The 279,929-nt window shown below is 42.4% G+C and overlaps 4 protein-coding genes and 1 pseudogene across 16 annotated transcripts; 2 read left to right on the top strand and 3 right to left on the bottom strand.

Moving 5' to 3' along the window:
* The first annotated feature begins 20,170 nt into the window (after positions 1 to 20,170).
* ADORA2B (adenosine A2b receptor) lies at positions 20,171 to 64,285 on the top strand. Its single transcript, XM_036767401.1, has 2 exons — positions 20,171 to 20,505; positions 63,604 to 64,285. The coding sequence occupies exons 1-2, from the start codon at positions 20,171 to 20,173 to the stop codon at positions 64,262 to 64,264; spliced, it is 996 nt and encodes a 331-aa protein (XP_036623296.1). The 3' UTR covers positions 64,265 to 64,285.
* ZSWIM7 (zinc finger SWIM-type containing 7) lies at positions 63,398 to 85,861 on the bottom strand. 3 transcript variants are annotated; one of them, XR_005010891.1, is made up of 7 exons: positions 85,355 to 85,845; positions 82,278 to 82,299; positions 79,135 to 79,237; positions 70,814 to 70,918; positions 66,998 to 67,211; positions 65,518 to 65,863; positions 64,985 to 65,030 (listed from the first exon to the last, which is right to left on the bottom strand). XR_005010891.1 is itself a non-coding variant. In XM_036767402.1 (5 exons), the coding sequence occupies exons 1-5, from the start codon at positions 85,428 to 85,430 to the stop codon at positions 67,092 to 67,094; spliced, it is 426 nt and encodes a 141-aa protein (XP_036623297.1). In that variant the 5' UTR covers positions 85,431 to 85,861; the 3' UTR covers positions 66,959 to 67,091. The 3 variants fall into 3 exon arrangements, 1 of the variants encoding a protein (XP_036623297.1); XR_005010890.1 differs by having other exon boundaries at positions 63,398 to 65,863; XM_036767402.1 differs by lacking the exons at positions 64,985 to 65,030; positions 65,518 to 65,863 and having other exon boundaries at positions 66,959 to 67,211; positions 85,355 to 85,861.
* A 250-nt stretch (positions 85,862 to 86,111) lies between these two features.
* On the top strand, positions 86,112 to 94,077 carry TTC19 (tetratricopeptide repeat domain 19). Its single transcript, XM_036765752.1, has 10 exons — positions 86,112 to 86,513; positions 86,626 to 86,762; positions 87,204 to 87,314; positions 87,813 to 87,851; positions 88,146 to 88,202; positions 88,757 to 88,818; positions 89,347 to 89,441; positions 90,305 to 90,459; positions 91,878 to 92,040; positions 92,542 to 94,077. Exons 1-10 carry the CDS (start codon positions 86,312 to 86,314, stop codon positions 92,667 to 92,669), a joined length of 1,149 nt encoding a protein of 382 aa, XP_036621647.1. The 5' UTR covers positions 86,112 to 86,311; the 3' UTR covers positions 92,670 to 94,077.
* A 1,805-nt stretch (positions 94,078 to 95,882) lies between these two features.
* On the bottom strand, positions 95,883 to 278,617 carry NCOR1 (nuclear receptor corepressor 1). 11 transcript variants are annotated; one of them, XM_036765740.1, is made up of 48 exons: positions 278,492 to 278,615; positions 245,809 to 245,982; positions 244,185 to 244,330; positions 240,488 to 240,680; positions 227,660 to 227,842; positions 221,443 to 221,556; positions 214,539 to 214,595; positions 213,315 to 213,367; positions 212,952 to 212,978; positions 210,541 to 210,607; positions 208,680 to 208,852; positions 207,631 to 207,721; positions 202,451 to 202,629; positions 199,648 to 199,702; positions 197,825 to 197,926; positions 169,985 to 170,115; positions 167,319 to 167,536; positions 157,389 to 157,451; positions 152,796 to 152,935; positions 149,974 to 150,100; positions 147,625 to 148,180; positions 143,834 to 143,963; positions 142,611 to 142,782; positions 138,810 to 138,983; positions 137,895 to 138,055; positions 135,026 to 135,146; positions 134,826 to 134,930; positions 134,371 to 134,471; positions 131,421 to 131,589; positions 129,511 to 129,651; positions 126,989 to 127,072; positions 126,199 to 126,455; positions 125,301 to 125,661; positions 122,902 to 123,135; positions 120,972 to 121,181; positions 120,102 to 120,251; positions 119,437 to 119,592; positions 117,536 to 117,701; positions 116,493 to 116,995; positions 114,499 to 114,627; positions 113,630 to 113,796; positions 113,176 to 113,399; positions 111,954 to 112,091; positions 110,413 to 110,555; positions 109,993 to 110,046; positions 107,756 to 107,977; positions 107,102 to 107,284; positions 95,883 to 97,969 (listed from the first exon to the last, which is right to left on the bottom strand). In XM_036765740.1, the coding sequence occupies exons 2-48, from the start codon at positions 245,914 to 245,916 to the stop codon at positions 97,782 to 97,784; spliced, it is 7,626 nt and encodes a 2,541-aa protein (XP_036621635.1). In that variant the 5' UTR covers positions 245,917 to 245,982; positions 278,492 to 278,615; the 3' UTR covers positions 95,883 to 97,781. The 11 variants fall into 11 exon arrangements, with proteins under 11 accessions (XP_036621635.1, XP_036621637.1, XP_036621636.1 ...); XM_036765742.1 differs by lacking the exon at positions 212,952 to 212,978 and having other exon boundaries at positions 109,993 to 110,043; positions 278,492 to 278,616; XM_036765741.1 differs by lacking the exon at positions 212,952 to 212,978.
* Positions 181,378 to 187,990, bottom strand: LOC118856393 (annotated as a pseudogene).
* Positions 278,618 to 279,929: the final 1,312 nt, after the last annotated feature.

The following is a 279,929-nucleotide window of genomic DNA, read 5'->3' as shown; positions in this document are numbered from 1 at the left end:
TGCCCTAAGGAATTGTTGGCTCCATCAAAACATTATATCATCAAGACACTGAAATTTCCACATTGGGTGGGGTGCAGAGTTGAAAAAAGAAAGATTCCTGAGCAACAGGCTAGCAACAACCCTAGGAAACAGCCAGCCTGGATTTAAGGTCTTATGATTTAAGGTCTTATGAATAACCGCCTGATGTCAGCAGAGCACCCTATTTCAAAACCATCTTGGAAGTGTCCAAATTTTTGCATTCTGATTTACAAAGAACAGGCCTTGAGGCTTCCAGGACACAGACTGGCCGGATGAGGCTCCTTCTCCCAGTAGGAGGAGGTGGACACCAAGACAGAAACAGCTAAGATGACTGATGGGTGCCTCACCCGGGCACCAGAAAAGTAACCCTCTGTACATCCTGAACTAGTTTACAACCCATCCTCTACCCAGCTGGGTCTATACCAAGGGATGCTATGTCTTGGGGCAACATAGTATGAGGGAAAGAGACTGGAGTTAAAGGATCTGTGTTCAAATTCCACCTCTGGTAAATTACTACCCAAGTGACTTTGGGCCACTCACTTCACCTGACCTGGTCTCAGTTTCGGGGTTGGAGCAAAGGGTTCTGAGGTCCCCCTAGATCTCAAAGGATGTAATAGTCCTCTGTCATGTCACTTGGGATTGATTCGTCAGTAGCTGGGTAAAAAGTGGCCTAAGGTCATGCTTGACCCCATCGATCTACCCCCACCATCTTGGGACATCTTGCTCCTGTTTTGGGATCAGTAATCAAATCAAAGCCGCCCTCGGCTTGGGTAATGACATACAAATGACTACCCTACTTTTCACCATCCCTGTGACTCCCCAGACCAAGTTAATTTCCTTGGCCACTTTTCCCCTGCATGTGACCTTGGGAAGATCACTTGACCTCTGTGTGAGTCAGTTTCCTTCTCTGTAAAATGAGGGGTTCCAGATGGCCTTGGACCTTCCCTTCAGCTTTAGGTTGGGGAGCCAATGAGTTCTCCTATTAGAATGTAAGTCCCTTGCAGTCAGGGACTTTCACTTTCCTCTTTGTATCCTCAGTATTAAGGAGGGTACCTGACACATAGCAGACATTTAATAATTATTCTTCATTCATTTTTTCATTCATTCATTTATTTCCCCCAGCCCTGCCCACTCTTGGTGTTGTAACCTATGGAAATGAGAGGACTCGTCACTTACCTCATTATACCATTTAATTAAATGTCTTTTGTTTTGAACTGATGTGTCTCTGACTGGTAAATAAAAGAAATACATTAGTGGGGGCTCATTGACTATGTTTTAGAACAGATACTCCAAAATACCTTAAACACAAGATGGCATTCAGAGGGGACCACACGTGAGTTGCAGGGAAGGAGAGGTGGCCTATGTAATAAATACAGTTGAATTAAATTATATCATCAATACCAAGCTTCTCATTTTGCAAATGAGGAAACTGAGACCCAGTTGCTACTATACCCAGAAAGGAGAAGAAGCTCAAGACTACACACTGAGTCAGTGCCAGAACCATATCCCAATCTCCTGACTCCCATTTCCTCATCCTTTTCATTGTACCACACTTCTTACTTTTCACAAGCCTCACCCTCCTGCCCCAACAACACATACATTTTATGACTTGGTAGAGTCTTGAGTATCAAAGGACCTAGGTTCAAATCTCAGACTTGCCATTTACTAGCTGTGTGACCTCAGGCTAGTCACAACCTCTCTGGGCCTCAGTATTCTCATTTGTAAATGAGAGGATTAGACTCCAAATCAATGACCCTTTGAGTCATGCATGCAGCCAGTGCTTAATAAATGTCAGTTGATGGCAATCAGAGCTGGAGGAATACCATCTGTTCAGTCACAGATCTAAAACCAGACAGGACATCAGAAGCATCTGGTCCAGTCCTCTCATTCACAGATGTGACTTTCTCCTTTCTCACTCCTTCCATTTTCCACCACTCATTGAAATTTCCACTCATACCTAAGACTCCCCTTAAATTCTCTTTGCTCCCCACTGCCACTTACAGACTCTCCCTCTTCTATTTATCGGGAACTGCTCTTCCTTGGTGTTCATTCAATCCATATTTCACATCCAATCAAGATTCTGGTATCTGTTTTCTATCAACTCCCAGGACACTTTCTTTCCTTCCTTCAATGAATTCAGTGCCTGCCTTTCTTTCCACCCCAGCTTTTCATTCTAGGGGACTTCAATATACATATGGAGACTCCCTTAACAAATACTCTAACTTCTAATTCCTCAATTCATTCATTTCCCATGACCTACTCCTACACTCAGAGATGGTCATACCCTTGATCTTGCCCTTACCCACAAATGTTCTGTTTCCACGTTCATGAACTCTGAAATTCCTTTATCTGATCACAATGTTGTCATTCCATCTTTCCCTCTGCCTTATGACTCCTAACCCTGTTCTTCATCCTCATTGTGACCTCCAAGCCCTCAGTCCCTCAGCTCTTTCCCAGGCCAAAATCCTTGAACTGGCTTCACTCTCGGCTCTTCCCTATCTCTATCCTTGGTGAACCGGTTAGAATCAACACTGTCTTCTATGCTCCGGTCCCTTGCCCAGCCAAGCACCAAGCTTGGATTACTCCCACCATCTACTATTTCTTCTCCTATTCACATGCTGGTGAATGGAGCTGGAGAAAATCATGATACAGTGCTGATTGGGTCCACCAGCCATTTACACACGTAATCTCAGCCAGGCCCTCACCGCAGCAAGACAACCCCTTTTTGTTGTTTTTTGGTTGTTTCAATCATGTCCAAGTCTCCATGACCACATTTGGGGTTTTCTTGGCAAGGATCCTGGAGCTTGGCCATTTTCTTCTCTAGCTCATTTTACAGATGAGAAACTGAGGCAAACAAGGTTAAGTGACTTGCCGGGGGTCATACAGCTAGTAAGTGTCTGAGGCCAGATTTGAACTCATGAAGAGGAATCTTCCTGATTCCAGGCCTAAAGCTCTATGCACTATGGCGCCACTTGGCTGCCCCTGCAATCCTTTTACATCTCCCTGATAGACTCGCTATCTCATTCACCATAGCAGCCCTTCCAAACTTTTTCATCCTGTCTCAAAACTCCCAGGGCTCCCGCTCCCCCTCTCATCTGATAGCTTTGTCTCATGTTTCAATGAAAACAATTGAGATTCAGTGAAATTCGCTGAGAACTCCCTCTTCTCCCCCCTCCACATCTCTCATCATCCAGATGTTTCTGCCTCTCTCTCTCTCTTCCTTCACCTCTGTCTCACATGATGAGGTGGCTCTTTTCCTTGCCATGGTGAATGCCTCTACATTCCCAGGTGATCCCATTCTATTCCCTCTGTTTTCCTTATTATCTCACTAATTTCCAGTCTCTGTCTGTCTTCAGTCTCCCTGTCTGCTGGCTGCTTCCCTGCTGCCCACAAACAGTTCCGTGTCTCCCTCATCCTTATAAGCTCCTCTCTTGATCCTTCTCTCCAAACTCACTATCATCCTCTGCCTTTCCTCCCTTTAGAGGCTGAACTTCTTGAGAAAACTATATGCAACCTGTCTCCACTTCTTTTCCTCTCCTTCCTTCCTAAACTCTGCAATCTGGCTTCCAACTTCATTATTCAACTGAGACTGCCCTCTCCCAAGTTACCATGGCTACCTTAGCTGTCAGATCCAATGGTCTTTCCTCTCTGCAGCCTTAGACACTATTACCCTTTCTCCTCTCTAGCTTTCCATGGTAATACTCTCTACAATTCTGCTACCTCTCTGATTGCCCCCAGTCTCCTTTGCTGGGTCTTCATCCAGGTCATGCCCACTAGCTAAGGATGTGCCCCTGAGACTCTATCCTGGGCCCTTTTCTCTTCTTCCACATTCGTTTGATGATCTTATCGGCACCCATTAGAATTCAATTATCATCTTATTATCTGAGGATCCTGACCAGTCCTAACCTCTCTCCTGACTTCCATTCTCACATCTCCAACTGCCTATTGGACATTTCAGACAAGATGACCCAGCTCCTCTTGATTGTGTTAAAGGGCACCACCATCCACCCAGTCCCCCAGGCTTGCCACCTAGGCACCATCCTTGACTCCTCACCCTCATTCTCCCCTCATTTCCAACCTCTTTATAGGTCCTTCAGAACATCTCTTGGATATATCTTTCTCTCCTCTAGAACAGACTTTCGACACCTCATGCCTGGACTGTTAGAATAGTTTTCTGCTTGGTCTCTCTCTGTCTCGGGTTTCTCCTCACTCCAGTCCATCCTCCACTTGGGGATAAGATTGTTCTTCCTAAAACACAGTTCTGACCATGTCACTTCCCTGCTCAGTGAACTCCAATGGCTCCCATTTACTTCCAAGATCAAATATAAAACCCTCTGTTTGCCTTTCAAAGCCCTTCCCAACCTGGCTCCTTCCTATCTTCTCTGCCTTTTTCTGCTTGACTCTTCCCCATGTACCCTGCCATCAAGTGAAAGTGGTCTCTGGGTTGTTCCTCTCACAGGACATTCCTTTTCACTGGCTGTCCCCCATGCCTGGAATGTTCTCCCTCTGACACTCTACTTCCTTCCCCCCACTTCCTCCAAGAGTCAGCTCAAAGTCTACCATGTAATTGACAAGAAGCCATCCCCCCAATGCTACTGTCTTTGGTCAGAGCTCATTGTTTACCTGTCCTATCTCTCCTACCTCTCCTTTGTACTGAGCTGTGTGCACAATGTCTTTCTCGTTATAATGTGAGCTCCTTGGGAGTAGGGACAGTTTTTGCCTTTCTTCATATTCCTCTTGCTTAGCACAGAGCCAGGCACCTGATAGGTGCTTAATCAATGCTTTTGGACTTGATTTAAATGACTTGCCAAGATCACACAGATAATCCCAGGTCTTCTGTCTGACTCCAAAGTAAAAGCTCTGTCTAGTCTATCATGCTGTCTCTGAGGAGCTAGATTCCTTCTTTTTTTTTTTCTTTTTTGGAGGGGGAAAGGCAAGGCACTTGGGGTTAAGTGACTTGCCCCAGGTCACAGAGCTAATAAGAGTCTGAAGTCATATTTGAACTCTGGTCCTCCTGACTCCAGGGCCAGTGCTCTACTCTCTGTGCCACCTAGCTACCCCTTCCCCCACCCCTTTTTTTCCTTTTCCTTTTTTTCTTTTTCTGGATTGCTTCTGGATCTCCTAAAGTGAAGCCTGTCAATTTTCCAACATGAAACATAATAAGTAACTCGGGGAAATGTTGTAACTATATAGCTCATGTTCATAGAGCATGTTAAGATTTGCAAAACACTTTACATCGATTGTCTTGTTTGATCCTCATAAGAACCGTATGAGGCAGGTACTATTATTCCCTTTTTTACAGGTGCAGAAACTGAGGCTCCTCGGAGTTAAAGGATTTGCCCAGGTGACCCACCCAATAAATGTCTGAAATAGAACTTGAACAGGGTCTCCCTGACTCCAAGCCTTTAATATAGTTGACCTCCTGGTAGCTACTGGGTTCAGACACTTGTCCTTGGGTCTCCTCAGCAGATTCAGCTTCATGGCATCCCAGAATTGGAACATTGGGGAAAGTTGGCCATACCCAATGGTGAGCGAAAAAGAGGGTAGCATCTGAAGCCAGAGGCCATGGGTTCAAATCTTGGCCTTGTGTGACCTTGGGTTTTACTCTGCCGTCTCTTCATCTATAAAATAGTAGAAGTAGTAATAGGACCTACCATGTGAGGGACCACAAAGGCCTGCACTACACGGTTTTTAGGGTCCCTTGGAGTTCCAAATCTATGGAAATGGATCCTTCTGTCCAGGACACTTCCTGCTAAATATCTAGAAGGCAGGCTTCACAAATGAGCCATCTGCCCCGGTCTGTAGGGCCTGGCTGAGGAGGATGGACATTTGGGGGAAGCCCCAGCAAGGATCAGTTGTTACTAAAATCTGCTTCCCAGGACATGTGTATGCACATGTGTATATGTATGCATGTGTGGTCACAGACCCATGTACATGTTCACACGTGTTTATGTGCGGCATGGGAAGCTGGGGTGGTGGTGGGGAGAGTGAAACAGAGACATCCCAGACAGCTTTGTCTCCAGGTGGCAGGAGGCAGGCGGCCCCTGGGGACAGGGGTGGATGATGGAATAGCACGTCCGCCCAGATTGGTCCCATCACAAGGAGTCAATGAGTGGTCAGTTCTCTTGGGACAGAAGCCTAGGTTTCCTTTATCCCCCTCCCCCACCCTAGGAACATGGGGCCCCCTCCAGTCTGTCCCTGCATTCTGACCCAAAGAAGGATTCCATCTGGAAGCATCCCTCCTTGAGAGTTCCCAGCCCTGTTCGTGCTATCAGAGTGGTGTCTACTGTTTGTGGGAAACTTTGATGCAAAACCACCAGGGCCAGGAGGGGAAGGAGAAGAGGGGAGACTCAAATGGCGGGTCCAGAGAGCTTGCCCCGTGAGGGTTTCACACGCTTCTCCGGAGCTTCGAGCTGATACTACCAGGAGCTAAGCCTTCCCCAGCACTGGTTCCGCTTCCCCCTGTCTAACTGTAAACTGTAAAGAGAGCTGCTCTGATCATCATTGTTCCTATAATATATGGAAGGCACCATGGCAGAGTGGAAAAAGTTGTGGCTCAGAGATCCTGGGTTCAAACCTTAGCTCTGCCGCTTAAGAGCTGGGTGATCTTGGACAAGTCCCTTGGGTCTCGGTTTCTTCATCTATAGAATGAGTGGATTGGACTGAGGTCCCTTCCAGCTCTAAAGCTGCTATCTGATGGTGTGTCTAAGCTAAGAGCTAATGATCATATAATGATAATAATTATATACAATATGATTATATTACATATATGGTCTCATCTGACATTCACAACATTCCCTCTCTCTTTCCCATCCTGTCTGTCCTTCGATCCCTCCCTCCCTCTCTTGCTCTCCCTCCAGCCCTCGATCTCCTTCGCTTCCTTCCTCCCTCTCTCTAAGGTGCTAATTAGCAACTAATATCATCTTGGTTTAACAGATGAGGATCAGAGAAATGACTTACCTAGGGTCACCCAGCTGATAAATGTCAGAGATGAGATTCACACTCTGGTAATGAGGTCGTCATGACCAGGGCTTTTCCCACTACATCACAGTGACATCAGGTTTTTTTTAAGTCAAATTTTAAAAACTAAACGTTTTATTGGCAGCAGGCTTAAGCATCAATACAAACAGCTAAACTCGTTTGCTAGCTTTTAAACTTTTAATTTTGATGCAAAGTATTCTAACACTCGTTTCAATCTCCCTCTAAGTCCCCATTCAGATTCTTTGTCTACTTCCTCTCATTTATTTATTTTTACTTTCATTATTTACTCTGATTTATTTTCTCATGTCATCTTTATTTGGGAATTGACAAACAAGAACAAAAATGAAAACGAATACTTCTGTATACACATCCATGAATCGGCGTCCCTCCTCCTCAGGTTTACTTCTCCTATGTGCTCATAGTCTGGCTGGGCTCAATACTTTCCATTCTCTTCCCCCTTCCCATTCCCCTCCACCATACACTTAACATTATTTCATAAAGGTCCTTCCAGATTTCTTTGTGTTCCTCTGGATTTTTTAGACTTGTCCATTCTACTTGCATTCCAATATTCTGTTACATTCAACGCCACCATTTATATTATACCTTCTCATGTTGGACACAAATAATCTCTCCAAACCTGAACAAATAATTCTCTTACTTCTGATGATAATTTCAGGGTATGTTCCTGACATTGGAATTATTGGGTTAAAGGCTAGGCTTTTTTTTCCTGGTAGTTGTAACTGTATGTTGTCCGACCATTGCCTGAAAATATTCTAAACATTTGAAATTCTATCAATAACGTATGAGTGTACACATCTCTACAATCCTGTCAACATTGAACTGTTTTTTGCTTTTCATTATTTTTGGTTTGAGGTACTATCTCAAAGTTGTTTGGGTTTGTGTTCCTTTGATTATTGAGTTTTTTTCCAAGTGGTTATGTATTATTTGTGTTTTCTCTTTTGAAAATTCCTCTTTTGACCATAAACATTTTATAGGCTCAGTGTCCAAGAAAGGACTTGACTCTATCCTGGAGACACAGTAACTCATAGCTAGAACTCCGAAGGAAACTTACGTCCTGGTAGTGGGTGGCGTAATAGGAGCAAATGGGTCATTTGTAGGATTTGGCTCTGGCCAGCTGTGCCCATGTAGGGGTTTATAGAATGGCTTTTGGCAGAGGTGCGAAGGTTAAGCAATAGCTTGTGGCTTTAATTAAGGGAAGTACCCACTTCTAATTATACCCCCATCCTTTATTCCAGCCCTGTGATCATTAGCCCATTGAAACTTATTGAGTCATGAGGAAGGGCTATATTTCTAAGACAGCTGCTCCTTGAGGTTCCAAGCAAACTCCCATATTTTGTCCAGAAAAATTTTTTGGTGCTTTTACTCTGGTAGTACCAAATGGGTCTAGCCTGGGAATAGTTCAGTGTTTGGCGTATAGTAGGCTCTTAATAAATGCTAGCCAACTTCTACCCTCAGATACAGACAAACAGGTTTTCTAGCAAGGACCTCCACCCTCCTGGAAACACAGATGCAATGCTATACACTGGACCAAGATGCAAACAGCTACCTTGGGAGTGATACTCACTGGATCACACAAGTGGACAATAGCAAGAATTCTTGTTACAGTCAAGGAGGTTGTTAGTTCTCCCAGGCACATGTTTATTCCATTTCTGGAGCCCAGCAAAGTCTCTCCACAGTAATTTGCCTCATCTTGGCAGAGGCAGGTGGCCACATCAGATCACCAGCATTGGTGGTTCTTTGTCAGTGGTCTTCAAAAGCTACTGCCTGGATGAGGAGAGAGGTGTCTCATCTGATGGAGGGGAAGGGGAACAAGCATTTATTAAGCACCCACTACGTGCCAGGCACTGTGCTATGCATTTTATAAAGGTTATCTCATATTATCTCACAACCATCCTGGAATATAGGTGCTATTATTATCCCCATTTCACAGGGGAGGAAACTGAGGCAAATTGACTTTGAGAGATTTACGCAGGGTCACAGAGCTAATAAGTATCTGTGGTTGGATTTAAACCTAGGTCTTCCTTACTCCAGGCCCAGTCCTCTATCCATGGCAATACTTAGCTACCTCTAAGAAAGAGAACCTTTTCCAGCAAGGTGACTTTTACTGCTTCCTTTTTCCCTTCCTGCCCCTGTATATTTGCGCTGGCATGTTTTTATAGCCCCCTCCTCTGTATGTTCGTGTGCTAAATGCCACCAGTTTGCTGTCTGGCAACCACCAGGCCCCTGTGGTGAGGGAAGGTTGAAGAGGCAGAAGTTAGTAAATGGGTACACATATGACTTGCCCAAGGTCATACAGCTAGTAAGTGTCTGAGGCCGGTATTTGAACTCAGAAAGATGAGTCTTCCTGACTCCAGGCCTAGTCTACCCACTCCTCCACCTGGCTGTCCCACTTTGCCTATAATGGGTGCTACATTTTGTCAACAGACAAAATGATCAAGTTTGGCCCATAGGAAAAGACGAGAAAATGCACCTCTCTCCATCTTTTACAGAAGTGGTAGCCTATGGGCACAAAATACTGTGTCTACTGTCAGGCTCAGCTAAAGTGTTTATTAGCTTTGTAAAAACAATTTGGGGGGGGGGAGTCATATTTACAAAATAAGTGATATAATAAAATCCGAAATTCCAAAATTCCAAATAAATAAATTTTATTTAATGAGCGTCTGTTTTGTTCTTTTTTTAAATTGCCAACAGGTTTGGCCATAGCTCAAAGTAGTTTGGGCCACAATTTCATTCACACCATCATAAAGACCTTTCCCTTTGAATATGACCATGCGAGTTACAGATTCCTTCTGTGGTCATCCATTCATACCTCCCTCCTTTCTGTACAACCTGGGTAAACCAACTTTGATGGGAGGAATAGTTTCAATGAATCACTTCACATAGCTGGCGAGGCAGTTTCCAGTGTAAGTGTCTATCTGTCTTTCTGGCTTTTCTCCATGTGTCCCAGCACTTCACCATGACACATCTGGGCAGTGAGCTGGGCCTTTTCCACTCTCCAGTGGCCATGTTGGCTTAGTCAACCTGGCCAAATTCCTTGTCTCCTGCTCAATGTCCCATGCCACATCTAATGGCCTTTTCTCAATACGTTTTCTCAATACCTGTCTCCTACTCCTGCGATCATCCCACTTCCTTTGTGTTCATCAGTTTTGCTGAACTGCTCCCCCTTTTTCTGTTTTTAGTTATAGGGGATACCATCTTGGTGAGGAGGAAGGATATATTTGGAAATAAAAGTGGTATAAAAACAGAAACTATCAATAAAAAATTTTAAAATAACTGCTATTGACTGCCAGCCCAATATAGCTCTTGAGAAAGAGAATGGTTTACTAATAGATGAGCCTCAGTTTCTTCATCTGTAAAATGTAAATGGTTGTTGGATAATAGAGTGTATGAAGGAGAATGAAGTGTAAGAAGACTAGAAAGGTAGGAAGAGGCCAGGTTATGAAGAGCATTATGTGTCAAACAAAGGATTTCATATGTGATCCTGAAGTAATAGGGAACCACTAGGGCTCATTGAGCAGGTGAGTGACATCCTCAGACACATGATTTAGAAAAATCATTGTGACTACCAAGTGGAGGATGGACCACAGTGGGAGATCCTTGAGGCAGGGATGCCAATTAGAAGGCTATTGCACTAGTCTAGGCAATAGGATTGTGGCCATATGAGTGGAGAGAAGGGGATATAGAGGAGACATGTGAAGATAGAAGCAACAAGGCTTGGTAACGGGTTTGATATGGGGACGAGTGATAATTACAAGGGAAGAAACAGAGATAAAATGGAGACTGAGGGCCTGAGAAGACGGTGGTGCCCTTGACAGTAATAAGGAAGTTTTGAAGGAAGAAGGGTTTGGGAGAAAAGATAGGATATCTGAACATTTATCAACATATGTTGAGTTGGAGATGCCTATAGGGCATCCAATTTGAGATGTCCAACATCCAGGTGGAGATGAGTAACTGCAGCTCATTGGAGAGACAAGGAATCCACAGATCTGAGAATCATCTGCATAGACATGATTATTGGACCCAGGGGGGTGATGAGATCACCCAAAGAGATAGTATTAAGGGAGAAGAGATGACAGTCTACAAATTGGAGGACATCCAGGGTTCATGAGATCAATGTAGAGAATGAACCAACGAAAGAGACTGAGAAGGACAGACAGGAGGAGAACCAGGGAAGAGCAGAGTCAGGATAACTAAAAGAGGAGAGAGCACCCAGGAGGAGAAAGAGATTGACGGGGTCAGGTGCTGCCTAGGAATCAAGGAGAATCGGTATTGAGAAAAGGCCATTAGATGTGGCATGGGACATTGAGCGTAAAATGTCTGAGCTGAACAAGTAAAGTATATGTTGATAACTTTATTTCAAAATAACTGGCTTCCTTTGCCATGACATGTATTTTATCTTATGCATTTGAAAACATGATTCTGAGAAGGAGATCCATAGGCTCCTCAGACTGTCTGCCAAGGAGGTCCATGACCCAGATAAGGTTAAGAGTCCTTGCCTTAGAACATGGACTATCAAAAGTGGGAGGTGCCTTAGAATATATGACATTCAATGTCAGAGCTGGGAGGGACACTAAAGGCCATTTAATCCAGGCCCTTTGTTTTTACACAAGAGACAGGGAAGGGAAGAGACTTGATCTATATAGTGCTATATATATAGTTTACAAAGAGCTTTACAACTATTACCTCAGTTTCCCCTTACAACAACCCTGAGAGGTTTACAGATGAGGAAATTGAGGCACACAGTGGTTAAGTGACTTGCCAAGGTCACACAGTTAGTAAGTGTCTGAAGCTAGGGTGGAACTCAGGTCTTCCTGATGCCAGGCCCAGAGTCTAACCACTGGGATACTCAGCTGCCTAAGGCTACAGAAGAGGTTAGTGTCACAGCCAGGACCAGCACCTGGGTCTTCAGTGCTCTCTCTACTACACCAACCTCACTCTAGTAGAGAAACATGAAGGTTAATCTGAAAGGCCTTACTGCTTTCTGAGGACATTATTTGATGTGCTGAAGCTGGCTCCTATGGGTTCTTGAGAGCCAATCGTTAATGTGAACATTTACACCTTCGAAATATACAAACCAGGGCTTGAGCTATTGGTTTGTTGATTGTCTATTCTTAAGAAAGTGAGGAAGAATAATACAGATTAAATTTAAAAGTGTGTCCAGCAAAAAAAAATTTTCAAAGCCAGTTGTTAAGCATTTACCCAGAATACTCCTGCTAGAGACCTATCTTTTCTTCTGGCTTACACAGAAAGGACCTTCATATGATTTCCTGTTTTATACCATTAGTCTTCCCCAGGGCCTAGAACAAGCATTACAGTGTGAAAACCTCTAAGGAATCGAGGTGGCAGAGTAGGATTGATGTACATCAGGGATTACAAGCCATAGGAGGGAAATTACATGTGGCATAGGAACTGGGGCCTGGGGCTGCTGGTCCTCCTTCCTTCCTCCCCGGGGGTCTCTGTGGCTAGAGCTTGCAGAAAAAGTACTGAGGCTTTTAGGGAATCAGAAGATCAACAGGAGTCAACAGCACAGCCAGAAAAGCTATGAGCTCTTAGGTGGAATTAAGAATGGCCTAGTGGAGATTCAAGAGGGCAATATGGCGCTCAGAGAAGTTAACAAGCTCTTAGGTGGAGTTGAGAACAGCCTAATGGAGAGAGAACATAGTATAGTGAAATAGCAAGGAGGCCCGAAGACTTGAGTTCAAGTGTCACCTCTGACACATCCCACATGTGTGATCCTGGACAAATCACTTAACCTCTTAATGCCCCTTCCCATTCCTCACCCTATTACTAGACTATAAATTGCAGAATAGCTGGTGGAGGGAATTTCCTTACTGGGAGTTCCTTAGACCAAAGAAATCATAACCTGGACAAAAAAATAAAAGAAAAAGTTTCCAGGACTAGGAAGGTGACATCCTTGACCCTAGTCAAACCATATGTAGAGCACTGTGCCCAGTTCTGGATGCCATTGTTTTAAGATGTCCATTGATAATCTGGAGAGCATCCCAAGGATAGGGGAGGGGGAACATCTGGAGAGGATCCAGAAGAGGATGATCAGGATGGCAAAGGGCCTTGAGAGCATTCCATATAACGAATGTGAAGGAAGTGGGACTGTTTAGCCTGGAGGACAGACAACTTGGTTGGGCCATGATGGTTATCTTTGACATGGAAGTGGGTTTGGACTATCCCACTGACATTAGAGGGCAAAATCAGGTCAAAGTTACAGAGGCAGATTTAGGCTTGATACAAAACTAGAAGGTAGGCACAGGGGAGGATATATATGTATGTATGTATGTATGTATATATATATACACATACATACATACATACATACGTACATACATACATATATACATATATACACACACATATACCCATATACACAGATATAAATAAATATAAAATATTTCTATTTTATTATATATAATAGATAAATATGAAAATATGTGTATATGTGTGTGTATATATACATATATATGGAAATATGGCTCAGGATTGAGAAAGAGGCCAAGGAGTTGTAGACCTGTCTATGTGGAAGGTGTCCCGAAAGTCAATATGAAGTTTTAAGCTACTCAAGCTTAAAACTGCACAAAGGCTTTTGGGACACCCTGTATAGTGAATACTTTCTTCGTGAAGAGAATCAGAAAGCATAAAGCACCATCACACAAAAATAGACTTGACTATATCTTGATAGACAGTGATAACGGCTTACTGATGAACATAAGCCATTTCCCAGTTCGATGTCAGACCATTGACTAGTTTGGACAAAGATTTGAAATCAACATGAAAGAAGAAAAAGAAGAAACAGACACTGCACGAAATCACAACACCCTGGTCAAACAACTTAAATGCCGCTAAAACGAGAAGTAGATAAAGGAAGAGAAAATGGAATTGAATTATAACCTTTTTGGGGGGACTAGACTTGGGATTTTGCCGGTTTAGAGGAACTCTAGTGGAGTTCCTCCTCTCAATGCAGATTGATCCCTGCTCTGTTACAATGGTGTGGGAGATTCCCTGGGGGTACTGAGAAGTTGAGTGACTTGTCCAGGATCACAAAGCCAGTCTGCGTCAGAAAGCAGGACTTGAACTTGTAAATTGTTTTCTAGAACAGCCCACATCTTTGCAGTCACATAATTAATTGAAAGGTACAGAGGATATAAGGTTCTGGAATATGTGTTTATTGCTTACAATAAATAATGTGTTTATTGCTTATAATAAAGCATTTTACTTCTCAGAGCAAAACACAGCATTAAAAACATGTCTCCTAAAAGGTGACTTCCACACACATGTTAAGAACATACAAAATTCCTTGCTAGATGCAATGACCAGCTTAGTCCCAACATTATCATATCCCTCATTATCAATATCATATCCTCCATATCATAGACCTCATTATCAATATTCAGCAAGGTTTAAGATTCAGTTCAATACACATCAGTTAAGGTCGTACTGTGTGCAAGTCCCTGTGGTAAATGCTAGGGAAACACAAAAACAAGAGATAAATGGACTCTGCAAAGCCTTCACCATTGTCATGCAGGACGTCCTGAACGGAGTCCAATTGGAAGCAGGATTTCCTCCAGATGGTGAGGTCCCCCACATGCTCCTGTTCGGAGACCTCATTGTGTTGACTGTAGCAAGCTCTAGGGTTCTTTCTTATAATTATTAACAATGGTTCTTTATTATAGGCAAGAACTCAGTGAGATCCATGATGACCTAAAAGAGATTGGCTCAACCATCCATATGGGAAAAACCAAATGGATAATGAATGACTATAGATGGGAAGCCCATGGACTTTGTCTATCAGTACATATAACTTGGACAAACAATATATCTGGGCTGAGTCCAGAATTAGGTGGAGAAAGAAAACAGGATTGAATTGCATTTAAGAAAATGAATGGTGCTTTCAACCATCCTAAGCTACTCTTGAAAACAAAAACTCATTTTTTAAACATCTGTGTTCTTCTTCTGATGACATAGGGCCATGGATTTCGCGGGTTTAGAAGAACCCAGTAACTCAGAAGACTCAAACTTGCAGGTAACCCAAAAGGTGAAGGAGAGGTCAACCAATCAGCTGACCAACCAACATACCAACTAATCAATAAACACTTACTAAGCGATTACCAAGTCCTAGGGATGGATCCAAGGAAATATATAGTCCCCACCCTCCAGAAGCTTGTGGTCCTACTACGGAAATAAAAGTGCAGCATAATGAGAATATTAATCATTTACATTCATACAGCACTGTAAGGATCATAGGCTTATAGGATTCTAGATTTAGAGGTGGGAGAAACCTTTGAAACCACTGAGTCCAAGCCCTTCTTTTACAGATGAGGAAACCGAGTCATAGAGAGATTGAGTGACTGCTGAGATCTGTAAAGTGCTTTACCCTCCTCTCATTTACTTTCATGCTGATATCAATAGGCTGCAGTATATGATCGGTGAAGACCTATGTGTAAGAAATGAGGTAGAAGGCACCATCCAAGACAAGTATGATCAACAAAGGAGGTGGGAAAGTCTCAGAGCAGAGTCAGAGAATTCCCCAAGTTGGAGGAACCTCCAAGGCCATCTAGCTGTTATTGGAGGACATGGATGACAATGGTGTTGGATGACAAGACTCGGGTCATGATCTCTGCTGCTGGATATATTGCTGAGCTCACAGATCCTTCCTACTTAGAACAGGCTGCCTCAGCAGGTCCGATTCCCCACTATTGGAGGTCTTTATTTAGAGGGCTCAATGGCCACTTTGGGGGGAGATCCTGATTAGATCTGGGTTGGACTAGATGGCCTCTAGGCTTCCTTTCAGCAGAGATTCTGTGGTTATGAGAGACAGCTGTCAGGACAGGCTCTCCCTCCCATCCCTGGAGAATCAGTGGCTTGTAGATCTCATCCTTTGCCCCTTTCCCCCACCCCACCCCCCATTCATGCCTTAGGCTGTGGGCACGAAGTTATTACCTCCTACCCTATCCCAGCAGGGCAGAATGAATGAATGAATCTATTAAGTTAGGTGTGTCAGGCACTGAAAATACAAATTTAACAATCCCTAAGCTTAAGGAATTTACATTTTTTATTTTTAAATTTATTTTATTTTCAACTCACTGAAGAAAACAAACATTTCCATAACACAGTACAATAAAAAAGATGATTGCACATGAAACTGCCAATCTACCATGTACAATTTGCTATTCCCTCCAAATATACAACAAAGTTATCATGAAATTTCTTTTTTTCCCCTTCCCTTACGATGTATATTCTAATATAAGGAGACAGACAAGAAAGATGAAGGGCCAAGGCTGTTTTGGTCTGGAGAGACACAAGGATGGTGAGTTGATTCACAGGGCAGTTGAATGAGACGGGATATGAGGCATGGTCTGGGACTGACCAGATATGTGAGGCAACTGAGTCTGTACACACCCATTTGTTCACTCACTTGCTTCTATGCTGTTTGGAAAGGCTGGGCATCACACACTCCAACTTGGTGACCATAGCTGGGAATTCCTTTTCACCCCTCTCCCTTTTTTTGGTTTGCTTTCTGGTATTGAATATGGGAATTTCCAAAGTTCCTTGTTGCAACAGATCAGCCACAGAACACAACCATGACAGACGATCTTTATTAGTTGGCCTGAAACCTATTCCTTGGGAGAAATGGACTGCTCTGACATGGGAATTTTCCCAAAGAAAGAGAATCAGGACCGAAAGCTGAGTTACATGTCCTATGTGGCCACCAATTTGTCTTTCTATGATCAAGTTACCGTATATTGTCTGTCCCTCAGTTTCTTTATCTGTAAAACTCGAGGCAAGAGGGAGAAATATTTGCATAGTCAGCCCTAAGATACTGGGCTCGTAATCTAGGTGATTTCATTTTAGCTGTTGGCTTTGACACTTAACAAGCTTTGGGACCTTTGGCAAGTTTGTTCCCCTCCTTGAGCCTCCCTTTTCCTGATCTGAAAAACGGGTATAATAATATAGAGTAGTCCAAAAGTCTCAGTGCAGTTTTAAGCTTTGATAACTCAGACACTCTGCATTTGTGGTTCCTATCTCACGGGTATGTTGTGAGGATCATATCATAATGGAATGGGGGGAAAGCATTTTGGATATCCCAAAATGCAATATAATTTATGCTATTCCTCCCACTATGGAGTGGGAGGAATGAAGAAAAAATGTTCTTAGAATGCCCTTATACAATCTTCATGTATATTAAAGTCTTTGTCAGTAAATGACAGAATTGCAGCTCTTTGATGGATGCCGAATGGGAGATGGCTCAACCAATCATGCTAGGTGAATGTAATGGAGTATTCTTGTGCTGCAAGTTTCAATGAATATGAAGAATGCAGAGAAGCATTGGAAAATTTGTACAAACAGATGCAGAGTAGAGTAAAAAGAGCCAGGAAAACAGTACCCACAATGATGGCAGCAATGGAAATGGAAAACAAAACTAAACTAAACTAAACGCTGTGTGTCATTATTATAACCAAGCCTGGTCTCAAATAAGAGGTGAGAAAATGCTTTTTCCTCTTTTCTCTGCAAGGGTGAGATCTAGCGGTGTGGAACACTCCGTAAATACCCTCAGACTTCACTGATGTGTTGGCTGTAGGTTTTTCTCTTTCTCGTTTATTTTATTTTACATCTACCATGATTGGTCCAGTTATTTCCTAGTCAGTGGGCCTTGATCAACGAGCTCCAATTCTATTACGTACTAATGATTTGACAAGAGCTTTCCTGTATACACAGGTTACATAAGGGCATTCCAAGAACCAGAAAGATATAGGACAGAAAGGGACGTTAGAGCCTATTCTTTTTATTTTTACAAAAGAAGCTGAAATCTAAAGAGTTTATAATTCTCAAACTCACACAGGTAGCCTGTGTCAATTTTAAGAGAAACGATGTTTCCCACAGACTTGGATTCTACCTCCACAATGTCCCCGGCATCTGTCCTTCTCCCTCCTGTGTACTAGCCACCACTGGTTCAAGCCCTTGTCACCTTCCTCCTGGACTATTAATTGGTCTCATTGCTTCCAGACTCTGCTTTCTGAAATCTGAACTCCACATGGCTGCCAAATGGCTATTCCTAATCATGTGACTAGCTTGTGTTCTAGCTAAAATGGTCTGTTTCTGTACACCTCATTCCATCCCCTGTCTCTGTCTAAAGGCCCTGCCAGATACCTGGAATGCTGTCCCTCTCTCTGCTTCCTGAACCCCTTAGTTCCCAAACCTCCCTTGACGTCTGTCTCCTTCTAAAGGCCTTTCCTGATTCTTCCAGGTATTACTTCTCAAGTACTTTGGATTTACTGATCTGCCTGCATGTTTCTCCCAATAAAACGTAAGTGCCATGAAGGCAGGGACTATCTTTTTATCTTTTTGGTAACCCCAGTGTCCACCTCACTGCAGCCACTCACAAAATGCTCGTTGAGTTTGAATGAATTGTGGAGGTCAGTGAATCAGGTGGCCTTCATTAGTCTAGAAGACTGCAGGGTTCTCTCCCTTTAAGTAACTGTCTCTCTGTAAGTATGTGTTGGGGTGAAGGGGTGGGCGGTGGAATGCATCCCAAGGAGAAGGGGGGAAGAGGCATTTTGAAGCTTTGGAAGCTTCTCTCCCTGCCAACTGAGGTTGCCTCTTGCTTTTCTTGTCAAACAAACATTCCTAAATCACCTTTTTTACTTTTTGCGGGGGTGGAGAGGGCGGAGGAAGAGGAGGAGGAGGCAGCTGCAAGTGTGACAGGGCTTCGATATGCCAGGGCTGGTCCACTTCTAAATCCCCCCCGCCACACACACACCCTCCTTACCCTCCCCCTTCATATTTCCTTCTCAAACCACCCCTCCGCTTGCGCTACCGTGACCACATACTATCAGAAACAGAAAAGGGCAGGCCGGGGCGAGATGGTGGATGGGGTAGCTACTACACAACAGTCTCCTCCCAAGGATTCGAGCCCGGGAAAATCCCAACCATTAGCTGTGTGACTTTGGCCAGTTGGTTTCCCGTCTCTGTGCCTCAGTTTCCCGCTCTCTATAAACCAGGGGGCTGGACCTCGAAGGTCTCTAGCCGGCTCTAAATTTGTAACTTGATGAGCTGCCGGGTGGAGAATAGAGCCCACGGGCCCCAACTCCCGCCTTCTGCTGAGCTCCAGGGGGTTCGCGGAAGGTGACCTCTTCCGCCTGCATTTCCGATGTTCCTCCTGAAGACCCCCCAGGTCTTGTCCTCTTGGGGCGGCTTCAGAAAGAGCAGAATTTGCCTCCTGGGGCAACTGGCGTCCAGTGCCTGGCCCGAGAAGGCTGCGGGCGGGCAGGGAGCAGGCGGTCCAGGGACCGCCGGGCCAAGGTCCGGTGCCTCTGCCCAGCCCCGGCTCCGTTGAAAAGTGAGCTCCAAGTGCCCAGCGAGAGAAGAGTCCTCTCGGGCACGCCCATTGCCTAGTCCGATGACACCAGGAAATTCGGGGAGACTCGGTGGTTGGCGGCGGCTTCCTTGGGGGAGGGGTCCCTGCTCGGGTTCTGGGTATCTGTGCTTGTGTTGAGGATTCCCCCGGAGTATTGCCTGAGGCTCCGAGTCCCGGGGCCCAGCTGCGACTTCAGAGAGGTCGGGGGCACTTTGTGATTTCTCCAGTCCTCTGGGGGTTACGGTAAGGAGGCGGAGCTCTGGCGGGGAATTGAAGCGAGGGACGGGCTGGTCGTCCAATCGGAAGTCTCGGGCTCTGCCTCCCCTGACCGCGTCCCGCCCGCTGGGTCCATGTGCCTGCATCCGCGGAGCCGGAGCTGAGCCAGTGAGTTAGTTGGAAGGCTCTGCCGGAGCAGGAGGGAGGGAAGGAAGAGAGGCTCCGGACCAAAGGGCGGACCCCGACCCCTCTCCGGGGTAGCGTGGAGAGAGCGGGGAGCGGACAGGGCAGGTAGGGCCATGACCGGGACCCAGGGCCGCCGGCCCCGGGGGCGCTGACGGGGCAGAGGCAGCCTCTCCCTGCACTTTCCCACGAGTCGGCACCGAGCGCCCGGGAACCCTCCGTGTGACTCCCCCGCAGGCACCCCATCCCCAGCCATCGAGGGCTGCTGACCGCCCCGCCAGAGCAGGGGCTGCTCCCGGCCGGGCTGGGGGCGCCCGCCCGCCCCCCGCCATCCCTCCCTGCCTCCCCCAGGGGTCGGGGAGCCCGCCCCCACCCCCGGGCCATGCCATGCCGCTGGACTCGGAGGACACGCTCTACATCGTGCTGGAGCTGGTCATCGCCGGGCTGTCCATCGCGGGCAACGTGCTGGTGTGCTGCGCCGTGGCCACCAACAGCACCCTGAAGACGGCCACCAACTACTTCCTGGTGTCTCTGGCCGTGGCCGACATCGCCGTGGGGCTGCTGGCCATCCCCTTTGCCATCACCATCAGCGTGGGTTTCTGCACCGATTTCCACAGCTGCCTCTTCCTCGCCTGCTTCGTCCTGGTGCTCACCCAGAGCTCCATCTTCAGCATGCTGGCCGTGGCCGTCGACAGGTACCTGGCCATCAAGATCCCGCTCAGGTGAGGCAGCTAAGCTGGGGCTGGACATCCCCCACCTTCTCTAGGGCAATTCCCTTAGAGCTGACATCATCCCCCACCCTGGCTGCGTGAGGGTGGGCAAGGCACGGCCAAGAGGCGATTCCATCCTCTTGGTAGAACAGTGGAAGTAGTCCTGCTTTCCTTCCCCCACCCCCAAACGCCAGTGGCTTCTGGACTGTGCTTTTGATTTGTCAAGGATGGTGTAGATCAGGGGTCCTTAAGTTGAAGTCCATGGACAGATCTCAGGGGGTCCAAGAACTTGTTTTAGTTGTAATTCTGTGTATTTTATTTTGTGCATTTAAAACCATGATTTTGAGAGTGGATTCTATCACCAACCTGCCAAAGGGTTCCATGACTCTAATGTAGGAAAAAGACTAGGTCAGGGATTCTTGTAAATCAGGGGTCTAGGGACCCTAAAGGATCTGTGAATGTTATATCTTTATTCTTGATAATTTTTGGTTTCCTTTGCAATGTTCTGTGTTTTATTTTATATATTTAAAAACAGGATGCTGAGAAGGGTCCATAGGCTTTCCCACCCTTCAGAAGAGATCTTTTAAAAAAATCTAGACAAAAAAGGCACACACACAAAAAAATAATCCCTTGGTAGAGAAATTCCTGCTAAGGCAGCACCAGACCAGCTGCCTCTGAGGCCCCCTGAGCTTTTATGGTTCTCAGTCGTGGTGAATGCCCTGAGATTGGCTTCTAATGTAGGAGTACAGTGCCAGGATCAGAGTAGGAGCTTAATAAATGCTGGTTGGCTGACCTGGAGACACTCCTTCCATAGGAAACATTCCTTTACTACTGCTACTGCTGCTGTTACTACTACTACTCCTACCTACCTACCACCACCACCACCACTACCACCACTACTACTACTACTACCACTACTACTACTACTACTACTACTGCCACTACTACTTCAGGTTTGCAAAGTGCTTTCCATATATTATCTCAAATGAACATCCCTGGGTCTAAGCTTCCTCCTTTGTAAAAATTTTCTGAGGTTTCATCCAACTGTAAATCTCTAATCCTAAATGGGAGAGGGGGAGAGGGAAGGAGGAAATGGGAAGAGCAGCTCAGCTGCCTGCCCTGAATCAAATCCCTTCCCGGGGTGAGGACATTAACTACCCCTTGAGGTAGGTGCTATTCGCAGAGCAGGACACTGATTGTGGGATTTTGTGGGATTTGGGTCACAGGATCAGAAATCCTGGACTAGAAGTGACCATTGTCCAGCTCGATAATTTTATAGATTGGAGGGGCCAAGATTGTAAAATGACTTGCCCAAGGTCACACAGATAGGAAGCAACAGAAGCTAGGTTTAAACCTAGGGCCAGTGATGCCAGAATCTGTACTTTTTTCGCAGTAATTCAATCCTAGTTATTTGGTGCCACCAGATCTAGGTTCAAACTTTGCCTCTGCTGATAACTACTTAGGCAAAATCACTTAATCTCTCTGGCTTCAGTTTTCTCATCTGTAAAATGAGAGGGTTGCTCAGACATCCTTTCCAGCTCTAAAATGGTGCAGTTCTGTGTGGGGAGAGGGAAGAGGGGCATCACTTTGCGGTGCTCACTTCTCTTTGCTATCAGATACCTGGTCCCCACCTGGCTGGACTCCTCAGTTCTGAGACTGTCCTTTGGCCCTGGGTGACCACCATGCTGGGCGGTGAGGGTGCCCTGATGTGGCCACTAGGGATGAGTCTGTGAGTGGAGTGAGGGTGCCCTATGGTGAGGGGATTTTGACCACCAAAGGCCACCAGGGTGGCTACTGATGAGTCATATCATAGGCTGAGGACATAAGCTGAAGGCTGCCGAGGAGGAGAATGAGAATGAGGAGGAGGAGGAGGAGGAGGAGGCAGTAGCAGCTCCAGCCAACCTTGTGGGGGAATGCTTAGGAGAGGGTTCAGGTGAGCTCTGGTCATTTTCCCCTTATCAAGACTTATCTCTCCTGCCCAACCCCAGCTCAGTCTGGTCTTGGGTGTTCAGCCTTAGTTATGCCAAAGAGAAGGTACGGCCAAAGCTGGTGGCCTGCTCTGTTTTCTCAGAAAAGTATACCCCTGTGGGTGGGTAGCACATAATGTTGTAATTTTATTTACCTTTCGGCTCAAGAAATCACACACATATTCAGGCTGAAAACTGGGAAGTTCCTTAAATGAAACCCAAGAATCTCAAGGCTAGGTTAATGTCCTCACCCCTGGGAAGGGATTTGATTTGCGGCAGGCATCTGAGCTGCTCTCCCCAGTTCCCCCTTCCCTCTCCCTGTCTCCCGTTTAGGATTAGAGATTTACAGCTAGAGGAGACCTCAGAGATTGTCTTTTTTTTTTAAACAAAGGAGGAAGCTTAGACCCAGGGATGTTCAGTTACTCATAGAAACGTAGCTCTAGAGCAGGGACTTCAGAGTCCACATCTTTCATTTTAGCACTGAGGAAAGGGAGACCAAGTCCAAGGTAATGTCACACAGCTAATGAAGTGGCAGATCCAGGATTTGAACTCGGGTCCTCTGATCCAGCTCTAGCCCTTTGCTCATTGAAGCCTCATTGCTTGTGTATCTGCTGGTTGAGCTGGCTTTGGATTCTGTGGTGAAGAAAACAGGCTTTTTCATCTTGTTCCTTTCCCAGTGTCTCTTCATGTCAGAGCACTGGAAAGAGAATGGATTGCTGCGACTGAATTGCCAGCTGAGGCATAGATTCTCAGGGCTACAAAAGTCGCAGGATCTCAGAGTTGGAAGGACCCTAGGTAGCCTTCTAGTTAATTAATCAGTCTAACATCTGTTTAGTCGACAAGTGTCGACTCTGTGCTAGGCACTGGGGACATAAATATAAGGAATGAAACAATCCCTAGTCCAACTGGGACCTAAAAAGGTATCCTTTTGGAGACATACCCAGTGAGTGCTTACTCACTCACTCAGACTCTGGACAATTATTTTTAATATGTTTACAGATGACTTAAAAGTGCTAGAAACATCCTTTTTCTTTTATAGAGAGGAGAGTGGTAAAAAAAAAAAAAAAGGTTCCTCCTCGGTTCTGGAGAGGGACCTATGAGACAACCCTTGTCCAAATGTAAAAATGATGTGGTACCATCTTGTCTCTCCCTCTATCCAAATGGCGGTCCTCTGGATGTGTGTGCAGAAGACAGAGAGAGAGACTACTTACCCAGGGCTTAGCTGGTTTATTTACACAGCACACCTGCCACGACAGTGAAAGGGGTCTATGTTCTAGACTGCTGGAAACCATGAGGCGGTATTTGATTCTCCCCATTTTTTCTTCTCCCTTACTTGCCCAGGAACACAAAGCTAGCCAGTCTGAGGTCTGAGTCTGGATTTGAACTCAGTCTAGCTGACTCCAAGGCCAGGAATACCATCTGTTATGCTACCTGGGTTTGTACCCTGAAAACTCCTGAGTGTCTGAGTTGCTAGCACTCCTCTGTGCCTTCGAATGAGGAATGGACAAAAAAATGAAAGGAGAGCTTTGTTTCTTTTTATCACAAGAGATGGGCAGACTTAGTGGATGTGAAACCAGGTATCTCTTGGGTTAGCTTGGGAATTACCATGAGAGGAGTCAACCTTTCGAAGCAAAAATGGAAGGGAAACCTCTGGTGGTTGGAATTTTTTTCTATTTTTTTCCTCTTTTGGTGCCAGGGCCTCTCTGGGTTTTCCCAAATGGGATCAGAGCAGGGGGTGTTTTCGCTTGGAGCAACCCTGGTGGCTTGGAAAGAAGGAAGGTCGGGGGATGCAGTCACCCCACAGCATCGTTGGGGACCTGGAAGGAAGCTCATTGCTGTTTCTAGGAGGGGACCCAGCAGGCAGGAAAGCAGGTTGTGATGGAAGGAGTTTCTGGGGCTTCCTATCAAAACTCTAGTATTCTCAGTGGAGTTTGGAATATGGTGGTATGTTCTGAACTTTCCTCTGGAGCCATTACTGACACTGTGAGGATGGATGATGGGCGTCTCCCAGGCCTTTGTCCTAAGCTTTGCGTCGATGGTAGGAAAAGGACTGGATTGGAGTCAGAGGACCTACCTGCTTCACCACCTACGTGACTGGGCAAATCATTTAACACCCTTGGGACTCGGTTTCCTTGTCTGTAAAATGAGGGGATTGGGCTAGAGGGCCTCAGAGGTTGCATCTAGTTCTAGATCTGGGGTTCTGGGGTCCTCTGCTGTTACTTTTGGTTTCTCTGATGGGAAGAGGCTTTGAGCCTCAGTCTGCCTTTCCAGACTTTCTTTTATGGACACCATACCCCAACCAGACTGGCCTCTGAGCTGTTTCCAGAAATCGGCATTCCATCTCCCATGCCCAGGCCCGGAAAGCTGTCCCTCGTTGCTTTCTTCCCCTCATAGAAGGCAGAGTTTCCTTCTAGACCCAACTCATGTGCCACCTCTTGCATGGGAAGCCTCTCCTTCCCTCTTTCTCCCATTCCCCCTCTCCCTTCCATTGTTCTTTTTTCCCCAAATCTGCTTGTTTATACGAGGCAACTGGGAGGTATGGTGCCTAGGAAACTGATCTTGGAGTCCAGAAGACCTGAGGTAGAATCCGGCCTCAGCCACTCACTAGCTCCATGGCCCTGGAAGAGTCACTTAACCTCCCTCCCCCTAAATTTCTTCATCTGTAAAATGGGGATAATTGTGACCCCTCACAGAGTTGTCGTGATGATTAGGCGAGATAACATAGAAGACACTTCGTAAAATGTAAAGCCCTCCATAAATGCTAGTGATGTTATTGTCAGGAAATATTTTATTCTTATTGTCTGTATATAATAATATATTCAGTAGGCTATAAGCTCCTCGAGGACAAGGCCCCTTTTTTCATTCTTGTCTTTGGATTCCCAGACCTAACACAGGGCATTACACTGAGCAAGTTCTTAGGCTCATAGATTAGAATGGGATGGGAGGGACCTTAGAGGTCATCTAGCCCAGTGCGCTCTTTTAAGTGTCTTTCCAAGACCATACAGGTAGGAAGTGACAGACGTGGGATTTGAACTCAGTTCCTCTGGCTCCAGAGCCAGCATGACACCTGCTCATCTCTTCCCCTACCCCTTAATAAATGCTCCCAGTCAGTTCCCCTCTCCCTCCTACACCCATTCTTCTGCTCCCCTCTCCCTCCCTGGGTCTCTTATTCTCTCACTCCCATCCCATTCCACTCTCCTTTCTCTCCCTGGATCTCACTCCCATCCCATTCCTCTCCCCTCTCCCTCCTTGGTTCTCTTCCCCTCTCACTCCTACCCCATTTCTCTCCCCTCTCCCTCCCTGGGTCTCTTCCCCTCTCACTCCCATCCCACTCCTCTCCCCTCTTCCTCCCTGGGTCTCCTCCCGTCTCACTCCTACCCCATTCTGCTCCCCACTCCCTCCCTGGGTCTGTTTCTCTCTCCCTCAGATCCATTCCACTCTCTTCTTCCTGAGTCTCTTCTTCTCCACCTCCCTCTTTTCCCTCTCCCTCCTCCTCATGCCATCTGACCCCACTCCCAGAGACTTGGCCCTGGGCTCCATTCTGGCCGCATAGCAGCTTTCCCTTGAGAACTGCCATCCCTCCGTGCCCAGATGGAGAGCCACCCAAAAACCTTACCAGACTGGTATTTCCCCCCAGGGATGTAATTCCTTTGCTGAGGGCGTGTGCCTTCTTGTTCTCCTTGTTTTCCATGGGTCCGTCTTCGGTGAGCATGCCCTGAATGTACCAGCCTGAGCCAGCAGGCAGGAGGACTGGACCTCCCTGTCTTGAGCAGGGAATGCTGGAGCTGGGGTTAGGAGGCTGCCAGAACTGGGGCCCGTTCACTCATTTAGAGTCATTCTTGCCTCATCTGCCTTTTTCTCCTCTCTCTCCATCCCTCGCCCTTGGATGTCTGTCAGAGTGATTGATTTAGGGCTGCCAGGGATCCTAGGGGTCACCTAGCCCACTACTTTACAGATGAGGAAAGGGAGGTCCCAAGTCACAAGGGTAAGATCATAGACTCCAAACTCTAAAGGTAGAAGGACCTCAGAGGTTCTCTCTCCTTTTGCAGATGAGCCCTAAAGAGGTCATTCAGGGAAAAGTTCAAGACAGGACTTGAACCCCGAGCATCTGACCCTTGGTGCTCTGGCTCCAAATCCAGAGGCAGGGGATGATGCCGTATCTCGAGGCTTTTGTGGCTCTCCCAGAAGCAGGAGAACCCCAGAACTTGACATCTGCGGGGGGGGGAGCTGCTGGCCGGCAGGTGGCCCAGCCAGAACTGAGGTTGCCCTGACAGCCAGCCTTTGGAGGGTGCCGATGGGCTGGCCCTGCCCACTGGGAAGCGTCCTGGGCTCTCATCCCCACCTCTTAAAAACAAAGGCTTAGGCCTAATGTTCTGGGTGGTCAGGGCTCTTCAAAGTGATGCTCTGGAGAGGAGAAAAAAAGGGGAGTTTCCTGGACCTACCATTCCCTTAAATTTTTTTTCCTAAGGAGTGGGTAAGCCTAAGACTTAACTGAGCCAGCTGTGTGACCTCTGGGAAATCACCTCTGTCTTCATTTCCTTCTTTTCTGGTAATAATGATGACAACAATCATAACAAACACTCTAAGGTCTGCAGAGCACTTTACAAATAGAATCTCATCTGGTGCTCACAACAACCGGGAGGGAGGGGCTATTTATTTCCCCATTTTACAGGTGAGAGAAACTAAGGTGGAGAGAGATGGCGTGACTGGCCCAGGATCACACATCTGGACGGTGTCTGGGGCCCCGACTCCAAGGCTAATGCTCTTGTCCACCGCTCTGAGCTGCCTCTAAAATGAGAGGCTTGGACAGAGATAATCAATGAGATGCTTTCGAGGCCTAAATCTTGGGATCCTGAATACTGCTGTGCGCCTCTTGTGAGGAAGATTGAGGAATAAATCTGGGACCTAGAGTCCTGTCACAGTTATTCACTTGTTTGTTTTAATTCCAATATGCCCAGCTGGGGCTCAGGACTAAATTTGGTGGTTCTTAGAGGTGCTTACTAGCTGTGTAACCCCAAGCAAGTCATTTAACCCAGATTGACTTCCAAAACAAAACATAAAAAGAAAAAAAATGGGAAAGCAGCCGGGTGGTGCAGTGGGTAGAGCACCAGCCTTGGAGTCAGGAGGATCTGAGTTCCAACTGGCTTCAGATATTTAACGAGCCATGTGACCCTGGGCAAGTCACTTGACCCCAATTGCTTCTCAATTCAAAAAAAAAATTATACGACTAGGTCACAGACTCATTCAGTCCTTTAATAATGAGAGCTCACATTTTTAAGTGCCATTTTTTGGCGGGTGAGTGGTGGTGGGTAAGGAAGGACCTTTGATTTCATTAGTGAGGAGGATGCTACCGGGGAGGCCTTCGCCACCAGCCTAGACCCCCAACGCTTGTGAAAGATGGAGTCTTAGTGAGCTGGGGGGCGGGTTAAGTAACTCATCTAAGGTATGTGTCAGAGATGAGATTTGAACCTAGCTCTTCCTGCCTGACTCTCTGTCCACCATGACACATTGAAGGCTTTCCCATCTACAAAAGCATAGTCCTCCCATCAGCCCTGTTTGGATGGTCTCTCTGCCAGTCCCCAGTCTCTTCCATCTCTAATCCATCCTCTATACAGCTACCAGACTGACTTTCTTAAGTTAGCATAGGTCTGACTGCATCATTCCACTCCTCAGTAAGCTTCCATGGCTTCCTCTTGCCTCAAGGGTAAAATATAAAATCCTCACCTTTGCGTATGGGGCTCTCCACGTTCAGACTCCCACCTGTCTTCTTTTATTCTCCTTCGTGTGTCCTCCATTACAGTCAGGCTGGCTTGCTAATGTTCCCCTTATAGGATGTTTCATCTCCTTCCTTCATGTCTTTGTACCAAGGGCCCCCATGGCCTGAGCAGTATGTCCTCAAACCTGCCTTTAGAGAAGTCCTCTCTTCCCTCAGGATACAGCTCACGGAGGTCCTACAATATTGTCCTACAATAAGGCCCTTCCTGATTCCTGCTTATCAGTATTTTCTTCCTCTTGAAACATCCCACTTACATATACTTTGCATTTATTTAGGGTGCCCCTGTTGTGGCCTCCCAGTACGATGTAAGCTCCCCGGGGGCCAGACTGGCTTGTTTTGATCTTCGTAATCTTGGTACCCGGCACACAGAAAGTGCTTAATAAATATTCATCGAATGGTATGCTGGAAAGAATCTGCTGAATTAGGAGTCTTGGGACTTCAATCCAAGTCTGCTAATTTACTATCTCTATGACTTTAGGAAAGTATCGTCATCTGTAAAATGAAAGGGTTGGATTGGGTGCTTTTTAAGGTCCCTTCCAGCCCAACCCTATAACCCTACAAGACAATGATTTAAAATATTATCTTTATTGTTGAGATACTGAGGCCCAGGAGGATTGTGGGGTTATAGATTTAGACTTGAAATGTACCTTATGGACCAAGCTCCTCATTTTGAAGGTGTGGAAACTGAGGCCCAGAGAGGTCGAGTACCACATTACTCTGGGACTCGAGATCACAAGGGCCACATAGCTTGGACTCCAAGCCAGCTCTTCCGTCACCAAGCTTAGGGTCTTCTTGCAGTGCCCCAGAGTCCCACAAATTCTTTCAGATCCTAAGAACAGAAATCAAAGCTTAGGGTCTTGTCCAAAGGAACTGATTTCTAGTTTAAAGAAAAGGAAGAGAGAAAGAAAAGAAAAGACCAGAAGCAGGAACAGAGTCCAGATTTGTAAATTTGGTAATTGCTCTGCCAAGAAGGGCTCAGTGGCTGCTGTTCTCATCCATTCTTCGGCTGTGACATAAAAATAAACACAGTAGACAGGAAATGCATTTATCTCCAAAGAGAGAATGCAGGCTCTCTGGGATCTGGGATGAACAGCGCGGGAAGAATGCAAAGTCCCATTCAGGGGAGTTGTCCAGGGTGGACAATTGTTGGGACAGGCTCCTTAGGGGGTACGTGAGGGTCAAGGGGACGTTTTTGGAGTGGCCAAGCCGCTGAGTTTGGAAAAGCTATTCTGGGGTTGGCAGCCTATGAAAACAGTGGGCTATGACTCTGACCTTTCATTCTTGAATCCCCAGTGTGCCCTGGGGTGGGCCCCAATTCCTGTAGGATGGGGGCTGGGCAGGCTGCTGAGTCTCCGACGATTTTTCAGGTAGCACAGTGGGTAGAGGGTTTGTCTTGAGGTCAGGAAGATTTGCATGTGAATCCAGCTTCAGACACTTACTAGCTGTATGACCCTGGGTAAGTCACTTCACCTTGGTCTGTCTCAGTTTCTTCCTCTGCAAGATAAGAATAGTAAAAACAACTCCCAAAAACCCCAACAAAGTTATTCTGAGGATGAGTGAAATCACATGGAAAGTGCTCTGCTAATATTAAAGGTGCAGATAAATGCTAACTGTTCCTTTTTTATTCTTTATTACAAGAGTCCACTCTTCTTCCTCTCTAAAATGATCTTAAGCATGCTGGGCCCTAGAGCTTCCTGGGCCTCTTTTGGCTAAGAGTTCAGACATCCCTTGCACTACCCCATGGCTGGGGCCGCTCAGCCTCTGGGGCATCTTCTCCCAGTACCAGCAACCAGACAGAACGCTTGACTTGGACTCCAGAGAGTCTGAGTTTGAAACCCACCTCCAGCACTTGCTAGCAACATGATCATAGGCAAATCCCTTTGCGTCTCCAAGTCTCAGTTTCTCCCACTGGAAAAATGGGAATATGGCATATAGTAAGCACTTAACAAATGCTTGTTGATGGACTGACTGACCCACACTACCTTATCTCATAGGGTTGTTATAAGAAACTCACTTTGCAAACCATAAAGGGATAGAGACGAGGCCTAATTTCATTGATCTAGGGATGTTCCAGCATGAAGAGGGCCCTTCTTCCAATGTAGGTCTGCTGGAGCAGGAAACCTTAACCTATAGCAGCCTGGACTGCTATATGTTATCAAATGCATAAAATAAAATACATAGGATTAAAAAAGAAACAGATTATACTGAAATAAAGATGCAATGATTTGTATCTAGGTCTGACCCAGGTTGAGGATCCCCAACTTAAGATTGTTGTCCAGAGCCCTGGGAGGGTCAGTGACTTGTCCAGGACACTCAGTCAGTATGTCTCAATGGGTGGGACTGGACCCCTTTCCTCTCTAAAAAGGCCTAATCCTTAAAGCTTTAGATCCATGGTAGCTATTGATATGAGAGGGGGATGGAGGGAGGGGGAAGATGGCCCCAGAGCCATTCAACTATTCCCTAGAAATATTTCCTCAGTAATGGAAAAGTTTCTAGTGGGGTCTTTGAACAAAGGACTTCATGTGAAACTCCCCAAAATGTTTTGCAAGTGGGGAGAAGAGGGGTGAATGAGACTTTGTTGGGGATGATGGGGTAGGGGAGTGAATCAATCTGGGGGAAATAGAAATTCACAAATTATCTTGTTTTGTTTTAACACCTTTTCTAATGATACAAGAGCTCAGAAATTAATTCTGCACTGCTTAGTTGGCTCATAAAGTGATCCAGACGTGCACAGGGCCATTTCCTCACACAACAATCAGAACCTCATGAGCTGAGGTGACTTTTAAATGTTTTAGATGTTTGCTTCAAAGGCGGCTACAGGAAGCTGATGCTGAACCTCTCCACCCCCCAACCGCCATCTCTCAGTCTGTGCCAGCTTGGGCAAATAGCCAGCTTCATCATTGCTTCTCCAGAACGGTTTCTGGCCTCTGAGGCCTCCTAGTCAGATATGGAAAGCTCTTGGTTTCCTGGGGCGACTGGGGGCGGTGGGGAAGAAAGGGCATATATTCAAATTAATTTGAATACAGTTCAAATAAACTGACTATAACTGTTGCCATGTGGGCCTTGGTAGAAACAGAGAGCATCAACCAGGCCTAGTAAAAGGAGTGCTGGGCTCCAGGTCAGTAGAGACCTGAGTTTCAATTCCCCCAAGTGACCAGTCCTGGGGATGACTTCTATGTCCATGGTATTGTAGTTGGAATCAGAAGCGCTAAAAATATATGTCAATCATGTTGCAAGCCTTGAAATGTTCTATAAATGCCAGCATTTATTCGTTTGTTCATTCATTCGTTCATTCATTCATTTGTTCATTCATTCACTTGTTCCTTCATTCATTCCCTGACCTCTGATTTCATTGCTATAGGAATAGTGAGATGCTCCAGGGAAGGGTCACTTAACCTGACTGAACTCCCAGGAAGTTCTCCTCCTCCTCTCCATCTCTGTCTTTATCTCTCACTTAGTGCAGTGCCGGGCCCATTGTGGGCTCTTACTTTATTAACAGTAAGAGTAATAACAGTAATGATTTTGTTGTCATCTTTTATGGAAATAATGCTTTATTGTCATCATGTTAATAACCTAATTAATTATAAACAATGGGGTAGTTTCTGATGTTCCCACTAATGTGGGATGCCTCTGCTGGCATCCATCCTACTCCAGGCTCTCTGGTCTCTGATTCATGCTGCCCGAAATGCTTGCTCATTCCCCACCAGGATCAAAATCCTGCCTGTCGTTCAAGGCCCAGCCAAAGTACTTCCTAATCCGTGAAGATGGCTCCCGCTACCCTGCCCACTGTGGACACCACCCAAGAGGTATTAATTAAGCTGGAAGAAGCCACAATGTATTACATTTGTGTTCAAAATGTCCCTCAGGTCTATTTATTGATTCAGATTGAGACCTTGCCTTGTGGCGTACAGACTTTGGAATTGGTGGACCTGGGTTCAAATCCTGCTTCCATGCCTGTATGACTTTAGGCAAGGCACTATAGGACCACATATTTAGAGTTAGACTAGACCTTTATCTAGCCTCGTCCAGCCCCCTCATCTTACACATGAGGAAACTGAGGCCCAGAGAGGTTAAGGACTCGCCTAAGGTCATGCAGCATGTGTCTGGACATGAGAAGGCTGACAAGGCTGTAGGTGCTAAGGGGAGTTCCAGTCTGAGAAGGTAGCTGAGGCATGGTGGCAAAGTCATCCAGCAAGACACGGACACTTACTCTGAGCAGATCTAAGTTTACCCTGTCTAGCCTTGGTTTCTTCATCTGTAGAATGGGGTGGTTGGACTCAGTGGCTGCGAAGGTTCCCCACCAGCTCTGGAGCGGTGACCACCTGCATCGGCAGTGGTGAGCAAAGGCTGGAGGACTTGTTTGGAGTATGTTATATTGGGTTCTTCTTCAGGTCCCAGTTGGAGAAGATGGCCTCTGTGATCCCTTAACAGATCTCACCTTCTGGGACTTCAGTTACTTTCTAGAGCCTGCCCAGGAAGCTTTACTTGTGACTGTAACTGTGATAGCAGACCTTACTCTGAGGATACGAGGGAGACCCCGCCATCTCTCAGCTCTCTCAAGTGATGGGACGGAATACAGGCCTTCGTTTTGGGAAGGCTGCCATTTTCACAAGAGGTTGTTTTTGGTGGTTTTTCTTTGGGGAGAGGCTTTGTCTTGTTGACTTTGGGTCTCATGGATGTGTTCCTGCTTTACTGTCTGGACTTGGAGTCAATACAGACATCAGCCTCCTTGTATTCAAAGACAGGTGTGAGTGATGCCTTCTCATTTGACTGACTTACAAGCCACAGTCCTTTTAGAGTCTTCTGTTGGGGGGCAGCTAGGTGGCACAGTGGGTAGAGCACTGGTCCTGGAATCAGGAAGACCTGAGTTCAAATTTGGCCTCATTTGCTTGATACTAGCTGCATGACTCTGGGCAAGTCATTCAACCCTGATTGCCTCACAAAAAAAAAAAAGATAGACTCTTTTAGTGGAAAAATGCTTTGAAATATTGTAGAGCACAGAACAGTGTTAGGTATCTTGTAAAGGCAGTTAGGCGGTGCAGTGCACAGAATCCTGGGCCTGGAGTCAGGGAGACCTGAGTTCAAAGCTTACCTCAGCAGCCATTTTACCTTGGGCAAGTCCTTAACCTCCCTCATGTGTAAAGTCTTGGGGCTGGACAAGTGAAGGTCTATCCTAGCTCTAAATCTGTGATCTAAGTCCCAAAGTCACACAGGCACAAAAGCAGGACTCGAACCAGGGTCCGTTGACACCAAAGTCTATAAAATGAGGATGCTGGTAACATCTCCCTCCCAGGGTCATGGTGAGGACCCAATGAGATAACATATATAAGGCACTTTGTAAATCTTCAGGTGCTCTACAGATGTTAGTTATTGTGAGGTAGGAGACATTCCAGGTGTGGGGGGAGGGGTGAAGCAGGGGGTGGGGCGGGTAGCCAAAGGCTTGCAGTCAGGAGTTGAAGTGGCTTGTTCTAGGACTGTTGTTGGATCCAAGGGTATGGGGGAGGGGGAGGAGGTGTAAGGCATAAGAAAATTGGGAAGGTAGGAAGAGGCCATATTATGAGATCCTTAAATGCCAAACAGAGGGCTTTATATTTGGTCCTGGGGTGATGAGGAGCCACTGGAGTTTACTGAATTAGGGCGAGGGTACGTGGGTGACATGGTGTGCTTTAGGAAGATCAGTTTGAGAGCTGACAGAGTGGAGGGTGGACAGGAGTGAGGAGTGAGTTGAGGCAGAGAGAGAATTCAACCAAAAGAGCCTATTGTAATTGTCCAGGCACGAGGCTTTATACCGGGGTAGTGACAAGTGTCAGAGGAGAGAAGGGGGTGCATATGAGGGATGTGATGAAGGCAGAAATGGCAGGACTTTTATACCAATCAGTAATGGAGGTGAGAGAGTGAGGAATTAGGGTTGTGAGCCTGGGTGACTGGGGGGTTGGTGGTAATCTCAGTCATAAGAACGTTAGGAAGAGGCAAGGGTTTGAGCAGAAAGATGATGAGTTCAGTTGGGGGCATGTTGAGTTTAAGGTATCTAGGGGACAGCCCGCTCAAGATTCTTCTAGGCAGTTGGAAGTGCACATCTAAAGATGTGGACAGAGGTCAGGTTTGGACAAGTAGCTTCATCTTCATAGAGATAATAATGGAATCCTTGGTAGCTGATGAGATTGCAGGGGAGATAATAGAAGGAGAAGAGAGGAAGACCAGGACAGAACCTTGGTCATAAGAAGCCTTGACCTGGATGAAGATCCAGCAAAGGAGACTGAGGTAAGAGGAGAACTAAGATAGAGCAGGCTCATGAAAACCTAGAAAGAAGAGAGTATGGAGGGGAAGAATGATGGACAGGCTGCAGAGAGGTCAAGGATGAGGAAGACCATTAAATCTGACAATAAGAGATCGCTGGAACAATTTCAGTTGAACAGTGTCCCAGAAGCCAGACTATAGAGAGTGAAGAAGAGAGTGAGAGAAAAGGAAGTGGAGGCTTCGATTGTAGATAGACTTCTCAGGGAGTTGAGCAACAAAGGGCAGGAAGATATAAGGGACAATAGCTAGCTGGGTTGGAAGGATCATTTTTTATTCATGGAGTAGGTATGGGAATATTTGTAGGCAGTAAGGAAGCAGCCAGTAGACCAGGAGAGATTGAAGATAAGTGGGGATAGGATGAAAGAGGCAATTGCTGGTGAAGACAGAGTGGAACAGGATTACTTGTTTGTGTAAATGGACTAGCTTTCGAAAAGGAGTAGGGCCAACTCTTTGTGAGAGACGGAGGAAGGAGGAGTTAGTGGCAGGTGGCATCTGGGATGGGAGATGAGGAGAAGAGGGAGTTCTCAGCAAATGGCCTCACGTTTTTTTCAGTGAGATATGAGGCAAGGTCCTCAGCTGTGAGGGTGGGAGGAGAGGGAGCCATGGGAGGTTTGAGGAGGGATGAAAAGGTTTGGAAGAGCTGCTGTAGAGAATGGGCTAGTGAGTCAATTAAGGAGGTGTAAAACAATTGCCTTGCAGTGGTGAGTGCCCATTTGAGACTATATAATGTAAATTTGTAGTGGACCCAGTCTGAGTTATTATTAGTTGAGAGGATAAAGTTGTCATAGTTCCTGAAGCTGATAAAATATAGGATCAGACAAAGTAGAAGTTACTAATTGGGGATGGTTCAGGAAATATTAAAGATAAGAAAATCTTGCTATTATAGAATGCTGTCGGCAATGGATATCTCAGTTGACACAAACAATAACCCTGAGAAGTAGGGTAGGGATGAGTCGACACTCTTTTCAGAAGCTTGTTCAGGGTCACACTGGCATCATTGTGAATGGCATATGTGGGATCAGAACAAGGTCTTCTAACTTTTAGTTGAGTTTCACAAGTTCGATTTAGGAAGGTTCGCTCCTCCTCCTCCGTTTTTTCAACTCTTTTTTGTATTTTCTGGATCCTTTGTAGCAGCCAGGAGGATTCGTAGACTGGAGAACATGGTAATTTCTAGGTCTTCTCCTGGGGTTCACTTTCAAGGCTCATAAACTGGCTCCTAGAGGAAACCTTTCACTTTGCTTTGTAAAAGAACTGACAGTTTTTAAAGGGCAACTTCCCTTGTCAGTTTCTACTTTTTAAATTTCCCTGCATCAACCACAGCTGTTTTTTAAAACCAGAAAACCACATTCAACATAATTTCTCCCGATGGTCTTAAATGAGCAAAGAGAGTTCAGATCTTTTACCAGTGACCTTTTGGGTGGGGGAAGGGATGGAGTGGAAATTTTGGGAAAAATAAATCTGAACGTTTCCCCTTCTCTCAACCTCTCCTTCCTCCTCCCCAACCCCTTCCCCAAGCCCTCCCATGGCTTCAAAACGTCTGGAAAGAGTACACGTCTAATCCGAGGACCAGTATCCAGGAAGGGAAATTTTCTTTTGAAGCTAAAAAAATGTCCATTGTTTTCTCTCTCACCTCCTTCCCATGTTGTGATCTTAGATGAAAAGTGGCCTGAGAACAAGGGAAGGGGCTCCCTCTGCCTCCAGAAGGACTAAGGATTTAGCAAACTAATCCCCTCCCTTGGAAGAGGGGGAGGAGGCACAGGCCCTCCCTTCGGCCAATGTCATTTGTCCCCCTTTGCTTGAATGGTGGGGACAGTTCACTGGGAAGAGTAAATAGTGCATGGATTAAATGTTGGCCCCGAAATGAAAGGCCTGGATCCACTCTGTCACTCATTAGCCATGGGATCTTGGGCAAGTCACTGCTCTCAGGGCCTGCTTCCTCGTCTGTCAAATCGAGGCTTTGAGGTCTGTTCCAGCTCTAGTGTCTATAAAGCTGAGTCCTAGCAGGGAGGGACCTTTCCCCTACTTTCTAGGGCCACGTCTTCTAGGGCACCACTCAGTGCCCTCATTGAGTTATCACAATGCCAGCACCTATTCCCTGGGGAAGAAAGAGGGAGGGTCAGACCCAGATAACAAAAATATACCCACAAAATAAGTCAATACAAAATATACTCAAGTGGACCTGGGATCTCATTGGTTGGGAAGTTCCCTGTTACAGTGTAGATTCTCATCCATCCATGACTCAGTTGTGAAAGGGATAGCAACAGTAACAGCAGCAGCAGCAGAGTAGTATCTACGTGCTGGTGGTAATAGAGCACTGCTATTATCATGATGTTACTTTGGCTGTTCCCTTATAAAAGCATAGAAAGGAGGACCCTGATTTCATCGGCATAGGGCTGCCTCTGGTATAGGGGCTGTCTTCTACCTGTGCGGGTCAGAATCATCATCTTAGGAGTGGCCTGGGGGCACCGTGAGGTTCAGTGTCTTGCCTCCCCCCATTTTACAAAGCAGGAAACTGAAGGGACATGATTTGTCCAGCCAAGGTCATAAAGTGAGTTAGTGGCAGAGTCAGGATTAGAACCCAAGTCTCTGGATTCCCAGGCTGGTGTTTTTTTCTTTTCTCTCCTGTTGCGTTGGTGATGTGGTCTGGGCACTGACCCCAAACGCTACCTGCTGGGGTAAATAATACATCAGTTGTATTCACAGAATTATAGGTTCCTAGGCCTAGAGCTGGCAGGGACCTCAGTGATCCTTGAGACCCACCCTCTCATTTTACAGAGAAAGAAAATGATTTACCCAAGGTCACCTAGGCAGTAAATGGCAAAGATGAGACTTGAACCTAGGAACTCTGACTCCCTAGCCAAGACTCTTTCCTGCCCCTTCCACTATTGGCACGCTTCAGCTGTCCTTGGCTCCACTTCTCAGGACATTACTGTCCTCCTGAAGGAGAAATTGCCCTAGCCTCACTCCACATTGGAGGGGCCTCTTCTCCTTTCTGAAGGCCTGCTGGCCTGTGGCCTATCCCTCCTTTCCAGGCCAGACTATGCATGTAAGGCAGCAGTGGTCGGCTGGGGGATGTTCTCTCGCAGCCTGAGGTGCCAAACCTGCCACAAGTTTGCACATTGTAGCCGCAGCTTTGACCTTGGGCTGTGCAGAAGCCCAGAGAGCCTGGGAAGGGGAGGGTTTGAGTGGCCCGATTGAGGGGCTCCTGGTAGTAACCCTGTCACTCCCCTCAGGGGCCTTGGCCTGCAGCTTTGCCTTTCCTATGCCCTGCTTCTCTGTTTATTGGACATTGGTGATATTCATTAGAGGATCCTCCACCTCCAGTTCCTGTGTGGGGAGAAACAATCATCTCTTGGGGATGTGAGCCCCAAGCCTGAGAGGCTGCTTGGCCTAATGGATAGTGAGTTGACCTCAAAGTCCTCCCTCTGACACATATTAGCTGTGTGGTCCTGGGCAAGCCATTTTACCCCCTCCCCCCCGCCCCCCCACTGCCCCACCCCACCCCAGGCCCCAGCAATTCTCTAGGACTAGAATTTACAAAGAAATCACTAAGCTGCATTAGTGGAGGGCCTTTCCATACCAGGAGTTTCCCACACTGATGAAATCCCAAATACAGCTCAAACAAAACAAAACAAAAATTCTCCAACCAGGTTGGCCAGAGAAATCTTTCTTAAAATTAGTCAATGTGGGATCTTTAAGTATTTTTTTTTACACTTTTAAATAGATTTTTAAGTAAGGATATGGAGAAGCACTAGGCTTTGTGATTTCTTTGGTACAGGGAATTCCCAAATGAGGAAACTCCCTCCACCAATGCAGGATGACTCCCATTCTGCATCATATAGTCTTGAGAGTTACCTTGAGTGGAGGTGTCACACTCAACACCTAACCAGTTTAAAAACAATTGGAAAATGTTTAATAGAATATGTAAAAATGCCATGCAGCACAGATAGTGTTAATTTGTGGTTTTCTAAGTCAATATGCAACTGGCAGTTTTCTGAGTCTGACACCTTAGGCCCAGAGCCCTGAAAGTTTTTAGTGATTTGTCCAGGGTCACCCAGCCAGGTTGGGTCATTTCTCCTGACTTCTAGGCCCATGTTCTTTCCACCACTTCATTACTGGGCCATTTCCCTATTTTGTTCCAAAATCTCCAGGCCCTCTTTTCTCCTAGATGTGCTCTCTATTCCTTGACCTCCTCTCTGTCCTGGGCCCAGCATTTAGGAGGTCTGTCTGTATATTCCAAATGTAGACAAATAACTCTGGGATATACTGCCTGAAGCACTTAGAGCTGGCCCAAAGTGGAATGGGAGGTAGTGAGCTCCTCATCGAGGGAGGTCTTTAAGTGGAAATTAAATTAGCTATTTGGTAAGAGGTATAGGTTGAGTTGAATGACTTCTGAAATTCCTTGGGTCCATGGAAGAATAACAAGGAGCCGAGAAAAGATCAAGCCCAAGAATGGGGAGGGCAGGAGTAGCTTGGCAGACTCAAGCTGGCAGATCTGGTGAACAGAAACAGAGCCCGTGGGAACAGCTGAACCCTGGAGTCAAAATGAGATGAAGAGAGCCTGAATGTTAGATGTTCTCCAGGAGAGCCTGCCACAGGCCAGAGAGAATTGGAGAGACCAAAACCACCCCCCAGAAAAAAAAAACCCAAATCCAGATAGCTCTTTGGTTTCCCTGGGTCCAGAAATGTGGCTAAAAACGATGTGAGCTTGATTTCTCCCAAAACATCACTATGGCCAATCTCACAGATAGGGAAAGTAAGATTGACAAGCAGGTACCATAACCCCAAGGTCACAGGCCTGAAGCAGTTTTGGCCAATGAAAGGAGGGTGAAGAGATTATCCAACTTGATATGGAGTGCAACAAAATTCTGCATTTTCAAAATAATATCAAAAGAAAAAGTGGACAGCAGAGAACAAAAGAAGACTTAGAAGGAAGCACAGAAAACTAGGGTAGCTTTGAAAAAGACATCTAGTGCTTATTACATAGTTTTTCGAAGAAAGTAAGCAGTGTGAAATGGAAATTCGTGATTTTATGTTGAATCCTCTTTTTATGTTGCGCTGTGCACATGGAAATGTTCTCTTTGGGGGCTTTTTTGTATTCAAGTTGAAAATGAATAAATATTTTAAAAAATTAAAAAACAAACAAAAAATAATATGTGATATAAAAAATAGTATTTTAATTGCATAATCCTAAAATAGGCATCCTTCACCTTTTTTGGGGTTGTAGACCCCTTCAGCAATCTTTTTAAATGCATAAAATAAAAAGCATAGAATTACAAAAGAAACTGATTATATTGAAATATAGTTTTCAAAATATACATATCTTTTTATAGTTCATAGCCTCCTGGTTAAGAATTCCTGCATGACTTGGATCTCCAAGTGCTACAAACAGTACAACCAGAATTTATTAAGTGCCTTCTGTGTGTAGAATGCTGTGCTAGGCATAGGAGGAGTTTAGATGAGACAGGATTCTTGACCTCAGGGAATGTTGTGTATCCACCTCTTCCTGACCCTGTGGACCATACTGTCCATGGGCTTTTCAGTGGTTTGCCATTTCCTTTTCCAGTGGCTTAAGGCAAACTGAAGTTAAGTGACTTGTTCAGGGTCACACGGCTGGTAAAAGTCTGAGGCTGGATTTGAACTCAGTTCTACTGGCTCCAGGCCTGGTGCTCTACACACTGTGCTAATTAGGGCACTGGAGTAGAAGTCATAGGACCTGGGTTTTTAGTTTCCCACAGTAAGACTTTGGCTGAGTCACTTCCCCTGTCTGGGTCTCTGTTTCCTTCTCTGTAAAATGTGGGAGTTGGGTGAGATGATCTATTTAAGATCCTTTTTGGTTCTAATGATCTGTAACTAAGATCACTCTGAGGAAAATGAGGTGGTGGGACCCTTCAGTCTTCGTGGGAGCTCCTACCACCTGAGCCTGAGGATGGGGATGTGGGCAATTGGATTTCCACACCGCTGGCTGGCATTTTGTAATTACTCAGTGGTGCTTGGCGTGGTACCAGGCACTGAATAAAGGGTGCTCAGCAGGTGTGCCCATTGACCTCCTTGGTCATGAAGCCAAGAAAACTTACAAGAGAAAATAGAATTGTCTTTAAAGCTGCATCTTTGGGGGATTTGTCTTGGACCAATATACAACCTGATGGGAAGCAGAAACCCTGATGACTTCAAAGATCAGCGACTAATACAGTGCCTGGCACACAGTAGGTCCTTACTAAATGCTATTTGACTGACCTCTAGAGGCTTCCGCTTTGTAAAATAGTCGGGGACCTTTTCATTCATGAATTTCCAAAAGGTCAGAACTGAAAGTGACCTTTATCGGTCTAGTGACCTCCTGCTTTGACAGTTAAGGAAACAGCTTCATTTAGGGGAAGTATGTTACACAGGGTGAATGTTGATATAGCTGCAAATGTTTCACAGGGTTATAGATTTTTAGATCTAGATGGCTGAAAAAAAAGGGAGGTTGAATCCTGTCCCCAACACTGACTGAGAAGAGGGGTCCCAGAGACTGTGGGGAAGACAAGAGCTGGTGAATTTGTGAATTGTCCAACTGCTATGGAAGATAATTTTCAATTAAGTGAGAAAAGTGACCGCAAGAAAATGGCCACATGTACTGAAATCTTCACAGCTCCAGTTCTTGTGGTGGCCAAAATTGGAAATAATGTGGAAGAACAAACTTTCATTCTCCAACACGTGGGCATGTTTTTATAAAATAAAAAAAAGTGACAAATATGAAGAATTCAGGGAACATCAGAAGGTTTGAATGAACTGATGCACAGCAAAAGAAGGAGGCAAGAGAACAAAATGCATGATGACCACAGTCACATAAGTGAAAGCAGCATTCCTCAACATCAGCACTCATTAAATGCAGGGGATTGATGAGAAAATACACCTGCCTCCTTTCAGCAGAAAGATGGGGGTTTAATGGAATATTGCATCTACTAAAAGATGTACTTTCTTGCTTAACTACAAAAGACTTTTCTATGGGAGTGGGATTTGGAAAGTGAGAATGGTTTAAATAATAAAAAGCTTATAAAAAGAGCTTAAAATACAGCATTAAAAAAATCAAGTCTAGTCCACCCCCATTTTACAGATGAGGAAACTGAGGCAAAAATGGCTTGCCCAGGGTCACACAGCTGGTAAGTATCCAAGTCTAGATTTGAATTCAGGTCTTCCTGATTCGCAGCCCAAAGCTCTATCCTCTGCCCCACATAGCCTACCCCATGTTTATATACATGTTGCCTCCCCCATGAGACTGAGCTCCTTGAGGGCAGGCACTGGTTTGTTTTCCTTGTAACACAACCCACTTAGACCAGTGCCTGGCCCACAGGAAATACTTAACCAATTCAGGTTGATTGATTTGGGAGTTACAGGAGTCAGTCCTCCCAGAGCCTGATCACCTCAGCCCAGATAAGCATTTGGGTTTCAGACCAACAGCGCTGGAAGAGCAACCTACCGCAACCTAAATTCCTTTCAAATCACCTTATTCCACGAACATAGGTTGTATTGTAGTTCAGGGGCACTTATATTGTAGGGGCCGCTGTGTGGTGCAGTGGATAAAGCACTGGGCTGGGAATCAGGGAGACTCATTTTATTGATTCGAATCTGATCTGAGACACTTACTAGCAGTGTGACCCTGGACAAGTTCCTTAACCCTGTTTGCCTCGGTTTCCTTATCTATAAAAGTTAGCTGGAAAAGGAAATGGCAAACCACTCCAGGATCTCTGCCAAGAAAACCCCAAATGGGGTCATAAAGAGTCAGACACGACTGAAAAACAACCGAACAAAAAAATTGTAGTTCAGAGTCTTGTTCAGTAAATATTAGCCCGTTAAATGGGACCACCCAACTAAGAATGGAATCTCTGGTGCATATGTCATCAATGTGGAATTGCAGTCGGGCTTTGGGCCGCCATTCTCATGATGCTTCTGGTGTTTTCTCTGTTGTCCCAGCTCCCAGCCCGACTGTGTTTAGCCGAGAGAGCCGCCACTGCTCTTGAGGATGTGCTTTTGGCCAAGGAGGGGGTTGTTTTCGGGATTATAAATGTAGACTTACATTCCCCTGCAGGCAAGAGCCCAGCATCCTTACCCCCCCCACCCCCCCCCGCCCCAGTTTGAACAGAGGGTGCTCTGAGGTCTTTCCCACTTGGCGTGAGGTGTGGACACATGGCTGGACTGGACCCCAGGGCTCTTGGGGGGCAGATGCCTGCTACGTCAGCAGTTCCTTCTAGACCCAGTTTAGCAGAGAGATGATCTGAGACTCCAGTTCTGGAGGAGAGCTGGTCTTGGAGTTGTGGCCCAGTGGGGCAAAGGGAGCTGGATTTGAGGACAGAGGATCTGGGTTCAAATCTCTGTGTAACTTTATTATTATTATTAATAAGTATAACAATTCCATATTATAATATAATAAATAGTAAGATAATTAATTATGCATTGTCATTATAATAATTAATAGTGATAATAGCTAACATTTATATAACGCTATGTAGCAGGCACTGGTTATAATTGTAATAATAATTACAAGTATTATTGCACTTGATCCTCATAACAACCCTGAGAGGTAGGTGCTGTTGTTATTCCCACTTTACAGATGAGGAAACTGAGGCAAACAGAGGTTAAGTGACTTCCCCAGGGTCACACAGCTAGTAAGTGTCTGAGGCTGGATTTGAATTCAGGTCGTCCTGACTCCAGGCCCGGTGCTCTATCTGCTTCACCACCTAGCTGCCCCTTAACCCGTCTGGACCTCAGTCTTCTCAACTATAAAATGGGTAGGTGGGAGCGTTGAGCTAGGTGGCCTCTGGGCCCTCTTGTAGTTCTAGATCCCCTGTTCCTATAAGCCTTTGACCCACCCTGGGCCTCAGTGTCTGGGGCAGAGGAGAGAAAAGCTCTTGACTTCCACCCAAATCTCTTCCCTCAAAATCCACTGGCCCAATTTTCAGAGACCCAGCAGCAGAGTAGAGCAAGAGTGCTCACTCCCTTCCCTTCCCTGCTAGGGAGGCTAGTTTCTGTAGGGTGGGGGCAATGCCTGGCTCTGGCCCCTGAACCAGTGTCCAACCACACCCTGCTTTGGGCAGGAAGTGATTTAGAAAGCCCAGCAGCAACCGGAGAGCCTGAAGTTGCACTTCTGGTTCTGCCCTGGCCATCTCGCCAGACCTTTGCTTCATTCTAGCAAACATTTATTAAGTACTGACTGTGTGCCAGGCACCATGCAGGCAGAATATGGTCTGATGTAAAGGAAAGCTTCCTCATGATTAAAACTGTCCAAAAATGCAGTGGGCTGCTCTGGCCCAGGGTAGTGAAGTCCGCATCTCTGGAGGGTTCTAAGTAGAGGCTGGATGGCCACTTGTCGAATAGTTTATTCAGGCATAGGTTGGACTTGTCCAGAAGTTCTTAACTTTTGGGGGGGCCATGGCCCCCTTTGGCAGGCAGTCTGGGAAAGCCTCTGAACCCCCTCCTCAGAATGTTTTGATGTATTCAATTCATAAAATTGCAAATGAAACCAATTATATTGAAATAAAGAAGTCATTTTTTCCCATCCAAGTTTGTGGACCTACTGAAATCTGTCCTTGGAGCCCTGGGAGATCTGTGGATCCTGGGCTTGCTGGCCTCTGAGATTCTTGTCACCCCGGAGATTCTGCCATCCTCTAGGGCTGTCTGTCAGTCAGTAAGCAATTATTAAGTGCCTGTTATATACCAGGCACGGTGCTAAGTGCTGGAGATACCAAGCAAGGCAAAAATAGTTCCTGCCTGCCCTCGATGGGGTGACAGTCTTACAATGACCACAACCTAATCGCCGATGAATTTAATTCTACACTAGCCATGGCTAGTTGGAACCATACTTTGTTTCATAGTTTTTTTGCTTCTTGAGGGAATTGTGGTGTAGTGTATAGAGAGCGGGGCTTGGTGTCCAGAAAACCAGGGTTTAATCCTGCCTTTGATGACTATAAGTTGGGTGACCATGGGCAAGTCACTTAAGGTCTCTGGGTCTCAGTTTTTTCATCTGGAAATGGAGAATAATAATATCCTCACAGGTTCATTTGCATTTACGATGCATGTAAAATGTTTTGCAAACTTTAAGGTGCTATAGATTGAAATGTCAACTGCTATTGCTATCATCATCATCACCATCACCATCATCATCATCACCACCATCATCATCACCACCATTATCACCACCACCATCATCACTACCACCATCATCACTACCACCATCATCACTACCACATCATCTTCACCACCATCATCATCACCACCATCATCATCACCACCATTATCACCACCACCATCATCACTACCACATCATCATCATCATCATCACCACCATCATCATCACCATCACCATCACCATCATCATCATCACCACCATCATCATCACCACCATTATCACCACCACCATCATCACTACCACATCATCGTCATCATCATCACCATCACCATCACCATCATCATCACCATCATCATCATTATCACCATCATCATCCCTACACCACCACCACCATCATCATCATCACCATCATCACTATCACCATCATCATCACCATCATCCCCACCACCACCACCATCATCATCATCCCCACCACCACCACCATCATCATCACCACTATCATCATTATCACCATCATCACCACCACCACCACCATCATCATCACCATCATCATTACCACCATCATCACTATCACCATCATCATCACCATCATCCCCACCACCACCACCATTATCACCACCACCATCATTACTACCACCATCATCACTACCACATCATCTTCACCACCATCATCATCACCACCACCATCATCACTACCACATCATCGTCATCATCATCACCATCACCACCACCATCATCATCACCACCATCATCATTATCACCATCATCCCTACACCACCACCACCATCATCATCATTATCACCATCATCATCCTTACACCACCACCACCATCATCATCATCATCACCATCATCATCACCATCACCACCACCATCATCATCACCATCATCATTACCACCATCATCACTATCACCATCATCATCACCATCATCCCCACCACCACCACCATCATCATCACCATCATCATTACCACCATCATCACTATCACCATCATCATCACCATCATCCCTACACCACCACCACCATCATCATCATCACCATCATCACTATCACCATCATCATCACCATCATCCCCACCACCACCATCATCATCACCATCATCATCACCATCATCCCCACCACCACCAGCATCATCATTATTATTATTATTATTATTGGCTTAATGATGGACTAGGTGGCTTCAAAGGTGCCGGTCACCCCAGGGACTCTGGTATCCTCCAACACTGATGAATTTAGCTCAGTTGGTCAAGAGGGCTCACCCTGCCTCTGCCATAAGAACATGGAGCTTACTCCGTGAGGACAGGCACCTCAGACTCTCTCTTCTGAACCTCCTTGGTTCAGGGGAAAGTGGGGGCAGGGTGTCCACAAGCCTCCCTGGTGAGAACCACTCTTTCCCCTTCCACAGATGAGAGTCTGATGAGCTCCCAGACGAGAAGCCTGTGTCTGGGCACGCATGTTTACTAACAGAGTTGGTCACAAACAGGGCCTGGGTGCAGCCAGTATCTCAATTCAGCCTAACAGTTAGTGGTTTGTAAAGAGAGCCTTTTGGAGACAAGTAGAATATTTACCATCCCTGGGTCAGCCCAGCCCTTGGGTCTTAGGATTAATTGACGGATGGCTACCATAGAAAGGAGAATCGGCCTCCAACACAACACAAACAAGAACCAAGAATTATGGGGGGCAGAGGGAGGAAGGAGTGGAGTGTGGGGGAAAGGGGCACCCAGCAGTGGAAACCTGTTACAAGGGACTTCTTCCTGGTCCTCGAGGTTGTTAGCACTCTCTTCCTTGGGAAGTTGATTACATTTGTATATATTTTACATGGACTCCTCGGTGTGTGTGCAGGTGCACCTTGATGGTAAGGGTGGGTTCTATTTTTTGTCTTCCTGTCTCCTGTGCCTAGGACAATGCTTGCACCCTTATAAATGTTCATTAGGTGGAGAATGGTGAGGAAGTTTCCCCTTTAAGTGTTGTCTTCCCTGCTTGAATGTAAGGTCTTTGAAGGCTGGGAGGCGGAAACTATCTTGCTTGCTTGATTTTTGCATTCCAGATGCTTTGCATCAAGCCTGGCACTTCTGTTGTTTAGTTGTTTCGGTCATGTATGACTTTTTGTGACATCATTTGGGGTCTTCTTGGCAAAGATACTGGAGGGGTTTGTCGTTTCCTTCTCCAGCTGATTTTACAAATGAGGAAACTGAGGCAAATAGGGTTAACTTACCCAGAGTTACAGTTCATAAGTGTCTGAGGCCAGATTTGAACTCAGGAAGATGAGTCTTCCTGATTCCAGGCCTATTACTCTATCGCTTCCCTGCCTGGCACAAAGTAAGAGCTTAATAAATGCTCTCACTTCTTCCATCCTCTCCCTCTCTTTCCCTTTTCCCCCTTTCTCTCCTTTCCTCTCTCTTTATCCTATCTACGTATGTTTGCCTGGTTGGCATTGAGATTTGAGACTGGTCAGATGGGTGTGCAAGTGGTCCTGGGCCTCCAAAGGCACCAGCCAGCAACAATCCAGCATTTGGGGTCAACATGAAACAGAGCCTTTATTTTCATTGATAATGTTTCTGCATCATCTGTGGCTGCTGCCTAAATCTGGCCCCGTGAAAGCCTTGGAAGGAAGGTCGGCATTCAGAATACCAGTGGTCTCTCCTAGGGGCCGGATTTAGGGCACCCTAGAATGGACCCTGGAGGTTGCTTTCAAACCCATTCCTGATGGTCACTTGTTTTCTCATCAAGGATTTCTTTCCTCTGGGAGGTGGAGCACAGCTTTTACCATCATTAGGAATCGGGATTTGACCTGAGACAGTTAATAGCCACTCTAGGTTTCTGGCTGAGGGCTATTTGGGTAGTTTCTGCAGGGAGAGGCTGGAGGCAGGGAGATAGGGGAAGGTGGTTGTTATTGCAATCCAGTGGCAGCTGGTAAAAGTCTCAAACGGGGTGGGGCTATATGGGAATGGGGGAGAAGATGCTGAATCCCAAGGGAAGGAGGGTCAGAGGCTGTTGTGTTGGGGATGTGGGGCCACGTGGGGCTATGGGGAAGAGAGAGCCAAGGATCACTGAGGAGGTGGCAGTGCCATTGATAGGATGGTGGGAGAAGATCAGAGTTCCTTGGGTTTGGGACAAGTGTCAGGGGTCACCGAGGGTCTCTGAAGATTCTGGGAGCTCCAAAACTGGAAGGTGGGAAGAGGAAAGACCAGTGATTTATATAAAAGTAATGAAAACTTTGTGAGTGGGAAAATAGATTCAGAGCAGGAAGGGATTTCAGAGTCAGGTCAACAAGCATTTATTAAGCGCCTACTGTGTTCCAGGCACTGTGCTAAGCAAGGCAAAAACAAAAACCCAACAATCTACCCTTTTTACAGATAAAGAAACTGATACCCAGGAAAGTGAAGTGACTTAGGATCACAGCTGTAGAGCTACTTCATACAAACCTTCCCAAGTTTCTCTGAAACAGCCTCTTTCCTCATTTCTTTTAGGACAATCATTCATGTCCCATTATATTCATACTGGTGTTATTTCAATCATTCCTTCAGTAAAGGAGGAAACCCTAACACAGATGCTTCTCCCCAGATTCCAAGAAGCATTAGGTAGGTGCCTGAAGCCCAACAAGCCTTTGAATATTGTCTAGCCCAACCCCTCGTTATATAGAAGAGAAAGTGGCTCTGGAGAGGGAAAGTGATATTTCCAAGGTGGCCAGTTAGTGGAAGATATTGAGAGGGTTGGATGAGATGGCCCCTGAGGTACCTCCTGGCTGTAGATGCATGATTTTGGGATCACCGTGCAGGAGGAAAAGGGCTGGACCCAAGGGTCACCTTGGCCATTTACTGGCCTCAGTTTCCTCATTTTTAAAATGAGAGGGTTCAACTCAGTGACCGCAAGGGTCCCTTCTCAGTCTAAATCTGTGATCCCAAGATCATGAAGATGACATCTACACAAGTGACTTGTGTATTTCCTATGTTCCCTCTGTTCCTCCCTTCCCACTGGACTCTCATTAAGTGCAAGGCATCGTGTTAGGTCCAAAGGGGTAAAAAGAAGCAAGCAACAGCATCCCTCTGCTTCTGCAAGTCTGACGAAGCTGCTGGCTTGGTGCTGTCTCATCCTCGGGGAGGATGAGCTCAGTTTGAGGTGGGGGAAAGGTTTGGGCACCACAGCTGACCCCTGGCAGGATGGCAAGCAGGAGTGTGGTCCTCACCTCCAGCCATAGCTGGCCCCTGCGCGTGACCGCAATAGGTCGGAAGACTGAGCTCAGAGCATGCTCCCTGGCTATCCTCATTTGTGCCAAGAAGGGGATGGAGGCCCCAATGACGCAATGCAGGCTATTGACAGATCTGTGCTGACAGCCCAGGCCTAGGAATGACCCAGAGGAAGGGGATGAGGGGAGCGAGTGTCCTTGGCATGGTCACAGCGTGGGCAGCGGCCAGGCTCGGCCACTAGCCAGTTGGATGTTGACTGCTAAGCTTCTGGTGAATATTTTAAATCAAATGAAAGTGATGTTGGCTTGTCCTTGAAGACCATCATTTTCTGCCTGATGCATCACATGCCTTCTTTATCTCCATGTCCTCACACACCTTGTGAAGGACATTTTTATGCCTTAGAGAGCACCACTCCCCACCCGCTGTGTACATAGGCTTTGCCAGCATTGGTCACAGAATCGTAGATTTCTCCTGGGCCTGGACGGGCCTAGTGCTGCACACTGAGTCCAACTCTGCCGTTTTCAGGTGATCCAAAGGAGACTTGCCCAAAGTCACACGCTAGTAAGTGACAAAGGTAGAGTTAGAACTTAGGGCTTCTGATCCCCAATCCAGCTAAGCCCAGAGTTGGAGGAGATCTCTGAGGTTATCCGGTCCAATCCCCTTGTTCTACAGAGAAGGAAACTGAGGCCCAGGGAACAGAAGTGATTTGCCCGAGACCACATAGTGAGGCCCAGAGGGGGTATTTGAACCTCGTTCTCTCCAGACTGTGAGTCCAAGCTGCCTCTGGTTTGAAATCGTGAGCATGGAGTCTGAAGTGGTGTTCTTGTATTTCTCAGGCTTTCTTCATGCTCTGCAGGTCTTAGAAAGCCTTGGGAGGCAGTCTTCATTTTCCTGAGGCAAATAAAGGCACTGTGATGAAGTGGGTGCGCCACAGTCTTTGTAGTCAGGAAGACCTAGGTTCAAATCTTCCTTCTGGTCAATTCTCTAAAGCTCTAAGTTAGACAAGAGTTGCTCACTTCCACCTGGGGATGTAGTTTCCCACACCAGGGACACCACTGAGCAGGACCATTTTCTTTTTTGGTGGGAACAGGACAGAACAGCCTGCCCAGGGGCGGGCCACACTTTGGTTGATGGGGCCAAAGCTACCCAGCTGATCTCTTGCCCAGAGACCTTGGCACAAAGTAGGGTGGAAGCTCTGAGGGTCCACATCGCCGGGGCTGTTTCTGATGCACTCACAGGCACATTCCAAATGCACTCCAGTGGGCTGGTAGGAAAGGCGCCCCCGCCCCCGAAGAACAGAGGGGGAATCTTGTACCTGGCACGAGATAAGTTTATCCTGACCCCTCCCATCCAGGGAGCCTATGACTTAAGCCTGAACTGAATACTTTTAACATTAGTTAACATACTTAGCATTTTCTGTCGGTGACTTGCATAAAGCCGCCGGTAGCATGCCCCTCACGTTTGCAGATCACCTAGCTGGGAGGGATAGCGGGATCCAAAAGAACCTTGACCAGCATCGTCAGCATTGGACTGAATCTGAGAAGATGGAATTCAGTAGGGATGAATGGAGAGTCTTACATTGGGCTCCGAAATCTAATTTCTAAAGATCTGAGGGTTTTAGTGCCTTGCAAACTCGGTATGAGTCAGCAGGATGATGCTGCAAGCTGAGAGAGGGATTGCAAACTTGGGATGCATCCCTTCCTAGAACAAGTCGGTGAGAGTCCCTTCAGTCTCTGCCCAGGTCAGACTACAGCCAAGGGATTGGGTTCAGCTCTGGGAACTTCATTTAAGAAGAATGTTGAAGTGTCCAGTGACAGGCAGTGAGGTCCATGAGGGGTCTTGGCTTCATCTTCTCTGTTGAAGGAACTTGGAGAAGAGATGCAGGCAAGTACTTGAAGGGGCATGTTGTGGAAAAGGGATGAGTCCTGAGAAGGCAGAACCAGGAACAATGGGTGGAAGTTACCCAGGAGGGATCTCAGGGAAAACCTTCCCAATGACGGAAGCCATCCAGGAGGTAGATTTTCCTGTGAGAAGCTAGATGGCACCATAGTGCAGAAAGTGATGGGGCTGAAGCCCAGAGGACCTGAGTTCAAATTCAGCCTCAGACACTTACTAGCTGTGTGACCCTGACCAAGTCACTTAGTCCTGTTTACCTCAGTTTCCTCATCTGTCAAATGAGCTGGAAAATGGCAAACCACTCCAGTGTCTTTGACAAGAAAACCCCTAAATGGGTTCACAAAGACTTGGACACAATTGAAAATGACTGACCCGCAACAAAGATTCTCCTTGGAGGTTGTCAGGCAGAAGTTGGATGACGGCTATGGGGAAGAAGAGGGTCCCTGCTCCATTGTTTCTTAGACCAGATGGCATCAAAGGCCTCTCCCAACTCCGAGCCTGAGAATCAGGAGATCTGGCTTCCACTAGGGGAAGTATGGGAATGCCTTGGTCCAGAGCAGGCCCTGAAAACTGGAAATTGCTGTGGCCTGAAGGAAGGAGTCTTTTCAGGTTAAACCCAGGGCAAAGACTTTGAAGTAGGCTCGTCCTCTGCCATTGGCTATAAAACTGCCGACTGTTTTTCTTCACTTAAGGTTATGAGAATAAGCGGAAGTGATTCCAAGTCAGCCTTCTTGGAGAGGGTGTTCAGGGGCAAGTGTGTGGGGAGCTGAGAGCCTGGCCAGCTTGGGCACCGATGCAGTGGGTCACCCTGCGCGAGTCACAGCCTTTCTCTGGGCTTCGATTGTCTCCCTTGTGGAATGAAGTGGGGAGAAGAGGTTGGGCGGGTGTGCTCTCTAAGGCCCCTTTTAGCTCTGGCATTCTGGGAGTGTGAGATGGCCCACACCAGATTCTATAACGAGTGTTTTTTCATCCCCCCCATCCCACCCCAATACAATTAGCTGGAGCAACAATCATGAAGCAAACCCCTAAATCAGCTTTTTTTTTTAAGACAGATTCAGTTGCCAGTGGGGTTGGGGAGAGGAAGGGAAGGAGAGACAGAGAAAGAGAGAAAAACAGACGGAGAGAGATAGAGGAACAGAGACATAGAGAGAAAGGACTGACTCATAACATCTCCAATGGTGGCTGTCCAGCCTTTGCTCAAAGAATCTCAGGCACCTGGGGCACTACCTCCCGGGGCAGCCTGCCTGGCTTTTCCAAAGGCACACTTAGCCCTTCTTACAGTAGCAGCAGGAGGCTGTCCTCGGGTGGATTCCTGCAGTGAACTTCTTCATCCCAGGCCAGTGGGTTGTTTGCCTTTTGAGTCCAATGTCCACTGGGATGTTTCTGCCCTCCCTGGGCCTGCCCTGCTCTTTGGGAAAGCAGCTGATGGGCCCTCTCCAGGCACCTGGAGCACTTTCAGAAGGTGCACTGCATGGGTGAGGGATCACTGGGTAAGGTGATATGGCCCTTGGGCCCATCCACCTCCAAGGCCAGCGACCTGCCAAGCAGGCGCCTGGCTTCCTCTGCGTTTCCTCACTGCCTCTTCCTGCTGTGTCTCTCTTGGACGATCGAGATTGAATGAAGAAAAATAAAAGGAGAGAACTAAAAATAAAAACCTTCCCACAAACAGATACAGCATGTGCTCTCGCCGAGGGACCCCACTGAGTCTGGCGCACTCTCACTGCCTTTGAATTGATGACCCGGGTGTAGAGATGAGGGTGTAAACAGAGTGAGCTGTGTTTGGCTTGTGCTGTGGTAGAAATGCAAAGAAAATAACGATCCTGGGATGGGTCCAGTGACAGAGGGGGCTTGGCTGATGTGGGGATAAACGGAGTTCAGCCAGTGGCAGCCGATGCCAAGAGTGGTCCGAGGTAGGCATGCCAGGGGCTGGCTAAGCTCTGCTCTTCCCTACCCCACAACAAAGAACACCTGCAGTCCCCTAACCATCAGGGTCTTGGACAAGGCTATAAAAATAGAAATCTCTATTTGTAAACCATCTGTAGGAAACCCTGAATTCAGTTGTGGGCAGTGGTGCTTTTAGGCTCAACATACTATGCACCTCCTATGATGATGGTCATAATGACGATGATGACGGTGGTGATAACACTAGCTAACATTTGTATAGTGCTTACTATGCTCATTCTACAGAGAAGGAAACTGAGGTTTAGTAAAGTGACTTACTCAGGGTCACATAGCCCAGCTCCAACTTCAACATTTTACCCTTCCTACCTGGGTAGAGTGCTGGACTCCAGTCCTCAAGACTTAATCCTTTTAAGACTATTCATCTACTCTCTCACCTATGATAGAGCTCCAGACTTGGGATGACCTGAGTTAAAATCCTGCCTAGGTACTTATTTATTAGCTGTGTGACCTTGGACAAGTCATTCTCAGTCAACTCCCCAGGACTGTGGTGGCTTTCTGTTTCCTTTCAAGGTCAATACAAATTCCTTAGCTTGGCATTCAAGGTCCTCCACAATTTGGCTTCCACCTTCCTTTCCTGCCTTGGAGCAGCTGACTGTTCTGCACACAGTCCATAACCACAGGAGCCCAGAAACTGGTATTTCAGTTATCTGTGTTTATCTTCTCATCTCCCCACCCCCACCTTTGACCACTCAGCCTCCTGCAGGCTCCTAGTGGTCAGGGATGGCTGTTTCTATCTTTCCTGTCATAAATATGCCTCTACCTTAAGTGGTCTCCACTATGCAGCATTTAAAAGCCTGTACACCAAGGGAGTCAGGCTTCTTGTTTAGTCTGAGGGTGGTACAGTGGAAAGAGAACTAGATTGGGTCTTGGTGGACCTGGATTCAAATCCTACCTTTGTGATCCTGAGTAAATCGCTTAACATCTCTGGGTGTCGGTTTTCTCATCTGCCAAAAGGGAGGAGTTGGACTCTAATACCATTGGGGTCTCTTTCTAGCTCTAAATTTGATTCGGCTCCTTGTTTGTTGAACCGATTAGATTGGACTGGCTTTTGATGTTGCCTGGTTTCGGGAATGCCAGTTACACTGTGGCTGGGCTACACCATCCCAAGAGATCTCTTCAACGTCTCAGACCCCAGCCTCGTCATAGGCCTGTGGTATAGTGGGAGGGGCACTAAAATGTAGACTCAGAGGATCAGGGTTCAAGTCCAGGCCATGCCGTTTGCTTTCTGAGTGATTGTGGACAAATAAGCTTCCTCTTCCATAAAATAAGAGGGTTAAATAATCTTTATGGTCTGAGCCAGCTCTAATCCTGTGAATCAATGAACTGCATCGCAGCCCCAGCTTGGTGGGTGACCTCGATGGAATGGCTTTGACCTCTGCACTGGCCTCCTGGTTGTTCCATCAATAAGACCCTCCAACTCTGGGCTGCAGACATCGTGATCTTCTCCTGGCTGTCGGTCCCCCACACCTGCAACTCTCTTCTTTCTCGACTCTGCCTGCTGACCTGCCTGGCTTCTCTGAAGTCCCAACTGAAATCCCTTCTTTGGAAAGCCTTTCCCAACCCAGTGCCTTCCTCTGTTAATTATTTCCTTCTCATCCTGTGAATAGCCTGCTTTTTATAGAATTGTTTGCATGCGATCTCCTCCAGGAGACTGGGAGCTCCTTGAGGGCAGGGATTGCCTTTTTCCTCTTTTTGTGTCCCTTTCATTTAGCACAGTGCCTGGCTTATAGTAAGTGCTTAATAATAGTTTACCGATTGATTGATTGTTTGATGGGACCCTATTTGTAGATCTAGGAGGGCTTCGGAGGCCATCTTTCTAAGCCCCTCATTTTACAGATGAAGAAACTGATGCCCAGAAAGGTTGGTTTTTTGTCCAAGGTCACATACGTCATCCGATTGAAGGTAGGATTTGAATCCAGGCCTTCTGATCTCAAAGCCACTACTGTGTCCCTAGTACCACACCACCTCCTTCCAGGGGTGGGGAACCTGTGGCCTCAAGGCCACATGTGGCCATCTAGGTCCTCAAGTGCTGCCCTTTGACTGAACAAATCTTCTGTGAAGTTTGGATTCAGTCAAATGGACACGCTTGAGGACCTAGATGGTCACATGTGGCCTCAAGGTCGCCAGTTCCCCACCCCTGTAAAACCAAGACCCACCCATCCACAACTCAACATAATTTCCTTCCTGGTCCCATAAATCTATAAACCTTTCTTAGTCTGAGTCAGTGGGATTCATAATTCCATTTTGAATACAGTGTTTCATACTTGACCTTTTGAGTGATCAGGAAAGACTATTTCTTCTGCCATTAGAAGTTGATAGTGACTCCCTAGGAAAATGTCAGTGATGTCTGACACATTGTGGAGTGGAATTCTGGGAACTCATCACTGGAAACTTCTCTTGCTCTAGAGACGCCCCAGTCCATTGTTCTTTGTATTGAATTCTATCTGCCCACCACGGACCCTCTCTTGGATAGACAAGGGCTAGATCAGAGGAGCTAGTTGGAATATACTCTTGGGATACCCTGGTCCTGGAATTTTAAGGAAGGGGCGTGTTAGAAGTGCCGGGGATGCCTTGAAGCCGCTTCTTGGTAACAGCGACAGGTCCCTGGCTTCTCATTCCTTGCCTCCCTCTCCATGACAGGGGTAGATCAGGGGAGGAGTGGGAATCTAAAGTCCTATTGCCACCTGGCGGTCAGGATCTTAGAGCTTGAAGGGACCCAGAAGCATCAAATCTGGCCCCATTCGGTATTTTACAGGTGAGGAAATGTGAACCCAGGGAAAGTAGGGTGACTTGCTTGGGGTCACCAGGTAATGAGTATCAGAGACAGGATTTGAACTAAGGTTCTCTGCAAGCAGAGTCAATGCTCTTTTTGGGGGGAGGGGGATTACACTGCCCTCTGGCATCAGTTTAAAGCAGAAGAAAATCCGAATGCAGGACTATGGAACTATTTCTCATGGCCATAATAGATCCCGTAGCAAGGTGGTGGAGTGGATGAAGCATTGGGCTGAGTCAGAAAGAGATGAGGTCAAATCAGTAGCTGTGTGACCCTGGGCAAGTCACCTCACCCTGTTTGCCTCAGTTTTCTCAATTGTCAAATGAGCTGAAGAAGGAAATGGCAAACCACTCCAGGATCTTTGCCAAGAAAACCCTAAATGGGGTCACAAAGAGTCAGAAACAATTGAAATGACTGAACAAAAACAAACTAGTGACAATTAAATGAGTCGGGAATCCTGGCTAAAGACTCTTAAAGGTTGAACATTTAACTTTTAACATTTCAATGGGATTGTGGTAAAGTAGATAAAGAGCTGGGGGGGGGGGACAGAGAGGGGAGGGGAGAGGGAGCCCTTCTATGAACTCGGGGAGAACTCTTGTGTCTTCCCTAAATTTGGCACTTGGGATTGGCAGCCTTTTATTGCTAGTTAACATGTTACAGATGTATGTCTTCCCAGTTCAAATCCTGCCTTAAATGACCCAGGGAAATCATTCCTCCTCTCTGGGTTTCAGTTTCCTCTTCTATTAAAAAAAAGGATATTAGACTAGATGTTCTCTGAGCTGCCTTCCAATTCTGACTTTCAGTCACTATGATTCAATCAAGTAACATTTATTAAGCACTGTGCTAAACACTGGGGATACAACAAGAAGGAAAAGACAGTCCCTGCCCTCAAGGAGCTTACAGTCTAATAGAGGGCACTACACCCAGACGAATCTATACAGAGTAAGCTCTATAAAGGATAAATAGAAAATAATTAACAGAGGGAAGGCACTAGAATTAGAGGGGTTGGGGAACACTTTCCTGTAGGAGGTGGAGTTTTAGTTGGGACATAAAAGAAGCCAGAGAGCTCAGCAGTCAGTGGAGGAGAGAAAGCATTTCAGTTATGGGGGGCAGACAGAGCCAATAGATGGAGTGTCTAGCTCATGAAACAACTAGGAGGCCAGTGTCACTGGATCGTAGAGTATGAGGAGGGGGGAGTAAGGTATAAAAAGACTGGAAAAATAGTAAGGGGCCAGCCAGGTCATGTGGGGCTTTGAATGCCAAACAGTATATTTTGTATTTCATACTGGGAGTATACTGGGAGTACTGTATTTCACATTTCAGTAGGGAGCCACTGGAGTTTATGGAGTAAGGGAGTGACATAGACCTGCACTTTAGGAAAATCACTGTAGTGACTGAGTGGAGAATGAGCTATAGAGTGGGGAGAGACCTGAGGCAGGCAGACTCACCAGCAGGTTATTGCGCTAGTCCAGGCATGAGGCGAGGAGCATCTGCACCAGAGGGGTGGCGGTGTCAGAGGTCTGTCTACAGATCTCACCAATAGCTTGGATATGGGAACTGAGAGATGGTGAGGAATCCAGGATAACTCCTCCCTTGGGAGCCTGAGGGAGGAGGGTTGCTCTCTACAGTAATAAGGAAGGGAAGAGGAAAAGGGGAAAATAATGAGTTCTTTTTTGGTGATATTGAATTTCAGATGTCTATTGGACATCCAGTTTGAGGTATCTGAAAGGCAGTTAGAGATGCTGAGGATTGGAAGTCCATAGAGAGGTAAGGTAGATTGGAGAGTCATTAGCATAAGGATGGTCTTTAAATCCACGGGAGCTGATGCGGTCATCAAGTGAAGTAGTATAGAGAGAGAAGAGAAGAGGGCTTGGGGGGCAGGGGGAGGACGGACGGGACACCTGTGGGTAAAGTGTGTGATCTGGAGGAGGATCTAGCAAAGGAGACTGAGGAGGAGCCGTCAGATAGGAAGGAGGAGAACCAGGAGAGACAGAGGTGTCCTGAAAACCTAGAGAGAAGAGAGAGTGACCAACACTGTCAAAGCCTGCTGAGAAGTCAAGGGGAATGGAGAGGGAGAAAAGACCATTGATGTGGCACCTAAGATCATTAGTAACTCTGCAGAGGGCAGTTTCAGTGGAATGATAAGGTTGGAAACTGGATTGTAAAGAGAGTGGGAGGGGAGAAAGTGAAGGCACCTATTGTAGGAGTTTAGCTACAAAGGCTGAGAGTTAGCTCTCAGTGCACTCCCAGGAATCTCTTCTCCATCCCTCCAGCTTCTCTTTTCATTGATTCCCTGGTACGTGCTTTGGGATGGGGGCTAGGCTTCTTGGCCTTTGGGCAGCATGTCTGTCAGCTTTGCTGGGCAAAAACCAAACCGATGGCTTGGCACAGTGTCAGGAACGTGAAGATTCCTTGAGTTAACTTTATAACTTCTGGCAAAGGGCATAGCTTTCCAGAGCTCTGGTGGTCATTGACCCAAGAGCAGAATCCACAGATGTCAGGCCAGGACGTCCAGATCCCTTAGGAAAGGCCTAGCGGAGGTGGAGCATACTTGTGAGCATCCCTGGGCAACTCACTTAACTCTGTTTCTTTACCTGTAAAATGGGTACAATAGTCTTCACCATGAAATTACATTGTATCTACTTTGTATCTATTCTCTACATGTTCTCTCCTCTGACAAAATGGAAACTTCTCAAGGGCAGGGACTGACTTTCACCTTTCTTTGTATCCTCTAGCACTTAGTACAGTGCCTGGCACACAGTAGGTGATTAATAAATGCTTGTTGACTTTCTGATTAATGTGAAATTCCCCCTCCCCCCGACTAAAATATAAGCCCTTGGAGGGCAGGAACTGTTTTTGCCTTTCTTTGCGTCCCCAGCCACCTGGTGCTTAGCAGATTCCGTTCCATTCGATTCGATTTCACAGTAGACTGGAAGCTCCTCCACTGCAAAGACTTTTAATTTTTGTCTTTGGTACATAGGCGCTTAATCCCTGCTCGCTGATGGATTCGTTTGACTGTCTCCTAGGTCAATTAAATGCAGGCATTTTCCCTTCTGATTTTCAAAGTGGTCAGTGAAGTAGGCACGGCTGGACTGGGGGATGATTGTCCTAATTTTACAGAAAATGAGATCCGGAGGAATGGCCAAGTCGGAGCCTTCCTGACTCAGACCACGCCTTTTTACGTTTCTGCTTCTCCGTCTCCTAGATGCCCCCAACTCATCTAGAAGAGCCAAGATACACACAGAAACACCCCGTGCCCAAGCTGATTCATTGTTTTATGGAGGCGGGCAGGGAGGGCAGGCAGTAATCATCTGTGGACAGCCTCGTTCCTGATGCTAACAGGCAGGGGGAGCTCAAGTTCCCCATCTCTGGGGAGCTCAAGGACCCCAAACCTTTACAAGGATAGGGTAGTAGTAAGGGCATGAAGACCTCCTTCAGGTTTTTGTCTTTTTTTTATTTTAATTTTAAAAGTAAACAAGCTTTTATATTCTCTCCTACCCACTACCATTGAAAAAGAAAAATCCTTGTAACAACCATGCGTAGTCAAAAGAAAACGAATTCCTGCACTGGCTATATCCAAAAAAAGTCTGTCCCATTCTGTCAGGAGGTGTGGGTAGCAGGTCAGCACTGGCTCTTGTATTCAGGTCCCCCCCTTCTCCTACTGTAGGGGGTCGTCCCACCCAAGCCACATGTGCTCTGAAGACCGGGGGGGGGGGGGTTGTTAGGAGAGGGATGAACTCTTCCAGGTGGGATTCCGAGCCCATCCTGGGAATTCTTATTTCTCTTGGAGAAAGACAGTGACTTGATTACTTTATTTGAGATGCTCCAGAAAGAGCAGGGGGCCCTGGGGAACGGGCCACTGCTCTTTGCAGAGACCCGACTCTGAGTTCTTTTGTATTATGTAACCAGAGAGGCTCATCCTGTTTTTTCCCCTTTGTTCTTTCTCTAGCCTTGATTATTTCTGTTGCTGATTCCTCAAGTTAATGAGCCCCTTTGAGTGAGGAGAGATAGCTCAGTACGTAGGCAAAAAGGCCAGGAAGTGACCATTTCCTGGATCTGACTTTTCAGTGCTGGAACCAAGGGGAGAGCTTGGTGGAAACTCAAGGGTCAGAGTATCCCAACATGACAAGCTTTGGGTAGACATACTAGTGTGTATGCGTGTGTGCACGCATTCATATATGTGCTTCTCTTCCTTCTCATTCTCCTATGGGGCTGGTACTTGGAACTCTCTGGGGCTGGGGAGGGTCATTGCTTTCTTTGTTTTATTTTTTTGGGGGAGGGGAAGGCAGGGCAATTGGAGTTAAGTGACTTGCCCAAGGTCACACAGCTAGTAAGTGTGTCAAGTGTGGGTCATTGCTTTCCACTCTGTGTGTGTGTTTTCCTGAACCTCATTGATTCAGGGGCTCATGGGATCATGGCTCTAAGGCAGATGAGGAAGCTGATGCCCCCGGAGGCCAAATGCTTTATAGGTTGGATCAGAGATCCAGAGCAGGAAGGGACCCCAGAGGATATTTAGTCCAGTCCTTCCTTCTATTTCACAGATGAGGAAATACAGACTTTTTCACAGGCTGCCTCAAGCTTTAGTTTCCTCCTCCATGAAATGGGACTGTCTCCTTCACTGGGTCTGAGGATACAAAGCTTTGTAAATCCCTAACAGTTGTAGAGAGGCCAGTCCTAAGCAGGGTGGGCCTGACCATTTGCCTTTTGAGAGGGATCTGCCAGTCATCCTGTAGGAATTTCACTTCTGGGAAACTCCCACTGCCCTGATCACCCAGAGAGGGAGTTTTTCCTAGGAATGGTTGGCTTGGCATTCCAGAAGGAGCAGCCCAGTAGAGAGGGGGCAGGGAGAGGGTGGGTCAGCTGGCCGGATATGTAAGTTAAGTAAGGCTTGGTGAGTAAGCAGCCTTACTCCAGAGAGCAAAGCCAACCCTGCTGAATGGGACACCCTGCTGAATGGGACACCCTGCACCGACATTGTCAGGGGGATGGGAGGAAGACATGAAGCAAATTAACTGGGCGGGCGGGAACTTGCCCCAGGATCAAGCTGCTCAGAATATCTGAGACAGCCAAGGCAGCCAGTCCCCTCTAGGCAGTGCCCTAGCTGACGGAGTTTAAAAAACATGTTTTATTGATGTTTTTACAAAATGGCATGATCACTTCTCAATACAGCTTCCACTCCCAAAGGACTTCCCATTATAGCAAACAAAAAGTTAAGCCAAATGATAGTGACTTCTGACATTGTATGCAACATTCCATACCCATAGGCCCCCCACCTCTCTGTCCAGATGCCTGCAGTACATTTCATCATGTCATCTTTCACTTGGCTACCAAGGGGGTTCTCCTAAAGGATGGGTCTGATCATGTTGTTGCCCCCTCCCCCCCCCCCCCCTGCCGTGCGTTCCACTGAATGCCTCTATTATCAAATCTCAAGTTTCCTGTAGGGCATTTAAAGCTCCCAACAACCTTCCCCCTTCTTTCCTACCTTTCAGGTCTTCTTACACCTTACTCCGATCCAGCGCACTGGACTCCTTGCTGTTCTTTTCCTACCACTCCCACCTCCACGCCTTTGCCCTGGCTGTCTCCAGTGCCCAGAAAGCTCTGTCTCTTCATCCCCAGCTCTTAGAGTCCCTGGCTTCCTCCAAGACTCGGCCCCAAGCCTACCTTCTCTGGGGCACCAGCTACCGTTGCCTGCCCTCCTTCCCTGAGGGGACCTGCCGTTCACTCTCTATCTATTCGTATGCTGTCTGGAGGCACACAGTTGGTGCAGCAGATACAGTGCCAGGCTTGGAGTCAGGAAAACGAATTCAGATCCTGCCTCAGTCACTCCAGTCAAGTCACTGTACCTATTTGCCTCAGTTTCCCAATCTGTCAAATGGGAATGACATTAGGATGACATGCTCTACATTAAGCTAGGTCTGGGGACATCCCCTGAATTGTTCATTTGCATTATTTGAATCCATGTGATTTGGGCTGCGTGGGGAATGCCTTCTCTAACCAGCTTTCCAACCCAAAACACCAGTCTAAGCTACTCAACTTCTTCATAATCTTCTGGGGCTCCCACTTGCCCCTTTCTCCCATTGGTGAGCCCCTCCTGGGTCATGTTTTGGGGAGGGGCCCTAGCCAGACTTCAAAACCACGTTGGTATCTTTGTCTCCTGCTTTCATCTCCCTTCCCGGAGCTGTCTTCCTCTATTAGAATATAAGCTCCTTGAAGGCAAGGACTTTTTTGTTGTTGTATTTGTTATACTTGGCTTTTAATGAGGCCCCTTCCTTCCTTCCCCCCTCCCCTTTCTTCCTTCTTTCTCTCTTCCAACTTGGCTCTAGCCTGCCTTTCCAGTCTTATTTCACAAAATGTGCCTTTTTAATCAGATTGGCCTGTTTTCTGCTTCTGAACTCAACCTCCCTAGCTAATGTTGGTATTTGTATCGATTGTCTCCCTCATCCTTGGAACGCATCCCTCCCTCGATTCCAGTCCTTAGAATCCCCCAGAATATGGGGGATGGGCAGCTAGTCCAGTGACATGAAGGCCTCACCTGGCACAAGGGAGTGTTAGCAGCAGGTATGTGCTGCTATAAAAGGTGTGCGTGTATCCATTCAACTTTCAGCAGTATGTACACTCAATTATGTATGGACACATGTTATTTTCAGTCATGTCCGATTCTTCAAGACCCCATTTGGAGTTTTCTTGGCAGAGATACTGGAGTGGTTTGGCCACTTCCTGAGGCACATAGGGCTAAGTGACTTTCCCAGGGTCACACAGCCAGTAAGTGTCTGAGGTCACATTTGAACTCAGGAAGATGAGTTTTCCTTGCTCAGACCAGGTGCTCTATGCACTATGCACCACCTAGCTGAGACTAGATAACAATTAGAGAAAAGGATTTAACTTCAACTAGAATCCATTTTCCCCATCTGAGGGTGGGAAGGTTTGAACTCTCAACTTTGAAAGGAAGAGCTTTTGTCTCAGGCCACCCCAGTAGATTCAAGCATGTAAGAGAATACGAGAAAGCAGATGGTGAGCTCCAGTTGTGTTCTTTTTCAGTCTAATTTGTAGCGTGTGTGTGTGTGTGTGTGTGTGTGTGTGTGTGTGTGTGTGTGTGTGTGTGTGTGTGTGTGAGATACCATGCACAGGTACACCACCAGTTCCCAGGCAATTTCAGCATTCCTTTTGTTTCGGTTTGGTTGGCCCAGGAGGCATTATGGCTTCAAATCGAACACATGCCGCCACTTCAGGGGATTGCCTATCCACATTAGCTGCTATTATACTGTTGCTGTTGTTAGAAGGTACGCTCCTGGAGCACTGGGCCTATTTTTGGGTGGGGGCGGTGGGGGAGCTTTCTTCATACCCCCAGGACGACACCTGTTGGCCAACTGATCTGGGACACAGATTGGATCACTGCGTATGATGCGAGTTCTGACGTCTTTGTGTTGTTTTCATTCATAAGATTGTTATTATCCATTAGATTTAAAAGGAAATCATCTTCAGTCTCCACCTGGCAGAAGCCAGGCCTCTGAATAAGGAAGAGCAGTGTCGGAGTCCCGCTTCTGAATGATGCTTGTGTAACCGCAGGCAAGATCCGCCTCCTCCAGGTAGCTCTGGCAGGGCACTCACGTAGGTGGTGGCCATGTGAACCAGCAGAGGGAATTTCTTCAGCTGGGCTTTTCATTCAAAACACAGCCAGGAATGACACTGAAAACTTTATATTCATTAGAGAAATGATACTCATATTCTGAGGCATATGTGGGAGCATGAGTGAGGAAATAAGTGTTTACATAGCACCTACTACGTGCGGGGCAATGTGATAAGCACTTTACAGTTATTCTCTCGTTCGATAATACTCACAACACTGGGAGGGAGGTGTTATTATCCCCATTTCGTGGAGGAGAGAATTGAAGCAAACAGAAATTTCAGTGACTTGCCTAGGGTCACACAGCCAGTAAAGTGTCTGAGGCTGGCATGTGAATTCAGGTTTTCCTGATTCCAGACCCAGCACTCTATCCCCTGCATTACCAGGAGGGCCAGTGGTGAAGATTATTTTCTGTTAAAAAGCAAAGATAAACCTTCCCCACCCCCCTCAAAAAAAAAGGGGGTATAATGGTATTCTGATTATTAGAAACTAAGTATAATGGATTTTTTTTTTTTTGGTAACAGGTACAAGAGTTTAGTTACCGGGACCCGGGCAAGAGGAGTCATTGCTGTGCTCTGGATTCTCGCTTTTGGCATTGGCCTGACTCCTCTCATGGGATGGAACGACAGGGCCAATGCCACCCACAATTGCACTGGTAGACCCACGAACCTGAGCTGCTGTCCTGTGAAATGTCTCTTTGAGAACGTGGTCACCATGTCCTACATGGTCTACTTTAACTTCTTTGGCTGCGTCCTGCCCCCGCTGCTCATCATGCTGGCCATCTACGTCAAGATCTTCCTGGTGGCCTGCCAGCAGCTGCGTCGCATGGAGCTGATGGACCACTCACGGACCACACTGCAGCGGGAGATCCATGCGGCCAAGTCGCTGGCCATGATCGTGGGCATCTTCGCTCTGTGCTGGCTGCCCCTGCACGCCACGAACTGCATCACGCTCTTCAATCCCCACTTTGCCAAGAGTAAGCCCAAGGCGCTCATGCACACAGTCATCCTCTTGTCGCACACCAACTCCGTCATCAATCCCATTATCTACGCCTACCGGATAAGGGACTTTCGCTGCACGTTCCGCAAGATCATCTCGAGGTACATCCTCTGTCAGACAGATGACCTCCCCAAGAGTGGCAACGGACAGTCGGGGACGGTGCAGACCCTCGATGCGGATGTATGACCCCTGCCACCGAGAGGCCACGAGACCCACGACAGGCCCAGTGATGAGAAAGCCTGGCTGACTCTCAGTGGTGACGCATGTCTAGGCTGCCTGTTCTGAGCACCTTCCTGGTCTTACTCTGGATCTACGTAAATAGATTATTGCCTCTGAGGGCCAACAAATGGCAACAGACTTTTGTGGTATTTGGTCCTGCTGCTAGCCCCGTGCGGACTGGATGACGAGGCCAGGGACGCCAAAGAGAGGTTGAGAAGCTGTTGGCCGAGGACGCCATTTTTCTTAACAGCCTCCCTGACCTCCGCCCCGCCGTTCTGGACGTGCTGAGTACTACTCTCTTAACAGGAAAGGATTTCAGCCACTGTTACTGTGAACCCCCACACTCGGCAGTGATGTTTTCCTAACCTGGAAGCAATGGGGAAACGCACCACCTTGGCTCTTCTGACAGATGGGAACCTGCTCCCCCAGAAGGGGCCAGAAGAACACTGCGTACAGGCATGAGGGGAGAAGAGGCCTTGGCAACAGATGGGCTAGGGACAGAAGTCTCCTTCCAGCTTGCTATCTGGTGACACTGTGCTTTTCATACTGGAGATGGCGGCTTTTCTCCCCTCTCTTAGAGAGACCCAATGAACGATGGAGGAAAAGGAGTACCTCCTTCCTGGGTTAGATTCCTTTTTCCTCTTTTGGGGCTTGCCCACTTGGAGGGGAAGAGGAGGCTGAAACAGCTGCCCTCTGTTTCTGGTCCTCCCCACTCCAACAGAGTTGAGCAGACCTAAAAGATGGAGCAAAGAAATGGCTGAGCTCCAACTGTGAGATTTTAACCTCATTTACAGTGTGTGTACAGCTGTAGTATTAGCTCAAAGCTGAAGATAATTTAAGTGAATTAAAAATAAAGCTTTTTTTTGGATAAGAAACTTAAGGTAGTAAACTACATCCAGAACTGTCTCTGGCTTTCTCACTTTCCTGGGGAGGGGAACTGGACTAGTGGGATGTTGTCCAACTTTCCTCACCTCGAGAAACCTCAGGCCCAGGTCTGAAACTGTCCATTTGTTACCAGGAAAGATCCCACCAGTGGCCTTCACAGCTGCACATACAGGTGGGCCCACTGGCTGGGTGTCTCTGTGCCCCAGGCCTGTTCCTCTGGGCCTCTGTTCAGGTTCTCTCCCATACCAATAGTAGGCATCTCCCATTCCAATTTCTTTCTAATGAAATTCCTCATTTCTTTCAAAGATGCCACCTTGACTAGGATTCTCCCTTACCTGAAAGAGGCTCAGTCCTTCCTGGATTTCTTAGAGCACTGTACCTGGCCCTCAGTCCACTGTCCCCTTTGGGGTTTTTTGTTGTTTTGCTTGCGGACCAGTGGCGAAGGGACTACCACGGAAGGGATCAGATCTGTGGTTTCCATGGTGTAAGCAGCTCCCAACATTTCAGGAAACCCCAATCAATGCAGATCAGCCCTTCTGAAACAAGTAGTCTTTATAGACTTGCCTGGGGCCTTCAGGTGACATTCCTTTCCCAGAATCACATGGCCAGGATGTGGCAGTGAACCCAGGCTTTCTTGGCGCTGAGGCCAGTTCTCTATCCACTACTGCCTTCCAGAGTTACCTGTGTTTAAAATGAGAGTCTATTAAATTTCAATATGCAAACAGAAAACCAATCCCGCTCTGGGCTTGCGGATGCTAGTCACACGCTGGTTCTAAGCTCCCGGAAGCTAGGCTGGTGTCCTACCTATCTTTGTAGCCCTGGCACCTGGCATACAGTAGTCACCTAAGGTTTGCTGAATGAAAGAATAACTCCTTTAGCCATGCCCTCAAGTCCTTTTGCTTCTGGGTGATTTCAAGGCATCAGCCATGTTCCCCTTGGACTTACCTTTTCCCAGGGGTAGCCTTCTGCTCTGACAGATGATAAAAGCTTTCCGTTGAAGTGACTTACATAAGTTAATCTCAGTTGGGGGACAGATAGCATAAGCACTATTATCCCCATTTTTCAGAAAAGGAAACAGAGGCTTGAAAAGTCCAGCAGCCTAAGGTCACAAAGCTAATAAACAGTGAGGGCGGAAGCTGAATGCAGACTTTCTGATTCCAAATCGGGAAAGACCTTTTCCTCATCCTTTTGGAGATAAACATGTGACTATGAAAGAAAAAGCCTCCCTCCCTCCTTACTTTACTGTTTTCACTAATCAGAACATTGTTATTCCTGTTCAGTCGTGTCTGACTGTGACCCCATTTGGGGTTCTTCCTGGCAAAGATACTGGATGGGTTTGCCATTTCCTTTTCTAGTTCATTTTACAGATGAAGAAACTGAGACAAATAGGGTTAAATGACTTGACTGGTCACACAGCTAGTAAGTGTCTGAGGCTGGATTTGAACTCAGGTCTTCCTGACTCAAGGCCTGGCACTCTATCCATTGAGCCACCTAGCTGCCCCCAATCTGAATACTGCATAATGCCAACTGATAGGATTTTTCCCCTTAAAAACAAACAAACAAACAAACAAAAAAAAGATCAGCTCCTACAGTCAATTTTGCTGAAGAATTCAGCTGTCTCGTTGGTATCCTGGCTGTAGAAAGCCCTTCGTGGGAGGGCTTGACCATAATCACAGGCACATTCTATACATTCTGTAACCCCCTTTGGCAGAAGGAAAGGTGCCATTTTCCTTCTAAGTAGACAACACATGGTTAAATGAGAAAGTGGGGGCATCGTCACAGTGCTTGGCATACAAGTATTTAATAACTGCTCACTTAGTCCTTCAGTCCAGCATCGCTGCTTCAGGTGAAGAGAAGAGGGAAATAGCCCCTCGCCAGGCGATGTGCAGAGAGGCATCAGGGGTGCCTGCTAGGCCTGCTCCTGATCCTCTTCTGCTAACAGGATGCCAGACAGCTGCTCGTTAGAAACATGCAGGTCCTGGCACAGCCCCATGGTCAGGCTGAGGTAGGTGGCCAGGAGGTGCTTGCACTGGAAGACATAAGATACAAAGTAGTTAGAAACCAGCTTGGGAAGAGGAAACATGTCAGCTGTTCCTGGAGCCAGAGAACTGGTTCAAATCCTGTCTCTGACACCTAGTGGCTGTGGGATCCCAGAAAGTCAATCCATTAACCTGTCCATGGTGCCCTTGGCAACTCTCTAAGACAGTGGTTCTCAGGGGATGGTCCTTTCAGGGGGTCCTGGAGGTCAAAATGGTTTTCATAATAGTAGGAAGAGGTTTTAATATCTAATATGATGACTACAGACAGAACCTATGTAAATAAAAGTGTCCCTGAAAAAGGTAAAGGGATCCTGAGAGCTAGAGCTCTGCACAAGAGCTGACGAGCCACATCAGTAGAACGTGTTTCCTGCCCAGGAGCTCCTCCTTCCAACTGGCAACCCAGGTGTAGACCAGGACAGAAGAGAGAGGTGGTGCTGAGAAGAGGCAGGCAGGAGGCCAGGGCTCTCCACAAACCCTACGTGGAGCAATCCGAGCACGTGCTCATGATCACCTCGGGACAAAAAGGGCCCTTGAGCTGACGTCTAACAGTGCCGTCAGGAGATGGGAGCTAAGCTGCCTGTGGCTTCAGGAGGTGTTGGCATCTTCTTAATGCAGAGAAGGTGAGCCAAGACCTGAAGACTAGTGGGGCCCTTTGCAGTCCTGGAGCTCTGGCCCAACAGGTATTTGAGGATTGGAGCTTCTGCCTTTAGCTGGCTTTTCCTATTAGTGAAAGGCCGGCAAGGTAAGGAGGTAACAGAGGTAGGGACGGCACCACCTTCGGTCAGATGTACAGCAGAATACTAGAACTGAAGTGATCACCTTATGGCCTCTCATTTTACATGTAAGGTAACTGAGCCCCAGGCTGATGCCCCTTCTTACAGTCCCAGGGGCCGGGCCCAGGGTAGGCCATCTTCACTTCTATCATGGGCCTGCTGGCAGGTTAGTGAAGCCTGTGGGCCCCGTTTCAGAAGAATGTTCTTAAATAATTGAAGGAAATGCTACATTTTGGTTAGAGCAGGCAGTGAAAATATACATTTTTTTTCCCATCCAAGTTCATGGAACCCCAGATATTTATATATGGATTCCAAGAAAAGAACTCTCTGGTCTTGACTCTTGTTCTAGGGTTCTTCCCACTAAACGTTTTTTCCCCTGAAAAATCCATTTGGGGGGACTGGGGAGCAACTAGAGAGAAAAAACCCAACAGCCCAAAGCAGACCACCCCTGAGCAGCAAACTCAAGATACGCTCTCTTTGGAGCCCACCCCAACTCTGTCCAAACTGCAGTAACAACCTCTCAAAAAAAAAAATTCACCCAATGAACCTGCAAGAAACAAAGTCTTTCATCACTAAGTATAGGTCAGGCCAAACCACACAGGCCCATGAGAGCCATGGCCTAGGCCCTCCTGGCAACAAGAGAGGCTGTGCTCTTGTGCTACAAAGGAGAAGGAGGCAGATGGAATCTCAACGTCCCCAGAATAGACCCAACATTGGCACGACCCACAGCGAATGAATCAGACGTAGCCGTAGGGCAAAGGACCGACACGTCCATAAAACCCCACCCACAAGATTCTCTCTCAAATTGTGCACAGAAGGCTGATCCAAATTCCCTCATGATTCCACTCTCAGTCCAGCAGCCCCAGGCTTTCCAGGGCCAGTGCAGTGATGCCCACGGCCGCTTGTGGGGCTGAGCTGGTGACACCCAGAGAAGAGATTCCTTTCGTTCCGAGATTCTCTACCCTCTGATTCCAGGAGAGATTGCCTAATCCCAAATGTTCTCTCAAGTCCCTGTGGTCTACCAGACCAGTTCTGCTTTGTTAGACTCAGGTTTTTAAAGAGAATGTAGTAGGGGCACTGCTGAAAACAGTCGGTGCCTGTGGAGAAGGGCTATGCCAAGTGTAGCCGCACATGACCATAACAGAAAGACTGTGCTGGAAGAGACAATGACACTGTATGAAAAGATTCAGGGGAGGATGAGAAGGCCTGTATGAAAGGGGGGAGACGAAGTGAGCAGAGCCAGGAAATCAGCCCACACGATTACAAAACCATGTCAATGGAGAGGCCAAAAACCCAAAGCGGGTCATCAGAATGATCAAGCCCAGCCAGAGAGAGGGGCAGACCCCTGCCTACTGTCAGGCCTGACTCTGCCACACTTGGCTTTGCTGACCCTTTGCACCTTTTCCTTTTTAATTTTTTTTTGTTTTTGTTTTAGAGGGGGAAGGCAGGGCAATTGGGGTTAAGTGACTTGCCCAAGGTCACATAGCTAGTACATGTGTCAAGTGTCTGACGCCGCATTTGAACTCAGGTCCTCCAGGGCTGGTGCTCTACTCACTGTGACACCTGGCTGCCCTCCTTTTTGATTCCTGGTGCACGGGGTGGGAGGAAGGGTAATGATGACAGCCAGCATTTATAGAGCACCTGCCATGTGCCAGGCACTGTGCCAAGCGCTTCACAATGATTGTCTCATTCGGTCCTCACAACTCTGGGAGGCAGGTGCTATTAATATTCTCATTTTACAGCTGAGGAAACTGAGGCAAACAGGATAAAGTGACTTGGCCAGGGTCGCACAGCTAGGAGGTGTCTGAGGCCAGATTCGAACTTGGGTCTTCTTGATTTCAGGCCTAGCACTCTATCCACTTCCCCACCTGCTGCTTAAACGTGATAGAAAAACAAAATATATCGTTTTTTTTTTTTTTCAAAAAAGAGAACAGATAAAACCAATGACTAGCTGCACCAAGCAGATGAATGGGGCACGTGGCTGGCTGCGGCTAGCACCAAGGGTGCCACACACACCTGAAGCCCTCGTGGTACCCGAGGGGATCACAGGACAATGTGAAGGAAAGGATGGACTTCTCCCCCCAAGCATGGGAAGGATGGTGCAGACGCTGCAGTTTGGGCCTGCCTTCTTCTTTCCAATGCCTCCCTGATCCTTTAGGGTGGGGGGTCTTCGCCTGGTTTGAAGGACACATCTCAAGGGGTCCATAAACTTGGATGGGAAAGGGAACTGTGATGACTGTATTTCAATACTTGCTTTGCAATCCTATGTATTTTCTATACATTTACAAACAGGACTCAGAGAAGGGGTCCCCAGCTTCAGCAGCCTGCTGCCTGAGGGGTCCAGGGCACAAAAAAAGGTGAAGAATCTCTGATCAGAGGCAATGGAGCAAAGATGCTGTCAGATGCCGTGGCTCCCTCCTGAGGCTGACAGTGGATGAGATGGGCCTCACATGGATGTGATGGCAGTGGATGAGAGGCCTCATGAATAATTGAGGGGCTGAGCTAGAGAAGCTGCTGGCCACTGTGCAGCCAGCTTGGCTCCTAGGCCTGTGGGGGGGACCTCTTATGAGCCAAGCTCTAGTGTTTCCTGGGTGATTCTGAATGGAACAGCCATGTGAGCGTGAAAGGGATGGCTCTCGGGAAGGGTTTTCACCAAGCAGGGAAACTGATACCCTTTCAAAAATGACATTCCCTCCGGGGAGACAAACCCAGGAGAGATGACTAGGGACCGCAAGGATGGCCCCACCAGCTGCAGTTCATTTCAACACTTGGTCGGTCATACACTCTCCTGCCCAAGGGGAACGCTCTCCCCCTCTTACCAGCAGGCTGTCACTCTTCCGAAGCACAGAGAACTCGAAGGCCGGGCACGAGCAGTAGTGGCAAGAGGCGAAACACACGTACACCTTCCCGGAGCTGCCGAGCACCTGCAGGCCAAGGACAGAGGGGGAGGCTCGGACCCAGGCTTGCCAATCATCTCCCCTCCCTCATCATTCAGCTGATTACTCAAGTGGAGTATTGCACCAGAACGGAAAGGTTTGGTGACGTCCCCAAAGGGGGAAACTCTGCTTCCTGTGGCAGGCTCCAGCCTTCCCCTCAACAGCCCTGACTCCTGCCAGCACCCCTACCCCCACCCCATCCCACAGATTCCTGGCCCAGACAATGGGAAAGGCTTCAGGGCAAAGGCTCCCAAGAGTGAGGGACCAGGGGCCAGAGACATGCTCATCCCTGCTTGTGAATGGGTACGTTCTTTCTTCCCTCCATCCTCTCTCCCTTCCTTCCTGCCTTCTTCCCTCACCTCAATGCTGTGTTTCTCACCCTCAGCCATTGCATGGCATACCCCACCACATGCAGCAGGAGAGGATACATGCGTCTGCCCCACACTCACATGGGAAATGTAGGGAGTGGTCCAGTCCTGGTGTGAGGTACCTTCTCACCACCATAATCATGTGAGGCAGAGATCTCCAGGGGAGGAAACACCCTCTACCAATGCCAGTAAGCTCCTTCTCTCTGCCTAGGGCACTGGAATGTTTAGTAACTTGGCCAAGATCGCATAGTGGGCAGGAGTCAGGGCTAGGGCTTGACCCCAGATCTTCTGGCTTTGAGGGTAAACCCCATATTAGAGAGGAGGAAGCAGACTTTAAGAGTGAGGTGGGGTGGTCACGGGGCTAATGCCAAAGACAAAAGGGATCCCAGGCCTTGTGATTCCCAACATGCCTTTCTGAGAGGCCTTAGAAGGAAAGATAAATGAGGGCAAGAGAGAAACAAAGCAGGTACACAGAGGACCTCCATGGCTGCTGGGGTGGGGAGGAGCGGGGCCCAGGCCCAGGCCCCGATTTCAGCTTCTCTCAGCAGTGCGGAGGTGGAAAGAACATGAATCTAGAGTGGGATTTTACACACCTACAGACTATGTCTCTATGCGAACAATCCAGTGAGATGACCAGTGACAGCGCGCGCGCGCGCGCGCGCGCACACACACACACACACACACACCCCTCTGCAGGAGGTCGGACGGCAGTGTCTCTGAGCTCTGTCATTTCCAGACACTTACAGGGAGGTCAGCGTGGAGGCAGGACCAGGGGGTCAGCATGGCCCCTTGTAGCTCAGAGACTCCATGAATCAGATTGTACTTGAGACTGAAAAGTACTGGAAAAGCATGTAATATGTCACTGCTCAAGTGGGTGGAAGTCACCAAGAGATGGACTTGGTTCTAAAGAATTAAAGCTGCCTAAAAGTAAGGGCTGCCCAGGGAGGTCAGAGGCTTACCACCTGAAAGCTGCCATGTGGTCCAACGGCCTCCTGCTCCAGGTGTCAGAGGTGGGACCCACAGCCAGCAAAGGCTGGGTGTCTGTGTTTCAGGGATAGGGCGAGAGGGCACTCTTGTTTGGACATAATAGGACCCCTCATTCCCTCGGATGAACCTCCAAAGAGAAGATCCTCCAAGTGAGCTTTGGCCCTCAGGACAACTTAAGGCTGGAGAAGCCAGGCCTCCTCTGGAGCCACACCATTGGTCTGTCTATGAAGGGCTGGGCCACAACCAAAGAAGAGGCTGGAATCACTCACATGGCCTCTGAGCTTCTCCCATGGGAGTCACTGTCAGGACTGCCTTGAAGCTGAGACCCCTAAAAGTCTAATCGAATCCACGTCTACTGCTGCTATTAGCAAATGGAGACCTAGTCATAATTCGGGCATCTAGGGCCTCCCACAGCATCTGGAACCTCTCCATGGCCCAATGCTGCCGGCCTTCTGTCCTCAGGCCTCTTCTACCCTTTCTTCTGGACAGTCTCTTAGGGTCTGATGGCTTAAACTACCATCTCTGGGCTTGAGCTTCCCAGATGAACACTTCCAGGCCTCCGACACCACCATACTGGAGGACATGTTCAAAACCAAGGTTAGCATCTTTCCCCCAGGCCGGCCCTTCCTCTTGAGGTCAGTCTTTCTAGCAGCGATGCCACCATTTGCCTCATCTCCCACGTTCATAACCCTGGCCTCCTCAATATCACAAACAGCCTGTTGTCACCATTCGAATACAGATCACCACCATCCATCTGAACGATCACACAGGGTTGTAAATCTAGAGAGGGAAGGGGCCTCAGCTGTCATCTGGTCTAGCCTCCCTATTTTACAGGCAAGGAAACTCGAAGAGTGGTGAAGGGACTTGCCCGAGGTCTCATAGGCAGTACATGGGAAGAGCTGGAATTCAGACTCCGGCTGGCAGCCCCATGTCACCTCCACATTCACCAGTGGATCTTCCTGCTCTCTTCCCCCAGCCCTCCATCCATCCCTTATACCAGGCCCAGACTAGTTCTGCTGATCCACAGCTGTGGTCCTGAGACGCCTGCGCTCAGGGTCTAGAGTGCTCTACTGCCCCCAGCAATCAAAGCTCCCCCCGGGGCCCCTGTTACCTTCCCAACCCTGGAGGTTCTCCCTGTCCCTCGGGCCTAAGACGTCTGTCCTCCCTCTTCTACCTACCGGATGTTTCACTGCTCTTTCAAGCCCCGCTGAAATGCTACTTCCTCTGTGAAGCCTTCCTTGATTCCATGTGGTCATAATGACCTCCCCCAGACTTCACAAAATACCTCATTTTGCTCCCTTAGCCAAAGCCAGGTGCTTTGCTTTGGGATCGTCCACTCTTTCTCCCCCTTTTCGTGACCTTTTCTCTGTTTATCTGAAAAACTCTGGATCACAGTCACACACACACAATTAATGCTTAAAACCAGATGAAGCCTTCTGGAACACGCTGAAATCGACCTTTCTGATCATCTTGTTTTCTTTTCGATCCAAACTGTTGAGTTCAACCTTTTGACCAATTCAAGGTTTTGCTTTTTCCCCCTCTCTTAGTAGTTTTGTGTTTCTTTACGTTAAGATTCCAACCAGGAGTGTTAACTAGTTAAGTGCTTGTGGTTCTGTTTCTCCAGCAGTCTAGTTTGGATGGACAGGCTTGGTACAAGGGTGGGCTTTTCCTGGAAAATTCATTTTGGATTTTAAATGTCGGCCTTATCTCTTTCAAACAGAAGCCTTAGATATCTGAGGAATCTGAACCCAGGATCAGAGCATACATACTTTGAACTGAAAAGGCCATTATTCAAATATCTTCCTTCCCCCCCCCCCAAAGAAAACCCTGGTGAGATCTTGATCCAAGAGAGTCCTAAGAACGGGCCTGGAATATTGGCTGAAGGTGGCTGACCTCAGTTAAGTCACCTGTCTGGGTCTTAGCTTCCATGTCTACAAAATGAGAACCCTGGCCTATGATCTGTAGGGTCCTTTCTAGCTTCACCACTCCTTCCTCCTTCTGGTGGCTTAAAAAAAACCATTTTTTTTTTGTTATTGATGTAGATTCTCAATTTGATAATGATCTGCCTGGGTGGCCTACATCCTGATTTTCTTATCAGAATTCTTCGCTTGTTCTGGATGGTTCTGGGAACCACCCAGAAGGTTTCTTGAAATAATCTCAATCCGATTTCTTTTTCACTGTGTTCTGTGCCTCCAGGAGTTGTCTGCCAAAATTTTCACTTAATTGCACTGCTTCTAAATATGTTTCCAGTTCAATTATTTTCCAACCTTCTCTTCCTACAAATTTTTCTCACGCATAGATTGGGTGGTGTGGCAGAGTAGACAGAGGGGCCTGGGCAGGGCCAGGACCTGCCAAACAGTAAAGCCTCTGGGTGTGGGCTTCGTCACAACTGCTCTACCCACCCCCTCAGGGCCAGCCTTGCCAAGTGTGGAAGACCCGGCACCAGGAGGTGGTCAATGGGGGGAGATTCTGGGCTCTGACGACTCTTTAAGAATCTCACTTAAAGCAGAGAGGGCTATAATCTGCACGAGTGGAGGGACTGCCCACGCTGAGATGGTACTCCTTTTTGTCATGGCCCTTCTCTCTTTCAGCTGCATTCACATTATTTATTAGTCACACCTGCCTTTTTTTTCCCAATTAATTTGAAACTCTTGAATTCCTAGAAGGCATCTATGACCCAGCTTAGGTTATCTCTTGGGATTTCCAGTATCCTGCCAACTAGTACATCTCTCCTGTTGGTATTCCTTTTGCTTCTCCTGATCTGCAATATTAATAGACAGCATCAGAGCCTTTCTTCAGTTTAAACTTTCTAGAAAATTGTCAGCTTTTCTGTTGTTTTTGGTCTGTGAGGAGCACAGTTCCTGGTAATCTCTCTCTGCCATCTTCCCAGGAATCCCCTGTTATCTTCTTTCCATTCCCATTATCTTGCTTTAGGCCCTTATCTCTGCCTCTCTGTTTCTACTCTCCCACCCAAACCAATTTATCCAAGGTAACCTTACTTTACTGTCAAGCTAAGCTTCCCAATGGATAGAATCTAACATTCAGGAACCTTCCATGACAGTCCCCTACTTACTCCATAAAGTCCTTGGCCAATGTGGCGCACTGGACAGAGTGCTGGGTTTGGAATCAAGAAGCCCTGAGCTGGACTCCCGCCCAAGACACTGACTACTGAGTTGCCCATGACATCTTTCTGAGCCTCAGTTTCCTCATCTGTAAAAAGGGGGTTCTGAAGGCCCTTCCCCCTCCTAGGATCCTGGCCTGCCAATTCAAAAGCCTCCACAATTTGACTTCAGTCCATTTGGGAGCCGCCATATGCTCTGAGGTCTAACCAGACAGTTCCAGACCTCAGCACATCTTACGCTTTTCCTCCTCTGTTCCTTGGCTCACAATGTTTGCTAACCCTGAAATGTTCTTCCTGACATTTCCACCTGTTGAAATCCCACCCAACCTGCAAAGCCCAGCCAAATGATGTTGGATTCAGAGTCAGAGGATCTCTGGGACATCTGGGCTGTTATTTATTACCTATGTGACTTTGAGCACTACTCTTGACCTCTCAGACTCGGTTTCCTCATATGTCGAATGAGGGGGCTGGACCTCTAAGGACCCTCTGAGCTCAATGATTTTCCTTGAAACCTTCTCTAACCCCCTCATTTGAACATTTCCAAATCACTCCAGCCTTCCCGATCACTCCTTTCTCTGTGCCCTCAATTTCCTTAGAGTTTAGTTTGCATTATAGCTATCTGTGGCACAGCTCCCTACCCCCACTAACTTAAGACAGCAGAAGTGGCTTAGTTAGCAACCTGGGCATCTTCAGGAGTACCTGGCACAGCACGTGGCCCCCAGCAGGCATCTGAATGGAACTAACAATCCAGCACTGGTGGCCCCAAGTCCCAACTTAATGGAGCTCACAGTCTGGATACATGGATCTGCTACCTACTCCACGGAACAGTGGTAGAAAAAAACTCAAACTACAACAGGAGAGACAGGAGGTGGGAAAGACTGCCAAGACAGAAGAAGGGATGCCCAGGGAGGGTGCAGCGCTTTGCAGCTGGGCAACTGACTTGGGCTTGCTCTGTCCTCAGTCACCACGCCTCAGGCCCTTTGGCTTGAAGTTTAACCAAACCCTTCCGATTATCCTCAGGCTTCGGGCCTTGAATATGGTCTTCAGGTGTCTTCCTGGACAAATGATAGGGACCTTAAAGAAGGGATGCCTCTGCCTAGTGCTTCTCGACCTTCCCAGGCAGGGCCCAAGGTGAAACAGGTGGTCAGGGAGCACACGGGATGGAATGAATCTCCAGAAGCCACCGCCTCTGTGTGGGTCCTGGCACTGATCAGCCAGTTGCCACCTTCCATTTAGTCATCTGAGCCAAGAAGCATTCCAGGAGGTGGAAAGCTCTGAGCATGTATTTTTACTTTTCTTCTACTCTAAGCCCAAGCAAATGACACTTATCTTGGCTGGAAAGTGACTCCTCTTCCCCAAACAGGCCTGAATTCTCTCAGTGGGCACTGGTAAAGGTCTTAGTTTGCTTTGTTTATAAAAGGGGGTAAATTAGACAGCAAGTGCCCATAGATACATGACTACCCAAGGGAAGTTTGTTCTGCTCCCAGCCAGCTCGAGAGACGGTGACTTAACTGGAGGGTGCATCGTCTACTCAAAAGGCAGGAGGATACTCCAAGATGCAGTGGATAGATGGCTGGATTTGGGATAGGGAAGAGCTGAGTTCAAATCTTGCCTCACATACTTATTCGCTTTGTGACTGTGGTCAAGTCACTTAACATTCTGGGCCTGAGTTTCCTGTCTGTAAAATGAGGGGGTTGGTCAGATGGTGTCTGAGGTCCCTCCAGCTCTAAGTCTGTGGTCCTATGATCAAACCAAGCCAAAAAAGGAGGACTGGCCCCCACTTCCCCAATTTATTTACTGGGTGAATGAGAGGAACGTGCTGAAACCTGCAGACATGTACCCGCACAAAACCCTGGCACTCATGATACAGGGCAGACAGCAATTGGACAGGTGTCCATGGGAAGACAGCCAGCTCCGGTACCAAGGCCAACTACTAGAAAGACCACCAGTCTCCTCTCTCATCTGAAGACCCTTGGCACCAGCCAAGTACAATGAAATGGGACCATTAAGAACAATCCCAAGGGTGTGAAGTTTCCGTAGCCCCGTTTAATTCAGAGTCTGGGCTGACTGCCACACTCCAAGGAAGTTAGCATTTTTACGATAAATAAGGCAACCCAATATAACACAGGATGTGAATAATGAAAACTAAACAAATGAAAATAACCACTGGGAAAAGTAAAAAGTCAACTATGATGAAAAATGTCTCGAGCAAAGTCATTAGGCTCTTAGCTAATAACTGGGTCACTGGAGAGCCAACCGCCATAGGAAATGAAAATCCAATGTGAATGGCACATCTGTGGGCAGCCCACTTAAAATGAGGATATGGCTGGAAGCCAGCCCGCCCTGGGTCAAGTGCTATGCTGGGATTAAGAATCAAAACAAAGTTGACACATGAGGACGTGGGAAGAGCTATCAGCTCCGGAGGCCTCTCTTCTCCTCTTAAGAAGAGCTGAGGCCTTCTGACTACATAAAAAATTGGAGACAATATGCAAATCCCAGCTGAGAAAGGAGGAAACACTCTAGCAGGAAGATGAGGACATCCAGAGAGAGGGCTGGAGCTTCCGTGGCCAAGGTCAGGGCAGTGGTTGGTGGGCTTCAGGGTTCCCGGGACGCAGTGATCCTGCTGAGATGCCCCTTGACCTCAGGCAGGTAAATTCCAGGTAAGGTTCTAATCACAAAGCACTGAACACAGCAGTGCCTTGGTCTGCATGGAGCAGGGATCAAGGTCAGGTTTTGTCCAGCTCTACACACTGACGGGCTGATGTGAAACAGCAGTGTCACCTGACACAAGTATGTGGGAAGAGCTGGCAGCATTGGGTGCCTCTCTTCTCCTCAAAAACACGGATGGCTCCCTATTACCTCCAGGATCCGATATTAAGTCCTTTGTCTGGCATTTAAAGCTCTGTCCAATCTGGTCCCTTCCAGTGGACCTTTTACACCCTTTCCAGTGGTCTTTTACACCCCTCTCTTCCCTCCCCCGTGATCCAGCTCACTGGCCTATGACTCCTCACACACATCAATCATCTCCCATTTCCGTACCTTTGAACCAATGGGCTGACCCCATGCCTGGCATGCTCTGCCTCCCCACCTGGGCTCCTTAGAATCCTGGCTTCCTTCAAGGTTCAGCTCCTCCCCCTTCTTCAGGAAGAGACCCTTCTCAGACCCTAGCTTCTCGTGCCTAGAATGGGAGCTCCCTGAGGGTACAGACTGTTTTGCCTTTCTTTGGTTCCCTGGCATTTAGCATACTGCCTGGCACACAGTAGGGACTTAATTGCTTGTTGACTGAAAGACGAGATGATGCTAAAAATCTTTTTGCAACAATCATGACTCTGGTCCTGTCCACCAAAAACCACAGCTCAACCAGCCTCCAGTGAGCTGCAAAAGAGGGAATTCCTTTTTTTCCCCCATGCATTAGGAAATCTTTAATACTGGTTTCATTTCCTGCTCTACGTCATAGGGAAGGATGCATCATTTCTGACGTTCAGCTTGCTGAGGCCCAAGATTAAAAGCCCACTCAGCCTCGGGCTCATTCCATTGGATAACTGTGAGGCTGCAAATGGATTCTATTTCAATTACTAACAGTCAAATGTTTCCCATAAGATCAAATGCTTTCATAACAGTACAGGAAGTAATTTGACTATAGCATTCGTCCATACTGAGTTCTGTAAACACACAATTTAAATGTGATGGGAATTTTCCAGCTTAAAACTCCCCCAAATGAGCTCTACCTGATACACGGTTCTTCCACTAGGAGAGGAGATGCGGGTGACAGAACGTCGATCGACAAGATCCAAGGCCTGGACGGCGGATGGACCAAATATAAATTTCAGCCTAGGAAACAGAAAGACTTCAGATCAGACAAACCCCCACTGCCATCTGGCATCCTCCAAATGAATGCAATAAACAATAAGCGAATGTGCAAAAACCAGGAGAAAGAACAGAGCCAGCCCTCCTTCTGACGGGACGTGAGCAATGGCTGAGCACTGACTCAAAGTTTTAAAAGTGGGCTCAGAGCTCATGAAAGGAGGCCCAACAGCAGCTTCCGCTGGCTCTACTCCAGGTCCTTGGTGATGCCCCGCCTCCTCTGCCCTCCCTAATGCCATCAATTCTAAATGCTTCCCTTTTGCCATGACCCAGGAGGCTGTGACTATTTAAAGGCAACTGCTAAATGTCCTTTTCCTTGTGACAGCAGTTTTATTAACTGTCCTGTGTCTCAGAAATGGAGAGATATTAGTAGATGTAAAGAGTGAGAAAGGTAAGGTGCAAGGTTTCAATCCTGTGTACCCTCTGGTACAGAGCTGCTTTGGTCAGCTTGAACTTGGCAGCCTCTCTGGGGTACAGTGTATGGGGATTGGGGGAGGATGCAGCAAGGCCACTTTGGGAGTGTCTGAAGCCCTAGAGATGAACCTTCAACATATGCTGGTCATAATATTTCACTACTCATTGTAGGCCCATTACAAATACTACCCAAGGAGACCCCATCTAGGTCTCCACTTCAATTTAGGGTAAATTAAAAATGAGGAATTGCTTTATAGGCCCAAACTTTGCCAATGCTTGGAAAGGAGGAAAATTTTCTTTCTGGTTCAGACAAGACCCAATCCAGAAAGAAAACTTAAGAAAATAATGTATCCCTCTTGCTTCCTATCAAGACTCCCTAGTGGGACATGATTTCAAACCCAAGTTGGGATTCCTAGGACTTGCCACCCACCCAGGGAGCTTTACAAATCTTGGGCTTTTAAAGAAATGAGAGGCATAGCTTTCATGAAAACAAGGAGCACCCACTGGCACTCACTAAAGAGAGTAGGAGACAAAGCCTGAAAACAATATTCCTTCTTGCCTGTGATTAATACCACACTGAATGTGATTGGCTGACCTCCAGCCAATTTTCAGTGGCAACAAGTAGAGACTGGGGGACTCCTGAGGCCAAGATGGTTAGGAAGAAGACTGAGTCACACTGCAGGCTGAGAGGCCTTTCTATTTTCAAAGAATGCTCCTAATTTAGAACACATTGAATAAGATAAAGCCTTTAAGGCTGAGGCCTGAGGATGGCAATGGCATCCCATTCAGCATCCAGCCTTCCACCTTGAGGGCACACCCTCTCAACTTCATTCCAAGTCAACACATTCAAACATAGACATGCATATTATGTGTGTGTACACATATACGAAGGGACAGAAAAGGACACTCATTTGGAGGAAAGGGAGAGGGAAACCTTCTCCCTGCCCCCCCAGATTGAATGCTCTCTCTAACAGGAAAGTTCATATCAATCAATCAACATGCATTTATTGAACTCCTCATATGTCACACACAACAAAGATTTATTAAGCATCTACTGTATGCAAGACACTATGCTGGGCACAGAGGGTGCTGTATATAACCCATGGGTCAGCTGAAACAGCTCTCTAAAGTTATCCCTGATCTCTTAACAGCCCAATCCAAGGGTCTCTTCTTGGTGCTCACCCCTGACTCCCCTGCAGCTGCCAAACACCCTCTTCTCCTGGATCCTCTCTCTCCATCTCCAGGTTTTCATGACTGCTGCTCTCTTCAAGTCCATTCCCTTCTAGCCCGTCTCACTCTCCTTTACTTAGGCCTTTATTCATGGCCCAGCTCCCACCTGCAGGGAAGCCCGGGGTTACGGCTGCCCTCTGGCTGACCTCATCAGCTCTGCAGGCTTAATTACTCCCTCTTTTCAAAGGAGTCAGACCTCTAGGGTCTCTCCCACAAGTTCCAGTCCTGCACGATCAAACGTGTATTTGGTATCTCCTCCCGGTTACCCCAAAGGCATCTCAAACTTAACATGTCCAGAGCAGAACTTGGAGGCTTCCCCCAAACTTCTCTATCTCTGTTGAGGGCACCCCGTCCTCCCAATCTCCAGGCTGGTATCTCTGGAGTCATCCTCTGTTCCTCCTTCTCCTTCACCCAAGCGGTCACCAAGTCTAATTTATTCCACCTGACCCCTCTCACTATGTCCAAGGCCACACACGAGCTCATCTCTCACCTTCGTGCCTTTGCACAGGCTGTCCCCAATGCCTGGAATGCACTCCCTCTGCACAGTCGCTTATCAAACTATTGCATTCCCTTCCAAATTCAGGTTACTTTCTTCCATACGTGGCCTCTCCTAATTCTCCCAAGCCTCACCAACCACCTGGTATTGTCTACAGGCCTATCTGTGCACTGTCTGTCTCATTCACCAGAACCCAACTGCTCCTTCAGGGTGCGCACTGATTCCCTTTTGTTGTGCATCTCCACAGGCCAGGACAGTGCTTGGCATGCAGTGAGTGCTTAATAAGTGCTTATTAGTTGATTTACTGATAGAAAGGTCAGGAAAGACATGATCCCTGCCCTCATGGAATTACTATCAAGAAGAATAAGACTCTAATATAGAAAGCTACAAAACACACACACATGTAGGTGTTGAGGGAAGATCATTCTCAACTTGGGTGTAGAGAGAGAAGTACTCAGGGAAAGCCTCCTGGAGGAAGCAGCATTTGAGGTGGGCATTAATAGATGGGTAGGAATTCACCAGGCAGAGAAAGAAGGAAGGGAATTCCAGGTAGAGGAAATGGGGTGCATGAAGGCAAGGAGATTAAGTTTTAGGTATTTATTTATTCCGGGGGTGTTGGGAGAGGAGAGAGAGTAGTCTGGATGGAACATACAGAGGTGAGTAATAAGGCTGGAAAGACAAGTGGCACGAAATTGTGAAGAGCTGGGAGCGCCAGATGGAGAAGTTTAAGCTTTTGTCAGCAAGCAGTAGGGAGCCATTGAATGTTTGAACTCATGATGAACGACAAGTTCAGATCTATGAAAAGCATCACACTCCAACATCACTGACAATAAAAGCTCCCCCCAAATCAAAAGAGCAAATACTCACGCCAACAGAAGTTCATCGGGTACTGTAAAACAAAAAAGGGAAAGAAAAATCAGCCGCCTTCCTGGATGCTAACTGATGAGCGCACATGCTGATCCTTAGCAATAAAGGCCTTACAAGGCTACAACCAACTCACCTCCACAACTGAGGCCCTTCCAGGTTTCCACCTCTTACCCAACACTATTAGAATTCTGAAAAAGCAATGGACTTGACTGCTCACGAGTATAAAATTCTGATAAAGGGCCATCTCCATAACCAATTCTCATTTCTTTAACTTTTCCATAAAGAGATTTTAAACTCTGATGATGAGAACAGGTTTAATAGAGTAAAAGAGATTGTGAAAAAATTAAGTTGTTCCATTGTTTCAGTCATGTCTGACTCTCTGTGACCCCATTTGGGATTTTCTTGGCAAATCAGTGCTTTGCCATTTCCTTCTCCAGCTCATTTTACATCTGAGGAAATTGAGGCAAACGGGGTGAAGGGTCACACAGGTACTATCTGGGGCTGGATGTGAACTCATGAAAATAAGTCTTCCTAATTCCAAGCCCAATGCTCCAGCCACTGTGCCAATGAGCTGCTCCAACCCACCCCCACCCCCCCAAAAAAACCCACCAACAAATCCAGCAAAATGACCCCTCTGCTCCTAAGGGAGGCAGTGAATTTAATCAACCTGTCTGTCCAACACAGAGAGCTGCCACTTGCTCCCAGCTGTCTCACTGATGAGGGAGAAGAGCCAAGAGGGTGCTGGGTGGACTCCTAGGTCACATGTCTAAGATGCAATTCCCTAAACTTTCAGTCAATAAGCAATAGGGAGTCATTGAATGTCTGAGGGGGTTTTCATCCTGGAAAACAATTGGCTTGTAGGAAACAACAGTGGTTTCTCTCACTGGATGAACTCAGGAAAAGTCAGTTGTTTTTCTTTCTGGGATCAGCCCAGACGTGAGCAGCTGATACCAGTGGATCCTTTTAAGCACATTCACTCACGGCTGTTTTGACCGAAAACCAGACAAAGGGAGTTGATTTGTTCTTGCACATCCCCTTGAAAATGGCGACATCCCTTTGAATGATACTAATGCAATACCAAAGCATTTTTAAACAGACCATTTGGAAGAATGGAGAAAACATGGGGCTGTAGCACAGCAGCCATCATCAGGCATCCCTGAGGCACTGCTGGTTTGTCTGAAATGCTCTATTTCATTTCTAATCTTTCTTAGGAAGGATGGCTCACTAGGTGGGGGAGGGGGGAGAGACATTTGGAAATAAAGGGAATGGAAAAATGAGAGCCAGTCATAAAAATAAGACCAATTAAAAAACCAGAGGCAGGTGTTTATATATTGAATCTGTGTGCATACATATACTACATACATGTATACACACACACACATATTGTGGATATATGGCATATATACACACATATACATACAGATGTACACATACATTAAATAAAACACACTATTTACTACTTGTGTGGCCTCAGGCAAATCACTTTAACTTGTTAAAGTTAAGCCTCAGTTTCTTTGTCTATAAAAATGAAGGAGTTGGCCTAGACAACCTTACCGATCCTATAAGGTATCTTCAGCACGAAGGAGCTCAGGGACCCGACCCCTCCCCCCAGCCTGGCTGTCTAGTTTGGTGAGAACTTAGTGTTGACCTCAGACCTAAGAATGCCCTTTCACCCTGGCCATTTCAGGACTTGCTGCTGGTCCAGCGTTGCCACCTTATTCCCTGCTTCCACTTCTTGCTCTGGGCACAGTAATTAGATCAGCTTTAGCATGGCCTCTGGAAAAGGCAAGTGCTCTGTGGTTCCACTATGACTTCCCAGACCAAAGCACCTTCTTCTAGTCATCGCTTCTCCAGATGTGTGTTTCCCCTTATTATATTATAATCTCCCTGAGGTTAGGGACTGTCTCACTTTTGTATTTGGCACACAGTCAGGCACATAGTAATAAATGAATGGAATGAATGAAAAAACACTTATCGAATGCCAGGTCCCATGCTAAGAGCCGGGGACACAAAAAGAGACAATCCTTGTCCTCAACGTGCCTATACTCACAAAAATCAGTTCAGTTTTCCCATGGAAAGGCCTGTAGTCCTAAGCAGACCCGAGGTATGGCAAAGCCCAGAGGTGGCTGGGTTACATTCAGCAGGGCAGCTGACAGCGCCTTGGATCTATAGGGCACAGAAGGGCAGATGGCAAGGCCCGGCCCGCCGTGTCACTGGAAGGGAGAGCAGGTGGTGACTCTTCCATCTGATCCAAGATACAGACAACCCTTACAGGGCACAGGCACCTGGGACCAGGAGAAGGGCAAAGGAGAAAGGCCTACTAAGTGCCTTTTCATACATTCCTTACGATTTTGACTATGTAATTGTATGGATTAGGGGTAGTAATTATAACCACACATGGGCCTTTTCCCTCACGAGCAGCACTGTCTCTCTTTTACAATGCTCAGGGAGTTTGAGTGACTTTCTCAGGCACCCGGCCAGGTAACGTTAGAGCTGGGATTTGAACCCAGGCCCCTGACCTCTTTTTGCGGTACCACGGGAGACTACAACGAGGGCCAGCCTGGTTTCCTTGTGCAAAGCCGGCGTGAGAACAGCTGAGGGCCGATGCACAGCTCATCAGTGGTCGGGGAGCATCCTCTGTTGGCCATTAAGGGAAAGAAGCCCGAGGAAGGCTCCTGTGCCACGTCCGGGGGCTGTACGGACTAAAGCCGGGACTCTAGGTCCCCCCAGGACCGCCCCCCCAGAGCCCGCTCCCCAGCACGCCGCGCCCCTAGTCTGGAGGCGGGGCCGCGGCAGCACGAGCCGGTGCAAACATCAAAACCTCTGGGCCTCTGCCCAGTGTACACCACGGCCGGCCGCCGTGTCCGCCCCCTCCTTCGTCCAGCCGGGCCCCGGCGGCCCCCGGCTCCCGCGTCTTTCCCGGGAGGGTCAGCTCCGCGAGGGCCGGCCGCGTGGCCGTGGGGCTGCCACCACAGGGAGGGGCTTCCCTGGGACGCCGGGCCTGCCTTGGGGCGGGGGGCGCAGCGCCGGCCGGGACCCGGAGCCCTGGGACTCTCCGTGACCTCCAGCTCCCCTACCTGGAGCCGCTTCGCCGCGCGTGCTCGCGATCTCGCCCAGCACCGCCTCCAGCACCGCGGGCAGCGTGGCCTCCATCTCAATCTGGGGACCAGGACGGAGGCCTCCTTCAGGATCTCCGAGAGCCGGTCAGCATAAGGGCGAGTCATGGAATCCGGGGCCACATTCCGACCCTACGTCTCTCCCCGTGGGGCCTTAGCCGCCCCTCCGGGACTCAGTTTCCTCATCTGTCAAATGTGGGGGCTGGATGAGGGGATCTCCCGGACCTTGAGAACCCGCGGGAAACAGGGTGGGGAGGGGGGAAAGGTAGAAACCACGCGAGGGGTATTGAAGGCCGCGTTGGAATCCCAAGGCCAAGATCCGCCCCAGCCCCACGGGCTTCTCGGGTTAGAGGGGATTCGGACTCGCCATCTAGGGGTCCCGCTCCAGTCCCCGCCCTCCCAGAGCTCCAGCCCCAGCAGATTCTTAGGCTAGGCGCTACGCACCCTGGGACATGTAGTTTCCGCCCCGTTAGGTCACGTGCCCCAGCGTTCTTACGCAAGTCCGGAAGCGGGAACACCACGGCCTTCTAGGTCAGAGGCGGAAGGTTTGGGGCCATTCGGCCTCCGTCCCCGGAAGTAGGGGGCCGGAGAAGCTTCCTCGACGCGGGGGGGCGGGATTCCCAGGCACGTGGTAGGGCCCGGGGGCGGAGCCCGAGGGAGGGAGAGGGCGGAGCCTGGGGCCGGGCCTGCCTGGCTGACAGAGGCTGCCGGGAGTGTCAGAGCAGGAGCTCCGAGGCCGGTGCCACTGCCGGGCTGGGTGACAGCTCGCCCGCTCCCCTCCACCCCGTCCTCCCGGGGCCCTCCTGCGCGCTCGGCTCCTCCGGGAGAAACAGCCGAGGCCAGAAGGCGGCGGCGTGACGCGCTGTCCGGAGCCGCCCGCTGCTTCCGGGCTCGTCCCCTTCGCGGACCGACCCCGGGATGTGGGGCCCGCTGAGTCGCAGCCTCGGCCGGGGCCTCCTGGCGGCCGCGGGCCGGCGGCGGCGGGGCTACGCGCGGCTGCTATTGGCGGGGCCCCGCGGCGGCGGCGGCGGCGGCCGACGGGGAACCGACGTGGCCGCCAAGCCACCCCGCGTCGGGCAGGGCCGCTCCGGCCGTGGGCTGTGCGTGGTGGCGCTGGCGGGTGAGCGGGGGACTGTCGGGGGCGGGAGCCGGGGGCGGAAGGGCGCCCGTTGCCACGGCGACGGCGCCCTGTTGCCATGGTGACCGGGCGGCCCTCCCCCTCTCGCCGGCAGCACTGTCGTGGTTCTTCAAAAGCGCCCCCGCGGAGGTGGAGGAGGAGGAAGAGGAGGATGACGAGGATGAGGAGGAGGTGGAGAGTCCTCCCTCCGAGGTGGAACTCAAGATCATCGAAATGCTCAAGCGGGCCAAGGTGAGGGCCCAAGTGGAGACCTGCTGGGAGCGGGGAAATGCCACCCCCGGTCCGAGCCCAGCCCCCCCCCCGGTCCCCCCTTCCTCCCCAGCATCCTCATCCCGCCCAAACCCCGGGCCTGGGGAAGAAGAAGCAACCCCTCCCGGGGCTTCGGACCCACCAGCGTGTCACCCCAGACTATCTAACTTAAGATCTAGGCTAATAAGCAAAAAGTCCTTCAGGGAACTTCGTGAAGGCCAAAGGGCGGCCGGAGTATGTGCGTGACGCCACGCCGCGTGTGTAATCGGCTGGCACCACGTTCGCCTTCCCAAGGAGGGGGGCAAGGGAGTCCTGGTGTTAAAAAATGAATGTTAATTTGTAAATGTAATTGGGAAATATTTAGCGAAATAAAAGCCAGCCGCGGTTGCTTTTCCACCCCTCTTTTGCGCTCTCTGGTTGCAGTTGAGTATAATGAAGAAGGAACCGGAGGAGGCAGAGCGAATCTTACACGAGGCCCTTCATCTGGCTCACAAGGCAGATATCAGGAAGGCCATCATCTACACCTACGATATGGTAATTCCCCATAGCAGGGGAGGGGTTAAGCCTCCTGCTTTCTGTTTCTGGTTCTCAAGAGGACAGAATGCATAAGTTGACTTGTATGTCCCAGTTTTTCCCTCTGTAAGGTGAGTTTAATTTCAGCGTTGAAGAGGGCTGTTGATACTCATAAGCCCAGTTCTTATGCGTAGTCCATCCATAGGTAGTTATTAAGGACCTACTCTGTGTCAGGCATTGTGGTAGGAGCTCCACTGCATATCAGTACTTGCTTCCATAAAAACATTCAGGGAATTTTAAGAAATGGGTACGTGCTAGCTACTCCTTATCATCAGGGTTTGGAGTATATGCCCATCACCCTCCTTGTACAGCGATGACTTCTAGTTAGTGATGGGCCTTGGTCATTCTCATCTCTCTGTAAGAGAATAGAAGGAAGAGGTCTTAGATTCTGATAAAAATGATGGGGACAGTACACCAATTAGAGGAGTAATTTGGACTTGGCTTCTCTTTCCTTTACAGATGGCTAACTTAGCGTTCATGAGGAATCAGCTTGAAAAAGTAAGTAAGCGTTTTGTTAGACTCTGAATCCATGAAAGATTAGGCTGGAGGCTCTGGAAGATCTTTGTCTGGAGAGCAGATGAGCTAATTTAAGGCGAAGTCGTACCGTATCACAGTGTTCCTTAAGATCTATAAATAGACGGGCTTGGGAGGCCTGCCATCTTCTCTCACCTCTCCTTGTCTTTAGATAGTTATTCTTTAAACCCTTGATCTGGAGCCCTCATCTTGGTGTTTTCTGTGGACCTTCGTGGAATGGTGGGACCAGTTATACAATTCTCTTGTTTCTTATTTTAGGCAGAAAAGCTTTTTAAAGCGACAATGAGCTATCTTCTGGTTGGGGGCATGAAGCAGGTAAGAATGGTAACTTTTGTTAGCTGTGAGTGGTTCCAAATCAGCATCTTCACAAAAGGGCATTTCTCATTGTGTATGTTTTATTTATAACCAGAGCAGATCCTCCCTCCTAACCATCCATCTCCCACCCCAAAATAGGAATGCCAGCCTGCAGCCATACTGGCCTGACATGCCTGGCATGTAGTGGGTTCTTAATAAGTGCTTGCAAATTGAGCTTTGAACTGTGACGAGGAACATGCAGACTGTGAGTCAGGACCCTGATGTATGAGGATACGTGATATGGTTTGGTACTCGGAGGGCTAGGGGGAGACTTAGGGTCAAAGCCAGCAGTAGGACCTGGACAGTAGCCCTTAACCTTTCAGCCTCAGTTTCCCGATCTGTAAAATGTATCCCCACAGGGTTATTCTGAGCTAAAATCAGGTGATTTAAATGATGGTCTTTGTAGGCCTTAACATGTTATATAAATGACAGTTCATATTGCCTAAAATTGTCTAGGAAGGAATTATACAGTCTTGAACTCACTGCATTCTGTAAATGTCTTTCACTTCTAATAGGAGGACAATGCAATAATTGAGATATCCCTAAAACTGGCCAGTATCTACGCTACTCTGAAAAGGTGAGTTCAGGTCGAGCCCTTAGGGCAGCAGGCATCCTGGGGCAGGCTTGTTGCCGGGGGATGTCAGAAAAAACACTCTGGTGAAAGTCCCCTGCTTTTCAGAGGGTCAGGAACCATCAGCCTTGTCTAGCACTCTGGAGAGTCACTTCAGTTTGGCTGTGGGCTGCTTTATCATATGGACTTGGATTGATACACTGCCTTCATAGACAAATTTATAATCAGACTCTGACGCAACTGGAAACAGATGTCGGAATCAGAACATCTCCATCACAGAAATTGTGTGGCAATGCACCTGGTGCATATCCCTGAAAAAACAAACCTGAACAGTGTGCCTTTTTCAGAGAGGAAGTTTGAGTGGTGAGCGGGTGGGAGCTCTGAGGGACTTATTTCCCTCTTCCCATTTCACACCTCCCTTTCTGGCGGTGATTCAAGTCTTAGCTGGACGGAAGAGAGGTCTGGCCCTGATCCCCCTGCAGAATGTCGGGGAGCTTGAAGGTGAACTGCTCGTCCCTGCTCTTTGCATTACAGACAGGAATTTGCTTTTGCTGGCTATGAGTTCTGCATTTCAACTCTGGAGAGAAAAATCACAAAAGAGAAGGCATTAACGGAAGAAGTTATGCCAGGTAGGGAAACCATACCACATCTGAAAGGGATTTCCTAGTGCAGAAAAGAGAAGGAAGTTTCCTAGTTAAAGTGGAAGAGGGATGAATTATGTACTTTGAGTGCTGATCAGAGAGAGGTCTGTGTTCTCTGCTAATGCCTTGGGGACTGTCACTTCGCCGTTCCTTCAGAGCAGACGTGGCCTTCTTTAACACCCATGGTCCATTAGGAAGCTGAAGGAGGAAGAGATCAACTTTTTCCATCCTATACTCAGCTCAGCTACAAGTCTGGATCTGTTAAGTTAAAATACCTATTTTCTTTCTTAACCTCCAAAAAATGGGAGTCAGGCAGATAGCAAACTCAGAAAGAGGACAGCATTTCTCTGGCTAATGTGTGCTACATTCCCTAGCCAGCATATTAATAGATTAATTATCGGGGAGTAGGATGAATAATGTGGGAAACTTTAACTCTGAATTCAGTTTGAAATGTGGGGAATTTCCAGACCATCAGATGTTTAATAACTACAAAAAGTCTAGAAGTCAAGTCTAAGTCAGTTTCTGGGTAGCCAAACCATTTCTGCCTTCCATGGGCAAGTAACCATTAATTGTCTCAACTCTCTTGACACAATTTTCATCTATAAATGAATAGAACCTACTTTGATTCTGAGATTGGGGATTATACCAGGGACATAGTATTGGCAGTGTTACAGTGCTGCTGATTGTCTCATACTGATGTCTAGAAGCTGGGAGCCTCAAGCACTGATGGGATGATTTATAAGGGGATAAATGAGGATATGACATCAGAAGCTGGGAGGGAGGAACAGACCCTCATCCCTTTCCTTTGTTATAATGTGACTTCCATCCACATGGTCTTGTTTGATTTTTAGCCGAAGAGAAAGCTAATACCCATCTCCTTCTGGGCATGTGCTATGACTCCTACGCGCGATACCTCCTTGATATCAGCCGACTATCCGATGCACAAAAAATGTACGAAAAAGCATTGCAGATTTCCAAAGAGATACGAGGAGAAAGACACCCACAGGTGACAACCACTGCTTGCTGCCTTGATGGCTTATTGATAGATGGCTGTGCATTCATTATCCTGCCTTAAAAATCAGGTTGAGGGAGTATAAGATGAAATTTCTACAATCAGAATATGAAATGCCACACTATTAGAAGGGAGAAGGTGGGGAGAGCTAGAACTGCTCCTTTGGATCAGTGAGTAAAACTGGGATAGATGACCTTCAGTCTGAGTATGGATGATGTAACATTTCCTGAGGAATTCTGGGGGGAGTCATTCCCTGAAGACATGGGCTGTGGGTGTTGCTATAGCCAGAAAGGGCAGTACCATGCTGACCACCATCAGAGGGGCTTTAGAAATGAAACAGAACACATTCCCTTCTTGTTCAGAACCAGGCCAGGCTTTCCTTTCCCAGCCTGTATGTCCCTTCTGTTTGCCACACTTAAGTAAAGACCCAGTAAAGCTGGAAACTGCAGAGAAAGAGAACAAAAAAAGGATTAAAAATGGTCTGAGGCCTGGAGGAGGTGAGAGGGGAAGTGATGGAGGTGGTCATTGTAGATGTTTTCACCAAGTCCCAGCATCGGGTGAGCAGGAAACTTGAGAAGCAAACCTAAGACAAAAAGTGCAGTGCTGACTTTATCTGGTTGAATCAAAGAATGAAGTGGTTTGTGTTGGTGAGGTCAAGGGTGAGCCCATTCCCTTAAACTGTCCACACCTTTTGAGGCTTCCTGAACCACTCAGGCTTCTCTGCCTTCTCCAACAGTTGGATTCAATTTAACCTTTTCCTCATGACTCAGGAGCCTTCTGAACCTTAGTTATTATGTTGAACCCCAAGGAGGAGCTTCCTACACCAAATGGCCCCATTTAGCTTTTGTTTCCCTCCTTGTTTCTGTAACTATGCCTGTCAAAACGGCGTAGTAGTGAAGGTGTTTTCCTAGTGCGTAAAGCATCAGGTTCCTCTGTCTGGGGTAGCTTTTTCAGTAATTGTGAAGTCACATCAGTGTTCTAGAGAGGTAAGGCTTCTGGAAGGCCAACCTCTAGGATAAGTGGGGAATTTTATTCTGCTAGTTAATAAATGTGTGGAGCTTATAAGGTGAAAATGTGAAGAGGTGTGGCTGGAATCTCAGACCCTTTGCTGGAGGGAGAAGGTCCAGGGCAGGGCTTCTTAACACAGCCTCCACAGATGGATTTCAGGGGAGGGGAATAACGTTACATCTTTGTTTCAATAGAATTGGTTTCCTTCATGTTCCTGTGTGTCTTTTTTGAAAACATGACTGACCATTTTTTTTTACTTGTATATTTTGCATGTGTATTTACTTGTGTGCGGTGATGATGCCGGCATAACCAAAGCACCCCAGGGAAACAGAGAAGCCCCATTCAGGATGCTAATGCCCATACTATCCAAGCTGACTCTGCACTTTTTTTTTTTTCTGATACAGACTGTGGTGCTAATGAATGACCTGGCCACTACCCTGGATGCACAAGGCCGCTTTGATGAGGCCTATGCATATGTGAAAAAGGCAACGGAGCTGGCAAGGCAGATTGAGCACCCCGAGCTTCACCGGGTGCTCAGCAACATGGCAGGAATATTGATGCACAAAGGTATTGGGGAGGGAGGGACAAACAGGCGTAGGAGAGCGGCAGGAAGAGACCCTGACAGCAGAGGAGAGGATATAGGAAGCATTTGGAGATAGCACCTCCCTCCTGGAGGTTCTTTTTTTGTCCCCCCATATTCCCTTATTGAAGAGCAGATTGGAATAGGCCATTGAAGGGAGAAGAGTGCCCACCATAGTGCTAGGCCTGTGTTGGCCCAGCATTTGCCTTACATGACCTCCTTTGATTCTTGTAATTGTAAGTCAGGATGAAGATCCTCCAGGTCAGATGGAGGCGTCCTTCTCCTATCAAGGGTACCTTGATGCCAGTTTCTCCCAGCTTCTCCTGCCTCTGGGCTTCTCTTCCCAAACTCATCTCTAGCAGAGGAGGGGGTGTCCGAGCTCTGGTGTTTGATCATTTAGAAGTTTGCTGAACCCTTTAAATTCTTAAAGTCTCTCCCTTGGGCTTCCTATTTTTAAGTTTTCTGCTTTCCCTTTTTCCTGGTTTTAGCAAGCTTTGTTGAAGCCAAATACGTCTACGAGGAGGCCCTGAAAGAGGCTGAGCTAAAGGGAGATGAGGCTTCCATCGAGCACATCAAGGAGGAGCTGACTGAACTGGCCAGCAGTCGAGGCCTTTGACTGTTTCACCCAGGGGTAAATCTCTGGGGGGCGGAGCAGGGACATCCTTGCCGAGAGGAAGGCTGATGTGATTCCAGTCTGGAATACCTAAACAAATGGCTTGAATTGTTTGGATTTGATGCTTAACTCTACCCCCCCCTTCAAAAATCAAACAAAACGTACTCTATACCATGCCTTTTTCTACAAGCCACTCAGATTTGGGCTTTGTTCTCAGTGTTGGACTCTCATTTTATGGGAACAGAAGGAAAAGTGTAGTTTTTGTTCCTGAGCTACAAAGACTGGTAGAGAAGAAACCTCTTTTTCAAGGCCTGACTTGTTTCGGGGAATAACAGCAGCTTTCAGGAGAATTAGATCACTGATTTCAAATTCGGCAGTCATTCTCGGTGCTGAGTATTTTTGCCCAGCATGTTCAGTCATGAAAGGCCTGGCCTTAACTTGGGTTTTCATTATGATTTTTAAAAACATGACATCAGTGTCTCCCTCTTTTCTATAGCCTCTCTGCTCTTCTCTGTGTAGAAAGGGCAGTTTGGACCCAATGAATCAGAGATCGAAGTCTTAAGTTAGTTTCTTTGCAAGGGGAAATCTTGTCTTATCAGGATATACACACTGCTTCAACTTTAACCAGTAACTTCTGGGTGGTAGCCACATTCAGTTTCTTGCCAATAGGTACCAAAGGAAAAAAATAATGACATCAGAAAATGGCTTAGTCAGAGGCCATCAGGACTTACACTAAATTGTTATTTTAAAAGTGTAGCTCACTGGCACTTATGTGCCAGTCTCATAATCAGCGAATTTGTTCTACCCACTCTCCAGAATTAGGTTTTCAGAAATGGGGTTACTAAGCAGAGCAGGTGGAAAATGAAACAGCTGCCTGTTCTTGAAGCGCTCCAGCATTCTAAGTGGATAGATGAACCAGGCTTCTCCATTCTAACACTCCTGGCTGCTGAGTTGTAGGTAACCGGAATGAGCTGTTAGTTTCTGCAGGAATCTTATTTATTGTTGTGAAATTGTGTCTTTCAAACCTCCAGAGCTTTTAATTCTTCTTAAATGAACCTACTCTAATTTTCTGACCTGGGAGAAGGAAAGAGGCCTGTCACTTGAGTCTCACCTAACATGGGTGAGATTTCACCTCCCATGTACTAATTTAAACCTGCTACACTTGAACAGTTAAGCAATCAAAATGCGTGTGCATGTGTGCGTGTACACACACACTCATTCACATCTCATGAAATTTAGTCTTACAAATGACTGCTTGCCCAGGGAAAAGTGACAGTTTATCTCCATAAATAGTGATGAATGTAAATTTTATTTACTGTTTGTATGCCAACCATGGAATGGGTATACTAGTAATATTTTTGGTACGTCTGTGGATTGGATGATCCTAAATAATAAACACCAAGATCACTTATGTATTGAATAACTTTTTAAATCTAGTACGTTAAAGGATTCCAGGTGGGCTTTTTATTAGTTTGGCTGATTCCGAAAAAATGTGAAATTCATATGAGGCACATAGCAAATAGAGGCAGGATGGCCTAGTGGATGGAGCTGGCCTGAGAAGCCCTGGGTTTGTGACCCATCCTGGCCTGTGACATCGGGCAGATCTCTTCTTCTTTCAGGGGTCCTGGATGCTGATCTCTCTTGGTAATGAAAGATCTCCAAGCTCTCCCAGGTCTGGTCCAAAAAAGCGAGAGTCTTAGGGTCCAGAATCCTGGGGAATAGGAGACTGAAAGGAAAATTCATACATAGGATAAATAACATAAGATTTAGAAAGGTCTAACTTAATCATTTGTCAGTCAATCTACTTCCTTCAAAAAATCCTGAAGACCACAGTTAATCTTCTCTGTATAAGTTCTGACAGAGGTAAAGCCGTGGTGCTTCACAAGGAAAAGTTCAGCTAACCAAACTCACCTGGGGGGCTGAACAGGTGGGGATGGGGGAGGGGGAGATGGGGCCTGCCCAGAGCCTGTATCGCTGCCTGCCTTCCCACCCTTGCTTTAGCACTTGCACACTTAGATCTTTTTCCATTTTAAGCCAGAGATTTCCAGGGTGGCTTGGCCATCTCAGGGGTTTGGGAAAATTCTCTAGGGAGGAATTCTCTTCCTTTGGAGGGAGCTCCAGATCACAATATCGTTCCCAATGAGGCTTGTCTGCGCTGTTGCAAAACGAGGCGACAAAGCAAATGGAGAACGAACCTATCCCCTTTTATTGATTGGTCTGAATCCAGAAGTCACTGACTACTAAAGACATTGTGTGGGGTGGGGCGCAGGGGGCGGGGGGGGGGGGGGGAGGATAAGGGAAAGGGAGAGATGAAATTTCATCATTACACATGGGTTTTCAAGTCTTAAATGTTTTCAAATCAGAATCAGTGAACATACCAAGATGAAAACATTGTGAAAGCACAGATCATAAAGCAGCACTGAAAATGTTGTCCAACTGCTTTTGCAAACCATGAGTGGAAGAAGACAGAATCAACTCCATAAGCCTCCTGGCATTAGAACCAATCTCCACTTGGGCCCTGGCTGCTGGAGACTCTGAGGGGGCCGGTTCAAGGTTCAATTCCAAGAACAAGACTTCAGAAAGTCAATGGGCAAAGGCAGCTTCACTTGGAGGGGATGTGCTAGAGGGAGGAAGGACCAAAACTTTCGGTCATTTTCAAGGAAACCCCCACAGCTACCCATGGCCCCAATTCATGCTCTGACCGAAGAAGCAGATGCTCTGGGGTTGCTCCGTAGGCAAAGCCATTTAAAATACCCTAACTTTCTTGTGTGTTAGAGAAGTAGGAACGAAATGGCTGTCATAAGGAGGAGCAATCAGCTGTTCTGCTTGATGCCAGAGGACAGAGACCGCATGGAGAAACAGGCATAAGTTGCCGAGAGGCAGATTGAGACGATGTAGGAAGAACTTTTTTTTCCCCTAACAAGCAGAGCTGCCTAAAAGTGAAATGAACTATGTGAGAAGATAGTGAGCCCCCTGCCCTGGAGGCTGAACCACCTGTTGGGGGTGCAGGAGAGAGGATTCTTGGTCAGGTAGGGTTGGACTTAATGGATCATTGAGAATCTGAGGTTGTGTCCAATTGTACAAACAGAACACGACCTCCTCCTAGAGATTAAATAGAACAGTGTTTAAAATTGCACGAGTTGCGTGGGCTTTTTGGTTTCTTTTTCTGGGAGTGAGGTGATGAGTGTGGCAAAGCATCATGGGTCCACAATTAGATCTGAAAAGTAACCAAGTCTCTATATTTTGATCTCCTGTCACATTAAAAAAAAAATCAGTAAAAAAACTGTTGGCCAAGATTTGGATTCCTCCCCACCCTGCCCCGCCTTTTTGGTGGGTTTGAATTTTCAAGCATCTAGAAAATATTGTAACAATTGCTGCCTGTGGACTAACAACATGAATCAGTAAAATCATTTAGATTCTAGAAATTTCCCATGGTTAAAACTGAACAGATAATCAGACATAATCATCCCACTATAAAATCTGAGGTAATCACAGAACCAAGTTAACACAGATGTCCATCTTTCAAGTATCAGAAACTAAATATTTAAACTCCTTCGGAATTTCTGTTAATGAACCTCAAGAGAGGCCCAGGTTTCTCTAAAATGTGTACACAAACAACAGTGGATACTCTTGAAGGTTCAGTGTATATTTATCCCAACAAATTTTCATTTCTACCTGACCCTCCCTTCTATGCCCTATTTACCTGTTTTAAACCCAAACAGCCTTGGCATTTTCCCAAGTAGTACCTAGATGCAGAGGGACAGTGGGGATGGATGGTTGTCCGCCTTACAATGTGATAAACACCTGAAGTTCAGCAGGCAGCGATTAATGAAATTAGGAAGATAGGGTTGGACCATAAATAATCCCTTACTCGAATTTAAAACTAGCCAATGCAATCAGAATGTTTAAGAGTAAGCTTGGCCCCCATACCGGGAAGCAGGCGGGGGTTAAGTACAAGTTTGTGCAAAGAACAGAAGTATGTTAAATTTAAACAGTGAATCACACACTGTTCAATGCTGTAGAGCACAGAATCTAAATCTTGAGATTGGCTAAGTAGCTTAATTGCTCTACAAAATTCAAGGAAAAAAAAGCAAGCCTGCACAACAAGAAGGGAAAGTTAAAACCTCCCCTGGAACCTGAGACCCCTCGGCTTCCTTCATCAGTGGCCCGCTTGGTGGGGCCACGGAAATGGGAGTCAGACAGTAGCCTGTTTGGACTGCATCAGATGCAGCAAAGAAAAAAACCCTAGGGTCATAGTTAAGTCACCAGTGTGCATTACAGTGAGGTGCACCTCCTAGAGCCGCCTCGTCCTCTTCAAACAGAATCACCACATACCCATGCAATAATATTGCTGCAGTGCTCCTTTCTTAAAAAATTAAAAATAAAAGACTGCACTGAAAAAATGTACAATGTGGCAGAATACTTTTTTAAATGAAGGAAATGTGTTCTCTCCTGCTGGCTGACCCAAATATAATAACGTACAGATTCTGTTGCAGGGTCCATCTGAAGAGCTCAACATTTTCATAAAGATTTTAAACATCACTGGGAAAATGTAAGGAGAAACACATCATTAAAATACAATGCCCGTGACGGCCTATGCAATGTAACAAGGCCGCATTGAAAGGTGGTTTGGAAGGCTAAGGTTCCGAAGTCACGCTTAGTTGCTTAAAAAAAATAATCACAAAAATGACCCCCAAAGTTGATGCGCTGATTGGAACATAATTAAGTACACCAGATACTATAGTGAGGGGAAAACACTGCAAAAAGGTAATCTCTATTTACAGAAGAATGATTTAAAGACATTATGTTTTTCTTTACAAATAGATGTAGAACAGGAATTGTCCACTTTTTAAAAACTCTTTACATATTTATCTTCAGGATTTCCACCCTCCACTATTAAAATTCTCCTGACGGGCTGTACCACAGTCATTTTTCTACTTGACTCTCCAAATGAGATTCCATCATTTCTTCATCATGTGTGGCCCTGGCTCTCCTGGAAAGTCTCTTTGGGCACAAGTCAAGAGACAGTTTTTTAGACCCGCAATTGAGAGGAAAAAAAAAAAAACACAAAAAAACCTAAAGACCCCTCCCCCCTGGTGTCAATCTGTGCATAGTTCATTCATCACTGTCTGACAGCGTCTCATATTGTGAAGACAGCAGCGGGGCGGGCTCTCGCTCCCACATCCTGTTTGGTGGGTGAGCAGCTGCTTGGCTCACAGATGAGGGGGCACATGCGATCGATGTTGGCGGTGTACTGCTGAGCATCCGCATCGTCAAAGGGTTGAAAGGGAACTGCGTCGAACCTGCCAAAAATAAAATTTGGCTTTTATTGATCAATGAATATGGCCTAGGAAAATTTAATTTCCTTCCGTAGAACTGAACAAGAATGGTCACAAACCTATGGGGGGGGGGACATGATAAAGTTGTTAGAATAAAGGGGCAACTTCATACTGGGGAAGAGCCACCTCGAGGACAGGTGGGAGCATGTGGCTCTCCCCAGGACCACTTACAGGCCACAGAAATGTGATCAACTTGACAGCAAAGGTGTCTGACAGACGATGCACCCAGCACATGGCAGCATTTGGCACTCAATCCCCTCACATGCTTTTTAAATATCATAAGGAATGTGAAGACGGAACAAAGAACAAGATGACTGAAGACGCAAGTAAATACAGCCAATAAAAAATATTTAAATCTCTTTTATTGAGTATGAAAAAAGAAAACTGAAGAATGGCTTTATGGCACATTATTACCAGAAGAATAGTGCTTAGGAGATTTCTGAAGTCCATAATTCGAGGGAAGGGGCCGAAGGTTCAGGGGCAAATAAAGTAGCTGCTCTGGGACAGGAGCGGAGGAAGAACAGGTTACAGGCTTGTGAGGGAGCAGGGCATGGGGATCCTCAAGTCACGCTGGGATCTATGACCATTTCCCATAAATCCCTCAGCAACTCTCGCCCCTGCCATCTCCACCAAGAACACAATTCTCAATTGCTAGCTCTGAGCTAGATTTAATCAGACTAATTTTTTGCAGCCTCTTTAGCTGATGTATTATTTTGAAATCTTTAGCTGATATTGATAATTGTAAGAATTTTGGAATGATGAGTAAGAAATCACCCCTGGATAGCGCTTTAAGCTTTACAAAGCACTTTCTTCACCACAACCTTGTGAGGTAGTGAGGACAAAAAATATTTGTGACTTGCCCATTATCACACAGTAATTCAAAACCCAGCTCTTCAAGACCCCGAGTTCAAGGTTCTTCCCCTTCTGTGCTACAAGGAATATTGGCTGAAGAACTAAGTCACCACAATAAGATAGTTATATAATTCATGAATCAAGTGTGGGTAACAGAGGATGTCCCATTGGATGGCTCCATTTCCCACTAAAGAGACCTCAGTTAATTCTAAAACTAATTTATGATCACTATTAATTTTATATTGCCACTGAAATGTAGGCTAAGAGGTCAAACAGAATTCTCTTTCTAGACCTACCATACATACAAGAACATGACTTGTGCCATAAAGCTGAAACAGCATTTTTTTGAGAAGGTAGTTTAAGGAACTAAGTTCTGTAGAACCCAGAAAATCATATATAAAAAGACTACAAGAATATAAACAAAAATAAATTAAAATTGAATATTCTTTAATTATGACTAAATTTGACTCTGAAACAGATATAAGAATGAACCTGCCTTCTTTGCAAAGATGCGGGACCATGGACATGGAACACTGCATATATACCATTGGATTTCACCAACACGGTGATTAATTTTGCTGAATAATTTTCCTCCTTATTTATTCTGTTAAAATGAATGGATCTTGAGGCGAGGGAACAGGAAAGGAAGTTGATGTTAAAATAGGAGAATTTTTTTTTAATTGACCTGCTTGGAGGCTTTGGGCTGAAAGAGAAAACCTCCTCGCACCCTTCCCCGTTCTCTGATCTTTTTATCTCAACTTCCAAACCTCACTAAATATATAATGTGATGGACTGACCATCTCTTTCGGGAGGCACCTCTTCCAGCAGTGCAGGTCCCAACACATCCATGTGCATGGTGTGTGATTTCCATCTCTGTGCTCCTGCATGTGTCTCAGCGGTACCTCTCGAGAGGCTGAGAGACTTCTTCTATCTTGACACTACGTGGGTAGCAATGCAACACAGTGGCTGTGCCCTGGTTCTCCCTGGCTTTCCCTACGTGATCGAGCCCTCCGGTCATGCAGCCTTAGTGCTGCCCTTTGGGTCATCCTCTCACAGTCCTTTGGAGAGCGTGATATCTCATGAACTGCAGCCAGACATCATTACTGGAAGAATACTGGAAGGTTAAAACACGGGGCTTTGTTTCAGGAAGGAGTGTGAGGTCAATAAAAGCACTAAACAATTTCCTAAAGTCCAGTTAGCCCACTCTTTCCCTCTGTTCTAACCTGAGCCCAACTCACTGTTCATAAGCATTATCTGTCCAAGACAGAGGTAGGACATTCTATGGAGGGCCAAGCCGACTGCCTGTTCCCTACCACACAGCAGACATACTTCACCCACTTGGCTTTCCTGTATGAAGAGTTAGGCTGAATTCTTTGGAGTGATTATGATCTGGCCTAAGATGTTCTGCAGTACTCTGGGACTTTTTGCAATCAGTATGTCAACCACAAACACATATCTGGAGAACCTCACCCTCTTTAATTTAGTCTATGTGACTCCTCTGCACCAGCAGCTGACTTGTGCCTTAAGGACAAAATACAAAGCCTTCTCTCTGGTGCCGGTCTGCTTATGTACTTCTATAGAGCCCCTACGGTCAAACTGGCCTCCTTGCTCTTCTCCAGACACAGCCTTCACACAAGCAGGGCCCAGACTCCGGGGCTCTGCTCTCTGAGCTTAGGGGGCAGCTTAAGGGCCACCTCTGTCACCCTTCTCTAATTCCCTCTTTCATGAGTGTTTTTACTCACCTGCATACAAAGAGTTTCCATTCAGTGGAATCTAAGTTCTTTGAGTAGTCATACCACCAGCACCTAAACACAGTGCCTGGTAAATAGTAATCACTTAAATGTTTGTTGATTGATTAGGGTCTGCACTGGACTTACCTGTCACTTATAAGCATATCTTCCTGTTTTTTTATTTTCTTTGCTTGATGTTAACAAATCAGGTATTTTTGAACAAAAAAATACGCTCTTTCAAGGAATCTTGTATGCCTGACATGTATGGGAGAAACATTTTGCTGGAGGAAGGCCTTGAAGGTGGTATTTTGTCCCTACTGAATCACGGTTTTTTTTTTAGCAGCCAACAAACAGGAAGCAAGGTAGGATCCTGTACACTCTGCCCCTTTCAATCCACTGTGTGACTGAGACTAAGTAGCACCCATTTGTGAAAGCCAGCCTGCTCCCTTCTCATACCTCCAGAGGTGCCCTCAATATATGTACAGATCATCATAAACACTGTGCACAGACAGGAAAGTTGGGCTCCAGTCCCCTTTTTGGTTACAAAGTCTGAATTCTTTCTGCGCCTTTGATATCCCTTCCCTCTTACATATACCTGTGAAGTGAGGTGCCTCCAGCATGGACCTCCTCTGTGTACCCTTGGGTTGGTCCAGCTTTGTGTTCTTTGAGTGCCATTTCTGCTTCCTCATGCAGGACACATCAGAGACTAGGATGCTAGGCCAAAGGTGGTGGCCCCATTGGCCTTCATGACGAAAAGAGTTTGTGATCAAGTCTTTACAAATAGCTTCCATTTCTGTTTTCCTCCCAATCCCATCATTCCATGTCTTCAGGATGACTGCTCAGTCAGGTCTTTCTCCGTGCTTCTTTTAACCTTGACTTTCTCTCCACTTCTCACTGTCTTATGAGGCGATACTGTTCATAATCTTCCACGATCCTCCTCCCTACGATTTTACAAAGGCATTTATATTCTAAACCAACATTGCCGTTAGCTGCCGTACGTATCTCTCGGTTTGGTCAGGAGATTAACTGTATGCTGGCTGAGGTGGTTTCTAGGCTCTCTTGGTTTCCCCACTATGGCAACTTCTTTAGGAAAATGGTTATAATCTGGTTCTGTTTCTCATTTGGGGGCATGAACAAATATTTTATTTAAATAGGTCAGGTTGAATTTGTTGGGTTTTTTAAAAAATTGAACTCTGCATTTTTCTTTTTTATTCATTATTCTAGTTTTACAAATGAACTTTATCTTTGCTGTACACCACACCTTATGGAGGCCTGTAGGCCAAATCAGTTACAATTAATCTCCTGTCTGTTAAAATATAACCAATTTCATTTAAAAAATGGTATTTGGTACTTGGCATATGCAGCACCTCCCAACTCTACTTGAAAAAATTATTTAGACAGGGGTTCTTAACCGTCTTTGTGCCATGGACACCTGTAACAATCTGGTGAAGCCTATGGACTCCTTGGAATGAAGTTTTTAAATGCATGAAATAAAATATATGAAATTACAAAGGAAACCCATCATGTTGAAAGTTATCAAAATTTCTTTTTTTTTAAAAAAGACTCCAGGTTAAGAACCCCTGATTCATCATATAAGAGTGAGGCTTCTCTGTAGTGTACAAACCTTTGGCCTCTCATTTCGTATTGCTAAAGCACATTTTCCAACATGTTTTTCACTGTCCTCCCCCACACTCACCTTTGTACTGAAATCACTGAGCATATCAAAGTGTATGTTGACTTAATGGGGCAAGGCGGCCCCATTCTTCATGTAGTTTCTCTATTCCCTCATCCTCTGCATATCACTTGCGCATGTTCTACATGTAATTTCATGGTGATGTCACAAATGCTTACAAAGAGCTCCATTAACATAAGTTGGCTAAATGTGTTGTGAAATACTTCTTGCAGTCTCTGGATGCCCAACTGTCTTAGGTATTGTTTGTTTTTCCTAGGACTTGGGACTTATGGGGCTGATGAAAGCCACATGGCCTAGGTTTTAAAGCACATGGATTGCCTGGAGTCATGGAAGACCAGAGGAACCAGACAGGCTGAATGCCTTTTGGGGAATCTTATACAAATTGTTAATAAGAAAGGAACAAAGCTCTTTTATTTCCCTTCATTCCTATAGGGGCTACTGTCATTTCTGACATTTTGGGTACACTGGGATAGGCCAGGATCTGGAGAGCTATAGAAATATCCTTTATGAGCATTAATATTTAGTAATAGGGTTATCTTTTTTTTTTAAATTAAGTCTCATTCATTCAATTTCTCAAGACTGTAATCTTGTGTTTGGGGCAAACATAAATCTGGCCTAAGATGTTTGATGTAGTCTGCAGGATCTGACCAGGTTGACAATGAGCTCATGGTTTGTTAAGAGAAGGGAATGGCAATGGGGAAGAGCAGTGTGCTCCTATTGCCAGGATAGCTAGATGTTAGTCCCTGTTTTTGGTGGCCCAGGAATTAGAGGCTCTGGGTGATGAAGTCCATCGCTGGGACAAAGCTGCACATCCACACAAGTTGGCCAACTGGGTTCAGTGGGAGAGTTAGCGAGGGGGTAAAAACACCGCTGGATTCATTGTTCCTTGGCTGTTCCTAATGATTATTGAGAAGATGACCGTGAAATGAACAAAAATGAAATTAAATGACTCTGAGGCAGTGATGCTGCACAGAAGGTGGAAGACGAATTCATGGAATTTGTGATAGTCCAGGTGAAGGTGAAAGCAGCTCCCTTCCCCCTAGCGATGCTGCAGGGACCATCTGATGGGATTCTAAAACAACTTGTTGCTCCAGAAAAATGAGAGATGAAGTTTGGGAGGAGGATGGGGACTGAAGGAAGATTCTCCTTATGCTGGTTCTTCCTGTTCATCTTGGCCCAAGCCAGGCCTTCTTCAAATACTGGGACCAAGAAGGCATATACTACCACTATCCCATGGTTTGCTTTGATAGGAGAATTGGAAAAGATTAGGAAGGGGAAGGAGATGAGACGCTTGCCAACTAAATATTGCCAGAAGGAAGAGGCTTTAGAAACTTAGCCAGCTGATCTCTGGCCAGTGGAAGTAGACAGTGACTTCTTTAAAGAAGCTGAATTTTCTAAGTTGGAGAAATTAGCTAGCCACCCTCCTGTTCCAGCCTGTTTTAAGCTCCTGTATAGAAGGGATAGGATGAGTCCCCTGCCCAGCTTTTTATAATCGGAAAGCAGGCTGGGGAGGGTGCTTAGTAACTGAAAAAGCAGAGTTCTGAGTTGACTATGTAATTCTTACTGACTAAACAAACCCCAGGCTCTTAGGAACAGCCTATTTCAGAAGCCATTAGAGCTAAGCTCTGGGACAGCACTCCTCCTGCTAGGTCAGGAACGTTTGGCCAGTGGGCTGTTCTAGGAGGGAGTTATGGATCTAATTAGTAAGACATGGAGATTGATAACCAGTCCTATAATTTCCCAGTTAGGAAGTACCAAAAGAAGAAAAGGCGAGCTGTCAGCCCCAGCACCTGTTTACCCTCTACCAACTCCCATGTAACATGACCTTATGAAGTTTAGATTGTCAAGAGTGCTCTCAAAACTCATTCAGTTCTTTCCACAGGAAGTTAAGGGACCAACATCCCTAGGGATTCCATGGAGGAGAGAGGTTTAGGCAGTCAGCAAAAAGGGTACAAAGATTTCTGTTTGGATTAAGATGGCAGGACAACCAGTAAGATGGGCTTCTATTACAGACGTAAGTTAGCCTGAGTGTAGCATGGATTTGTTGGGTGTGTGGAGATAGGTGTAAGTTCAGGCTGTTAATTTATCCATTTGCCCATGACAGAAGGGCAAGTTCATGGACACTCCTTGATGTGCCCAAGCCTTCATGCACTATGGCATCTCCCTGGAGGGCATGGAGGAGATTTCTAACTATACTACAAACATGGGCAGGGCTCAGGAATGTGCCAAGCCTGAACCCACTGAATTCTCTGTAAAAAAGACTTGTTAACCTCTGAAAGGTAATACTTTCAGACCACTTGCCACTTGTACTGTCAACTCTGGCCACCTCTTTGTGATAACATAGAGGCTAAAAACTGCTTTAATGCTTGTTTGTGTGGACTGCTTAGTGTCCTTTGCTAATCCGGCAAGTGAGGTCTCCTTGTAGGGGCAGGAGAGCCTAGGTGGTGGCATACTGCTGATGCTATACAAAGGGCAACCATTTATATAGTGAGCGGGGTCCTGTCAGCACATACCAACAACCATATTGTTCCTTGGGTAGCTGAATTCACTTCACTTCTTAGAATAATGTTGGGACGGGCTAAATTTCACAATAATATCAGAGCAGTTGCGGTTTTTTTGGCTTTCACTAAAAGGACTAGCTGCTTTGCAAAGGCAACGTCTGCCCTCAGTCCCACTTTTTCCTCTTGCGTTAGTTTAGGTAAATCACTTCCCTGAAATCCAAAGAGGGGCTAGCAATTGAGGGATAGCAGATTTGGACCACACTGAAGAGATGGGGGGTAGGAGTGAGGCAGAAAGGTGGTAAAAGGGTGAGTTGCCCAATTAGTCCTTCTGTCTAGTGACAGATAAAGGTCAGGGGTGTGCAGGGGATTTCATTGTACTTTGAGCCAAAGATTGTGTTTTCACTGCCCATAGGTGGATGTCTCTATGAGGGAGAAGTGGTGGCCACAGGAAGGGGACCTACAGCCCAGGGAGCTGACCAAAAGGCAGGGAGGACCTCACACAGGCCACAGGACGAGTTCCAAGCAAGGGGGGCACTGTAAGCCCTTAGCTTCTGCTTCCAGAGAGTATTTTCTGCAGGTGGTTGGTCTAGAGGTGCCTCTGAATGTTTCTGCATCTGGCAGTCAGCTTTCTGGCTCAAGCTGCTGTCCTCTTGGTGCATGTGCTACTATGCTGACCTCATGGTCAGTCTGGGGCATTATCTGCTAGGTTTGATGGCATTAGTTATTCAGACTCTGTGGGAATAGTTATGGTAAAGTTTTCCTTTGTAGAGATTCTTCTCCGTTCTCCTACTTGGGCACTCCCCCTGTGGCCACATAAGGACCAAGACCCCGGCACAGGAGAATGTCTTTGGCATTAATTATCTGCTTTGCTTGGGGCTTGGCCCCAGTGGGGAAGGCTCAGGATGCATGAAGATCTGGGATGGGGATAGAGCAAAAGGTCTTCCTGGGGAATCCTATACAAACTGGTACGAAGCCCAGAGGATAGCACCCCAGATTTGACAGGCTATTTATTCCTGCATGGATGATTACTGACCTGGGTGCATCTTCACACACTGTGACCTGGAGAGCTGCACTTGCATTTATGTTGGCTGAGTATATTTAGTAAAAACGGATTTTAAGAGTCAGTCTCTCCAGATCATAAAGTTGCACTTGCAGGGAGTGTGGACGTGGTCTAAGACAAAGATAAAATCAACTCTGCCAATTTCTTTCTCATGAGTCATTCTGCCAATCAGCTACACTTTTCTTTTGCCTTCTGGTTTCATTTACATTTTAAAAGGGGCAATTTAGTTCCTCTGTCTAGTCCCTGACGGAGTTTGCCTCCTACCTCAGATCCTTACTAACTGTGTGACTCTGGACAAATCACTTAATCTCTCTCAATCTCAGTTTTGTGATCTGTAAAATGGGGAATAAAAAAATAGCAACTACCTCACATGGTGTTGTGAGGATCAAAGGAAATAACATATAAAACACTTTGCAAAGCATAAAGGTCTACATAAATGCTTACAACTATAAGTATAGTAACAAGTGAGTTGGTGTTTAGAGATATTTTTAAAATGCCATCTTTTTTGGCCACTTTGGTACCATTACTGTAGAAAAGAAGAGGGCTGCAGAGTGGAGGGTCATTTTGTATTTTTCTTTGTTTCACATGTTGCCACGTCACCCCTTGGTGATGAGCCTCCTTGTACTTACCTAGCTGGCCCTCAGAGAGCATGTGCCATTTTGGCCGAGACTGTTCTCTCAAACCTTTCCAAACGTGGCAGGCAGAATATGCCCTAACTTAAATGTGTTCCACTGGGCACGGCTTTCAAGAACCCCTGATCAAATCTATGCCACGGTTGAGGCCCCAGAGTAGAAGTTAATACTTTGAAGCTGGAAGGCCCAGATGGAGGGGAATATTGAAAGGCTAGAGATGAAACTGTCTCAGGAATGGCACTTGCTAGTAGGAATGCTACCAAATGATGAAAATACCTGAGACTACAAGCTTATGACTATCTACCAAAAACAGCCATTTACTTGCTATGAACTGCATGCTTATGGATGCCTCAAGTAGTTTCAGAAACCACATAGATGATAAGACTAGTCACTTTCCTAACCCATCCCTACCTGTCTCTCTCACCAGAAACCAAAGTCAGGCATTTTTGTGGTGCTCTGTACACCCAGATTCTGTGAAGGAAAGTAAGCTGGGCACTAAACAGTGACTAGTGGGGAACACAGTTCTCAAGATGTAAAATTATTGCTTTGGAAAGAAACAATAGCTATGAATAAATATAAATGGAAATGATCAGAAAAGCTATTTTCTAGTCCCCAGTACGTTTCTCACCTGTGGAAGAGGGCCGATCTTCCCAGGCCCACACAGGTGTCTGCCTGTGATAGTCTCCTTCTGAATGGACAGATGACACTGAAGAAGGTCTTTCAGTTCCTAAGTAGCCTTGCCCAGGAATAGGAGACTTAGATTTCCTACTATTTGACTTGCCAATTAGCTTCGGTTTGCCAACTCCCCCGCCTGCAAGCCAGATTCATATTAAAAAAAATAATCAGTCTTGACACATCAGGGTTCTAAGCTAAAAACCACACTTATATACACATACATAAACCGAATACAAGTGAAAGTAAACCAGTCTCTTGGAGAAATCTCAATTATTTCAAACTGCCTAAGAAATAAGTGAGCACCCTCTGCAGGCTCGAGCACAAACGCTCTGAAATAGAAATCCCTATGCTCTTTAACGTCTGTGGTATAGTGGAAAGAGCATACGCCATTTCTTACTCTTTTCTTTCTGACCTTCCAGTTTAAACACATTCTCCCTAAAACTGGGGGTGGGCAGGGCTTCTTAGGAGCTGATAACAAAACACTGAACTTCCTTCACATCCTCAGCACTTCCCTAACACCTCAGTGTTACCGTCGTAGGACTAACTGCTATCTTCTAAAAAGCGATCCCGACTTACATGGACATAATAAGCTTTTAGCCAATCTCACCAGAATTAGGTGACGGGTTTGTTTCCTCTCTGCGTGTTTCACTATTGCCCAACATGGGTGGGTTTGAACCTCCTGCTACTACTCCCATAGGTGCTGTCAAGACAACTCCATGATCTTCTCCTTTGTCATCAAAGTTTCCCATGAGAGCCTTCCTTATTATGTCTTCTAGACCCAGATTACTGGCAGGATCCGCAAAATTATGACCTCTAGCACTGATGGAGCCTGAAGGAAAAAAGAATCCAAATGCCTAATTAACTACTACAAGAAGACTGGGGCCAAGAGAGCAGCAGAAAAAGAGAAATTAATTTGGTAACAGAGAACTTACAGATGCCATCAGTATCCAAGGAGCCCAGCAATTTATGAAAAGCAGCTAGATGCCTGGGAGCTTTTCCTAAGCAAACCCTAATCACACCTAAACCAATACTTAACATTACTCTTCCTTAAATCCTCACATGTTTCCCTCTGGTTGGTTTCCTTATACTGAGAATTCTTAACCTTGTGTGTCATATACCCCTCTCTGGCAACAATCTGGTGAATCCTATGGATCCCTTTTCAAAACAATGTTTTAAAATGCATAAAATGAAATATAGGATTACAAAGGAAACCAATTCTAATGAAATACAACTGTTAACATTAAAAAAAAAAGTTCCCAACCCCCTGGGTTAAGAGCTTGTCTCTGTCTCCTTTCTCCTTGCCTTCAAAGTGATTAATGTGCTATTCTTTTAAGCAATGATTCTCAGCTGGTTCATTTTCACTACCTTATTAATTTAGGGGATAATCATGTAGCTTCTAAGTTCAATGATTCCAGGCTCATGAGATTTAGAGGTGAAAGGAATTTCAAAGATTATTTATTACCTTGTCAAATCAACCCCCTTAATTTATAGATGTGATAAAGGTTCAGAGAGGTTAGGTGACCTTTCCAAGGTCACATAAATAGGACCATATCTATGAGTTGAATGGGATCAATTAATCTGACTTTCTCATTGTCCAGATGAGGAAACAGACCCAGAGAGGTTAAATGAAGTCTAAAGTCACATAGAAAATGAATGGTACAGGAAGTAAAATGAATAATTTTCAATTACATAAAATTGAAGGGGTTTTGCACAAACAAAATCGATGCAATGAAAATTAGAAGAGCAGGAAGCGGGGGGGGAAATTTACAGTAAGTTTTTCGAATAAAGATTTTGTTTCTCAAATACATAGAGAACCAAATCAATTTATAAAAATAGTATCCATCTCCCAATTGATAAATGGTTAAAGTATATGAACAGGCAGCTCAGAGGAATAACATCAAAGCTCTCAATAGTCATATGAAAAAATGCTCTAAATCATTAACCATTAGAGATGTGCAAATTAAAACCTCACACCCTATCAGACTGGCTCATATGACTGAAAAGGAAGACGACAAATGCTGAAGGGTTGTGGAAAAGTGGCGTTACTGATATATTATTGGTGGCGTTGTGAACTGATCCAACCATTCTGGAGAACAATTTGGAACCATACCCAAAGGGCTATAAAACTGTGCATACCTTTTGACCCAGCAAAATCACTACTAGACCTATACCCAAAGGAAATTTTAAAAAAGAGAGAGAGAAAGGACCTAAAGTACAGAAATGTTTATAGCAACTCTTTGTGTGGTTGTAAAGAGTTGGAAACTTAGGGGAATGGATAAGCAAGTTATGGTATATGAATGTGATGGAATATTATTGTGGTGGAAGAAATGATGGAGGGGATGGTTTTAATGAGCAGAACCAGAACACTGTACATAGTAACAGCAATACTGTACGATGACCAACTGTGAATGACTTAGCTATTCTCAGCAATTCAATGATCCACCACAACTCCAAAGGACTCATGACATAAAAATGCTATTCACTTCCAAGGTCTCAGAGTACAGAGTTTGCCTTTATTTTCCTTCCTTTTTTTTGGGGGGGGGGGGGGGGTAAGGCAGGAGGTTGGGGGAGGCAGAGCATGGCTAATGCAGAAATGTTTTGTATGACTTCACATGTGTAGTAGATATTGTATTTCTTGCCTCCTAGATAGGTGGATGAGGGACAGAGGAAAGTAGAACACTTTGAACTGAAAATAAAAATTAAACTAAAAAAAAAAAAAGACAGTAAGTGGTAGCAAGTAGCAGGATCAAGAGTTGAATTTAGGTCAAGAGCAAAATCAGTAGGTTTCCCATTGTGCCATATTCAGCCTCAGCCAAAAGGCTAAGTTTTCATTATTTATCTCACCTGAGGTAGTGACTGCTGGCAGATTAAAGATTTCAGTTCCTGGCTGAGCAGCTGCTGGAATTAAAATCCAATATTTAAGTTCACTATCTGGAACCAATCATGCACATCAAAACAGATCATAAGTACTCAAAAGCTTTAGTGCTTCAGGGTCTTAGCCTCTCCTCTCCACCCTAAGTGCCCATTTCTCATTAGAGGCACCACTAAAGGTACTGACGACCCTCACAATTCTTCACCTACATCTTTATATTATCACTACAAACACAGTCATTGGCTATTCAGTATTTCTTCCTTAATTACAAAATTGTAAAAACTACTGCTGTGTTTCGAGAGACAAGAGGTAAAACGTGACTTCAAGAGTGTCACTACTAGTACATTTAAGATACAGTTTCATTTTCAGCTAATAAAATAAGTCCCACTTACCCATGTCAGAGTCACCTCCACCAGAGGAGTTCAACTTACGAAAAATCTCCTGCTTCTTTGATTTCACCATGGGTGAAGTGTTTTCCAGCTTGGTGAAGAAGGAAGGCAGGTAGCTTATGCTTCCTGGAGAGCGGGAATCATTCCTGTGAGGAAGATCACGTCGTGTTAGTGCAGTATTACTCCCGACAGGAATTCAGGATACAGTGCCACCAAAAGCTTCCCATCGATCAGAATGACCAAAAGGTCATTCCCCGTTTGTTAGGACTGATTGTTAACAGTGCTCCTAAGACATGGATTAGCCTTGGTCTCTAAACTAGATTAAATAAGCCAGGAGGGAATGCTAAGGTGAAACAACCTGCTGAATGTCACAAAGGTTGTCAGAGCAGCAGAACCAGGATTTGAACCCAGGTCCTCCGCTTCTAAATCTAGGGCTTTTCCCTCTGCACCACACTGTGACAGCCATCCGAGGACACAACTACCCACCTGGGCTCTCATTCAACGAATTTTCACAAAGGTCTTTACGTACAATGTTAGCTTGAGCTTTGTGCAAACTATATTATCCATATTAAAGATATTCGTCCTTAGAAATTGTTAGTTGAATTAGAACTCTAGAATAAGGCCATCTTCCCAGCAGGGGCTAGATTGTGTTGCGATAATCACTCAAGGCCCTCTGATGGATGAACCACAACATGAGATGGAAATCTCACTGTCCTGGTACCTGTAGGATACCCTAAGAATTGACTTATTTTGTTTAAATTCATGTCAGGCCCCGAAGCAGATGATAACCCCAGGGACAATGAAGAGACCTGCACATTCTAGCCTGAGATGAGGGTACAGAAGAAGGAATTCCATAGTCTCGTACGAAGGAGCATAGTAAGTTCTTTTTATAAAGTTACAAAAAGGACTAGGATTGGTTACCCCCAAAAGAAGAAAGAACAACTCTGATTTTTAAAATAAGAACAACCATTTAAGTTTCTGGAGTTTAAAGGTCACAAAGTAAAATCCTTATAGAGGAATAAACATGATCCTGCATTACTGACTAAGCCTTTCTTTATTCATTCAATGTTGACTGATAAAAAGATGAAAGAGTTCTTGCCCTCACAAAGCTTATGGTCTAGTGGGAGACCTAAAAGATGACAGTTACAGCAGTTCACATGAGTAGGAGGCTGACAGTTCATAAAACCCTGTCTATACATTAACTAGCCGGTGCTCAGAGCAGCCCCGTAAGGGACACTGAAAGCATGATTTCCCCCACTGTACAGATGAAATGAACGAGGCCCATAAAATTTAAATGGCCAGGGATGACTCGGCAGACAGAACCAGGACTTGGACCCAGGTCTTTGACACCAAATGAAGCTGTCCCCTAAGCAAAGAGGCTCATGCACCTGCGCTCAGCTCCCTACAAACAGAAAGGGGCACCGTGACAGGAGGTGCTTCAGTATATGGTAAGGACGGTATCGAGCAGACAGGAGAGGAATGTAACAGCCAATGAGAATTGGCTGAACTCACAGCCCCTGCCACCGCACATGCTCTGGGCTCACCTCTGCTCCGCGGGCACTGCGCTCTGAGACAGGAGCAGGATGTTGTCCTGCTTCTCATGGATGACTGGAACCTGAGGTGGGGAGATTGGCTCGTAGGGTTCTGAGGAGACATGACTTCTTTCTGGAGATTTTCCAGGCCTGAGATTACAAGATATACATCATGAGAAAAGAGCAAAAGCCACAAAACCTCATGCCAGGTTCTGAGCTGTCACTTCATCTGGGGCTGTCTCAGGGAGTCATGATAGCACTACTATGTCATGGGCCAAAGAAGGTCTTCTGCCTAATCCATCACTAATAACTGACACAGCATTGGGAACAGGCCTGAGTGCTCAGGAACTGAGAGAAAGGCTCTTTCCAAAAGGCCCTCCCCTCCAGCTCCTCTAGCTTCCAGGAGCACCTGGAAGACCTTTTCCACTGATCACTGTGGTCCGTGATCCACTGACAAACCCACTCCCCTAAGTCCAATTTAAAGTTTTCCTCTGTCTACTAAGAAAGCAAAGAAAACTATTATGATTTGAACATTATTGGGGGGGTGGGGGAGGAGGGGAGAGCAGGAGAAAATTCACCTAGTAAGCAGCTTCTCATTCAGGCTGCCCCAACACAGAACCAAAGTTTTGTTTCTGGGTCAGTTTGTGTGAGAGTTGACAAAGGAAAGAAATCCTCCATACCAAGCTCTTCTGGAACACTGAACCTCTGACTGTGAAGTCTAAGTGCTTGCTGCTGTTAATAAGCCTTTCTCACCCCATTTAACTTTTTGGTGGCATTTTAACTAGACTCCAAAGGCAACATGCCAAAATGGGTCCCTTTAGAGAGATGTGAGCTTTCATATTTCTCCACATGAGACACCTAGTTTCCCTGTACTGTACTCAGAGAAACTCTTTCCTCATCAGTGGCTATACAAAAATACATTTAAAAAAATCAAGGTCCAAATAACCACAACAATGGAGATGAGAAAAAGCATCCGAATCACCCAAGACAAGGAACAGAATCCTTCTGTCCCCCACCCCATCCTGATCAGAATAAATTAAAGGCAACAACTTAACTGACCATAATTTCTGAGGTCCCTTTTCTGGGCACACAAGAGCCACAAAAAAGATGTGGTCTTTGGGTGTGACAATGACAGGCAACAAGGAGACCCGCTGAGAAGGCATGAGATGGGCAGATGCAATCACTTTTAATATAGGGAAGTTACTTCAGCATAGAATTTACACAAATCCTTTACCTTGCCCTGGATTTATCGGAAAGATTTTCAGGAGACACCCTGGAGCCGGGCCGTGGATGAAGAACAGCTTGAGGCTGGGATTCTGGACTGTAACGGCTCGATGTTTTTGCCCTCCCAGGAGTAGATGCTAAAGGAGATGCTGAATTCTGGAATGTAGAAGTGGGAGGCTGCTGGGAAGCCTGCGAGGCAACTTGGTTTCTAGCAAAATCTTGTGTAATAATTTGCTGTTAATGGGGAAAGAAGGAGGTGGTTAAGCATCTGTAACACACCCATGCATTCTAACCGAAGAATTTGGTATTTGGAGGAAAAAAAAAAGCAGGTGGGGGGTGAAGGGGAAGGGGACAGATGCAAGTGAAGAGAAAAGGAACCTCAACAAACTCCTTGCTGGAGTCTTCCCTTTGGAACAAATGAGAACACCCACCAAGCCCAGCAGGAAGCCCAGCAAGAAGCTTACACAGATATGGTCAGCAAGTGTGATGAGACGATGGGTGCGAGGAACCTGTCCCATTCCTTCTGCTTGAGAAGAAGGTGGTGGTGGGGGCAGCTGCTGCTGCGGGGATGGGGGGTCTTGTTGGGGTCGATATCGAGGCAGCGATCCATCATATTGTCTACTGGGATCACCTGATGGGTGACAGACACCAAGGTGGCTTTTCAGTGCAGACTTTCTCCCAATGCTAATGGTCCTCTAATCATTAAGCTAATTTCAAAGATGTCTCCTCAAAGAACTTGACACTTAACTCATAACACATTTAAAACCATTTTCAAGAGGAAAGAAGCCTCAAGCATTTCTTCACCCACAGAACAATGACTACAACAGAAAGTGAAGAGTAGCAGGCATCAGAATCAGAGGCCAAGCAGTGAACCAGGCCCAGCTTAACAATTGGCTCTTGTCTCTTCTTGGATTAAAATGTCAATGATTCACAAAAGAGAACAAGAAACCAAGGTTTCTACAATTAGTAGTTATTTTAAATAGTGCATCTATGTAAGTTTCTAGATTCATTCTAAAATTGAAAAACTCGATTTAAATTTTTCAGAAACAAAGAATTTACTGAAAGGTAACAATCTGGAACAACGACCAGTTTTAACATTTTTAGCTAATGCTAAAAATGAAGAGCATATGCACATACTAGCATCTGTTCAACATACAAAAGTAAATTGATAGGTGTGAGAATCTAACTTTAAAAAGCCAAGCTGTAAGCAACAGTGATTCATAGTTTCATATGTAATTCTTTTTCTGTTCTTCTTTGTAATAGGCACATGCTTATGCTTTTTGATGTTGGTCTGGGATAAACACAAAGGGCCGAGGCTCTCAGAAAGGCTTACTTTCTGCAGCGTTCGTCTTAGCAGCCTCCTGCGGGTAGGGCTGCAGTTTTTCTTGGGGTGGTGCTGGTGAGCTGGCAGGGCTTATCACCTCAATAGCATCTCCTGGTGGTTCATATCGATGAGATGACACTTCAAGAAAGGGAATGCATATTATTTGAAAACAAATCATTTTCAATGTGCCCACAAATTTCAATGGAAAAAAAAAAACCCATTCCATTCCCCTGTTGATAACCCTTAATTTAGAAAGTTGTACAATTACTGAAACAGAATAAAGCAACAGATTTGTTTTTAAAGACATCTTTACCACAATTAATATTTTCCTCGCTGTTACAAATCATGAGGGAGAGACTTGACAGCACCACCACCACTATTTTCTGAATCCTTTAAAAAACAGGCCAAGAGAGATCAGTGATACTGGCCCGGGAAAGATGGCTCGGTGAAACACTTTTCAGAGCTGGGTAATAGAGGCAGAGGCCTTGAGGCTGATTGCCTAATTCTGATGGTCTGGTATGATGCAGACAATTCACATCCCTTAAAAAGATTTCTGAGCCATTCATACTGCTACGCTGCATGATACAGGAAAAACTGTCTGCAAGCATTTTTGTAGAAAACTGGAATAAGGCTTACCAAAGTCACTTCAAATAAATTCTAAACTACTGTGTAAAGCCAAGGCAATTTATGGAAACGTTAGGGAATACTTGGAGGAAAATGAATGGTAAGTCCAATTGGTGTTTTGGGCGGGGGAAAAAAAAGGTGGCAAGGTAGTGGATAATCTGCCAGGATATGCATATAACTTTCCCAATTACGAGAACAAAAATGGCTACTACTGTCCTAAATGCCCAATTACTCCCTCTAGAGAGCATGACTACAAATGTCTCCCACCCCACCCTGGGGTGGGATATTCCTAAGGAGCTACAATCCCATGTGACAGAAACAGGTGCTTCAACTTTCCCTGAGGGTGAACATGGCGGAGGAGCTCACATTGTTACATCCTCCACAGGATTTTTTTTTTTTAAATGAGGGCAGTATTAGCTCCACCTGCTGAATCTGGCCTAACTGAGGAACACACGCCAAAGGTAAAGGAAGAAAGTCCAACCTCCAATGAATGATGCTGGTTATGTACCTGCTGCCTTCTGGTTCTTGTCCTGACACCATGCAGTTCTTTAGGACTTTCTCCTGAATGTTCCCCAGCCTATTTCCTACTCCCAGCTCCCCAGCTCTTTTTGTCACAGAGCCCTTTATGAGGCCTTCTTAGGAGGCGAGCATCACCATGTGCCAGTTATTGTCACAGAAGAAATCTCCTCAGCAGTTTGTCTCACTTTGCTGATCCCCGGAACCTACATATTCCAGGCCTGCCTCCTATGCCAATTAGGTAAAGGCAGATGAGACAATTCCACTCATCCTTCTCCAGCTCAGATGAGGAAACTGAGGCAAACAGGGTGAAGTGACTTGCCCAGTGTCACACAGCTAGTAACTGTCTGAGGCCGGATTTGAACTCAGGAAGATGAATCTTCTTGACTCCAGGCCCTCTATCTAGCTATCCCTATGTTTGTATGTATACACAAATATACATAAATTGCACATACATATAATGTACGGCCAAACAAATGATTTCGGGATAATGGATGCATCTATTCTACTCTATTAATGTGGATAAAAGAAAGGCAACTGAATCTCACTTAATTACTCCCCAGCTCTTGGCAGTATCTTATGTGGCATTCTGCGCTGGCTCTAAGCAAATGCCCAAGGCCTCTGTCTTAACACACTCCGTGGCCTTCCCATTCCTCCAGGACACCCTGACAGGCGCCTGGCCGGCCAGCAGTGTAGACCATTTTGCTTTTGCAGACTCGTCAATGCTGCTACCGCTGTGTGCTGCTTTTTAGTAAACAGAGAAGTCAGGAAGCCTCTGGCCCTCGAAGCTAGGCCTGCTCTGACCTGCCTGGTACGCAGTGATTGACCTCTCGGTCTTCAGAACCAGCAGTTGGGGTACGTACAACTACTTGAAGAGTCAGAGCTTTGAGAGCCACGTTCCCGTGCATCCTTGTCTGAGGCAATCTGCCTGGTGATGATGACATCGATGAAGTTTGCTGCAGTGATCGTGGTCTTCCCTAGGGTCCTTAACTCCTCCTCATACCGAGATTTAGGAGGAGGGGCTTTCTCTTTCCCAGCCTCAGAATAAACGATAGAAGATGACTGGCCCTGCGGCTTGCCGCTTGGGAAAGCTGAGGAGGTATACGGGCACTGGGCAGCCCTCTTGTCCACCTCCAGGGCTTTCTGCTCCAGTTGCTGCTGCTGCTGCTCACTAGACATTGCCGACCTGCCCCTCACGTTCTCCTCAAGCCTGGACGCTTCATGCTTACTTTCCTTTGCTTTGGTCACTTCCATCTGAGGGGCTGAAGCAGCAGCATCCACCAGAGCAGCCAAGGCATCGGCTGCAGTGTTGTAGCGAGAGGCAGGCAAGCCTGGAGTTAGGGAAGGCCCGCCAGGGGGCAGCTGCCTGCAAATAAGTAACATCAACAGATCAACGGGCATGTGGTGGTGAGGAAAGAAAACTGCAGGGAGCATCAGAAAAGAGGCGTTCAATCAGCACCTCTACTGCTCCACTGCCTTGTGCCTCAGGGCCCGCCACGGGCACCTCCCCAACATTCCTGGGCCCTGCCTAGCTAGCTCAGGGGACACTATGAGGGCCATGTGTGATGACGGAGTGAAAATACTTGGTGAACTAAGAAACAGTGTCAGAATGAGGCCTCATTATTCCTGACAATGACAAGGAACTGCAAAAACTGGAAGCTGGGGGTTTCAGCCACGACCGACTGTCTACTGCAAACACATTCCCAGTCAAGAGCTGAAGGTGCCTAGGAAGGGTGAGCCTATTTGCTGTGAGCCACACAAGAATGGGGATTCACTGCACAAAAGTCAAAACCTGTAGAACAGAAGCATGTTTTTATGTCATAACGACATTCAGTTTTAACTCATCCAAAAGAGGTGAGCAAGAGCTGAAATACATTCCTCAGTAAGAGATGTATGCGGAACCTACATGATGCGCAGCTGCGCGGCAGGATCCAAGGGGGTGATGACGCTGGTTCCATTGGGTCCCTGGAAAATAGTGGATCTTTGCTGCAGAAGATTCTCTTGTGTCCTCACTGAGGGGGAAGGGGAGCGGACATAACCGTGGCTGCCAGGCCGTCCAGGCTGCTCAGAACCTACATGGGTTCGGACAGAGAAACAAGGAGAGTGAGGAGCTGGGTGGAGCCTGCAAGCTCCCTGGGGTTCTCAGGGTAAGAGAAAGGAGGCCAGTGACTGTGTCCTTCCTGTCTATTTTTTATGAGACAACTACAAGTTCCCATTACTGAAATATCCAAATCATCTCAGAATGGAGAAACAATGAATATCCAATCACTTCAATGCCTACCTTCCTGACATTGCCCCCACAGACTCTGTGCCTGACAGTCCTGGGTTCAAGATGTGCTGAATCCTAACTATAGCTCCTGAACACCAGGTTTAATTCCACTCCCTGCTTCCCAGTAAGCTCCTCCCTAGCCAGCTCAGCAGCCTTGCTACCTCCTTCCCAATTCCAGTTCTGTAATCATGAACCACAATTAAACCAACCCTACCACTGTTTCTGGATGATGTGGATATCAATCTAGTCTCCTGAAGCCCGTCTTATTCTTTCTACAACTTTCCATCATTACGACTACCCTTTGTGCTTGGACTCCTCCATTAGAAGGTGAGCTCCTTGAGGGCAGGGACTGCCTTTGTTTATGTAGCAGAGAGAGATGTGAAACACATGGTAAATGATTAATAAATGATTTTTTCTTCATTCATTTATTCAGTTACATTAAATACCTATCATTAAAGGGCAATTCTACAAAACTAGAACTAGTCTACAAAATTATACCTAGAATGAAAACATTAGCAGACTGGTTTTTCTTTTCTGTCATGAGAAAAAAAGCAATATGTCTTTCACATTTTCTGGAATACCAGTTAATTAGCTGCCTATTCCATCCTAATGCTAAATGGATCAATGAGCAAGTCAGAGGAGGGTGGTTCTATCCAAATGAATCTGGCCATGGACTACGTTAGGGTTTGGAATATACTGGGAGAAGTCCAAACTGGGCTGATGATTCTTGGGGTATGGAATATCCAATATGAATTGGAGGAGAAACTGGGAGGAAAATAGAGGAAATTATGTATTTTCACTGACAAAAACTATGGAAAATAAGGAAACTTTTAAAGCATTCATAATCTCATGTTGGTATTTTTTAAAAGGAAAACGTATCTCCAGTACTGACATTTTCTTATGAAAATCTTATTTCCTACAGATGACTAGGGTTTATGGGATTCAATTTTACATCCATTGGTTCGTATAATGGATAGAGGGCTGAAGAGAGCCCGGAGGGCTGGTTCTAAGTCTGGGCTCTTCACCTAAATCCTGTTGTGACCAGGACGAGCCCTTTTGCGCTGTTCACCCCAGGTTCTTCCTCTGTGACAGGAGGTTTTAACTTCTGTGCCACAGACCCTTTTGGGGGGGCCTTCCTCAGGATAAGATTTTTAAATAATCAAAACAAATGTTAAATTTCAGTTAGAGGGTCATGAAAATTAAGATGCAAATTTCTTCCCCAGCCAAATTCATGAACGTCCTAAAATCTACCCATCAGATTAATGGGCCCCCAGGTTAAGAACCTCTGTTCTAAGAAATGAGAGAACTCCATTAAGGATTTCTAAGGTCATTTCCAACTCTAATGTCCTACAGGTCTAACTCACCTTTTAGATTGTGTGTGTGTGTATGTATGTATGTATGTATGTATGTATGTATGTATGTATGTGGTCAGACTTCCCAAATTCACTTTGGCAAACTTATCTTAGAATGTCAATAAAAATAATCATGCCTCTCCAATGAACAATAAGAAAATGAACTTTACACCTTCCATCTCTTACCTGGACGAAGGTAGAGCTCTGAAGAGACAGCAGCAATTCGCTCTCTTTCCCGTTCCCTCTCCCTCTCCCGCTCACGTTCCTTCTCTCTCTCCCTTTCTCGCTCACGTTCCCTCTCAACATTTGCGGCAGCAGATGCAGCCAGGTGTGAAGGGTGGCCTGTAAAACACACCAATCCACAGGCTTTCACATCCTCATGAGGAACATCAATGAAACTTAAATTTTCAAACAAGTGCAACTTTTATAAAAAGCTCTAGACTTGAAGGCTATGCCTGTTTTATCATTAAAGGGGTTCAGACAAAAATATTGATGAATACAATGATTTTACAGTATTTCTCCAAGACACAGGTCCACTGTCAACTGAGAGATATCAACACATTGTTGCCACCCCCAAACCAAGGATAAATAGCACCAGAGCAATCAGAAAGGTGTGGCGCTAAGAGGACAGGCTCTGAAGGAGAGGGACTGAGTCCAAAGTTCAGCTCAGATACTTTGTCCTGGGATGACCCTGGATGTCAGTGAACCCCTCTGGGCCTCAGTTCCCTCCTGTCTAAAATGAGGAAGTTGGATTAGATCAAGCCAGGGCCCCTTCTCATTCTAAATTTACACTCATGAAGCACTGGTGGAAAACCACCAGGCAACGGGGGAAGTACAGCAAGGATTCTTACCTGGAGACATTGAGGCAGGATTGTAAGGTCTGGGAGGGAAGGTCAGCTGGGTACCTGGTATGTAAGTGATTCTCTCCATTGGAGGAGTGCTTGTACCCCCAGGGTGAGGCACCAAGATGGTGGGAGGCATATTGGTCAAATCAATGATTCCTGTCATGAAGATGAATAAACGAATATGAGGATTTTTGTCCTTGTTTTCTCAAGCAGGGGCTTGGCCTTCTGAGATCTCCTAGGTCAACGACTTGTTGCTGTTAAGTTCAGCTCTCTGCCCACTCTGCCTCTTGGTTGACATGCGGAACACACACAAATTCCAATGGTGTAGATCCTCCTCCATTAATTTTCCAACTCATTCACCAACAGAACAGAAAATTCTAAAGATTCGGGCACCTATCAGGAACCTACAATTCTAGGAGTCCAACGAAGAAGCCAGTAGAAGACTGGCTCTAAAAACCTTGCCAGGTAATTTGTAAGAGTTACATTCCTGGAGCTCCTTTATTTAATTTAGTTCATGCTCACTGAATGAAGGTAAAGGTAAAATGCTGTGGGGCAGTGTGGTAGAGTAGATGGTGCTGAGCTTAAGAGTCAGAAGACCTGGGTTCAAATTCTGCTACAGACACCTCACCAGCTGTGTTCTTGATAAATCCCCTATCATCTCAGAACCTCCTCAGCTTGTGAATAAGGTGCTCTGCAAACTCTTGGATGCTATACAGACATGGGAATGACCTTACCGTGCACTGACTTCCCTGCTCTGGACACCACATGGGCTACGTGGATTCCAAAGATATGGGACGGTGGCCTCAGCAGAAACCATATAAAAGTTTACCCGAACACACACGAGAGGAATTTGCTAGAGGAATAAGAGAGACATACCTCTGGTTGCAGGATATGGGAGACCTAATTGCTGCTCTCTGGGGGACAGTCCTCTGGCTACATCAGGGCGCAAGTTAACTTGCATCTGTTGTGAGGTAATATAATCATTCAGAATTGTCTGCCTCGTGTTTTCCATCGCATAAAGCTGATACTGACTTGGGTAACCTGGTGTTGGGGAAAGCTGTCTCTGGAACAGGTATGCAGCAGCAGCTGTAGAAGAGAGACAGACAGACAGACAGGAAGTTCAGTCTCTGAAGGAGGTGGCCCAACATCCATGAGAAGTACAAAAGCTAACGACAAACTCTGTGAAGAGCAGAACAATGCCCTAAGGCCACAGTGCACATGCAGCATCGCTGACCAGCTATCACTTGGGTATTCCTACTGCATCCAAGGAGAACTTATAGGGAAAAGTTAAAATTACTCATCTTTCCAGTGCTTCTAACAATATCTAACAGAATTTTCCACGAGTTTTCATTTATAAGTACTTCTAAATAGTGTAATTATAATGTTCTCCCCAAGAACCACCTACACCATTACTTTTCTTTAGAAGAGATTTAATTCTGTTCCATCAGATTCATGAGAACATTGGATCAGAATGGCATACTATAAATAGTCATCTTTATTCTTCTTGGGGGAAGAAAGGCTAGATGGATAATAAGCATTTAGTCATGAATTACAAAGGTGTGGAGCACAGACTTAGTGACTGCCAGGTGGAGTGGAGAAATGGGTCTGATCTGGGCTGATCAACAATCAGAAAAACAAAGGGACAGACCTTAGAAAAAAGGAACACCCACCCACACACACACCCATGATATGTGATAATACAGTGAAGACTTCTTTTGTCTAAAACCTAATTTGTGACCTAATTTTGTATAAAAATAACAAGCTAACATAGACCAAAGATGCTTGGTTTGGAGAAGAAAATTAAAGATGCCCCCATTTTTCCTCCAGAGGCCACTGTGCCTACACCTTGTCTCTAGTGAACCCTTTGAGTTCTAGGGAACTTTAGGAAACTCAACGATCCACTAGATGCCTGAAAATGTGCTTCCCTAAAGCCTGAGAACACTGGTCATAACTAAATGGCTTTCAAAGAATTTTTTTAAGCAACTGGAGCCCTTTTCAAAAAGGCAGTGACTGCTCTCCGCAGCTGTTAGCTTTAATTGAATCTGCTCAATTCTACCACTACTAGATAATAGCAAGAATGCAAAACCAAATTAAAGAAAATAACGAAAACCGTTTGGCTCAATTAACCCTCAGTGCAATATTCTCTTATGGGGGTTGGCAGTGTGCCCTGTCTAAATTCCTTTGTATTTAGTCTGGCTTTCTTTTGCATTCACATATGTTATACACATCATTTCCCTTCAATAGCAGGTGAGCTCCTCAAGGGTAGGAACTGTTTCATTTCTGTCTTTGTACCCCAGGGATCTAGTGCGGATATGGCGGACCCTCAGCCAGGGCTCACTGAATTGAAAGGGAGAACAGATGCACAAGAGGAAGGCCTTCCAGGCAGGAAAGCAGCATGGGCAAGAGCCAAGGTGTGTATGCAGCCTAGCGGGTCTCTGCTCCTCAGGTTGTTCTCCTGGAAAATGTGTTATTTTAAGATGCTGTGAGCCAGTGAAGAGAATGTAAGTCTGAGCCTCAAACACAGAAGTAGGTCACTATAGGCCAGGTAATACCAAGAGATGACACTAAAGAGTTGGTGGGCTTTGGTGTTTAATGTTACTTGGCTTCACTAAAACTTCTAACAGAACAATTATCCTGGGAAAGAGCTCTGTTAATGCTGCTATAAATGTCAGTTGCCATGGAAATTGTCTCTATGAACAGATGATATTAACAGGTCTCCCATGTAGGGCCTCTCACCTGACAAATGTATATTCCCTTCTATTAAATAATTAAGTCAGAAGCCTGTCCCGCCCCAAACAACACTCACCAGGGTCCAGTGCCCTGTGAAATGGCATTGCGGGATCCAGGTGTGCAGGAAGATGGCTTCGATAGACCTCCCCTGCTGCGCTGCCTCTGTGGTGGGGCTCAAAGGGGCTGTGGGTGACAGCAGGGTCCACTCCTGGGACTGGAGACTTAGAGGGTAAAGGTACACTTTCTCTTTGGGTAGGAGTAAGTGTAGATTTCCTTTCATGATTTGTAGACTTCCCAGAAGAAACAGCAGCTGAAAAAGCAGTACCATTCACTAAGACACACAATGTAACTTGCATTTACAAAACTGATCCATTCATCAAGGATTCATGGGAACACATACATTGTATCATCTTAAAAACAAGAATTCCTTCTATAAGAATAATTTTCTACTCAACTTGTGCAGATATAGGGAAAAAAACATCTATGTACTTGTGGTGTTGTGTAAGGTCACCAAAGGCTAGGAATATGGTGGACTCAGATTTGAATCACTTGTGGGACGTGAACACAAGACCACACCCTTTGGAGAGCCTCAATATTTGAATGACACTGAACTAGTCGAGACATGAGATTCTGAAAGGAGGACCCCTTTTTAATACAGCAATAACCCCCTCCCCCATTTTATATTTTTTGTACCCCTAGGACTTAGCACAGCGCCCAGCACACAGTAGGCCTTTAATAAATGGTTGCCTGATTTTGAAATGAAAAGGTGGGCAATATGCTGATGATCGATCACCTTTTCTCATTGATCCCACTAATCACCTAATTTTCTCATTATTAATAATACAGTCTTCAACATTATCTCTTCTCCCACCAAAGCACTGGGAGCTGCTTGTGAGGAGGTACTGTCTTTTACCTTTCTTTGTATCCCATGCATATCACCATGGCCAATGCACAGGAGGACCTTAACTTCTGTGCTATGTGTCTCACTGCCTTTAAACCATGAGGAAAAGTGAGGGCCATTCCTAATTAGATGTGAGGCACAGGGCAAGCCACACTTTAAACTGCATTCCCTCCTAATTTAGACAAATAAAATCATGTTGAAATGAGTAACAGGGGCAATACTGAAAGTGGAATGTCACCCAGGGACAGCTACCAAGTATGAATAAGAAGGGCGGCCCCACCCATTTTACTTTGGTGTCAGTGACATGAGGATTGTATATTTAAGAATTCAGGTCTGTTTGGGGGAATAAATAAAGCCCTGGCTAAGCTAGAGAGCCACAAAGGGTCAGGATTGGGGCTCTGAATCGCATGAGACTAGGGAGGACAGCTCAGAGTCCTGCTTCATTAAGAAAGCCTTCTTAGCCTTACCTGGTCATGCCATCCATATCTAAGCAGCCTCTGATACTGTGCTAACAAGGTCTATTAGCACTCATTTTACACTCTACTGATCCACATGGGTTTGTATTTTTTTCTAATTATTGGTACGCTGTTCTGTGTTCCTCTTTCATGGAAGCTGCTGACTTCCAAATCTTCAGTCCTAGCCCTACAAAGCACTCAGTAACTCCTGAAGACTGAACTACTGAGTTCAAGACCAAAGCCACATGAACAGAGCAGGGAGTGGAATTAGCTGATGACAACCCCAAGGCCTCTCGGCCTCACCACACAATATGAAGTCATGAGTTAATACCAACAAAATTCCCTGAGGAAGTCCAGATCCTGGCTCTCCTCCTTCTAGGATATCCACAAAGACCATGGATCATCTGTGTGGCTGCCTGTACCACAAGGACAGCTCTCACACCGTGCCCTCTCTAACTGGGCCTGGTCTGGAAAGCCTCTGATTTTATTTTTGATGGAAAGAAGCAGGCTGACATGTTGATCTCACTTGTGAGTAGTTTTATAGCTCAATAGCAGAAGATGCTCCACAGCATTGGGATCAGGGCACTTTTCTTCTGCCTTTTCATCCATTAGAAATCAGAGGGAATTCACTCGGCCCATTTGAATATATTGAGAGTGTGATCTGGACTAACCTGAATTCTTCTTGTCAAGTATTAACAAAGGCATTAATGACCCTGGTGGATAAGGCAGACTAAAGAGAATGGAGTCCATATTACATCATTTTAACAGGAACTAAAGAATATGTTCCCTCATTAAGGGAAGCATTCATATTGTGTTGAGAAAAGGGATAATTCCCCAAAGCAATAACTGGAACCTAAAACAAGCTGTTTCCCCCGATAGAAATGAGGCTCCCTGAGAGTAGAGATTCTCATTTTCGCTTCTGCCTGGCACCCACTGAGCACTCAGCTAGCTATGTCTGGTGACTGAGAGAGAAATGTGGGCATCGATCAAAATCGAACTCCATTTTCCCATTCATTTTGGACTTGTGTTAATTCAAAGATTACAACTTGAAAAGTACTGCTTTGTGATTGACATAAAGTTCAACGAGAAGGGTGAGACAGGGCTGCAAAAAGACCATACCATCAGAAGTCCTGTTCATCATGGGGGACCCTCTGGACATTGTGCTCTGGTAATTCACAGGTGTTCTCCTTGCACTGGCGTCCTCATAAATCCCAGGACTCAGTTGTGCTTTGGGAGGTTCATGAAGGGTTGACCTTAGAACAGAGGGCCCAGAGCTAACAACTGACGTATGCCGGGAACGGATTGCTTCTCCTGCTTTGACATCTTCATATTTTCCTCGTTCGACCACCTTGATGTTCTCTGGAACCATTTCCAACTGAGATAATCCACGAGGGAGCTTACTAGGGCCTGTGATTAGGGACTTGACGTTATGTTTAATGGCAGATTGACTAGAGCTGCTTTCATACTTTATGGGTGTGCCCTACAAAGAGAAAAACAAGCACTATGAATATTTATCCCTGGATAGGAAAAAGATTTAATTTAAAAAAAAATTAAACTGTTTTTACTCCCTGTTTCAAGCATTTGACTTGAACCACCTAACTATATCTCTCTGCTCTGAATCAAAAACACTATATGCGATGAACAAGATAAATAATTTTTACTATGGTGATAGCTTCTATATTTATATTCCTGACCGACCCTTTGGCTCCCCACGTCATAAAGTCCTGTTATGAGCACTGAGTCTTATTTTCTAAGCTTTTACAGAAATGTGGAACAAAGAGGTACTGTGTGGTGGAAAGAGTGTTAGACTTAAGGTCAAAGAGTCTGGGTTCAGATCCTGACTCTGGCAATCGCTACTGTGGTGAGTCACTGAATCCTGGTAGGCTTCAGTTAATTTAAAATGTGGGAGCTGAACCAGATGACTGCAGATGATCTTCCAGAACTAAACCCAGGATTTTCTGACTGGAAGTGGAATTGCTAAATGCAAAAATAGGCCTGCCCTCTAAAACATTATTACCTGAGAAATGGAACCTTCAATTATGGGTCTTGTACTCTGGATTACTTCTGGAGTTTTTCGGCTTTCCTGACTTAAAAGATCTTGCCTTGGAATTTCATGAATTGAACGTCCCATTTCCTTGATGGTGGTGACTCCATCGTATGGTTTTCCTTTTGTAATAGCTCCTTCAAATGCTCGGATGGGAGGACTCTCTCTTTTAATCTGTTTGGGATATTTAAGGCCTTCTTCAAAGCTTTCTGTTGTGGCTCTTGGTGTGCCTTACAAAGAAAAAATTAAATGTCAATGCTCTTTGAGCAGTACTCATTACATCAATGTCCCCACACATAACAGGCACTCAATTCCTTAGAATTATGAATGAGGAAAAGGACAGACTGAAAACAGTGTCTGACAGGCTCCAGTCCCAGCTCCCCCATTAACGAGAGGGGCTAGGAAAGTTACAGACTCTCCATATCTCCATGTTCTCACTTGTAAAACGAGGGAGAAGGACTAGATTATAGCTAAGGCACTTTTCCAGATCTAAAATTCTTAGATCAACATTTTAAGGTGTTTTTACATGTATAATGATCACCGAAAAGTAGTTAATGAAAATGTTTGTAAAGAAATTTTAAAAATTGTAAAATCTTTAAATTTATTTGTAAATTGTAAAAAGAACGGGCACCTTTAAATTTTCAAATAACTCAAATCTATTTAAAAAAAATCAGGAAAGACTTAAATGTTATAAGAATCCAACAGCAAACTAACTACTGACCCCACAGGGAAGGCTCCAAAGTCAAGAAAATTTCTAATTTACCTTGCATTATTGAGCCAGATAGCACTGTTCTCTCTTTAAGATCAGAATGAGGGCTCCCCCTGGGCAGTGCACGGCATATCAACCCTTTAAAAAAAAACCAAATAACCAAATAAAACATATAGTCCTGAGAACTCACAAACATTTAATCTGTTACAGTGACCATTTTTAAATGTGTCTTCAATGGAAGAATACTGCTTTTCTGAAGATCTACCATGAATATTTCATAAAGATCAGTCATGTGAGGTTTACAACACAGAAACATTATACGTCAAATTTTAAATAGACTTTCTTAAGTATAAAATAGCTGAGGCTAAAAACTAGATTAGACCAACAGCAAAAAGTAAAGCTACATTCACAGTTAAGATACAGAATCCCAATGTTTCTATGCTTGGGCACAGAAAGATAAACAGGAGAATGAGGGGCAAAACAAACAAAAATCTACCAAATGTACTGAGAGTGGAAAAAAACAAGAGCCATGGAAAGGTCTACTGAGAGGGGGCCGTAAGTGAGTGAGAGTGAATCAAGCTCTCTAGGTGTGCTTGCTCCTCAAGGGTCAGCTGTCGACCCTGTTCTCTCCTCTTTCCACCCACTTAGGAACCCCACAAATGATCACATTGGTGCAGATGATTCACAGTTACACAGAAGCCCCTGTCTGCTCCCAAACATAAGCCCTGCACCACTGCCTTTTGTTCCAGAGGCACCTCCAACTCGACACATCCAAAACCAAACTCAACTGTCTTTCCCTCAAAACCCACCCCTCTCCCAAACTTCCCAAGTTCTGTCCAAAGTCCTTCCATGATCCTGGGCTCTCAGGTTTAGAAGCTCAGTGTTTCCTCAACTCTGCATTCTTCCTGATCTGACACAGCCAATGAGCATCCACACCTCGCCACTTCTATCTCCACAATGTCTCATGCACCTGACTCCTCTCTAATCCCACAGCTTCCATACTGGCTCAGGCCCTCATCAAACCTCGCCTAGATTATTGTAACCACATATCCAGTTGCCCAAGTCCACCATCCAGCTGATAGTGATTTTTAATTCTGACACCCCTATTTGATCAACTCAGGCGGCTGGCTCCCTGTTTGTCTCCAGAACAAAATACAAATTCATCAGTTTAGATGTGAACACCGTCCACGGCATGAACACAAGCCTATCTTTCCAGCCCCACACTAATTGCGATCCAGCCAAACTGGTCTTTTCTCTGTTCTTCATACATGGCACTCCCTTTGTCCTGTGCCTTTATGCTGGCCATCAGCCATCCCCCATCCCCCACATCCAAAATATGATGCTTCCCTCCTTCCACCTCAGAGAATCTCTTTATTCCTTCAAGCTTCTCGCTCCCCCTCCAAACTACCTTACATCCTCAGCTTCTTTGTATCTGTTCATTCTACATTAATTCTCTACATGCTTGCTGTCTTTCTCAAGTAGAATATAAGTTTCTTGTTTCTTTACGTTTCTATCCCAGTCTTGCATAACATATGGCACATCTTGATCACTTAATAAATGCTTATTGCCTGACTACAGCCCTGAGGAAACTATCAACGACACAATAATTCTGAAGAGATTTCAAATCCAGCACTACTTATTAAATAAGAGGAAATCAGACTCACTGTGTGCAGTGAAAAGATGGCTGGATCTGGAGTCAGTGGGGGTAGGGTTGAAATCCTGGGTCCACCATTTTTGGTGGGACCCTTGGAAAGTTGTTTTGCTTCCCTAGATCTGTTTTCCAAATGGTAAATTATGAGTATTGGACTCAATGATCTCAAAGGTCCCATCTCTGACACTTCCACATATACAAAATCCCTTCCCCTTAGTTACTTAGCACTTCTTTAAGAGTAAAGATTTCTTGCCTTGCTTTTTATACTTCTACCAGTTCAGAGTTTTCTATTTGTGAGAGGTCATGAAACCATGTGAGTTTCCTATAGCTGCCTGTTACTGCCCTCAGCCCTTTGTAAGCACCTGGTAGGTGGGCCCTGCTGGGAAGGGAATCACTGAAAAGCAACCACCACATCCCAGAACCTCCTCTGTGCTCCATCACTACAAGACTGGGCAGCACTGAGCCCCCAGCCTTGGAAGCTTGGGAGGATCATGGCTGATGGCACTGCTCAAAAGCCTTCAGTGTCTCCTCCCACGCCTCCAGGAGCTGGTCCTTTGACAGGATTCCCTACTGTCTGTTCTTGGGCAGCAATGCTTTCAATCATGCCTCTGCACACACCATCTTTTCAGGGCCTGGAGAGCAGGAGCAGCTTCCTTTTCGCCTTGCTGCTACTCTCAGCACTTTGCATAGTGCTCTGTCCACTTCATTGGTGCTGAAAGTTTTCTGGAATTGAATTTCTCCACAATGCAGCACCTCAAATGGATTTAATAGGAAAGCCTTATGAACTAGTTTTGAATAGTGACTTTTCCAAAACATTCTCCACCAAGATTTCCTTACAATCACCTGCACATTTAATATGTGCCCTATAGTATGTTGTCTGGCACTTCACTGAACTTCAGCAGTAGTGAAATGCACGATACTATACCTTCCAGAGGGGCTGACACAGGAGACTCTCTCAATGATATCCCTTGTTTGATATTTCCTTCCATGGCATCATAGCTTCTCTTTAAACTGATTTCATGAGCAGCTCTTGGACTCCTGGTTCCCTCTCGAGTATTCTTCATATCTGCAGGATGTAAAAACAAGTTTGGCCATTAGGCAAAGGTTCAGTCAGAGCGAAGAGCCTCTAAACCCCACAGTGAACTGTACAGGAGAGACCAGAAAAATGTAATTTCATACTTGCAAGACATTCTGAATGTAAAGAAAATAACTAGTCACACTTTTCTCCAAATATAAACAAATAACACAACCAAGAATTAAGTCTATACATTGGCTTTATTAGAGCTACTTAAACATTCTCCACTTTACATTCCGGAAAGACAATCAGAATTTAATTTTTACTAGTGTTTTCCAAGATGATATGGATGGGGGTACGCTAATTCCCATCTGATCATCCTCTATCTGACTTTTCTATGCAAAATGGATGTTTGCAGGTAATTTTAAGAAAACATTTGCTTTTGATACTTTTATAAAACCAACTTTATAAAAACAATTTAAAGATAAACCTTAAAAATAATTCCTGGTCAAGGTGTTTAAAATGGAAGAACAGGTAAAATTTCATGCCTCTAAATATCAAAAAATAATCTTTTTATCAAGGCAATGCCATTAAACAAGTTAAATCTTTTGGGTAAAATCCAAAGCACTTCAATGGGGACACAGAGAAAAAGGCTGGGAACCAAGTGAGAGCTCAGGTGACTGCAGAGCTGGGTCAAGAGGCAGAACAGTAAGAGAATGTGATGTGGCAGAGGAAAGAAGGAGAGATAAGCAGCTCCTGAGGAGGAAAAATCAGCCCAGAGGAGACAGGAAACCCTCAGCAAAGAAATTCTAAAGACATAAGAAGAAACCATCGAGAAGGCAAAGGAGAAACTCTCTAAAGAGGCCTGTGTGTATAGCCCAGGGATTCACTGACTTAGATTTTCCTATGACATGTACAGAAGATGGAAGCAAGGGAGGCAATGGAGAATGAATGTAGGAGGGCACTACTACAAGCATGGCTATAACCACGGTCCAATTTCAACTGGGAAGGTGGTTTTGAGTTTGCCAGAAATCAGTGTTTGGCCCTTGGCTGTTGACTTAAAGACATGTGATATCACATATCACATGTCAGAGAGGGTAGCTGTCAACTCTGTAAATGACAGAAAGCTGGGAGGGATAGCTAATGTGTTGGATAATAATGTAAGAATGCAAAAATGCCCTCACAGGCTGGACCACTGAGCAGGATCTAACAGTATGAAATTTAACAGGGATAAGAGTCATGTCTTAAGCTTAGGTGAAAGAAAATCAGTTTCATAGTGAAGGTGAAGGCAACTTAGGATGACCTGAATTCAAATCCTGCCTTAAGACACTTCCTAGGTACCTGACTGGGGATAAATCTCTTAACTTCTTTAGCCTGTTTCCTACCACAAACTCAAACGAGGCAGTCAAGCATCTCCCCACTATAAATGTTAGCTGGCATTCTCACTGCTGTTACTCTGCACACTGTACTTTAACAAGGTCACTGAACAGCGGGACAATCTCGAGGTGAACATGCAGCAAGCCCAAGCCATGCCCTAAGAGCAGCCGGCCAAGGAAGAGAGTTGTCAACCCTAAAGAGAAGACTGGAAAGGGGGCAGGAGTGCTGTTGTTTGGCATCTGAAAGACTGACACATAAAGAAGGGATCAATGAGGCTTGTCCTGCTTGCCTGGGGCGGGACCAGGACCAACCGGTGCCGAATGCAAAGGAGCACATGGAAGCTTCCAGAGTGCTGACCTCAAGTGGAGCCTCCTCGGCAAGGCTGTACCAGTGACTCTCCCCCTCCTGAGAGGCTGTGACGGGAATGCACATTCCATACTCACTATCATAGGACAAGACGTGTCCGCTCTTCCCTTCATAAATCACATGGCCTTTGGACACAGCTTCATCTCGGCTCTTCTCAGGGCTGTTTTCTTCCACAGAGAGTCTAGCGATCGCTCCCTTCACCACTGTTTCTGTTTGCATGCCAGGCTGGGATAGAGCTGGAGTACCCTGACCAGAGGAAAAAAGGCGATTATTTTCTGAATGGATAACTACATAAGACAGAGCAAACTTTAATGTCTTCTAATTTAATATTTTATAGATAACAACGACAGGCAGCAGGGTGCAGCAGATGGAGGACTGGCCCCAGAGCCAAGAAGACCTGGGTTCAAGTCCTGGGTCTGAATGACCCTGGTTAAGTCGCTTCAGTCCCAAGTGCTCTAGGCAGCTCTCTGGCCATAGGCTGGACTCACTGGCGGAGAGTTTCCTCATCGAGGAATTCCCCAAGTCATGGCTTTTACAGGCTCAGACCCGGTTCTCATTCTCATCCCTTCAGAGGGCAGCAGTGGCAACCCTAAAGCTTATTCTCAAACAGAGAGAGCATCTGCTTAAAAAGTGGGGTGGTGTGTCTGTATTCTGTTCCCATCAGTAGTAACATGACTGCCCTCTGGCCCTCAGAAAGATAATCTTGTTTTAGGCTTGTAAACCTTTGAGCAAAGTTTTGAACGAAATTACAAATCCTCAACTCCATCGCACCTGCTGGCTTGCAGGCTCCCTGAAGGCAAGGAGTACAATATTCCTCACTGTGTTTCCCACCACGCCTTGGCCATGGCAAGGGTTCAAGGACTGTTTGTGAAATGAATTAACACACTTATGACACTCATCAGGTTATGGTGGCTCCTGGATTACTTAGATCAACAAGAAAAATGCCTTTCAACCTTTGAGTAACATGTACATTCTTTATTGCAAACATGTATGAATTCTAAGAGGTATGTCATATCACATGAGTGTTATGGGTGCTTATGTTTGGGGCTCAGTCCTTCAAATTTTGGCCCTTTGTGGAAATTTTCCATGCCAATGAAAATCAGAAACTCTTCTGTAACTCCAAGTTTTGGAGAATTGACTAGCGTACTACTGAGAGGGGAGTGACTTGTCCACAGTCACACAGCCTTGAATCAAAGACTTCTTGCACCCACTCGGCCGAGGTCAGGATGCCCTGGGAAGTGAGCTCATGAGCCTGCCTGATTCTATCTGCTGTCTTCTAAGCAGCGCTTGTTGGTGCAAGTTAAAGGAAAAATAAGCATTTTTCCTTTCTTGGCTGGTATTCATCTTAGGGGTACACAGTAGGTCTGAAAATGTTTTTTTGAAACAAACTGGATTTAGAGAGTGGTGATGAAAGAGAGCTAAAGGAGTTTGTTCATTATTTTCTCAATCATAACAATGAAGATCATGTAAAAACCCACACTCTAGCTAAGAATAACCAAGAACACAGAAATCTTTGGCAGTTCAACAAGCACAGGCAGATTAAAAGCCCCCCAAGCAGGGCTGTGTACACTGTTTCCCAAATTTCCCAAAACAGAATTTTGCTATATTGGGTCTGAAGCTTTCATTTCAAATCTTCAGATCAAACCAACATTGTAAAACAAGGATAGAAGGATCTTTTGTAATCACCAGCTGGCAATTAATTCGGCCCACCAAGCTATAAAAAAGGTCTGAATTCTGGTACTTAGGACACAACTGTAGAATTTCTTAAGGTAAATCAATTCATATGATAACTCACAAAACAATTTATAAACTTGTCTTTCTGGTCAAAGTCTTAGCTCCCACCAAAAAGTTTCTAAAAACACACCAAACCCATATTCCTTAACCAAAAAGACCAAAAAAAAAAAAAAAAAAAGTAAGATAATGTCTCCCCCTCCCCCGCCCCAATTCTACCTCTGTGTGTGCACATACAAAACGCCTAGGGTCAATCCCACAGTGGCAAGCTCCTGATAGGGAGGCTGTGTAGAAAATGCCCTTCTATATGTGACAATGCCTCTGGCCCTGTGTGCCTTGAGTTTGTCTGGGAGGTGTTACTGATTCTCCCCGCTTCCTGGAGCTCCTCTCTGAATCAGGGGCCAAACCTTGTAGATGTCCCAAGCATGCACACTAGTGCATGCTCAACTTGACGGTCCCTTTCTAGCCCATCACGACTTCTGCTCTGGGTCCAGGCCTTAGCACATCTCACGTGGATACTAGACTAGGCTCCCAACTGACCTCTCTGCTTCCGGTTTCTCCCCTCACTCATACATCCTCCTCAAAGCTGCCAAGCATAGAGCTGACCAATGCACCCTCATACTCAAACATCTTTAGCGACTATAGAGGATTTTTTTTTTAGGCCTCCACAGTCTAGTTTCCATCCACCTTCTCACTCTTATGTCCCCTTAATCCTCTTCATGCCCAGTCTGTTCTAGCCCAAAAGGCCTAGCAGGTATTCTGAGGATACAACATTCTCCCTCCAGCCTTGGGGCTTGTCAGAAGGGGCCCCTCATGTGTGAAATAAGCTCCTCTCACCTCAGCTGCACCTCCCAGAATTCCAAGCTTCCTTCTAAACACAACTCAAGTTGTCATGTCCTCCTTTAGTTGTCCCAGTTACTCACACCATCACTCTATGAACATTATTTTCTTTTTACCTATAGTCTCCCCCAAAAGAATGTATCCTCAGTGCCTAACACAGTGCATTTCACAAAGGAGGGGGGATGTTTGTAGGATTGCACTGACTGTGATGTTATTGCCCATTTGCAAAGTGCTGACCCTTCTGTGGAAGTGGATAGTGTGGATAGTGGAAGGCAATGAAAATGTTCAGAAGTGTGAGGACTCTACCACCAGGCAACTGAGGACAGATTGCACTCACTTTTCTTGTAAAGCTGAATGAATGAGAGTTGGCCATATTAATTCTATTCTGAAACAAAGAAAGCTTTGGGGCCCTCAACAATGTAGAGCATCTAGACAACTAGAAACTGATAAAATTACCTGAGTTATAGAGCCCCGAAGGGAAGGGATGTTTTCAACAGGAACTTTGCCAGCTGGGGTTCCTCGAGTGATACTTCCTTCTTGAATTGCTGCTGTAGTACCTGGGTCAAAATGCAATCGATGGGAAAATTATATCCTTTCAGGTAAAATCATTCAATATTGATAACCCTAAACTAAAATTATGGTATCAAGGGAGAGGGGGCATGATGGGTTTCTAATAATTATTTTAGGAGAGTTATTCAATATGTATAACAAAGGGCTATATAGCACTACCAGATAGCCAAGTTTAAAATACAAACAGAATTGAGAAGTGAAAGCCACTGTTTATAGACTATCAAATAGAAAGGTCGACATTACCACCAGCTGACCTCATTTATTCACTTCCTTAGGACTACTTCTCTCATCTTCCTGAAAAAATAACATTTCTCCACCCATCCAGTCCCAACAAGTGTTACCTCTGACAACACCTTCATGCTGGGCCCTGACCAATAAGCCCTCAGGCTGGGAGGTTTGACCTCGGGGTGAGAATTCCTCCTGCTTGATGTAGGGCATGGAGGCAGCTGTTCAAAACAAGAAAACAAGGAGGCTATGACTCCAGCAACAGGGCAGGGGTGCTCTTGCTAGGGGGCCAAAGTGGGTGCCCTTGGCTCCTTACCAGGCTTGGTTGATTCCTGCTGCCGTGGCAATCCAAGAGATATTGACCCAACTGAAGGCTTGGCTGGCTCTGGGGTGTAGGAAGGTTGGCAATGAGAGGTTAGATAGGTACCAGGAGTTCCCTGAAAGAATAAAGACCAAGTGAGCAGGCTGGCTTCCCAGGGCACCTAGCAAGGTTTGGTGCTGCTGTGCGGGTTTCTAGTTATGATAGATTTCTTCCAGGGGAATTCTTGAGGCTGTGTTCTCCATGATTCTGAGACTCTATGAAGGAGAAGCTGTCCCTACCGCCTTCTCTAGGACTTAAAAAAAGAGACAACTCTCCTTCTTAATTAGTGCAATTACACACACCTGGCAGCCATGTTGTAAAAGAACTCCTTTTCCAGGTCTATAAACAACGCGTCACTGATGCTGCAGGAGTTATCATCACAAAGACACAGAGCACAAATGGACTGGGGAGGCTGTCTAGTCCAAAGCAGCCACTTTTTAATATTTGCTGGCAGCTGCCAGGCAGCAGCTGTTGATGTCCATCCCAAAACATCTGTACCACCACGGACCTCAATGCATTCAGCGCTGATGGAAACTACTCTCCTGTAGGAGGTCCCCTCACAGGCAGCAGACCCCAAACCCAAGCCTGCCTGTTTTCACCATCTGGGGAGGGCCAGCAGCACCACCGCTCACTCTGTCTTGTGCTGTAACCTTCGGGCTCTGTTTGTGACTCTTTCCTTCTTCTCCTCCTCGGCTCTCGCATCCCATCTCTCACAGACTCCTTTGATTCTATCTGCAATTTCTCTTATGCCAAGGCCCACCCCTCTCTATACCCACCGTTTGTAACCTAAGTACAAGGCACTGATATCACAGGATTGGGTCACTTCATCAGCGTCCTAATGGGGGCAGCTATGCGTTACAGTGGAGAGAGCTGTGTTGGCCATCAAAATGGGCTCTTAGCACTCAGTTCAACCAAGTGCCCTTGAAGAGTCTGGCCTTTGTCTCCTTGATTAGATTGGGAGTCCTTGGTGACCTCCTTGCCTCAGGGCCTAGTTTACATGGGTTTGAGTGGCATGTTTGGGACATCAGAGGCTTTTAGACCACAAGGGTTTAAGTCGCCTCTTTGTGATGATCTCAGGTCACGTGGGTGAGTCCCATGTGTGACTTACCCTTGACCCTGAAAAGATACAAAACCAGGGGTTGGCTTTCTCTTTTTCAGAGCTCTCACCCACAGCCGTGGTGGTGCGCATGACTCTGGGCCAGCCCTTGTTCTGAGCTCCTGGCTGAACTTAGATGTTGGTAACTATGAACTGTGTTGGGTCTGCCTGTCGATGTTTGTAAGTTGTTTGTATTGGCTCTGAAGTTCAGGGCGCTGGCTTTTCCCCCTGAACTAAGTGAATGGTATTTGCATGCTGGATTAAACTTGTTAACCCCTTCACAGATCAGAAGAACCTGGGCTTTGGCAGCGTGCTGTGAGCTGATTGTTGCTGGTTTTAAACCTTCACAGCAGAGCACCGAGCTTGATGTCAGGAAGACTGCCCCCAGACACCCATCGGTTGTGTGACCTTGGACAAGTCACTTCACCTGCTTGCCTCAGTTTCCTCTTCTATAGAATGGGGACAATAATAGCGCAGACCCCCTAGAGTTGTTTCAAGCATCAAAGGTAACTGTAAAGTGCTTGGCACAAAGCCTGTGCTACGAAACTATGAGCCGTTATTATTATTATTATTATTATTATTATTATTATTATTATTATTATTGTTATTATTAGCTAACAGGTTTTGCCACATCTATGCTCTCCCACTGATCCACCCTTATGTGCTGGAAGAATATCTAATACAGATCACTGCTGGCTACTAATGATCACCCAAGTAAAATCCTGCTTTCTCTGTGTAGCGTTCAGGCCGTGCTGGGGTAACGCAAAGGATCTGGACTCGGGCAGGCCTCAGCTGGACTCTGTCTTCAAACCCTTCCCAAATGCGTGTGGCCCTGGGCAAGTCACATGACCTCTAGGAAGCTTAGTTTCCTCATCTGCAAAATGGCAACACTGCCAGGTGTGCCCACCATGCCCACCCCCAGCCTCCGTGACGGTCAAGGCGGACAGTGCCTGCCAGGTGTTCAGCTCCCTCTGAACTTAGCTACTCCTAAGAATTCCCAAGATCAGGGCCTCCTTCCCTTTTCAGTCTGGTCCACTGGACTCTGCTCTTAAACACTGAACAGACCAGAAACACGTCTCTGACTTGGAAGCTTCCCCCAGCCAGCCTGCCCTGGGAGGCTCCCAAAGGGTGGGTACAGGGCCATCTAACATCTAATGCAAGCTCTCGCCTCCTTTCAGAACTGCACCCTACTAGCCTTGTTTCCTTTGTCTTTCCACCTCCTTCCAAGCCTGAATTTCTGCTCTTCATTGAAAGCACAATGCAAAGGCTGCCTCGTACACAAAACCTTTCCTGATGCCCATTATTTATAGCCTCCCCTCATATTACACATTTTCTAACTCGAATGGATTTAACCTATAACAGTGTATATCATACTTATTTGTGTTTGTATCGTAATCCTCTAATAGGTTATAAATTCTTTAAGGGAAGGGACCATGTTGCATTTAAACTTTAAATCTTCCCAGTCCTTTGGCACTGTGCTATGAAAACAGGAGGGGCTTAATAAAAGTTTATTAAATGAATAAATGATAGGTCACATTCCGACACTCCTGACGCTTTGGTTCTCTCTGGGGTATGCAATATATACCACTTTCTAAGCTAGGTCTAGACAAGGTCTTTGGGGAGATTACTACTTACTAGGCGTAACTAAATAGTAAAGACAGAAAAACCTCAAAAAAAAAAGTAGTGTTTAATAGGAAAATTAGTTAGGCTAACAAGAAAGACTTTTACCTGTGAGATTGATCCTCCCATAATGAATGATGGTTTTTCAGTGGCCACAGTGGTTTTGGAAGAAGGAATGAGTGGAGGAGGCGGCCTGGTGGGTCGGGTCGTTGGAAGCCTCGCTGCATCAGGGAGACTTGTTATCACTTGATGGGGAGCAGGCTGGAGGACTTTTAAAGAAAAAGAAAAGCTTGAAAACAAAGTCAGTTTATTAGTCTGCTAAAATGTATTAACCACAAAAAGCCTTGGTCCCAAAGTGAAATATGATTAGCGGCTGCAGTGCAGGATGGTGCTCCCTATTTCCTAACTGCACCTCCTTCTGATGAGTTCTTGTTTTCCCTTCAGAATTTAGGTCACTGGAGGGACTTGTGATTCTGAAAAGCACAACTACCTTGTCCCCAACAACAATGTTTAACTTCATAGGCCAAACACATAATCTAGATTGTTTTTGTTGATTAAACAGATCTATTCTTTCCAGACCCTGAGCAGTGGAACAAACTTTGTTTAGCTTTTCTCTAAGAAGCCTCCATCACTACTCTGGACTTTACAACTAAGGTGACAGTAAAGGGATATTTCTTGAGAACAGCCTCAGTTACTCTTTGGTACAACTATTTCCACCTCCTCTTTATAGACTACTGGATATGGAAAACAGGCAAGGACTTTAGCTCCTACTAAGATGCTGGAAAACCTCCTGAAATAACTTAAGATTTCATAAAGTTCACAAAAGCTTCAAGGAAAAGCTGAGTGGCTATCCTGAAGACAGCCAGGGAAACCAAACTCAATGGTATGTCCACTCACAACAAGACACTGACGTCGTCTCGAAAGTGCAGAATGAAGAAGGTGCATTAAATTCTACTAAATAACGAACGTCTCCCAGCTGAAGGCAGATTGCTGGCAACCACTATGCACATGAACAATATTTACCTGGCGGGACACTATAGCGGGTGGCACTCCTATCGGGCTGTGGAGACGCTTTACTGCCTTCTCTTGGAGAGAGCCTATGCGGTGAGGCTGACCTTGCTGCGGGGTTTTGCATCTGTGCTTCCTGTTCTATTGCACGTTTGACCTCAGCATGAGGCAGAAAGGCGACTGATTTTCCTAAGAAAGTTAAAGTTACCAAAATGAGGGAAGGACCCCAAACTAAAATATTAAGGACCTAGCCCACATTATCCAGGGTGGGAGCAGTCCAGCTATTCTAAGAAGTGAACTATGGCAGCAAGAGTCTAAAAGCCTCCAAACACCCCACCCCCAACAAAAATCCACACTAAGATGGAAACCAAGAAAAGGAAAGCCAAACTCAAACTCTCCAAATCATCTAAAAAACAAAGTCCTCACAACCAACCCAAAATGCTGTCTTTTCTTCATAAGGTAAAGGAAACTGTAGCACACCAACAAGATTTGCAAATGCAGCAATTATATCGGAACCTGAGACTATGGTACCAACACCAGCACCACACCACCAAGCACCTCAGATGGCGGGTCTGCAGGGCTTGGGAAGCTCCAACTATCTCAAAGGCAACCTGTTAACGCAGGCCTTTTATATCATTTAAATTAAGCGTATCTTTAGATAATTTTAGAAAGGCATAAACTCTTGGATATAAACTGAGCTAAGTCAACAAAATCAACACCTGACTTTTAAAAATAGAAGCTAAAACTAATTGAGACCAGAATATTTAAATGTAACCAAATGTAAAAGGGCATTAACAGGCTACAAATTCAAGTTTAGAAGGCTGGCAGAGATTTTGTGCCAACAGATTTTCTTCTAGTACTTGCATATTCATTCGGTTTAAATGCAAAATTCAGCTACAGTAATTTTAGTATCAGTCAGCCTACACCAGCACCTATCATCACTTACACTTTTCACAGGATTTACTGTTTATTTTTAAGAGCCTTCTAACAAAAACAGACTTCAATGGAAACCTGCATCTCAACTACCAAGAATCTTCCTTAAAACTGACTTTTTTTTTAACCATTTTACCCTCTCTAATTTCAGGATAGGACCAATTAAGTTTAAAATAGTTAATTTCCTGACATATCCCAGTTTTAGACACAGGTGAGTAAGGAGCCGAACTGGACTATGCCTCGCTTCAGAAATGAATGACAATAGAAAAGAAAAGGGCAAGAAAGAGCTTGTGGCTGGAGTAGCCGAGTGTAGGTGAACCAGCTAAAACTTTACAAGAAGAGTTTTTTAAAGAACCTCCAAGTGAGATGGCATTCCTAGGCTGCTGAGTTGAAGCAGCCTTAGATGTTTATGGAAAAATCTAATATGATAATTGAACAGAAAAATCACACCATAAAATACATAGATCAGACACTTAGGAAATGCTGATTGCACTTTGGCTTAGTCCTGACAACCTGATGCTTCCTACTACTTTATTATGTGTGACTGTGTGTGTGTGTACATAAGCAACTTTGAAAAGGAAAGGGAAAAACAAGTCCCCCAAACCTAAAGAAGTGTACCTTTTAGAATAAATAAAATTAATCACACAGGAAAATCATGTTGCAATAGACAGTGAGTGGTGGACTGGGTCTTAAAAGGCCTCCTCTCCAATCCTGGCCCAGCCATTTCTAGCTAGGTGGCATCTGGTAGACAACCATCTGCAAATGAGTGTAATAATGTATGTGTGGCTCTCCCTCACAAGGGTGGTTGTAAGGATCAAATGAGAATCTGTGCAAAATGCTTTGTAAACTTTAAAAGGAGAGAGAAATGCTGGCTGATACTGTTTTCTATGGTGAGTCATTTTGTCAAAATTCTCCTGGGTTCCCTAATTATAAAGTTACATCATTACTTGTCATTTACCTTAGACATTTCATGTAAATGGCCTGCCTTCATTGTAATTTTTAAAATGAATTTTTAGACTGCCTTTGATAAACTGACTATAATGGAAAGAAATTGGACTCAGAAGATTTGGGGGAGTATACTGGATGGATGAATGAACTGAACGGTGATACAATTTTCTGGTTCAGTTGGGCTGGCTGCTTAAGCCTGTGGGGAGCCCAAACCACACTGATGGATTACTGTCAAGGGGCTGACACCAATGGTAGAATCATGAAAATTCCAGTATCAGCCAAAACAGCCCTACATGTATGGGGATTACTGAGCAGTCGAACTAGAATTTACATTTTTTAAACTTGTAACTTTTGGTTTCTGTTTGAATTAGTTGTAACATTCAGATCCAGCCTCAAGATTCAACCAAATATATTTATTTGGGGGAAAAAAAACCAGACAAGACAAAATGGTGGAGGCCCCAGTTTCTCTTGGGCATCTCAAATCTTTTCCCTCATGGAGAAGGTAGCTCTTATTTCTTATGAGTAAATTTCAATCACATGCAAAACTTTTTAACTTGTTTATTCTAAAGTAGAATATTATGAGTCCAATATGTGTAACCATTTTGGATGATAAACGTACTAAAAGGTTTCCACAATTTATCCTAAGCCACTTAAAAGTAATAAGTTTACAAACTCAATTTCCTGCTTGCTCCTTCATCATATCTATTATGCAGGAAGCAATGACTGTTAAATCAAAGATTCTAGTTCAATAAAATCTTTATTAACAGGTATTTTTCGAGTTGGAATGCTCTATTAACAAGGACAATACATGTGTCTGTAGTTGGGAAAAATGCAACATGGTCAAAATGATCTTGAATGGCAGTATCCTCAAATCCCACAAGATGGGGACATTTTCATTTGGAAAGCAGATCTTGGATTCAAAAGATGCCACTGCTCCAACTCCCCCTGGCTTGTTTCTCCCTCATTTTAAAATGATGAAGAGATAGCTTGAGAAGGCCTGTGCATACAACCCAAAATATAACTGCTTTTTGGCACTTTACTATAACAAATTTTGGCAAGACATTCATCCTTATTATTTAAAGGAAGGAAAAAGCAAGATGGCTACATATTAGAAATGCTGTTTTGCATTACATAGTTTTTCACAAGTTTGTCACTCTAAAGCTGACAGCTCTTATTTACATACACAAAACCTTCCCAAAGGGCCTGTGAAACATCCAGATAAAGAGGAAACTGCTCACCACAGATTTTCTAAAATCCTATTCTACCAAATTACATGATGCTCAGAGGGCGTGTACAATGACCAAGAACCAGATCTTATCAGCAGCTCTAATGCTTCATTCTTGATTCAATGCAGAATCATATGATGGCTTTTGCCACAAAGAGTAAATGTGGGAGATGGGACTTCTTTCAAAAACACAAAAGGAGACCTGATTCTGGGGTTGTGCACAAACTCAAATCACTTAAATCAGATGTAAACATTTCAGATTGCAAACCATTTTTATCTGGGATGTTCGATGCTGAGCTGAATCCTTATTTGCTCTTATAATTTGGAAGAAGTAGAGGCTATAAGCATAGTTTTGGTAAAACACTCAAAAGATTCAAATTAAGAATTAGACAGGATTTAACATTGTGAAAATATTATCTCATTTTTAGTAGATATAACTATTCCTTAATAATTCCTTTTACATTTCAATTTCAGGAATAGAAAATGCTATTCATTTTTTCTGAGGTGCAAGTTTTCAGGTTCGATTCTAGGAATTTTATTTGTCCAATAAGATGGAGCAATAACCCATTTGTTTTTGATGATGGTTTATAAAACACCTAGGGTGTAACTATGGGGCTGCCATCTACAAAGCTCATTTTGACTCCTTCTGTGGTTTAGTTTCCAGGGGGTGGGGTGGAGTGTAGTATATGTCCCTGGTGCATCAAACCTACCTTCCCATTCAACGTTTGGACTCGCAGAACGTCGACACTCTGGATCAAGCTGTTCTTGTCTCTGCCGCTCCTCCAGAAGGGCTGATTCATGCATGGCTTTAATGTGCCTCTGAAAAAGAGCATAGCCGCTCACAGGGGCGCCAACCGGTACGCTACAGGGGGCGCAGGAGACCTGCAATGAAAATGGAGTACATGTGCTAAGGAGTCTCCTCAAGTAACCAATGTTGTACAAAGGGGGCACAATCTCCACCCCATGCTAAGTATGGAGCAGAATTTTGTGAATCACTCATTATAGCAATGTCCCCAAATTATTACTTTTTTAAAAAAAGCAAAATTTGAATTTTGAAAGGGATAAAAAAAAATTTAATACTAAATACTACCTTCAAAAGTAAACCCTAAAGATTAGGAAGCACTGTGTCTACAAAGTGGAACTTAAGAATATGGAATTACTAAAATTTTTGCTCTAATAAGTATATTCTTTCTGCTATCTGACATTTGGACAAGGGCTGGACCTGGAAAGGATGACATAATCAATATCAAAGGTCATCCCCATGAAGAAGCAACATACTGAAAAATGATCATGTCAAGAACTGCTCACAAAGTTAAATCCAGAGTTCAAGGGAGAGAAAGAATGAAGCGCAGGATTCTTCTCCTCTGATGGTCCCCAGGGAAGGGAGGGGAGGCTGGGTTTCACCAAGGGCTATACGACAGCCATTTGCAAATATCTGAAGGGCTATCATGTAAGAAGAAGCATTACATCTGTTCTATATGGCCCAATAGGGAAGAAATCCGGAGCAACTGAAAGTTGTAACAAGGCAAATTTCTGCTTGGCATCAGGAAAAACTTCCTAACAATTTCAACTGTCCCAAAGTAGAAGGGGATGCCCTGGGAGAGGACAGGCTCCCACTCAATGGAGGCCTTCAAGGAAAGGCTATATATGACTACTTGTGGGTATGTTACAATGAGGACAAAATTCTGTCATTCTTCTTCCTCTACCTGTTAAAGAGTTTCTGCCACTCAAACTTGGACACTGTACACCTCCAACCCCCCGACCCATAATCACACAATAAGAAAACACAAAACCTATGGGAATGAAAGAAGAGGACATTCTGAACTGAGTTTTCCTTTCTCACAAGTACTACAATTAAAGTCCTTCAAATAAAAGAAATGGAAATTTAATATAACTTACTTCAAACCCTAGCTAGATAGCACTGAGGACTTACCATTGGTGGGATGACAGCAGCTCGATGATGAAGCTGTTGGAGGTCCATTGTAGCTGGTTTTATGGGAGAAGAGACTAATACAGATCCAGCAGGGTTTAACAGTGAAGGCTTGGAATCCATAGGAAACATTCTGGAATCAGAAATAAAGAGTAAAGGAAAGTTTAGAAAGGTTCATTCTCATTAAAGAGAAGCTTACAGCTATTTCCCCTATATTCATATTAGTCTATATAATTTACTTGTGATGGTTATTATGACAGTACTAAAGAAAAGAGTATAATCTACTGATGCTAACTCATATATGGAAAGTTATTTGGACTTATCCTGAATTTACAGAAAAGGAACTGAGAAACAAACATCACTGCCTGGTGTAATGACAAGACAGTCTGGAAATCTAGGCATGGGGTCTGCAGCACAGCTCTGTCACTAAAGGCTGACCCTGGGGATATCGGTGACCAGACCCAAGGACTTATCTGCAGGGTTATTGGGGATTTTAGGGGGAAAAAGTAACCCAAAATACAAAAAGGCACTGAAGTTTACTGAGTGACATGGTGGGACTTGTGCTTTAGGAAAATGACCCTGGCAGCCGAGGAAGGGATGGAGCCAAGTGAGAAGAAACTTGGTCCAAGAAGAAAGTTAGTAGTAGCTCAGGAGTGACGTGAGGGTAGCAAAGGCTGCAGGTGAGGTAAAGAAGGATAAGGACTGAGAAAAGACCATTGGATTTGGCAACTGAGAGACTGGCAACTTCAGAGAGAGCAATTTTGGCCGAATGGGGAAGCTGGAAGTCAAGTGGCAGAGGATTAGAAGTGAGTGAGAGGAAAAGAAGTGGAAACTCTTACTGTAGTCAGCTTTCTCAAGAGTATAGCCAAGAAGGGGCAGAGAGAGAATGACCAAGGGCTGGCACAGTAGATCAAAGGAGGACCTTTTAGACGGAAGAAACAGACATAGGTGTGCTTGGAAGCTCATAAGGAACAAGGAGACAGAGAGATATTAAAGAGTAAAGAGAGAGGAGGAAAGGTAGAAGGGGCAATCTTCTGGAGAAGAGAGGAAAGGATGAGATCCAAAGATTTGCCAGGAAGGAGAGATGTCTGAGGGACATGAGATGAGGAAGAGAGGAAGCCCTCAGCTGAGGGGAGGTGATATGGGGTGATCTGGAAGGTTTAGTTGGGAGGAAAAGGTTTGGAATAGCCACTGAAGTGAGTGGAACAGTGAATAATTAGAGATGTAAAAGGACTGTGTTTCTGAAGGAAGGCCCCAGTTAAGATTCTGTAACTGTTTCAACAATCTGGCTAGCAGCTTCTGTGGGGGTGTAAGATCCACCCACAGCCAGCACCCAGAAAGCTGCCAACAGCACAGGTTCTTTTGATCTGCTTAACTAAGGAAAGCAAGGTGAAGGGGTTGACAAGCTTACTTTAATTCAGCATACAAATATCATTCACTTAGTTCAGAGGAAAAAGCCAGCACCCTGAACTTCAGAACAAAATACAAACGAATTACAAACATCAACAGACAGACCTTGTCTGATTCAAACCCAACACACAGTTACCAGAGTTCAACAAAGTCTCAGCATCTGGGTTTACAAGCTGGAGGGCTCCTTAGCTACAGCTGCCCGGAGTCTCCTCATCAACACCACCTCCAGAGCCCCGCACAAATGGCTTTGTCCTCCCTTCTTATAGGGCTTCAGACACCATCAAACATCATCTGAATCACCAGAGCTTAGGCCCTGGTGATTGGTTCTTGAGTTGGCCCCTCCCCTTAGGACCCTGGGAGGTTCACATCCACATAGATTAGGTTAACACCTAATAGGGCATGGCTCTGGAGTTAGCACCTCTCCTTAGCCAGCCCCACCTTGGACCACACCCCAGTCACCAATCCATACCCACATAGGTTCCACACCTAATAGGGATTTGGGCCTGGGGCTTAGCACCTAGCAAGGATTACTCAAAGAAAACAAAGGCCATTTTGCTTACCAACACACTAGTGTGTTGGTAAGCAAAATGGGCTCCTTAGCACTTAGTTCAACAAGTGCCCTTGAAGAGTTTGGCTTTTGTTTTGAGTAATTCAGTGTATTTCATTGAGCCATACTTATTGGTGCAGGGCTCTCAAGATGGTGTTGATGAGGAGATTCCGGGCAGCTGTAGCTAAGGAGCCCTCCAGCTTGTAAACCCAGATGCTGAGACTTTGTTGAACTCTGGTAACTATGTACTGGGATTTGAATCAGACAAGGTCTGTCTGTTGATGTTTGTAATTCGTTTGTATTTTATTCTGAAGTTCAGGGTGCTGGCTTTTTCCTCTGAACTAAGTGAATGCTGTCTGTATGCTGGATTGAAGAAACTTGTCAACCCCTTCACTGCTTTCCTTAGTTAAGTAGATCAAAAGAACCTGTGCTGTTGGCAGCTTTCTGGGTGCTGGCTGTGGGTGGATCTTACACCCCCACAGAAGCTGCTAGCCGGACTGTTGAAACAGTAACACACATTAGTAATGGATGCAGTAAGCATGGTTTGGGGGCTTCTGCCAGCTCAGTTCAGCAGCATATGGATAAGACTGAATGAATAAATGAGATAGGGAGTGAAAGTACTGTGAGGTTGGGGCTTGACTGCATGGCTCATGGTGGGATACGATGCAGGGAGCAAGAATTTGAGTGTAATGGACAAATGTAGAGCTGAATTGATTCCACAAGGGGATGGGATTGGAAAAAGGAGGAGCTGGTTCCTAGTGCAGGAGAGAACCCTGTTTCCTTTACTGGATATGCAAACAAGCATGTTTATAGGGCTCAGTCCTAGGCCTTATCTCTAATCTCTCTACAAGAGTTCAGCTGTCATCTCTATTGTGATGACTCTCAGACCTGTATCTGCTACCCTCACCACACTCCTGAGCTCCCGTGGCCCACTAGACATCACCAACCAGATCTCAAACTCCCCATGGACAGAACTCCCTCCCTCCCTCTCTTCCTCAGCCCTTCCATCCTACCCTGGCCTGTTCCCAAGTGTCTTTCCATGTCTACTGGGGCACCGCCACCCTTCCAGCAACTGTGAAGCTGGACTCTAGTCTTCCCCTGTTGATGCTCCTTCCCAAACCCCTTCCTTCTCTGCACATTCACTCAGGCAGTCCTCATCTTCCTCCTAGGAGGGGAACCAACCCCAGCCTCTACTCTTTGCCCACTCCACCCAAATCCACCTGCTACACGACCAGCCAAAGAACACTGTGGAAGCATGAGTCTGGTCAGATTTCTCTCATTCTCAGGGGTTCCCTACTGCCTCCAGGATATTTAGCCTTTGAAACCCCTCTCTGATCTGCCTCACCCCAACTTTGTCAGGCTCAATGCACATTACTTTACCTTCATGCCCCGCTCAAAGTGGCAGTCAAAATGATGGCTCTGCTGTTTGCCAGAACGTGGCATATGATTTCTTGCCACCTGGCCTAGACCCCTTCCTTTCTCTTTGGCCTCCTTATTAATCTGAGTTCATTCAAAGCTGAGCTCTGCCTGCCTGCCACTGTCCCCCTAGTTGTTGGCACTTCCTCATTCCTCAAGCTATTATTGCTCATACTTGTCTCTGAAATATTATAACCCATCTCCCCACCTCCCCCTCCCATGACCCTCCAAGCTCTGTGAAGACAATGACTTCTTTTATTCTGTGCCACTAGGCACAGTGCCTCACACCTTGTAGGCACTTAATAAATGCTCAGTCATCCTGCAGACTGCCATCTACCCTGTGCCTTTTCCGTATGCCAAGCAGAGCAGCTGCCTAGTCCTAACATCCTAATTATCCCAGAGAATGTGGGCCCTCTCTCACCTTTGCCTCTCAGGAGGTTCTCCATCCACATCTTCATCGGCACTACAGGTAGCACTGGAATCATTGTCAGATCGAGACTCAGGCCTCAGGGCACTGGAAGTCTGAGCTAGGGCAAAGTTCACGTCCTCCGGCTCAGGCTTTTCCTTGGGTCTTTCTGAGTCCCTTTCTTTGGCATCACTCTCTGCTTTCACCTGAACACTTTCTGGCAGCCTCATCTCTGTATCACCAGGTTCTGCTTTGGTTTGCCCAGAGAAACCAACAAGGGGCTGAGCTTCAGCAGAGAGGCTTTCACTCTCAATGTCCATGGGCTCCTCTGAGTCTCCATTGACTTCCTCCTTTACTTGAGCTTCCACAGCTTCCTGTCCCGCTCCTGGCTTTGCACTTGGAATGACAGATGCAGGTGATGCACTGGGGCCACCTGTAGTGGATTCCAGTTCTACCGGAGCCTCACTGGCTAACCCAGATGTGGCATTTTCAGGAGGGTCCTCACCTGGCTTGGCACCTTCATCTGGGGAGGGAGAAGGTGCACTCTCCGTATCAGAGCTATTTTCAGCACCTGAAACATAAGGATAACACACACATTCAGGAATCAACAAGGGTCTAGTGTCCAATCTAACTGGTAGGAATTTGGAAAAGTGGACATTTTACTAGCTTGGATGGGTGAGGGCTGGGACTCTTAAGTTATCAGTTTATACTTTATAAGTAAACAACCCTTTTGCCCTAAAGGAATTTTTCCCCAAAAAATCCTTTTGAAATCTTTCTGAAAACCTGCAATTGAAAATTTAAAGGATTCCATAGGTTTTCATCCACCTCAAACTAGAATCTCCCTTCTAAATACTGATGCATAACAGAGCACTATATATGAAAATGAAACTTCATAAAGTGAAAACCATATTTTAACCTGCATTTCAAGGAATCAGCTATTTACTGTAACAATTTCAAATTTTTTTCCATCCAAACCTCTGATCTCATTAGCATGGGGAATTCCACAAGGTAGAAACTCCCCCTTCTGATATTCAGTCTCTGAGAAGTATCAAAGAGCATGAAAGCAGAAGGGACTTGCCCTTAGTCACAACACCAGAAGAACAATTACTATCGAGGTCCTTCTGGCTCCACACTGGCTTGTCTTGTTCTACTGAAGACCAATGTAAATGACATTTTTCTATATTATTGAGCATTAGCCTAAGAGAGGCTTAGGACAAGGAAAATGTCTGTTCCAAAGAAAAGGACAGGGCCTGACTTGACATTCAGGTCTCATAGTACTTTATTAGTGGATGGAAAGCCTAGAAGGAGCTATGCATTAAGGTCTGTGCCAGATGCTGGTATGTCTACAAAGTGGAACAAGATAAGAGCCATAATACAAAGGAAAACATTCATTCGTTCCATAAACATTTGTGCCAGCACTGTGCTAAAAGGTGCTAAAACATGGGAAGTGCTACAGGAAAAGTAATAAGTACTGTTGGAACAGAGAAAAAAATTAAAGAGAATTTCTCTTTTTGCTGAGACAGCATAGGAAAGCTTTCTAGAGAAGATGGAGTGTGAGTGCTGAAGGACAGCATTTCCACAAAAGGAAGAGAGGAGTGCATGGAGCTGGGAGAGCCTGGGCTACAGGAAAATGGCAGTGGGAGAGTGTGTGGCTTGGACTTTATCCTGTGGGGACAGGACACCACTGCAGGGAAACTACATTCTGATGACATAACAAGCCTGTTGGAAGGATCACCCTCTTAACAGGTAAGAGAAGAGACAGACAAGCACCTATTCATTCGCCTCCCTGAGGTTAGAAGGGGCTTCTTCTCTTGGAACTTGCACAGGATTCTGTATGTCTCATGTTCTACTCTCTAATCTAGTTATTATGAGAAAATACAGTCTCTTTGTTGCATCTTCTTCTATCAGTCTATTTCACACTCTACTTATTTGTGATTTATTGGATAATTGTGACTTTTTGTACAGTACTGAATATGTATCATTCATCTAGCTAGCACATAAGCTCCTCAAGGCTAAGAACCAAGTCTTACTGATCTCTGTACCTCGGCCAGCATCTAACAGCACTTTACACACAGTAGGTAGTTAAGCCTAGAAGAAGCTGGATGCAGAATTAAAGTATCAGACAAAGCATTTTTACAGAGAGAACGATCCCTACATTGCCCCTGCACAATCTTCAGAACCTTGTTAATCATGCAGCATTCACAACGGGGGCGATGAAAGGCCTCATGCTGTGGAAATGCAATCACAATTATTTCCTTTATGAAGCTATTCCCAAATGACTTAGTCAATTAAATAAACTGGGAGATCTGGAAACAACAGTAGCAAAACCCACCCCTAATAGTTTCAGATATCTCCAGCTACTACCTTCGCTGTCTTCTGGATTTTCTTCTTCATTGGAGGCTTCAATATCTTCATCCTCCTGAGCAGAGACAGTAGAAGCAATGCTTTCACACTGGGACACGTCTCGCTCCTCCCGGGGCCTTCGTGAAGACTAAATAAAGAGAAAGTAAGTTAAGAACCTGCAGTACTACAAAAGCAGGAGACAGGGATGCTCCTCTAAACCAATATTAACGGGCCCAAATAACAAGCACTAGACCAGGGTCTACACGAGGCATAATTTTCAGGCAAACACATCTTAAATGACTGACGGTGACAGGCCTCTCTGCTGTAGTGGAAGGAGATCAGAACTGGAGACAGAAGAGATCTGGAATCTGATCTGTGAGGCCACAGCCAAGTTACCAAGCTCTCCTGGGCTTCAATGTCCTTGTCCCACAAAAAGGGAAAACAATGCTGTCAGTACGTACCTCATGGAGCTGCTGTGAAAATGCAATGAAAGCCAAAAGTAAAAAGTGAAGCCATTAACACATCATTCTGAGGAAGAATGACAACTGGCAGCTAGTGATGCAGTAGACAGAGCACAGGGCCTGGAGGCAAGAAGCCCAGATATTAAGCAAATCTAGCCTTAGACACTCACTTCGACATTACCTTGGGCTTCTGCATGCCTCAGCTTCCTCAACTGTAAAATGGGGATAATATCAGCACCTCCTTCCCAGGGTTAATAATTATAAAGCATTGGCAACCCTTACAGTGCTACCTAAATGCTAGATTTAAAAACACAAAGCAGGCAGAGTTCTCATAACTGATGCTTGAGAATGAGAAACACAACCTAAAGTCACTGACCCCTCTTCTTGGATATATCAGCATTCTGCCCAAGTGAAAACGTAACCCAAAGCTTTCTCACAGGCAGGCCAATATCCTCCCTCTTTTCTTGCATGCGGCAAAAATAAAAGTGAAGATAAACTTTTTTCCCTAACACCTGTGATGTCTTTCATATATGGCATCTGATTTTTAGCTTTCCGGACATTCCTCCTACTTCAATGGACTATGGGCTAGAAGAACAGCTTGTCACCCATGGAATGCCAAGAGAATACCAGATTTTCCAGGTATTACACCAAGATGGAAAGTTTTAAAAAGTAGGACAATGTGACAGTGTGTCTGCTGCCCAAGGAGAATGCAACGTTCAGTGATGAAATCACACATTATGAAATATTTCCTGCTACTAACCCTTAACCTACTTCTTTATTTACCCTCATTAAATAGGCCCCATTTCTGCTTCCAATCTCAGTAGTCAGCTCTGCCACAGGGTCATGGGACACGTGGCCATCTCGGCACAACAAATCACAGGTCTACCTAGGGGCATTTTTCAACACTACGTTGTACAAATGCACACATCTGAACACCAGTAATCCCCATCTGCATGGGCCAGTGGACACTTCTCTTCTAAGCTGACATGCACATGTGGCCGGGAAGGCTCAGACTGTCCAGGATCTCTGTCTTGGGATTTCTCATCCACAGTATGTTAATGAGAAGCTCCTCAGCTCCAGTATATGAGGGGAAGATGCTGGAGCAGCAAGCAACTCTTCTTCTCATGTCCATTAAGGCAAAGACCCTGCTGGACTGAGCTCTATGGTTCCTTCCGATACACCTGAATCCGTAAGCATCGATACCCACAGGCACCCCAGGCACCACACCCCCTCAACAGACACCCTCTGCCCCCCCAGAGTGGAGCAGGGCCCACTCTGACACATGTTTACCCCCAAATACCATATATATAAATGTGTATCCAGATACAACCTGCATGTGTGTGTGTGTGCGTATGTATGTATGCATGTGTATGTAAAGATGTGAACAGCACATGACACATAATAGGTTTTCAATAAATGCTGGTTTCTTGACTGATACACACATACAGATTATATATCCATGCAACCAACAGTAACTTACCCATTCATGTTTCTCTGCTCTCCAGCCCCTAATACATGGCCCACTCCAAACACCACAGAGGTGTGCAATACACACACACACACACACCCACGCACACCATATAATCACAGATTAAGAGTTGAAGGGGATGCACAGACTACCCAATACAACTCCTTTATTTTACAGATGAGAAAACTGAGGCCCACATTCAGAGAAGTAGTAAGTGGCAGTGCCAGCATTTGAACTCCAGACTTCTGACTCCAATTCTCCTGTACTTCACCATGCTGCCTCCTATATGTACTGATAGCTATGCCCAAGTACACATATACTCATGGAGACATACCTACCTATCCAACCACCCACAATGGCACAATCATTTTTAGTTTCAATTCAGTTTAGCTCATCTTTGCTACATGCTAACTGCGTTATTCAGCCCTCTATTGGGCCATGAAGGCAAAAACAGGAGAGATGCATTTGTTGAATGCACATGCATGCACACACACATGTATGTGTATGTGTACGCGTACGTGTACAGGCAAAGTTGATCCTTTCCAAGATAGTAGGATAACAACGCTAGACTTGGGTTTAAAACACAGCTCTCACAATTGCCAGCCATGGGACCATGACCACATGAGTCACTTCTTTCTCTGAGGCTCAGTTTTGTCCCATGTCCTTTCCCCACAATGTTAAGTTGAACAAGACAACACTCTGCCCCAATACCTCTTTGGTCAGAGAGCTACAGCAGCAGCAAAGGCCCTACTAAGAATGAAGCTGAGATGGCTTTGGAGTCCATGCTGCTGTGCTTTCCTTACTCTTAAGAAGACCCACTAAGTGCATACAGTAAACATGATCAAAGCAGGCATTTCAGTATAGCCACTTCCTTCACCCTAAGATCAACCTGTCCTCGCCAAAGCCATACTCACCTTCTGCTTGTGCTGCTGCAGGAGGTTGTCCAGATTATGACGCCTTTTGTAGTTGAAGTAAAAGTTTTTACACTGGGCTTCACTTTTAGTCCCCACCATTTTGGCGATTGCTGCCCAGTTCCGACCATGTTCAACTAAGCCTGTGTAAAAGAAAAAGAGAAGAAAGGTACGTGGAACCCATGAATTGTCAACAAGTAACAAAAAACAGACTAGGAAGCTGTGTTACAGGAGCGTCGCCCATGAAACAGGGTGAGTTTGTTTCCAACACCCTCTGCTGACACAACCATCATGACTGTGCTGCCAAGAGACAAGGGGTCAAGGGGAAGGAATGGCTTCTAAATGACACTAGACACCTGTTTTCCCTACCCCCTCTACCTTCTATAGGAAATGGAGTCAGAGAACTTGGAGCTGGGCTTGCATAAGCCTGAGCAGTTATGCTGGCTATTCTCACAACAAAGTCAGGAACGGGCAAGGATGGGTGGAGATGCCGGATGCTTGTTCAGAACTTGGTGAATGCTGTTAATAGTTCAAGCAGTGGAGACTTTCCAAAACAGATCTAACCTTATACTTCAAAGCTAAGAACAAATCAATATAAAATGACCTCTTTACACCACTGCTCCCCTTGGAATGGCAAGGCTAATGAGTTTTCAAACATAAATACTGTGAAGCTCAAGTATGTGGTAAAACATAGGATAAAGGGTCTTAAAACCTACTCTGTCTCACTACTTGATAAAAGGGGTTTCTATGACTAATACACAGTCCAAGAGGATAATATTGAAATACCAAGCAGATAAATGCAGCAAATAAAAACCTCCCATACACATGCCCCAAGCCTACCAGCTTACTGAAAAACTATGTCTAGGGAGCAAATCCTTCAGGATGTTAGAAAGCTGCCACTCCATCCACAATCCAAAAACCAAGCTGCTCCAAGCCTGGGCCCCCACTTATGACTATAGGAACTGATACAGCCAGAAGCCCAGCCGTTCCTGATCCCCCTTCCCTCCACTGATGATCTACAATTCATCCTATATAAATCTTCTATGTCCCTATTTATTTGAATGTTTTTCCCCCATTAGACTGTGAGTTCCTAGGGAACAGGGAATGTTTTTTGCTTTTCTTTGTATTCCTAGCACTTAGCTCAGTGCCAGGGACAAAGTAGGTGCTTATAAGTTCTTTCTTTTATTCATTCAATGAAAGCTCCTTGAGCCTTCTAAAGGGATTCCTACTCCCACCTCCCCCTCCCCTTCCCCTTCCCCATCCCCATCCAGGTATTCTACCTTGGTCTTCGGTCTTCTCTATACTGAGCTCCTTCACCATTAAAAAAAATTATTTGCTTCACAAACACACCAAAATGTCCTCTCCTCAAATGCCTTCCCTCTTGCTTTTTTGCCCAACCAATCTTACAGGAAGGTACAGCCTGGAGAAGACACTAAGCTTTAAGTCTCTGAAAGACTCCTCCCGCCTGAGAAAAGGAACTAAAAGCAGTGTATGAAAGATGCTATAGAGCCAAGTCAGGCTGCACTGGCTGCCTCAGAAAGTCATGGATGGCTCCCAAGCAGAGGGCTTCAAACAAAGGTTGGATGATTATTTTTTGCACAGTGTAGAGGGAATGATTTTTGGGTAGAGGTTGGAGTCTCTGCACAGCTCACATTTATCCTTCACTTTAATGCACATGCTCTCTTAATAACCACCACGTGGGGGATTTAAGTATTTAAATCTGGATGCCACTGGTCCTTTTTTTTTTCCCACATGGGCTGGGGAACAGCTGATCTATTTCTTTAGGTGAGACCATAAACTAGAAGAGGCCAAAGGGATTCTGAGTTACTAAAAACTAGCCAGTAACTGAAACATGCATAGCCACCAAGATTTGCTTCTCTCTCTCTAGATTCTCTATGTTGGCAATCTCTTCCACTTTTCCCCATAGCTTCCATAAATATCTTTCTGTAAATGACTCCCAAATCGGTGCCCTTCACCATTCCCTGGAGTTCTCAATTCCCAATTGCCTGCAAGATATGTTCATAGGCTACCTCCAGGGGAAACCTTAAACTTAAGTTTAAGTTATGAGTGTTCACAACTAACCTTCACAGCTGCTTCCTCCTGCTCTGCTTGCTTCTCCCTTAACTGTCTGACTTGTCTTCCTATCGCCAAAGTGCTCGAAGCTCCAGAATCACCCTTGATTACTTCCTATTCCTTACTTTCTACTTTGCATCAGCTAACCAACCTTGTCAGACATGTTTCTGAAACTCCTGCCAGTCTTGGCACTTTCTTACCTTTCCAATACTCACTACAATAGATCTTCGTTCCTGCTCTTATCTGCTCAAAGGGAGATATTATATTAACATCCTCACTAGTCATCCATCCTTTAAACTGCTGCCTGAATAATCTTCCTAATGTTCTGTTATGAAAAGCAACCATTTTCTGTGCTGCCTCAGTGCCTCCTGAGGAAAGTAGACGCTCCCTCACCTTGCATTTGGGGGCCTCTACAATGCGGCTCCAGTCGACCTTTCCAGCCTCATTCATACTGTCACATCCTTCATGTACTCTCCATTCTAGCCAAACCAGGGTACTGCTCATCCACTGCTCATCTGTTCTACCCTCCCCTGTCTTTGTGCACTTGCTCCCAGTGTTTTCTGTACCTGGAACTAACAATTCATAACCTCACAAATAATCATCTGTGGAAATGCGCTCAGTGCTTCAAGGGCCAATTCAGGTATAGGCTCTTCCACAAAGCCTTCCCTGACCGCTCACCTGGCCAAAAAGAAACCTTTTCAACTTCTTTAAATTTCTCAGACACTTTGTGTGGACTTGTCTTTGACCTTGTCACACTCTGCCATGGACACATGGTGTGCAGGTCTTCTCCCTTCCCCCATTAGACACTGAAAGTAGGGCATGTGTCAGAATCATCTTTGTATTCTTAGTGTCTTATACATAGCAGATGCTCAAATGTATGGTCCTAAGTCATTCAGTATTAAATAAGAGGTTCCTGTCCAAAACTGGAAGAGACAGATATACAAAAAGCTAAGTTTTGTAAACGTGGTTGGTAGGCACACAACACGGCTTCCTATGTCAGAGACAAGGGCAGATGACTATCAACTAGCTGTGTATCACTGACAAAGGAACTAATTACAGGTCTTCATTTCTTCATCTGTAAAATGGAAACTGCTACAAAATGAAGTTATTCATTCCTCTGATTTTGTCTGTAGAGCACATAAACCCTCAATAGATAGCTTTGTAGATGGCCTCTATGAATTGCTTTGTTTGCAAAAATCCATCTCCAGCAAGGAGCTTTTCTGAATAGAGCCAGGCCTCTCCTTGAATAGCAAATTCAGGGCATGTCAAAAGGCCTAGGGCTTGAAAAAACTCTGTCAGCTTTGGAAGACCTGTTGATATCACCTTACAGAACCCAAGGCCACCTGAACCCCATAATTCTGTAGTATCAGAATCCAACTGCCATGAAAGCTATAAGAGGTGTATACGGTTGGGTGTGTATATACATACCCAAACATATGTCCATTCAAATAAAAAGACTTTGATCCAAAAACTCTTTTAAATGTTTTATTTTTGATGTAGCTTGTTTTTCTATAATTTTTAAAGAAATCAATAAATATATGCTCAAAGGAAAAGAAATTTAAAAGGTCATTCATGAAAAGGTCACACATATTACCTCTAATTTCTTTACACATAACTGCAAAAGAAACATCAACGCAATACAAAATTTCTTATTAATGTCTCTCAAATAGTTTCTGTAAAGTGGGGCAGGTAGGAGGTGCAGTGAGTAGAGTACCGGCCCTGGAGTCAGGAGGACCTGAGTTCAAATCCTGCCTCAGACACTTGACACACTTATTAGCTGTGTCACTTAACCCCAATTGCCCTGCCTTCCCCCCTTCCAAAAAAAAAGTTTCTATAAAGTCAAATAGCATTAGTTATATTGCTAATGACTTCAGGGCTATTTCAAATTTTGCAATATTCACAATATAGGCCAGGAAAATGTGACTAGAGTGATAATGATAGGGTGTTTAATGAGCAGCATGTGAGAGGAACAATGCAGGGTTGTGAGAGGTTTCAAGCAATTCTCATTTCTTATAAAGGAAAAACAATCACAACTGAGTAAAGTGATGTTTTTTTTTCACATGTGCATGGGGACATGAGCCAGGATATTTACTTTCCATAAGGAGAATGGCTGGTAAAGGACAGAATTAGAATACTCATCCCCAGCAGCATGGAGCAGCTCTTTCCTGCCAAACGGTAAGATTCTTTGAAAAGCTGTCCATGAGAATACTATACAACTGTCCCCCTTGTGCAGCAGCCCCCTGACAATGGACACTACAAGGATACACTGAAATAGAAACTGACATCACTCAAAAAAGATTTTTCCTATCATAGAAAAATTCTCCCACAGTTCCCTCCAATAAACCTTTCATACTGATTCTAAAATTCAATTTCATTTTCAAGAGCAACATGTTTCCTCTGATATATGACAGTTTTCAAGATTATTCTCTCTTAGAGAAAGAAGAGGGCAATTCTGTGGCATGTCTGCAAAATCTCCATGGCCACAAATACCAAGAAGCGGCATCCAACCATGCCAAACTTTACCTTTTTTAGCAACTTCCATCTCTTCTTCTGTCCAACGTGAAGTTTCCACAGGTTCAGCAGAAGCTAAAACCAAACCAAGGAATCTGATCAGGAAAATGCATTTGTTTTCTTTAGTACCAATCATTTCTCACAATCAATTCATCTATGAAATGACATGTTCAGAATACTGGGAAAAAGAAGTATGTGAAGGCCCCAGTTTCTTTAACAGAAGACTAGGAGAAGACTCATGCTCTTGTAGGATGAAATACTACGGGTTCTTCACGTTAAATGAGTGAAATCCAGCTCTTCCTTAAACTGTCATGACTACAAAGACTTTCCTCATACCTAACAAATGCATTTACACACAACTAATTTTCCTACTTGTTTAGTGTTCTGTAAATTACTAGCTTTGTGAAGATTTAGTATAGAGTAATGAGGCAAACCCAGTGTTATTGGTGTAACTGGAAACTACTAAGCTGTTGTGTTTAATCAAAATTTATGCCTAAGAAAAAACTTCTATTATACTATACAAGAATAACATATTTCCAAGACTCAGTATCTCAGAAAATAAAATTAGAATTAAAGCTGAAATTACTTAATACTCTGCAGTATTATACTAATACTAATAGCAGGGCATTTGATCATAATGTATTGATGACGTCACTGCTAAATAACATTGCTTATGGCAATGCAAGGCAGGGTGTGTCAAATCCCAGATGCGAAAGTTAACAGAGATTGAGCTGAACACAGAATGCTAACAAAATTCCTTAATGACCTGTATTATATTTTTAATTTAATATGGTACTGATACCTAAAACAGGAAGAGAAAAACAGAAAAAGAAAACTACAGACCAATTTCCCTAATAAATATTGAGGCAAAAATTCTAAATAAAATATTAGCGAGGAGATTATGGCAATATATTACAAAGATCATACACTTTGACCAGGTAGGATTTATACCAGGAATGCAGGGCTGGTTCAATGTTAGGAAAACTATCAGTATAACTGACCATACCAATAACAAAAAAACCAAAAATCATATGATTATCTTAATAGATGCAGAAAAAGCTTTTGACAAAATTCCACAGTTGTTGCTATTAAAAACTCTAGAAAACATAGTAATAAGTGGAACTTTCCTTAAAGTAAGTAATATCTATCTAAAACCACTGCTGAGTATTATCTGTAATGGGGTTAAGCTAGAAGGCTTCCCAATAAGATCAGGAGTAAAACAAAAATGCCCATTATCACCACTACTATTTAATATTCTACTAAAAATGCTAGCTATAGCAATAAGAAAAAGAAATTGAAGGAATTAGATCAGGCAATGAGGAAACAAAACTATCACTCTTTGCAGATGATATGATGATGTACTTAGAGAATCAACTAAAAATATAGTTGAAATAATTAACAACTTCAGCAAAGTTGCAGGATATAAAATGAACCCACATAAATCATCAGCATTTCTATGTATTACCAACAAAGTCCAGCAGCAAGAAAGAGAAATTCGATTAAAAATAACTAGAGACAAGAAAAAATACTTGGGAGTCTACCTGCCAAGACAAATGCAGGAACTATATAAATACAATTATAAAACACTATTTCATACAAATAAAGTCAGATCAAAACAACTGGAGAAATATTAATTGCTCATGTTTAGGCCAAGTCAATGTAATAAAAATGACAATTCTGCCTAAATTAATTTACTTATCTCACACCATACCAATCGAATTACCAAAAAATTATTTTATAGAGCTAGAAAAAAAGAGTATCAAAATTCATCTGGAAGAACAAAAGGTCAAGAATATATATATATGTCAAGGGAATCAATGAAAAAAATGTGAAGGAAGTTTGCCTAGCAGTACCAGATGTCAAATTGTATTACAAAGCGGTAATCATCAAAACAATCTGGTACTGACTGAGAAATGGTGCATCAATGAACAGGTTACATACAAAATACACAGTGGTAAAAGACCATAGCAATCTAGTGTCTAACAAACCCAAAGAGCCAAGATTTTGGGACAAGAAATCATTACCTGACGAAAATTGTGGGGAAAACTGGAAAGCAGTTTGGCAAAAACTAGGTATAAACCAACATGGTCAAACATAATTTAGACATACAGGGTAAAATTATGGGCAAATCAAAGGATGGAAGACTGCAGCTGTCAGATTCATGGCTAAGGGAAAATTTTATGACTAAACAAGACAGAAAGCATTACAGGATATAAAATGGATAATCATTATATTAAAAAGTTCTTTTATACAAACACAACCAAGGCAGCCAAGATTAGAAGGAAAGCAGGACATGAAAATTTATGGCAAGTGTCTCTGATAAGACCTCATCTCTCAAACATATAGAGAACTGCATCAAATTTATAAGAATACAAGTCATTCCCCAACTGATAAATAGTCAAAGCATATAAATAGGCAGTTTTCAAACGAAGAAAACAAAGCTATCTGTAGTCATATTAAAAAAATGCTCTAATCACTATTAAAAAGCACCTAAAATATTCAGAGCAGCTCTTTTTCTGTGGTGGCAAAGAACTGGAAGTAAATAGGATGCCCATCAATTGGGGAACGGCTAAACAAGTTGCTGCATATGATTGTGATGGAATGCTATTGTGTTCTAAAAAATGAGAAAAGGCTGCTTTCAGAAAAACCCAGGAAGCCTTACATGAACTGATGCAAAGTGAAATGAGTAGAACGAGGAGAAGACTGGACATAATAACAGCAATATTGCAAGACAGCCAACTGTAAATGACAACTACTCTCAGTAATACAATGATCCAAGAAAATTCCCAAAGTACTTAGAATTAAAAAAAACTATCTCCATAGAAAGAACAGATCGGGTCTGAATGCAGATTTTTACTTTCTTCATTATTCTTGGTTTTCTTCGGTCTGTGTTTTCTTTTGCAGCATGGCTATTATTGAAATGTTTTTGTATGACTGCACTTATATAATCTATATAAAATTGCTTGCCTTCTAAAGGAGGGAGGAGGGGAGAATATGAAACTCAAAAAAATTTTAAATGTGTTAAAATTTTTTGTCCACATGTAATTAAGAAAATTAAATTAAAATTAAATGTAAAAGACAACACTTCTTTCAGCTATTTAATGAATAAAATAGTTGCCTGATAGAAACCACACTTGCAAAACTCCAACAATAAATGATAAATTATACAAATAATGCTGGCTAAAGTGATTCAAATCTTTCATCAAGTTGTTTTACGTTAAAACTTCAAAGGAACTTACAAAGTACTGATGTCAACAAGTCAAATGAATCATAGGAACACTCAGGACATTTTGTAAGCATAATGCGTCACATAAGGTTTTAAGAGGGGGAAAAAGTTTTCCTGAGGCATCTGGTAGAGAGTCTATCTATAGAACAAATCATCTTTTCGCAGATTCTCCCGTCACAAAGAACACACAAAAGCTGTTCAAGTACAGAAATACATTTTGTCCTGCATTCAAGCAGTATTCTATTTGGAAACTAACCTACTGAAGCACAATTTTTATGCAGAAGACATTCTACTAAAATTAACTGATAGAATATCTATATGGCAGGCAGCATTATGTTGATATTATAGAAGAGGAAATTAAGAGGCTTAAACAAAAGTGATGTCATTAGACATCAAGAACAAAATCTAAAAGACCAATTTTTAACTTGTCTTAAATAAAAATTCTTAGAAAACAACTCTCCAACACATAGAAGCAACAACTCCTCCTAAAAGATTTTTAATATGTTCCATAGTATTTAGTGCTTTGTAATGAGTTAGTTGAGATTCCTGCTCATAAATAAGATTTCACCAAAATCTTCCAAGAAAATCGATCATTTTGCTATGTAATGTTTCACAAAAGATTCAAGAAATTTCATTAGTAAACTCTACTAAGTACAAAGTGAGGGTCAGAGAAACAGGGGAGGAAGAAAAATCTACCAGGAAGAAGTAACCATCCCTTCCATTTCAATGTTTTGCTCTGTGAAAGGTGAGGACGGTTGGTAACACGCACAGTAAATTATACCTGGGCCTTAGGTCAATTCTGGGCTTGAGTCCTGTACCCACAATTGTCTGGTGGACACCCACACCTAGACATCCCATCGGCATCTCAAACTCAACACACCCAAAATAAAACTTACTATCTTTCCCCATAAAGCCACCCTTGCTTATTATTTTCTTGTTTTTGTCAAGGACATTGTGATGCTTCCAATCCACTCAGGTTTCCAAACTAAGAGTCATCCTTCACTCTTACTCCCCCTGTCCCTCCCCACCCCAATATGTCCACTCAATCTCCTCAATATCTTCCTCATCTGTTCCATTCTCTCTATGCACACCACAAACATCCAATGTAGATCATTAGCAATAGCTTCCTAATTGGTATCCAGCTTTTCCTCTCTCCAACCTATAACCCATATAGCTATCAAAGTGATATTACCAGAGTAAAGACCTGATAATGTTCTATGCAATGAGCTTTAGTAACTCCCTGTCACCCTTTGCTTACAATACAAGTCCCTCCATTTGGCATTTAATGTCACTCATAGTCCTGTTGAGGCTAATTCCACCTTCCTCTATCCCTCCCCCATTAATTGCATCCTCTGCACTCCAGTCCAACTGGCCCAGTCCATGCTTCAAGCTTATCTGAAGCACTGCCTGATTCTGCCAGTTGTTAGTGTCCCCCCGCCCCATCACTGGCTTTTATCTATCTGTACACATGTATGTACACATCTACCTATCTATAGCTAGTTATATAGAAAGATGGATGTATATAAGTGTGTATACATATACATATGTATATGTATATGTATATGTATATGTGTGTGTATATATATATACCTATATATCTTACATCTTTTGAAATCTATGAGCATGCCCCTTAGCATCATGTAAAAAGCTCCATGATAGGAGGAATCATCTCACTTTTATGCTTGTGTGCCTACCTAGTGGGAGCTTAATAAATGCTTGTTAAAAGATCACAAACTAGGGGCAGCTAGGTGGCGCAGTGAGTAGAACACCGGCCCTGGAGTCAGGAGGACCTGAGTTCAAATCTGGCCTCAGACACTTGACACACTTCTTAGCTATGTGACCTTGGGCAAGTCACTTAACCCCAATTGCCCTGCCTCCTCCCCCACCCCCAAAAAGTTACAAAGTGTTGGTGGAGTAACTGAAGAAAAATTGCTTTAGGTGCAGCTAGGTGGCGCACTTACTAGAGCACTGGCCCTGAAGTCAAGAGGACCTGAGTTCAAATCTAGCCTCAGACACTTGAAACACTTCTTAGCTGTGTGACCTTGGGCAAGTCACTTAACCCCAATTGCCCTGCCTTCCCCACTGCAAAAAAAAAAAAAAAATCACAAACTACAGACAATTGTGACATGGAAGGCCTATAGCTGATATATACAATGGCTCATATACACAAGTCAAATTAAATGGCTTCTTAGAAATGAAATTAACTTAAAAAATGGATTCTAAGCAATGTGAAACACTATGAGTTCTGCTTTAGAGTATTTAGGGTTCTTGCTATCCTGCCTCTTCCCACCTCCTCTCCTCCCCTCTACATATAACTTTTGGCCTTTCCCAAGAGAACTCTGTACTTAAAACTTACATGAACCTAAAGTACCTCATAAGTACCTAAAACTGGGTTAACCATTGAGTATTGGATCTGATAATTAAACATTTATTATGTCCTTCCCAGATATAGGTGATACGAATATAATGAATTAAATACTACCTTTTGAGCTTACATTCTAATGTATAAACAGAATAAAAGGGTAAAGACTTTGGATTAATTAAAGAATGCCTAGAAGGGATGTGAAAAGACAGCTCTCCAAACTCTTCTGCAGAGGTGGAAGGTACAGGAGGGTACAACATTGCATATATTTTCAGACTGTTTTGAATTAATCAGTTTTGCTGTTTTTTTTTCCTCTTCCTCTTTTTCTTTCATTTAAAAATATCTTTGCCATTTAGAATAGCTTTCTAAACTTGAGAGGGGAAAGGTACTGGGAGAAATCTAGGTGATATTAAAGCAAGGAGTATCAATAAAAATTCATTTGGAAAAGAAAAAGAATATCTGGAATAAGAGAATTCGCCCTTATCATTGTGGAGGCATAATAACTGTAGGCTCTATCAGTAAAGAAAGGAATCTCTACCATTCCGCCATGGCCTCAGCCCGACTGCTCATGATTCCCATGCAAACCAAATCTACTTCTCTACCCCTTCAACACCCCGCACTGCTCCTGTTGACCTGAGCATTGTTTCCATAAATACCCTTTATAAAGAGATCTGCTCCAGGGGGCTCTATGTAGGACAGCACTAGACACATAGTAAGGACTCAATAAAGGTGTTTGTGACTGATTACCGTCAATCTATAATGATTTTGGAGTAGTTTAAAATGAAAAAGCCTACCAATGTCCTCGTAGTTCCAATGAAGAATTCAAGTGACAAGCAACTTACAATCACAAGGATTTATCTTTTACAGAAATCAGTTAATCCTTAGCTAACAACCCTTGAAAAATTCACAATTTTTAAAAGTCATGCAGGTTCTATTCAATTTGCCTAAAAATAAGTCTCTAGGTTTTTGTTTAGGAAGTCTGGATTTCAATCCCAATTATGACCCAGACTACATATATCTGGGAAACATATTATATGGATAAATACTTCAATTTGATCATGTCCAAAAGGATGAAAAATGATACTTGCCATGGATGCAGAAGAATCGTGTTTGGAGAATTCAAGTAACATAAAATGGACCAAATTCTGCCAGGTGAATATACCAGATTAATCCTTAGTATTTTGGAAGACAGGATGATTTTTGTGCATGTGTTTTTGAGAAATTCCTCAGAATTAATGGACTAACACATAAATCAAACATTCTTCAAACAAAAGATACTATTTCAGCGCTAGATCCATCCACAAAGGAAAACAAAGGCAGTCATACCTGAGGAGATGCCTGAATGATTAAATTGACTGCACCAATCTGCTCCCATCCTTTTTCCTACTACAAGAAGAAATATGGCCTGCACACCACCATTTCAAGACCAGTCAGAAGGGCAGTGTGCTTCTTTCACTTTTTTAAACTTCAACAACAAACAGCCTGTGTGGCATATAAGGAGAAGCAAAGCACATGCAAATCTCAGCCATGGCTTACAATTTGAATTTAAATGAGTTCTAGGAGAGTTTTTAACCTCAAGGAAAAATTCTGACACACACTTTCAGAGCTCATCATTTTCTAAAAGACAAGGAAAATATAAGGCGAAAATCCCATTCTAAGAAGTGACACTATTCACTGATAGAACACATTTTTTACTGATTGCCTTCTATGAACAAAAAGCTGACCACAGCAAAGTGCACAACTTGATCTCTGTTATTTCAATACATCAGCTACTAGTGTTGGAATGGAAAATGGATACTGGGTGGAGCCACTGTATCCATAACAACACTCAGGTTATCATGAAGAGGTCATATTTAGATGAGCTTCGCAATCCCTCTTACTAACATCACCTTATTGAGGGAGATATACTAATTTACATTCAAAGATAAATCTTTTATAATGAATCTGCTCCTAAGTCCCCGCTTACTCAGTAAGCAATATATTTAACAAACATACTGGTTTTTTGGAACAGCAAAGTTCAATGAATACTTGTAAAATGTGAAATGTTTGAAAACCTTTAATGTGGATTTGGTGTGAGACAGATGTAGATGTATGTGGCTAGGAGGTGCTGTGGACAGAGTGCTGGGTCTGGAGTCAAGAAGACTGCTCTTCCTTAGTTCAAATCTGGCCTCAGACACCTCATTTGCCTGTTTCCTCATCTGACATGACTGAACAACAAAAAACAAAAAAGATATAGCTAAACTTTTGATCATATATCTGGATAAAGCCCTCCAGAACAAGGAACAGAACAGACATGGAGATATCCTTGGGATCCCTCCCCTAGGGAAGAAGTAGCTTATAGACTAAATGACAGCATGGGGGAGAACCACGCAGGACAAAGAGGTGGGAGTGGGTTGGTATCTGTACGGATGGAAGGCACAGAGGAGATCCACAGATCAACTAAAACACTGTCCTAAGTATTTCAATATGTTTAAATGGAGCCCAAGATCACGGATCTGGACTTCACAGACTTTGATGGTTATTTAGTCCAACAGCCTCATTTATACATAAGGAAAATGAGGCCCAGAGAAGAAAATGACTTGCCTAAGGTTACGCAGCTAGTAAGTGATGGAGGTAAATCTGAACCCAGATCCTCAGACTTCAAACCAAGGACTTTCCCCCAATATTATGCCACCCTGAATAAGGAAATAAGGAGAGTATGGTTAGGGATGCCTGTGCCTCTTTGTATTCGGGTCAGTGACTGTACTGGAGCTTTGATCTTGAACCTGATTGGGTAAGAGGGGATATGCCCTCGAAGCCAGGGAAAAAAGCTCTATTCTGGGTTAGTTTATTGAAAGGCCAAGTCCTTATACTAGTTTGCCAAGGAAGGGGCTTGGAAAGTGGTAAGAAGCTGTAAACTGATATAGGGCTAATCAACTTAGAAGAGATCAATGAATCATTCAATCAAACGTTTATCAAGCACCTACTCTGTGCCAGGAATTGTGCCAAGCTCTAGAGATACAAATAGGGTTGAGAAAAGCTTCCTGCAAAAGATGGGATATTATTTGAGATTTAAAGGAAGCCAGGGAGGTGAGTAGAAGACCCAGAATCTGTCATAGCAGGAAAGGGATAAGGGCATAGTTGGCCTTAAAATGGGATCAACATGCAGGCTTCAACAAACCCCTGTCTACTGCAAGGTCCCTAGCAGCCTAAGAAACCAGAGTCGTTTTTCTCTAATCTGCTCTCCAGGGGGAAAAAGGAGACTCAATTCTCCAAACAGTGCCAAACCATATGCAAATCACCTATATCAAAACATGGAGACACGTGGAGGGGACAGAAGATCCCGTATACACTCACACAATGTGAACTGCCCCTACACATCTCCAAGGGTGGAGACAAATACAAAGTAACAAACATACACAAACAGGTACCATTTGCCCTTGTATTATCTTAATATATAACCAAAAATACTTTGTACACCAAGGGAGTCTAATATAGGAAGTTGAAAAGGAAGCAGTAGCCTTAGGCTGAAAAAACATTTCAAAAGAAGATCAGATGTTATTATGGTTTAACCTAACACAAAACTTAATGTAGGGTATTAAAAACCTTAATATTTTAAAGTTAATGAAAATTTGTCTTGGCTTATAAAAAGAGATTTTATTATGTATTACGAATATGTGTGTGTGTAAATTCTGTATACACCCTCTCCATACTTAAAATGAACACAAGCTACAAGGAATTCATTTTAAAACTACTTTAAATACGGGGTAATAAAATAAGCCAAAATCCAGTTTTTAAGACTGTTTGCTTCAGCACAAGAAAAGTATCTTCTGATTCTACCAAGACTATCAGACCACAAAAGCTATTTCTATGATAACGAAATGATTGCAGAAGGTGGAGTTCCTCTCCTTCCTCTCTCCGTTTCCAAAGATTGAATATTTTTTTGTTTGTGATTTTGGCAAGGTAAAAAAAAGTGGAGCCACAGCACCATGCCCTTGCTTCCATTTTCTCCAACTAACTCCTACCTATGTTTCAGAGCCCACATAAACGTTAGCACTTTGATGAAGTCTTCCTTGATTTCTTCCATCTACCCCTAAAGAAAGGTAAGCTCATTTCTGGTGAAATCCCATAGTATCTTGTTTAACTTTTCACATTTTGCTTTGTACTAGAGCTATTCATGTACAAGTGTAATTTCCCCTTCCAAAAGACCAGTTCCTATAGGGGAAGGATTGAATATTATTCATCTTTATATGCTTTACCGGATCTAATAGCAAGCATTTAATAGATACTGTTGAATTCTGGTGATGGACAAAATGCCAAATGAGGGTCAGTACCACTATTTATGACCTAGCACTTTGCCTGGGATGCCACTCACCAGGTTCAGGCGGCGGCGGCAGTGGAGTTGGTGGCTCTTCAGTAGCAGCAGCTGCGGCTGCACTGGCCTGAGCAGCTTCATTTGTCATGGACCTGGTGATGCGACCCTTACGGCGACCTTGACTGTTGGCTGTTTTTCGACCCCGAGGTGTGGCTTGTTCCCTTTCTTCTGTTTCTTCTGATGTACCTTCTGTCTTGTCTTTCTCTTTGGTGTTTTCTCTAAGGAAGAAAGAATAAAAATAATACATGATTTTGAAAATTAGCAGATATAAATAAATGTCACAGTTTTAAAACTCTAAATTCTGACTATAAGGTTTAAAAAACTTAATGAAGAAAAAAAAAAAGAATAATTCAATTATGTCCAGGAACTACTCTCAACGATGAGAGTGAAATTCAAATATTTTACAAATTCCATTTCTTCCACTAAGACAATCACTGCCATTTCAACAAAAGCAGGCTTTCAAGGCTTAACTATGAAATGAAGCCATGATGAGATGGCCTAGCCTTGATGGGGAACATACCTGGATTCAGTAAAAAGGACACTAGGCCCATTGGGTGGCAAGACTTGACAACAAACTAAGCAAGGGATCTTAGGCAATTCACTCAACTCTGGGGACTTATGATTTCTTGGGTCAAATGGGAGCAAGAGCATCATAGATTTAAAGCTCAAAGGCATTTCTAAGGTCCATCTAGTTGAATCTCCTCTTTTGACAGATGAAGAAACTGAGGCTTAGAAAGAAGTTCTTTTTATGGGGTCTTGAAAATGGCAGAGCTACAATAAATAGAAGTTCTCTGTACCCCACCCTCGTGATAGCGCCCAGCTGCTCCAGTGATAGGTATAATCAAGGTGAAGGGCTCTGGAAAAGGGAGGATGCTATCACCACACTTTCAAAAACAAAGTGGGACAAATGCACTGGAAGGCTACAACCTAAAAATTAAAAATACTGGTTAATATACAAATTATGTTACTTCAAAGTGAAGGTTTACTACAATAAAGAAGGTAACAAAAGAGTTCTCATTTTAGCTGCAAAGATCTCCTTGACTACTCTAAAAATACCACTCAATAAGGATGGTCTATAATAACAACAGTAAACAACAGTCATAAACTTTAAAAAGAATAAACATTGTTATAATAAAAAAAATACTCTGTGGTTATATGTATATTTGAAACCAATACCACAAATATTTCGAGGGAAATTTTATGGGATGATAATAAAACCACAGCATATCACTGTAAGCTAAAGGGCTCTCCTCTAATGTGTTTCCCATGCATATATTAAGATCATACAGAATCTCTTGATAAACACCAGTAAAGAAATAATTCTGTTCAATTATGCCCTGATTACATCAAAGCATAAAACATGGAGCACAAAGGACAGCTGGCCAAAGGAGTTCTCCACCATCGTAGAAGATTCCAGCTCAATTACTGCTACCTGTGTATAATCTTGAGCTTATCCGCTTGGTATCTGCAATAAGAGATTAGACCAGACAGGAACTTCCTTTAACTGTATAACTCTACAATCTTAATATGTCATACATGAAGTCCAAAAGAAAAGGAGGAATTTCCCAAAGGTGGCAGAGTTCACTAAATGCTTCTGTTTGCAGATGACGTCTTGCTGACAGCAATGAGAAATTAATGGAACACTATAGGGCCTCCTCAGAGAGATCCATGGCCACTCAAAAGGCATTAAACAAGTCCATGCAGCCTGACTTACAGCAGGCAATAAGATGGAGAGCTCAACCTTTCACTCAGCCTATCCTATTAGTAGACCTATCTTGGAGAGGCACTACAGAGAATGAGGTGGGTCCAGAATTAAATAGGAAGTAAACAAAGGGACCATATAGCCTTTGGAAAACTGGATACTCCTAATGATCCTTTGACAGTCAGTTGCTCCTTGCTACCAAAGACAATCATTTTTGACACTAATAGTCTCCAAATAAGGTTATGTGGCTGTGAACAACACAAACTCAGAAAATGCAAAATGCAAATGACCAAAAGGGGAATGGAGAAAATAACCTGTAGCATTGATAAATCATTCGTTTCCTTGCATAAAATGTGATGTGCAAGAGTGGATATGAAGGTGGGCTGATCACTTGGCAAGAGCAAAGGAAAACATACATTGAGTCTATAAAAAGTTCCTGACGAAAATTTCTAGCAACTTGGACAGGCCCTCTATGGAGGGTGCAAATCACCATAGGGACAAGAATTGCATAAAATGAGAAGGCATTAATAAGTTAAAATCTGTACTGGTAGAAGGTGTACCACCATCAACAGTGAGATCATGCATATATCAAGGCATCATAGTATATCTTTGTTTCAATACAATTTAATACAAGGAAAGGAGGTACTTTCACACTGCACCAATCATCAAAATAGTAACCAGAGCACATAAAAAATTCAGCATTGCTTTCTGACACATCAAAGAGAATAACATTTAGTATTAAGTATACTAATTGTATTCTAATTCTAAAATTTGTTAATCCAAGAAGGTTATCGAGGGAAAATATTAAATCAAAAATTAAGCAGACTTTCCTATTCCCTGATCATAACAGGTAACAGAATTAAAATGGTTCATCTTGCTATGTGCAGTGCTCCCATTTAACATCTCATGACCTCAAAGGATCCAAATTTTTCTTTCAGAAGATGCACATCTTTATTTAACTCACTTGGATTCTTCTTTTTCATCTTTTTCATCTTCATCTTTCTTTTCTTCTTCCTTTTTTTCTGTCTTTTCAGTTTTGTCTTCCTCAACTTTTTCTTCTACCTTTTCCTCTTGTGAAGGCCTGGCGATTTGTTGCTGAAATGGAATATTATTTGTAAATGGTCAATAAATTATCTGCAATGCCTAATGGATATTTAATTTCCAAGCTAAGCATTAAAAAGTTTAAAAGCTATTATGCATTCTAGAATTTATAAATTGCAACCATCTAAACAAAAGGCCTACGATATATATTTTAGGAATATATTTCTCACAATTTTTTTCCAAAAAACTGTGAATTTCATAACCAATAAAAGCAATTAGATAAATCAACAAAACAAAGGACAAAATCTTATCCAAAAACTTTAGCCTTATTTAACAAGCAAGCAAATAAACAATATTTTTGTTCTGTGTCTTCCTTTCTAGGCCTAATGGAAGTTTATTCACTACTGGTTATGTTTTTCTTCCTTTTCTCTCTATTTTAAAATGCAGCTGGCTCTCTCCAATTCTGATTTCACTGCACGTGATCTTGATCTTTCCACATTTCCTTGTATGCTACATATTTATGTTTTTATAACACCACTATACTCCATGAAAAGTAGGGTGGCACAGTGGATGGACAGCCAGCCTTTCAGGCAAAGATGCCAGGGGTCAAGCCCAGTCTCTGTCATCTACGAGCATAGTTGAGTCACCTTTCAGTGCTCCAGGTAATTCTTTCAAACTTATGAAGTAACAGCTGAGTTGCCAAGCTCCATTGCTGGAAGTTCTCATATTGGGAAATCATAAGTGCAGACCAAAAAATATCATATTAATGTAATTTATTCAGTCTCCAACTGTCAGACAAATCAGTGGTTTCCCATTGGTTTCTATTTATTTTTATTTCCAGGTAGAAAGACTTAACCATGCTCCTTAATACAGTGATCAGTCATAACGCCAGAAAAATCAATGATGAAGCATGCTTTCCACTACCTTGCAAAGAAGTGACAGGCCAAAGGTGCAAAGTGAGTAACTGATTTTGAGACACAGTCAATGTGTTCATTTTGCTTGCCTTTGATTATTTACTATTTTTTTTCCTTACAAGGGATGGTTTGGGCAGGGCAGGGAGGAGAGAGCTGAAAGTGATGTCAAAAAAAAAAAGAGCATCAAAGAAACATTTTCAAAGTTCAGAGAAAAAAAGAAGTTCAGAGATTGAGGACGCTTTTGGAACTACTGTATTGAATTTGTTAAATACATTTTTTTTTAAAAAAAGCTATATTTAACATTCATGGTTACAAGTACAATTTCTGTTCTATTCTGAAAATGGAAATAATCATATTTGTTGATTTGTCAGGTTCTCAATAAATTTTTAATTAAGCAGTTAGAAATAATTACATTCAGGTGGGTCTTTCATCACTCATTAAATAGTGTCTAGGGGATAGGGTACTAGCAAATGAATCATAAAGTCAAATGGTAGAATCAACTTTATTAATTTTAATTTTATTAATTTAATTAAGATTAAAATTAATATCATTAATCCTCATTTTAAATTTAAAAATTTCATTTTCATTAGACACTGCCATGTTTTTTCCAAAATATCTGTGGACCCAACAATAACATATTCAACTGATTCTATTCTGATAGCCCCCAACATAGAAATTTATAATTTTAAAGCTATTTTTGCCATTCTGTGAATATAAAGTGTTATTTTAAAGTTTTATTTCGATTCCTTTATTAAGGAATTTGAGCATCTTTCCATTATTAATAGTTTGCATTTCCTTTTCTTCATAAATTGCCTGGGAAATGTCTTAAGGCTATGAAATATGTATTGCTGGTCTTGTACCTATCTACCCATTCCTTGAAGGTTCTGGATGTCATACCTTTCTTTATCTGATATATCTGAGTCAATCTTTTCCGCCAAAATTAGTTTCTTTTCTATTAACTCAAAAATTTTTTGTGCACAAAATTTCTTGAATAGAGGGATTAACCTGCTGATATTTGGGCTGAATAAATATTGTAAAACTTTGTCTAGCTTCCTTACAAATGTCATACAGTACCTATCAAAGTAATATGTTATATCAAAGAATTTGTACTTTGTACTGTCAAGTGTCAATTCCAATAATGCTTCTATTTGATTGATTGATAAAGGAGCCCCTCCATGGTTAAGATATTTACCAATTTCTCCAGGTTTTTAATAGCTTTATAAAATCACTTAACCAATAGTCCAAATGGACTTCCTTGTGGTATATGGTATGACTAATGGCTCTAAAACCATTCTTTGCCATAACTATCCAATTTCCCAGGACTTTTACTCAATGGCAATTCCATTCCCTAGTGTTTCAGGTTTTTAAATATAGCCTCATTAAATACTGACATCTTATCTTCATTGTTACATCTCTTATAGCTCATCTACTCTTCTATACTCTTTTAGAACTACAGAGATCTGCCCATTATTATTCTGTAATACCTTGGGGTGTTGGATAGTACTAGTGCCTCTATAGACACTAGAATTCCTTCTTCAGAATTAGTAGTATTCTTGACTATTTTCAGTATGAATACTGTTACTCTAGCTAATTCTTTGATATAACATATTACTTTGATAGGTACTGTATGACATTTGTAAGGAAGCTAGACAAATTTTTACAATATTTATTCAGCGCAAATATTAGCAGGTTAATCCCTCTATTCAATTTTTCCTTGATTTCTATAAATAATAATTTTGAGATTGTCTTTCTATAAGTCTCAATCTTGCTAAGTATATAACCTGAAAATTGAAACATTTACTAATTATATAGATTTCTTAATCAACTTCTCTTGATTGTTAGTGAAGATGTATAGAAATGGAAATTATTTTTGTGGGTTTATTCAGTTAGTCTATTAAAATAATGTATTACCTTCATTCATATTTTTGTCAACTATCTTGTGTTTTCAAGATAGGCAATCACGTCATCTACAAAAACTGATCTATTTATTTCCTCTATTACTTACACTATTCCTTTAATGTTTTAGTATTTTTAAAGTACTGAAACTTTTGCTTCCTAAAACATTATCCCTGACATTAAAACCTCTTTTAAGACACGGAAATAAAACTGTTTAAAAAACACATTTCAACAATACCCCTGACAGTACATATCACATGCCCTCTTACAGTCCCAAAACAAACAAATACGCCTTGAGAAAAGCAGAGAATATCAACTTTCATTTTGTTATTAGATTCAAGATTGGCCACTGCAATTTATCTGTTCTAAACCCTTTTGTAATAAGAAGATCTTTTATGTTTAGGTCATGTATGCATTTGGAGTTTATCATGGCATATGTTATAAAGATGCCTCCTGGTCTAAAATATAATTGTGTACGTGTATGGTGTGTGTGTGTGTGTGTGTGTGTGTGTGTGTGTGTGTGTGTGTATTTTCTTCCAAAGTGTTTTGAGTTTTCCAATAGTTTCTATCCAATAAAGGTCCTTCCCTATTTACATTCCTAGGCTTATCAAATACTTAGGTACTATTTTCAATCACAGACAGATCTTGTTAACTCGGCTGTTCCAGTGATATTTCCCCCTTTCTTTCGAAAACAGTACAAAATCGTTTTGATGATTATTGCTTTAAAATCTAGCAATTCTTATGTTTAGAGAAGGAAATGGGAAACCACTGCAGTATCCTTGCCAAGAAAACCCCAGATGGGGTCATGAAGAGTCAGACATGACTGAAACAACTCAAGAACAACAACAAAACTCTTATGTTTCCCTTCCCCTTCCCCAATTATTTCCTTTGAGGTTTGAGCATTTTTGCTCCTCCAAACAAATTATTAGTTTCTACAAATTTCACTTTTTAAGCATTGATAAATTTCTTTTTCATGTCTATCTGCAAACGTATATAGTCCTGGAAAAAATATCTTTTTAAAGAGATTTAAACATGGCAAATGAGTTGCAACAACATGTCTACCCTTTTAACAGCTACTTTAAATAAGAATGCTTCTAATGCTCTTTACTGTGTATGATATTAGCTCTTACCTTCTCTAGCTATTCTTAAATAATTAAATTACATAGCATAGGTATTAATGATTCTGTGAACTAGACTCATCACAAAGAGACCTGGAAATTTTACTTGCCACTATTTTGTTTCAGTATGGAGTACTGATCCAATTCATGTCAGCAAACCTTAGTAAAAACTACCAGGAGGAAAAGGGATTCAAAGGTGGAAGAAAAAATAGCACTGAAATGATTGACTGGATATCAATAAAATGAAAAGAAGGATATAAAACCCGAAAAGGCTTGAAAGAGAACAAAAACAGAGAGATAAAGAGATCACGATGTAAGGAAAGAGTGGTTTGAAGAACAATGAGCATGGGAGACCAGAAGAACAAAAGATTGTGGATGGGAGGGGTTAGGTTTCAGAATTTAGGATTTGAGAAATGGTAAGGACAAAGGTATGACGACACTAATCAACTGAAATATCGTGGTGATGCTAGTCATATGAGCTAAGGAAGCCAAACTAGAAGAGATCAAAGTCCAGAATGCTACAAGAGTCATCACTGAAAATAGTGACCAAAGAAGAAAGGGAAGAACATAAGCTAAACGATGAAGTCCTTGGAAAATATCTTCTACAAGTTGGTGGATGACAGCAAGAAGGGATTGGAGAAAGTGAACTGATCCAAGTATGGGAACTGCAAAGAAGGAACAATTACCCAAGGACAACAACAGAATAAGGGCCTAGAAGGGGGATTATGAAGCAAAGGATAAGCCAACCCTCCCTTCTTCCTATTGTACAGAGTAAACATGGGTGTGGGTGGCAAAAGATATGCTATCCCAAGGAGAAAACCAGGTTTCACCTTAAAGCACAAAATAGGAGTGAAAGGTTAAGACTGAAAATTAAAGGAGTTGGATGACAATAAAAAAGAATTCCACAGTGCATAAAGTAAAGATGGGCAGAGGATAGGAATTAAGAAAGGAAGGACTAAGGGTTTAGACAAAGGCAGTAGGAAAAGGGTTTGTTTCAGGTCTCATTAATTTGATGAGGCCTTAGAAAAGGAAGGATGCTGAATAAGCAAGTCCTTAAAGTCAAATTAGAATGATGGGGGTGATAGGACTTCCATTTTTTCTAATGGCTTAAGGATCACCCAATGGATGGCCCCAGTAGCTTGAGCTTCAGAAACAACACTTGATCCGGTCCAGCCCATCAGGAATGGTTTCCAGGTGAATAAGAATGTCTGAGGCAGCAAGGCATAGCACTGGCTGAGGTCAGAGAACCTGGGCTCAAATCTCACCTCTGTTGCTCAGGACCCATATGACCTTAGGCAGAAATGAGAGGGTTGAACTGGACAGATGGCCTCTGAGGTCCCTACCAACCCTATTCCTTTAATCCGTGATGATCAGTGGGGGCACCAGTGACTGCTGGATCTGCAAACTGAGCTGGATCATGGGAGAACAGGCTCCAGCAGGGGTGTGAATCATTCTTGTTCTATCTTTACCCTTTACCTCACTCTTTGGGAAAATGGCCACAAGGTATAGTCTCTTCCTCACCACAGCTGAAGCAACTTACATATCAATTTTTAAAACACAATTTAAAAGTTGTTAGAAGCATATCAAATTTGGCCAACCTCCTTCAAGAGCTACAGAAAGAATAAGATGAACACAAAATGCCAAGTGATAATTCTGAATTTAGTTTTCATCCATAAATCGACTTCTATTTTAAGTATAAAATTCTTTCTAGGTCAAAAGTCTTTGAAGTAAACCAAAAGTGTAGCTCTGGGATTTTGGAAGTCCAGCAAACTTTAGAAGAACAAAAAGCAGAATAGGACTGAACTAAAATTTTAATAATATTAGCAAAGCTAGTAATAAGATAGTAGTAACAAGATCAGGTTTATATTTTGGTCTGCGACAAACAGAGATTGGGGAGCATGGGAGATCCTGAAATAACACGAAGTATTTTGGGTAAGGTTATGGATGGATAATAGATTGAGAGTTGAAAAGGACCTGAAAGGTCATCTGGCCCAACCATCCCATTTTACAGAATCAGAAACTGCAAGCTGCATGACTTCCTCATGGTTGCACAGTTGGCAAGATGTAGTAGAGCCAGAGTCCAAGCCCAAATATTCTGACTTCAAATAGTGAAATTTATGACTTTCAAATGTGAAATTTCTCTTCCCTAACAGAAGTCACAATTTCCCACAATAAGTGAAAGCTATGTACTTTAATTTCTGTCACAAGCCTCAATAATACTGAGAACACCACCACCACCCACTGCAGGGGAAAGAGAAATAACCCAGATTCAGAAATTAGATATTCTAATGTTAAGTAACAAAAAACTGAGAAATTTCACACAATTCCACAACAATAAAAAAAACCAAAGCAGAGTTGGCCAAACAACACAAAGTGACCAGGTTACAGGCAACAGCTTTTACACAGTTCAGCTAAATGAAAGATAAAAAAGAGACTCTAAGAATATTTTCTGAAGCAAATGAAAAATCCCCTAATAACTTTGCAAGACAAAGGTACCCAGTCTTGAAACGTCAATGGAACATTTGAGATAAGCATAACTCATGTTCAAAATCTACACCATCCCCTCTTACATGGAAGTCATCCTGTGCAGGGATATCACATCAAGTTTTAAGTGACAAGGGGGTCCAAAGCCAGGACCTTAACGTTTTTTTTCTGAGCCCAAAGTGTTACTGAAGGCCAATCAGTCAGTCTGGACATTTGTTGCAGCTTTAGGAGACTTTACACCAGGAATGTGGTTATCCCCCAACTGCCTGACTTTTCACACTTCCATACTTCCATTTCCCTTACTTAGGCTGCTTACCAATGAAGAAAAACAAATCTTTTTGTTCTTTTGCCTCTACTTGTCCTGTTGTAGCTGACAGCTTCAGACCTTTTAGGACCACACCAAGACTTTCTCCCCAGACATGTGAGAATGGGGAGGAAGTGGGAGAAATCTCCTCCTTTTTAAAATTAAGGACATGCTGCCAAGATGGTGTGTACCTGCATAGTGTGCCCTAAACAATGTTCAAAGTATTTTTCTTTTACCTCAACCCAGTTCTTGGGCACTAAAGTTTAAGAATTATATTGCAAGGTATCTGGACTTTTCTATTTGTTTATGTCCTTCATGCTATATGTTGGGGGTATAATGGGTACTTAGCAAATAATTAACTTAGAACCTTCCATTCCATCATGTCACACCTACCTCTCTACATCTATGAAAGAAAGTATAATTTAAAAACAAAGCTCTATTCCAAGGATATCAAAGGAAAAGGAAAAAGATGTCCATGTACAAAAATGTTTATAGCAGCTTTTCTGTGGTGGCAAAGAGTTAAAAACTGAGCAGATGCCCATCAATTGGGGAATGACTGAACAAGTTGTAGTACTGTGGTGGAATACAACTGTGCCATAAGAAATGATGCTTTCAGAAAAACCTGGGGGGGCAACTAGGTGGCAGAGTGAGTAGAGCACTGGCCCTGGAGTCAGAAGGACCTGAGTTCAAATCCGGTCTCAGACACTTGACACATGTACTAGCTGTGTGACCTTGGGCAAGTCACTTAACGCCAATTGCCCTGCCCCCCCCCAAAAGAAAGAAAATAAAAACCTGGGTAGATTTGTATAAAGTGATACAAAGCAAAGTAGGCAGAATCAAGAGGACACTGTATACAGTAATAACAATATTGTAACAATGATCAGCTGTGAAAGACTTAGCTCCTCTGATGGATATAATGATCCAAGAGAGTTCTAAAGGACTCATAATGAAAAATTCTATCTAGCTCCAGAGAGAGAACTGATAAACTCTTAGTGCAGATTAAATGATTCTTTTTTCACTTTTTCTTTCTTTTTTTTTCAACATGGCTAATATGGAAATATGCTCTGCATAATTTCACATGTATAATTGCTTGGCTTGTCAATGGCTAGGTGAAGGACTGGAAGTAAGAGAATTTTGAATTCAAGACTTCGAAAACTGCCAAAAATAAATAAATAATGAATTTGTCTTAAAAAAAATTTTAAAAGCCCTAATAACCCCTGTTATTTCCTGCGATATCATGGGGAATAAGTGTCCTATGAAAGGAAGAATTCAAAGAAAATAGTGAATTCAAATGAAGGAGAAACGCAAGCAGAGGAAAGCTAGGGGGTGGAACAGAAAGCTAGGGCCTGGAGTCAGGAAGATCCGAGTTAAAATCTGCCCTCAGACACTTACTACCTGGGTGAACCTGGGCAAGTCACTTCACCCTGTTTGCCTCAGTTTCCTTATTTGTAAAATGAGCTGTAGAAGGAAATGGGAAATGATCCCAGTATTCTTAGTCAAGAAAACTCCAAATGGGGTCATGAAGAGTCAAGCACAATTGAAATGACAATTGAAACAACAACAAAGAAATGGAACTTGGCCCTTTAAAAAAAACAGAGGAGAGGCACCAAGAGAAACAAACTACATTGTGGAAATCATCTGAATTACAAAATCTACAATTCAATAAATCTAAGCATTATGTTATAGCAGCAATAACATCATGGAGTTCTGTGCTACCCCTCTAAACGACCAATGTAATTTATTAAGCAATGTCCACCGACTGTAAAGTCTACCAGAACATCCAGGTCACTGCTACCAAAAGCCTAACCCAAACATATTGTATCCTGTCAAAGCTGCACGTCCCCCTAGTACAGTCAAAACATCAGATCATGAAGAGTGAATTAGGTCCTGTTCTCTCAAGCTGCCCTGGGCTCCCTGCCAGGCCTTCAGCAAGTCACTGAATCATTCTGCATTTTGAAAACATCCTGCGGGGTGGGGGGTGGGGGGCCAGAATTACCACTTGCCTTTGCTCAGTATCAGGTAAACTCAAGCTCTTCAAGCCATTTGCTGGATCACTAAAGATTCAGTACAGAATAAGGCAGAGTTTACATCTTTTTTTAATATCAGGGAGGAGCTACTTAAGCTTTATAATCACTGGCTAACCCAATAGTAGTAAAAAATAATGAAACGAGGCCCTACGTTTGAAATGAGCTGTGTAGCACAAAATCTTTCCAGCATTATAAATGAGCCAGACAGAAGTAGTCCAGCTATTATTAGATAGTATGCTTCTGTAGTACACCTAATATCATAATAGAAAGGACACTGGGGTCTGATGAGCCAGAAGACCCATCCAGCTCCTACTCTTACTGTCTATCATTGAATAAATCCCTTAAGCTCTTTGAATCTCAGTTTTTTCATCAGTAAAACACGCACATTACCACTTGTACTATCTTGAGTTCTCAGGATACCACCTTGTAAAAATTCACATCATCTTTATTTTAAAACCAGAACATGGTTATTTTCAGCAGTTTTTCTGTTGTTAACAGTTTATAAAGTCCCAAAGCAGATCTTTTATCAATAGTATTGTGAGTCCAGAAGACAGTAATGTCTTAGTAACCTCTCTCAAGTCTGCTGTACACACCACATATTCTTCTTCCATCAACATGAAAAAGGCAGCAGTGATGGCATCCTTAGAACTCTCTTCCCTTCCAATCATGTACATGTTACTTAGTACACATGTGGAGACCAAGAGGCAGGGACAAACTGGTGGCTGAGAGGAAAGAAGGGAAGCAAGGAGGTTGGCAGGAACTACCAAATGCTGGCACCTTGCCTTCCTTGCCCATGACAAAGCTAATATTTCAGCCCCAGTCTATCTCCCTGCTACAGCTGGAACTTGGGCTGGCATCCACAATTTGCCTGGGAACCCAGGCAAGGCTCCATGCCAAAAAAATGAACTCATTCTCCTTTCCTCACCACACCCCATGAGATGCCAGCTATTAGAAGGACTGCCATCTCTTTTCCATGGATGAGGAAACTAATGGTCAAAGAAAGATGATGTCTGGCTCAGGTCACTCTGCTAGTAATGCAGGTCTCGCTGGGAGGTGAGCTCTCACCAAGAGCTTCTGTCTCCAGATCCAATGCCCAACCACTAAAACCTGATTGTTGAGATTTTAGCTTTGCTCAACAGCACATCAGTCACGAAGGATAACTCAAAGAAACAAATAATGCACAAAATGCAAATTTTGCTGAGATGAATAAAAATGCAGGTTTTTTAGTCTTGTTAGTTTTTAGCCAATAGTCAAAGAATGAGTAAAAAGGATGCCAAACGTTTTTATGCTCAGAGCTTCCAAAACACCTTACAGAATTCTAAAAGAAAGTGAGGCAAAACAATCAAATTCTTCCCCAGTGAAGCAAGTTTACCAAACATCTAGTACTGTGAATTACGTTATCAGATTTTAATTTACATTCATAAGATAAATGACTTTTTCCTAGCTTGCAGACTGAGATATTAATAGAAAGAGAAAAAGACAACAAAATAACCTTTCAGATTACTCTACTGTGGCTGCCTTTTATCATACTCTTTCTTCTCCTAGGAAGGAGAGTTGGGGCAAAGGTTCAAAAATGGATTTTAAACTGTGAGGTTCAAATGTTAATGCCAAGTATATCTAATTGGTTGCCTGGTCTATCAACTTATAAGATAGTTGTTTTTGCTGTTGTCTGTCCTTCCTTCTCTAAGAGGACCATGACAACAGGGAGATGTCATGACATGCAAATGAACTGGATTTAAGTGAGGGAGGGCTATGCAAAATCACCAGCCTCACTTTGTCCTCTGGAGCTGTCTGGGCCCAGTGGCCAGACATATATCAGGACAACTGGAGAGGGCCCAGGACCCAGTGGGGAACCTTGGCCTTTTCGAGCTAAGGGTTGTTTTTTTTTTTTTGGTTTTGTTTTTTTTTTCTTTTTGGCAGGGCAATTGGGGTTAAGTGACTTACCCAAGGTCACACAGCTAGTACATGTGTCAAGTGTCTGAGACCACATTTGAACTCAGGTCCTCCTGACTCCAGGGCCGGTGCTGTACTCACTGCGCCACCTAGCTGCCCCACAAGCTAAGGTTTTTAATAGGTCTCAGTTTGACTGAGGCAACCCCCATTCAGTGACTAAGGCTAAGTAAGAAATGAGGCATAAAATGGCCTCTTTACCTAGTCAAAAAAGAAAAGAAAATCTGGGAGAGGAAGATCCTCAGGGTTTCTGGGCAAAACAGAAATAATTGCTATTTACATTCATTCTGAGCCAGTCAGGGCCCAAACAGTAAACACATAGGCCTGAGCCTGGCATCTATTATGGGTCAATCAGTAAAAGCCACAGTTATTTGGAATGAAAGCCGAAAGAAAAAAAAAAGGTTTCAGACATTAAAATTAAGATAGTAGATTGCCATGGAAGAAAGGATACCTGTTTAAAAACTGTTCCTAGAGATATCTGCAAAGGGATTGAAGGAACTGAAACAAAAACCTTTCAGATAAAGTAAAGAATGCAATTACTATAAAACATCATTTTGTGATAGTAGGTATTGTTTGGGCCCAAATGAGAAGCACAATTTTTTTTGGTAGTAGTGCCTCTGCCATTACACAGCAGTAACTGCTTCACATCTCAGCTTCAGATAGTTCTCTGGAACGGTGACGTTAGACGATCCGCCCAAATACGTCAAACCAATAAACTAAGGAAAGAAGAAGGGAACAAGGAAGAGAGAAGAAAGAAGAAGAACTTGGTCAAAGGTGAGACAAGAGTCTTTCTGACTCCAAAGTTGGCCCCTCTCTTCATTCTGCCACTGTGTCACTAACACAATGTATTTTTACAAAACAATAAGTTATAAAGAACATGTGACTTAAAAAGATCAAAATTCATCTGAGTATAAATTTATCCACATAAAATCTCTAAGACTTACTAAGTAAGTACTTCCTTAGATGAGAAACATCTGGAACTTCTGTGGTTTGGAGTTTTTTATGCATGGGAAATTATTTTTTATTAATTTAAAATTGTTATTTTCAGTTCCCTATTTTCTCCCTCCCCTCAGTCACTCCCCTACTCACTTAAAAGACAAAAAAATGATACCCGTTATACATATGAAATTATGCAAAACAGTTTCACATTAGCCATGTTATTAAAAAAAAAGCCAAGAATAATAAAGTAAAAGAAAGAGTGCTTAAATCTGCACTCAGAGTTCAACAGTTCCCTCTCTAGAGGTGAACAGCACTTTTCATTCTGAGTCTTTTGAAACTGTCCTAGATCACTGTATCGATCAGAGTAGCCAAGTCTTTCACAATTGATTATCATCACAATATTGCTATTACTTGCACTGTTGGATTTGTGAACAGATCCAACCATTCTAGAGAGCAATTTGGAACTGTACCCAAAAGGCGATAAAACTGTGCATACTCTTTGACCCAGCAATACTACTACTAGGGTCTATAGCCAAAAAGATCAAAGAAAAAGGAAAAGGACTTATATATACAAAAATCTTTATAGCAGCTCTGTTTGTGGTGGCAAAGAATTGGAAACTATGCGGATGCCCATACACTGGGGAATGGCTGAACAAGTTGTGGTATATGATTGTGATAGAATACTATTGTGCTATAAGAAATGATGAGCAAGATGATTTCAGAAAAACCTGGGAGGACTTTGATGAACCGATGCAAACTAAGTGAGAAGAACCAGGAGACCACTGTACACAATAACAACAATATTGTTCCATGATCAACTGTGAATGACCTACCTGTTCTCAGCAATACAATGATGTCAGACAATCACAAAGGACTTAAGATGAAAAATGCTATCCACCTCCAGAGAAAGAGCTGATGCAATCTGAACGTAGATCAAAGCATACTTTTTAAAACGTTCTCTATTTTTCTTGGGTTTTTCTTTTTGTCTGTGACTAATTTGGAAATATGATTTGTACGACTGCACATGTATGACCTATGTCAAATTGTTTGCCTTCTCAATAAGGGAGAAATAAGGCAAGGAGAGAGGATTTGGAAATCGCAATTTAAAAAAATGAACATTAAAAATTACTTTTACATGTAACTGGAAAAAATGAAATATTTTTAAAATATTGCTATTACTGTGTACAATGTTTTTCTAGTCCTACTCACTTCACTTTGGACCAGCACAGACAAGTCTTCACAGGTTTTTCTGAAACTGTCCCCTTTGTCCTTTCTTACAGCACAACAGCATTCCATCACAATCACATTCTACAATTCATTCAGCCATTCATCAATTGATGGGCATCCCCTCAATTTCCAATTCTCTGCTACCACAAAAAGAGCTGTTATAAATACTGTTGTACAAATAGGCCTTTTTCTTTTGTCTCTGATCTCTTCAGGATACAGACCTAGTAGTGGTATTGCTGGGTCAAAGGGTATGTACAATTTTATAGTCCTTTAGATATATGGAACTTTGGTAAATGTCCATTTATCTGTGGCTGGTTTCCCTTGTGTGAAGGAGGTCTCCCTTCCCCCATGGAAGGAGATCAGGCGCTATCCTCTATGGCTCACATGGTCTTCAAGATTGGTGGTCACTTGACCTGATATCGCTCTGTAGCCAGCCTGAGGAGGGGCATCTACACACCAAAGGAACTGTTCCTTGAACTCTAATAGGCAAAACTGGGGTTGGCCATTCTCACAGCTTTTCTCTCTTCATGGGACTTGCCAAAAAGGCTCTGCTTGATTTGAAGACCTGCTGAATACCCAGGGAACAACAGGACAGAGAAGAAAATGTATATGAAGCTAAAACCTATGTTACTGCAAGTTAACACTTAAAAAGCAAGGTAAATGAAATTCTTAACGTTCAAAGGAAAGTAAAGAATGAGTCAATTCAAATTTGCCATTAGTAATATTTTTAAAGCATACGAAAATGGCAATAACTGGTATGGGAGAAAGAACAGTGACATGAATAATCCAACTGTAGAGTTCTAATGCCAATTCTATTGCCAGGTCTAGGTGTGTGACTTTCAGTACATCACCTCATCCTGCTTTCCTTTTATTTTCTTTCTTAAACAGGCAAGTTTTCTCTTCTCTAAAATTATCACTAACAGGGTCTTCTGGGGCTCTGAATGTCTATGAAGCCAAATTCACATACTATGAAAATTATATTTGTCTACTAGTAAATGAAAGCCATTAAATTTTCTGCCATGGCACCAGTGCCTTCTAGGAAATAGTCAAGCAATCATAGACAAGGTTATACACTTTAAAATAATTCACAATATTATAGATTACTATGAAGAAAAAGGCTTAAATAAAAATTAGTAAATTATAAGTAATGTAACTAAATGAAATAAAATAAGCTAATGTGGTTACGCAGCAACTATTTTTGGATTTGGGCAATGCATATTAAAAGCGTACAAAAAGTGATACAAAAAAAACCAGATGAATTGACCATTTCTCTTTAACAATGTTTATTAATTTGTCTCTCCTCCCCAAAAGACAAACAGCCACCAAGGTCAACTGTTAATTAATTAAAATGTATAGTACAAAATTGAACCTATGGAGACCACACAAATTTAAATTAAAAGTCCACTCAATTGACCAGCCACAGATTCATGGAATCCTAGAGCTTAATCTTAAAATTATTTATTCTAACATTCCGAGCAGTATTAGAATCTCTTCTACAACATGCCAGACAGGTGATCATCTGGCCCAGGGCTGCCCAACCTTAGGTTATCTTAGGGCCGCATTAAAATAAAATAATTATTTGAGGGCCACACCTAGAATAAAAAATACAGTATACTAATAGAAAGTGGTGGAACACGCATCATCAATAAGACAGGCAAAGGCGTGAAGCAAGAAAGCAAACACAAAACAAAGGGACAACACAATAGTATAAAGGTAGGTGCATACTGACTAGTCTGCATCATACACACAGAACGCACCTCACAGATCGACTGAAAATTCTGTGAGATATGTTCCATCTGTAATACTGCTTAAAAACACCAAAGAAAATTAACATCAAAGAGATTATTTATTAGTGATGGAATTAAAAAATCTAATGCACATTCCATGCAAATTATTATTTTATTTTTTTGCTTGTGAAAATTAAAACCCAGAAGCAGACTGCATAAAATCTCACCATGGGCCCGCCGGCTGTATTTTGGAAAGCCCTGATCTAGCCTCTGCCTGAGTAATTACGATGATGGGCAGCTCATTCCACCACTGGACTGCTCTGCCAGGAAGTTCTTTCTACTAACAGCTGACAATTATATAGCACCTTTATGCTGACAAAGCTTTCTACTTGTGTTATTGCATTTGATATAATCACCCTGAGAGGTGGATACTATGGTTATTATTAAATCCATTTTATATGAGGAAATTGAGGACCTAAGAGATTAATGTTCATTGCCACAACGCTAGTGTCAGAGATGGAGTACGAATTCAGGCTTTCTTGATTCCAAGCCCATCAATCTTCCCATTTAACATTTTACCTCCATTTTTATATGGAGCTAAACTTTGTCTCCCCTTAAATCAAAATTCAAAGAAAAGTCAAGGAAATACTAAAACATTAAAAGAAAAGCAGAAATAAATCAAGGACTCAAGATATTATAAAACATTATCAGGAACTTGGGGCTGTTAACTGAGATACACTTGAATATATATAAAAGCCCAAGAAGAGACAAATTTAATCAGGATGACTCAACATGTTACAGATGTATGTTCTAAGTGAAGACAATTTAGGTTGAAAGTTTCCAATAAAAAACCAAAACAACACTGACAGAAGGAATTCTTTTAAAAGAAAAACTGAAGCAAATCAGGGCAATTGGTTTTAAGTTTTAATACATTTGCTGGAGCTTTTTTTTAAAGAACATAAAGCTATCATGCTATTAGAGTTATACTCATGTGCCTTAGAAACACTGATGTGAGCTGCACATTGTGAGATTTCCCTTCCAATTCCCCTCACTTTTCTATATAGGATTTATCTTTACTTTGCTGAGATCTTAATAACATGGTAACATGCTAGCCTTTGTATATGAAAAATACGATACTTCTGAATTAATATTCATAAGGCACATGCCTTCTGTTGTTTCTCCAATAGTCTATGTTCCATCATCACATTCTTTTCCCTAGCAACCAATGGCACATACTTGTATCACTGGCACTCAGTCACACAATCCTATGTCATGCCCTCAGTAATTCTCACATAGGCTTCTATGCGAGCCTCCTAACTGGTCTCCTTGTAGACCCTTTCCTTTTATAACACATTCTCTACATAAATCTCAAGCTAATCTTTTAAAGGTAATGGTATAACCATGTCGTAATCCTGTCCAAAAACTGACTCCCCCTTGCCTACAGTATGGAAAAACAATCTATTTTCTTTCCATTTAAGGCCCTCCATGTCTGACAGGTACTGTATCATGAAAGAGTCTCTTTTCTGAGGAAAAGACTACTAAAATATGTAGAGGTTCATCACTAGCTATCTAATCACTGGGTAAATCTATTGGTCATGGCTACCCACAAAACAAAAGAAAATTACGAAATCATTCTCCATTTTGTTCAGCCTCTTTGACTTCTACAGCAAGCAGGGCAAAACAAGTGAAGAAAATTCTAAGAAAAATCGCTTGATTATTTCTCTTTAAGAAAAAAATCATGTTCTCGATTCTACCAAGAAAATACAAAACAAGGCTGCAAGGAACTACAAGTTGAGTTTAGACTGGGAGTGCAGTAATCTTCAAGGCCACAGGACACACTGCTCACTGCTGCTGGTACCTGGCTGGGTTTAGCTCTCTTCAAATCATATTCTGGATAATTTTCCTCATCAGCTTCTTCTTGCCCTTCCTCCTCCTCCACCTCACCAACAAGATATGGAGGATGTTGAAGAAGTAGAAGAAGAAACTGGGGAAGATGCAAACAGCAAATTAACTGTTCAGATGATGCAGAATCCTCCAGTTCTTGAAGCCTTTCAAGAAAGATTGGATGGTTTAGTGCAGGCATGGGGAACCTGTGGCCATGAGGCCACATGTGGCCCTCTAGGTCCTCAAGTGTGTTCCTGTGACTGAACCTTGGGATTACATGCTCATGTAAAAAGTAACCAGTTTTCAAAGTCTGCAGCAGCAATAGCTTCTGCACCATCATCCAGGTCTCCGATCTCAGGAACTTCAGAAGGAGAAAAGAAACTGAAGAATCATTGGCAACTTTTTTCTTCACAGTTCGAATGGTCCTTTGTCCCTTGTGTTTCAGTTTCCTCTTAATAGGGTTTTCAGAGTGACAGTTCCCCCTTTTTCCCAATCTACCTGATACCCTGTGCAACTCTCAATTTCTGAGCCATCAAAAGAGAAAGGATCAGAATCATCTGACTCTGACTGGACCCGCTATGTCTTCATACCTCATTTGTGAAATATTCATTGGGTTCAAAGTGAAATGCTATTGTAAAACTCATAGGTTGGCCAGCATCTGAGAACTTCACTTTACTATCTTTTAAGTGCTTCAGAACAGATTCATCATGTTCTTGAACCATAGCATTGAGCAAGTCAACATTTTTAAAAAGTCAGCCAAAATCCAGGAATTCCTTTAGAGTCTTCTTTTTCTTCATCTTTCTTCTCCTTTTCAAGCTTAACCTTCTCTTTCATTTCTTCTGAAATCTCTTTCTCATCTGTTTTCTCTTCACATTCTTCCAGTAGAGGTTCCTAAATTGCATTAATGATTTCACATCTCTTATCTAAAAGCATCTGGTAAAGAACAGCATACTTGCTTTTAAGAACATGAACTTCATCAGAGAACTTGGCTTCTATCTGTAGACATTTCACCTAAAGGTTTTTGAGGGCATTTACAATGTAGTTTAACAACTTTTGGCAAGTGTATCCAGTAGAAGTTCCCACTAAACCAGGGGTAAGGAACCTGCAGCCTTGAGGCTACATGTGGCCTTCTAGGTCCTTGGGTACAGCCTTTTGACTCAGTCCAAGTTTTACAGAATAAATCCTTTTACTAAGGGGATTTGTTCTATGAGGTTTGGATTCAGTCAGAGGACCACACTTGAGGACCTAGAGGGCCACATGTGGCCTCAAGGCCACAGGTTCCCCATGCCTGCACTAAACCATCCAATCTTTCTTGAAAAGCTTCAAGAACTGGAGGATTCTGCATCATCTGAACAGTTAATTTGCTGTTTGCATCTTCACCAGTTTCTTCTTCCACTTCTTCAACATCCTCCATATCTTGTTGGTTAAGTTCAGTTTCTTTGTTGTTGATATCTGTCATGTTATAAGATCTCCGAATATTTGAGATCTGTGGCTGCTGCAGGGCCAAGCAGTCAGAGCTCTACAGGCTGTGTCTCAGGGCAGGACAGGAGGAAGAGGAGGAGTTGGTGCCCTGAGCAGAGGGGGCTAAAAATGCTGCAAGTTGTTAATGTAATGAGATTGACAGACAAAATAACAGAAATAAACTAAGATATCAAATATATGGAAATCTCCTTCTTCATTAATGATGCAAAAAAGTGACCAAGAGAACATTAAGCATTCCTAATATTTCTTCTTACTTTGCCATCTGAATATAATTATTTAAGAGAATCATCTACAGAAATATCTACTAAAGGCCTGAATATGTTACATGTATATAATATTTTAAGATGAGTGTTAGTAGGGACATCTTTATTATCACAAGACTGAAAGATGGAGTGTTGCAACAATTTGGCTAGCAGCTGTTGTGGGGGTAAAAGACCAACACAAGCCCAACAAGAACTCTGCCGGCACAAGTTCTTTGATCTGCTTTACTAAGGAAAGTAACATTAAGAGGTTAACAATCTTACTTTAATCTACCATATATATATCTCACTCACTTAGTTCAGGGGGGAAAAACCAGCACCCTGAACTTCAGAGCAAATACAAACATACATTATGAACAGACCAAATACAATTCATAGTTACCAAGAAACCATCAACATCTGGGTGAGCCAGGAGGAGTCCTGCGCCTCCAGGAGTGAGAGCCTCAGGCAAACAGCTCTGTTCTCTCTTTTTATACACTCTTTAGCCTTCATCAAATGTCATCTGAGCGACCAGAACTTAGGCCCCTACTATTGGCTCTGGTCTTAGCATCCCAAAGGGCCCCACTTCCTCCTTCATTCCTCTCCCAGTTCTGCTGCTGACTCTCAGAACACCTTAACCCAATGTGAGATCTTTCTCTACCTCTCCACCTTCAGTTCTCTGATGTGTGACATGTTGTCTTCCCCCATTAGAATTTAAGTTTCCTGAGGGCAGGGACCTTCCTTCTTTTTGCTTATATTTGTATTTTTATTCCCAGTGCTTAGCAGAGTGCTTGACATACAGTAAGCACTTAACAAATGCTGGCTCTCTCTTCTGTGACTATTTTACATTTTAATTGTTTCCTAGTAAATCAATGTGCTTTGAGAAAAAATCTGTTTGTAAACTAGTTATGCAGGAATAATGGTTGCATTTAAGAGATTTAAAAAATGTAGCCCTTCCAAAGAAAACTGGGAACAATGCTGAAGATATTCTAGATCTATTCATCAGTTCCCTAGACTATAACTCATAGAAATCTCTGTAAGTCTGCCTCCCGAACAAAGGGAAAGAGTGTTTAAGATCAAATGTAACTCTCATATCTTGAGTCACAGTAATTTTCATAACGACCCAAAGTTAAGACTCAAGAATGAGGTAAATTGACCTCAGTTGATAATCTCTGTTTTCAAAAGTCCAGAGTAAATATTTTGAACTCCTTTTACAAACGGATTTAACAACAAAAATCAGGAGGAACCTCAAAAAGTGAGATGAAAACAGGAAAAAACTACTTTGGGGTAAGAGTTCAGGTTTCATTCATGTTGGAAAGCTCTTAACCATCTCAAACACTGTTCACACTCTAACACAGATGAAGGGAAATGTAGAAAAACTCTAATGGAAAAAGAAAAAAAAAGATATGTTTGCTTATTATGAGGGCAAGCATCATCAGTTCTGTAGAGCTCCGATCTCCAAACACTTCTTAACAGTCCTCTTACTACCTGACACGGGAAACAAAAAGACAAAAGAAGGACAGTCCTTGCCCTCAAGGACAGGCCATCTGACTTTTCCAAAAGAGTAAGAAAGAAATCTCAACAAACAGTATTGGTTACAGCATTCAAATAAATAGCTCCAAGAGTATTTTGTAGAAATCTACAACCTTCCCCAAACCCAGTAAAAAAAATCCAATAGTAGCATTCTCACTTAGCAGATATTAGCTGCATTTGCCAAAAGTTATAAAAAAAAGGAATCCAAGATCCTAGCTTCTATCAATCCCTGCTTTAGCCATAAAACGACACTTCCTACAAAATCTTTATGGCTATTGGGAAAATACTTTATCTACAATGTTTTCCTAGTACTTTAATTTCTCTCAGTTGACCTCATTCCTCAGTTGACCAAACTTCTTTTCTGGATAAAAGATGGTGATGAAAAAACTCTTCAGGAGCACAAAAGAAAAAAAAGGAAAAATTCAGTACTGGCTATTTTCCAACTCACCAAAAGGTTGATAAAGGGTTGAGCTCCAAAAGTCTGCTTGGAACTCAGCACTCATTTTCCCATAGATACAACACTGAAACAAGCTGAGAGCAGCCCAGCAAAGTTATATAAATTCAACTGTAGACAACCATTGGTATCACCCTTGATAAAACTGTTTCTATAAAAAAAAAAAAAGTACATTCTGTCCATGTCCTCTATATTCAGACTCAACACAGAGAATGAGGAATTCTCTATGTCTCAGTTAAGAGAGAGCTCAGGTTCTAATGACAGTAGAAAAGGAAATGGAAGGTGAAGCAGATCCCAGTCATTGCCAGAAGTCATTTCCCAAACCAGTGCTTTTTGTAGAAGAAACTGTCAGTTGTACTAGAAACATACACAGAAAGAGAACTGACTCTCTTCAAAAGTTCCTTGAGAGCAGTAACAGGTCACAGTTTATCAACCAAAATGAAGGTGAGGAAATGTTTTGAGAAAACTGTAGAAAACAAAATTGCTGATATATTTAAAAGGAATATTTATTTTATAGCAAAGTACAAACTCTAATAAAGAAAATAAAAGTCAAGGGAAGACCACTGGTGGGAGGGCTTATTCTGGAAAAAAGTATTTTGACCCAAGAGTAGATGCTTAAAAGGAGTAGGGGCGCATGCACAACAGTTTCATGGTCAGAGACCAGGGTAATTCCATCTACACACTGACAGACTTTAGGTAGAAGGTTGCCCTAGAAAGAAAGGGAAGCTATTTTCATTCGTAACACTGCTACTGTCTATCAGAACAGAATTTCCACATGTCCTGCTGCTTATGATTCTGTTTCCCAAGTACTGAGATCCTAATCATGGTTGTGGCTCTCTCACCCTGGCATTCATTCCCTGCTCTACAAATGAGTTATGCTGCACCTGCATAAATCCTCCCACCAAGTGCTCACAGTGTATACAGCCTGTCCCTGAAACAAGCTGACAAAACAACAAAAGGCCAACAATTTCCCCTTCTTATTGAGTTCCATGAGACTCCACAGCAAAAAGAATGAAGCCTCACCTGTAGAGTGAATAACATGCAATGAGTCACAGGGCAACAGCATGTTCAAAGCGCAAGCTCAAACAGTGAGAGCTTCAATAAGTAATATACCTGCACTTTCATGTGTGGATTCAAAATTCCTGCTATGCACCAAGGTGGAGGGGGTAGGGTCCTATTTAAGGTAAAATGTCTCGAAACCAAAAGCAAACCACAACATCTCATAGCTCCAAGAAGTCAATATGACCCAGCAACATACTGATTCCAGGAAACTGTGTCATCCTTCCACTAAGCTGCCTGAGGGAGAGATGCCAATGTCATAAGCAAGCTTCTAACCTCCAGAGTTACTCAGGGTAATAATTCCCACTGAATTCTGCTTGATGGGCTGGTATAGCAGCAGAGCATACTTTCGGCCTTGGCAGATCCCTAAACTATACACTTCTGCTGTGAAATCAAGAAGACTGAAAACTAGATAAGTGGGCAACTTTATTTTGCATTGCAATCAGACTTTGAAAAGTGAATTTCCCTTTTCGATGCCTTTGCAAAGTGAAAACTGCTAGATCTCCCAATCATCTAATTTATTTCATTAAGCTCTCAGGAACTTGAAAGTTTTTTTTATTCTTTTTTATTTTACTAGGGGACATCTAGGTGGTGCAGCTGACTGGGCTTGGTATCAGGAAGACTCGTCTTCATGAGCTTAAATCTGGACTCAGACACTTACTAGCCGTGTGACCCTGGACAAGTCACTTAACTGTTTACCTCAATTTCTTCATCTGTAAAATGAGCTGGAAAAGGAAATGACAAACCACTCCACTATCTTTGCCAAGAAAACCCCAAAGGGGTCATGAAGAGTTGGACACAATTCAACAAGAGCTTACTTTTCAAGCCAAGAAATGAAGGCAACATCTTAGTAATTGAACCTTTTTTCCTTTATGTTCTTTATAATCACTGAATTGTCAAAACACACACACACACACACACACACACACACACACACACACACACACACACAGAGCTTCTTCCTGTTGAAACGTATCTTCCCCCCCACCCACCTCAGCTGGTAGTACCTGCTTTGTATGTATCACGTATACCAAAGTATGTACAGGTTTGATCTCTCATTAGAAGGTAAGCTCTGTACAGAAGAAGGAATGGCCTCATTTGTGTCTCTGTATGCATAGTACCTACCACAATACCTGATAACAGTAGGAGCTTAATGAATAAATATCTATCAACTGGTTGTACCTTGATTTATCTATTTGCAAAGTTGTGGAACACAATGCTTGTTCCTTACCTTGTAGGGGCTTATAGGACTACTAGTGTTCTTATCCAATTGTCATTTGATTATATGACACACAAGTGTAAAATCAGAGAGAATCAGGGACTCTCATCGACTGGCTTTGCAGGTGATTGATAACAGCTTATTTTGCAGTGACATACCAGTGATTAAAAACTGACACAGAAGTTAAGATGTTCCTCAGGTAACCAAACTGCATTTCTAGATAAACAATGGTAATGGAAGAACTCTTCAGGGATACAAAGGAAAAAGTCTGTGGTGGCAGGCCTCTAACTCACCAAAGGCTTGAGCTCCAAAAGTTTGTTTGGAGCTCAAGCACTCATTTCCCAATGGATACAAAATTAAAAGATGATATGAATTTGTTAAAGTAGCTTAGCAAAGCTCATAGACTCAACTGTAGCCAATCATTGGTACTATCATTAGTAAAACTGTTTCTATGGAAAAATGTATTGTCTTGTGTCCTCCAGATCCAGGCTCAGCATACAGACTGAGGACTGCCTTGCATCTGCTGAGAGAATGGATCTTCTGAGGTTCCTTCTAATGGCAACAGAAAGGGAAATGGAAAAGTGAAGAAGATTTTAGTCACTTTGAAAAGTAATAAGGACAGGGAAGGCTGAGAGCTCCCAAGAGCACCAGAGAGAGGGGAAGGATTCTGGGCATCCACCACACCAGCAGAGAAACAAACAAAGAGTCATTCTGGGAGCCAAAATGAGAATGTAAGCAGCCAAATATAAGTAGAGGGGCATGTATTGGTCCTTTGTAGACTGTTTATACGGAATCATACCAGGACCAACTCACAACTTAGATGAAACTTAAAGTCAACTTTGGTAACTGCCACATTCTGTAGCTTTACAGACAACTCAAAATTATCTTTACCAATAAAAAGAAGAAAAAAATAGTAAAAACAATTTAAAGGCCCTGTAAGAAATGGGAGGAGGAGTTTTGTTTCCACAGAACTAAAGGTGTGCTTCCCTGCCCTCCCCCACCCCAGCTTTAGCAGAGACCAGGCCTCAAGGTCGGTCAGATGAGAGGTCAGAGGCTCATAAAACATGTGCATACTTTTTGAGAAGGCAGTCTACGGAATTAGAAAGGCCAAACCCACTTGAACCTGTTCAAGCTTATCTAGGGTCTGGTCTTGGTCAAGAATCCAGGCCTACTGATTTGCATATGTTAAAGAAGGAAAGTAGGGGAAGTAAAAGAATATAGTTTAATCCTAAACTAAGACAAGGAAAATCTAATTAACTTCACTTTTGCTTCTGTATCCTTATTATCCTATTTATATAAACTGTATAACCTAGGAAAATTATGTAAAAAACAAAGACTGTAAACTAACCATGACTCTAGCAGGAGTGGAGGGAATGGTTACCCCAGCTCCTGCAGCTGTTATCAGTGTGAGTGTTCCCTTGAGCACTACATCCCCTCTCTCGGGGAGTATAATAAAATGCCTTCCTTGGCCCACTCTGGTCCTGAGTTCTTTGGGTGGGAATGGGCAAATCACATGGATTTTCCTAAGGTCAAGTGAAGGGAAGCAACAGGCAGCGGAAGCTCGCCGGGCTTACTCCTGGATCTTGTCTTGGGGTGTCCTGTGATCCCCACTGTGGTGTTAAGAGGGCTACCACTCTGGATTCCCTTGGGGAACCCTGTGGTCTGCATGGCCTTCTTAAGGGGACATCACTTGGGACTTTCAGCCCTGTCTCGGGAGCCTTGTGATCTTACCGCAATCCTAAGTGGCCATCGCTTGGGTCTTCCTTAGGGTCTGACCCCTAGGAGGCCCTGTGATCCCCACGGATTAAGGGATGGCTACCAGTTGGTCTTCCTCTGGGAGTCCTGTGGTCTGTACAGTCTTCCCTAGGGATTATCACAGGGTTCTTCCTCAGGACTTTGGCCCTGCCTAGGAAGTACAATGATCCCCAAAACCACGTTTCTCACAGCCCAGACAATCAAAAACTCGGCTCTAAAGAACCAGACAATTTCACATGGTCTCTGTAAGGACTAACTTTGATAGACTTGGCTCCTCTCATCAATGCAAAGTTCAAAGACAGCCCCAAAAGATTCATGACGGAAAAAGCTATGCACATGCAGAGAAAGAATTATGGAGTCTGAATGCAGACTGAGGCAAACTATTTGCTCTCTCTTTTTTCCCTTCTTTTTTGGTTTCAATTCTTCTTTCTCATGATTCATTCCACTGGCTATAATTCTTCTTTACAATTTGACTATTATGTAAATAAGTTTAATGCGAAGGTATATAGAGAACCTATATTGGATTACATGCCCTCTTGGAGGGGAGGGAGAAAGAGAGAAAGGGAGAGAAAATTTGGAACTCAAAAACTTGCGCTATAAACTGAGTGCTGTAAATGAAAAATAAAAAATAAATTAAAAAAAAAGAAAATTTTCTAGAAAGTTAAAAAAAAGAACCAGACAATTTAAACATTTCTCTGTAAGTGAATTCAAAGGTGTCCCGGAGCCCTAATCCAAGAAAACTATGAAAGCTGTCTCATTTTCTTAATTTACTCTCTACCAGCTTATGCCTGCCACACAAACCAAGAACCTGACAGTTCATTCCTCTCACTGGTGCAGAGATAGACAGTCATGACTTTCTCAAATCACTCCTAGAACTAAGATTAAGTCCTGGAGTTTCAAAATACCACTTTCCCCTGGGGTGCAATCTGCAAAGTAGGAATAAAGGTCATACTACCAAAATAAGTAATAAAGTAGAGTGTTTGCCAATTTCAAGGCTGACAACAACATGAACACTTGGCTAAGGATAGACTGTAATTAAATAATCCCAGCATAATAATTATATCACATCTGTTACTGAATATATCTGGTGGCCAAACTGCTTCTATTAGGTGTAACTGAGTAATAATTTTGAGGCACCTCAATCCATTTGACCCAGCAGAATGATCTCAAGTCCTCTTCTTCTATGGTCCAATACAATGGGAAAACAATGTCCTTCATATGGCTCTGGTATGAGCCTTAGGAATCTACTCAACTTCTCTATCACCACTATCTTGTTAACAATGTGTTGTTTCCAATAAGAGCTGACCCTGATAGTAAGTTTGTAAAGTTTATGAAACATTTTAACGCTCTTCAAACCGCAAAACAAGTCTGACATAGGTACTACAGGAACAAAAATGCCCATTTTGTAGATGAAGAAAGTGAGGCTCACGGTAAAGTTCCTTGTCCATAATCCCATACCTACTAAGTGTTAAGGTTTAAAAACATGTGATTCCCAAACTGCTTGGAAAAAAGGAATGTCTACTGCTGACACTTTTCACTTTTTGATGTATAACTGTCTTCTACTAAAAATATTTCACATAACAGCACGGTAATTCTATTGTTTCCCAAAGTTTAAAAATCTTAACTTTGGATGGTTCCCCCTCCAGTACATGGTCACTGATCTCAAAAGGTTACTTCCCACATCCTCGAGCCCTGCTGTCACTACCTCTTCCTCATAGCCCAGCCAACGAAGTGGCTTTGAAGCAGAGACTTTGGTCTCTTCACTACTTGATTACTGACAGCAGCCAGCCAGGTCGTCATTCGCTGTTGGGGGAACACAAGTTTTCCTTGATACCCTCAAACTTTTCTTTCCTCTGGAGTTTGCCCTTGTCCTTCAAGCTCTCACTGATTCCTACAAGGAAGCTCTTCTTTTTGGCAGACACTTGGTGCTTCCAAATTCATTCCTACTGACCGGTATGTTAAACAGGAAGGAGACAATTTTATTCCTCACTAGTAAATTTTAGATTGACTTAGAGCCCAACCAGCAGATAACTATTATTTTCTGCTCTCTAAAACATATAATTGTGAGGAAAATATGGATTTTCCATAGACCATGTTTATCCCAATACCTACTGGCATCATTACATGGCCTTCTAATGTACTTGGCCATAAATCACTAAGAACTCAGACAAAATGTATTGTTGATAGCCTCCCATTTCCAAAGAAAAGTTAGCTAAGTTCCAAGATTCCTAAAACTACAAAAGAAATGATCATATTATTAACCATAATACATTTTATAATATGATGACAATTACATAAATATTCACTACTCAAAAAAGACCACTCCCTCTTATGTTTTGTTATACACCTAGCTTACCTACTACACCAACCGAATGGCAAATTGATTTTCATATTTAAGGATCAGGGACACTAAGCATGGAATCTTGCTTTCCTTTTGTAAAAGATCCAACTGTCCTACACATCAAACAATCATGCACTGGGGCACCCTCCTCCAAAGGAGCTTTCTCTCCTAAGAAATCTTTCCTGATTACTGCCTTGGCCCACCCCCACCACCCCACCCACTCTCACCAATCAGAAGGAATTTCCTTCTCCTTAGAGCTCTCAGAGCACTTCATGTCTCTCCCACATATCCCCTATTGTGTTATTTGGCACTGAGGTATCCATGTGCATGCCATGTGTCCCCTATTAGGCTGAGCTGTTTTAAAAATAGGGAATGTTGTCTTATTTTCTTTTTTCTTCATGTCAAGAACAGTGATAAACAACTACTGAATTATTCAGACCCTAGAAAAAGACATTTAGAATGTCAATAAGCCCAGCTTTCTAAGTGTCACTTCCAACATAATATCAAGCATTTCCATTAAAACATCTTTCTTTAAGTGAGGATGAACTAAAATGGAAGTTTCCTTAAGAATTTAGCATCACATTGAAGTTATGGAGAAGACCTAAGATCAAAGACACAGGTGAAAAATTTGTACCTGATTTATAAGGCAATATTACCAAAAATGACCTTGAACCAAGTAATCCACATAAGGTGAAGAGACTTGGCCAAGTATCAACAGAGGAAAAATGCCCATTACCCTAAACATTGAAAGGAAGGAAGAGAACAAGAAAGGTAATAAAAACAAGCACAAGAACAAAGCTGAACATGCACTTTCACCGGCTAAGAGCAGAGGGGAAACTTATTTCCAGGCTATGTTCTTTCTCCTCTCCCTCATTCAACCCTAATCACTCACCAGGTAAGAGTACTAGCAATAATCTCTTGGTAGACAAATTATATATATTACTAGTAACATATTTGGAACCCCCCCCCAAAAAAAACCCCACCTATGAAAATTAACTGATTTTCACCATAAATTGACTAATCAAAACTGTATTCTAAATGGAAAAAAGCTTAAGTGATACGATCTTTCAAATATATAAAACTACTGTCCTAATTTAATAAAAATAGGCCATGTATTAAATATAGAATTTCAAAGTGGATCCCTACAGTGTTCAGCTTTCACATTTCCACAAACCAAAACCAACCTTCTTGAGCACAGTGATGACACATACCTGGTTTCTTCCTCTGCGTTTCCCATAATTCCTCCTTACTAGGGCTTTATAATTCTCATTTTTCTTGGTCAAATAATAATATAAAACACAGTCTGGCACACTCTAAAACGAGATAAGTCAGTTTTTCAGAGTTCAAAAGGATAAGACTGTAGGAAATACAACTGGTTATGCTTTCAACAGAATTTTCTGAATGATTCCATTTACAAGTAGATCATGGAACATATAACACAACTGTCACCAAATATTCTATAGATGTTTCCCAAGTATAAAAAAAAATCTGTATTTAGGCTTCTAAAAATCTGAATCATGTAAACAATGCCCAAAATAAGAAAAATCATGAAGCCCAAATCCCCTGTTTGTTGACATTCTCTTAATTTTATATATATATGTGTATATATACACTCACAATCTCTTCTTTAAGAATTGCTAAGCCAGTCTTGGTAACTATAATCACAGCTGACACCACATCAGGGAACTGTGATATTTCAACTGGAAATTCTCAATGTGTTTGATTTTTAATTTTGCTACAGGAATACAAGGCTATTTCAGTCCAGTAGTTATGTCTGCATATATTTTATTTAAAACTGAGCTGTTTGGTCCCAAAAGTCCTTCTTCACCCAGTGGGAATGTTTCTGATTATTTTACAATTATGAGAAAGAATGGGTACTGAAGCAGTACTATGCTTTCTTATATTTTTTCTGCTCTAGCAACTGCTTTGGCAGAGGAACAAGAGGAGACCACCACATGTATCATATACTAGCATTTCCTCTATAGTGGAGAACACACACAGCATAATTTCTACAAAGCTATATAATAAAGGATGCATGAAGCCCAAATAAGATCCACTCAAGCTATCCATGTAACCAGTCCATCCCTGATTTGTACTAAGGTTTCGATTTTGGAGTTTTGTTGTTGCTGCTATTGACGTTTTATAGACATGAGTACTGCCTCATAAGGGCTGCCATTCAATTCTGACTTGACAATTTTCTACTTTGAAATCAGCAAACATTGTCAGAATTCTGCACAAGATGCTGAAAATGCTACCTTACGGGTACAAACACTGGTATTCATGACATGTCATCAAGTCTTCATTTCCATCTGAAGGGAACTCTGGTCTCATTTTCAATATGAAAAAAGTGTGTGAAAGTCTATTTCATAGCTTGAAAGGTCCTACTTTCATTAAAAAAAAACACACACACACCAACCTTGTGCATTTTTACATCTTTGATATTAAAAACATCTTTTGATGTACTGCCTTTTATTGATTATAGGTGAAAATAGTTCATGCCTGGGAAAATGCATTTGAGCATCCCAGTTCCAACAGATATGTTTTTTAAAAAAAGTAAGCCACATTGGAGTAGTATAGCAACGATGATTCTTCTACCAGAATCACTCAGCAAGCTCCTAGTAGTGGCATTTCTATTGCTAATTTTCAATATATTGACACCACAAAAATTGCAAGTGTAAACAATGCAGATTTATCTTAAAGTATGTATGCATACATTTTTGAAAGATGAGAAATCTGGTTGTTAAACACTAGTCAGCACACTCCTATATTTCTCTATAAACATTGCTTAAGTTCAGGAGGAGCATGGAAGAATGCTCAAGGAATGAAGTCATCAGCAGACTGGAAGCCTGGTTACTACAGGCTAATAACAATAGTAGTAATAAAGTCGCATTTATATAGTGTTTTAAGGCTTGTAAAAGAGAGAAGCTGGTAAATAAGCATTTCTACTCAACCTTTTCCTAATGAATATTATGTAGAAGTTAAAATTTTGCTACCACGTCTCCATAATAAAATCTCAAAGAGAAATTTTTATTACCTTTCTTTCCAAGTAGGAAGCAATAAGGCCAAAGTTCTTTGGATGCTGGACAAACCTGTAATTGAGGAAGATGTATTAAGAACAAGACTTTAAAGAAATACACACACCCACAACTACCGCACCAAACAATCATTGGGGGTTATTGGTGGGCGGGGCGGGGGGGGGGGGGGCAGGGAAGGAGGAACCATTATCTCCCGACATTCTCTGATGCTATTACTTCAGTACAAAATATCCACTCAACTGGCCTTGAAACATTTTTTTTTAAAAAATGTAAACTATGAAAAGCTCTATAACTCTAAAACACAAGACCAAAAATAAAAAAAACCTTTTCACACAGACAATGCAAGAAAACCAAGCAGCTAAACTGGCAGGCTTTGAAAATTCACATAGCAATGTTTATAATAGGATCATGGATCGAGAAATGGAAATTGCCTTATAGATCAACTACAAGCCCCATCCCCTCCTAAGACCTATTTGCTCAAACATCCACTGATTATAACTAATAGGAGGTCACTAGCTACACTACAGTCAGTACAAACTGTGGCAATGAATGCAATTGCCAGCATTCAGTGGAAAGAAAAGTTCTTAAAAACATCCAGTAGCTCCTTTACTGTTTATAACACACTTTGCCCTAGTCTAATCTTTAAAAAGCACCTTCACTTTGTCATATTATCCCAGCAGTTTCCCAACCATGCACATCAGTGCCACAGGGAACTCAGAGGGGTGCCATGGGATAGTTTAAATTTTTGAGGGAAACACAGCAGCACCCATCCACTGAATGCTACATAATCTCCCGGCTCAAGGTAGTGCCCAGGTTCAACACCCGGTTGTGCTCCTTCCTTTCCACAATATTCTCAAATGTCTGATATATGTTTTTGTTTACTTGTGCTTTTGGTTACATCAGTAACTTCTGGAACCTTCTCGTTTACAACATTTTATCTTTGTAAAGCTGGGGTTTTGGTGGTTGCTCTGATAAAAATTATTGTGTGAAAATCAATGGAACAGGGAATGAGGGTGGTGGTGCCCAACCTGATCTCAAGGTTTGAGAAGTGGTGCAGTAGCCAAATGGCATCCCTAAGTAGTAGGAGTAACTGTGGTTATTTAAGAATGAAATAAAATTTCTCAATTATTATTTTTGAATTATTTTTTCTAAAGGCTACAAAGTTATTAGGACAGAAATACTTAAGTTAACTACTTATTTAATAAATGGAACTTTTAGGTATTCTTTTGGCCTGAAGATGCCATGAAAAAATTACTGCAACATTAAGCACACAGAGAATGGAGAAAGCTTAGAAACCTCTGTACTACACCTTGGAGCTATTCTTTACCTCTCTTTCCTTTCATTGCCAAATCCCTAGAAAAAGCTGTCTACACTTAGTGCCCTCATTTTCTCACCTGCTACACATTTCTCAGTATCTTGAAATCTTGCTTCCAATCACAGAAAAACTTAAATTGCCCTTTCCCGAGTTACCAATGGTTCCTTGTCTAATCCAATGGACTATTCTTGGTCATCTTTATTAATCCTTCTGCAGCAAAGGGCACCTGTTGCCCAAAACTTCACTCATATATTTTCTCCTTCATGGTTTTAAAAAGTTCTTTCTCTTTTTCTCACATGAATGGATGCCTCATTTCCCTTGATGGATCACCATCTATGTGCCAAAGGCTATACCTAGGAGGTACCACAGGGGTCTGTCCTAGGCCTTCCTTTTCTTTATATTTTCTTGGTTACCTCTTCAGTTTTGATTGGTTCAACTATCATATCCATGTAATCAACTGACAAAGTGATATATCCAGTCTTGGTCTCTACTATCAACTCCAGCCACACATCCCCAATTGTAGACACATCCAGTTGACTATCCAGTAGGTATCAAAAACCCAACATGTCTATAAAAAGAACTCATTTAGTCCCAAACACTCTCCCCACTGCCCAAACTTACTAGGTTCCCAATGCCTGTGAAGGGCAATATCATTCTTCCAGGGACAGAAATCTGAAATCTTGGAGACATCCTCAACTCTTCTTCACTCTCATCACCCCCAAGTCCAATCCACTAGCAAGTTTCATTGACTATACTTCCATAACTTCTCTTACGTCTGTTCTCATCTTACTCACATCTATCTATCATACTAAATCAGCCTTTCATCACCTCTTCCCTAAACTAATATAACAGTCTCTGAATTTGGCAGCAGTAAAATCTGACTCCAAATTCTCCCTTCCTATTCATCTTCCATACATATGTCAAAAGGATACTCCTATACACAGCTCTGTCCATGACATTCTGCTGCTCAAAAAGCCCTTGTGTCTCCAAATTACCTCGAAGATAAAACATAAGTTTCTCTATTTAGCATTTAAAGCCCTTCACAACCTGGTGCCAACTTATCTTTGCAGACTTATTACAGATGATTCCCCATTACGTAGTCCAAATTCTAGTCAGATTGATTCACTGCTGTTCCTTGTACACAATATTCCATTTCCCATCTCCAGATCTTTGGTCAGGCTATCCTCAGTGCCTCTAATACACACTCCCTTCCAGGGCCAGCTCATGTGATCCTTTCCATCTGGTGGCCTTTCTTCTCCTATCCCCAATTACTCTGTTTAGTTTGTAAATATTCTGTGTCTGCTGATGTGCCTGCATGTGATTCCCCCAGCAGAACATAAGCTACTCGAGGGCAGAGACTGTCTTATTTGTGTGTCCTGATCTCCCACAGGCACTTAATAAATACTTGCTCAGAATAAAGGGACACTGGCATGGTTTCACGCATGTTACAATAGTCCTTTGTAAAGAATTAGTAGAAGTGTAGTTACTTTTCCTTAAAGATCTCCTTTTCATGGTCAGTCCAAACATTCATGAACTGTCTGTCTTTATAAACCTTCATGGGATCCTCCATGAGACCATTCATGTTGATAAACTTCACCCTTCGTTGCTCAGCATCAAACATCATGGGTGGAATGACAGACAGCTGACGCATTTGTTTTTCATTGTTCTGCAAAAATAAAAGTAGTTTATTTGGGATAATGTTTAAAACAGAACCTTAAATTGTCCTAACTGTCCTATGGAGAAGAGGCGCACTTTAATGGCAGCAGAACAGCTGGGAGAGTGCTATGGGGAAGCAGTGTGTTGGGGCAGAATTGGGGCAGGAGACTCTTGGTGTTTCCTGAACTTGAAAAAATCACTTAGCCTCTCAGACCCTCAATTTTCTTCTCTGCAAAATGGGAAGAATGCTCATACTATTCATCTTCTATCGGAAGGACTCAAGGAAAAGATGCACATAAAGCACTTGAAATTTGAAAGTACTATGTGAAACTTTGTCCGTGCTAATAGGTATTCAAAGAATGTAACTTAAATACACTAAATATATAGCTAACTTTTTAAAAACAATACTCAAATAAGTCAAAAAAGAATAATGTTAGTTCGCTAGGAAAAATTTCAAGAAAATAGCCTGTAAAAAAAAACACAACTTCAGATGTCTATACACAAAGTACAACTAATAAACAAGAGAAGAAAAGGGGAAGAAAGGGTGATGATGATACGTTATGAAAGTATACATATGAGAAGAAACCAGGCCCCAGAGTTGGGGCACATGGCAAAGAGGATTTGGGTGACACTCTAGAAAGGGAAAAACTATTGATATTATCATTAGAGAATAAATACTACAGAGACCATGTGCTTTGAAAGAGGAAACAGATGAGCTCAGAACCAGGTCATAAGCCTGTCTAGAAGGATGCAATACCTGACTGGGATGATAATGGGCAGCAAGGTGGCAAGAAGGCAAGTGGCTGGAGTGGAGGGCCTAGAGTTAGGATGCCCTGAATCCAAATCCAGCCTCAGACATTCACTAGCTAATGTCACCCTGGGAAATTAATTTCATCTGTTTACCTCAGTTTCCAGATCTCTAAAGTGGAGACAATAACAGTACCAACCTCCCAGGGCTGTTTTAAGAATCAAATGAGATAATATTTATAAAGTGCTGGGCATGGTGCCTGGCACATAGTAGGCACTATATAAATGTTAGCTAATAATATGAGCTAACGCTTCAGTTTTCAAAACATGTACTGAAGCCATTTCTACACAAAAACAAAGTAGCTAATAATTTATTAACTTGCCTTCATGACACTGTTGTTCTTCAGTAAGTAAAGGGAATAACAAAGGGAAATTCTAAACTCGATCTCATTCTCACCAACAGGGTTGAAATGCAGGTACAAGTGAGGCCTTAGAACTCACGATATCCGAATAGTTCTGATACGTACTCTAAATTTTATATGAACAGATTTCAGAGTTCTGAGGATAGTCAGGTAGACCCCAGAGAATTAAATTCTACAGAAGAAATCGGACCAGGAGGGGCAAAAATCTCCTAAGAACTTAATTCAGAAGACACAGAAAAAAGATTCTGAGAAAGAAGCAAAAGGGGAGCTGCTAACCAAGACAAATGTGGCATTGCCATTTCCATCATATTAGTTTAGTCTGCCCATGGAGCAATGAATATTTCTCCAATGATTCACATCCGTCTTTATTTGTGAAAAGTGTTTCGTAATTGTGTTTGTGTGGTTCCTGTGCATAGCCTGGCCAGGAAACTCCAAAGCATTTTATACACAGTCTGTAAGTTAAGCAGCATCGTGCAGATGAGCACCACTTCACAGTCTTGAAAGATGTGATTGCTGAGACTTTCAGTAACCTTAGGAGATGGAGCATAGGAGAGCTATTGCAGCATTGGAAAAAGGGCAAATGTCTTAATTTCCTACAAGGAAGAAAAGAAAATCTCTAAGTTACAATACAGTGAGCCTGACCTCAAGTCCTGGCAAAACTGTAGCATGTCCAGCTCACCTAGATTTCAGCAAAGCAGCTGATAACAGTCTCTGGCACTTTCTTCTTCTTTTCTGTTTTTTTCTTTTTTTTAACAAAAGAGGCAATGACACTGGATAGACAACAACATAATTAGATATGTTTGGAACTCACTTAATGGCCCAATGTCAATGGGAAAGGAATTGTCGTGGGGAGGACCCGGACCCCAGGGATCTCTGTGAGGTCCTGCTCTCTACTGCAAACAGTTTTATCAATGATGGTTCATGGTATCAGTGGTGTGCTTATTAAATGTGCCGGTAATACAGAAACTGCATCACCCTGGATAACAATTAAGATTCAGAAAGATGCCTGAACACCAGGCAGTGTCAAATAGGTTAAAATTGGCTAGGAATGAATGTAAAGTCTTACTGGTGTCCCCAAAGTGGTCCAAGTACGATGTGAGGGGAACAGTGTAGACAGGAGTCTACCTGAAAGAAGTCTGAAGGATTTAAAGAGTCTCCAAATGTGTCAACAGAATGACATGAGAGCCAAGGAAGCAAGCACAAATGAAAAGAGCATGAAGAGAAGGTCCATGATCATGCCTCATGCTAACAAGGGATCAATCTGGGCCATACTTGTAATGGAGGGAGGAAGCACATTTGGTACAGTGAAGGTTCTCAGGTTAAAAGAACTATGGACATTTAGTCTTAGAGAAAAGGCTTGATGAGTATATAACAGTTGCATAAGCATTTGAAAGGGTGTTGAGTGGAAGAATGACTAAACTAGCTTTGTTTGGCAGAACTACAAGTAATGTGAGGGAGTTACAATTCCAAAAAAAGAAATGCAAGCTTCATGAAAATGGGCTGCTTTCATAGTCAGTAGGTTCCCCCTCATTCAATTTCTCCAAACAAAAATCTGGGCGACCAGTGATTTGAGAGGAGATTCTTTTTCAGGATGAGATTGGGTTCCTAAGGTCACAGCCCCTTCTGTACCACAAGGTGTAAATCTGTAACCTGGAGGAGCTGGAAGAGACCTCAGCAACCAGCCAGCTTAATTCCCTCACTTTGAAGACAGAGGGTTAAGTGACTTCACCATGACCATGCAAAGAAAATGCCAGGGGAGAAGGGGGACGTGAATCCATCTTTAGATAATAATCTAAACACAGACAAGTAGACTGCAAACTTTAGGATATTACATTTTAAACTAAAATGTTTCTTAATTAAACAATTCTTTATTAACTTCAATCCTTTCAACTCAAATGTAAGACCACACACAATGGTCATGCCAAGTGCTTTCCTCACAAATGCCTTGGATAGTGTGCGATGAAGGTATTGCTGCCCTTCTGCAGAAGGTGAACTGTAGCTTTTGAACAGTTCAGTGATTGAATAGCTGGGAAGTGACAGGGGTAAGGATGGATCCAAAGTTCAGTCATTATACCGGAGGCTAAGGCAGTTTCAAGCGAAAATTTGTCAGATGCATCCAAATGACTTCTATCCCTTTGTTTAGTAATCACACAGTTGGAAGACTGCATAAGGACAATAAGAGCTGATTTAATTTGTAGTTTACTACACTTAGACAATTTTCAAGTTTCTCATTTGATTCCTATGACACTATGAGGTAGGCAGACAATAAATATGATTATTAAACCCATTTTATAGATTAGGAAACAGATCACTAGATGTTACTAGAATCAGAATTCAAATGCATCTCACTCAAAATGTAGTGCTTTTTTTTCACCTATATGAAAGCTATAGGCATACCTTGCACAAATTAGTTCTACAAACAAGAGATCAATTCCATAGGAATACTGCTTATGCCTACAGAGTAAATAATATGACTGCCTTAAGCAGGGTTGAGGATAGGCAGATGGAAGAATGGAGAAGCACTGTGAAGCGGCATGATGACTTTTCAGGTCCTCCTGAAGAGAGTCTTTACAACTTGGGAATTCCTGAACAGGCTTGTCCATAATGGAAACTTAAGTCAAACAGAGTACTTCACATATAAATAGAGATGAAGTTCCAACAGGACAAACACCATAATAAAGAGATTCTGCATTTTTAAAAAACTTCCCATTTCCAGGGAATGGTCCATGGATAAATAATACTTTATCGCTTTAGGTATATGGAACAAATTTCATATAATCACATGCTTTGTTTCTTCTCCAAGTATCCATCAAGTATCTGTAATGAAAAATGCAAATGGCAGCCATGCGGTGGGAAAAGCCCTAGACTTGAAGTGGAAGCCCCGTGTCAAAGTCACATGAGGCCTTTTCAAAAGTCTTTCCCCGCTCCAGGCCCACGTCTTTATCTGTAATATAAGAGGGCTAGACAAGGCAGGCTCAAAGACTCCTTTCAGCTCTAAACTGTGATGCCATGATTAGGCTGGAACACAAAGGTCTTGTCATTGGCAGATGGGGAAACTGAGGCTGAGAGCAGCTAGTGACTTGCCAATCCCACGATGTGTGACCTGAAGAAGCCAGATCCCATGACTCCTTCAGAAAAGAGAGCTGAACTGTTCAATATTCAGCTGAATGTCCAGTCATAATATGCCACTCTGACTCTCTGTACCACTTTACTGATCAAACAATCCAACCACCTAAATTACCTCCCGACCCAAACTGTCACCAATCTAAGGATCCAAAAGCAAAGACAATAAATGAAAAAAGGCTAAAAGAGAAAAAGGAGTGAAAGGATAAAGAAAGGTTCATTCATAACTATTATAATTCCTCTACAGAGGTTACATCAAATGACATCACATTCTTTACTACTATATTATATTCTTTTCACTTACTAATTAATTACAGGGTAGCTAGACAGGGCTATTCAACCCCCAAGTTCCATAAATTAGAAAGTGCTTGTTTTAATGAAATTGCATCAAAAGAAATTCAACCCAATATCTCCCAGAGTTCATTAAGAGGTTTAAATTAGCTGCCTTTTCTGATTATCCTCACCCTAACTACTCTTGATTTGTGCAAACCATAAAGAACTAACTGTTGCTAAATTCATAAAGTCTAGGTTCACCCAGTGGGTGTAAAGATCTAGTTAACCTTATGAGGAAGTGTACGGTGAAGGGAGAACCAATCATTCACAGAGTGAATAATGTACAAAGGATTCCTAGCTCTCCAGCAGATAAGACTGAAAGTGGCACCATAACACCTCCAGAACAGACCCTGCAGACATTGGTTAAGGTCAATCGCAAGGCTCACCTCCTGCTCAGAGAGGCCATCGATGATTTCAGAAATCTCATGCTCACTTCGAGCAATGGTGGCGGAAAGACCAGCTCCTCTCTGCCCAACCCTAGACACAACAAGAAAGTTCAAGAAGATTAGAAGATCTTTACATTTTAAAGTATATGGCCATTAAATTTATTATACTAATTTCTAGAGGAGTGGTTTTTTAAAAAAATAATCTGTTAAAATACAAAAAGGAACATGAAAAACTTTAAAATTCGACTGAATAAGCAGACTAGGTAACATGAGGCTATCACCATGTAAATGAGTAACTATTTAAAAGCTGATCCAAACACTTAAAGGCCACATGCTCAACAAGTGCACATATGGGAGAACCTTCTGGAGAAGTATTCTTAGAGCCGGTTGTTTTTTTTACAGCTGCTGATTCCATCTAAACTTCAGACAGGAGCCTCTGGTCTGCCTTCCAGCCAAGAGTAGCATTGCAGGATGAGAAATATGCCAAATGTTTAAAAAAAAAGTACCCTCCAATATAGAAACTAAAGTGGGATGAAAAGGGTTTTCATATTTCTGGTTTACAAGAGAAAATAAAAACTAGAGAATTCAAAAATCTTTACCAAGTAGCATCTTATTTTCTAAAAGACAAAATAAAGCAGAGATCATCCTAACAAAAACAAAGAATTTCTTAAACTGGATAGCTTGTGATCAATTACCACCACAATGAACCTTTTTAGAAGTATTGTTAGAGTGACTATAACATGGAAACTCAAATGTTCGACATGGAATTCTCATCTGTATTCACTGTCATTCCCAAAGAGGTTTACATGTTGAAGAACTAGAAAACAACTTTTAAATGTTCATCTCTACTCAGATTTGCTGCCAAATTCAAATAAACAAAGAGAAACTTTTACAAACAATGGATGAGAGTCAACTATTTGATTCTAAATAAATATAGTAAAGCTGTAATTAATTTCTTTAATTCAACAAAACTAATTAAAGATATACTACAGTGTACAGTTACATAATCAAATTTTTAACTGGAAAAAAATACAGCCATTCATTACTACCTCTGAAATCTTTCTTGTTGTTCCCTTTGCTTTCGAATTTCTGGAAATTGTTTTTCATAATATTCTCGGGTTTTACTCTCTTTAGCTTTCCTCCGGGGATTATTCTCTATTCTGTCCACTTTTTTCTCCCATGCCTCCATGAGCTGATCATAACGCTGGCAGATTTTTTGTTCCTATTAAACATGGAAAACAGAAATTAATGATGGACAAAATATAACTGAAGGGCTTTGAATAACATTACCCTAATGTGTCACCCAAATGTTACTTTGTCAAAGAGGTTATGCTTTAAAAAGGATCTGAACAGGTAAGTCACTCAAGGGTAATGTCTTTGTTTTGAAGGGTCCAAGTAAATAGTGATTTCATTACCCAACTCAATTAGGTAAAAGTAGTCATAGAATATTATTATTCCTCTGTGTGTGTGTGCGTGTGTGTGTGTTTTACTTAGCTTGTCTACACTATGGGTTGCACTGATTGATAAGGCAGTAGAATACTCTGAAGAGCAGGCTAGTAGCAGGGAAGAAGCTTTTTAAAAGCACAAGAGTCTCACCACCACAAGCTAGAGCTGGTTGGACCATACCACATTTCCCCTTCTCTGTAACTTGGCCTGCATGTATGTCAATAGCTAATAACAGAGGGTGACTACTTTAAATTCATATTCAGTTGACAACACTGTAATAAAAAAAATCAGAAGTACTTATTATTAAATAGTCCTCCAAAAATAAATGATTTAAATGCTTTCCAAAGGTAAAACACAAAATTTATGCTCAAATTTCAAAGACAGGTAAATCACACGAGCAAGTTACGAGTAGGAAAAAAATAATGTCAGAATTCGAACATTAGAAATAAAGAGACCTTAAAGATCATTTTAAAAACAAGGACAATGAAGGCAGCAGGTTGTTCAGTGACTTGTCCCAGGTGATCAACCAGCAAAAGTTATGCTAAAATTGGGACTCAATGGATTATGACTTCCTCGTTGAAAGTTCTTTATGCAATATCATTCCTTCTATTAATTTTATTGCCATAGTTGTATTACTATTTATTCTACTAATAACAATGATTTCATATACTAGCAGAAGAAAATTTTTGAAGTTATTTCTTTAAAAAAAAACTATAAGACTTGAGACTTAACAACAACAAAAAATGCAAATGCAGTTATCTGAAGTCTTCTACTAAGCATCAATTCCTGGTTTATGTTTTTCTCAAAACACCACATTCAGGACCTTAAAAATAAAGCTACAAATTCATTTTGGTTGAAACTTAAAGAATATGTAATATTTTATTTTGATATCATAAGTGTAAATAGAAAAACTATTGTTTGCCTAAGAAATGTCATGTGAAGAATACTATAAACTGAGAAATAGAGATAAAATTTGCCATGACTTGTTTTCAAGAAGAATTAAGCTTGTTCAAATCAAGGCATAATAATGTTATAAAACTAACGTTTTTGCCACTTCCAAATTGAAACACATTTCTATCACATAACCTGGTTTTTAATAAAGAAAGAGAAATCTCAGCAAAATTATTCCATTAATTTAAAAGTTAGGGAGACAAAATATAGCCCACCGCATTCAATCTTCACAAATACTTTTAAAACCACTTACCAATAGTCTTATTCTGGCTGGGTAAAAAGAACATAAAATCTCATACCAATCTAAGAATGACACACACAACTATGTAAACTATGCCCCCACAACGCTGGTGGAAATGTTTATTACATATAAGTCAACATCCTCATCAGCATAACTCTGCACACGGTTGCTCCTCCTGGCCATGGTGCGGAGAATAGTGTCTGCCTATGCAAACAAACAAAAAGGTTTGTACAAATCTCATAGACATTAAGTCAATAAGGAGAAGCCCTCACCCTTTGCTTTCTTGCATGATTTCTTCTTTTAAAAAATAAGATGAGTTTTTTCCTCATCACCTGGTTTCTAGAAGAGAAAATATCATTTGTGAAAGTGAGAAAATAACACAATTCAGTAACTGATTTACTGTCTTCACCAAATAGTTTAATGACGTGAAAAATCAAGTCAAGATGACTTGAGAATAATTTTCATATAATAAAGTTATCTCAAAATTATTTTTCTATCCTGAAAAAGTGGTAAGTTTAATAATTACAACTGTCTAGAAGGCTTCCTCTTCCAGACTGAAGGAACTCATAGAAATAAAGTCAATTCTCAATTATTCCTGCTCAATTAAATACAGAAAAATCAAGCTTCCAAATGAAACATGATATTGCCTACTCTCCTTTATCTTGCCATAAGCAGGCTCTGTCTGCTCTAAACCAAGAGAGACTGCATGAGCAGGGTTAGGGGTGGGGTCTAAGGAAAAATGACCCCTTCTTGACCCAATCACCCAGGAAAGGCTGAGCTGAGTAAGGTAAATGTCTCCCTTACACAAGAAGCATGTGGTCCATTATAGATAATTTTTAATAGTCTGAGAAGAAACACAGTCCCTTTCCAGCAACTAATTAGAAACAAGGGAAGAATTGAGTAGGCCTATATGAAGAATGCTTCCATTATTTTGAAGTTTTGTGAATTTCCCCAACAAAAGCAGTACAGATTAAATCTGTGCAAAAAATATATCCCAAAGCAAAACAGAAAATGACTTTTGGATTAACCACATCACTGTTCCATTGCATCAACAGGAATAACTGAGAGTAGACAACAGGAAAAGTAGTCAAAAACTACAGAGAATCATTGTAGTACACTTTATCAATTTTATATAAACTAAGTAACTGACATAGAAAAACAATAATTACGTAGATTATACTATGTATAAGTTCAATTACTGTATGGATAACATACATTTAACTGTATGCAGTTCAAATATTTCACACACATTCAATTTCATCTAATTTTAGTCTATTGACAAATCAGAAATAAATGCAAATCCATCACAATTTGTAGATACTATTTGAAAAGGTAATTTACTAAGAATTCAAATATATAATAAAACTGTCAAAGAGACCAGCACTGAATGTACCAGAGAATACAAATGAAATAGAAAACAGTAACCACTCCTCAGGACATGTAAAAGAGGGAAACATAATGCACATACAAAGTAACTAAAATGAGGTAGTTAAAGAAGTTATCTAGATTTTTGTCTGATACTACTTTTATATATATCACAGATGTATTCTATGTTAAAACTTTTATGTTGTTGCCATTCAATCATTTTAGTTGTGTCTGACTCTTTGTGAACCCATGTGGGGTTTTCTTGGCAAAGAGTGGTTTGCCATTTCCTTCCCCAGCTCATTTTACAGATGAGGAACCTGAGGTCAACAGGGCGAAGTGACTAGCCCAGGGTCACACAGCTAATAAGTGTCTGATGACAGATTTGAACTCACAAAGATGAGTCTTCCTGATTCCAAGCCCAGTGTTCTACCCACTGTGCTACCCAGCTGCCTTTCATATTTTATATTTAAAATATTTAAAATAATTTATATTTTATTACAAATCTAGTTAACCTCCTTCTGCAGTCTAATACTGTAATAGCATCCCACAACAGAAGTCAGTAAGAATGTGTAATTATTTTACTGTGAATCTTATATTTAACAATCTGTATCCTAGACCTAGATCAGGTCCGTTACCATTCATACACGTTCTTATGCATTCTTTGCTAAATCATCTTTGCCACCAATTCTCAAGTGAGCTCTTGCTCATGGGTGCAATGGGGTTTTCTGTTTCACTTGTACTCTCAGCAAGAAATGCAAAAATTAACAGTAATATGCCATTAGCATCAATATTATTAAACAATAATATACCTTCTGGATATGGTTAGCAAAACATTCGATAAAGTAAATGAAAACATTATATCCGAACTCATCTCATTTTTTGGTAACTCACTAGCAAATAATCACCAGAAAGTATCTTAAAATTACAAATTAAAAAACAAAACAAAAAACAAAAAGCAAGATCCCTAGCGATCTACACCTCACTGCAATCACGTTACACAAGTTGTTTCCATTTCACTTAAGCTCTGAACCCCCAATCTGGTATCCATCCAGGCCTCATCCTACAATGCACAAGGATAAGGACTTTATGGGAGCGAGCAGTCTCCTCGCGCTTCCAAGGCACAAGGCGCCAGGACGTTAAATGGCAGAAGGGTCTACAAATACCGTAGCTGGCAAGAGGCATGGAAGGGATTTCCCTAGAATAGGATTGTGAATAATGATAAAATGATCCGTGGCGCTTCTACTTTGCAATGGCAGATGTGGCTTGGTGGGGGACGGTGTCATCACTAGTCTTAAATGAAAAAGCTTCATTATCTTACTTCATCATGCGCCTTGCAGGTGCTCCACTGAAAAAAAGACAAAACAGGAGGCAAAAAATTCAAGCCTCAAGGTAAGCCATTTCAAGGTTCAGTATCCACTCTCTACTAGCGATTACAAAACCAGCCAGGTTACGTCACAGTCTATGTCACTTTTGGTCTTGGGGAACTCAAAGCTGCTCGCCCAACCCCCAAGAAATCAAAGGGAGCTAACACAAGATGAGAGCAAAGGCCCAATTCTCAAAAGCCTCTAGGATCTGATCTTACAGCAAGCAGTGACCAACAGAGGAGAGCCTCACTGACAGAGAGCCGTGCGTTTATGGGTGGCCTCTAAAGGACGGGATTCCACAACCACGAAATACTTACGTCTTGATGTTTTCATGGTACACCTTGGTGTCAGACGGCTGGTTGTAAAGTGGCTATAAAATGAAAAAGAAAAGAAATCACTCAAGGGTTGCTCTGATGTCTCTGGAGGATAGAACAGAATGTACTCCATTACATTAGAGCGTACCCTCACTTAGAAATTTGGAACTTATATCCACACATGCCCAAAGGAAGCCATCTCTTTAGTCTTATTTTTCTTCTTTTTGGTGAGAATGTTTTCCAAAAATACAGAAACTGAGCTGTCTGATGATAAAAAAATTTTTTCATGGCTATTTTAAATTTCAAATAAAGTTAAAGGTGGCTATTAGCCTCATCACTGATTCTTTCCCTCCCTAATATTGTAATCCAAAATTGACTGGGATACTCTTACTCTGTCCTGCCATGAGAGGCAGTGGGTTACTCACACAAAGATATACACAAGCCCTACTTCAATTTTCTTATTCACAATGAGCAAAGAAGGAAATGTGGCTTCCTGGATTGTGAACCAGCCCTGAAGTCAGCAAGACATAGGTTCACATCCTAGTACTGACTCTTCTTTGCTGTGTGACCTGGCCAAAATGTTTAACTTTCTGGTGCCCTAGGAAACATCTTAAGACCATAAATTACAGAAAGCCAAACTACGCTGGTAGAAGATGATTCCCAATCAGGAGATAATCAGTCTGGATTGATAACTTAAGGATCCAGTCAGGTTTGGCTAGAAAACTTTAGCCCAGAAGGCATGAAGGCAACCCTTGCTTACCAAAGGGTAAGCTGAAACAGCACAAGCTGAGGCCTTAGAAAGGCACAGAGCTGCTGGTCTTTGCAATGGCAACAGGGTTTTTGATCTAAGATCATCAACCTCCACAGAAGTTTGGAAAGGCTAACTGTCCGAAGGCTGGAGTCAGGGAAGGAATGTTTTGTGGCCCTAGCAACACATAACAACTGCATATTAAGGTGTGGAACAGTTCATGGAAGTACCCACCAAAGGCCCAACTAACTCATATTTAGAGTAAATCTACATTGTTTTGTTTTTCTTGTTGAATTCTGTTAGAAGCAAAGGTCTTCTGGGTAAAGGAGATGGGGATAGTTATGTTCAAAAATGTATGTGATATACAAACAAAGGGTATCAATTTTTTAAAAGGAAAAAATGAATGAGTCCTAAAAGGTAAAAATAAAATAAGGAGCACACAAGAAAACAATACAAGAAAAAGGCAAAGGCTCACTTACCAGTTCAACTTTTGGGCCAAGACCTTCAAAAATTTTATGAGCTTCTTCTGCTTTTTTCTACAAGTGATAAAGATATTGTTGTACTGAATAATTATAAATAAACAAAATAATTACATTTGAAAAGCATAACTGAAACATCTATCCTAGAAAATTCTTATTTCCAAATATACTTCCCTTTTGTTGTAGGTAGAGGAGATTTAATGTCGCCTTGATTTGTATTATGTATCTTCTCAACAAATTAAATAGATCAATTTGTCACTAGCATCACTATCTAAAGCATAATTTTAACGCATTTTGCTTTTATATTTTCAAATATATCCCTTCCCTCTTTGCTATCTCCAAAGAGCCTTCCCCTTGTAACAGATTAAAAGAGAGAAAAAATAGTTCAGCAAAAGCAAACGCACAGCCTATTTTTGGATAGCATATGCATCCTATATATAATCTATAACCAAAGTCCCTGTCCTTTACAATAAAGAGAGGTGCAGTTTTTTTCTCTGGTGTCAAGCCTGGTCATTTTAATTCCACAATGGTCGGTTTCAAGTGTTTTTAGTGGCTGTTCTTTTAAGTTTACATTACTGTAAGCACTAAGCAGAATGTTTTCCTGGTTTGGCTTACTATACTCTATACACATAATTCTTCCCATTTCTCTGAATCTTCCTGTCATTTCTTACAGCATAGTAGCATTCTGGTATATTCATGCAGAACAATTCATTTAGCCATTTTCCAACTGAATGGCACCTTTATTTACAATTCTCTGCTACCACAGAAAGGGCTGTAATGAATGTCTTGGCACATGCAGGACCTTTCTGTCTTTGACCTTATGGGTGTGTGTGCGTGTGTGGGTGTGTGTGTATGTGTGTGTGTGTACACGTGTGTAAACATAATGATATATAGATATATACAGATATATAGACATATATGTGCCTAGCAGTAGTATCTCTAGGTCAAATGAGGCAGATGTTTTAGTCACTTTCTTAGAATGATTCCAAACTGTTTTCCAGAATGAATAGCAAGTTACAGTTCCACCAACAGTATATGTGCCTGTTTTTTCATCACTCTTCCAACATTGACTGTTTCGTGTTTTGTCAAATTTATTGATTTGCTGGATATAATATCTGAGCTGTGTTGACTTGCATTTCTATTTTTTATTAGTAATTTGGGATAGTCTTTCATGTGGTAAATCACTTATCCACAGGAGAATGGCTAAATCTTGAATATCTATGTTAGTTCTCCTTACACCATAATTCTCAGATCACTAGAGATATTTAATGCAAATTTTTTTAAAATCAATAGTCTTCCTCTTTACTGTAGTTTTGTTGAGTTTGTCTATAAAAAAGTCTTTCAATTTTATGTGACTGAAATTATGTATTTTATATTTAGGGATCTCTTAAATCTCTTGTTTGCTTAAGAATTTTCACCCTAAGGTAAAATACTTCCATACATTTTATTCCAATTATTTTAAATGATAGCATCTTTCATATTTAATTCAAATAATCATTTGAAACTTGACTGTGTGAATGGTATGGGATATGCTGGTTTAAACCTAATATTTTGCCAAATTGCTTTCTATTTTCCCCATTACTTCTTGTCAAACAGCTATTCTTTTCTCAAGAAGCTGATGTTCTCAGATTTCTTAAAGCCAAAATTAAGAGTTCAATTGTTTCTGATTCATGCTTACCTAGTATATTCCTCTGATTTACTTTCAAGTTTTTGCCCAGCATCATAGTTTTAGTTAGTCCTGTTTTATGATATTATTTGAGGTCTGGAAATACTACTTCCTAGTTTACCCCTACTATTTTTTCACATACCCCTAGAAATTCCAGATTCTCTGGTTTCTCCAAATAAATTTGTTACTTTGCCTGCTTCTATAGAGTAGCATATAAAGTAATTCCATGGACCTGCTATTGGTATAGCATTATATTTACAATTTAGGTAGTATCACTAATTTTAAAATAATGGCATAGCCCAAATTTGGGCCATGAATATCCTTCAAATTATTTCATTTCTTCACAAGTTCTTTAAAATATTTTGTAATCAAATAAGTCCTATTTTGTTATTATTTTGAATAATTTCATTATCATTTTCTTTTTAAAAATTTGCTACATAAAAATACTGTTCATTTTTACTAGTTTATTTTGAGCACTGTTATCTCTTTGCTGATTCTCTCGAGTATTCTAGGTAAACCATCATATATTCTACAAATAGGGATAATTTTTCCCCTCTTTCCCAAAGTTCATGCCCTTAATTTCCTACTCATCTTGTGTATTGCTACCATTCTAAAATTACATCAATTACTGGTGAGGAGGAGGGACATTCTTACTTTGCTCTCCATGTTTATTGGGAATAACTAAAGCTTTGAGAATTGTTAAAGACAAATAGAAATTAAGCAGCTAAAAAGCAAAGCTTAACTTTAAAAGGAATGCTAAATATCTTAGAATTTAACTAAAATTAGTTGCCTATAAACTCATTTTAAAAAGTAACTCAAAACACACTTCTGGCCTGAATGTTAGTTTCATTTGCCAATACATAATAAAGTTTATTAATCCTGCCTAAAACGAAGTCGGACTGAACTGGTGAATAGTGACAAGTATACAGGAGATATTCAATACTGATCAAACAGAATGAGACTTGTATTATAATTTTAACAAATAACTAGAATAAAAAGGATTGCATGGTAGAGATACTGGCTAGATAAAAATTATCCAGCTAACATAACCAATCAGGAACCTAAACAAATCTAGCTTCTATTAATATTGTTAGCATATTCATTCTTGTCTCAAAGTATATGGAAACAAAATAATTCATTTAATAGTTAATATAATCTTAGTTTGGTATATAACAAAAATCAATATTTGAATATCTATTAACAAGACAGAGTAAAGGTGCTATCTTTGATACAATTAATATAAGTCCCTGCCCTTAAGGAGTACACAATTTAATTTGGGAAAACAAAATATAAACACATGGAAAAAGTCACTACAAAAATAGGAATATACTATTTTATACCATTTGTTTAGGAAATCCCCTTAAAAACAGTGCCCAAATATCAAACCAATCAAATTCCTGATGGACAAGAAAAGAATCTCATTCATAAGTATTAAAAGGAGGGAGACCCAAAGGACTGCTGATGAAAAATGCTAGCTACCTCCAGAGAAAGAACTGATAGCATCTGAATGCAGACCAAAGCATACTGTTTTTCACTTTCTTTCTTCCTTTCATTTTTTTTTTTGGTTCAAGTCTTCTTGTACAAAATGACTAATATGGAAATGTTTTACATGACTGCACAGGTATAGTCTATATCAGATTGCTTACCATCTCAGGGAGCGGGGAGACAGGAAGGATACAATTTAGAAATCAAAACTTTAAAAAAAAAAAAAGGAATGTGAGAAATTTGCTTTTATAAATAGTTGGGGGAAATAAAAATATTAAAAAAAAAAAAGGAGGGCAACCAGAATGATGAAGCCTCAAGTTCATGTCAAAGGAGAACTGGCTGAAGGAATGAGAGATGGTGAGCCTGGAGTAAGAAGAACTAGGTTTTCCCCACTTTGGGAGGTTGAGAGAATGAAGGAGGAGCAACGTGATAATTCTGTTGAAATATCTGACCAGCTGCCACATGCAAAAGGTTGACATTTGTACTGCTTGGCTCCAGAGGGTAGAACAAGGACCAGCAGGTGAAACTTGCAGAGAGAGAAAGAATTAAGAGTTAAACCAATGTAGGTGATGTCTGTTGCAAGAGGTACTGAGCTCCCCATTAGCAGAGGCAGAGGCTGGATGACCACTTGTCAGGACCATGAGAGTGGGAATTCTTCTTTGGGCACCAGTTGAACTTGATGATCTCTAAGATCCCCTCAAATTCTGATGTTTTGTGTCTCAAGTTCAAAACTATTGGCTTAATTTCTAGTAAACACACCAAGTTCCTAACAAATTTAGGCAAAATTGAAGTCACATTTTCCCACAGAGCTTTAAATCATGAGGCCAAAGATTACAATCCATATTTATAGTTCCTTCTTGTGCTCCAGTGTCATTCACTTGCAAAGTACTCCCCCCGTAAAAAAAAAAAAAAAAAAACAACTAGGGTATTTGGAGAAATGGCTCTGCTAAACTCCAATAACTACTTTCCAACATGTATTATTCTGAAACTTGAGAACCAATTAATATTTCTCGAGTCCACAGTTGTGTGAAGTAATTGCAGGTCATGAGACTGTTTTTAGTATTACCCGAGTAAAATGGTATGTTTGGAGACCAAATGAATCCTAGTCTGAACTTTATATCCTACTGAAGCAGAATTTTCTTCCAGAATAGCTTAATTTTAAAATGTTCAGCCTTGGTCTACCAAACATCCTACTGGATGGTAGATAAGTCTCTCACACAACTCCTCATGCACACATCATCTTATGAGAAACTCAAGTTGCACACACTTAAATTCCATAAAATGGGGGGGTTGGGTGGAGGGAGTGGAAAGAATCACGAATATTCATATCACATGCCTCACACAAGGCTGGTGTAAGTGAAATGATGTAAAGTGTTTTATAAACCTTAGATTCTCGCCTTTTCATGTGGACTTAACTCATTCTTCTTTGTACCTGGTTTTCATTTTGTCTTCGTAACCCCAGAGCCTGACACAGAGTTAAGGGCTTAATAAACACTTCTTGAATTCAATCAAATGTGTTTCACACAGACTTCTCTGTTTTAGAATAAATTCTAAAAAAGCAGAGTCCCTATCCATCTATATATTGCCAGGATTGAGCACAATGACCTAGCAGATACTTAATAAAGGTTTTTTGAGTACATAAACAATAAAGTGCTAAGAAAAGTCGGCATTATAATTATTAACACAAAGATTAATAATTTAAGTGCAATAGACCCAATCTGCTATCAAGTTGGCAAAGGTAAGTAAGAAAGAATGAGGAAGAAAATGTTCTTTTATTTCTAGACCTTACCCCTAAAGTTCTTCCCCCTTTTTATGGTGCCCAGTTATTTAGGACTGATCAATGGGAGTTTTTAAGGCTATTGAGGGTAGGTCCCCATGGCAAACACCAAGCAATGAGTAGGCTATAAAGTATATAATTTTGCAAAATTACTAACAAGAAAGTTAACATCTTCACCATCAGAGAATCTAATATTAATTACAGATTTCGCATTATGTCAATCTTCCATCCTTTAGAATTTTAAAAGTAGCTGGACATACAATAACATTACAGCCCAAAAAATGAACAGTCAGGGAGGATTTTTTCCTTTGGGCACAACATTCATAATGACAAAAGAAGTTTTTCTATCAAAAGGGTACACAGCTATGGCCAAAATTAAATGTAAACAAAATTTTCCACCAAATATTTTTTTCTGAAAGAATTTCGCCAACATTTGATTCATGTGTTTTATGCCTGTAAATCAAACAACCCACTAAACATTAAATGAATTTACATTTATATTCATGTTTTATTCACACTTGTGAAGATAATGAGTCAATAATATTTGGCACAAAACACCCAAAAATGAAAATGGTAGCCTTTTGTGACACCAACTCTCTAATATCCACAAAGTACTTAGAACTTTATATTTTTATCTCTTATGGAAAATATTTCAAAAAAGTTAGGTTCTGAAAAGCAAAAATAACTATAAAGCTAGCTTATGAACCTACTGAGAAGCTTTGTACATATAAAGAGTCTCATCAGTTCTCCATTTACCAATATCATACTAATTTACAGCAGAGACTTATCGAAGAAAACACTGTCAAAGGGAAAAATCATAAAGTTCTTATCGTGAACTAGTTCTGATTTCCTCCATTATTCCATTTGTTTCAAGTCAAGCCTAATTCCTTTTGGCCCCTAAGCTGGTTAATCAGATACAACCCTTAACTTTGCTGTATAATGAACACATATTTTGATGGCTACACTTTTCGTAAGAGCAAGTCAACTGAATAATATCACAGCTTTTATAAAATACCTTAAGATAGCCTCCAGCTAACAATTCCTTTTCCTTTATCATTTAAAACATTATGAGCTGTTGGCTAAGTAAGATTTAGCATTTATGGAAATACAGTTAATTTTAAGCATGCATCTGATTTAAATTGTACATTTTATATATAGGAATTCTAAACAAAGCCACAATCCTGTTACATAAATTTTGTAAATGTTAAAGGCTGACTAACATGGAGAAAAGTTCAAAGATTTATAAATTCACACGTTTCATAATTATGTGTGTACAAATGACTACCATTGTCTACTCTAATTTTTATCACAAATAATGCTTTTGTCATGATAGTTTGAACACACAAAAAAAGGCAAAACCAACATACTAATGGTTTTGTAACTGCAGGCGGTTTCAAACCAGTGGGAATTTTTAGTTCAAAGAAAACAAGAGATAAGGAAATTATTTCATGAAGCAATGAAAGCTGAAATTGCTTTGAAAGGTCCACAGTCTCTTGTGAGTCCCGAGCACAAGTTTTAAAGTTTATAATAAAGTTTAGAGACAATTTCCACCTGTGATACTTACCGCAGTTCATTAGTAACTAGTGTTCTAAGTGTCCCCTAAGAGTTTAAACCAGAGAAGGAGATTTCTCTTTGACTTGGGCCAGCAGAGAGTGTACACTGCCACTAAGAATCTGTAATTAGATGATTTCCCCCAAGCCAACCAGATAAATTTCTATTTCATGAAATATGAACTGCACTTAAGAATCAGGCCTGTTTCCTTACAAAAGATGGCTATCAAAAGCTTTCCACCAAGTCGGGTGAAAAGAAAAAAAACATCACATTCAAGTCATGAAAGTTCATGAATCCCAAGAGATTTACAAACTGAACGTTTTAAATGCTTACTGCAGCCTATACTCAAAACCAAGAATGGAATGGGTTCTAATACAATGCTGAAGATTACAGCAAGAGTCAACTCCCAGCAAATGCAGGCTTACCCGATTTTCATCATAAATAATTTGAACAATACTGCGGTGTTTCTGCTCCACAGGAGGAGGGGACACAGGCTTCTCTGGCTCTGGAGGCTTAGCAGCTTCTTCTTCAAGTTGTTGCTAAGAAACAGAAAGAAAAAGAAATCAAACATCTGCAGCATGTTACCCCAACTAATAATTAGTCACTAGAGATAAAACAGGCTACTGAGCAACAGTTGGCTACTGCTGTTGTATAACCATTTTTTAAAAATTAAATGAACATGATTACAATAAGAACCATTATTTTCTGTGTTAATAAAAAAATGCAAAAGTCAGTTCAGATGGGAATTGATGAGCACTGAAGATATGTTGATATTTTTATTCAAGTAAAAATCACCCTAGAATTTTTTTTAAAGCATACAAAAAAAAGGAAATTGAGGTTATTTCTTCATAAAATTAGATCATAAATACTCCCCAAAATGGTTTTAAATAAATTTTAAAGGTACAAAAAAGCAAATCAAAAGCATAATTCTATAATAAAGCCAAAGATTTTAAAGTGATACAACTTATCAACATAATAATGGATAAATTTTAAAAGAACAATTCTGTTTTAATCACATGTTCCAGTTATGCTTAAACTACCATAAAAATGACAAACCATTGAATAGGCAGGATAAACAGCACAGATATAAAATAAAAACTGGGAAATGAGTGGCAATAAGTACTAATAACTGACATTTCTATAGTACTCTAAGACATTTCCATTATTTGTATATATTTTATCATTTGATAGCACAAGTAGCAAAATGTTTTTAAAAATCAGGACTAGAGGAGGCCACAAGATGAAGATTCCACAACAGAAGCCTCTATATGCATGGATCTACACACAGGGGTTTTGAAATACTGAGATTTTGGAATCCACATATTTCCACCCTCCTTTATAGTTTCTTCCATGTCTAAGCTGGAGCCAACTCATGGAGTCAGCCTAACTGGACATTTACCCCCTCCAGTCATAGGCTATGGAAAATCCTCCCAATCACACACATCCTTAGGTAGTGCCAAATTGTATTCATCTCCCCCGGCAAGATTCCATGCAGGAGACCTGCTCCACTAATTATTCAGAATTATACAGAATCTATAACATCAGTAAATATTTTATTTCTCATCTCTCCCTATTACAGCATAATATATCTGTACGTATGCCTGTACAGAAAGTTCCTATGTGTCACATGCAGGCCTGTCTTAGTCTTTCTTTCTGAAAAGTCTTTAATTCCTGTCACCCTGGCAGCATCTCTTTACTCCATCTCCCCCAGGGTTTGACAGAATGCGAAGCAAAGAGCAGAAGCTCAATAAATGCAGGTGACTGGCAAGGAAAAATTGAAGAGGTTTCAAAGGAAGGCAATAAAATTGATCCAGTGCCTGTCATATAGAAAGACCATATGATACAGAAATGGGGAAGAGTAAAAGGAGTTAATATCATTTAGTCTACAGAGCAAAGCTTATGTGGGAAAATTAATGAGGAAAAGTAAAAGTGTTCTTACAAATTAGAAATGAGAAAAAAAGGAGGTGGACTAAAACTGTGGTAAACAAACTCATACAGAGGGTCATTAGTCATCACTAAGATGCACTTTTGAACATGTCTGCTAAATTTTATTTAAAAGGAAATAATATATCAAGATATTTATAGAAATTCAAGAGCTGAGCAGTCACTTGCTAAATTGTGAGGCTATGCAGACACTCCTAGGAAATATCTCCTCAGAAACAACCCAAAATAGATTCCTATTAGTGAGATTTTCTCCAGTATCATCCCATGAACCATGGAAAACAATGACTAATTATTAATTAGACATGTGACCTTTTAGGGAGTCACACGGCATCTTTGGCCCTAGGAGTTAAGACTAGGCTAGCCCATCTCTCGGGGGCCTTCCAATTCTAGAATCCTATGGTCCATCTATTCCCAACTAGCCAAGATTCCTCTACCCTAAAACCCTCCCTTGACTCTAGCATCCCCTCAAGATACTGTCCTAAACTTCTCTTCCCTTTCTCAGCTAAACGCCTAGAAAAGCCTATCTACACCCATCGCCCCCACCGCCCCTCCATCTTCTGCAGTCTAGTTTCTGATTTGGGCTCTCTGCAAAGTGCCCAATGACATCTTTAACTGTTTTCGCTCTGATCCTTCTTGATCTCTCTGGAGCATGACAAACTATAAACCACTCTTCGCTTCTTGGGATTTCAAGACGCCCCCCCCCTCCTCCTTCTCCTTCTACCTCACCGCTCCTCAACTCCCTTTATTGTGTTTTCATTCGTATCCACAGAACTACGGAGGGTGTACCCCAAACTCTCTCTCAAGCACCTCAAAATCTCCCCTCAGTTTAATTGTCAATCCATGAAGATGACTCCCTCCTGCTGGCTCTCCTGAATGCCAAGTCATCTGCATTATCACCTATCAACTGGACATTTCACAGATATTACAGATCTCACTATCTCCCCCCACTCCCGCCACAGATGTAGCCCTATTCTGAATTTCTTCATTTGTGGCAAGGAAACCACCATCCTTCCAGGCTCCCAGTTTCACAACTACAGGATTATCTTCAGCTCCTCAATCTTCATCCACCCACCTAGCCAATGAATTGGCTACATCTATTTCTAAACATACACACATGCATACATGTATGCACATGTATGTGTGTATGTATGCATGTATGTAGCAACTAGGTGGCTCAGTGATAAGAGTGCCAAGCCTGGAGTCAGGAAGACTCTTCTTCCTGAGTTCAAATCTGGCCTCAGACAATTACTAGCTGTGTGACCCAGGGCAAGTCACTTAACTGTTTGCCTCAGTTTCTCATCTGTCAAATGAACTGGAAGAGGACATGGCAAACCACTCCAGTATCTCTGCCAAGAAAACCCCAAACGGGGTCACAAAGAGTTGGACATGACTGAAACAACTCAACATGTATGTGCATTATGTGTGTGTATACATATATGTATCTGTATATAGGTTTATGTGTGACTATACATACACATACACACATACACATATCACATTTAACCCCTTTCATTACCTTAGGTCACGACATCACCTCCTTCACATGGACTATTTTAATAGCTTCTTAATCTGTCTCCCTGCCTCGAATTTCTCCCTTCACTACTATCCACATAGCTACCAAAGTAAGCTTCGTAAAGCACACATCAGACCATATGATTCCCCTACACAAACTCCAGCGGCTCCCTTTTGCTTCTAGGATCAAATATAATCCCCACCAGAACTCCTTGAGAACAGGACCTAGTTCATTTCTGTCTTCATATCCATAGGCCCTATCCCACTGCCTGGCACTTACTAGGGGCTCTTAATAAATGCTTACTCATCAAATCATCCACCTGTCATAGTCTGGATTATCATCTCAAGTTGAGAAAATTCCTAGAAAGACAGAATAGTTCTGGGAAAATTCTGAAGGACTGGGATTGTGTGTTCTCAAATCAAGCCAGATCCTAGTCCCTCATGGTTCTGTTTCTGGTCTAGACTAACACATCAATACGTGGAACAGAACCAAAATTTCTTGTTGGATAGGAGTGAGCTCAACATTTATCTAAAAGAAATTGAGTTCCTCATATTTCCTTTTCTCCATTGTCCTTCAAGCCCAAATGACAACTCTTTCCCAGGCTTTACTAAACCTCCTGATTTTCCCTTTTCCTATTAAATCCTAAAGACCAGAAGGCATATATTTGTACCTGAAAGGGACCTTAGACATCATCTAGTCCCACTCTTATTTTATTGATGAGGAAAAGGAGCCTAGGAGTAGTTAATTGACCTGTCTGAGGTTATAGTAAGATGAAAAGAATGAAATCATTACCATGTGCCATGCACTATGCTAAAGTCCTGGGTACACAACTACAAAAGACAGACAGTCATTATTCACTAATAGGAAGAGATCACACAAATGGATGACTGGTGGATTAGGAAGTTTTGGTTTGGGGAATTGCAAGGACAGTGAGTTGGCCTACAGCATGGGTAATTAACATTCCTTTCCAGAAGTAAAGATATCATTTATGTGATGACCATGCCCAGAGCAAGAGGAGGAGGAGAAGAGAGAGACAGAGTAACAAGATGGTCTAAACGGATAGTTTAGGGTAAGGTGGTATATGGTCTGGGGCCAGCTCTGTATATCGAGTTAAAGTGGGCTCCTTTGCACTTGGCCACCCATTAAGTTAGCTGGGACCCACCAGGGAAGTGGGAGTGCCAAAGAGTCCAAAAATGAGTGAATAGCTTGACAGAACCTTGGGGCATAGATTCTGGTGATGCCATGAACAGGATGCTAGTCCAAGAGGGCAGAAGTAGCACTACAGAGGCAGACAACTGGCAAGCTGGCCTGAATAAATGGTTGGAAGGAATGTGAAGGGAGCATGATCTGTGACATGGGGTCAGTGAGACAACAGAATAAGGACTACCACTGGGAAAATGCTGAATTAGAAAAGGCGGTGGGCTAGCCAAGGGGCATAACTGAGGGACAACCCAAGGACTCTGCTGGTGCCCACAAAATGTCAAGTAATCTAGAGGAAGGTCTCCAATGTGTTGAGCAGATCCATGGAACATTTCTGAAAGGACATAGTAAAAAGATTAACTGATATATGTCTTGTGGAGAAAGTGGAGAGATGTCAACTAGATGATTAGAGAGATTTAGAGTCAGAAGAACGATTGGAGTTTTAAGAGTAGTCACTAATGGTTCAATGCCAATGTGGCAGAAGGTTTCTAATAGAGTATCCCAGGGATCTGTGATGGCCACAGCATACTGTTTTACTCTTTTAACATTTTTATCAATGACACAGATAAAGACATAGATAGAATGCTCACCAAACTTGCAAATGACAAAAATTTATGAAACATATCATCCCTCTATAACATCGCTTTCAGCAAAACTAAAAATCCTAGCCACCTGGCAAGTTCAACAGGTGACTACACTGCAGGCCACAAGGCAATGGAGGCATACTGCCTGTATTCTGATCAATGAGACTTCCCAGAAGAACCACAAAATAACTTTTTATAAAAAACAGATTTCTCTGGACTTCTACTTGGTGGAGGGCAGCATGGAGGAGCAGACAGAGATCTGACCTCAGAGTCAAGGAGACCCAGGCTCAAAGCCAGCCTCCAACAAACCCTGACAGTGTGACCTTTGGTGAATCATTTTCCCCACTTCAGTGGCCCAGGCAACTCCCTAAAACCCTAAGTAAAGGAGGAGGTCCTGGCCTACACTGAGCTGGGAGGGTCCTCACTGCAAGCTCCTTATAACAGAAAAATCAAAGGTCTAAGCCCCCAAACCATTATTATTGAGCACTGTATTTAAATCTAATTTTAAATAAAAACAACTAACTTAGTCATCTTAGTCATCTCCTTAGTCATCTCCTGCCATGACTACGTGGCACAAGTAATCTCACACCTACATTACTAGTAACATAATTAATACAATGTAATTACCACTCACATTCAACTCAATATAGAGGCAACATAAAGTAGTGAAGAGGGAGATGGATTTGGGAAGTTAGGAAGACCTCAATTTAAAACTCATCTCTGAAATATCCTGTGTGGCCTTAGAGCAGTGACTTGATTTCTCAGGGTCCCCCAGCAGCTCTTTAAAACTATAGGGGGAGTGGAGGTGTAGACATGTTTTCACCCAGGTCCTCCCACACCAATGAAGTCATGGGTCCAGGGCCACTCCACCCCTGTTCAAGTCTAGGTCTTCATTAATGAAGGCCTATGAGTTAATATGACAAATGAGACAAATCCTGGGCTCAAAGAGCCTCCCAATTCCTTAGGGCTATATAGGCACAGCATGCAGGTGGAAAGTCAAGCTATGAGAGAAATCTGAAGTGGGCTTTGGAGCAACATAGAATTTCAGAGGGCAGAGGGATGGGCAGAGGAAGCAATATGAAAAAAGAGGAGTGCATGCATTCTGTTCAGGAAGGGTCAGTTGTTCCATTCCACTAAAGATTTCGCTTTGCCTGGAGGATGAGTGAATCTTCAATGGCAGGTCGAGTATGGGTTTTTTTCCTACAGGAAGCTGGCTGTGGGGCTGGGGGGCAGTGGCAGCCATCAAAGGATTCTGATGAACCCAGTGTAACTAGGCTGTGCTCTGGAAGATTTAACTTAGCAGCAGCCCCCATGTCAGAGGAGGAAATGCAGGAATCAAGTTGAGTGGCGGCAGCAGCAGCGGCAATACCAACAGCGTGAAAGACTACCACGTTTACTTACCTGCTTCTTCTTCAGCTTGAGGATCTGCTGCTCTACCTTTGCTATTTCTCGATCCACCCGGTCCATGCTCTGGATTAACTCTTCCTTGGAAAGTTTGGAAGGAGAAGCATTCTGGTCGTCTCCACAGGGCTGGCCGGAAATAGGAGAGGATGGTGCTTCATGTTTGCTTCCAAAAGCTGGCTCCTTGAGAAGAAAATCAATGGGGCTAATGATGAAAACCAATTTCTCTCAAATGAACCAACCAAAGTTTGAAAAAACAAAGAGAAGAGACCACAAACTTACATCCCATGGACATCATGCTATTCTAGGCAATAAAGACTTGCTTGACTTAATGCTTAATGGTTCGAGAGATAAAAGAGCTTAGAGATGATCTAGTCCAACCTACTCATTTCTTAAGTAACAATTTAAATGTCAAGTAAATCTGTACTATATCCACTTTTCTTAGAATATTAATGTACTGAGATAATACTTCTCAAAACTTTCGTATTGATATCTTTTGTCTTTACATCACATTCATTTTCCAACATATTCCTTCCTCTCCCCTTCCCAGAGTCAACCCTTTTAAGAATGAATAAAAAGGGAAAAAAGCAGTTCAGGAGAGTTTAATAAGCACACCAACTAACGCATGTTTTGTACCCACAGGCCTCTATCTGTACAGCTTATCTCTATTTGGGATCAACAGTTTGCTTTCCATTTCTGTGTTCTTGTTTTCTAATTACACTGTTGTAGTCACTGTATACATTGTTTTCCTGCTTCTGCTTCCTTCAGTTCATATAAGTCTAGCCATGCGGCTCATTATTCTTCATATTCATTACGGTTTACAATGCATTACATCCACGGACCAAAATTTGTTTAGCCATTTCTTCAAACAATGGGCTCTGCTTCTAGGACTTCATTACTACAAAAAGTGTTGCTATAAATATTTTGGTGTATAAAAGGACTTTCCTTTCTCAACATAATTTCAAATCACTTTTGAGAATGGCTGGACCAATTCATAGCTCCATCAATAAGGTGCTAGAGTACCTGTATTTTCCCTATCACTCCTTCAATATTGATCATTCTCATCGTTACCTTTTCCAATTTTTGAAATGTGAGGGGAAACCTCAGAATTGTTGTGATTTGCATTTGTCCTAATATTAGTGATTTTAAGCAATCTTTCATATGCTTTTTTATAGCTGGTAATCCTTTTGAGAAATTTTTGTTCATATTCTTTGACCACTTACCAACTGGAGAATGGCTTTCAGACTTTTATTTCTGTGTTAGCTCCTCATATATCTTGGATGTTAGGCTCTTTTCTTATGCAAAGATTTTCCCTCCAACTAACCACTTCCTTTTTAAAAAAGCTGCACTGCTTTTGTTCATGTAAGAGTTCAATTTTATGATATCCAAACTAGTTTATCGTTCGTGATTACTTCTGTCCCCTGTTTGGTTAGGAATCTTCCTAAGCCAAAGCTGTGAAATGTACTCAACCTAATTCTTTAGTTACACAAATTTCTTCACATTTTTTCAGGCAATCACTTTTAAAAAACATTAAAGTCACACATCCATTTTGAACCTAGCTGTGGCAGGCGGTATAACATGTTAATCTAAACCTAAGCTCTGTCAAACTCCTGTCCGGTTTTCATAGCATCTTATCAAGCAGAGAATTATTACATATATGCCTTTTTATAAATAAAAGTCACACAACTCATCCATCAATCTGAGAATCCCAGAGCTATAATTTAGCAGATGAGGAGTAGGAGCAAGCAAGCACCGTGACAGCAGCCCTGATTTTGAAGACTGAAGGACGCAGATATCTTCTCCGCCACTTCTTTTAATTTCCCTGAGTCCTATAGCATGTTCGGTAAGTAAAAGGTGTTACTGCTCTCTATGTACCCAATGTGGGATGCAGCATCTGATGCAGAATGCCACACCAGAGAATGCAAATAGCAACGTTTGGACTCGTCTTCTTTCTGGAGCTTCTCTCAAGCACCTTAATGCCCCTTCTCTCTTCTTCAGGCTGCCCTGCTGATTGTCTACCATACCATAGATCCTGATTCACCCTGGAAGCTCCCTCTACCCCTGGACTATTTCTCACACTGTAAGTACCTCAAGACTCAAACTTCTAATTGGCTAGTTCCTCACAGAAGCTCCCCAGATCAAAGATGTACCTCCAAGCTGCACTGCTGACTCCCCTCCACAGGACTTTCTCATGCCCCAAGCTGGCTACTATTCCTTCCCACCCTCTTTCTACCTTCCTTTTACATACTGTCTTCTTCCATTAAAACGTAAGTTCTTTGAGAGCAGGGACTGTCTTTCCCACATGTATTTGTATTCCAAGCACTGGCACAGTGCCTGAAATAGTACTTAATAAATACTTGTTGACTATTGTCCTCAGAGTGAGGACTACTGATCTTTAAGCTTGAAGATTTGATAATTTTGCCTAAGATATAAGCCCATTCCACCAATTAAGAGAAAATGCTGGAGATCTGGCCATGGGTGCTGCTGCCATTTAAACCTGTCCTTGATCATAGTGCAGAAATATTAAGTGGTACAATAAGCCATATTATGAGGACAGACTTCTATTATTAGGATAGCATGGTAACACCCAGACTAAGCATAACTCCTAAGAGAATGCACATGGCATCTCACTTTATTCAAAAGGCTATGCTAAACGTTTTACACACCTAACCTGTGGGAAACCAAATATTTTCCCATTGGATGGATAATAATTAGTGCTTTAGGATTTAAAAGCACTTTGCATATATTATCTCATTTAGTAGATGTTATTATTGACTCCATTTTACAGGTAAGAAAATTGAGACTAAGAGAGTTCAGTGACTTTCCTGGGGTCACACAGGAGGAAGGTGTCCGAGGGATGAACTCTTTGTACGACATTACCCAGCTGCCTTGATTTCACTGTTTGAAATCCTCAGGCAAATTTTCACAATTTCCAGATTTAGAAAGGAGTTCAGAGGTCCTCTTGTCCCATTTATGTCTCCACAGGAATCTCCTCTAAGTGATCACCTGGCCTCTCCTTGAAAACCTGCAAAAGGGCCCTGTTCTCTCCTGAAGGAGCACTCGAGTCTTACTCAGAAGGCTTGTGGTGGCTAGGAGGTGACCCTGGGAGTTCTGAAAGATGTGTGAGCAGAGCACAAACTCTGGCCAGTCCTTGAAGGCTGCAGCACAGGCCTGATGGCCAACAGGAATTCAAAGAGAGAAGGGCCATCATTCAGTAACCCTGCTGCTCTACTATTAATGACTCCCTATCTCCCACAAATAATCTTAACCCCAAGGCAGAGACAGGATACAGCAAGTATCAAGTGAGTCAGACCACCACTGCCACCCTGACCACCATCTCTCCCCTTGCACCCTGATGGAGATGACCCTGGACACTGAATACAAGAGACTTAGGAATTCAGGGTCCCTCAGGTCATTGGACTTGCTTTCAGCCCAAGCCCCACAGCCATCAATGAGGGGAGAAATCATTGTGGAAGAGCCCACCTTTCTTGCCACCAGCAATGGCTGTTGGCCAGCTGCCATTCATGAGGGTATCAGTATAAGAGCTCTGAGGTGGCAGACTACTAGACTACAAGTCCAACTTCTAGCCCAGCACTCACAGCCATCGACCCAAGAAACAAATACTGTGGAGCAGGGTCTGGCTCTTCCCACCAACTGTCAACCAACTACCATACACAGGGCAGGCAAACCAGACTAGCTGATGCAACAGGGAATCTGGGGGAAGAGATGAAAAACGGCAGGTACCAGGGAGGTCCAATTACCACCACCACCTCTCCCTTGACCACCATCTCCCCTTCTTGGACCCTGATGGAGAAAGATCAGGGCCCTGAGCCTTGGGCATAGCACTGCTTCTAACCCCTATGAAGGTGCAGCCTGACACCTGCCCCTGCAGGTACTACACCTATATCGACTGAAGACCAAGAAAAGTAAATTCTTGTCACCAAAGTCTTTAGCATTGTCAAATGGTTCAAAATGAGAAACTGACATCACATTATCAGTGGCCACGACATTAAAGAAGAGGCCCTGCTCTCTGCTTTGCTGTGGCCTTTTCTACACAATCTGCTGCTAAGACCTTCCAGGTGTGTTGTCTGCCCCCTTAGAGTATGAGCTGCTCAAGAGCAAGGACTCTCTGACTTTTCTATCTGTATCCTCACTGCTATAGCATTGGGCCTGGAGGCAAGGAGACCCGAGTTCAAATTCAAATTTGGACACTTGCAAGTTATATTTCCTTGGGCAGATAACTTGACTTCTGTTTGCCTCAGTTTCCTCAACTTCAAACTGAGGATAATAATAGTACTTACCTCCCACAGTTGTTGTGAGATTCTTTTTGTAAAGTGCTTAGCACCATGTCTGGCACAAAGCAGGAGCTCAATCAATCCTTATTCCCTTCCCTTTCTCCCCCTTAGCACAATGCACAGGAAGTGCTTAATAAATGCTTCGCTCATTCATTCCTCTTCATTTCCCCTTATATATCCAACTGAAGCTGAATCTCTCACACTTCAAAAAGATGGCTTAGCCTCCTACTTTTAGTGAGTTCTCTTTACCCAATGACCCTCTTTCCTCATCATTCACAGTATCTCTCAACTCCTTGAAATATGGCATCTGGCCTCAACATTCCACTGAAATTGTGTTCTCTTTTTAAAATTCATATTATTCTAAATATAAGAACCCAGAAAAATTCAAACAAAATTTTTAAATGACCATACATAAAACCATATACACCCAGTTACTAAAAATTTGTTTTCAAATGTATATATGTATTTTAACAAAATAGCAACGGAATAATTCTGCTTACTAAGTTCCCTTATATCTTCTCTATATGTTTAGGTTTTCTTAGTTTTGTAACAGAGTAGCAGCCAGTGGATGTATTGTCTCTCTGATCTGGCTTTCTTCCTTCTACTTCACTTCATTTAAGTCTTCCCACATGTTTTTATATTCTTCATACTTGTCATTTTTTATGGAGCAGTAAGATATCCCATTATGTTCACGTATTACAATTGTTCACTCAACTCCAACCATTAGTCACATGGTTACTGCCATTTTTTGTCACTACAAATAAAGCTGCTATGAATATTTTTGCACATATAGACCTTTTCCCCACTCCTTTCAATAATATCCTGGCTGTAGAATCACTGCATCAGAGGAAGAAATCTTATGGCTCTTTTTGAAAAGTGCCTTATTGTTCTCTAAAAATGCTACATCATTTCACAACTTCACCAGCAATATAAGCCTGCCAGTCACACGGCCCCACCAACATTGAATGATATCCTTCTTTAAATCTTCTTTTCCCCAATTTAATAGCAATCAATGATAGTAAGAATAAACAGATGGTATCACAGAATTGATGCAATTATCATTTCTCTCATCATCTGTTGTTGAGTCATTTCAGTCATGTTCAACTCTTCATGATCCTACTTGTGGTTTTCTTGGCAAAGATACTGGAGTAGGTTGCCATTTCCATCTCCAGCTCATTTTTACTGATGAGGAAACAGAGGCAAACAGGGTTAAGGGACTTACTCAGAGTCACACAGCTAGGAAGTGTCTGAAGTTAGATTTGAACTCAGGAAGAAAAGTCTTCCTGACTCTAGGTCCACATTCTATGCACTATGGCGCCAGCTAGCTGCCCCCACCTCTCACCATTAGAATTTGCAAAATTTCAAACTTCCTCCCAAGAATCCCTATGATGACCAAAGCTAGTAACTTCATTTTCAGCACTGCCTGGTGTGGTGCTAATCCTGATTAAAGATCTTTCCTGACCATTTAATAGGCCTCGGGTGGAGCTAGTTAAGGGAAGCTTGATTAGGGGAGGCTTATTTGTAGGCAGGCCCACACCCTTTTGCTGATTAGATACTAAGCCCCAGGCCCACACTCTTTTGCTAAGTAAGGCCCTAAACAGGGTATATATACCCTGAGGGTAGCCATTAAGCTCAGACTAGAGAGCTGTGAGAAAGGGGGAGAAGAGGGGAGAAAACAAAAACAAAGACAAAGACAAAGAAGAGAGAACTGCCAGAGAGGTCAGAGAACTGGAAGGGCTTTCAGAACTGTGGGAGGAGAGGACGTAGGCAAGCAGATAGTTAGGATTTGTGAGTGAGTATTTACAGGAAGGCCCTAGCAGAGGGGAAGGTTACAGGATGGCTTGGCTCCTTACTGTGTTTTAATTTCCTTGCTGTTACACTGAAATGGACTTACTGGTTTTGGGATACAATTGTTGCTATGTAAAATTGGAATTACTGGTTTTGGGATTTGATACTCTGGTCTTTGAATACATGTTTTCTTCTTCTGCCTTCTATATAGAGTCTCTTATACTTTGCGATTCTGAACTATACAGGTATATTCATGGTGACCATCGATGTCATGAATCTTGCCTTACTGATACCCTTGTTGGGTAGGCCCTGCTTCTGGATACTAGCTCCTCCTGAACTTGAAAGAGTAAGTACTTTCTTCTAGAGCTTTCCCAACCTGTCTCAACCATCTTTCTCTGTCTCCTTTCTAGTCATAACACCTTAAGGTCAGGACTGGCCTTGGCCTTGGCAATCTGGATTTCTGCTCAAGTTTTGCTCACAACGGTGCATTTATGGTGGTGGTGATGATGACGACGTTAGTTTCCATTCATTGATCTATAAAATGAGGTTATCCCTTCCAATTCTAACATTCAATGACAATAAGAAAATGAATTTTTTCAAAGACTGACTCAAATGGTTAGAACTAACAACAAACTTGGGGTCAAGTGATATGAGTTTGAATCCAGCCTCAGTGAGCAATCAGCTGTCAAACTGTTGCAATGATAATAAACTTGCTACCAATGTTGTGAGACTGTTGTGGGAAAAACACTTTTCAAACTTTAAAGAAAATAAAATGTGAGCTGTTATGGAAAACAAGCTATGTTCCCACTACAAATCTGGGTATTCAGCTGCATTACGTCTAACTTAACTGTGACAACAAGCAGTGGAATAAGATGAATGAATTCTGAAATTTTAAAATTCTTGGTACTTTCAGGTTGCCTCATTGTTTTTAGGCTAAAAAGAAAAGTACCACCACATCTTGCAGAGCCCAGAAAATGTATAATGTTTTTCTTTAACTACAAGGCCTTCTTCATTTCCTGAAGATTTAATTATTCAAGACCTTGCTAGGACACTTGCCTCCTGTGACTTCCTACTTATGCAGCCACTGCAACCATTTATATTTTCAGTCAGTCATGGAGAAAACTATCTTTATCTACATAACTATTCTCTGTAGTAAAGTTTCCTTCTCTCAGAATTAAGTGGATGCAAAGGGCTGGATAAATCACTATTGCTCAACAGAGATGAACATCCTGGTTATTTTCTGGATTATGAGCCTAAAAGTGAATGTGTCTATATTAAAGACTTCAAAAAATCCTAGTAAAAGGACTCCAGGAAATGTCTGGGGATTCACTGTGTCAATTTTCTATTATCTACAGTAAACAATATTCCTTGATACAGGATGGATAATGCTTTTAGCAGAACTAAGTATACATATAGGAAAGAGCAAGTGAAATTAGGTTTTAGTAACCTGGCATTAGCGAGAGAAGTTTTAAGGGTAAAAAGCTGAGTGGTCTTCAAACATGATATTTACAGAAGGAGACAAACTAGCTGTTCATTCTGCTGTTACTGAATGAAAGAAAATGCTCAGAAATCATAAGAGGTACAGGGTAGGATTCAGCTACATGGGAGAATTTCAGAAACCAGGCTAGGTTAAAGTGGCAAGCATCCCTAATGTTTAAAGTTATATTAATGGCTGTACTTATTTATAAAAGTTGTCTATATGGAATTACTAAATGGGACTTCAAATCTGTCAACTTAAATTTTGTCTGTCACATGGTATGCTGTTACCTTATTTTCCCAGGGCTTGGAAACTGGGGTACAAGGAAACCTAGTAAAACTCCAGTAATTTCAGTATGAGCTGAGCTAAGGCTTTCTTAACATTATCCATAGGGAAAATTTATTAAACAAATCAATAGTACAAAATAACACTAGTCATAGGAATATTTACATAAAAAGAATAAATTTTCAAGCCCCTAACAAGTACACTTAAAAAAAATGTTGCTGATTACCAGTCTTAACGATTCTTCATTTGAATCAAGTCCTGCAATGCCTTTATTTGGCCACGTTTCCATAACTTTGTATGCATTACTATTTATGTTCAAAAGTAATAAAATTAGAATCCAGATGGGCTTGTCTGTTTCTCTCTGTAAATGACTTCAAATAAGTACAATTTTATTGAACCTGCTGCTTGACTAGGCAATATTTACCAGTGAAGGGAGGGGCAAAGTTCATGTGAGGTTTATAAGGAAATAACTAGGAAATGGAAGAATCTTTCATATAGGGTAGCATGTCTTCTTGGAAGCTGGAGGATGGCTGCCAGGTAAGGATTTTTTTTTTAATACAACATCAATTAAACACAAACAATTAAAACACAAAACACATCCTTCATTTCTGAGCAGACACTTGGTGCTTCTGCAGCAGGATCCAGCAGTTACAGCATAACGGACATCACAGGCTCCTTATCTACATTAACTGAACTATTGGTACTCTTAAAGTCCAGTTCTTAAGGCTCTATTAACCATTATTGGAGGAAATGAACTTTTCCATACAAACCCTCTCACTATGCAAAGCCACAATAGAAACTCTCAGTTTACCACACAATCCTCTTTTTGTGTTTTTCTTTGTATATAGAAATGATCATTTTTTGATGTTTGTCAAGTTCATAATTATACTTTTAAAAAAGAAAGCATAGATAGGAAAGAAAAAGATAAAGGAAGACTTTCTGAACTAGACGAAATGCATACTGAAGAAATACATTGTGGAGGTGGGCACAATTTTCAAGAAACTCACTTGGATCAATTTTCAAGCTTTTTCAAAGAAAGGAAATATTTTAAAAAGAATAGAAAACAGCAATGGTACTTCTACTAAAATATGGGGGAAACTGGATGACACTTATCTGTGGCCTTACCAACAGCCAGTGAAAGTAGGGGGCTGCACTCAAGGCAGACCAATACTCCAGGAGCCCTATACCAACTTGCTCATCTTCACTAAACATTCCTGACAGCAGCTAAACTAAGTACTAGGGTAAGTCTTGAGTAAAAATAAAAAGCAAAATAAATCATGAAAAAGGAATAAGTAAACTTTTACAAAAGACTTTATTTTTTATGGCCATAAAACGGAAAAGAGGTATGAAGAAAGACAGAGTTCACCTATGTTTATCTACTCTATTAATTTTTAAATGTATTTTAGTCAATAGAAAATTCAGTCTTCAATCTCCTTAAATGAGGTGTTTCCAGTACATATTAAAATTCTACAAAAGCCTATGTAATGGGAAGCAGACCACCAATTAGGCCATATACATACCTAAGAGTAGCTGCAGACAAACAATGAGCTAGGTTTAGAATGGAGAATACTTTTAGGCTAGATTACATTTGGGAAACTGGGACATGCTACATATAACTATGATCAAAAACTGATCCTTGCTCCAAAAGTACTATACGCCAATCTCTTCCCAGAGACACAATAAGGCAGTATAACACCCTAATAATCTCAGGAGAATAACAATTACAAATAACTTAAAAGGCAAAGAAAGACATAATATCAGGCTGGAAAGATTCCAAGTACAGGAGCTCATCACCAAGCTGTTTCCAGGAGGAGAATCTTTGGCCATGACAAGACTACAAGAAAAGTTGTGATCTGCACCTTTGGAAGGACTCTCCACACCAATTTGAACTCAGAGTATGCTTAGTATTGAGGCAAAATGATTACATCAGCATAGACTATTTAACAAACTGCTGGACTTCAATTTTTAAAGAGAAAGGAACAAAGATCTATGTTGGTCATATTAAATTTATAAATGATTTGTTTGTAATTATTCTATTTCTAATACAGGGGAAAGGTAGGTATTTTCAGTGAAACCTAGTGCTCAAACTGAACCATAAAAAATCTATAATATGTTCTTGCATACCTAAGACATCTCATTAATGTTTCTTTAATAGAAAATGTATTGCATATTAGATCACATTATAAGCCAATTTCAAAGGGATGCCCAAATGGAATTCTGTTACATCAAGTGGCCCCTAGATTAGCACTTGGAAATACCTGTTATAGCTTCTCTTTCATTGTAACAAAATTAACCAGTACTAATCTCACTCAGGCAGTAACAAAAGAATAAAATAAAGCTAAGAAAGCGGGACCAAATTTTATTTATTCTTTCAGTAACACTTAACATTCTAAATTTTATCAGTTAAGCAAATTTCTTGAAAGTGACTCAAAATTTACTACCTTTATAGAGTCAAATTAATAAATCTCTTTTACATCATAAAAATATGTTTTAAAGTGCAATGATTTTGTTGTGCTTATTTTATCCAGTTCCTTTATCAAAATGTGGTATCAATTCTAAATGAAAGCATAAGATCAGAAATTAAAACAAATCACCAGGAGGAAAAGAATCTGGGGAGAGAGTTCCATGTTCTAGCAATAAGAGATGCTCATGTCTAATGTAGGACTTTTCAGTTTCCAGAGCACTTCCCTTACAATAATCTTGTACAAATGAAGGAACTTACATTGAAAGGGATCTGGCCCAAGCAGAACCTGCATCTCAAGCTTCTGACTCTAAGTCTCCCATACACAGAAGCCAGAATGGACTACAGAGGTGATCTAATTCAAACTCTCCATTTTACAGGAAACCAAGCCAGAACTCTTCCCACCAGGCCATTCTGTCCCCTAAAAGAATGAAACACTTTGGCCCAGCTTTGTTCAATGATCCCAATCTGAAGCTATTAATATAAATACTACAGGGAAAACTGGGTCAAGTTCCACCCCCTAGCTGGGCTTGTTATTCTCCCCAGGATTCTGTCGAATGGATCTGGTGGACCAGAAAATGAGGTGAGGTGAAGATCCAAACTCAGCTTGGGTCCAGTGGATAGCTAGCTCTTCCAGACCAGTTTATCACAGCCATAGTAACACTTTCAGCACTGAAACAATTGGAAATCAGTCATCTTCTGAAAAGATCAATCAAGAAAATTCCCACATATGCATTTAAAATGCATTTAAAAAATCAAGTCTACATAGTCCAAAACAGTATTTTAGCTTGAGGGAAAAGTCTTGTGAAAAGCCTTACAGTTAGGCTAGTTGCTGAACAGAAAGATTTTTTTTTTTAAGCTAACACTTCTTAAACACTTCACTTCTAAAAATACTGTTACTTGAAGCCTATTGTAAGGGCCATGTTACAAGGCCTCCCTGCTGTTTCTTAGGCCCAAGAATATCCTAAATAGCTCTTGACAAACAAAAACAAAGATGGAGAATCATTATATCCTGGAACATGTCTTGCACCACTAATCACATCAGACTTTCCTAGAAAGCACACCTCTTGTTTTCTCACCAATCAAAAGCCTACCTATCCTTCTGAGTCCAGATACAATGCCACTGCCTTTGAAACCTCTCAAACAACCCCAATCCTTCTGCTGAAATATATCTTTACCTTCTATATCACTGATTTGGCATGGATGAGTCTATTAAATTCAATAAATATTTGATTGTTCCAGAATGGATGACATACAGTTCATGTCAAGGATCTTAACATTTAGTTAGAAAGATATGGACACAGTATTAGATAATGTATTAAGTGATAAAAAAAAAAAGTACCATGAAATTTTCAAAAAACTAAGACCACCTATGTCTATATTCCTCTGAGTGCTACTCTTTTGATTCTCCTCCCTGACTATTTCTACAATGCACTCAGAAACATCGTCATGCAGAGGACTCACACTGGAAGAACCCACTGCCTTGGTACCTCCTTCTTCTGACTGGCTGGTTTCTCCTACAACCTCTATCAGAAAGGGGACCTGGGCCACCCATGTCTTCATTCACCTCCAACCTGCATTCCTCATTTGTCTCCCAACTTTCTTTACAACAGTGACACAGGATCACTTCTTCCTCCCCCCTTTTCAGCTTCCTTCCCCATAAGAACATAAACTCTTCCAGGTCAAGGACTGTCATTTTATTTGACTGTATTTGTATTCCTAGCACAGTGCCTGGCCCAAAGTAAGGACTTAAACATTTACAGACATAACTAAAGGGGGTGTCCATGTGTATATCTCATCTCTCCAACTAAAACGGAAGCTCCTAGAGAGAAGGCTCACATTTATACTACTTCATATCAGCCACAGCTCTATGAATACAAACATACAGATAATAAATACAGTGATCCTCTTCTGACATTCTTTTACAATAATTCTGAATAAGACAGAAAACAGAAATATCTACTCTGGCATCATTACTAATTACAACAGTACACAGCCAGATAAAACAGAAAGTATATTTTCATATAGATTCTCCATGTTAGCAGGAAAAACTACATTCTTTTGTTCACACTCTTATTCTTCCATCAAAATCTCTTTCAAGTAAGTATTTTCTGTTAACATTGGGCTGACTGTGGTTGTATAGAAAGAAACAAACACTGTCTAGACTGTATTCTGTGGCCAAAAATTGCCAAAAGATGTTTTTCTCCTTAAACTCTGGCTGCTATGGAATTTTTTAAAAGTTGAAAAGACAATTCAACGGAAATATTCCTTTAATCTCCAAATTTTCATTAACAATTCTCATTTAGTCATTAAAATGAGGATCTCTTGGATGACAACATACATCTAAAAGCCTAAAAAACTTCTGATTAGACTTTTTATTCTTCATAAAATGTTTATCTGCTCATGGGCTAACTAAAGTTTGAAAGCCTATCCTAACTACTTTTCCTCCTGTAGAAACCAAGTTTCAACATAGTTAAACAAACCTCCAGCTCCTCAAATTAAGAGGCCAAATATTTATTTACCTTCTTAACCTCTGTAGATGCCCGCAGCCCCTCTGGCAGTGTGTGTACTAAAGGCAAGACAGCAGCACTGACCCGCTGAAAATGTGTGTCAGAAACCTGGTCCAGCCGAGGTCGCTTAGCTTCCAGGGAATCATGGTCCACCTGAGAAGGACCTGGATGAAATTGTTCATACCCAGTTCTCCTTTCCTGAGGCCTAAAATACACAAAAGAAAACAAACATTTAGCGTTTTGAAAGTGTGCAATTTGCCTCCATAACAACTCCACCTAGCCTTGAAATAAATGCTGCCCTCCCCTTCAAATAGAGACTCAAAGGAGAAGTTACAATTTTTCTAAGTGATACTGAAGGAAAAGAAACCTTTAAAATGGTATGTTCAGTAACTTTGAATCCTACTACAGTGGTGGATTTTTTAATTTTTCAAGTTATTTTTAAGGGAAGAGGATGACAATAGTATGGACCGGCGATTCATTGGTGCAGGGGATTTCTGTTGTGGAAAGTCCTTCTACCACATATGACTAGCAACTCCTCTAAACTCCCAATCTGGGGCACTGAGAGGTTATGTGACTCGCCGGGGGTCAAAAGGAAGCCAGAGGCAGAGCTAAGGCTTAAAACAAGATCGCTTTGATGCCAAGGCTGGCCCTGCCTCCATCACCCTCCTGCCTATCAGTGCTACATAAAACTCAGCACACTGGGAGAGAAAGTCTGAAGCAGTGGGTAATTCTAAGAATCACTGACATCTGACTTGCAAATGTAGCATGTGATTCAATAACAACAGATGAAAATAACATTCATATTCTTTTGCATTCCCCAAGACACTCAATTGAGGCTAGTTTAAAAAAAAAAAAAAGCCTGCAAGGGAAATAAAGGAAACCTAGCAGCCCAATGACAGGTGATGATTCACAGACTAGAAAATACACACAAGGAACCTAGTGGGCCTCTGTGTGTGTATGTTTGTGTGTCTATTGGACACTTATGTGTTTGCATGTGTCTGTCTCAATGTGTTTGTGTATGTCTGCATGTGTCTGAATCTTGGACCACTAGAGGGACCATTTTCACCCTGAAATGAAAGAGAAAACCTGATACCTAACAGAGGACCGACATAGTCAGACAGCAGATGTTTACCAAAAGAAAGTCAGATCAATCTAAGTATATAAAGAGTGATAAGGGCAAAGCTGACGTAGGCAAAAAGCTATTATTTTCAAGCTTGTTTGAATTTATACTACTTTGTATCCCTGTTCTGTGAGGACTTCCATAATTTGCTAAAGGATTTGACAGGAGATTTTTAAGAGTGTGTGTAAAAAGAGAAGGTTGGGGAAATGTTAGTTTTCTTAAAGCCACATAAACTTTAGCTTCTTCCATTCAGCAGCCTGCCTGCCAAGGTGCCAGGAGGGAAGCAGCTTAGCTCTTGCCTGACTCGGCCAGAGGCCAAGCCCTGTCAAAGATCAAAAGCAAGTGAGGCCTCCTTCCTTTAACCTCTCCTACTGATCACCTGAACATTTAGTAATCAAGCCTTTAAAGTACCTTTTATATCTTCAACTACTTAATTTTTATATGCTTATGTGTTTTCTCCCCAGTTAATGTTATAAGCCTTGAATCAAGGCAGGGTTAGGCTGTATATCCCATTCTATCTGATAGAGCCCTGTGTTTTGCATATAAATAAGCACTCAATCAATACTTGACTTAATTTGTTTGATTGACAATCTTTAATTTCACTATTACTCAGTCACTATTTTGCTTTAGTACCTGTATATTTTGGACTCATGTCTCCCACAACATCAATATTTCATGAACAAATCTTCTATCTTTCCAGGTCAGAAGATGAAACAGAACCTAAGTTATAGACTGTCTTTTTAACAACAAATTTTCTATATTCCTCATGGCATTCTGTCAATGCTCAGAACCTCATGAGCTCTTTAAAAATCACACACACACACACACACACACACACACACACACACACACACACACACCAAAGACTAGCAGAAATCAAAGGGAAATAATAGCTTTCAGACATAATACCTAATATGACACAATTACAACTTAGCAGAACATGTGACTAACATACAAAATATGCTGGCGGTTATAACCCATATGTAAAGTGATTTTGACATATAAAATTGCTTTTTTGGTTTTTTTTTTGTTTGGTTTGTTTTGTTTTGGCAGGGCAATTGGGGTTAAGTAACTTGCCCAAGGTCACACAGCTAGTACATGTATCAAGTGTCTGAGGCTGGATTTGAACTCAGGTCCTCCTGACTCCAGGGACACTGTGCCACCTAGCTGCCCCAAAATTGCTTTTTTGAATATCTTGAAAATAAAAAACTTTAGATATTAACACTATAATTTATAAAGGCAGGGCAGGGGGAGTGTGCTTTAAAACCCATAGGATCGTTTTGAAGAAAACAAACCAACAACATGCTTTTGGACATCAGCTTGCACTAAAAAAATGAAATCTATCATTTAAAGGACTGTCCGATCATATTCATGATAAAACACTTATGCTTATATTTAAGCAATCAATACATAAATTTTTCACACAAAAAGGCTAGGATTTTATTGATCTTTTTCCCTCATTCAAAAATTCTCTGAACCATTATGAGTAGTTTTTCCTTAAAATGTATCTAGATATTTTATTTTAAACAATTATATAGGCAGACGGGTAGCACAGTGGTTGGTGTCAGGAAAACAAGAGTTCAAATCCAGCCTTGAAACACTTCCTAGCTGTGTGACCTTGGGCAAAAAAATGTAACCTCTGTTTGCCACTGGGGAAGGAAATGGCAAACCACTCCAGAACATTTGCTAAGAAAACCTCATGGACAGAAGGGTCCAAGGAGTCACAAAGAGTCAGACACAACTGAAAGGACAAAGCCATTTAAAGGGTGGTCCACATACATCTGAGAGAGTCATCTTGAACTGATTCAATTTTATCTTCAAATGGGAAAGGAGTTTCTTTAAAAATGGTAAAAGGGCTTTAACTTTAAATAACCAATAAAGATGTGTCTGAAAGACTATGAAAGCAGGTTTTGATTTGTTTCTTTAGTTATTTAAGTATAAATCCAGCTCATCACACTTCTGCAGCCAATAAACGTTCACAACATTTAAACTACCCAACTAGCTCCTGTTTCTTTCTTATCTAGAGAAATACCCCCTGGTGAATATTCAAATGTACGAATTTTATACGGGTGAAATCTAGGAAACATGGATAGTAACCATCCTGAAAGGATTCTTTAATGTGGCTGTATAATCTCAAATGGTACCAAGTTTTCTGAGCCAAAATCCCAATTTCTTAAACTGATGGAGGCAATAAGGGTCATAGTGACATTCTGGAAAGACAAAGGCTTAGGAAGCCAGAGGACCAGTGCCACTGCTTGAGGTAAATTTAATATTTTAATATTAATTTAATAATAATTTAATAATATTTGAGACTGAGTGAGACCAAAGAAGAAGGCACAATGAAGGACAGGTTTTAGATCTTTCAGTCATTACTCCATCAGAATGATATTTACAACTAAGAGAAGCATGAATATTATAACAGAAAACAAAAGATACCAAGAAAGGAAATTTTAGTGGTAAATTAACAATTTTGTAGATGTATTTATGTGGGTTTGTATATGTATGTATGTATGTGTATGTTATGTACACACTTACACATATACACACATTCCACCATCCACCTTGGATGAAAAGTTAAGAAGAAACTACCTGTCGGAGCCTGGGTGAAATTCTGAAAGCAAGGAAGGTCGCCTCCGTAGCTGCTGCTGCTGCTGCTGCTGCTGCTGCTGCTGCAGAAGCTGTGATGCCTGACTGACTTCAAGATGAGAAGATCGATAATCAGGCACTGCAAACTCCTAGTATTAAAACAATAACCAATCATCAGTATGTTAACAAAAACCATAAAGTGTCATGAAATCAAGCTACACAAAGGTACACAGATAGACATGAGCTATGATTATAGACAATGCTTAATGAGAAACCAGGCTGCAAACCCGAATCTTACAAAAATTGTAAATTCTTGAAATGTTCCTTAAATCATCCCCATATTTCAGTAAAACACAAAGTATTTAGAATATAAACTATTCATACATTTTAGCTCATCTTAGCATTTTAATACTTATTTCCTACCAACATTACCCATTTGAGTCCTGGATAAAATTCTATTACATCTTTGGCAAATTAATTTTGAAGAGGCATTCCTATCTTTAGCATGTGTACTTCCTCTCTCTCTCTCTCTCTCTTGCACGAGCGCGCTCTCGAAAGCACACACACACACACACACACACACACACACACACACACACACACAAAATTAAGTGCTGAAAGTAAATGACATGTTTCTTTGGAGATATCCAGAGCTGGAAACAGACTGGCAGCTGAAGTCCCACTGAGGACACCAGGAAACGTTCATCCATACATAGACCTAAGAGCTTGACATCACCACTTGAGGAGGGGAAATCAGGGGCTCTATGTGAGCAACACCTGACTTAGGGGAGGAAAAAAGCATATGGGTCATTGTGGTGGCAGACAAGTTATGTTTCCAAATCTAGACGGTGGCATTGTTTTAATGCAGGTACTGAAATGTTCAGTGAAAATGTCCAATTATATCTTAGATGTAAATCAAATTAAGTTGTAGGAAAGCTGAGGTGATTGTTGTTTCTAATGGTCAATAAGTAAACTTCAATTTAATTCTTAACCCACTTCTAGGCCAGATGCATGTTAACAAGGAAGCCGGAGGGGTGAGAGCTGACCAACAAAATGAAACCTATTCCCATTTGTTCCACAGCATAGGGCAGAAACTTGGAGGAGGCTTAAAAATCCTCCTACACTGGTAATCACTGGCCCTTTACCACCAATGGTTCCAGTGTCCTCATTCTAAGGGGCAAAAAGATTTTCTCGGAGTCAATCACAGTGGCTGTTCCAGGTCAGCTGAGCCACTTCCATCGTAGCGCCACAAAAAATGTGCAGGAAAGATGGCCTCTTGGAGTATACCCACAAGCGACTCAGGCTGATCTCTACACTGTTCCAACTTTACACACTCCCAGGGAGCCAAAAGTACTCTACCTACAAACAGTCCCCATCTACCTCCAAGCTCCAGAAGCCAAGGCAATGATGGTCCTAAACTGAACATAGCATCAAAGCCAAGTGAGAGAAGAGACCTGGGCATGTAGTCAGTGCTCCTGATGGCTGCCCTAGTCACACAACCAGAGATATCATTTTATTTTTTCCCTCTTACATGAAAATGAGATTTGATCTTTCATGAACATGCATATATAAATAGGGAAGAGGAATACATTTGTAGTATGTGGAACTAGGCAGCTCTCTTTCTTACCTGCTGATGGCGGGTGGTAGGAAAGGTATACTGGGCAGAGTGGGCAGGATAGCGACTCTGGTCAGTGCTGAAGGCTCCCTGGTTTGGAGGGTAGCCTGAACTTGACATTATCAGGAGAGAAGTCTTCACTGGGTTATGAGATCAAGCAATCATGGTTCTGGGAAACCGCCAAAACTGAAGAGAAAAAAGAATACTGATAAGAGCTAAAGCACTAAGGGTACCTGTAATACATTATAACTATAGTTACTTAAACAAAACAATAATTACCAGTAAAAGCTTTTTCTAATGTATTTATTTAACATAATGGAAGATACAGTAGTTTGAAAAATGTTAACAGGTCTTAGACTTTTTTAAAGTACCCTAATATAATCATGAATAATATAAGTGTCTCAAGGGTAGCATAAGATTAATTACGAAGGCTGGCGATCCTATTAATAAACAAAACGACCACAGTTCTCTGAAAATGTTTTTAGCTTTAAGTTCGATCGAATTTTTTAAAAGGGTACAAGAAAATGTATTATTTCAGGGATTTCTACAGTTCCACAAATGAAGATGGAGACTAAGCCTGTGATTTCTTGGGTCCCAGGGCTGTCCCAATACGGACTGCCCAAACAGGTCAGTACCTTCTCTGCAACTTAAAGAGACTTATAGCCTATGACAATGAGAGGTTAAGAAACTTGCCCAAGGTCAGCTTCAGGAAGTGTCCTAGACATAAGAGTCCTGCCCCAAAAATGAGAGCCTACCTTATTTTAAGAGAACATTAAACAGGGTAAAGGGCTCAATGCGCTTGTCAATGAAAAGAGAAAGGTGTTGGGTCCCTACCTTTCCACCTCTGTACTCACATCTAACTGTTAGCTTCTGGTGGTGATTGGCCTCAGCTGGTTGAAACCCAGCGCACAAAACAGTCAACTCTCAACTCTGCGTGCCAATAGAGGACAGAGATAGTACGGGTGAAAGAGGGAACAACTCACATCTGTACTTCACTTTCAAGTTTACAAAATACTTTCCTTACAACAACCCTATGAGGAAAGGGGTGCAAATACTGCCCCTGTTATGTGACCAACAACTTGATCACATAACTAGTAAGTATCACAGGCAGAATTCAAACCCAAGTCTCATGATTCTAACTCCCAAGCTCTATCAACAATAGCACAAGTCTGGGGCAGCTGGGAGGCACAGTGAGTAAAGCACCAGTCCTAGAGTCAGGAGGACCTGAGTTCAAATCTGGCCCCAGACACTTGACACACTTACTAGCTGTGTGACCTTGGACAAGTCACTTAACTGCAACTGCCCTGCCTTCCTTCGTCCAAAAAGCAAAAACAACAGAACAAGTCAGAAGCCTCCTTTAGGGTTTCATTTAGAACCAATATGATCATTTTAAATCATGGCCTCATCATGGCATGGGTACTGACTAGCATCTCAAAAGAGCAGGCCAGCAAACACAATCTCTGGCAAGTCTGACCAAGATGGGAAGGGGCATCACCTGATATGACTGGGTATATGTATGTCTGTCATCTGAAGGACAGCCCATTTGGAGATGCTCATCATCAGGCTGGTTTGAGGGAGATCAATGCTTTGGCCAAGTCGACCTAACAAGGCTCTGATTCACACTAGCAAATCCCAGACCTTCAAGTACTGAAACAAGACTGATGGCTCTGCTATGGGAAGAAACTTCCAATGTAGCTCAACCTACATATATGACAAGTGAGGAAAGTAGTACTTGTCAAATGAGAAACTAATATTCCTTTTACTGCCCCACAAACCTTTTTCATTAAAGCTGCTACTAAGAAGTAAAACTTGATAGACATATCCACACACTTTTCTCCCCACTAGAACAGGTGCAAAAGCACAGGTAAATATCTACAAGACGAATAACTAATCACTTAAATAATCTCTTAAGACAATTATTTCCTGAGCTGTTTCCAGTATTATATGTAGCCTTGGTGTTCTCTGCAGTGTAAATAGGAGTTTGGAAAGAAAGTCTCAAAGCTTCTGCTAATTTCTTCCTGGGACACGAGGAGGAGAGGAAATGTTCAAAAGATAGCAAAATGTCTTTTCTCTCTGTATAGATGAGTAGGGCAAAAAGATAAGAGTATCATATAAGAGTATCTGCTTAAAGGCCTCCCTTAAGTATGTCATTGAGGCCAAAGAGCCTGCAAAATTTCTGTAAATAAAGCAAATATCTCAGCATAGTTTTATAAAAGACTGGATTGGTCCAAACTTAAGAGTCTTTCCAAGGTAGGCTACAACAAAAGAAAACCCATCAGTAAAGAGGAAGAAAGGATGGTGCATCATTAAGCCTTCTCTTTAATTTAATAGACACATTTGGGACTCCTGTGGTCTGAGTCAACCTCTAAGGCCCAGAAGACCTAAGACTCTCTAGATATATACCTCCTGAGTTCCTGGCAACCAGACCTAATCTGGCTTCTGTCAAAAATGATTACTTGCATATCTGTCCTCTATTAAAACAGGCAAAATTACCTCTATTGTATCACTCAAGTTCCAAAATATTGCCTTTACCTTCACCCATAGGGATCCCACTCCCCAAGAACAGCATTTATAGAATCAGTCAATACAGTTCAAGTTCAAAAGTATTTTATTCCCCGGACAAATTAATTTGGGGACATCGCTTTAAAGGAACTGTTCAAAAACTGGAAATTACACATAAATTCTATAAACCAGCATCTGTGCTTATGTAAGAAAAGATCTTTTCTTATAAACAGCAACCCCTCAAATTTCAAATATACAAATAAAAAATCATTCATGAAACAAAATTCTGTTATTTACAATCTTTAAAAAAATGTATATTAGCTTTAGCAAAGCTATAATAAGATGGTCTATGTTTCTGTGCCCTCCTTAGAACCATTTCCCAAAATTCCTTTTTGAATTTTGTCCTATGATAGTGATATACTGGGGTTTGGCTTCTGCTTTCTTCCCTGTGAATCAATTTATTCAAGTCCTGCCATCTTTCTTTGTACACCATTTCTTATGGTGCAATAAGACTCCGTTAAAATAATAAGTCACATTTAGTTCAGCCATTCCCCCAATCACAAGACATGGGGTGGCTATTTTCTTTATGCTCTATCCCTCCCTCCTAGCCACCCTTCCCTCATCCTCTAGGAAGAGAGCAGAAAGAAAAGTGTCCCACCAGGGAAGAGAGTGTTGTCAAGAAAGTGGTCAACAGTGTCAAATGCTGATTTGAGTCAAGGAGAATGGGAAAAAGTCACTAAGGTAAAAGGTCTCTAAAGTAACCATCCTGCAGACTACTGAGTGAAAAGGCTTAAAGAAAATAGAGCAAGTTTAAACTCTTCATTCTAAAAGTTCAGCAGTGTAGGGAAGAATATAAGACAATAGCTTAAGTGGATGGCAGGATCAGGCAACAGGTTTTGGGGTAGGAGTTATGGTTTATATTTCATAAGAGAACTCTAGGCCCCTCCATATAAAGGGAAGTCACTAGTGAAAAGGGAGAAATCACAAATGAACATGAGGAAATAATCACTAGAATTCATTACTTGGACAAAGACAGCAGAGAAGGGATTCAAAGGAACAAATGGTAGTTTAGTGAAAAGGGATATATCTCATCTTTGGGCCAAAGGAATGATGAGATCATAGAAGACAGGGAAGGCACAAGCGATTAAGTCAAGAGCAGTTCAAGGTGTGGAGGAAGAAAGACGATGCAAATTCAAAATGGATGCCAAATGGCTTCTGGGCAAAGGACCTACGCAATAAACCCAGGGTTTAGAAAGGTTAATATAACAACAGTGTAAAGGTTACTGCAGTATTCTAAATCCAATATGATGAGAGCCTGCCTTAACAGTGACAGCTGTGGAATGGAGACTCTAAACTACCATTGTTACTGCCACCACTGTATTTCAGAGAAAGAATCAGTGGGACTTTGGAACTAATTTGACGTGGGGGGATTGGTAGGAAAGATGAGACAGAGTCAATGCTGACTCTATGAGTCCGAGTCTAAAGGGCCAGCAGGGTGGCAACACCACTGACAAAAGGGGAGCTTTCACCAAAGGAAGGCTGGATGCCAGCTTATCCACCAATGAAGCTGGGTCATTAGTTCATCTCTTCACAAGTCACTTCCTAGGATGAGGTCCTACAGTAGATTAATATGTAGATCATTAAACTTTATGAACCAAAATGAAGAGAATGATAAAAAGTTGGAAGATAAAATACATTTAGGGCTAATTAAGCCAAAGACTCTTGGGCCACCAAAATTAGAAATTGTCCATAGGGAAAATTACTAAGGATGAAAATATTTCTATTATGTTTGGATGTAAGTATCTGTTTTAGATAACTCACATTTAACCTGCCCTTATAAAAAAAGAGCTATTTTATTTAATATTATCCATAGATTAAAGTCAATTTAACAAACATATATTAAACACCTGCTTTATTTAGAGCAGTACACTAGGTACTAGGAATGTCAAATCAAAATGGAACAAAAATCCCTGTTCTCAAGGAGCTGCCATTCTGATTCCATCTCTGTTCCTCACCTCATCATTTTCATGAACGGCCCACCTGCTTCTCATCAGCACTATATTCTGCTTCCATGCTCATAGACACCACAAACCCTAACACAATAGCTTATACCACTATTTTGAATTTCATGGAAAAAAATTTTAGTATCATTAAGTTTTAAGGAACTTATTAACAGGAAAAATTTCGGCCCCACCAAAATACCTGAAATGAAAGCAGTGGCTTCAAATTCCTATATAAGTAGTTCTCCCATTAGAAAAGAAAAGCGTCAGGAGCGGAGCCAAGATGGCGGCTAGAAAGCAGGGACGGACGTGCGTGAGCTCTCCACCAGGTCCCTCCAAAAACCTATAAAAAAAAATGGCTCTGAACAAATTCTAGAACTGCAGAACCCACAACATAGCAGAGGGAAGCAGGGCTCCAGCCCAGGACAGCCTGGATGGTTGCTGGGTGAGGTCTATCATGCACAGAGCTGGGAGCGGAGCACAGCCCAGCGTGGGCAGCGGCAAGACCAACCAGACCAGGAGCCGGGCGGAGCAGGCCCTAGCGCCCTGAATCAGTGAGCTGTGGCAGTTACCAGACTTCTCAACCCACAAACACCAAAGACAACAGAGAAGGTTAGTGGGAAAAGCTGCTGGGGACAGAGTGAAAGGAGTTCATGGTTGGCCACTGCTCCAGGGGTACCGGAGGTGGGGCAGGTACAGAACTATGGCTGCAGTTGCTTCAGGCCCCAGGCCCACCTTGTGGGAGGAATTAAGTGGCAGATCAGAGCAGGAGTGCAGAGCCTGCTTAAGATCTGAGTCAGGTCCAGGTTGGTAGTTCTTGGGGGAGGAGGAGAGCTGGCTGTATAGAAATAGCTGTGAAATCAATGGCGCATCCCCTCAAGCTTGGAACAAAGTACTCTTTACTCTACAAGCAGTCATGCCCCACTGAAAAACTCAAGTCAAGTAAGTTGGCTGGGAACATGGCCAGGCAGCGAAAATGCACCCAGATTCAGTCTCAGACTTTGGAATCTTTCTTTGGTGACAAAGAAGACCAAAACATACAGCCAGAAGAAGTCAACAAAGTCAAAGAGCCTACATCAAAAGCCTCCAAGAAAAACATGAACTGGTCTCAGGCCATGGAAGAACTCAAAAAGGATTTGGAAGAGCAAGTAAGAGAAGTAGAGGAAAAATTGGGAAGAGATATGAGAATGATGCGAGAAAACCATGAAAAACAAGTCAATGACTTGCTAAAGGAGACCCAAAAAAATATGGAAAAAAATATTGAGGAAAACAACACCTTAAAAAATAGACTAACTCAAATGGCAAAAAGAGCTCCAAAAAGCCAATGAGGAGAAAAATGCCTTGAAAAGCAGAATTAGCCAAATGGAAAAGGAGGTCCAAAAGACCGCTGAAGAAAATACTACCTTAAAAATTAGACAGGAGCAAGTGGAAGCTAGTGACTTTATGAGAAATCAAGATATTATAAAACAGAATCAAAGGAATGAAAAAGTGGAAGACAATGTGAAATATCTCATTGGAAAAACCACTGACTTGGAAAATAGATCCAGGAGAGATAATTTAAAAATTATTGGACTACCTGAAAGCCATGATCAAAAACAGAGCCTAGATGACTTCTTTCAAGAAATTATCAAGAAGAACTGCCCTGATATTCTAGAGCCAGAGGGTAAAATAGAAATTGAAAGAATCCACAGATAGCCTCCTGGAAAAGATTCCCAAAAAGAAAACTCCCAGGAATATTGTCGCCAAATTCCAGAGCTCCCAGATCAAGGAGAAAATACTGTAAGCAGCCAGAAAGAAACAATTTGAGTATTGTGGAAACACAATCAAAATAACACAAGATCTAGCAGCTTCTACATTAAGGGATCGAAGGGCTTGGAATATGATATTCTGGAGGTCAATGGAGCTAGGATTAAAACCAAGAATCACCTACCCAGCAAAACTGAGTATCATGCTCCAAGGCAAAATAGGATTTTCAATAAAATAGAGGACTTTCAAGATTTCTCAGTGAAAAGACCAGAACTGAATAAAAAATTTGACTTTCAAACACAAGAATCAAGAGAAGCATGAAAAGGTAAACAAGAAAGAGAAAATCACAAGGGACTCACTAAAGTTGAACTGTTTTGTTTACATTCCTACACGGAAAGATGATGTGTATGATTCGTGAGACCTCAGTATTAGGGTAGCTGAAAGGAATATGCATACACACACACACACACACACACACACACACACAAATACATATATATGTGTGTGTATGTATATATATGTATACACACACGCACATATATAGACAGAGGGCACAGGGTGAGTTGAATATGAAAGGATGATATCTAAAAAATAAAATCAAATTAAGGGACAAGAGAGGAATACATTGAGAGAGGGAGAAATGGAGAGATAGAATGGGGCAAATTATCTCAAATAAAAGTGGCAAAGAAAAGCAGTTCTGTATGAAGGGAAGAGGGGGCAGGCGAGGGGGAATGAATGAATCTTGCTCTCATCGGATTTGACCTGAGGAGGGAATACTATACACACTCAATTGGGTATCTTACCCCATAGGAAAGAAGGAAGAAGAAGATAAAAATGGGGGGACGACAGAAGGGAGGGCAGATGGGGGAGGAGGTAATCAAAAACAAACACTTTTGAAAAGGGACAGGGTCAAGGCAGAAAATTCAATAAAGGGGGATAGGTTAGGAAGAAGCAAAATATAGTTAGTCTTTCACAACATGAGTATTGTGGAAGGTTTTACATAATGATATGCATGTGGCCTATGTTGAATTGCTTTCCTTCTTAGGGAGGGTGGGTGGGGAGGGAAGAGGGGAGAGAATTCAGAACTCAAAGTTTTAAAAACAGATGTTCAAAAACCAAAAAAAAAAAAAAAAAGTTTTTGCATGCAACTGGGAAATAAGATACACAGGCAATGGGGCATAGAAATTTATCTTGCCCTACAAGAGAGGAAGGGAAAAGGGGATGGGAGGGGAGTGGAGTGATAGAAGGGAGGGCTGACTGGGGAACGAGGCAACCAGAATATACACCATCTTGGAGTGGGCAGGAGGGTAGAAATGGGGAGAAAATTCATAATTCAAACTCTTGTGAAAATCAATGCTGAAAACTAAACATATCAAATAAATTAAATTAAAAAAAAGGAAAGCTTCTAAATTATTTCCTAATCAAAATGCATTTCTCCAAAGAAATGTTATGATTAGTTTTACAAATCAGTCTAAAAACAGCTATTTAAACCATAATGCCCCTTAAGTATATTGCTAAATTTTAACTATACCTGAACAGCATTTTATGCTATTGTTTCTAGGGGAAAATACATTTTGAGCTCCAAGTAAGGACTAGAAAAACACATTGATACAATACTCAAGGAAGAATGTACACCAGGAAAAGCGGAGACTCCTCTAAGCTGTAGTACTACCAGATACCTACTGAGGCACTTGGACAGGGGCCAGTGCCCACTGGGAGCTTTGTCACCTACTGCCCAGTTCTTGGTTACAGATACATGGCCAGCTGGGGAGAACCATGCAGCAGAGGTGGTGTTCCTAGGTAGGGAGGCCCTAAGTAGGGTACCAAAAAAGGAGGAAGTCCAGAAACTGCCAGCAGCAGCAGCAACATATGGCTCAGACTCCAGGCACACAGGAAGGTCTCACTTAAAGAGTCTAGTCCAGCCTATAGAACAACAACCAAGGTAGGAATCTCAGACCAAAGGGGAGCAGACAACTCTGCCACTGTGAACCAATGAAGTTTTCATCTTGCACAGAGCTAAACCAAAGTGAGGAACTGGAAGAGCTCAGATGAGGCAAGCAGCAGTTAGACTTTAACCACTTTGGGACCACTGAACATTTGCTGGTCTGAGATTGTCCCTAAAATTCTGTTAAAACAAAGCATAACCCAAGAAAACAGCCAAAGAAGCAGCTCAGATCCCACCTCCAGAAGTGTGGCAGAGCCCAGCTGTAACTATCAAGTCCAAAGTCAGAAAGTAGCCTAAAAGAATGGGCAAACAAAAAAAGAACCCCACCATAATGAGCTATTATGGTGATAGAGATGTTCAAGACACAAGTGCAGAAGAAGAGAATGACTCCAAAACATCTACAAGCAATGCCTCACAGAAAAATCACAGCTTGGCACAAATTCAACTAGAATTCCTGGAAGAGATGAAGCAAAAGCTTTAAAAAGTTTTAAAATATTTTTATAAATGGAGTGAGAGCGCTAGAGGAAAAAAACTGGAAAGGAAATGGGAGCTAAGGAAGAAAGAATTGGAAAGGGAATTAACAGCTTGGCACAATAGGTATAAAACCTTGCCCAGGCAACAAACTCCCTAAAAATCTGAATGGGCCAAAGAGAAGCCAATAACTTCATGAGACAAAAGAAATATTTTTTTAAAGTAAAAAGACTGAAAAAAATAGAGGAAATGTAAAATATTTCATTGCAAAAATAACCGACCTGGAAAAAGATCAAGAAAAAAAATGAAGTATCACTGAACTATCTTAACTCCCTGACCGAAAAAGGAGCCTCTTCATATTTAAAGAAATCTTGGGGGGCAGGTAGGTAGCGCAGTGAGTAAAAGTACCAGCCCTGAAGTCAGGAGGACCTGAGTTCAAATCTGACCTCACTTGACACACTTACTAGCTGTATGACCTTGGGCAAGTCACTTAACCTCAATTGCCCTGCCTTCCCCCCTAAAAAAAAATATTACAAAAAAAAAGAAATCTTAAAAGAAAATTATCCAGATGTCTTAGAACCAGAAGGCAAATATAAATAGAAATAGAAATATAAAGAATCCACTGGTTACCTCCTGAAAGAAACCCCAAAATGAAAACCCCCAGGAACATCATACCTAAAACTGAGCTTCTATGTCAAAGAAAAAATATTGCAAGACGGCAAGGAAGAATTCAAGTACTGAGGGGCCACAGTCAGGATCACATGTGATTTAGCAGCCACCACTATAAAGGAACAGAGAACTTGCATTATGACACTGCAGAAGGCAAAGGCTATGGATGTATAGATTAAGAATAATCTACCTAGCAAAACTGAGCACAATGCTACAGAAGGTACTGGACTTTTCTGTACAGTAGAAAGAAAAAATGGAACTTCAATGAAATAGAGAACTTCCAACCATTCCAGATGAAAAGGACAGAGCTACAGGGAACTTTTAAAGTTCAAACACTGAGGCGAAGAGAACCATAAAAATGGAAACATGAATGATCAGTGATAAAGGACTAAATCAGGATAAACTGCTCACATTTGAATATAGGGAGATGTACCATCATGTATCCTCTTAGAGAAGGCCTGGGAGAGTTTGTGTCTTGATGACCTTAAAAAAATGGAAGGAGAGAAGAAAAGGAATACACTGGGCGCAAGGGGATGGGAAAGAAAGGTTAGGGAAAATTACCTCATCATCAGTGCACACAAATAGACAACTAAACAAACAAGGAGGTGGATGGAGTGGCTGACATTTGAACCTCACTCCCATGTGAACTGTCAAAAGATGGAAGAATACACAGAAACAGTTGAGATATTTCATTCAACAGGAAGACAAAGAAAAGCGAGAAGCGGGGAAGAGGAATTGGGGAGGGCAGGTTAAGGGAGAGATGAGTCTTAAGTAAAACAAATTCAAGCTGTACAAAAAATATTTATAGCTCTTTTAGAGGTGGGCAAAGGATGGGAATCTGAGGGGGTACCCATAAACTGGGAATGGAAAAATGAATTGTGGTATATAAACGTAACAGACTACTAATGTGCTGAACTCTTATCAGGATGATGACTAACCAGGATTCTAGGGGACTAATGATGAAGCATGCTACCGACCGCATACAAGAAAGGTGAAGGACTCAATGCAGAACGACACTAATTTCTTTTAGGACATGGCCAATGTGGAAAATTGTTTTAATGGACTACACGTGTTTGTAATATGTTTTTCTTTTCTTGTGTTCTCAACTGGAGAAGGGGAGAGAGTTGGTGGGATTGTGAAAGGTGGATCTTGGCTGATTAAAAAAAATTTTTTAAAGCCTATATAGTTCTCTGAATAATAACCTCTCTAAATAAAGATTAGGTTCATTTTCCAAAGAAAGATTTTTTATGATAAAATATACACATCTTTATAAAATGCTTCCAAGAGACCCAAATCACCCCTATTTAAATTCTTTTGTACAGCTATAAAACTGATGTTCCTAAAAAACTGATCCCAAACCTCAAAAGTTTTGAATAGCTCTGAATTGCCTCTAGGATGTTTGCTAAATTAAATGATTTTTTTAAAAATCCCATACTAATTTCCCACTTCACCAACTCCTTGTAGGTCTCACTTATTTTTGTATCTCACCCAGCAGGAGACACAGCACAAGGCACAGAATAAAGAGTCCTCTTCATCTATCACTATTATTCATCTTCCTGGCTCAGCATACCTGGTAGTGGAGTCAACACAAAAGCAGGGCTAAAACAAATACAAAACTAATCTGCAAATATCGTTTTAGTCATTTATTTCAAACTCATCAACCAAATCTTTCTACGTGCTATAAATAGCCATTGCTATTATAAATCCTGGGTTAGAGCTAGGGAGGAGACATGTGGTTTCATTAGTATGAGGAACTCCAGGGGGAAGGAAACTTCCTTCACCAATACAGGACCACTTTCTCTGTTATTTAAGAGTCTTAGAAAAGTGCTTAGAGCACTGAGCCCTTAAGCGACTCCTTGAAGGAGAGATGAGGGAGGTGGGAAAGAGAAAGAATGGGGGGCAGGGGCAGGGGGAGGGGGAGAGAGGGGGGAGAGAGAGAGACAGAGAGAGAGAGTGACAGAGTGAGAGACAGAGACAGAGATGGAAAGACAGAGAAAGAGAGAAGTGGGACTTCAACCACCCCAATCTTCCCGGCTTCTAAGTCAGCTCTCTATCCACTGCCTCATTACAAACCATAGGATAGTCTTTCCAAATGTCTAACAGGTGATGGAGCTCCAGGAGTTTCCTCTCTTTACAAAGCACCATATCAATATGATGCTAGGTCATGCAAAAAAAGGAAATCCATGGTCCCTGACCTTGAAGTTTTTATAAAACTAGGAGATAACCACTGGCTGCTGTATACAATAAAGTAATAAAGCACGTTTGCATCAACCAACAATTTATTTGCAAGCATACTTAAATGCCTGGCATGTGCCAAGCACCATGATAAGCTCTGGGAATTTAAAGAAAACCTGAACCAGTTCCTGACCTTGAGGACCTTATGGTCTAGCAGAGAGAGATAATGTACACATGTACATGCACAGATAAAAGGTAATTCTGGAAGGGCAGGATTCATGCCTAATAAGAGGGCTTTTGGAAAAACTGGGAGGAGATCCTGGGAAAACGAAAAACTAGGGCAGAAGTTCAGAGACAGGGTGGAAAAAATGCAAAGGGCTGCTGGCCAAATACAGACACTAAGCTGTTGGGTTGATCTACAAATACGAGTACACCTATGTATCTCCTAAAGGAGTCAGGAACCAGACTTGTGATTTCGGATGGAATTTCCAGGTAAGGAAAGCCCTTCTACTGATACAGGTCTGCACCTTCTTTCCAACTCGTACATCTAAGAAAGCTGACTGGAGCAGTAGTATCAAACTCAAAAACAACCAGATCCCTGGAGGCATTCTATTAACTCAGAAAACCTCAAATTAACATTGCTATATTGTATTTTTATTGATTTTATTAAACATTTCCCAATGACATTTAAAGTTGGTCACCTTTGGGAGTTTTACGGGCCACTTCTGGCCCAGAGCCCTGAGAAGCAAGGTGACGTGGAGCCAGGTCTTCCCGGTTCTGTGGTCCTCAGTCTGTCCACTACAACACATACTACCTCTCACAGGTACCAATATAAGGAGCAATAACTTAACACAAACTAAAACAACAAATGAGACTGAGATGTGTTGTGGTGTATGCTTGAACTTAATTATGCACCTGAAGATTATCTACAATCAATTTTTAAACCCAAATGCCTCACTCAGCTTCCCAGATGTCATGTTTCAGGACAAGTAAAATGTTCAAGAAAAACAAACATAAATTTTAAAATGAAACCTACAGCTAAAAAGAAATCACTTTGCCATTAGCCACTTCTCCACTAGCATGGACACTAGAGTTAGTTCTGTTTATCTCTAGGCATGCCACATTTATGCATGCATTTCTTCCCTCCAGCATCTTTTCCCCAACACATAAATGTTGAGAAGTAAAAAGAACAAAACCTTTTTCCCATAACACTCCAGGCACAATATTTTTTTCTAAAATAAAATGGCAAAAGAGGCAGTAACAAAAGCATAGTGGATAGAGAGCCAGCCATTTAACCAGAAAGACCTGGGTTGAAGAACACCCTCTCGGCCCACATACTGGCTGTGTGCCTAGGCAATCACTTACCACAGTCCTTAGTGTTCCCAGTTCTAAGGTGCTGACAAGGTTTTTATCTGCATTCAGGAGTTCCCTCCACAAGTGAAAACACAAATCCAATCCCTATTCCCATCCCTGCCACAATGGCAGCTACAGCGCTTGGTTCACCTGGCTTCATCTGCAACAAGGCCCAAACACCACAATCTGGCTCTCTCTCATTGTCCTTTTCCTCCTCCTGCCCTAGGGCTGGGAATTCAAGACTAGTGAAAGGGTTTCCCAAATCTCCTTCCATCCCTGAGAAGAACCCCAAGTAGAAAAGAACAGCAGCTGCTAAGGCCTCCAACCTGCAGGGAAGGAAATCCTAAATGCAAACACTACCTTCCAACTGCAAACCACCTTGTTTTGTTTTGTTTTTTAATCAATATCCCCAAGCAAGATTCACTCAAGAGACATCTTTCACTCTACAAAAGTAGGACAGGTAAAGGGAAATCTGGGAGATCTTGATCATAAAGAAGTGACCACAAATTTCTCGGTCACTTTGGATGAGTTAGACCAGGGCTGTCCAAAATGCAGCCCTCCTGCAAGAATAGAAATTTACATAAATGCTTTGCCGAAGTACCACAGAGCTCTCACTAAAATGGTAAATCAAAACATATTGTCTATTGTTTCAATAAAAACCTAAGGTTGGAAAGCCCTGAGTTAAACTATCTGTCCTTTGGGAAAGGGGGTGAGACTCTCAGGAGATTAAGAGTGACTGCCCCAGGTGGCAAAGGACCAAGAGAACTGAATGTTGAAATTGCCTTCATCTGACATACCTTTGCAAGGTGAACCTGGTCGAGTCATTTAACATTTTTGTTGTCCCAGGCATTTCTCAAATAAGAACAGCTGCTTATCTGCATTGGTAGAGAAAGTTTCCTCTTAGGAGCTCCCCACTCTACTGAAATCCTGCATTCCCTCCTTCCTCCAAGAGAAGGGGAGAATAGAGTATCTAATAGTTTTTACCCAAAGTCTTGAAGAAACCAGGCTGGTGTTGGCTACATCAACAAATCCTATCCCTTTAAAGGGAAGCTTGATTCCCACCAGGATGCTGAGTCAGTCAGTGGTCAGCTATCAACTCAAAAGCACTGAACTTCAAGGGAGGCTGGAGGCTGGAGGTTGGCATCAAATCCCCAGAGAGATCAAGGGCAGCCAAGTCTCCTTTGACAGGGCAACCAGAAGAAACTCAGACCATATGAAATAGGAGTCTAGTGGAGGAAGTCTAAGTAACCCTTGAAAGGAAAAGTTGCTCCATCTCCCTGTTTAAAGAATGACTGAACAGGGTCTGAAAATTGGTATGGAGCCCTCCTGTTGGGAAGGGTCCCCATAAATAAAGTTACTTTCTTCAGAAGCTACAGGCTTCATCTCTGCAAGGCCAAAGGTTAGATCCATTTGCCCATCTATAAGGGCAAGATTTTTATACTTGCAGTTTACCTTAATAGGCTTAGGTAAGGAATGTGCCTTCTACTGGAAAGCTAACATCAGTATTCTTTTCTCAGTTCCCCCCACTTCTGTCTCATGAATTCTCTGGTGTCCTATGTGAGGTTTTGCCTGATCTCTCCAGGAAGACAAAAGATGGGGGGGGGGGGGGGTGTTTGGAGTGGGAGAGGGAGGGGGAGGGAGAGGGAAGGAGGGAGGGAGGGAGGAAGAGAGAGAGAGAGAGAGAGAGAGAGAGAGAGAGAGAGAGCAAGAGTGAGACAGCATTCTCCACTGGACACATTTATTAAATATGTACTATGTGCCAAGCACTGTCCTAGGTGCTAGGGGATGCAAATATGCAAATACAAGCAAGCAAGACAGCTCTTGCCCTCAAGAAGATTACATTCTAATGAGGGAAGACAACACATAAGGAGAGCTGAAAAGGGCATAAATGAAACAGTGTGTCACTAGTCCAGGAAGTTGGCCTGGAGGCCTAAACCCCAGCAAGATAAGGCAAAAACTGACCTATCACGGCCAAGAGACTCAGAAACAAAGTGCATGGTTGGGGAGGAAAATGGAATGATCTTCCAAGTCAAGGCAGCAGTAGAGTACAGTCTTGGAAGTATGAGTTTGTATGCACTTTTTATTAAATATTCTAGGTACATGTTATTTTCCACCAATAAAACGTAAGCTCCTTGAAGGCAAGGGAAGTTTTCTTTTTATCTCTGTATTGCCAGTGCCTGGTACACAGCAGAAACTTAAATGCTGACTGTATGATTCTCCTGGTCTGATACAGTGAAAAGGTAGTGAGCAGAAAGTAAAATTAAAATGACTCAGCTCTGGATTGAGGTTTGCAAAGCAGAGAGAAATTCCAGCAGCCTGAGTTCTGCTCCATTTCAGTCACTAGGAGCTGCATGTCTACTGTAGAGGCTACCATGCTGATAAAAACAACTGAAACCCATATATCTCCCAAGAGTTAAACAAGGGCTTTCACAGATCTGATCTTGTGGGTTCTCACAACTATCCTATAAAGTAGGTACTACAGGTATATGATCCACGTTTTACAGATGAGGAAACTGAGGCTCAAAGAAGTTAAATGACCTACCCAGGGTCACAAAACCAGGTCACTGCTACTCCAAGTTGTCTTTTCACTAAACCATAAATCTTAACCCTAAATTCAAGCCTTTCATAAGATACTACAGCCACAAAAGTAATCAGGAGGCCTCAGCTGTCATTACATATACCATATGACCAAATGGAGTACTTGAGATTATTAGTATGAATTCATACAACTTGCCTTTAAGAAGTCTGTCAGCTTACTCCAAAAGAACAGTGTCCCTAATTTGATACAGCAGTTAACCTAAGTACCCTATCCATGCAAAGGACTCTTGTGGCCTAAACATCCAAGCTAAACACTTATGCCAAAAGACCACCAGAACATGATCAAGAGAAAGCAAACAAGATCAGGGCAAGAATTCCAAGCCCCTCAAAATGATTTAATAACTACAGCTATGGTGGAAAGTCACTCAGCATTACTTAAGGACCTACCTATTATTTTCAAATGTTTTTTTTAAACATTTTATAGAGAAAAAAAAAACTTAAAAAGATATAAATTAAGGTACATGCACTGTGGAATATGTTAATAAAGAGATGAACATATAGTTCTAGTTTCCAAAATAAACTTGCACTCAGGGATCAATTTACAACATGTCACTTCATTTCAATAAGCACCTAGCCTATCTGTAACATTGTACTGGGCATTATTGGGATTTAAAAAAAAATAAAAAGATGTGATCTGAAACTTAAGAGCTTAGAAGTTAGTTGGAAAAACCAGAAAGACAGATACATACATACCTACACATATATATCCGGATATACTCTCTCCGTCTAGGGCACTGAGGTAATGAATGCTCCCAGTGCATAGTCTACCTGGAAAGGAGTTACAGACACCAACGAATACTGCGATACAAAGTGAAACAAGACCCAGTAGAGGTAGAAACAAAATGCTCAGTGTGAGCGTGTAAGGGAAAATTCCTTAGCAGCTTTGGGGATGTTGCAACAATTCAGCTAGCAGCTGTTGTGGGGGTGAAAGACCAATACAAACCCAACAACAAGAATACTGCCAGCACAGGTTCTTTGATCTGCTTTACTAAGGAAAGTAACATTAAGGGTGTTGTTAACAATCTTACTTTAATCCAACATACAAATATCCTTCACTTAGTTCAGGGGAAAAAGCCAGTACCCTGAACTTCAGAGCAAATACAAACAAATTACAAAGATACATTATAAACAGACCAAATACAATTCATAGTTACCAAGAAGGCATCAACATCGGAGTTCACAAGCTCTTAACTACAGCTGCTCAGAATCCCCACATCAACACTCCTCCAAGAGTGAGAGCCCCCAGGGAGAACACCAACCCCTGGGTTATATATATATTCTTCAGTTTCAAAGGTGAATCACACAGGCAACTCACTCACGTGACCTAAAAGGGTCACAAAAATGGGACTTAAACCCACGTGATCTAAAAGCCTCTGATGTCACAAACATGTCACTCAAACCCATGTAAACTAGGCTTTCCTTTGTGGCAAGGAGGTCATCAAGGACTCCTAATTTAATCAAGAAAACAAAGGCCAAACTCTTCAAGGGCACTTGGTTGCCTAAGTGCTAAAAGCCCTCCTTAATTGCCAATACAGGGGATCAGAGAAAATTTGGTATAGGGATAGGCTTGGGGCTAGACATGAAGCCAGGGCTCTTTACCTAGACTCCACGGAGAATCAGGCAGTATATATTTCTTAAGAACTTAATATCCGCCAGGCTTAGGGGTACCTAAACACCCCTTGGACCTAGCTTTTCACATTTTTATATGTTTTTATATCATCTTCATTTCCGAATGTATCTCTCCCTTTACCTCTGCCCAGTAAGCCATGCCTTCTAACAAAGAAAAAGAAAATAGTTCAGCAAAACTAACAAACAGGTCAATTAAATCTAATGGGCAATGTAATGTTCCATACCCAGTCACCCAGCTCTGCAGTGAAGGAAATGAGGTGCATTTTCTCATCTCTTTTCAGGGGCCAAGCTTGGTTATTATAATTTACAGGGTTCAGTTTGGAGGAGGAAGGCACTGATGAGGGTACAGTCTCTGGGAACCCCCTTGAATCTGGAGTACAGTCTCTGGGAACCCCCTTGAACTCTCTTTGAATCTTCCTACTTGATCTGGCCTTCCCCTCAGGCCATAAGCCTTTTCTTTCCTTTCCTAGGCACAAATCTCTACCTAGCCTAGCCCTTTATTATCCAGCTGCTTCCCACTCTTAATCCTATCAAAATCCCATTCTCTTGTTTCCTGGAGTCTTGACCTCTAGTCACCCCAGTCCCACCCTCCTTAGACTCCTCCTCAAGACCCTCCCTAAACCCCTCCTCTAGTCACCCCCAACTACTCGACCACCACAAGACAACCCATTATGGCGAATCTTTATCTTTTTCGTTGGCTGAGAAGGCCTGAGTTGAATTCATTCGGCAGGACCCAGCGTGTTGGTGTTTGGGGTCTTGAGCACCCCTAAAAACCTATGGTTCCCTACCATCATCATTTTTCTTTAACGTCATCAGCACTAGTCATCATGTGTGTTGTTTTCCTGGTTCTGTTGACTTCCCTCTGCATTAATTCCTAAGTCTTCTCAAGCTTCTCTGAATTCTCCATCTTCATTCTGGGGGGTGCAGTAGTATTCCATTATGTTCACAGACCACAGACTGTTTAGCCATTTCCTCATCCATGGCCACCTATTTTCTTAACAATTCTCTGCTACCATAAAAATTGCTGCTATTGATATTTTCCTATACATATCCTGTCTTTCTGTGTGAGCTCCTCAGGGTATATGACCTACCAGTGGAATCTCTGGGTCAAAGGGCATGGCCATTTTAACCATTTTTAAAGCATACTTCCAGACTGCATACCAGAACTGTTAGAGCAATTCACAGCTCTATCAACAGTATATTCATGTGCCAGTCTTTCTCTACCCCTTCTTGGCCCTAACTGAGCAACATTTTCATCAAAAATTTGGCACTGAAAACATAAAAGTCATGTTGATTAAATACTCAGATAACACAAGTCTGGAAATAGTATCATAGGTGGTGAAATTAAAGTTCTAAATGATCACCAGGTTGAGTTAGGCTGAAACCAACAAGATGAACATGCAAAGGTCTGCACTTAGGTAAAAAAAGTCTGCACAAGTATGGAATTGGACAAGACTGGCTGCAGAGGCCATGCAGGCCAAGTCCCCAGGAGCCATTTGTGGCCAAGCAATCTATGTAGACCCTTAGGTTACATTCATGGAAATCCAAGTGAACACACTTAGGTCAGAGTAAGGAGTCTTCTAAGCTCCATTCCAAAAGCTTAAACAATGACAGCTTCATTAGACAAAAGTATCCAGCCTCCCACTAGGCTGTAAGACATGGTGGGGCCTTTGCTTATGACACCTTATTATTTCAGTCACCGCTTTAAAAAAAAACAACCAGTATTACACTCAGTTTGTTTTGCTGCTCTTAAAACAACTTTTGTCTATTTACAAAACTCAAACCCACCCAAAAGACCAAAGGCCTACTGTCACTGAAAATATGCAAGGACCCATACTGAAAAGAAATCCAAAAAGGTTTTGGGAAATAACATCCCTGGACCAACTGAACTTTATAAAGCCTCCCAATCAGACAGCACTTACAAGCTCAACTTAGTAGTTCACAACCCCTGAAATCTAGCCTCTCCAGGATGTACCCCAGACTTTTTTTTAACTATGCCCCAGAATCTTCTTCCCCCTGGACAGTCACTCCTGCCCTGAAGTTCCCAAACTGGCAGCATTCTGTGCAACCTCTCCCTCTGGTTGGATGGCTCCTCTCAGAACCTCCATCCAAAGAGGCCCCACAGGCCAGCCAGGTCTTCATCACTCTCCAGACTTTCTCTGTATTTTCTTCCCTCATTATACTGTAAATAAGCTCCCTGAGGGCAGAGACTAGATTTCTTTCCTAACTGTATCAGTAAAGGTAGCACACAGCACAGTGAGTGGCACAGTATGTTCTTAAGAAACACTTGCTGTCTGACTCTCCATGGAGCCCAGGTGAAGAGCTCTGGCTTCAAGTCTAGGCCCAAGTCCATCCCCCTGCCAAAACTTCCCTGATCCCCAAAGTCATACAGGATCTTTCCCTTCCATGGTCCTGCTGAGCATTCTGATTCTGCCTCTCCTGTCTCCTGTATTAGCTGGCTTCTAGAACCCCCTTCAAGAAGCAATTCTCCCTTCCTTGGGCCCTTTCCCAGGGCTTCGCCCCACAAGAATAGGTCTGAAGAAGGCCTTTCCTTGCTCTAGGGAGCTCCTCGAGATGAAAGTCTCTGTCCCAGTGCAGGTCTGTAAGAACTCTGAGCCTTGGACAATTGTCTTGGTGCTTGTCCACCTCTCAGGCTGCATATAGGGTTCTGGGGAATGCCAGCCTGCTTCACTCCCTTTGCTGCTCAGCCTATTTAGTTGCCCTACCACGAATGCCCAGGTCAAATTCAACACACCTTCCCAGGTTCAGCTCAAGCTCAACTGTACATACGAAGCCTTCCCTCACAAGAGTAAAAGTGATTTCTCATTCCTCTAGACTGCCAACTGCAAGTGCTATCTTAAAATTCACTTTCCATTGAAACAGTCTTTCACTGTTATTTAAATTTTCAGATGTGATTTCTCAATGACCTCCTAAGCTTAAGAGCAGGGACCATATCTTTTATTTTTCTGTACTTCTCCTGCTCTCTAACATAAAACCCAGATACAATATGATACACAGAGTAAATGCTCAAATCAGTAGCTGGTGAATTAATAAAATCTTTAACAAAAAATTAGGAAAATAAAATGCCCTGAGAACTATTAATTAATTTTACATGATAAATGTAAGTGTAAAATGTATATATCCTTAACTAATGCTTTCATATCCTTTTGGCAAAAGCAAAATTAGTGCCTGGGAGAAGTTGTAAAAGCAAAGTAGAATGGCAGCTAGGTGCCTCCTCCAACAAGTTATCTTCTCCTGCAGAGACCAAAGGAAAATAATAAAATCATGCCACCAAGAAATCTTCAAGGTCCAAGGGGCCTCACAGCCCCAGCCAATGGCCTCCTAGTTACCAAGGCCCAGAGAACACTGTCTGGCTTACTTAGGTAGTAACTGTAGTAGTTACGGCAGTTAGTAACAGACCTACTTCTAAAACCCAATCCGGGCTTCTCTCCACCAGGCCACAATATCTCTTAGCAAGGACTGGCCTAGCTATGTGCTTTGTCCATGGGACATAAGGAGGTCCATGTGACAAAAAGAAAGGTTCTTTTACCTTACATTGTATTCCTTTACTCACACTTACTAGTGAAAGACCAAGAAGCCTTACTGAGACAAGAGTAACAAGGGGAGGCTGTGTGGTGGAGGGAAAAGAATGTGGAACCGGGACTCAGAACCTGAACTCACCAGTCATTACAAGCCATGTGACCTAAGGTGAGACACTTAGACCTTGCAGGTTCAGAGAGGTTCAGAGCTCTAGAGCTCTGAAGAACCTTCCATCTGCAGATAAAGAAACAGAGGCCCAGAGAGGAAAAGTGACTTGGCCCCATCAGTCAGGCAAGCAAGCAATAAGCACTTATTAAATGCCTTCTGTATGCCAGGCAAGGGCTAAGCACAGGGAACACAAAGAGAGGCAAAAGACAGCCCCTGCCCTCAAGAAGTTCATCATCTAAGGGAGGAGACACATTGCAGAAAAATATAGACAGACAAGCTATATACAGGATAAATAAGAAATAACAGAAGGTTGGGAAAGGCTTCCTGTAGAAGGTGGGATTTTAGCATTTATCCAGTGCCTACTATGCACCAGGCACTGTGTTAAGTGCTTTTTACAAATATTATCTCATTTGACCTTCACAACAACTGTGAAAAAGGTGTAATTATCATCTCATACATAATAAGCAATATCCACAGTAAGAAGCAAGAGTGAGATTTTGAGCCCAAGGCCTCACATTCCAAATATGGCATTCTTTCTTTCCACTACCCCACACTGACTGCTGGATCTCAGTTTTTTCATCTCTAAGATGAAGAGGTTGAACCAGATGAGCTGTGAAGTCCTGCCAAAGCCCCTCCCACCACTAGAGCCGACTGTGATGTCAACAACTCATTAGCCCCGGTGTGTTTATGAAGATTTCGTGAAACATTTTATTTGGTCCAACAATCCTAAGAAACTTTAAAAATGCTAAAGATGTTCATAGCCTTTAACCCAGAGATCTGACTGCTAGACAATACCCCAGGGAGGGAAGGACAGAAAGTTTTAATAATCACCAAGATATTAACAGCCGTACTTTTTGTGATAGCAAAGAACTGGAAACAAAGGGGGCACCTATCGATTATAGAAATGCTAAGCAAACCATGGTACCTGAATGTGATGCAATATTACTAAGTCATAATAAAAAAAAGAACATGAAGAATTCAGAAAAGCCTGGGAACATATGAGATGGTGGCGAATGAAGATAACAGAACCAGGAAAACAATATATACAATGACTACTATGATATAAATGGAAGAAGAAAACCAAACCAAATAAACGTTGTGCAATTACGATTACCAAGCCTGGCCCGGAAGACAAGATGAAGAAAAGCACGTCCCTCCTTTCTTGGAAGAGTGGGGGAGAACACCGAGGCACAACACTTAACAGACTATTATAGAAGGCTTAGCTGGTGGTTACTTAGCTTTGCTGAACTACTTTAGCCCTTTTTATTCATTGTTACAAAGGATTGCTCCCTGAGTACAGTTGTGGGAGAGAAAGATTAAAAAATGAAGGTACTATCAAAGCAAAAGATATTAACTAATAAAATAATTTAACTTAAAATAAAATGTTTGAGCTGGACAAGGTTTTATGGGAGAAAAAAAATACCTCAACACTGCACTAGACTCTCACGTTATTGGTATAAGGGATGACTGGCTTCACATTTTATTCTCTCAAATACAAAATCAGCCTCTTGCCATTGTGTACAAATGACTTAGCATAACAATATGAGTTTAATATTTTATTTCCTTCTTAAATCTCCCACATAAGGATGTTAAGATCTTCATTCTTTCTAGGTTATACATCATAGGAAACTTATCTGTTACAGAGTAATGGCACCTCTCAGCCAGCTCTCTCTCACCAGGAATGCCTGGCTTTTAGCCTACTGTTGTCGTATAAAGCCAAAAATATATCTAGATGCACATGACCAGAGCTCTCTTTATTCATTCAGCAGACATTTATTAAGCATCTATGATATCTTGGGGGAGAAGTCAAAAATCCCCTTCACCTAGGAAAAGAATAATGCCTTTTACAAACAGCTGGTCTTTTCAGATAAGCAACTACATCAAAGGCTCAACGTAGATGAAGAAATCCAGCATTTCTCCAAAAATTAGAAAGCATCCTCTAAACAAAGCTAAGCTGATCACTGTATGTAGTAGCAATTTAGAATTGAAGATCCTTCCCACCCATTAATAGGCCATGTGACCTGCTTATGTCACAGGAAGCCTAGGTCACATGTGGTGGGTGGAGCTTTCTGGCAGGAAAAGGAAGTTGTGTCACAGGAAATGCTGTGTGTGAGAGAGAGAGAGAGAATGCCATTGTGCTGGAGAACAGTTATGGCTGCTAATGGTCACCATCATGATGGTTAGAACAGAACAAACTGTGGTAGATGTACTGTGAGTTTGTTTTGGGGAAGACCCCAGCAGCGGGGGGTAAGAGAGGTTTTGGGATGACAAGGCTCCATGTTGTGATACCATGTTTTAAGTTCCTTGCTGTTATGATAAAGTGGGCTAACTAGCTGTGGGATATGGTTCTCTGGTGTCTGAATAAATGTTATACTTCTTTTACCTTCTACATGGAGAGTTTCTCATACTTTGCAATACAGAACTACACAGGCATAGTCATGACAATCGTTGATGTTGTGTTTATTGCCTTACTGATACACTGTACAACTGATCTGATAGACAATACTGATTTGATAGACAATACTGACTTTTTAAAAAGGGGGAAAAATTATTCTGCAACAGTGCAGGCAGTAGACAGATGTATGCATGAAAGTCACTAGTCTTATAAAAGCTAATATTAAGTGAGGGAGGTCAGCCGAGCCGAAAGGAGACAAGCGCTTGCACCTCAAATAATGAAAAGCAATGCCCAGAAACCAAAAACAGTTCATTTCTTTTCCCTAATTGGAGAACAGGATTTAACCAGACTGACACTACAGAAAACACTGACATTACATTCCAACTTCACCAAACAGAGCTTATCTTTGATTCCACAGTCATACTTTCATGACACTTTAAAAATAATCATGGGTGAGGAAGACTCCTGCCACAAAGAATTATTCTCCCTTTCAGAGATAGAGTAGCTTTGAAAAGTAGCAGAGTGTAGTTGGTGAAATGTTCAGGCTTGGAGTAAGGTGCCTACCTCAAACCCTACTTTCGCTGGGTTATCATGGGCAAGTGTACCACCTTTCAGAGCCTCAGTTTCTTCACCTGTAAACTGGGACTAAAATACAAATTCCTGCTGTTGCTTTCTAGTGTCCCTAGCAAAGCTCAAAAATGATGACAGTAAGGGAGAAACCCCTCCCCCTCTGGTAGAACACCTTCAAATCAAAGACATACATGTTGCTAGGGCTTATCTACATCTCTCAATCTGCTCAATTTGACAATGAAAATTTTTCCCATTTTTTTCTGCCCTGTCAGAACATTACACAACTCTTAACATCTCCCTTAAGAGATGTATACATAATGTCTAATACTTTATGAGAAAAGCTAATTATAGGAAACGAAAAAAATATATAATAAATGTTGCAGTGGAACCACAAGATTCAAAATGTGATTATACATTTCTTAAATAGAAACAGTAAATTTTAGCACTTTACATTAAAGTAACTGTCATTCTTATTCTCTTCAAAAATATAGAAATTTTTTATTCTGACTATATTTATAACCCAGAAAATAAAATCAGAAATAAATTTTCAACATCACCCAAGTTCAGAACCGAATTGCAAATTTCTGATTCTAATAAAGATTCTTCTAATCAACACTCAAAGCCATAAACACTATAGAAAGAAAAGTATACACTGTGCCTTTTACCACCTATGGGTGATCATTTAACTGAATTACAGAGATGCAAAAGTGGATTTTAATCATCATCCATGCAGATGTCACCTAAAAGAATGGAATTACTATCATCGAGATGGAGAACATCAATAAGAGAAGTGACAACATTACCTTTCATCAAGTTGTTCCCATTTATAGTCAGCTCTGCATTGGGGGGGTGAGGGGGGAGAAGGGGTGTGTTGGAGGAATATCTGGGTTTTCTGAATCTGAGCCCTACAGAGGAGTAAATTTTAACCTCTCCACTGCTAACACTCATTTCATAACCAACTGTTTTGCTAGACAACAATTCCAATAAAAGATGGAATGTAAATAACACAAAAAACAAAGTAATCTACTGAATTAATAAAACAAAAAACTATTCCTTTAAAAAGATTAAGAGAAACCATTAGTTATTGATTTTTAAGAGGAAAAAAACTGAGGATAACTAGATTACTAAAATAAAAAGGAGGAAAGGGAAATTCGCAACAAATGAGGAAATTTTAGAAACTATTACGCAATTATTCTGCCAACAAAACTGCAAACTTAAGATGGGAAAAGGTTTACAAAAAAAACCCTACACCTTAAAAGAACAAGAAATAGATCATTTAAACATTTCAATTTCAGAAAAAGAAATTAAACAAAATAAAAATTAACTCCCAAAGGAAAAAAAAAATCCAAACTAAGATGGATTTAGAAATGAGTAAATCATTCAAAAACAATTAGCTCCAATATTACATAAATGATTCTCAAAAAGAAGATGGAGGACAACACAGGCAAATAACTAATACCATCCAAACTAGGGAGAGAGAAAAACAAGAAAAGCAGTTATACATCAGTATCACTCCTGAATACATTTAGGTACAGGATCTGAACTCCAGAACCAGAAGGCACCCTGAAGGCCATCTAGTCCAAACCCCTCATTTTAGAGATAAGAAAACTGAAATCCAGTGAGGATAAGTAATAAGGACTAACATTTATTAAGCATCTATGATGTGCCAAGCACTACGCTAACGCTTGTTAGCGTAATTTGATCCTCACAACCCTTTGAAGTAGATGATGTTATTATCCCCAATTCACAGTTGTACAAACTGAGGCAAACAGTGGTTAAATGATTTGCCCACAGTCACACAGCTAGTGACTTGTCCAAAGTTACAAAAGTAGTGTCAGAGGTGGCATCTGAACCGAATTCCTCTGACTGAAGAGAGTTTTTTTTTTTTCACTCTGATATCTCCTTGAGGTTGCAGCAAAAAGATTTATATCACTCAGGAATGCAGAGGTGATTTGGCATTAGGAAAACTATAAATATAAGAGCATATAAATAAAACTTTTTTCAAGTCACAAAATCATATCAATAGATGTAGAAAATGCCTTTGACAAATTACAGCACTCATTTATATTAAAAATACTAAAGAGAATAGGAATCAATTGACCTTTCTTTAATATGGTAAATATTATCTATCTAAACCAAGAGCCAACATTATATGGATGAAAAAACACTAGAAGTCTTAAAAAAAAATTTTTTTTGTCATGTTAACAAAAAATCAATGATCACATACAAATACTGAAGTATACAAACAAAAACTAGAAGCATTTCCAGTAAAAACAAGTTAAAGCAAGGATCCATTGTCATCCTTTAACAAAGTTTTAGAAATGCTCATTCTGGCAGTTAAGAGAAGCAAAACAAATTGAGGAAATAAGGACCAGCAAAGGAGGAAAAATTAGTCAATCCTCAACATTTGTGCACTTAACTTTCAGCAACTTCAAGAATTCACATGATTTTATTCATTTCCACATTGGCAAACTTGCACATTTGCAGCTATGCACAGTAGAGAAAAAATGAAAGGCATGAAGCCCACAAATCTGTGGAGAGTCTGGTTTCCTACTAGGCGCTTCACTGGTCTTTTTTCACCTCCCACTGTAAAGAGCTCCCAAGTTATTCATTTATTTTCACTGTGTGCCTTTAAAACTCAAGTCTTATGCTACAATTATGCCCCCAAAATATGGTACAAATCCTTTGAGCTCTAGTGTGCAAAGTCAGTAATGTGACTCAGTGAGAATAAAGGTGTTAGATAAACTTCGCTGAAATGTCTACAGTAAATGTTGGCCCAATGACCAGAAGCCAGAGACATTGAGGCATCAGCAGCCTCAAGGTTAAATGACTACTTGCCTCTGCTATGCTCTCCTACTCCAAGACCCTTAAGAATCTCAAACCGTGCACAAAGCAGACCTTGCTGATAGATTACTTCAAGCTGGTGCATCCTTTACAATCTCCAAAGCCATTCACTAGCCCATGAAGGACAGAAGTAATGTTGAGGCTGGTCTGGACTGTTCCGTCAGCAGCAAGTAAGGTCCCAGTGCCCTCTCCCTTAGTTTTCAAAGGACAACCAAGGTGGGGAAATTTATAGCAGTATAGTATACAGTACAATACCCTCAAACCGTCATCTGACACAGTGGAAAGTAAGATTCCGGCTTTAAAAAGTTTTAGTTTTAAGAATTTTACTTGCTGTACAGTACTTATGGGACAATAGATTTCATGTATTATGAAAAGTGAACATTGTCAGAAATAAATTTTTTCTATTGAGATGTTAGCATCAAAGGTCACAGAATCCTAGTGAATTACTAGCAAGAAAAAAATCTTTTACATGTTGCCAACCTTATTTTGTGGACTTCATTTTATGGGTTATTTCATGGCTACTGTGTTAGGAAAAGCACATATTATCAGAATTAATGTTTTGTTATAAAGAACTGTATTCAGAAAAGTATTTTTCAACAGCTTTCACAAAGGTACAGTACATAATTTTCCAGGAACATCATATATGTGAAACTTGAAGATTGACTGTATATCTCTTCATAGATATTATATGATGGTTTATTTAGAGAATTAGAGGTTCAATTAAAAAAAATCATTAAAACAATTACTAACTGCAGTAGAAGAGCAGAATACAAAATAATCCCACAAAAAACACCTATCTATAGATAACAAACAAAACTCAGAATGAGGAAACAGAAAAATTCAACATGCATATATATCGGGGAGTGAATCTACTAAGATGTACTCAAAATATGCCATAAAAACACTCTACAGAAATAATGGAAGTCTTAAGTAATTGGAGGGAGAGTAATTGTTCATAGTTGAGCCATGTCAATAAAATCAAAATAATAATAGTACTTAAGCTAACTTAGAAATTTAACCAAGAGATCAGTTTATAGAATTAGGCAAATTAACATAATTTGAACAGAGAAAGAAAAGATAAAGAATCTCAAGAGAAATATTTTTTAAAGAATGAAAGAGGCCTAGCATTACCAGAATCCAGAGTAATCTATAAAGCAGCAATCATAAAAACCAGTACAAGTTTAAAAAGTAATCTATAAAGCAGTAATCATAAAAACCAGTATAAGTTTATACTAAAGTATAAACAAAAGAGTTGATAAATACAATAGAGTAGGGAAGGAAGACCAGAAACAACCAAAGACAAAAACTGGTAAGAAATATGGAAAGCAGTCTGGCAGAATTTAGACCCACCACATTTTGCAACACATGCCACAATAAGTTTCAAGTGGATACCTGGTCTAAATATAAAAGGTCACAATCATTTAAAAACTAAATGAAAATGGAAGTACACATCTTATACAACTATGGCAAGGGAAAGAATTCTTAACTAAACCAGAGATAAAAATGATCAAATGAGATAAAAGGGAAAATTTTAATTACATAAAATTGAAAAGGTTTTGTATGAACAAAATCAACATAGCCAAATTGAAAAGAAAAGCAGTTAACTGGGAAAAATATTTGTGGTAAATCCCTTTCATAAAGGCCTGCTATCCAAGGTACATAGGGATCTGACATAAATATGTAAGAACAAGTACCATTTCCCAATAAACAAAAAATGCAAACAGGAAAAATCTAAACTATTCTCAAACATTTGAAAAAAAATTACAAATCACTAACAAGAGAAATGTAAATTGAAATAACTCTGAGGTTTTACCACATACCATTAATCAAGTAGCCAAAGATGACAAAAGACAAACATGGTGAACACAGGAGGGCTTTGGGAATGCAAGCACAGGAAAGTTTTTCTAGCGATGTTGCAAATTGGTCTCTGGTGAACAATTTAGAACGACACCCAAAAAGTCACTAAAAATCTATACAGCCTTTGACAAAGCAATACATTTAGATGAGAAAGGTCTTATACAGGATATACATATATTTATAGCAGCATTTTTGGGGGTAGTAGCATAGAACTGGAAAGAAGGTATGTACCTCTCAAGTGAGGAACGGCCACAGAAAACGTAACCTCTGAATGTATTGACATACAATTGCAAATTAAGAAATGAAAAATATGAAGAATCCAGAGAAATGTGGGAGACTTGTATGAACTGGTGGCAGAAATAAGCAGAAACAGAACAATTCACAAGATGACCATAATGATGTAAAGGAAAACACTGAAAGACTTTAATCAATGCAGTGACCAACCATGACTTCTCAAGAATGAGAGGAAATGCCTAACTAAAGGTGCAAAATGGGGCAGATGCTTTCAGAGGTGGCCAATGGGTGTGTTTTGCTTAACTATACTTGTTACATGGAAAAGGTCTATTGGAGCATGACAAATTAGTAGGAAACGATGGTAATTTTTTTTAAAAAGGAACATCAACCTCGCTTGTTTTAAATTGCTGCTTTAGAAGTTTTTGAAATAATAAAAATTGGATTGCTAGTACTACAGAGTCCCCCATTACCAAAATATAATCATGATTTTGCAACATCGTGTTAAATATTATTATCTGAGTTAATCAATTCCTAAAGCAGCCAGTTGGATAAATGGCATTGTTTTAAACTAGTTGTAAACACCTTCTAAAAGTCTTACTAGTACATACTAATGACAAAACTACACAAAGAGATTAATTAAAATAACGATTTGATGCTTGCATATCACTGCCAAGTTTTCCTAGAAGTGAATTTAAGGGAGGAAAGAACCATCCAGCAATGAAGTTAAACCCCACCATTTATAGACGGTCTTAAAGAGAGGAAATTTCAGAGGTACGCATCTTAAGTGAAGCAGACTCAGAATAAACCACACTCTACAGGGTTTTGGAATGTTTTCTATGTCATGGACCCTCTTGAGCAGTCAGGCAAAGCTTATGGACCCTTCTCAGAATGTTTTTAAATACACAGAATATATAAAATTATAAGGGCAACCAATTATATGGAAATAGTTATCAATCCCCCAAACAATCCAATCTCCCAAGGTCCTTTAGGCCAGGTTATGATCCAAAACTAGATCAGGTTTCCTGCCTTTGCCCTAGTTTGGGCTCCAGAAATCGAGGTTAAGTAGTATTATTCTGACTAAATTCTCTTCCGTAAAACCCAGAAATTTTCACTAAATTGAAACTATCGAAGTTTTTTTTGTGCAATAAATTGAAATATTTTTCTCCTTTTTTGGAAAGATTGATATGGAACTCTGGTTTTCAGTTTGTTTGATAGTATCACCTCCTCAGTTTAAACAAAAATATCTACCTCTTCAATCTGGACCAAGTGATCCTGAACGGGTTAGGGAAATCCACCTCTATGCAGTGATTCTAAGACAATATTGTGAGTGTGTGTGTCTATGTTAGGCGTAGGGAAGATATGGACAAGGAAAGCTAGACCACTTTTAAGCTCCTAGAATAAACCTTCACAGCGTAGTTTTGTTATTTAATGAGTACAACAGGGAAGCCAGGAGCGCTGGCCCTGGAGTCAGGAGGACGTGAGTTCAAATCTAGCCTCAGACACATGACACACTTGCTAGCTGTGTGACCTCGGGCAAGTCACTTAACCTCAACTGCCCTGCCTTCCCCCCTCCAAAAAAAAATTTAATTAGTACAAAATGTTCCAAAGTTAAAAAAAAATGCCTTTTGTATAATCTATACCTGTTCCCCAGCTTTGACACTCATAGAGTATAATGCATTTAGAATTTTTAAATTTAAACTATCAAATACAAAACCAAAGGCCTCATTAGTAGTAGCTGGTGAACCTAAAATGAGACCTTACATGACAGGGACTATTTCAGGTAATCAGACCAAATGGAATATACTTAACATGACAGATACTAAGACAAGTGACCTGGGTTCACACCGCAGCTCTACCTCTACTTAGTAGGGACCTTGGACAGTCCCATCACCTTTTCTGGTCAATGGGACTAATGAGCCCAGACTTTTATAATCTCGAATTACACTGTTCTGCAGATCAAATGAGACAATATACATCCAGGTGCTCTGAACAGTATGTAGCACTCAAGAGACATAAGCTAGTATTATTAAGATGTGTACTAAGGGAGAAAGGTGTGGAATGCTGGGGGAAAGGACAAGCAAGTTGGTATTGTGAATATATAAGTTTTGTCTCAAGCGTCAAACTGACAAGTCCTACAAAGGGGTGGTGATGGAGGCAGTAAAAAGCCACAAAAAAAAGAAAGAAAAAGATTAACCACAACCCTACACGTTGAACTACAAAGAGACGACCCAATAGTACCAACCCAAAAGACTCAATCTCCAAAACATCTATGTTCCATTGGCCCAGGTATTCTCTTAACATGCCTAACAACTAAAGGTTAGATCATCAATATCACTTATTTTCTTAAGGTAGCTCTAATGACTGTATTACACAAATTTTTTCATTCATTCACTAGTACTAATTCATTTTGCACTAGGATACATGATGATACATTAGAAGAATCAACTGTCAGAAATAAAACCTGGAAACTCTAATTATAAGAGCCAATTTTCCAATGTTCAATCCAAAATCTGCCATCCCATCTCTCCTCCCTTTCACTGCCAAACTTCTAGAAAAAGTCATCAAAATCATTCTATGAATCAATAATTCACCAATTACAAACAAAATAAAAACCACTACCACACTCAGATTTTAACTAAGCTCTGCTTGGTACCTTTCTTCAGTTTTAGCAGATTAACTTTCCCTTCCTCTTTTACTGAAATCAGCCCACCGGATGTGAGCACCCCCGATCCCCAAACCTCTCTGTATCTTTGTCCCATCGTAGAAGAAATAGGAAGTGCCTCCTTCTTCCCCAGTTATCCCTTCCTACTGTGTTATTTGTCCATTCTGGTGCTTAGAGCAGTCTCCTGGCTCTTTCCCTAGCATCCATCCAATGGCCTAGTTAGGCTTTGTCCTCTGACTATCCTTGTTCCTCTCTGCTCCTGCTTTCTAGGATACTGCATTCTCCTTGAATTGGGCCTACCTCTGTGAGATCTCTATTAGATCCTTAAAGTAGGTGTTCTCCAAGGCTGTTTGGTCCCCATCCTGATAATCTCTTTCTTGATGTTCCTGTCACATAACATCCCATCTCTCATCTCCAAGCATTTTTTCTGGCCGTTCCTCATGCCTGGAATACTCAGCCTCCCTCCTCAATCTCACCTCCTATAGCTTCCCTGGTTTCCTTCAGCTAAAGATCTCCTTCTGCCAGAAGTCTTCCCCAATCTCAGTGCCTTCCCTCTGTGATTATTTCCAATTTATCCCATGTGTATCTTGTTTGTAAATAGTTGTTCACAGGTTGTTCCCTCCAATAGAGTGTGAATTTTTTAAGGCAGGGACTGTCTTTGCCTTTCCTCGTATGCCCAGCACATATTAAGTGCCTAATAAATGCTTGTTCCTACTCAGGGTCACAGTGTCTAAGGCAGGACTGGAGCGGTCCAAATCAGACACTCTACCCAGGATGCCACCTTGCTATCTTGATGGAAAGAATAAAAAATGGAAACTGAATGCTAGGTGATGATAATGACTAAATTTGGCCAGAGGAAATAGATGAGAAAATGCACCTGTCCTCTTCTTTGCAGAGGAGGGGGACTACGGTTATAGAACACTATACATACTGTCAGACATGGTTGATGTGTTGATTAATTTTGGGTTTTTGGGGGGTATTCTATTTTTTTAAATCAAGAACGGACTAGTGGGTAGGGATGACATATTCGGAAAAGAAAGTGATGTTAAACAAAAGATAATTCCTTTCAAAGGTGTTTTTTAAATCGATGCTTTGAAAATCCAAACCTTTTAGATATCACACTCCTAATGGGTTGGGGTTTTTATTTTGTTAAGAGTAATTTGTCAACTTAACAGATGGAAGCAGCTTAAAGCTGAGACTTTTAGTTGATACAGCTTATATTTGCTTTGATCATATGCTCACTAATATTTACGGTTAATGTTACATATAAAATACAATTTTAAAAATCATATTTAAATACAGCTTTTCAGGAGGACATTGCATAAATCAAGACTCACCTGTAACTCCTTGCAAAAGAAGATGCTCATAATCAGCAGCAAAAGTCATTAGCATAGAAGTGGAACACCGACGCTAAAATGTGTTCCTCTAGTCTTTCTTTTGATTAAAATTTCTGTGAATCTGTGTGTGTAAACCCTCTGACCACAGGCTTATCCGTATTTCTTCTGTACTCTAAACTAGAGGGCAGAAGAGGTTACAGTTATATTGATTAGCTGAAGTCACTGCTGAGTCATTTCAGTCATGTCCCACTCTCCATGACCCCATCTGGGGTTTTCTTGGCAAAGATACTGGAGTGGTTTGTCACTTCCTTCTCTAGTTCGTTTGAGAGACGAGGAAACTGAGGCAAACAAGGTAAAGAGACTTAGCCAGGGTCACAGAGCTCATGGGTGTGTGAGGCCAGATTTGAACTTAGGAAGAAGAGTCTTCCAGATATCAGGCTCAGCACCCTATCCACTCTATCCACCTAGCTACCCTTAGTTGAAGTAAATGAGTCAAACTGGCTTAGTCACCATTTCTCAAAGTGCAAAGATAACCGGATTTAGAGTCAGCAGACTAGAAAAAAGAGATAATCAAAAGCCAAGTTGCATGCTCAACATTGCTACTAGTCACCACCTAAAACACATATGGGTTAGTTGTTCCATTAATAAGAAAAATAAATAAGAAAAATAAGAGCCTTTGGGGATTATCTTCGAGTCTGGTAGATGAGAGAGGAGGAATCAACAGAGTCTGTCAGTAAAGATGACATCTATTTTCTGTGGAACCAACCATAGGCTCCAAGGTATTCACAGCAGCCAAGAACCATAAGCTTGGCATGGCACTCTAGGCAACTCTAAAAATAAAATACATATCTAAAGGTCAACTTTTCCAGGAAACATTAACTCAATGCTATGATCTGACTTGATATCACTTAATACATTAGATGTTTATCTGTAACAATAATATAACAGAAGAAAAAGAACATCCACAGGAGCACAGATGACCACCCTAAACACATCTGTGTAGGGTAGAGGAAGGCTGTAAGAACAATGTGCTAGAACAAATTGGCTTTTAAAGTTTTTTTAACCATAATTCATTACAGTACAGGATTTAACAATCAATACTACCTAGAATGACACTTTCTTTTTTTATTTTAAAAGGGTATTCCCCATCACTGACTGTATGAGGCAATATTTCTGGTACACATTTAATTTTTGTTTTGTTTTGTAGAGGTCTATCAACGAACACAAGATACTTTGCATACAAATGAACACTATGTCTCATAACAGTGGACTGAAAATACAAACACTATGATAAATAATGTGTATATATTTGTTCTATTTCATCAAGACTACTATGAACTTTCTGTTTAAATTGCGTTTTGGTGATTTCCAAGAACTACCCTCACCATTAAGCTGCTACTTGCAGTTCATCTTAAATAACCATGCACTAGGGCAAGAG

This window comes from Trichosurus vulpecula, chromosome 7 (genome assembly GCF_011100635.1).
Source record: "Trichosurus vulpecula isolate mTriVul1 chromosome 7, mTriVul1.pri, whole genome shotgun sequence".
NCBI classification, from domain to species: Eukaryota; Metazoa; Chordata; class Mammalia; order Diprotodontia; family Phalangeridae; genus Trichosurus; species Trichosurus vulpecula.
The sequence above is the reverse complement of the archived record's forward strand: the minus strand, read 5'-3'. Positions and strand labels throughout refer to the sequence as shown.

What these genes read in the sequence shown, in the direction of transcription:
- ADORA2B (XM_036767401.1), top strand. Translation starts at nt 20,171, where the DNA reads ATGCCGCTGGACTCGGAGGACACGCTCTACATCGTGCTGGAGCTGGTC. An exon ending in GCCATCAAGATCCCGCTCAG is followed by an intron (nt 20,506 to 63,603) that starts GTGAGGCAGCTA and finishes TTTTGGTAACAG; the next exon opens with GTACAAGAGTTTAGTTACCG.
- ZSWIM7 (XM_036767402.1), bottom strand. Translation starts at nt 85,430, where the DNA reads ATGGAGGCCACGCTGCCCGCGGTGCTGGAGGCGGTGCTGGGCGAGATC. An exon ending in GCGCGGCGAAGCGGCTCCAG is followed by an intron (nt 82,300 to 85,354) that starts GTAGGGGAGCTG and finishes TTTGTTTTACAG; the next exon opens with TACCCGATGAACTTCTGTTG. An exon ending in CCCGATGAACTTCTGTTGGC is followed by an intron (nt 79,238 to 82,277) that starts GTGAGTATTTGC and finishes TCTGTTTCCTAG; the next exon opens with GCTGAAATTTATATTTGGTC.
- TTC19 (XM_036765752.1), top strand. Translation starts at nt 86,312, where the DNA reads ATGTGGGGCCCGCTGAGTCGCAGCCTCGGCCGGGGCCTCCTGGCGGCC. An exon ending in AAATGCTCAAGCGGGCCAAG is followed by an intron (nt 86,763 to 87,203) that starts GTGAGGGCCCAA and finishes CTCTGGTTGCAG; the next exon opens with TTGAGTATAATGAAGAAGGA. An exon ending in AACGGAAGAAGTTATGCCAG is followed by an intron (nt 89,442 to 90,304) that starts GTAGGGAAACCA and finishes TTTGATTTTTAG; the next exon opens with CCGAAGAGAAAGCTAATACC.
- NCOR1 (XM_036765740.1), bottom strand. Translation starts at nt 245,916, where the DNA reads ATGTCAAGTTCAGGCTACCCTCCAAACCAGGGAGCCTTCAGCACTGAC. An exon ending in CCTGCAAGGCGCATGATGAA is followed by an intron (nt 210,608 to 212,951) that starts GTAAGATAATGA and finishes TTTCTCTTCTAG; the next exon opens with AAACCAGGTGATGAGGAAAA. An exon ending in ATCATGCAAGAAAGCAAAGG is followed by an intron (nt 208,853 to 210,540) that starts GTGAGGGCTTCT and finishes CATGTTTAATAG; the next exon opens with GAACAAAAAATCTGCCAGCG.